At 41.7% G+C, this 283965-nt stretch overlaps 1 protein-coding gene across 1 annotated transcript; it reads right to left on the bottom strand.

The window, feature by feature from the left end:
• Nucleotides 1–40654: 40654 nt before the first annotated feature.
• Nucleotides 40655–227425, bottom strand: RPH3AL (rabphilin 3A like (without C2 domains)). The gene is made up of 7 exons (XM_089664526.1): nucleotides 227158–227425; nucleotides 131729–131811; nucleotides 106931–107074; nucleotides 88054–88183; nucleotides 82968–83054; nucleotides 43399–43567; nucleotides 40655–40680 (listed from the first exon to the last, which is right to left on the bottom strand). Exons 2-7 carry the CDS (start codon nucleotides 131803–131805, stop codon nucleotides 40655–40657), a joined length of 633 nt encoding a protein of 210 aa, XP_089520652.1. The 5' UTR covers nucleotides 131806–131811; nucleotides 227158–227425.
• Nucleotides 227426–283965: the final 56540 nt, after the last annotated feature.

The following is a 283965-nucleotide window of genomic DNA, read 5'->3' as shown; positions in this document are numbered from 1 at the left end:
AAACATGTTATCTCGTTCACAGCATGGTGCACACCATTATGAAATAAAATAATGTTTTCTGTGCCTTGTTTACACCACAACACTAGTGGCACAGGTAGGTGGCACTGGGCACAGGTGGGTGGAATGCTGAGTGGCACTGGGCACAGGTGGGTGGCAATGCTGAGTGGCACAAGTGGGTGGCACTTATGGGCACAGGTGGGTGGCACTTATGGGCACAGGTGGGTGACACTTATGGGCACAGGTTGGCACTTATGGGCACAGGTGGGTGGCACTTACGGGCACAGGTGGGTGGCACTGATTGGAGTGCAGACAAAATACCAACAACTGCATTTACCCGGTTATCACTGTGATCATTTGACACAGCCTTGAACACGTGGTAGAAGGCAGCAGTGATGGGCCGGATTACCGTACCCCGGTGCGGGTGCCGGAGTGCGCACTGCTCGGGGGCCATGGATGTCGTCCTAGATTACACAACCACGCTGCTAGCAGTACCTTCGCTCTTCTGGCATCGCCAATTGTTTATTTTCATACAGTTGGGAGAACCGTAAAAACCTTTTATCCCACTCACTAAAGAGACTGACCCTACTCCCTTCTCCTTTATCTGGCTCCCATGCAGCCAACATTTATTTCCATTGGGCAGGGCTAAAAGTCTATCCAAACATTCAGTAAATCAGGTTCCCCCTCTCCTCTTTCCTGGCCCAGCTGTCCATCTATGGAGCAGAGGAGAAATAAGCTGCCAGTAGTTTGCCAGGGCTGTGCACCTCCTGCCTTTAAAGTGGCAACAGACCTGCTTTATGGATGGACGCTCTGGGCGAAGTTTGAACCCCCATTTCCCCCTTCATCTATGCCCCGCTAGGTTATTCTATGCTAAACATTTCTCTCTAGAGAGGAATAGGATCATTAAATATTAGCTTCATCTGTATCTCTCTGTCTAAATGTTTTGTATGCAATGTGAACTAGTTTTTTCTCATCATTGTTGTATAAAAAAGATAATGAAAAAACATAAAAAAGACTACAATATCTTAGAGCATGGATGCTCTCTATGCAAAACACAAATTGTGAAGACGTGACCAATTTACTAAGCATGTAGGGTAAGGTTTAGGGTTTGTGTATACAAGCATTACTGGTTTACATAAGAGTTGCTTCAGACTCCTCTAGACTGACATCGACCCAATAATGTATTTTGATATTTGCACAACTCTCAAGAGTCCTCAGCCCTAATGCAAGCAGTGGGCTAGCTCTTAAATTGTTACTAAACCCAGGACCCTGCATTCACTATATCTGGTCTCCTACAGTACACAGAACAAGGAAATGCAATTATTTTAGTAAATATAAACTAATAAACAAATACCTTTTCTAATCAGCAGTTAGAGCAGTCTTGCGACCTTTATCAGTGTCCAACTGAGCACATGTTAAAGCTTGTAAACTAAGCATGTGCATTGTCTCCACAGATATGCCTTATCAGGAGATAAGAGGGGGACACTGGAAGGGGAGGATCAGAGAAGTCAGGATCAAACAGCATTTTTACACAATGCAGAGGATTAACCCCTTAGATTCCATGGCGAGTATAACAAGCATGTTTTACTGCATATACAGACTGATTTTACTGTTGTGGGTTTATTAGCACTTCAAGAGCAGTATCAAGGCTATGTATAGCTCCTTGCACCAGCCATGGTCTGACTGCATTGCACAGAGAAACATGAAGTCACTGGATTCAAAATAGGGCCAGTAATGAAAAGAAAAAGATTTTATTTAAAAATTGATGAGGGGGTAAAGGGAGGAACAAAGGAAAGCTAAATATACAGTAAGTAGAATACATTTTGAACTAGGTTTCAAGATGAAAATTGTTATAAGCTGTAGAAGAAGATCTTTCATGCAAAAGATTAATAAACTCTTCAGCATTCAACTGAAGATGAGATGGAATCCATTGCAGCATAGGGAAAACTCTCAAAGCCATATAGGGGGGAATTAAAAATACAATAATTATGAACTAGTGTTCTCAGATGTGTAGAGAAGAAGCAGAGCAGGACTTAATTTATTTTAATGAAAAGCAATGCACAAGAACAGTGCACAAAGAGCTAAATCAATCTATATCACAGGCAACACAGGTAATGCAATTGAAATTTATTTGGCATTCATTTTGCTGCCACAGGTGGATACCTTTTCCTAATTTATTACATATGGCTGTTTAGTGGAGAAATGCCATGTCATTGCTCACTGTGAAATTATTCATTTGACATATTTATGTTATCTGTTGGAAACAGGAACAACTGATGGTGTAAGCGATTGAGTTGTAAGGCTGGACTTAAAGCAGAACTAAACCCATCGATTTAACGGTTTCCCAAATCAGTTTAATGCAAGGCATGTCGTGATTGATATCAGTCACAGGCATTTGTTCTCTCAACCAAACTGTCAAGCCATCAAAAGGCTGGTGTCATAACTGATCACATATGCAGCATGGCCACTTCCTTGGCTGTAAAGGATAGTAGGGTTTAGTTCAGCTTTAAGTCATGAGACACATCATGGCTGGACTATCAAATTGCTAATTATCAGGGGATGTGCAGCCACTAGGTAGGGCAAACCGCTGAAGAAAAAAAATTGGCAACTGCTTTAATCAGTTAATATTCAGATTTTTAAAATAAGGTGCACATGTACAGGGAAAAGCACTGACAAAGCAAGGTGGAGATAGCAGAAAAATAGCTCCTTCACTGAGAATCAGCTTAAAGTGAACACGCAAGAAGCCACACCTGATACAGTATGCAATTTTTCAGAAACTCTTCTAGAGTATTGTTCTGATAACCATCACAATAAGGCTTGGTTCACACTGCTGTGATCTAGGTGATCCAAGTGAAGTGGGAATGGGTACCTGTCAAAACCTGGTACCAGCTTCCCCCCCTAAAAAAAAATATATGCCAAATATAAAAGAGGAGATGGGGAATAGGAGGAAAAGCAGAACTTCCCCTTTTTGGTGAAGTTCCACCTTAAAACAGTTGTTTTCCAATGAATAGATAAGAAAAAAAACAAAAAAACAGCCAACTCACATTGTGAGGGCTTGAGCCACAAATTCTGTCTTAAAGTGACACTAAACCTTATTTTTTAAAAATTAAAATAAAAGATGTTATACTTGCCTACTGTGTGCAAGGATCTTGCACAGAACGATTGCTTACCTCCTCCTTTTTTGGTTCTCCAACGGTGCTGTCTCCTCCTCCTTCCTACGAGTGCCTCCTCAACAAGATTTTTGCTGAAGGAGCACCAGTGTGGGTGTGCTCCAGAGCCATGCTGTGCATGTCAATAGACACACACAGCACCAAGTAAGTCACACCACCACTCCCTCACAGAAGTTTGACTGACAGCAGAACCTATGGCTCTTGCACTCTCAAATTGTCCTGTGAAACCAGAAAGCAAAGCGGCGGTGCTGCAGATGGAAGAGTGCTGATCGTGAAAGTACTCAAGTGTTTGGGGGAGGTGGCACAAGTGCTGGGACGTTTTTTGCCTTAAAGCATTTGTAAAGGTAATTTGATAAACATGTTATGCTTACCTGCTCTGTGCAATGGTTTTGAACAGAGTGGTTCTGAACCTCCTCCTCTGGGGTTCATCACGTGCACTCTTGGTTTCTCCTTTTCTTGGTGTGCCACCATAGGAAGCCGCTTTCTATAGTGGCATACCTGTGGGTTCGATCCTAATCCAGGCTGTGTGCATCTATTAACACACACAGTGCGGTTCAGCCCTCACTTCTCTGCTCACAGGATTTGATTGACAGCAGTAGGAGCCCCAGCCGCTACAGACAGGCACAGTGCTATATCAAGATAAGACCCAGGCATAAAAGTGGGTGAGGGGGACAATACAAACACTGGGACATTTTTTACCTTAATGCACGGAATGCATTAAAGTGGAACTTTAGTCAGAAAAATAAGTTCTGCTAGATAACTTTAGGCTGGCCCCTTTTTGCAGGTATTGCTATGTAAATCATTAATATAAGTGGCTATACTGTTTATTATCCAGTCACCCTGTTTTACACATGCTCAATTATTCTCAAATTTTGGCATCTGTTGACAGCCTAAGTCCCGGTTCACAAATACGTGGGTGGGAAATGCAGCGAATCCTGAGTGTTTCCATGCAATCCACCATTAGTATCAATGTTAAATTAATGACACCCCAAAACAGGTTGCAAAGCGCAGTGCAATTGCAAGAATAATCGGACCGCAAGGGTGTGAACTCCCATGTGATCAGATTCTGGAGCAAAAAAAAAAAGAAGAACCTGCTCCGTTTTTGTGCGGGTGTGGTGTGACTTGAGCCCATATAAAATGAATGGGCTCAAATTGCACTGCAAAGAATTGCATGTGACTCGAACAGGAATGTTGTGCGATTCCTGACCAAATCACATGCAATTTCCTGCACCGCTATAGTGTGAACCCAGGCTAAAGTTTTACTGCTAGTATGAGTCAGCTGAGAGCTGGTTTTATAATTCTGAGCTTTTTTGTTAATATTTTCCAATCTACTAATTTGAGATAGTAAGTCATTAAGGTGTTGATTCATAAGAATCCTTCTAATATACACTTTAAGTGAATTCCATGTTACAAATGGGTCTGTTACGGGTCTGGGTCTGTTACGGAGGGAACATTAATTTAAAAAAATTAATTTATGCCATTTCTCCATCTATTCGCTCTAGTTTCGGTTTGGGAACCTGATATAGTTATTGAAATTGGAGCATGGTCATACCACTTTATGTTGTATATTGCATAGCTACTGACTTTTTGTAGTAGAAATTTTACAATAAGAAACTTGTCTATTCTGGAGTCCGTATGGTGTGCACTTGAAAAGAAAGAGTAATCCCTCTCCGTCAAGTGCTGACACCTCCACACATCATACAAATCATTAGATGCCTGGAAATGAGTTAAAGTTGCTCTACTGTAACGGTTTCTTAGCAGGTCTGACAAGTCCAATTGTTTGTTAGAGATAGCATTAAAATCCCCACAAAAGATTACATGTCCTTATTGTCTAGCTTGAACCAGCTGCATTGTGAATGTAATCGAAAAAACACTCAAAACTGGTACAATAACTATATGTATAAAAAAGACGAGTCTATGCGAATCTGAGCAGAAACATGTCTGCGTATCAAAGGAGACAAAAACAGATTAAGATAGTTTCCATACGTTTACCGAATGGTAGAATTAAAGCCTGGGTCATTAGCCTTCCATTGCATCATGCCAGGAAGAACAGCGCTGTGGATGAGGAGGAAGTGCTATGTTCCTATTTTCATCTAGTTCTAGAATGCGCCAATCTTAAGAGTTGAATACCTTTTTCAGCTGTTTTGATGATGTAGGTCTTGCCCTCTTTGGTCACTTGGAGATTAGCAGGATATGACCTGAGATCTGGTGTTTCTGAAACAGCTTAGTTAATGTTGCCATTTTCTTTCTTTCTTTGCATTGTGTCAGCAGATAGATCTGGGAAGGACAGACCTTGGTGCCGCTTTATCAGTGTTCCTTGTATTCACAAGAAATTTGTCTTTTATGTGAATAAAGTGTATACGAACAATAGTGTCCCTTGGTAGATTGTTTGAGAGATGTAGTGGTTTGGGAAGTCTATAAATTCTGTCAATTACTAGTTCTTCCAGTGGCACATCAGGAAGGACTTCTTTCAAGATATTTTGAAAGTTAGCGTGTAGGTCAGAATTTTTGACCGTTTCTGGTATTCCGCAGATTTCAATGTTATTCCTTCTCGACCTGTCCTCTAAATCTACCAATTGAGCTTTCATCCAATGTATCCCATCTTCTCTGTCATTATTGGCATCTACGAATTCATTAAAGGTATTAGCGAACTCTCCTATTTTGTCAATATGTATGACTTTTCCACTTACATCATTGATCTTAGATTTAAAATGTTGTGCTAATGACATATCTGCATGTATGGTACTGCACAGGGAGACCAGCATATCTTTCAGTGTAGTATTAAGAACATCTTGGTCTCTGGTGGGGAACTCTAATATGGAATCTTGAAGTTCCCTTGTGTCATAAAGAGAGTTTTCGAAGTTACTTCCTTCCAATCCTACAACAACCTATTCTATGTTTTGTATTTTAGCTTTAACAGAGCTAGAAGAAGATGCGGACAGCTGGGAGAGAAAGCGATTTCCTAGGGACAAATCTGTTGCTGTTTAGGGAAGAGTGCTGTGGTTTATCTCTGTATTCCATAGCTTTACTGTGTGCTCAGCATGCTTACCGGTGCCATCTTAGCTGCAGTGTTGGCGGGGCTGCTGAAAAAAGTCAGTCATTCTACCTGGTCTCCCAGTCTCTTTCCTCTTTATGGACATGATGGCTAGTGTTGCTCGATACTCTGTGTGGTAAAAAACACCGCAATCCGAGGCTCTGGAGTGTTGTAGTTTGCTATGGTTCGCCGCTGTGAAGGAGGACTCTGCTTCTATGCAGCTATATACTTCGGCAGCCGGTCCACCCCCTAAAGATTTACTGCTGTTAAGGGTTCTGGGCTGCAGAAAAATGGCAGCCTCTGGCAAGAAGAAGCAGGAGAGATGCTAGAGGCAATTTACAGCACATACTAATTTTGGTAGCATAATTATTAATGTGGAATGTACATTCTTTGCTGAACTATATTATTTTTATCAAGTTGTTATGGGAGAAGTTCCTCTTTAAGGTAAAAAAATGTCCAAGCTGTAGAATCACTAGTGCAGGGAATGCAACTGGGTAAAAGAGGTTTTCACTTTAGAACCACTTTAACCTCCCTAGCAGTCTGATTATCTCAGTATTTCTGTGCTCAATGCGGTACATTGTTTTCAATGGAAATATATTGTTTTTTTATTGTAGGCCTGTAATTCTTAGGAATAACTCACTGAAATCTTTCCGAACAAGAGTCTAGTAAACATCCCGGGTATGATAAAATTTTAAACATGAAATCATAAATTATAATATAATAATCATAAAAAATAATAATATAATAATAATAAATTTAATTCAATAATGTAATCAAACCAAAAACACTGAAATTTGAAATAGAACACCAAGTTCGCTCATCGCTGAGCTCAGTCACAGAATCGTTTTCAGTGTCCGACGACGAATTTCCCCACGAATCATTATCGCTCAATTCTGCAAGTGGTTCCAATTTACTATCGCTGTTCTCTAGCTGGTCTAAAACCGGTTTTGACCTAAAAAGATGCTTTTTGGCCGCCATGGACTTTTCTCAGTTTCAAGGTAGAAAGAACAGTAAAAATGCAGGCAGGGCACAGGACAAAGCATTTGGGACAAAATGTATGTGAAATGGTTTGATACAGTAATGTAATACTATCAGATTTTTGTGTATTGCATGAATGTCACATTTTTACATTTTGTAATTTCCCGCCGCTTCCATCCCTCATACGTCCAGATGCTCGCAGGGAATGGAACCCGGAAGACGGATGCCGGCATCGGCTGGAGGACATGGCCGGGGGACACTGCAGGAGGGACATCGCGGGAGCGCAGGACATGGTAAGTGCTGGAGGGATCCCTGAGCAACACTGCAGGGTAATCCCAAGTGTAGCTCGGGGTTACCGCTTCTGGTACTGAAAGTTAACCCCAAGCTAAACTCGGGAATACCGCCAGGGAGGTTAAACAAATTCCCTAACAGCAGAACTTACATATGTACAGTACATGGTGGAAAATAATGGGGGATTTTTTAAGCTCTACATAGCGAATATAACTGCCTGTGAAGACCTGGCCCTATAAACCTCCTAAAGATCTTCATCAATACTACTAAAGTATATTTTTTATATAACAAGAAATAGACATTACTTTTTTATCCAGCATACACATGCAAATTAATTACAAAGAAAATGTAAATATTAAATAAAAACCCAGTCATCATGCAAAAAGCCTTATGTAAGAAATCCTCCCCCTCCCAAAAGAAAAAATTATGTCCAATGACGTACAGTATATTCAGAGTTGTTTGCATTGTCCAGCAATGTAGATCCAGCATCAGTTGCGTTAAGCGATACCCACTAATACAATGATGATGCTCCACCGATAAAGACAGTTCTCTGCCACTAGTCAATTATGTCACCTGGGAATCCCCGCCAGCATGTTTACAATTCAAGGAAAACTGGTGGGAATCTGCCATTTATAGCTGGTAGTGATACCATTGTTAAGTGACAGACTTTCGGTTGCATCAGTCTTTGGTTCAGGCTGGCAGGTGAACTGTCCACATCTGGCCAGTCTGTTTGCCAAACAACATACAGACTAGGTTTGCGTCGAATGCATGTTCAGCCCTAATGCGAAGCTCTTCCCTAATATAGAGTAGTCACTGTGCAACAAAAATGACATCACCCTGTTTATATGGGGGAGGAGTGTTTCTGCTTTGTCAACACTTTTAAAAAAAAAAAGGAGAGTCACAAGTTTTTCTTTATTATAAACAGCTTCAGCATACTCACCGACCGCGCATAGGAAATGCGCATATGTGTATCAAATCCCACAGATGTCGTTATCCTCCAGAAAGAGGTGTCATCAGTCGATCTGCTGGGCTAACAGGGCCTCCTTAGATTTGGATCAGCCAAGGTATATGTTCCTTCCAGGTGCAGGATTCCCTCCTCTGGATAAGATATGTAGCTGTGTCTGCCAACCCCTCAATGAAGGGTAAAAATAGGGAAAGTACCCATAGTGTAGTATGTAAATGCTTTATTGGTGCATGAAATCTTAAAAATCAGGTCAGTGAACAAAATTCTGGCACATTGCCAGAAGAACACACAGTGAGGAGTTGATAAAAGAAGATAAATACTGACCCTAGTAATGGTTGGCCGCCAGACCTCCACGTGGTCTGGACGGCTAAATCAGGCATCACAGGCTGTCAGTTCCTCCTGAGGCCTTTCGTGCTAAGGCACATCATCAGAGGGGATACTGACAGCTCTGTGACAGACGCCAAATACTTAAATGCAGACCGCGGGGATTCGCGCATGCGCACTGAATCGCCGCCATTTTGCCGAAGACCACGCTACTGCGCATGCGCGCAGATCGAAGCGCCATTTTTCCATAGATATACAAAACTGTCAGCCGAGGCACATTAAGCCAGGCTGACAGCGCACAGACATCAGCGCGATTGAGCCTGGAAAAAAGGCTCTTTGTTCCCAGGGAGGTGAATGCAGTGACATCACTGAACAGGTTGTTATGGCCACCTCCCTCCTCCCAGTCAACACCCATTCGGGTGAGAATAAAGGGAATGGAGCTACTATACCCACGTTATAAAGGGGTGCTCCGAATGTTCGGGTCTCCGGCTGATGGATTATGTAAAGCATATAAAATAAATAAAAATGAAACAAAGATAAGACAGGCATCAGTATGTATAGCTAAACAGCGGTAACTCAAAAGGGGAAATCTGAAGAACTATCAAATTCTCCACCGCCGTTTGCCATCAACTGATAATTTGCATCTAGAGGCACCATTCATTTGCCAGCTTAACATAAGAAATAGCAGTAAGCGCTGCCATCCTAGCGTATAAACAAACGCTGATATGCCACTACAGAGTGGTTAAACAATCTCAGGGAGGTAATAGTATCAATAACACATCCCCTATTTGGTGATTCAACACCGGAAAGGTGAGTTATATGGATGACATGGTATAGGTTCATAGCATATGTAGGTACTCCAGGTGCAAAATGGATAATGTCCAGTCGAAGGACTCCATAAGTCCCTACATGAGATGACCGGATACATCAAATATAAGTCATTCTTAATTAAAACAACATAGCAAATTGACAAAATAATAATATAAATGAATAGGATAGCTAAAAATATCATAAAACACATAAAATCTGTTTAGGGATATTGTATAGTGTATACCATATCTCGCTCTTGTTTAATTTTGCATTGGTAAACACCATCTGCTCTACCGAAGAGATATACCCGATTGTGTATAGTGCATATTATGCACAATCACTCTGCCACATAGGGATATATTGTGTGCCATTTATGGTGAGAAATGATCTCACAGAAATAATGATAATATCCAATCCTTTATATAATAATTAGTCTTGAAACATGATAGGTATGTGGGAGAAGGTACCCTTAATAAATCCTTTGGCAGATATGGGTGTTTAAATGCGGTAGTAAATAACGCTAATGTGATACAGATAAAAGTTAACCACCCACCGATGTGGGGAAGAGGATAGATATATACATAGGACTAAAAAATTCCCTATGGAATAATTAAAAGATGTTATTTCCATAAATGAATAAAAATAACTCTAAAACTGAATAGGATAACTGAATTGAGTAGGGTAGCTAAAATGAATAATAGCTTATAGATGAAAAGGTTGAAATGGAGGTATAAGATCTATATTCGTCAGTCTAATGCTAGTATACTCTGTAAAAATTGCAAAGCAATAGTGCAAGAGGGGTTTGTGCAAACCAGTCTATTGCTGGATGTCCATGATGCTAATTATTTGCTATATAACAATTAATATCGATTTCGATATTATGTCCTTTGGGATGTAAAGTGTCTAGTTCAAACACTCATTTTGTTTCAGCTTGTGATACAGCCCTAGTTTTGTTCAGGCCTCTCCAATATGGTGTTATTACCTCGATTCCCACAAATTTGAGGGAAGAGGGATCGCAATTATGAAAGCGCCTATAATGATTTGAGAGTGAGTGCTCTCTATAGCCCTTCTTAATGTTGGCTACATGTTCTCTCAATTGATCACGGAGACGTCTGGTCGTCCGCCCTACATACTGCATGTGACACGGGCACTGGAGAAGGTACACTACAAACTTGCTGTTGCAAGAAATAAATTGTTTGATAGTGTACGATTTACTGGTTCTGGAAGATGTAAAGTTGTTAATCCTGTGTTTCCTAGTTCCATTACACTTACAGATAACACATTTGTTACATGGGTAAAACCCTTTCAGTTCTTCAAAGAATGTGGTACCAGTTGGAGGGTTAATTGCATTAGGGGCTATTTGATGCCGAATTGCTGTCGCTTTCCGATAGATGACCTCGGGCTTGTCTGGTAAAATTTTAGATAATATGGGATCTAATTTCAGTAAGTCCCAATTCTTTTTTATAATTCCCCCAATCTGTCTGAATTGCGTGGAGAATGTCGTGATAAAGGGACAGACCCTCGTTTTGACTGGTCTAGATGTGTTAGATAACATCATGTTCCAAAAAAAAAAAAGAATTGGGACTTACTGAAATTAGATCCCATATTATCTAAAATTTTACCAGACAAGCCCGAGGTCATCTATCGGAAAGCAACAACAATTCGGCATCAAATAGCCCCTAATGCAATTAACCCTCCAACTGGTACCACATTCTTTGAAGAACTGAAAGGGTTTTACCCATGTAACAAATGTGTTATCTGTAAGTGTAATGGAACTAGGAAACACAGGATTAACAACTTTACATCTTCCAGAACCAGTAAATCGTACACTATCAAACAATTTATTTGCAACAGCAAGTTTGTAGTGTACCTTCTCCAATGCCCGTGTCACATGCAGTATGTAGGGCGGACGACCAGACGTCTCCGTGATCGATTGAGAGAACATGTAGCCAACATTAAGAAGGGCTATAGAGAGCACTCACTCTCAAATCATTATAGGCGCTTTCATAATTGCGATCCCTCTTCCCTCAAATTTGTGGGAATCGAGGTAATAACACCATATTGGAGAGGCCTGAACAAAACTAGGGCTGTATCACAAGCTGAAACAAAATGGGTGTTTGAACTAGACACTTTACATCCCAAAGGACATAATATCGAAATCGATATTAATTGTTATATAGCAAATAATTAGCATCATGGACATCCAGCAATAGACTGGTTTGCACAAACCCCTCTTGCACTATTGCTTTGCAATTTTTACAGAGTATACTAGCATTAGACTGACGAATATAGATCTTATACCTCCATTTCAACCTTTTCATCTATAAGCTATTATTCATTTTAGCTACCCTACTCAATTCAGTTATCCTATTCAGTTTTAGAGTTATTTTTATTCATTTATGGAAATAACATCTTTTAATTATTCCATAGGGAATTTTTTAGTCCTATGTATATATCTATCCTCTTCCCCACATCGGTGGGTGGTTAACTTTTATCTGTATCACATTAGCGTTATTTACTACCGCATTTAAACACCCATATCTGCCAAAGGATTTATTAAGGGTACCTTCTCCCACATACCTATCATGTTTCAAGACTAATTATTATATAAAGGATTGGATATTATCATTATTTCTGTGAGATCATTTCTCACCATAAATGGCACACAATATATCCCTATGTGGCAGAGTGATTGTGCATAATATGCACTATACACAATCGGGTATATCTCTTCGGTAGAGCAGATGGTGTTTACCAATGCAAAATTAAACAAGAGCGAGATATGGTATACACTATACAATATCCCTAAACAGATTTTATGTGTTTTATGATATTTTTAGCTATCCTATTCATTTATATTATTATTTTGTCAATTTGCTATGTTGTTTTAATTAAGAATGACTTATATTTGATGTATCCGGTCATCTCATGTAGGGACTTATGGAGTCCTTCGACTGGACATTATCCATTTTGCACCTGGAGTACCTACATATGCTATGAACCTATACCATGTCATCCATATAACTCACCTTTCCGGTGTTGAATCACCAAATAGGGGATGTGTTATTGATACTATTACCTCCCTGAGATTGTTTAACCACTCTGTAGTGGCATATCAGCGTTTGTTTATACGCTAGGATGGCAGCGCTTACTGCTATTTCTTATGTTAAGCTGGCAAATGAATGGTGCCTCTAGATGCAAATTATCAGTTGATGGCAAACGGCGGTGGAGAATTTGATAGTTCTTCAGATTTCCCCTTTTGAGTTACCGCTGTTTAGCTATACATACTGATGCCTGTCTTATCTTTGTTTCATTTTTATTTATTTTATATGCTTTACATAATCCATCAGCCGGAGACCCGAACATTCGGAGCACCCCTTTATAACGTGGGTATAGTAGCTCCATTCCCTTTATTCTCACCCGAATGGGTGTTTACTGGGAGGAGGGAGGTGGCCATAACAACCTGTTCAGTGATGTCACTGCATTCACCTCCCTGGGAACAAAGAGCCTTTTTTCCAGGCTCAATCGCGCTGATGTCTGTGCGCTGTCAGCCTGGCTTAATGTGCCTCGGCTGACAGTTTTGTATATCTATGGAAAAATGGCGCTTCGATCTGCGCGCATGCGCAGTAGCGTGGTCTTCGGCAAAATGGCGGCGATTCAGTGCGCATGCGCGAATCCCCGCGGTCTGCATTTAAGTATTTGGCGTCTGTCACAGAGCTGTCAGTATCCCCTCTGATGATGTGCCTTAGCACGAAAGGCCTCAGGAGGAACTGACAGCCTGTGATGCCTGATTTAGCCGTCCAGACCACGTGGAGGTCTGGCGGCCAACCATTACTAGGGTCAGTATTTATCTTCTTTTATCAACTCCTCACTGTGTGTTCTTCTGGCAATGTGCCAGAATTTTGTTCACTGACCTGATTTTTAAGATTTCATGCACCAATAAAGCATTTACATACTACACTATGGGTACTTTCCCTATTTTTACCCTTCATTGAGGGGTTGGCAGACACAGCTACATATCTTATCCAGAGGAGGGAATCCTGCACCTGGAAGGAACATATACCTTGGCTGATCCAAATCTAAGGAGGCCCTGTTAGCCCAGCAGATCGACTGATGACACCTCTTTCTGGAGGATAACGACATCTGTGGGATTTGATACACATATGCGCATTTCCTATGCGCGGTCGGTGAGTGCGCATTTCTGCCATTTTCCGGATTTGATACAAGCTGTGTTCACCTTATTTATGAATCAATCGCAGGATTTTTATGAACATTTATCTTTGATCGAACTATTTAGATCGAATTTTATCGTATTTTATATTGTGTTATTTAGCGCTGCACTTTTCTTATTATTTTTCTTGTATAGAGGTGGTTGTGATCATCTTTAGTGCTTTGAGCTGCTTATGTGACAATTTATCAGTAGCGCTCACTTTGTTCTATATCAGCTTCAGCATACTGTTGTACCATTGTTTCATGTGGTGGCTGAAGAGATGAAATTGGCAATAAAAGAATAAGAAACTTGAGAAATAATTCTAGTTATGGGCTATGTACCAAAAAAGACTAACACAGAGAGACCCTTGGCAAAAATAGAGCCTGGCATTAATGTACATGATGATGGCACATTGTGCGCTATTTGTGAATATGTATTCATTCATTATCAAGGCTGCTGGATATTGTAACACTCACAAGTATATGCATATTTAATATATCGAGCTGTCCATTTTACAAAAACGATTCTTAGTTACTGTCACAGGAGTAATGGATAGTTGCTACACAAAGCTATGAGATTTGCTTCATGTGTGCATCAGCTCTTGCTGTTCATATTAGTGGAAGACTATTGGGTTTGACCTCATCAGCTGGAAGAGACTAACCTCTAGTGACAGGCTTTATCATAATATCTCAAAGACCAACATTTCAGGCTGTCAGATAGTTTCTTCCTTCACCCCAGCTCATTTCTAGTGGCATAATCTTTTATTGCATTTTTGATTCGTTTGGGTTGTCAAGCCTGAACATTGCCATTTTAACATCTACCTGAGAGCATCAGAAATCACATTTCTAATCTGGTTTAACAAATCTGGCTGTGATAAGAGTGTTATCTATTTGCTACCAGTGAGTGAAATTACATTACAAATAGGAATAATACATCATTGCCAGAAACTTTAGCATCGGGACCTCAAAGCTACAGCCAGCAATGTAAATGGCTGTTCATTATTTTCTGCATCCGCTGACTCCCAGCATCCCTCTGCACTCGACTTAATTGAGCCTGCCATTTCTTTTATCACATGCTGACTTCAATTTTTTCTCACTGAAACGTCATAATTTGCTAAGTCTCAGTAGTGAAACTAGTATTGTGGACTCTGTGGGTGGTCCTTGATACAAAAGTGCATTTATCTCTCTGTGGTTCCATTAGGCTGCTGTTTCTTATCATTGTTCATGTATATCTGAAGTCAGAGAGAGGAAAATGGTTTATTCAGTATAGCAATAAGGATGTGCAAAGTGCAGTAACATATATTAACCACTTGACCTCAGGAGGGTTTTACCCTTTTACGACCAGGCCATTTTTTTTTGCTATTCAGGACTTTGCTCCTCTAACTAGCAATTGCTCAGTTATGCAACACTGTGCCCAAAACAAATGTATATAATTTTTCACACAAATAGAGCTTTCTTTTGGTGGTATTTAACCACTTCACTAACGGACACTTTTACCCCCTTCCTGCCCAGGCCAATTTTCAGCATTCAGTGCTTCACAGTTTGAATTACAGTTGCGCAAGCATGCAACATTGCACCCAAACTAAATTTTTACCATTTGGATCACACAACTAGAGCTTTCTTTTGGTAGTTTTTAATCACCACTGGGTTTTTATTTTTTTGTTAAACAAAAAAAGACCGAAAATGTTGAAAGAAAAACAAACAAACATGTTTTTTCTTCATTTTTATCCTAAAATTATGCAAAAAAATAATTGTTTGAACATGTTTAAAGTCCAGGTTGTGTGGAAACTATAGCTCCCTCCATAAATACCATGGAGAGGTGAGAGTAGACAGGAAGGGACAAGATGTGTGTTGGTTGCAGCATTAACAGGTAAAATTAAAGGGAAACTATCTGAAAAAAAGAAAACTAATGCAGTCACCACACCTAAGCGTTGGTAACTTGCAATATATAACATTTTTGTTTTGAGTTTAAATACACTTTAATGTGAAACAGATGAGATATGAAGTTATGAATTGGGAAGAACACAGTGCAGGATACATAAAGTTTGAAAGCGGTAAACACAGTTTCCACAAACACTGAGTGAAGAGGCAAATGGAAAAAAAATCACCTCTTCGTTAAATGATCTGTGGAATGGTGACAGTTGTATAACGTATGCAAAATTGCTTTCTAATACAGTCGGCTGTTGTATGATAAGCCAGGCAAAAAACTGAACTGAGAGAACATCCTACTACACTGAAATTATACACTGACCTCTTTATTCTATAAAAATGTAATAAAACAAGGTCAAGCTGTAATTTCCTTTGCAAACTTGCCTGCATAGCCTGTAAAAGAACCAGCCCAGCGGAAGGGCTGAACACAGTTCTATCCACAGCTGCAGGATAAGGACAGTATGATTGCCTCTACACCCCCACAGCCTATGAGGGAGAAGTCTGCTATATGAACATTCTTGGCAAGTCTTCAGAGGGCAGTCTAATGCTTACCCAATCCTTTGTCCTGGGATCAGATACCATAGCCAGGTGGGCTGGTGTTTTGTTCACTAAGGGGATCCAGAGTTCTTATGAGTTGTCACTTCGCCGAAAAAGTGCTCCCCACTCAAGGGAAATACCGTATTCTTAGGAGGAGATTACTTTCCTAAAGAGGTTTATGGTTCCAGATGGAACACAGTTGAATATCTGTCATTTTGAAATGTGCTAGAGAAGGAAACTGTCCTCATTTTGTTATTATTCAATCAGATTGGGCATCCCAAAACCCCCTTTCCCTATTCAAGTTGCAATCCCTAATAAATACAAAAAAACAAGCCCATGGACTGTTTCTTTGTGTCTGGACACAAGTTGGAAAAAGTGTGTTGCCTGGCTGTGCAGGAAATGAGGACCCAAAGCCAGTGGCTCTCAAGGGGTGTGTTGATATGGATATTTGGTGGTTTTTATAGCTTAGATATTTGTTTGTTAGATTTTAGAACCAGCTGCTGTTTTAGAAGCTAAGCCTCCCCTATTGATATACAAAAGAACCACTGTGACTTGTTTATGAGTTCAGCAGAGGACATGCTGTAGAGGACGTTAGAGGGAGGGGATTACTTTTGAACAGGCATGTGGGCAGACAATCATTGTGGTTGTGGGAGACAGCACAGATGTTTTTGTGCTGGACTCTGAAGGAAGATCCTGGAACTGTGAGAAGACTCCATTACCAGAAAGAACTAAGTTAAGTAACTTTTAGTGTATACCTATCACATAGATCGTAAGCTTCCTTATTGCAAGAACCTTTAAGTAGTCACCAACACAAAACAAAGGGATAGCGCTACATGTATTTTTAGATATTTGTCTTGAGTTCAGCTTTAAAAGCTTTTCCCCTCTGAGCAGCTAAAACACTGTTTCCAATTCTGTGACACAAGACACAATAGACTCTAGTGACCAAATGTTCACACAGTAAGCTTATGTAACCATGTATGAATTGTGGTTGCCATAGCATTCTCTTCCACACCTAATATACATGTGCTTCTGTGGGAATCACTTGACCTTGATAAGTATGTTCTCTCAGTGGCCCTTCTATCGCCCTACATAAGTTAAAAGGTACACCCTTTGTAATACGAAAAAGGGCCTTGTGTAGAAAAGAGAAAAAGCATTCATAAGAAAAGAAGGCAAGTGCTCAGAGACATCCTTATTCTCCTTTTCAGCTCTTTGAAAATATGTAGTCTCAAACTTCATCCTGATAGTAATCCTGAATTATGTGCTATAAATCCTAATAAGCAGGACTTTTCAAAAGGCTTATAAGAAGAAACCTTGCAGTAGTTGTGTAGCTGATGCTTTTTGGAAGAAAGGACATTTTTTATACAATAGTATGCTCTGGCTCGCAGAAAAGTCTTGAAACTTTTGTGCAAAAAAGAATACACACGCAAGAAAAAAAGAATCACATAAAAGAAAAAGGAATTCACACACATAAGAAAAAAGAATTCACACAAGAGAAAAAAAAAATCACATACAAGAAGTTACACTAGACCAGAATAGTACTGACTCATTAGATAAAGAAAAAAAAAAGTTTTGACTGAAGAAGAAAAAAAACAAAACATTGTACATCTTCATTAGGCAAATGCGTTCTTTTTATAGTTCATTTTTTTTTTACATGAAATTGGGTTTGTATTGCATCTGGAATGGTTTTCTTTTGGATTTCCTCACACTTTTGTTTGGTCTCAAATTACAATCAATAATGCAATAATTTCCATTACAGCTTAAATCATCTTTTTTTTGTTGTTTTGCAAATCATAAAACATCAAATGTGCCAAAAAATAGCTTACCATGCACTAATGCACCCAATTGAAAATGATAGAAATCCTTTAATGTGATTGCTTCCAATATCTAAAACCTTGAAGCCAAAGTTATACAAACTTTCTCAAAGTTGTGCACTTTATCCATGATAGTGCCTAGGCCTTCCCACTGTTCAGTTAGCAGGTAAGGTATACAGTGCCCTCTTAAAGCAGAACTAAACTCTCTCAGTCACCGACTATTTTTATTCTTTATGCTGGTAGGATAAGCAATTAGATAGTAATATTTTATTTACTTTTTTTCATTTGTTTTACATTTCTTAATTTGGTTTCTGGTCTCTAGCCTATGGCAAAATTATGTCGTACATCCCAAAAGTCTTCATGGGCATTTTTTTTTTCTCTTTCATCTGGAGGAGGGGAGGAGGGACTTTCTCACTTAAGCACACCCTCCTGCATGCATGCCTGAGCTAAGGGCAGATGGATTCCAAGAAGTAAATGCTACATAAATCATCTGCTCTTACTCAAGATGGTCATGGCTAAAAATGTGGGGGGTATGTTTTCAAAGTGATTTCTCAACAAAATAAAGCATGATGGCATGGATAGCTGGGGGAGTTTACTTTGAAAATGCTATTTAAATCATTTTTAATATACAGTTTGTAGTGCTCAGATACAGTTTACTTCTGCTTTAAGAAATATAATAAAACATATGAATACGTTTCTGTAGCAGAGTAAATCTGGCCATACAGGAGTCATGTTTTTTCCTTCAGCCAGTGGGCTAAATGAAAAAAACTGAATGGATTCCCCCATCCACACAAACGAGGTGTATGGAGGAATCCTTCCCATTGCATTAATGCAATCTAAGAGTGGGGAGATTCCCTCACTGTCAGAATATACAGATCAGTACTGCAACATATTGCATGTGGTGCTCATCGAACAGCTTTTATCCTACAGTACGGCTGAACAGAAGTTAAATGATAGATCAACTTTTGTTCAACCACAGTGTCCACATATGGATCAAAATTCAGACAGTGCCCGCTCAATCGGCAGAATTTTGATCCAAGTATGGTGAGCTTAAAGTGATGTTAAAGGCTTATTTTTTTTAATAACTAACATGTCATACTTACCTGCTTTGTACAAGGTTTTGCAGAGAGCAGCCACAATCCTCCTCTTCTCAGGTCCCCCACCTGTGTTCTGGGCTCCTCCCCCTTGCTGACTGTCTCCATAGCAAGCCACTTTCTCTGGAGGCATTCCTGCATGCTTACTCATGAGTCTTGCCCCAGAATGGGCTCGGCCCAGCCCCTGCTCCCTCCTCACTGGCAGTGATCGACAACAGTGGAAGTCAATGGCTTCTGCTGCTGTCTCAGAACCAATGAGGAGGCAGATAGCCAAGAGAGCAGCCAATTTGGTGCACATTTCTGGATCAGGATCGGGCTTGGGTAAATATTGTGGGGGGCTGTGGGAAGAGCTGCATACTGAAGGCTTCTCACCATCATGCATAGAATGCATGAAGGCAGGGGCGGACTGACCATTTGGAAACTCATGCACTGCCCGAGGGCCCGGGGTCAGTAGGGGGCCCCATGAGATGCCCCTGGTACCTTTTTCATAGGCTTTTTTGAGTTTGGGTGAGGACACAGGGGCCCCATGATCCCCTATTGCCCGGGGGCCCCATGAGTTGTCAGTCCACCCCTGCATGAAGGTATAAGAACCCTTCAGGCTTTACATCCACGTTAAGTGATGATCCACAAGCATACACGCAGATGAATAAAGGAAACCCGTACTATGAGAAATATGGAGGCTGTTATTGCTCAGCTTCTCCTGAAAATACTATATACTATACCCTCCTGGTAATCCAGTGGTATTAAATACTTTCTAAGCCAGGTCAGTGACTCAGACTAATGAAACCAAAGACAGCTATGCAACTAGCACTTTTGAAATAAGGTCAGCACTGGCAGTCCTCTCATTTCTTTCTGTACAGCTTCATTTAACAAACTCTGGCTACAAAAAGTCTGCACAGAAATCTCCTAGGTTACTTCTCTGGACTGACAATTGCATGAGAAAATAAACTTAGAAATGTCTTTTAAATGGCATAATGCCTGTTCCATCAGGTTCCTGTCTATCAAGAGGCCTGTTAAATGTGTGTTGTGTTCAGTTAAGGAGGTAGCGGACTAGAAGAATGAAATGTAACGACAACACCTGAAGCCTTTTACACGGACTCCAAATTGACAGCATAGAAAGTCATTTTTGTATCATGCCGAAGAATATACAGCATTTTTTTAAAATCAGTAGTAAATAGTTTTATATAAACCCCAATTCAGGATGAGTAGGCTACAGTGAACTCCATGGATCAATCTGTTAGTAGCAGAGGAAGGGAGTTATTAAGAGAACATGTTACTTTGCCCTGCATAGGCAAAGTGATGGGTTCACTTTTAGGCCCCTTTCACATGAAGGGTCTGATCAGGTCTGTGTCAATTTTTCAGGCGAACCTGATCGGACGTTCCATTCACCCCTATGGACAGGCGGGTGCAAATGGACTTGTGTCCGTTTACACCCCTTACCTCCAATTCAATCTGCTAAAAAAAATAACAAAAAACAGAAGATCTACCTCCCTCCATCTAGGCAGATCGGATGCAAGTCGGAAGTGTACAGTGGAGTCTGTTTACACCCGGCTGTCCATAGAGCAGAACTGGCTCTGTCCATGTCCACTCTGCATAAACAGTGGACAGGGACCTGTGATCCGCCTTCTCTGCTCAGATCAACAGGGGATCAGCAGACAGATCCCTGCTGATCTAATCAAAGTCAACCCCATGTGAAAGGGGCCTTAGGCTATGCTTACTTACAAACCTTTTTAATTAAGCAGCTAATGTCAGTAACTGATTACTGAGCATAGCTCCAAACTGTCACCGATTTTGAGGGACTGTCCCTCATTTGGAACAATGTCCCTCTGTCCTTCTTTGATCCTCCTTTGTCCCTCATTTTGGTCTGAGCTATATAATTGTATATAAAATGCACTTATCTATCAAGTGTTTTACAGTGCTAAATTTTTCATTCAATTTCAAAATTGCTGCATTTGTAATTTTAAAAGCCAATATAAAGGAAAAAGTAGTGATAAAAATGTACATGTGGGTTTAACCAATCATTTTTTGTACAACTCTCCTTTAAGGGGGACGTGGCAGGTGCTGTGTCCTATGCCTACATACTTTTGCCAGTAGTTGTCCCTTATTCCCATCTCAGAAAGTAGGCAGGTATGTTACGGAGTAGTCTTGTTCAATTTAGCATTATTACTTAGCATTTAGAGTAGTCCAGCCGATGAAGAATAATAATGCTTTTAATAATGTCGGTGAGATTTGGCCCCTGCCCATACCTGGCTGATTCACTGCCAGTTGCTACCTCATTGTCTAATCAGCAGACTGCAGGTGAAGAGATGACACTAGAATATTTCATACTGTTAACAGGAAAAGTAGTTTCACCATCCTGGCTGTGTTGTCTGGCAGATACAGTTGTGTCCAAAATTATTCAACCCCCAATGCTGTAAAGGGGTTTAGGGACTATAGTGTACATTTGGAATTGTATTCAGAATCAAATCCTACAAGGACGTTGTAACTACCCAAATGCAACTAAAATGACATCAATTGTTTATGTAATACAGTAGTAAATGGTTCTTATGTGGTTTCTTCATTGCCACAATTATTCAACCCCTTAAAGACTACCACTCTGAAGAACAGAGGTTCATACAGGTGCTTTCCATCAGGTATTGAAAACACCTGTGGATGTCACCGAGCAGCAATCAAGCATAATAAGCACCAATTAGGCAGCTTTAAAATGACTGTGATACTCAGCTCCTTCTAGACATTTACTGGTGTGGTTACAAACATGGTGAAGGCAAGAGAATGGTCCAGGAAGACAAGAGAAGAGGTGATTTCTCTTCACAGGAAGGGCAATGGCTATAAGAAGATTGCAAAGATGTTAAACATACCAAGAGACACCTTAGGAAGCATCATTCGCAAATTCAAGGCAAAGGGCACTGTTGAAACGCTACCTGGTCGTGGCAGAAAGAAGATGCTGACTTCGACTGCTGTGCGCTACCTGAAGCGTAGAGTGGAGAGAAGTCCCCGTGTGACTGCTGAGGAACTGAGAAAAGATTTGTCAGATGTGGGTACAGAAGTTTCAGCCCAGACAATAAGACGCACACTGCGTAATGAAGGCCTCCGTGCCAGAACTCCCAGGCGTACCCCCTTGCTGTCTCCAAAGAATAAGAAGAGTCGACTGCAGTATGCCAAAAGCCATGTGGACAAACCACAAAAGTTGTGGGATAGTGTTCTGTGGACTGATGAAACAAAATTAGAACTGTTTGGGCCCATGGATCAACGCTATGTTTGGAGGAGGAAGAACAAGGCCTATGATGAAAAGAACACCTTGCCTACTGTGAAGCATGGTGGAGGGTCAATCATGCTTTGGGGCTGTTTTGCTTCTGCAGGTACAGGGAAGCTTCAGCGTGTGCAAGGTACCATGAATTCTCTTCAGTACCAGGAGATATTGGATGGAAACGTGATGCAGTCCGTCACACACCTGAGGCTTGGGAGACGTTGGACCTTTCAACAGGACAATGATCCCAAGCATACCTCCAAGTCCACTAGAGCATGGTTGCAGAGGAAAGGCTGGAACATTTTGGAGTGGCCATCGCAGTCACCAGACTTAAATCCGATTGAGAACCTCTGGTGGGACTTAAAGAAAGCAGTTGCAGTGCGCAAGCCTAAGAATGTGACTGAACTGGAGGCCTTTGCCCATGAAGAATGGGCGAAGATACCCGTAGATCGCTGCAAGACACTTGTGTCAAGCTATGCTTCACGTTTAAAAGCTGTTATAACTGTAAAAGGATGCTGTACTAAGTACTAAGATTGAATGTCACTTGGGGGTTGAATAAAACTGATAATGCTGTGAGCACAGAAAAGACATTTGTGGTTATTTCATTATAACTGTTATGTTATATTTGTCTGACCTACAAGTGCCTCTTTAATGTAAATGTAAGCAAGATGACTGAATGATCAAAAGCAATGTCAAACTGGCCAAAACACTCAATTTCAGTGGGGGTTGAATAATTTTGGACACAACTGTATGTATGCATCACAAATGTTTGTATTTAGCTGGAGTTCAACTTTATCTTAGTCAGAATTGCTGAATGTAACCCATATTGCCCATTCACACTATTGCACTGTGGTAACAGATGTTGGTACAGTGCAGTACCATTCATTCTGAATGGCATACCAACACACCTTCTCAATCCACCAACATGAGCTGTACTGCCAAAAATGCTGGATGCACCTTTTTTTGGTGCATGCAGAAATTTTAGCAGGCCATTCAAATCAATGTTTTAAAGCAACACATGGCTTAATGTGGTGTGTGATCTTGGGGGATCAGTGGTAAAGTCATGTGTAGTCCATGCCAGTTTGCACTGTGATTTAGGACTTGGCAGACCACTTTTATTAAAAAAGGAGCTATTCGTTGGTCGTTCCAACAACCTCAACCAACTTTCCTCTCTCTGTGGGCTTGCCTGGTTCTCTCAGTCTTTTAGTTGCAGCAGCCTGTTGAAAGGGGCCATTCCCTGGGCTATCAATAGGGGATCTCCTGGCACCCTGGAACTCTCACTCCTCTGAGACCTCCAGATTCCCTCCGTTTCCTAGACTCACCTAGTTGTCTCAGCTCTCTCAATCTTCCAGACTCACCTTGCCATCTCAACTTCCTCAGTCCTATAGGCAAGCAATCTCTCCTCCTGTATGGAGTGCTGTCTCTTGAGCAGATCACACCTGTCTCTTAATGGGAACCTTGATCTATGGCCAGGTTTCGCTTATGTGTGTGCAAACCTGCACACTCACTCAGCCTGCAGGTCTCCAGGAAGATGTGGATACAGAATTAGAAGCTTCTTCCCATCCAAAACGCTTTGAAGCCTCTAGATTACAGACCCTAATCTGGGATTACAAAACCCAGAGAAAACTTAAAGCCCAGTCTTCTCCACTCAGACACAACACTCTGGAGCCCCTCAAGCTGTATCTATGAGAACCCTGTGTCTTCTGTCTATACTCACACAATAGTAGGGTCTATCATGGTCATAGGTGGTATTATGATCACGATTCACGATAATGTTAAAAAAAATAGATAAAACAACATTTTTCTCTCCTCTATACATCAAGTTATGAACACAGAAAAATCTGCACCCATGTGTCCACACCCAAGCCAAATGATCTGATATGCAAAAAGATTATGCCTTAGGGCACAGTTGATTCTCAGATGATAGTGGCTTGATCTATGATTTTTTCACTTCATTGTATATACTGTACACTGTATTTTTGTTGAACAATTTCTTTCATCTAAAGGATTTCCTGGAAATAATGAATGCTATACTTTTTAAAAAAAATAACTTTGAAAAACATCATACTAAACACTTTTGGAACACTTCAACATTTTGCTTTCCTAATTTTTCAAGATAAACAACCTTTTTACAATATAAATCCACTTATAGTCAGGAAAGCCTCTAATCAATTGTAATTAACATTGGCAATTAAATTTAAAATGTCAGGCATGGGTTTGTCACAAACTGAACATTCAAGAAAATGAGGATTGCCAATTAGCATAGATTGGTTAACATTAACAGTTATATTTGCTTAGGATATTAACAGCTAAAGTAAAAAAAAAGGCCAACTTAAACATGCCAATGTATTTATCTTTTGCCTTGCAATAACCAACCCTTCAAAAGTTAATTTTATCCATCTGATGTAGGTGTGTGTGTACGTGTGTTCGTGTGTGTATGTGTGTGCTTTTGTTACCAATCAAACTGCAGACTGAGATTTTATTTCAATTCATCTGTCAGTTGTAATGAGGAACAATAAAGAAGTGGTCATTTATTTTATTATTTATTTCAGATACTTATATAGCTCCTTCAATTTACGCAGCGCTTTACATATATATATATATATATATATATATATATATATATATATATTGTACATTCACATCAGTCCCTAAAACCCTCAAGGGGTGTACAATCTAAAAACCCTAACTTAAATTCATACATACACATACTAGGGCCAATTTAGACAGGAACCAATTAACCTACCAGCATGTCTTTGGAATGTGGGAGGAAACCGGAGTACCCGGAGGAAACCCACGCAGGCACAAGGAGAACATGCAAACGCTAAGCAGGTGGTGCCGTGGTGGGATTCGAACCAATGACCCTAGTACTGCCAGGCAGAAGTGCTAACCATTTAGCCACTGTGCTGCCCATGTCATCATATGTTTCAACCCACCTGATTGATTGTCTTTCTAGTATATGTCCCAAAATATTCTATTGTAATCTTTTATAACATCTTCTGACCTCCATTAACAACCAAAATATATAGCATTGGCAGTCAACTTAATATACAGTATATAGGGGTCCTACACAATAACTTCGTATGAAACAAAATTGCCTTACATTTTGTGTTTTTATATTGATTAGGTTTTAAACAGCAGTTTACTCACAATCATACAGGTTTCACACCCCAAAGCACATGATTAATCATATAAATAGGCGCAGTGATACATAACTTGATTTTCCCACGACCGGTATTATCCTCCAAAAACATAATCACCACCATATCACTCCTTCTGTCACCTTGCGCTTAATCACCAATGTGATTGTGCTCTCACCTTTTCAAAATTACCTGTGCACTATAGAGGTGCACATTGTAGAGGTCAAAGCAAACCTTTCCCCTTAAGGGGTCTAATAAAGTCATGTGATGCAATGTAATGCGTAGGGTGGAGCTGAGTGACACGATCACGCACATCAAGTAATCTGTTTGAAAAACTGACAGTTGGACCTGATCAGATCACTGTTGCTGGCACAGTGAGAATGTGAGCAGGAGCTGCCAATTGGGAGCCATTGCAGTTGTGTTTACCTGGTGCCCAACAGTCAGCTGGCTGCACATAGGGGTTGGCGGGGCTGCATGTAGCCCACGGGTCGCATGTTGAGCACCAGGGTTATATATGCTCAATTTACAGAGCTAACCAACCAGGTTAGGTAAATTTCAGAGGTAACCTTAAAGAATAAGTTCACCTTTCATAACATGTTACGCCCATATTCAAGGTGTAATATGTAACGATCGGACTAGCCCCCTCACCCCCCATCGCCATTGTAACAGCTAGCGGGGGATCTTCTCCCCAGTGTTAGCTGTCAAAAAAAAAAAAAAAAAAATGCTCAGCACGCCGAGCCACATCGCTTTGGAGTGCTGTGGTAGTTCATTGGGTATTCCTGTCAGTAAGTATCTACTTGCTCGTATGGGATGTACGCGCAAGCAGATACACTGACAGGTCAGAGGGAGACCTGCATGGCACCAACGATCTGCTGATCTTTGGTGCAATGCTTTAGAGGCTCCAGAAACAAAAAATAATCAAAATAGTTTACCTGCAAAAAATGTCGAGATTGCATACTCTATAAAGCTTTATGAACTGAGCCATATGTATGAGCCTACATACAAGAATATTGATCTTTTAGCACCAACTTCCTCAGCTGCAAAACACTTAAAATTAGTATGTTATGCTCTCTATTGTATTAAACTGATCCAGCTGAATGGCATAAAAGCAAACTACATAGTAGTTAAAGCTCCTACAAAGGCACAGTCAAAGTTAACATTACTCAGGAGTTTCAAAAAGTATGTGGTCATTTACAGTTGGTATAGAAAAGAATAGAAAATAAACGAAGACAATTTTTTTTTTTTAAATAAAACCAAAAACAGAATCACTGGAGTTGGAAAAAGGATCTCCCTCTTGCATCAGTATTTTGTTGAACCACTTTTTTTTCTTTAATTACAGCCTTTAGTCTGTTGGGATATGTCTCTACTAACTTTGCACATCTAGACTTTGTAATATTTGCCCACTCTTCTTTTCAGAACTGCTCAAGTTCAATTAAATTTGATGGTGACTGCAGTCTTCAAGTCATTCCACAGATTTTCAATGGGGTTTAAGTCTGGGCTCTGAATGTGCCATGCAAGGACATTCACTTTTTTTTCCCAACCACTGTGTGGTCATTTTTGCTGTGTGCTTTTGGTCATTGTCATGTTGGAAGGTAAACCTTCTTCTCATTGACAACTTTCTGGAAAAGGGCAGCAGATATCCTACAAGAATTTGCAGCATTTTGCCCCATCCAATTTTCCTTCTATCCTGACAAGTGCTCCAGTCCCTGCTTCAGAGAAACCCCCAAAACAGGATATTACCACCTGCATGCTTTACTGTGGGAACGGTGTTGTTTGGATGGTGAGCTGTATTGTATTTCCTCCAGACATATTGTTTGGTGTCGAGGTCAAATAGTTCAATGTTAGTCTCATCTGACCATAACACCTTTTTCCAAGTGGCCTCAGAATCTTCAAGGTGCATTTTGACAAAGTACAGTCGTGACTGCATTTTTGCAACCTTCCCAAGCCACCATTTGTGGAGAATTTGTGAGATTGTGGTCACATGCACACAGTGACCACTCTGTCATAAATTCCTGCAACTGCTTCAGAGTTACTGTAGGCCTCTTGGAAGCCTATCTGACCAGTTTCCTCCTGGAGTGATATTCTAATCCTGGGAAGGTCTGTGTTGTACCAAATACCTTCCACTTCTTAATAATAGACTTTACTGTGCTTCTAGGAATTTATAAAGTCTTTGACACTATTTGTATCCATCTCCTGACGGTTTACAACGTTATCTTGGAGATCTTTTGACAGTTCCTTGCCAGCCATAGTTGACTGTTTACTTCAGGTGTACTAGCAGGGACTGAAATGCTCCAAGAAAGCTCATGCTGAGCTAATCAAAATGACCACAGCTGATCACAGTTCAAAGTCAAGTGGCTTTGTATGCCATTGAGAAGGTGATTAGCATGAATGTGTTTTCAAGTCATTTTTAGGAGGGGGGGTGATCCTTCTTCCAACTCATTGATTCTGTACTTGATTTTTTTTTTCTAACATGTTGGTGTTATATCTTTCACTTGGATGTTATAAGTTGAGTAAATACAGCTGGATAATACAAAAACTGTCTGTCTTCATTTTAGGCTGCAAAGCAAAAAATTGTGATTATTTTAAAGTGATTCTTTTCTATGCCCGCTGTGTAAGAAAAATGTTTATTGACATACTTTTTTCATTTAGACAAAAGAAAGGAGTAAAAATTTCTGGTCAGTAAGGACCTTATTTATAGAACTCTACTCAAAATTTCAAAGCAACCAATCAAGTGTGAACATCCACCACAAAATAACAGTTTAAATGAAAGTTTAAATGTGGTTCATCCAAGCTCTTTAAAGCTAATCTCGAAGCATAAAACAACTTATCTAAAAGGAATCATTCAGTGTTAGTTCACACATGTGTGGTGGGGATTGAAGCTCAGGTTTCACATCTAATTGATACAGTAGTGGTTCAAAGGTTCACATCAGGTTTACATCAGGTTCAGGACAGGTATAGATCAGGTTCAGGACAGGATTTTATCCTGTTCACAACTGATGACATGTGCAGTTTAGAAACGGTTCTTATAGAAGTCAATAGGCTGTAATCTGCACCTGAACCGGACCGCACTGCTCAAAAATTGGAAATGACGCTTTTCAATCCACACTGAATCCGCACTGCCAGTACACTGGAGATATGTGAACAGGCACCATAGGAGCAATGTCATTTCACATATCATGGGAATTGGGTGTGGTTCAAACTGCATCCAATCTGCATATATATGAACCAACACTCACATCTGTATGCTATGAAATCACATGCAAAATTGAACATGAAAAGTAGCATTTTTATTGCAGGTGCACTATGGCACCATTAACTCCAATTTTACTAGCGCAGATCTGTTGCAGCGCACTGCAATGCATGGTAATTTATTAGCATGCCTTCTGATGCACTATGTTTTAAATAAAGCTACATGCAGTTCTTTGGTACTATTCCTGTGCATTGGACAATCTATTTAAATGAATGGGCTGCCTCAACAAAACACACTGCAATGCAGGTAAAAATACACAATAACACATGTGCATTGTCACAAAGACCTCGCTCTATGAAACTTTCTTACAAATTTTCCTTATCCTTTTACCCCCACCCTCTAATCAGGAATAGCCAACTCTCCCCAAATCACTATACCCATCAAGATCTTACTCTGACGCCTACAACATTGTTTATATTCATCAGCCAATTTCTTGATCCAATGTCCATGCAAGCACAGTTTCACTTGCACAGAAAGTCAAACGAATTATGGCTACAGTGCTGTTGTTCAGTTCTTGGAGGGCATCATATGACGTCCCCCCAGAACATGCCCTTCCGTGTGCCCCAGCGGTGCGCACCCAGGACTCTCCATGATTGCTGTGTCCTATAGACACAGCTGATCACATGATGAGGTAAAAGGCCAATCACAGCAGCCTTTTACCATGTGATCAGCTGTGTCCAATGACACAGCAGTTCACAATGTACATACAGTTGCCGGTTATCGGCTGCACTTCCCTCACGCTGTCACAGGCAAATGACACAGAGGACATCTACACTGATCATCAGGGAACTGATCATCAGTGCCTTGATGATCAGTGCCCAGCAGTGCCACCCACCAGTGCCCAGCAGTGCCACCCACCAGTGCCCAGCAATGCCACCCAGCAGTTGCGCCCAGTGCCATCAGTGCCGCCCAATGTCACCTGTCAGTGCCCATCAGTGTTACCTATCAATGCCCAGCAGTGCTGCCTCATCAGTGCAGCCTATCAGTTCCCATCAGTGCTTCCTATCTGTTCCGGCACGCACCTGTGATTGACAGCTACAGCTGTGTATGTTCCCCATGTACTCTGAGGAGGGAGATGTATCCCTTCCCTCCATTAATTCCTCATGCACATTGAACATTTTTACAGCTGCTGTTTTTGGCTTTTGGCTTCTACAGCCAATAAACCCCCCAACATGTTATCCTGTGTGTCCATGCACACATAGGCTATAATCAGCTCTTTTTTGGCAGGGGTGTTTTTTGGCTGTAAAAAAACCTCAGAACTAGTGGGTTTCTAGAGGAGTTTTTTTAGCTGTAAAAACGCTCTACTGCTGAAAAACACGGTTAGACGTGGCAAACCGGCATTTTTGGACTTTTTTTGGTTAAACAAAAAAGTGGCTAAATGCGAATGCAAAAACACTAAAAAACGCAGAAAAACTTTCATTGTTAACGTGACTTTACACAGCTATCGCTACCAGCGTTAAAACGCCCAGTGTGCATGGAGCCTTAGGGCTCAGAGCTGTCCTTATTGAGCTGTGCAGTGTGACACATCAGATCCCTGCTCCCTGCTTTTCAGAGATCAGAGATAAATCCACTTTGTGTACACTAAATGACTCTGCAAGCCCAGATATTACCTTGTAAGTTTAGTAGTAATATTAGAACTGTGCTGTACATAGCCTGCATAGACAGCAGTGGTATGGATGGTGTAGCAAACTTGCTCGTGGATCCGTGACAGATGGGACAAAGCAGACCCTCCCACCACAGGCAAAAGACTACAGGAGGGGCAGATACAATACCAGTCAGCGTACACTGGCCAAAGAAGATGTAATGTTCTTTTCTGAAATAGCTTGCTTGATTCCCCCATCAGCACAGCACAGTGATTATTGCTAGCAGCTATAGCAGCTGGCAATAAATTGCATGCTAGAATTCCGAAATGATGGTTGTACCCAAGTTGATTGATGGATCAACTTGGGTACAAATCAGCCTGCCCATACATAGATTGAATCTTTTGATTCTTGTTTTGAACCATATGTGACCGGCTTTAAAAGCAGTGGTGAGTGCATTATAGGTAACTCCTACACAGAGGCAACGTGCAATAAATGCAGTGTATTTAGGTTTTGTGCTGCCCTAGGCAACACAAAAATTGTCTGCCCCCACAGACACCGACCAACACCCCTGCCCCCCACCTGGGAGAGCCTTCTACTACCCCCCCCCCCGATAGAGAGGAAGATGCTCATTTTCAAAGCTCCAGACATCCCCAGGAATGAGAGTCAGGTTCTACATACACCATCAAGCAGCCCACAGCCTCTCTCAGATCCCACCTGGTTCTCATGGTGTGCTTGTCCCTTCTTTCATCCCTTCTTCTGGGGGGAGGTGCTGCCCCCCTGAAAATTGCTGCCCTAGGCAAGTGCCTTGTTTGCCTTGTGGTAAATACACCCCTGATTAAATGGTTCATGCTGGAGTACTGCAGCATCGCTGGTGGTCCATATCACAGTTTACAAAATATAATAAAGTTTAACACTTTGGGGAAACAACTCTTTTTTGCATGCTCATTCATTTAGACTGCAGGTTGCTACAGGTGGTTGAATTTATATTAGTATGAATCAGTTATATTGTATGAAGGGCTACCCACTCTGATACTGTGGTTAATCCTTGTGACAAATCTCAGTAGAAATGGTAAAACATCAACGCAAAGCTTTGCTCCTGATACAATCTCCTCCATGTGATTAATAATTGGCATTTTTGACTGCTAATCTTCTGGTTCGTGCGGAGATGTTTAATTGCTGAAAATATCAATATTATTGATTTTTTTCTTCTACGTATGGGATAGGTTGATATCTGAAAACAGCTACGTTTTATTCAAGATCCAATAAAAAAACAAATATACCCACATCTCAAACTACAGTGTATGCCCTAATCTTGTATAATTCTGGAACGTAGCCTTAATTATGTTGTAAAAAAATAACTATAATATCATAAAACACCATGCACAAATAACTCAGAGAGGGAAAGTATCAATACTTGTTGCTTGTTTGGCTCACAACTGCTTTAATCATTTATTTATGGTTTTTAATCCAGACGCAAAACACAACACCTGTCTATGAGTTAATTTTATAAACTGAAGGATACAGTTGGAGGTATTGCCCCCCCACCAACCAGCTTTCGTTAAATCTCCAGTCTACGCTAGAAAAAAGTGCAACAAGTTGATCTAGACAAACTTTAGTCTTCATTCATTTTTATGGCTACATTTTTTCAGTTTTTTTTTCACTCATTTATATAGTGATAAAATTCTCCCACTGTGCTTTATGGAGAATTTTGTGCCATTCTCATCAGCCCCTGCTCCTGAAGCAGCTTACAGTCCAATGTCCCTACCACTTATACCTACACAAGGGACAGCAATATACTGTTAAATCTTTAGGTTTTTGCATTGTAGGAGTAAAGGACACCCAAAAATGTAGGTCATACAAGCAGATAATGTTGATGGCAAGGAACTCGGGACTTGGGTGCCAAAAGGCAAATACTAACCATTTAATGTAAATTTAAGCAAAGTAGGCAGAAATTATAATAACAAATAGCAGAATAAAGTTAAAATTAGTTTAGGTTTTAATTGCTTATGAGTTCTTTATTCAGTTGGAGATCCAAGGGCTCCTGAGTTTTAGATTTCCATTATGTTAGAACTTTGTTGCATCAATAATTGTTCACATCTCACAGAAAAGAATGAATAGACAAATCTCAGAAAAGATTTTGAAAAGACCTTTGCATAAAACAGATAATTTATACTGCAATGCTTTCTTGAAGATTGCAATGCAAATGCATGCAAAGTTAATTATAGACTCAAAAGGACATTAAGGCTGGCCATAGCAATGAAAGACAGAACACATGTATTTTTATGTCTTCCACTCCTGTAGCATTTACATGAAAAAAGAAAATGTTTATTTAAATTCAACATTTTCATCTACAAAGAAAAGGTTTTTCAAGTTTTTAGAGAGACACACAAATTATAGAAATAAAGTTATTACTTTACAGAGTGATAAATATAGAAGAGACCTTCATGCATTTCAGAGCAGTACAAGACAGACTGTTCTGTTCAATGGATAAAAGACAATTTCTAGTACAAAAGAGAACAAGACAGTTGCCACAGGCAACCATAATGCCTGTATGGCATACATGATTGACACGCTTTCCTCAATATGACATTTGTCTAAAACCTTCAAAGCATAAACAATACATTTGATCCTTTTTACAATAGATATACACACTATTTCACTGAGATTTATTTTTCTGAAGCTGTGTATAATAAACAAACTTTATTCACATAGTTTTCACATTTTTCATTTTTAGTTGCATCTCAATGATGCCAATCTACTGTAGCTTCTTCCTGTCTACATGCATGCATCCTGTCTACATGCACACACTATACTCAGGAAAACCTTGGAAGCAATTTTATTTTGTTAAAAGAGTAAAGTTTACTGTTGAATAAAGTTCCTTACAAACCATGATCTCTATAACAAGACCTACAAAGCCCTAAACCAGTGTAGAAAGGTGACATCAATAATATCATGAGGTAATAGCAGTATGAAATCTCAAAAAAAAAAAAAAAGCAGTGAGCACCATTTGCTTATATGTACACACTTACAAAGAGAATGACAAACTTAACAGAATAGTGCCTAATAGATCATGACATAACCAGGTATACAGTGAGGGAATCACGGTAGCAGATCACAAAAAGCGTTGATTAAAGTTGAAGAAAACATACTCAGTGCCAGCAAAGGGGACCATTAAGAACACAAATCTACAGACTGTAACCATCTGTCCAAAATCTTAATAGATTTGTTAGAACATCCCCCTATTGGCATATAAAACTTTCTTGTAAGGCATGGAATTGCTCACTTCCACTATCCAGGCAGGTAATCTGGGGGGCAGAGCATGAATCCAGCCACAAGCCACCAACTTCCTGAAGCCAAACTGAGTTTTATGAAGAAACATGAACAGATATTTATCCATATCCGGATTAGGGAATAAACCCAGTAAACACTGTTTGGGGTCAAATGATAGTGGGAATCCCATATGGTCATGAAGAAATTGAATGACCTGCACCCAAAACCCTTCCATACGGGGACACTGCCAAAGTAGATGACTAAACGTACCAAGAGCAATTAAACATATAGGGCACATAGGACTACGAGAGGAACAAAATTTAGCTAGTTACACAGGGGTAACATACACCCTTTGGACAATATACAATTGTACGAGACAATCAGATACTTTGGGGAACACCAATTTACATGCTTCCAACACTTCACCCCAATCCTCATCATTTATGACCCCTGTATCGCCATCCCAGAGGGTCTTAATAGAATATGCAAGCTGAGAGGTGGCTGGAGTAAAATATCATAACATACAGATATCAATTTATGTGGCTCATCACTATAAATTACCTCCAGAGCATCTACACTTGATAGATTAGGGAAATGGCCAGCAAATTGAGTGTGTAGAGTGTGTTGTGATTGAAGGTAACAAAATAACATATAGTTTGGGAGCGCAAATTCTGATTTCAAAAGCTCAAAAGGTTTAAGTGATCCATTAGAAACTATACAAGAAGGCAGATACACCCTTTTGAAATGAAAGAATACATTGTTAAAAGCAAACTGTCTGGGATATGCTACCGTACTACCCCAATTTGCCCTTACTAATTATTGCAATATAATAAATATATCCATTTACTACACCAATGGAGTATTTATTACTTATTCATTTCTTTTCAATGCAAAACCTAAGGATGCTGGCCTCATAGCTTTCACAAGCATATTTTCAGTATTCTATTTCCAAAGCATTTACTCCCTCTAACTATAAAAGCCCAATTCAGAATTAGTTTTTTCAAAAGGGATTTATCAAGCAAAGTATAGAGAGAATCAAGTTAATATATCCTTAAAATCCAGTCACAGCTTATTTATTAAGGGAGGAAGAGGAGGGTAATATATGAAACTACAAACTAGATGTAAATCACTTTCATATAATTTACTATTATGTACTTCTTTTCTATCTGCTTAGGTTGATAAATCTCCCCCTGAGCTTTTTCTTTTGCCGTGAGAATGACATTACTAGAAAAAGAGCTAATTAAACTTTACTTTTGTGCACAAAGAACCATAACTATAGCTTACTATGGAGCATACATACTGTAGAAAGGGCAAGTTATATTAACCTATATACCTTTTCCGTTATAGTTTTACTGCACTTTATTTCTAAAGATTGACAGCTGTTAAAGAGAGAAAGATTTGTAATAAAAGTACAAGATTTGTCCATTGAAGATGGCTGGATAAACAATTCTTAAATCCTCCTGCTAACAAACAGCTTTCTAAAGAAAGGTCAAACTGACCAGGAGCTGCAATTTTAATAAGTTTACAGTTTGAAAGCTCCTGAACTTAACAATCGTGTCACCAGTCCATTATCACTGTACATTGATTAAACTGCTTCTTTTACTATACTTGTAGTTTCAGTGTGTACCTTTACTATTTAAACTTTATAATGGAAACTTGGAACTATAATTAAAGATGCTACTTAAATATAGCAAACGTTACCAAAATGTAAAGCAAACAATACAAAAAACACAAATATAGCTAATGATGTAATTTGATAATCTGTGCAAAAAAACTGTCACGGATACAGAAATATAAATATTGAGATATCAATCAATAAAAACTATACTGCAGAAAGATTGAAAGAACCCCTAAAGCTAGGCCTGCATTTGCAATTCACCCCTCATTTTTCTTTCAGCTAAACATATTTCAACTAGTCTTATATCATCAGAACCCAGATGATAGCAGTGTTCAGTTGAACATTTCCAACCTCAATTCAAACTGTTAATTTTAGTTTTGGGTAGAGTAAAACTTACAACCTCTAAAATACCTTTCTAACCCATTTTCAGTCTATTTGAAGGGTGTTAGAACATAAAATAATCCAACTGGGATGAACAGCAATACAAAATTGTTCTATATAACTGATATAAGAAGCAATCTATTGAGGATGTCACTAACACAGATGGGATACAGAAAGCATTTAAAACAAAAACAAAAGTTTTAGCCCTTGCCATCTTTAAAGTATAAAGTCAGAAAAGTAGGTCCTGCTACAAAAAAAAAATAAAGGCTGGACCCTTTTGCAGGTGTAGCTATTTAAAACCTTAAATACAAGTACCTGTACGGTTTAAAATCCTGTAATACATTGTCTCACCATGCTATGCACATGCTTAGTTGTTCTCTGTTTCTTGGCACTGTCCCAAATTTGTAGAGGCTGATCTGCTGACAGCCTAAACATTTACTTAGGCAAAATTGAAGTCTCTGGCAAGAAGAAACAGGGACAATGAAGGAAATTTCCAGCACACACATTTTGGCTGCATCATTAATGTGGGATGTATGTTCCTTGCTAAAGAACATTATTTTTTTATCAAGTTGTTATGGGTAAAGTCTCGATTTAAGTTCTGACCATTTATTTCCCTCCTGGTGATGAGCAGACCTGGGAGAGGAGTCTGTGTGCAGCAATCGGCTACTGTTGCAGCTGTAGAGAACCCAGCCCAAGCAATCCTGTAGCAAGAAGGAACCTTATTGCCCAGAGGGTCAGGAGACCTGTGGTTATCCACTGGCATTGTAAGCCCCAACCACCCAAGAGCCCAGGGACAAAGCAGGCCTTCTCTGATAGCACCCTGGGATTTTCTTTTTTTGCTTTTTACAGTGGCGCTTCTTTTGTTTAGATTTTGCTGTCAGCTGGCTACTCCCCGCTCCTTAACAGCTATTAACAAAATCAATTCAGATTACTTGCTATTTCAGATGCTTCAAAGATCTGAATTAAACAAATGAATTTTGTTTCATTATAATTTATTTCAGATCTGTTGAAATTTGTTACTGTTATTCGAATATATTCGAATCTCTGAATAACCAACATTTTGTTCAAATTTAGATTTGTAGCGAAACAAATCACACAGGTCTACCCAAAGACTATATGACATTCCAAAGTTTTGGGCTTGGTGTACCCCAAGAACTCAGTCTCTACTGTGAATATTTGCTGCTATGAAACTAACTGGAGAGGTCTATGTTGTAAAATTGGTGACAGCCATAGATCTACTAGTAGAATAGTCAAGGCTTTTCCTTGTACAAAAATAATATTCATAGTAGACATATCCACGGTATATTCTTTAATTACATTCTGTCTCTCTGTCTTCCATGTACTGCCTAAGGCAAAGATGTTCTGTAATCATTTCTTCCACAGGGACCTGTCATGAAATACACCCTATTCTATAAATATTGAACAGTCTAATGTAGCAGATTTACAGCTCAATTCCAAGCATCCCTTCAATTTGTTTTCAAATTGATTAGAATAAAGCAGCTACCCAAAATGTATTATAACACACTGTTATTTGGCAGTTTTACATGTGAGCCAGCATATGCCCACAGCATCTACATTTATCACAAGCATAAGCAAACAGGCCTCTTGGTTATCAGCCAACACATTACAGATGTGAGCTGTATCACAGATGTCACGGTCTAGATATAATAGTAAATATAATGTGTGTAAACACTATGGTGAATTACAGCTTGAAAAAGAATAGAGGAATTTTTGCCGAAAATAATGTTCTGTAAAACTAAACAGAAGAATCGATGAGTGGTGTTTGTCTTCCAGTAATTATTCCAAGTTAGTTCCCCGCTGGCAGATGATCCAGGTTAAAATGAAAGACCTGTCACCATGCACGACCAGAGCTAACTTTCATTTAATTTCTGCCATAAAACAACAGCTGCAATGTAGCCGTCAGTGGGAGAAATAATTAAATCTCAGCTAACCAAACTCAATAAATCAGACTGAAGCAGCACCTCACTATTTTCTTTTAATGCTGAGAATTGCCTATTCCCAAACATACACACACAAATCCACCGCAATATATATATATATCTATATACATATATTTATTATATATACACACACATTCACACACACACTTATTATAGTAAATGAAGCAGGCATTGGAAGATTGTATAATTGATCTTCATTCCTACACTAGTTTTTTTCTGGCTATTTGAGGTCTCTCCATGTGCAGAGGTCACTTTTTATTTTAACTTCCTGTGTACTTGACTGAATGTTTGACGTGACCACAAATTCACTCCAAGTAAGCCTGTCATGAGAGAAAATATGGGGGCTGCAGCTGTTGACCTGTTCTGGAAAACACTAGTTGCCTGGATGGTTTACTCACCTATGATCTGCAGTACTTTCTTAGTCACTGAATTAAAGCAAGTATGTGGATCAGGAAAGTCAGAAAAAATGCAGAAGTCCTTTTTACATAATTGCAAACTGTTGCTGTCACGGTATAGGGGCCCAGCCAATTATTAATTCCTGATTAATGATCTGGAGTGTCACGAGTTCTCTGCCAGCCCAGTTATTAATTCCCAGTTATTAATTCCTTGTTCCTTTAATCCCTCCTGGCCATAGGGAGAGCATCCTCCAATTAGTATTCTACTCATGTGTGCCAAAGGCCCCTAGCTGTAATTAACGTGCCCCCTCCACAAAAGGTCCCAAATTCAATTAGTGTATCCTCCCCATTGTTATCCTGTTTACAACTACAAATCCAATTATTGTGTTTCCTTGTCCATCCTGTCTTGTGCCCAGAAGTCCTACATTCCTAATTAGTGCCTTACTTTTGTATTAATGTATTCTCCCCACTGTTATCCTGTTTACAGCTGCAAATTAAATTTTTGTGTTTCCTTGTCCATCCTGTCCAACCAGTCTTTTGCCTAAATATAATATCCTCCCCACTGTCCTCCTGTTTACAGCTACAAATTCGATTACTGTATTTCTGTTTCTGTCCATTCTCTCCATTGTCATCCAAAATGTCCCTAAACTCAATTAAGGCAGTCCCTCCATTGTCATCCTGCTAATGACACCCCTCCCCCTCTCGTCCTGCTCAGGGGGTTAAAGAGGTCAGTGCTGGTCTCTCCAAAAAAGCCATTCTGCTGTGCAGCCACTGAGGGGTCCAGCTGCGGCTGGACTCTAGTGGCCCAGGCTCTGCCTGAGCCCCATTGGAGTAAGGGGGACCCCAGAAGCTACATCAGCCCTGCCTGAAATGCTGTCAGCTTTGCCTGAGACTACCACACCAGCTCTGCCTAAGACGCTGCCAGCTCTATCTGGGACTATCAGATCAGCTCTGCGTGAGTGTATGCTTCTCCTGTGTTATCTGACCTGTTTATGAACTGCCTCTTACCTCTCTGTTGGATTACAAAGTGCTGTAAAGACTTTAACTTTGTCCACCGGGGTTGGACTACAAAAGTTCTCCTGTGTTATCTGACCTGTTTATGAACTGCCTCTTACCTCCCTGTTGGATTACAAACTGCTGTAGAGACTTTAACTTTGCCCACCGGGGCTGAATTACAAAGTATTTTGGGCTCTCTCTCTGCACTACTCCCCATTGAGTGACTGTTGTCTCTTTAAATAAAGCTTTAAGTGTTTGCCATCTGCCTTGTGTGTTCTGTCTTGTCTACCCTCCGTCACAGTTGCAAATGAGATTTATGACAGTGAGGCTATTAGCACTTTCAGTAGTTAAGTATGTAGGTGTCCTCTAGTGTTGTAAGTGCCAGCAGATCGAACCAAGGCACATAAAGTGATCCACAAAACACACCCAGAAATGTCGGATGCCGAAAGCTGAAGCTCCTTCATCCACCATAGCTGTTCAAGGGTGAGGACTGGCAGCATGGGACAAGTAAGCATTGAAGAGATACTTGCCTAATTAAGCAAAGACATCATCTTTGTAAAGGGTCCACCTAAAATCCTGATTCTCACCTAGCCAGTGCTCCATCATCGCTCTTGCCTCCGTCACAGCAGGGATTACATTTCCTAGTGTTGGCTGGTGCTTTAAAGCTGACTTCCAGGTATTTTTTTCCTTACATAGTTACATTGGTCCAGCTTGAACTAATGCAAGTATACATATTTTAGGTCTGGCTGATCACTGTGGAAGCAGAGAATCACTGTAGTAGACCTCGCTGATACAGCAATCTTCCCTGTCTTCTGAATCTCGTGCTCACTTGGCACAAATGCCATTCAAAAATGCTTTGCACTATCTCAATAAATGCAAGGCATTCTCTGATTGGATGAAGTGAAGTGGAGAAGTGGGTGTGGACTTCACAATCTCCCTTTTTGCTCAATCACAGATTGCCTTGCATTATTTGAGAAAATGGCAAGGCATTCTCTGAATGAAAAAAAAAACATTCCTGGAATTCAGCTTTATGTTAAAGGGAGCACTGAAGTCCCTCTTTGTTCCAATGCTCTGGCCTTGGCACTGGATTCAAGAACTGAGCACTGTCACGGGGGGGGGGGGGGGGGGTCAAATACTCTCCTATAGTAGGAAAAGCAGGTATTTAAGCATACTGTTATGGAGACAGGAGTGTCAAGGGAGGGCTGGCAAGAGAAGTATAAATGGGTTGAGGATGGGACTTTATAATGATGTGTACCTGCCCATTTAGAAGACTTTAAAGGACAAGGTGACAGTCTGTGTGTGGCTCAGAGAGCACATTGACATCCCAGTAAGGTAATCAGTCTCCATGGTATTGCTGACAATCATTATAGCCTAAACATTTAGTGTTATATTCGTAATGGCATCATCTCAACATAGCAGTTTGGAAAGCCTGCTTTTCTGGCATCTAAAATACTGAGAATAGTAGACTAACCATGTATCTGCAGCAGAAAGCTGAACTGAAAAAGCATAGAGGGCACTTCATATGTGCTCACTGAACAGGTTTCAGTGCACCTTACATAACAGGATTTTCAAAAGTTCTTTTACTTAAACCTGTAGTCAGCATATACAATCCTGCATTTCTGTGCAAAATTCTTCAATCACAATATTAAAATATACTTTTTTTCCTTAATACTCCACAACAAGTGCTGCGCCTGCATCAACAAAACAACAAAAAGGATAAACAGACTGCTAAAAAATTTTTTGATTCATGCCACTACTAATCCACTCTTGGACAAATATACTGTATTTCCATCATATATGGAATAAATAAGAAAACTATTCCTACTTTCAAGATGCCAGCATTTGGCCAGAGAGCATCTAGAGCTGATAATGTATAGTGCAAATGTAGCCTAAAATTAGAGAGCCATTTATTTAAAACTGCATACAGCTATAGTTAAACTGTAAAGTCAAAAATCCCTCTTTAAAAAGTTTTTAATATTCTAGAACAACCTGGGGTTTTTTTATAGTAACTTTCGGTCCCCACTCATTAGGGGTTAGTTACTAAAACTTAAGAGTGCAAAATCTGGTGCAACTAATCAGCTTCCAGGTTTTATAGTCAAAGCGTAATTGAACAAGCTAAAGCTAATTGGCTACTACGCACAACTACACCAGATTCTGAGTGCACTAGCTTTAGTAAATCTACCCCATAATGTCTGAAGCCCATATACTGTATCTGCTATGGAAAAGGAAATCACAATGAGAACCTGCATACGTATGGGTGTAGATTTCTACTAAGTAAAGATGCTCCACCTAGTGGCAACATCTACAAAAATTCCTAAAAAAACCAAAAACCAATTCAATGACCAAACATATAAGAGACTTTATTTAAATGAACTTAAATAAAGCAGCAAATTTGAAACTGCAAGAAGTCTTAAAACCTTGGTTGCCTTGTCAGTACTAACATCTACTTTACAGGTATAAGAATTGGTTTGTTTTAAAAATGTAATTCACAGCAGATGTATACTAGATACAAATAAAACAGAGGTCCCTTTGGAAAACAGTTACATACTAAAAAAAGAGACAAGCTTCTATTTATTTGCTGAAAAATGTAAAACAACAGTGAGACTTAGATAATAGATTAAAGTAACAACCAAAAACCCAAAAAATATTAATTTCTGTAACTAATATTCATAGCAGAAAAAATAAAGGGAAATTAAATATTTACTTTAGACTTTTTTTTTTTAAAAGCAAACCGTTACTTGATAGAGTGCTTCCCTCCCCATCCCTACATTCTTTTCTTTCCCAAGTCCCTGCATCTCTATTTACAAGCCGAAGCCCCAGTGCTGTCAAAGTTATTAAGATATCCGTGCATGTTGGTAGTAGGCACAGATGCCGTTGCTCCATGACTGCCCCAATGAATCAATCCAGAACCCCAAATGCCACCAAGTGACATCACTTCGGCATAACAGTTGGTTGCCCAGGCACCAAGCATTGCATTGTTGAAGGTAGAGGAAGTTTCACAAGTGCCCCATACCAACAAATGTTGGGTTTTTCTAGGATTAAAGTAGTGGATCGGACAACAGTGGAGCACTGATGGAAAAAATAGGCACCTATAAGGCCTGCTACAAAGTTGCACTGGTATTTCATACATGGCTGCATAATCCATACAAAAAGTGCCAGCGCTGTGTCTCCTGGTATTTTAATGCTCATCTATGGAGGAGAATAATTTGGTGAATTCAAGCACAGCATCAGCAGACGATGAACAGAGCAGTTCTCGTTCACTTCAACGCTAAAGTTGCAGCACTAAGTCAACAGTTAATTGAGCATATTTTTCTACACTGAACATTCTAGCCAAATACAAACCTTCTGTTGTGCCAGATAGCAGGTGGAGTGGACCAACCAATATGTGTCTTTTTTATATTGAGGAGGAAGCTTTAGAAATGCAGTAGGTAAGGGTTACCTATTTGTAAGCTGTATATTTTAGTGTGCTGAAGATCACAATTGTAAAAAAAAAAAAAAAAAAAAGTCTATTTGTCATGTGTATTCTTCCTTGAATCTTGGTGTGCTTTGATTATTTCATTCAGTTCTGTGCAGTAATCCAGTGTGGAAGTTTTCCTCTGTGCAGGAACTTACTGTAATAAAGACCAGTCACTGCTGCTCTCTCCCCTTGTGCAGGGTGACTGGTCTTGTATCCTCCCCTCCTGTAGTTTTCTGCAGGCAGCCTGTAGTGGGTGTAGTTACTGGGCCCCTCCCACTGCTCTACTCTCTTCATAGGCTATGAACAGCACAGTGATGATGTCCCTGCTACTATTACAGGGTGATATCTGAGTTTTCAAGGGCATTTGGTGCATGCAAAGTGGGTTTATATCCTTTGTGGCTTTTGAGGAACATACAGTATTTAAATGAATGTTTTTGGGTCCAGGGTTTAGAAGAAATTGGGTAAATGGAGCAATGGTATGCAAATTAATTTGAAATATTACCCCAAACTGGGGTTCTTCTTTAATATTGCTGCACAGAGCCAACATATGCAGTAAAATATAGGAAACACAGTGAGTGAAAATTCATTGATGCCATTGATTACTACACATAGCTGCTCTTTGCACTTTGCTAATTTCAGAATACCAAAAATCTAAAAATGCACACATATACATAATATATACAACTATATACTACATAATTATTGTTAGTTAACTTATCCAATGATTAAACTATTTACCATACTTGCTTATTCCATGACACTATAGCTTAGAGTGGCTTTGGCGTATAGCAAACAATTCAAAAGCATAAAACATATTCATAAAAGGAACACCTCCAGAATAATTTGTCCTTATGTAATACTGTTTTGTCCAGCATTGCAAACAATAACTGAATTTTTAGGATGACAGCATCACATGACATCAAGAGCAGTGTACAGACAGTGGCCAACTCACCTCTTCCTTTTGCCCAGGTGTATGCTCGATTAATTGTAGCAGTTCCTAGTTCTTGAGGCTCAGCTTGTATATTTCTTAAGTGAATATCACTTGTTTTGTTTGAGATTTTTAATGGCAAAATGTATTTTGGGATAGCTTTGTAAAACCAAGCTCCAGACCTCTTCCAGACCTATAGAAAGGCACAGGAAAATACTATGTTAAATATTACTATTTAAAAAGGTTTACAGGAAAAGGTTATCTAAGCCAGCAACTCTCAACCATTTATAATGTAATCTGACAAACACATCTGGTTAATAAAAGAGAACTGTACTTGTATATGAATCATCTTTGGGCACAGTCATGGCCAGGGACGGACTGACCATTTGGAAACTCGGGCACTGCCACGAAGGCCCGGGGTCATGAGATGCCCCTGGTACCTTTTTCATAGGCTTTTTTGCGTTTGGGCAAGGACACAGGGGCCCCAAGATCCCCTATTACCCGGGGGCCCCATGAGTTGTCAGTCCACCCCTGGTCATGGCTTAATACTAAAGATGGCAAAGTTCCCGGTGGAAAGAGTGAAAAACCAAAAGAAAGAGTAATGTACCCCTGAAAATGGGGACATATACTGTGTAATGTGCATACCCGTGATCTGGGACATAAAAAACAAAAAACATTTATTAGGTATACAAAAAAAAAAAACAAAAACACTTATTTATAGGTATACAAAACATGTATATGCACATACTGTACATTTTGCACTTTATTAAAAGACCTCATCATTATTTCCAACCCCAGGATCTATTATATGTCAAGCCAAATGACGTAAAGCAGAATTCACTCAAAACATTTTTTGTCTAAATACAGAACACATGTGTATGCTTCCTTGAATCTTGGTGTGCTTTTTAAGTATTTTGTTCCAGATCTGTGCAGCAATCCAGTGTATAACTTTGCCTCTGTGCAGAAGCTTCCTGTGATAAAGGCCATTCACTGCTGCTCTCTCTCCTTGTGCAGGGTGACTGGTTTCATCTCCACCTTTCCTGTAGTTTTCTGTAAGCATGTAGTCAGTGGGGTCTCCCAGGTCCCTCCCACAGCTCTGCTTTCTGAACAGGCTATGTACAGCACAGTGATGAGGTCACTGCTACATTTACAAGTTAATATCTGGGTTTATAAAGACACAAAAAGTGGATTTAAATCCTTTTGAAGCTATTGAATATATATATAAAAGTTTTCTTTGTCTGAAGTTCACCTTTAAGAAAAAAAAAATGTGCAGGTACCAAAATGTCTATTCATTATTCCCATTATTTCATATGTAAAGACTGATGATACTGTTCTTGTCCACTACTCTACTCTCTTATAATTGCATGGAAATGTTATATTACAAGTAATGATATAATTACACATTTCAGACAGTCTGTCAATTGAAAGAAATATAACAAGCACAGTTTGTGCACATTGTGATCAGCAGCTGAGGAGGATAAAATCAAATTTTCTATATTTAAAAGCTCAGGCAAGAGAAAAGCAGACATCATTGCCCAGGCAGCATTACCAGCACTTGAAATCTTGCCTACGGTGTAGATCAGTAATGTTTGAAAACACAAACCATTCTGAACCTGGAATCAAATGAATAATTATTTTTACAGAGGAAAATGATGCTTGCTTGCAAATAATACATTACAGGAATAATGCAAGCTTGCAACTGAGAAACCAACACTATGTTCTCTGAAAACCATGGTCCATTCAAAGAAGGGTTTTTAAGAACGACTAAGTAAGATATTCTACTATTTACCTGAACTTGTCATTTTTTCGTAAAATCACAATTGTGTAGCAAAGCATAGCTACAAGATTCCTAAATAAGGTTCACATCTGTGCATTTTTTTTTACTGTATCTGCTGAAGCACAGAAACAAACTAAATCTATTTAACCATATTTCTTCTGGGTCCCATTCACATCAATGCACTTTCCTGCAGTACATTTTTTTGGAAAGGTACAAGGTCTTTTTTATATGCAGAATGGTGCATTATCGGCTCTATAGACTTCAATGGAATCCCAAAAACAAATGAAAAACCCATGTACATGCATTTTTGGTGCATTTTGGTAAGATTGTGTGTTCAATCAGTCTCCTCCTACAAAAACAAATAAACATATGAAGAAAAGAAAGTGAAACATGCACTTACAAAATACACAAAAAACACATTAAACCTAACCTAAAAAGTACTTTTCAGTACTTTTGTTCATTTTTATAGCTATACAAGTTGTCGATTTTCATTCCTGCAATCAGCACTCTTGCTATAGGTGTAGGCCATTTATGTACCTCATGAAGCCTGAATATAAACTACCAGGACATTGCTAAAACATTGCTAAGTAAGTCCCAGCTATTAAAGTGTTACTAAACCCACAACAGTAAAATCAGTCTGTATATGCAGTAAAGCATGCTTGTTATACTCACTGTGGAACCTAAGGGGTTAATCCTTCAGATTGTGTAAAAAGGCTGTTTGATCCTGACTTCACTGATCCTCCCCTTCTTCAGTGTCCCCCTCTCTTATATCCTGATCAGACATATCGTGTGGAGCAACTCTGCACATGCTCAGGTTGCCTATTGCTAGAGAGTTTTTTTTCCTTTGGGAGGGTGAATGTGATCAGCACAGGGCCAATCAGCACTGTCCAGATAGAGGGTCAGGGGTCATGCACCCTCATAGGACAGTCAGAGCAGAATGAAAACTCCTCCTACAAGCTTTAATCAGTGCTCAGCTAAGAAAAGGTATTTAGCAATTTATATTTATTAAAATAATTGCATTTCCATGTTGTGTGTACTGTGGGAGACCAGATATAGTGAATGCAGGGTCCTGGGTTTAACTTTAATGTTCAGCATCACAGGAGGGGTCCCTCAAACTCTGAGCTACTGCATCAGGGGAGAGAAAGTGCACGTGAGAGGATTTAAATCAGAGAGAGCTCACTCTTATGATTGTGAACCTGAACAGTAATAGCTGAGCCTCTCTTAGCAACGTCCTAGCAACATCCTGGAAGTTTTCAGGTCTGTATGTAAATGGCCTACACCTATAGTGAGGACATTTTTACATTTTAGTCACAGCTACACAGTTTGTTTTCACCTACAAATGTCCTTTACCTGCAGTGGAAATTTTTTGGTAAACCGGAATTATGCCTTTAATAAATACATTTTTATTTGTGTTCCAGGTTGAGGTTTTATAAACAAAATGGTTTGCTGTATCATTCGCTCTATGATTCTATTGGCTAATTGGCTATTTTATGGTTTTATTTAGTCTCATGCTAATTATTCTTGTCATATCCAATATTCTGTTCTTTTACATAGCATAGTTTTACAGCAGGGGCGGACAGACCATTTAGGCACTCAGGCACTGCCCGAGGGCCCAGGGTCAGCAGGGGACCCCATGAGATGCCTCTGGTACCTTTCATAGGCTTTTTTGGGTGTGGTTTGAGTGTGGGCAAGGACACAGGGGCCCCATGATTTCCTATTGCCCAGGGGCCCCTAGAGTTGTCAGTCCGCCCCTGTTTTAGAGCGAACTTACTTTTTTTCTGAAATAATAATTACTTTAGTTAAAAGTGTATACACCTATATACACTGTATATTGTAATTTACTGGTTTAAACCCCTTTTACTCTTTGTTCATAATGTTTTTATTTGTTTCTCAGCCCTGATGGAAGGGGAGAGTTTGGCCTCAAAAAATGTTGACTGTTTTACTTGATCATTTGATGAACAATCAAAGCAATTTGGACGCCTTTAACATTCAGTCAGGTGCTCCTGTTTTATGTTTTATGCTATAAAGATTTGAGGCCACTACTGTAGGGTATATTCTGATTCAAAGGGAAGATCATTGCCTTGTTGCTATTATTTGGATTGGAACACTTTGTGAAGACACCTATGCCTTCTGAGGATTGCAAATACTTTGATGAAAAGATTGAGATTAAAGTGCCCCATCACCAGCAGACTCTGATAGTTTATCCACTGGCCAAGTGGTTAGGCAGGGCTAATATATTTCTATTCCCCCCCCCCTTAGACCATATACCTGTATATTAAATAGTGTATTATTGGTATTGTTTTATTGCTGTGTCCAGAGTTACTCCCTCTTTGCCTACAGTGTTTGAGGCAAGGCTTCTCACCAGCCATTCTCAACCATTTAATACAGAGGAACTCTTGAAATAACTTCCAGTCTCAGGGAACCCCTGCCAATAATTAATATATCTAAAGCACATTATACATTCGTGTGATGGTCAGTAGGGAGAATGCTCCTTAAATTTCTGGTCAGTAAGAAGAATCACCCTCTTTCAGATAACTAAAAAGATCATTGGTGTCCATGGTTTTGTATCATAGAGGCAGAAATTGCCCATAGCTCAAGGAACCCCTAGCAGCCTCTGGAAGAACTTATGCTTCCACAGAACCTTGGTTGAGAATGGCTGATGTACACTTTCTTTAGTGGTTATACTATATTGCTATTATTGTGTTGCTTCTATTAATACTGCTACCATTGCTTTTCCATTATTTTTCTGTAGGGGTTGTCCCTGTGTTAATAAACTTCAGATTCTGTTATTGGTGGATTGATGTACTATTGGGTCTGGTTACAGAGCAAATCACCAATAGAAATGGTAGGAGAACCTAACATTTTCAGCATCACCTTCAGGGGCAAGTGCTATATTTACTAAAGGCTTTGTTTCATGAATCAAACGCATTCACTGCACCATGTTATATTTAGTTTTGCTATAATTTGTACATAAAGGTTAATTCCCAAAACACATAGGTTTTCACTTTTTGACATACAGTATATTCCTCACATGTGACTGGCATACAATTGTAAGTTTCTAAAGCTGGCCATAGATGAGTAAATTTGGCTGGTTTAGCAGACACTGGCCAAATTCGATCCATCTATGGTCGTTTCCTTTAGAGAGAGGTTGATCTAATGATGGACTCCTCTCGAATGGGACTGTTATGTAGGTCATAGACGGGTCGAAAATCGGCCGTTTGATCGGCCGACGTTACCACCAATGGTAAAAAAATCAGCCAATTTTCATCCCATCTATGGCCGACATTTAACCCCATAATTACTTCTGTCCCTTCCAGAGACAGGGGAGCACACAGGGGAGCAATACATAAGAATAAGAAGAATTAAAGAAGAATTTATTTATTTTTAAATCAGCCCATTGACTGATCAAAAATAGAAAAAAGAAACAAACAACAAAAAAAAAAAAACAATTCATGTATGGCCAATTCAGAAAGCGTTTGTTGTGGAGAGCAGTCAATGAAGTAATTTAAGGTGGTGATAAAAATGTTTCATGGGAAGAAATACAGATTCATGAAAAATAAAAGGAGTACAATGGGTAAAGATCTATTCTATGGCAAAAATAATGATTGCAGACCAATGTGATATGTATATGATTAGAACACTCCCAACACTTCTATAGGTGAGAAGGTACTTGAGAGTTTAAGAAGAGTTTTTCTAGAAAATACTATTTAAACAATAGTTAGCATGGATTCATAAAAGACAGAAGGGGGTTTATTTACTAAAGCTGGAGAGTCCAAAATCAGACTCCCTTCTGCATAGAAACCAATCAGCTTCCAGGTTTCATTGCCAAAGCTTCATTGAACAAGCTGAGGTTAGAAGCCGATTGGTTTCTATGCAGAAGGGAGTCTGATTTTGGACTCTCCAGCTTTAGTAAACAAACCCCAAGTTGTCAAACAAATCTGATTTCTTTTTATGAGGAGGTAAGCAAAAGCTTAGACAAAAGGAGTGGGTGTGGATACAGTATACTTGTTTTTGCCCTAGCGTTTGACAGAGTTTCACACATGCAGTTAAAGTGTACATTAAAGTCTATAGGATTCGAAAATTCAGTTTGCAAATGGACAGAAAACTGACTAAAAGACTGTTTTCGGAGAGTAGTGATTAAAGATTCATACTCTGAATGGTCTAGGGTTGTCAGTGGCGTACCCCAAGTTTCAGAGTTGGAACCCTTACTTTTTAACATATTTATAAATTATATAGGGTCTGGAATTAAAGTGGTTCTAAAGCCTAGACATTTACCTTAATGTATTCTCTGCATTTAGGTAAAAAAGGTTTAGGTATTAGAATTGCCCCCTCCCTCTCATACTTACCTGAGCCCTTACTCAATCCAGTGTTGTGCCTGTCTGTAGCAGCTCTCCCCACTCTCACAGGCTTGGCGGAGGCATCCATTGGCTCCCATTGCGGTCAGTCAAATCATGTGATGAGGAAGTCTATAGACTTAGGCAGTGTGATTCGGGAATAAAATCTGCAGATGTGCCATAATAGGAAGCAGCTCGGTGGCACACCAAGAAGAGGAGGAGCCTGGAGAGCCAGAGGGGGACCGCTGAAGATGAGCATATGGGCCACTCTGTGCAATTCTATTACACAGAGCAGGTATTAATAACACGTTTGTCATTTAACCACTTCCCAACCTTTCTATAGCAGAATTACTGTTACAGGGCGGTAGGGCTGCGTGAAATCATGTAAATATACGTGACTTCGTATTTCCGGGTAGGGGACGCGTGCCCTACCCATGCCGCCATTGGCGGCTTCAGCTGTCAATCACAGGGTCCCGACCGGTGATTCCCCGCCTGCATCCGATGATCGCTGACAGGGGAGAGGTCTGTATATAAACAATACAGATCTCTCCCCTGTCAGCACCTGCACTCTGCTTTGTATTGCTCTGCATAGCACACAGTTAACCATTTGATCACCCCAGAAGTTAACCACTTCCTACTCAGTGTCATTAGTACAGTGTACACTTTAGTACACTGATCACTGCATTCGTGTCACTGGGGATGTCAGTGATAGTTAGTTAGTGTCAGAATGCCCATCGCAGTCCCGCTATAAGTCGCTGATTGCCGCCATTAGTAGTATCAAAAACAAGAAAATTCAGTATATATACTACCATTTGTATATCCTATAATTTTCACCTAAACCAATTCATTTACACGTATTGTGATTTTTTTTTTTTTTTTTAGAAAAATGTAGCAGAATACATTTTGGCCTAAATTTATGATGAAATTAGATTTTTAAAAAAAATTTTACTGGATGTTTTATAGCAAAAAGTCAAAAATATTGTTTTTTGTTTCATAATTGTCTGTCTTTTTTATTTCTAGCACAAAAAATAAAGTGCACAGGTGATCAAATACCATCAAAAGAAAGTACATAAATTTAATTTGGTGCAGCGTTGCGTAACCGCGCAATTGTCAGTTAAAGTAACGCAGCACTGTATTGCAAAAAATGGCCCAGTCAGAAAGGGGGGTAAATCCTCTGGAGGGCAAGTGGTTAAAAAAAAATACTTTACAACTTTAAAAGTACCATTTCAGTCTTTGCAGATGACACCAAGCTATGCGGTGGAAAAATGTCCTTACAGGATGTCTGCAACTTACAAGCCGACCTCAATGCACTGTTTAATTGGGCAACTATGTGGCAAATGAGCTTTAATGTTAATAAATGCAAAGTTATGCATTTGGGGGCTAAAAACATGCATGCATCATATATTCTAGGAGGATAACAACTGGGGGAGTCAGTGATGGAGAAGGATCTTGGTGTTCTGGTAGATTATAAACATAAAAGCATCCAATGCCAAGCTGCAATTTCTAAAGCTAGCAAAATACTTTCTTGTATTAAAAAAATATACGGCCCACAGACAGAGAGAGTGAGTTCATTAGTTAGACCTCATCTGGAATATACAGTTCCATTTTGGGCACCAATTCACAAAAACAGATATCGGAGAATAGAGGAAAGTACAGAAAAGGACAACCAAACTGATAAGAGGCATGGAGGAGCTCAGCTATGAGGAAAGATTGGCTGAACTGAATTTATTCTCTCTTGAGAAAAGGCTATTAAAGGGGGATATGATCAACATGTATAAATACATACGTGGCCTATATACAGTAGCAAACTTGGTGTAGAGTTATTCACTTTCAGGTCATTACAATGGACAAGGGGGCACTCTTTCCATCTAAAGTAAAAGAGATTTAACCTTTACATGCGGAAAGGTCTTTTCACAGTAAGAGCTGTGAAAATGTGCAATAGACTCCCTCCTGAACTGGTTGTGGCCAGCTCAATAGATTTATTCTTTTTCTAAACAGAGCTGGATACAGTCCTAAATAAACAAATTATAACTGACTACTAGTATTTATAGGTAGTAACACCATGGGTAGTTGACCCAGGGTATATCCAATTGCCTCATGGGGGATCAGAAAGGACTTTTCCCAACTTGGATCAATTTGGATCATGCTTTATTGGGTTTTTTTGTCTTCTGCTAGGTCAACTGTGGATATAAGATTGTGTATATGGAGTGTTTTGTGTGTGTGTGGTTTTTTTTTTTTTAATTGGTTGAACTAGAATGGATCAGTGTATTTTTTCAACCTATCTAACTATTTTGTGGTAAAGTCATGCAGTTTGGTGAACTGATCCCCAATGACAGGTGTTGTTGCACTTCAAGCTCACCTGTATTTTGCATTATTGTATGTGGACATTCTGTAACGCACTATCCATTTTTGCTCTGGAGCTACACAAATCTCAAAAGCCAGTTCACAGAACAGTAAACTGACATGCCCTTTATATAGCAGAGATGATCTGATTACTGGCAGACAGTCACAAGGGGAATAATTATAACTCAATAAGGTCATGCCAAGCACTCAGCAGCCAGATAACAATTTGCCTTGGGCAGTTCTGGAGACTCCAATCTATGAAGTCACTTAATCACAGTGCCATTCTCTAGCAACCACCATTCCAAAGGCAACTCAAGTGTCAAAATGGATGCCTATTATGTACCTTTCAAAGCATCAAAGCTGACTTCACGTTAACAACAAATTAGTCAGGAAGAGTAAAGACCCTTTGTAAGGGCTATGGCAGGTAGCTAGATGTAGAAATTTGTGTGGTGAGACACAGTATCTCCACCAGGGATATATGAAGCCTTTGGGTGATTCAACCCGCTGCCATCTATCCACTATAATATCAGCTTTGGGTGGGTTAACTCTTTAGTGTTGTACTGCAGCATTTCTTTGTACTAGTTTGTGTCAAACAGTTTAGTTTTGTACTGTTGTGTGCTATAGATAGTTGCAATTATATAATGTCCCATTAACACAGCTTTGGTTAAAATAAAATATCTAGTCTTTGCTGTGTTTACTGTATGAAGTTTTATGGACTGCGGAAGCTATTTCTGATTTCTCTTCAACACATTGGCAGTGTTGGAATACCCTTGTCCCCACCCTAAATCTACTTTCCAAAATTTTTGCAGAGCTAGATATGATGGCATATATACAGTATTTTGCAATACTGTATTTCCAATCATCAGTCACTAGTTATAAAACATTTAACTGTACCATATATAAGAATCTGCATCAGAACGGGGGTAAACTATTCTATATTAAAAAAAGAATCACTAATTTGCACATTTTGATTCCTCAGAATGTCAGCATTTAGATCTGTGTTACCCAATTATGCAATTTGGAAACCCAAGCAATCCTGATTTAGGAAGTATATGTTGCATAGATTAGGTGAAATTCCTGACAGAATCACCTTATTTGCAGAAACTGGGGGTAATTTACTAAAGCTGGTTCACTCAGAATCTGGTGCACCAGTACATGGTAGCCATTCATCCTCTAACCTCAGCTTTTTCAATTAAGCTTTAGCAATAAAACCTGTAAGCTGATGGGTTTCTATGCAATAGTGCATGAGATTCTGAGTGAACCAGCTTTAGTAAATAAACCCCATTGATATAGCAGAAATAGCAGCACAGTGGCTAAATGGTTAGCACTGCCACCTGGCAGTACTAGGGTTGTTGGTTCGAATCCCAGCCATGGCACCTCCTGCCTGGAGTTTGCATGTTCTCCCTGTGCCTGCGTGGGTTTCCTCCGGGTGCTCCGGTTTCCTTCCGCACTCCAAAAACATGCTGCTAGGTTAATTGGATCCTGTCTAAATTGTCCCTAGTATGTATGAATGTAAAGTTAGGGACCTTAGATTGTATGCCCCTTGAGGGTTAGGGACTTATGTGAATGTACAATATATATGTAAAGTGCTGCGTAAATTGACAACGCTATACAAGTACCTGAAATAAATAATAAATAAAAGCCAGTAATTCAGAGTGACAGTCAGGCAGCCAACATTTTCTAATGAGATCAGTGATTACAGCCTCTGTATTTATTTACTGGAGGGTTTAATTTATTAGTGCCACTAAAAGGAATCTTCCTGCTGCAATGTCCATTTTTAAATTAGACACAAAACGTAGTGCTAGCTGTAAGACTACAAAGCATTTCAAAAGTTTCAGGGTATTTTGTTATTAATTTTTCTTTTCAAATTATGTTATGGATACCAGATCTTTCATCTGTAAAATGTTGTTGTATCCCTACCAGGGGCGGACTGACCATTGGGGAACTCAGGCACTGGCTTTTTTGGGTGTGGTTTGAGTGTGGGCGAGGACACGGGCCCCATGATCCCTATTGCCCAGGGGCCCCATGAGTTGTCAGTCCGCCCCTGATCCCTACAAATGTAGTTCTTCACAGATTAGGTTTAGGGTCAGGTGTAAAAAATAAGTCAGCAGCCTAGTCTTTCATCATCACTTCCAGTCTTGCAACAAAACTAATCTCGGGATATCAATTTTACACCCACCATACATATTCTACCTGATTTCAGATATGGAAGGCTTGCCCCTTGAAGCACATGAGCTGTGTGACAAGAACGCTGAGAAACTGACAATATATTCTTTCTTCCCTATGCTGGACTTTATTTTATGGTGGAATGAAAAAGGAGAGGAAAGGCTGGTTCTTGCTTGAATATTTGGGTCTCTTGGCACAACTGAAAGCTCCTAACATGCTTGCTCTGTTTTGAGCAGATGATTTAAGTTTAATAAAGTATATTTCTTTAAGATTGCTACCATGCTTGGTGACTCTTTACTTTTATCCTATGTTACTATTACTTTGGCAATGGGTTTCTAGTTTTCAAAGAAGTACACAAACAAAAGAAAAACTGTGTTATGAAGCTCTTTAATGAAGGTTTTATGTGAACACAGATCAAAATAATGGATATAAAATGTTAATACTTAGTCTCCATTATCATAACAATGTTACAGTTGATTACAGACCATGCAACACGCTGTTGCCTTGTGCTTATAGTGGAACCAAAATTTGCTTTCACTTGTACCCACTCACTTTGTATAACATGTACACATAAAAAACAGACTTGAATTTGGGCTACAGTACTCCCTTGACTTCATGCCAACTAGGGCCTCACAGCATCTCTTTAGACTATGATGGCCTGTGTATCTGGTAATGGATGAGTGTATGTGCTTGTCCAGTATTACGTGGGGCCACAGTGCACATGCACAATCCACATCTCTAAAATAAAGAGGTATTCTGGACAGGCTAAAGACAGGCCATTTTTTTCTGAATGGCGAGAAGGGACAATCACCCCTTATTTGTGCACCGATAGCCCAGTGGTCGAAATGATACACACTGGTTGCCTGAAATGGAGGAAAGAAGGTCTCTTTATTGTGGGCACAGACAGCGACAAACGCACTATTTTTATAGTAAAGCAAGGAAGGGATACAAACTTTGTTTTTACTCAACATTTCTGCTTCCTTTGTGAGGATTTTTTTCTTGAGTGGGGAAAGACAGGAAGCGAGGGGAAATTTCACTGTGGATACAAACAGCAATACAGCCCCAACAAGAGGATTCGACCTTCCCACACTTTATCTAGACAAGTTTTTTTTGCTAGACCTCTATTGACAATGCATACCCTTGTAGCATTCTTGCAAAGGTATATCACCCTGAAAAGAAAACATAGCAGTGTTCACCAGATCAGGTTGCATTAGCCACATGCCTGATTTCCCCATTCTTTAATGGGAAATCCAGATTTTCAGATCACTATATTCTCAATATGCCAACTTTTTCAGCCACTGACCCCGATTTCTGTTCACAATTTGCAAATTAGGATGGTAATTCATGGTACGGTACTTATGTACATTTACTGCCATTCCAGCTTTCCACCCACCATAGTTCTATGCTACAACAACCGCAAATCAACAAACCCACAGTGATTGCACCTAGAATTGTCTTTTTATGTATAATAATATCCCTATGTCTTTAGGTGGACATTTTCTAAAATAAAATTAAATGCCAGAATGACTTCCTCAGAATTAACAATGAACATTAACCAGTAGGCAGATCTAGTAAAATAGGTTCAGAAATCTTGATATGGGTCTAGGATATGGGTCAAAAAATCTTTGTAAAAGGAAACAGGAGTATATATAAACAATGGATGATAATGATTCAAATTAAATTAATATAAAGTTATCAGGTTCTAGTGATTTTTATTTTAATTTCAGTAGTTATTCACCATAGATAGAACACAGAATATCATAAAGCAAAATCTAGATCACTGTGTTACAGTGACAATCTACATGGTAAAGTCTTATCGAAAATTTAGCATTAGTCATGGCTTATTAAATGGGTGACAGAAGACACCCTGTCAGGAAGAGATAAGCTCCAATAGACAAGAAAAGAAATGCAACTGCTGGAAATAAACCCAACATTGTGATTTCAGCCAATGCTGTTTTTTTTCTCTATGTCCCTTCAGCCCTTTGCAATGCCTCTGATCCTTTTGATCTTTCAAAAGTTCATGGCAAGTTTGTTAATTTTCCAGGGAATATGATCTGAATAGAAAATGATGGCTCAAGAAATAACCCACCAGAAATACTCATCCTAGTTCAGTCCTGAGCTTTGAAGTGGAAAAATCAAAGCTCTGTGTGAATAAAGTGATTGAAGGAAAAGTGTGAAACGCAACAGCTAAGGTTAATGGGTATTTGTGTTGGGTGTAAGCTTAGATGCTGCTCAACATTTAAGTAAAACTTTAGTCAAACAGCTAAATACTGTACATATTGAAATGTGTGAATGGTTTTACCTGCAAGAATAGTCTACATAAAAATAGAATGCAATATTTGCAAATCTCATAAACTCATATTTTATTTATAAAAGAAAATAGGAAACCTCTCACATGTTTAAGCTGAGAAAAATGTACCATTTTAAGAAACAAATAAGGTAATTTTGAAATTGATGGCAGAAACACATCTCAAAAAAGTTGGGATAGGGCCATGTTTGCCATAGTGTAGCATACCTTCTTTTAACAACACTCTATACACCTCTGGGAATTGAGGAGACCAGTTGCTGGAGTTTTGGGAGAGGAATGTTGTCCCATTCCTGCCTGATATAGGATTCTATCTGCTCAATAGTCCTGAGTCATCTTTGTTGTAATTTTTCTTTAAAGATGTGCCAAATATTTTCATTTGGTGGAAGGTCTGGACTGCAGGCAGGCCAGTTAAGCACCTGGATTCTTCTACTACAAAGCCATGCTGTTGACATAGATGCAGTGTGCGATTTAGCATTGTCCTGCTGCAGTGATGGCTTTTAATTTTTTTTTTCAGCCGACTATTCCCCTCACTGTAAAAGTAATTGCTATGCAGCTGCCGGATTACTTTACAGGAGATGGGAGGCGGAAGGAGGTAACCCCCCATGCCATATGTAAAGATGTAAGGATGTAACAGGCGACATCGGATTCCTAGGACACACAGTGGGAAGAATTGATGTTGTTCCTCACACTGTGTGATGTTTGAAACCAGAAGCAAAGAGGATTTTAGTCTCTTTTAAATAAGCCGTTACCCACTTGTGAAAGCATCAGATCAAACAGATCTCCGTTTGATCCAATGCTTTGGAGGCCAGAGGAGAGAAATGGTGTCCAATAGAAACCCATGCTATTACAAGGGATGTTGTTTATCCCTTGTGATAACAATAAAGATGACTAAAAAAAAAATAAAAATCAGAGACAATGTTAACAAAAAAAAAAAAAACGCCCCTGTCCACTCACGCAAATACCAATTTGCACATCGATCCCACACACATATGCAAATGGAATCACACATGTGTGTGTAACTCTAAACTACTGTTGTACAGGAGGAGCTGTGACTTGTCCTTTGATGGCCCAAATGTTGATCCAAGCCTGATTGCAAAAGATCATGATTTTTCCCACAGAGTATTTCCTGGGTGAAATCTTCCTCCTCACACCTCGCAATAGAAGCTTTCCATGTGCCATGGTAAAGTTTGGAAGACGTAGACTTCTTAGTTTTTATTAGTGTGAGAATTACCAAACCAGGGAGACCCCTTTTTCTCAAGACTGGGCTTCAACAGCAATGCTATTAAAATCAGTGATTGTGAAGCATGGTGGTAAATCACTCATGGAAAAAGAAAAGCTAGATGATCTGGAAGGACTCAAGGAATATATGCAAGCAATGTATTCAGGTCAGAGTACCACAGTTTGTCTGGGCCAGTGCTACAAGAACCACTGGAATACCATCTACTCCGATCCTCCTGAGTAACCAAGGAAGGAGTTTTAGAAGATGAAAAACAAATCAGGTTGTACCAAACCATGGATCCACCAGATCTATTTGCATACAGCTGGGCTAGTATGCCTGTCAATTGCCTATGCCTGGTGGGTAAAGAATGGACAAGGCAGAATCATGAAGTTCTGCCTAGACTAGAATCCGTTCATGCTGAAAGCCAGCCTTCTGGAACCTCCATGGTGGTTGATGTGCATTACTGCTGTGGCATTGTTCTAGTGAATTCTGATTGGGTCTGGGTGACCCTTTAGATGGAATATCCAGTGTTGTAGGGACAGTCAAATCACTTAGAGCTCTAGAATTTTGACTGAAAACTGAATTACTCCAACGTAAAGGCCTCCTTCACTGACTAGATGTCGAAGACTCTTCCCCCAGACTGGCATGCATTGGAAGGACTGTCCAAGAGATTAGAAGGAAGGATTTGCCAAACTCCAGGAGGTAGATTCCTGAGCCACCAAGCCAGGGAAAATCTAGTTTTTGGTGTTAGTTAAGTCAGGTTGTCCATAGTTGGAACTGCTTAGGAGGAAACCACCAAGTCCAGAACTCTCATTCAGAATCACAGAATTGGACAGCTCCTGGGCTGTAGAGTACTTGTCTGAGAGCAGAGAGTCAGAAGTTTTCTTGAGGGAAAAAAATCTATCTAGGATAAGGCCCGGATAGAGTTTGTTCCAGCATCAACCTTGAAAGATTCAGAATCCACACAATTGTCTTTCAGTATTTAAGCTGACTATTCCGTCAGAAGGAGGTCATCTTGATACCTTACATGAACTTTGGTAAAAGCTAAAATGTGCAAACATGCCACATTGCAGGGCTATGAGCTAATAGTGTTCAGTGTTCATGACAAAACAGATTATGTTGATGTGCTGAAATGGACAGATGGAGACATGCAAGTGCGCATCCTTGTTGTCCACAGAGGCTAGAAATTCTCCGTGGTGAAGGAAGACTATGATTGACTTGGTGGATTTCATGCAAATTTCTTGGATTCAAATGAAGACATTTAACGCCTTCAGATCTAAGATCAGTTGAATGCCATCTTTTGGTTTTGGAACAACCACAAAGTGTGAGTTGTCAATTAGGGGACAACAATCCAGGTCATCGGTGCTTCCTTTTTGTTTTGGTTCCGACATCTAGTACTGCATAAAGTGGTATTAAACCCAAGACCACTCATTACATGTGGTGGCTGCATTAGTTTTTTTTAGCCTTTTCCCCTTCTCTTTTCACCTGGTAATCTAGGCAGTAGCACACCTGTATTAGAGTGGATGAAGGCACAACAGAGAATACTTTGGACAGCAGCATTATCAGTCTGGGAGGAGGCGATTGTTAGATGTACTAGCAGATTTAGGTAAACTGACAAATCAAAGCCAAATTCCAACTCACACTTTATTAGCCATTGCTAACAGTATTTTCCTTTTGGGATAAAGGTTCTACATACAAGCTGATTATAGTAAGTACACCCGTTACATCTGCTGGACAGGTTGTTCTTCTGAAAACCAACAGACTTACCAGCCAGATCGCCAGGTGAAAATAAAAGGCAGAAAGCCTAAAAAGAAAAAGTAATGCAACCATGACATCTAAGAATTAGCAAGCTGCAATATAATAAATGTTTGATTTATTGTAAAATTATATTAATTTTTCAGAAAACATAAAGATTAACAAAAAACAAGTTATGACTACATCCAACAAGCCAGGTAGTCATCCAAGTACACAACAAAAATAAAAAAGACAATACAAAAGAGAGGAGAAACATGCTTGTGTTGTATAGGCATCATCAGTATACATACACATTCAGGAGAAATACACATACATACTACAGGTTACAAAGAACTCTCTCCACACCATTTTGATAGGTAAAGGCATTGTTGTCACATAGTCCAGGAACAGGAATTCACTAGCCAACAAGACCGCTAAACAGTGTACATGAACAATCCAATATAATTATTATGTGAACCAAAGTGCAGTACTCCTCAATCTGCCACTGAAAGCGGGAAAGCAACCCAGCTGCCCTAGACTTTATCAAATTTACAGGGTACCCCTCTATAAGCATAAGTGACCTTATAATAATATAATATTAATTATTTATATATATATATAATATTATAATAATAATTGGAGGGCCTTATTTATAAGAGCTTTCCAAGATGCAACAGAGCCTCGGGTTTCTTCCAAGACAGTACGAGTTTACGTGCATAATAGAAAAGGAAAGTGAGAAAAGTACAAATGGCCTTAGTGGGGGGCCAAGTCATCCACCAAACTCAGGAGACAATGTCGTACAGACAGATTAAGTAGTATGCTAGTGACCGACTGGACACACTGGATTACTCCAGACCAGTATCGCTGTAGAAAACATGCATAAAATCGGCCCCAGAGACTGAGCAACACCAGCAGGAGGATGAGTCGTTTCCAAATATTTTAGCTAGCCTAGCAGGAGTCAGATAAATATGGTGAACAAATTTATAATGGATAAGCTGATCCCGAGCAGAAATGAGCCTGACAAACAGAGCATCCCAAATATCCTCCAATCCTCTGTATCAAGATCGGGAACCACTGCCTCCCAGTTGGTCATACATTTAGTGAGTAAGCTATGAGTGGGAGGAAACAGGGACTTATATGCAATAGACAAGGGTTTCAGTAGATCTTCATCTTGTAAAATAGTTTCTATGTCTGAGGGGGCAAAGGCGACTGGGACCCTCCCAAACTGCGATTGATATGCATGTCTGAGTTGGAGGAACCTAAAGAAATGCGTATTTGGCAGGCGGTGTATAGCTTTCAACTCGTCAAAGGATCGGAAGGACCCCATTGTGTACTATATCCCCAATGGTCTTGACCCCATAGCGTGTCCACACTATCGGATCTACATAAGTAAGAAAATGGGCTAAATGGGCATTTTTGCAGAGGCAAGCATGAGGAGAGTGGGGGAGGGATCCCCCAGGGTGCCTCCCATGCGCTGTCATACAGGTCCGCAACACAGATCTCATAGACACAGTTTGGGGGTGAGGGGATTTGAAACCTTGATGAACCAAGTGTGTTAAGGCTTCCTAAGAACCCACTGTGGCTGCCTCCAAGGCGACCGCTGCATCATCAAAAGGTTTTGTGAGCCATCTATGTGCAAACACCAACTGCCTAGCTAGAAAATATTTGTCGAAACCCAGGACCGCCATTCCCCCCCCTGCTTCCATGGCTGCTGCAACACTGCCAGCCTAAGCCTAGGTGGGCCCCCCTGCCAAATACAGCCAGAGATCGGGCTATGTATAGACTGAGAAATGGATTAGGGTATCCAAACTGGTGAGTTAAGTATGACATAAAAGGAAGACAGGGAGAAATTTAATTTTGAGCAGATTAATTTTCCCTATCATGGAAAAAGGGAGATTCTTCCAGGCATTGATTTTATGTTTAAGTAGGGAAACTATAGGTGTGACATTCAGCCTAATGAAATCAGAAACTGACCTAGTAATATGTAGCCCCAATTATTTAACCTGGGTCACCCATCAGAGGGCCGAAGTAGCCGCCAGAAGCTGACAGAGGTCCCTACCCAATGGCAGCACTTGAGACTTGTGCCAATTCACCTTCAGGCCAGAAAAGGAGGCCGCATAATCTAAAATGTTCAAGGCAGCAGGTAAGGAGACTATATGATTCTCTAAAAAAAAGCACTACATCATCAGCTTATAATGCTGTCTTTTCAAGCAAACTTCCTACCCGTATGCCCTGCACCAAGGGGAAACTTCTCAGGGTCAGTGCAATAGGTTCCATCATCAGGGCAAAAAGACCGGGTGACAATGGGCAACCCTGTCTCATGCCTCTCCCGACCAAAAAAGAAAGATGATATTCTACCTCCAGACCTAATGGCTGCTACTGGATGGTCATAAAGCAAGCACCTCCCCAAAACCCATACGGGCCAGGACTTCCTTCATATAACCCCAGTCCACAAATTTAAGCGCTTTCTCCAAGTCTAAAAAGACCAGAGCACACATATTCAGGCCCACAGGATGTAACTCCATGTGTGTAAAAACCCTTCTCAAGTTGATATCAGTTACTTTGAGTGGCATAAAGCTGGTTTGATAAGAGGACACCAATAAATGCAATACTGTGGATAATCTGGTAGCTAGAATTTTAGTAAGTATTTTGAAATCTTTATTCAAAAGGGATATGGGCCTAAAAGGAACCACATTGCAGGGGATACGTATCAGGTTAGGCCAATAGGACCACATGAGCTTTATAAAAGGATTGTGCAAACAGTTCTCATAGAGGTGGTACAGCCTGGGGGCAAATCATCCATGTAATGCTTGTACCATTCTATTGGAAGCCCATCAGGGCCTGGCAATTTACAATTAGGAAAGGAGGCACTAGCATTGGATATCTCCTCAACTGAGAACGGAGCATCCAGACAGGTCTTAGCTTCTTCCATGAGAGTGGGGAGCGGGAGATCTGCCAGGAAGGTATTCAGGACAGCTGCGTCATACACTGGTATAGGGGAGTACAAGTTACTATATTAGTCTACAAATTCCTGGAAGACTCCCTCATCCAAGGTTTAAAGCATACAATTTGGCAAATAAACACATGGTATAATTGTAGGAGCATAAGCATCAGCTGTCAACAGGGCTAAAAATTTACCGTTGTTATCCCCGTTTTCAATGCGACGCTCAGCACTCCTTTGAGCAATACATTGCATCAGATTCTGGTACTGTATGGAGACATCTCTCCTAGCCTGCTGGAGCTCTGCCAACGTGGCTGGGGATGGGTTAGCAGTATGGAGTTGAGCACAAACAACCTCCCCCGTCCAACAATTCTTTGAGTGTACCATTATGACTTACTCTTGCGGACTTAATAGCCTTAAAGGCATCACATACATTCTGTGGGGGGAGGAGTCCTCACTGACTGGCCAATAAACTGGCCAAGTGGGCTGTAATTAAAGGCTTTACTGTGGGCTCTGACACCCAACCAGGATGTAACCTCTAGGATCGCAAACCTCTGGTGACAGTGTAATACAACCAGGAGAGCGGTATGATCAAATATACCAGCTGCCAGATAGGAGGCCTCAGCAACCCAGAGCAAAAGAGCTGCATTGGCAAAGGCCAGATCAATTCTGGAGGAGGAATGAGATACTGCTGACAAAAAAAAAAATTGTCTGACAGCAGGATGTTTCCACCGCCAGAGATCAGTAAGCCTTGCTGTGTCTGGCCATGCTGCAAGATCTAAATTTAGTGCTCTAGAGGGATTGGACATATCCAGTGTGTAGTCAAGGATATTATTGAAATCACCCATGATGAGGAGCTTGGTAGACAGTAGGGGAGAAAGTTTCTCCAAAAGGGTATACAGAACAGCATCCTGAAAGGGAGGGGGGATGTAAACATTAGCCACCACTACCTTATGATCTCCTAGACCACTGCCATATAACGTCCCTCCAGGTCTGAGATTACATTATGTACCGCACAGCTCAAAGATTTATGCAATAGTATAGAGACCCCCCTGGCATAAGTAGAAAATGTGGCAGGAATGGTTCTCTGTATCCAGTTCCCCTTCAGAGAGAAGATCCTGTTGCCCATCAAGTGAGTTTATTATTGTGCATCTTCAAGTATTGTAAAATGAGGGTTATTTAAAACTTGAGGTCAACCCCCAGACATTCCAGGAGATAACATGAAGATCAGTTGCCATAATTCAGTGGGCAGGAAAAAGATAGAGGGGGTGGTGGGAGGTGTGACTCACACGACACTGGACACCCCATTAACTCCACAGGCATAGTGCTCATAAGAGATTTCCTTTCAAACAAAAAGGAAGAAAAAAATAAAACGAAAAGACCCCAAAAAGTTAAAAAATAACATCCCTGTTTCTCCAGCCAGCAATTCAACTCAGCCAGGAAACTATCTCCCTAAACATGTGAAACATTGGAGCATATGGCAATGGTGGGAGGAAGGGAACCCTCCCCTCTCCAGCAGAATGTAGGACCAACCTCGTTTCTTCCATCTGTTAACCAAGGCCATGTAGCAAAATGAGAGGGGGGATAAAAAGGAGAACATCTCACTGACCACATCCTCAGAGAAAGATTAGGCACACTTGTAGACTGTAAGGGAATCCCAGTAAGACGATTGGCATATAGAAGTGCACAAGTGCACAGAAATGCGCGATCACGGTGAAGATTGGCACCAGACTGACTATTTACAAGGTGCCTCTGCTTGTGCTGAGTGCTGACTGGTCTTCAGCTGTTCACCGTTTCCTGCTCGTTCCTGTGCGATTTCCTTGTTGCTGACCCGTCTTGTTCCTGACCTGACTCTTGATTACTCTCCTGCTTGATACTTGTTCCTGACTTTGGCTCTGCTCCTGACTTTGGCTTGCTTATGATTTGGTACCTCGCTGTCCACCCGTTGATGACCCCGGCTATTCCTATGACATCCCAGCTTCCTGCCTTGCTCTGGTGCACACCTGGCGACCTACCATACCAGCTCTGCATATCACTACTGATCCTAAATCGGAGGTTCAGCAGTCTTCCAAAGTCTCCAGCTGCAAGAGCTGCAAACAACATCTGCTGGCGCTCTTGTGCCCCTGGTCCCTAGACACCCTCTGTTCCACTTCCAGTGGGGTCAGGGCTAGTGACACAAGTGAGGCTGACCTTGTCATTTCAGTCTCTAATCAGGTACGTGACATAGACTTTCAATCGGAAAAGGGAGTCCAACCAGTCCACCGCAGGAGCAGGTGTATCAAAATAATGATTGGTGCCCTTATATTGAACCCGAATCTTGCTGGGGTACAACATACTGTATTGAAGACCCCTTTCCCTGAGACTTTTTCAGACATCAGCAAAAGGATCTGCGACATTTTTAAAGCTCAGGTGAAAAATCAGGAAAAAAATTGCAGATCAGCATTTTCAAACCTCAGGGATTGTTGTTTTCTTGCCTCCGCCAAAATGAGGTCCCTGAAATTCAGTAACTGGACCAGGAAGGAGCGTGGGGGGGGGGGCGGGGGGTCCTGGATCCCATTGGGACTCTATGTTCCCGTTCCACCTGGTAGGCTGGGGAGGCTGATTGCAAATTTAACACTTGCCTAAAAAAAGCCAGCGGCAAAGACAACAGGATTGTCTCATTCAGCACCCTCAGGCAGGTCCACTACATTATTCTGGCGCACTCTGTTTTCAACATCAGAGCGGGAAATAAGGAGAGTAACAGTGCAATGTATGTCGGGCCTGAGAGGATGTGGTATCTTCAACCTTAGAAATGTGGGTTTTCATGGTGCCCAGGCGGCCCCTAATCTTGTCCAGGTCTTTTCTGATAAGCCCATATTGCCCTGATAAGCCCTAATGCCAAAGAATCTATCTTGAACATGAGGGATGATTTACTTGCCTCTATGGCTGCCAGGATAGTAGAAGTAGTGGAATCCCCAGGTAGAGCCTCCACAGGAAAGAGGGACACATCTTTGGGCTCAGCAACCCCATCCATCATATCCCTCCAGGCAGTCTGCAATGAGCCCCAGTACAGGGGTATTTCTTTGCCGGTGTCTTTCAGGAAGGCATGGGCAAACAGGGCTCAGGTGCCCAGGCAGAGCGGAGTGGTTGGCTGAACAGGATGATGGGTAGGCGCTCCCCCTAGACAGGATAAAAGAGCCGGATAGTTGGAGCCTCAGGAAGATGGTGCTGGTTCACATCCCGGCCCGCCCCGTAAATGTTTGGTTTTGGCTTCAATATCACTTTAATGGGATCAAAAGTAGAGGGAACCACCAAGTCAAATTCTTGATTAGAAAATTTGCTTTGCGTTCTACTTTTCACTAACTAAATGACACTTGATTCTAATTAGTCATAGACCAAAGAATAATACTTTGCTAGCGCTAGGATCTCCAACGCAAGGTGGATTCCTACTTATTTACGATAATCCTTTTTAGTGTGCAGTAGTGAGACATGCTACTTTCTGACATCTTATCAAACATTATTTTATTCAACTCCTCTTCTAAAGGATATTTTTAAAATAAGCATCCAGTACATTTATTATAGAAATGAACAGGAGTTAATTTGCATGCATATTGTGCTTATTAGAGAAATCAGTTTTCTTTCTAGTATATCCTGTATTGATGGGGTGCTAAGCACAGACGTGCTTACTGGCCTCTGTGCTCAAATATTGTGAAGCACCTAGGAGAAAGAGGGAAAAAAGATTTTTGGCAGAAGAAATATGCAAAGCCTGTTCTGCCAAAAAGCTATAGTTTGTGGAGCCTGATATTATAATGATTTCTGCAGTCTTATATTGCTGATGTGGATACTGAAATAGTCACTATTTAACTGTACTCCGTAAAACTGCTCTCACACAGAGCCAAATGAACTCCATATCTACAGTGCCAAATGAACTCAAACACGTATTCTGTGCATGTACACTAGACCTAGCAATGTGTGTTCATGCTCTACATTTCAGTGCTCAGATTTAGTTGTCCCTAATCGGATATAATAATGCATTTTTAAAAATTACTGCATTTAAATTGTAGGGTTCTTACACTCAGAAAGATTTGTTTTGGTGATATATGCAGAGCCTAGCTTGGCTCCAGCGGTTTTCCCCCCCGGGGGGGTAATACTTTCCTTAAAAAAAAAATATATGTATATACCAATATATCCTATGCATGTTAAAATGTCAACCATAATCTCCATTACCAGCAGAATATCCAGTAAAATATAATAGAATATAATCATTCTATTAAGTATAATGTGACAGCATTTACATATTTAATATGTACTCCCACTCTTACCTGTTACATTTTCTTGTTTATACCAAATGTATGTTTAGCTATTCCATTTTCACCAAATGTACCTTATGCTACCCTTTTATCTAGGATTTGTAAAATATATGTATTAACATATTGGCTAAGTGGTTAGCACTCCTGTCTGGCAGTACAAAGGTCATCAGTTTGAATCTCAACCATGGCACTACCTGCCTGGAGTTTGCATTTTCTCCCTGTGCCTGCGTGCGTTTCCTCCGGGTACTCCGGTTTCCTCTCACTTTCCAAAGACATGCTGGTAGGTTAATTAGCACCTGTCTATGTTGGCCCTAGTATGTATGAATGTGAGTTAGGGACCTTAGATTGTAAGCTCCTTGAGCACAGGGACTGATGTCAATGTACAATATAGATGTGTAAAGCGCTGTGTAAATTGTGGGTGCTGTATAAGTACCTGTAATAAATAAAATAAACATATCTCACCAAAAAAGTCCCAGTTATTTTCTGCAAAGTCTAATTATATTTCAAATTTACTGTCACATGGCTAAAATAAAGCTCCTTATCCTTGTGTTAACGCTTTGTGAAATGATCCTAATGTGTATAATCTTATATGATGAACTACTTAGGGACATCGTTATAAAGTAGTGAATGTGACATTCCACAAACATTCATTGGAGGTGAACCATTCGCTGTATATTAGAATACATTTACCAGAAAGAATTAACTGCAGTGAATGTTTGATGATTGTCACCATTACTGCTTTAGAGATATGACTTTTATTGTTTTTAATGCTTATATAACCAATTCAGATATCATTTTATGATCTGGTTATACCATATTCTGTATGTGGGAGGATATATCAGAATCCTAATACAAAGGTTTAAAAATTGTTTTGTAGTATTAATAAAGGGGAGCCATTATAAACACCCAAAACGCAATTGCTCTCCTTAAAGTGCAACTTCACTCTCTTAATCAACATTGACTATTTTCAATCCTTATGCTTCTAGTATTAGTAAATAGATGGAAAGTATATTAACTTGTTTTAAATTTTATGTTTCTTCAGTTACTTCCTGGTTTCCATGCCTAGGCAAATTATGTTATACATGCCAGGAGCCTTCAGGAGGGGAGGAGGGTTCTCAGCTCAGCCAATGCCTTATTTCTGGCACTGCCAGAAATACCAGTGTGAGTTTTTGAAAATTAATTCTCAGTAAAATAAAGCATGGAGACATTGATGGATGGGAGAGTTTGCATTGAATATTAACAGTGATTTAAATGGCATTTTTGGTTTGTAGTGCTCAGATGCAGTGCAGTTCCACATTAACTGTCAATACTATCATTGTTGTCAATAGTCTAACTCTTTTACTCTTTTTAACTCCTTTGCTTTCCACCAGTTTTGAGCCATCCACTCAGTTTTGCAAAGGCAAATTAAACTGCCATACCAAACAGGATACACACATACACTCCCCAGCTACTTTATTAGGTACACCTTGCTAGTGCCAAGAAAATGTCCCCCACAACATTGCACTACCAGCCTGAACCTTTGATGCAAGGAAGGATGGATTCACGCTTTCATATTAACGCCAAATTCTGACCATCTGAATGTTGTAGGTGAACCAGTCTGCCCATTTTCCTCCAACCTCTGACATCAACGAGGCATTTTTGTCCACACAACTTCCACTCACTGGATATTTTCTCTTTTTTGGACCATTCTGTGTAAAACCTAGAGATGGCTGTGTGTTGAAATCCCAGTAGCTCAGCAGTTTTTGCCCGTCTGGCACCAACAACCATGCCACGTTCAAAGTCACTTAAGTCCCCTTTCTTCCCCATTCGGATGCTCGGTTTGAACTTCAATTCATCTTCACCACGTCTAGATTCCTAAATACACTGAGTTGTTTCCAAGTGATTGGCTGATTAGCAGCTTTTGTTACCAAGCAATTAAGGAGGTGTACCTAAAAGTGGCCGGTGAGTGTAGATAAGAGTCCAGTACCCAATCACCCCATCCTTATAATAATAATAACAATAATAATACCCTGACAGTATCTTCAACATTAAAAAAATGCTCTGTTGCAGTCTGTATCAGCTTTAAAGATTTCTCATCACCTTTTGTCCCAATAGCATAATCAATAGAATAGGAACCTGTTCTAATTTAGTGATACTTTATGTTGAGATAAGTGACACATATCATTGCAGTTGATTCTGTAAGGTACCACACATAGGGATCTCCAGATGGCATCACAATTATGTATGGGGCCCCATAGTCTGTAGCCATGTCTCTGAACCCGTTAAGGCCTTACTACCCAGGGTTCCTTAAAATTTTACCTCCCCCACAAACCCAACCTGTCAGAGATGAAATGAGATTTTCGACAGGAGTAACAGGTATTTTGTTATACTCATCTAACAGAATAAACACTTTCAATTATATATTTAAAAGACTAAAAAGGCAGCATAAAAGAAACTGATTGTTAGGTTTTACATACGCTATAAAAAAAACTAACTCACAGGAACATTTCTGCAAGAAATTTTCGATTATGAATGCATGTCAATATTACTGAAGTATGAACAGGGGCATATGCTATTATAGTTATGTGTGGATGTTGGGCAGTGGGGTACTGAATCCACCCCTGAAATAACATATAGACCACTGTAAACGCATGGCTATAAACTCGAGAAAATAAAAGTGAAGTTTCTGAATATAGCAGCTAAAAAGCATATTCCATTTTTCCAGGGCCCTGAAGAATTCGCCCCCCCCCTACGCCACGTATCCAAAAACTAGCCCCAGTTGCCGTGGAAACCCATTTAGACAAAAGCACAGTAGGAAAAACTTTATCAATTAGTAGGTGTTTATTTTAAATAATGAATTAAGGTAATGCACATTGCTGTATATTTATGGAATTATATTCGCTCATATTGCTTCAGGAAAATTTACAGGTGCAGAAAAAAAAAAAAAAAAAAAGACTATCTAGCTAACAGCATGATTTCCTGTTACTTCACGGTTGCTTTGTTAGAAAATTACTCTAGGTAAACAAAATTTTTGTAGAACAGGAAAATTCAACTTCTCAGCTCCGGTGAAACGGTACAGCAGCATTTAATAATTGCAAACTCAGTGAGGCTATTTGTCACACAGCAGGGAAAATAAAAATCATTATTTTCTTTAAACCAGAATGGAACTTGTGATTACTATCTCATAAGCAAGTACATGGTGGGATTGCCTCAAATGCTTCAGTTTTACTGCTTACGACAAACAGTACATTTCAGAACATTGTTTCAAACACTGACGTATCTCTTTTTGTAAGGCTATCTATATATTGACTGATCTGTAGATTTATTACTTGTAAAGCACATATATAATTATGTGCTAATGTGATTAATTCAGATAGGCACAGCCATTGTTTCAATTTAGCTTGTTAATTGTAATTTAAAGAGCCTCAGAATCAGGAAATCACTAATAAGCTTCAAGCTTAAGCTGGCCATAGACGGTTTGGATCTCAGCTGGTTCAGCAGGGACAGGTCGAAAATCGATCTATGGGCATGGCTGCTTGTAACCAAGTTGATCCATTGATCCACTTGGGTACAACCAGCATGTCAGATTTTTAGCATGCAATTATTGCCAGCGGCTATAGCCGCTAGCAATACTCACTGTGTTCTTGGGGCAGGGACGGCTCCCGCACCCCCTGTGGGGAGAACACAATAGCTCTATGGAAGGGTTTTCCCCATTAACACTGACCGTGTTGATGGGAGATGCAAGCAATTTTCTTTCCTTCAATCAACAATTGCGGGGAAGCAAGCAATTTTCTTTCCTGCAACCCACGGCTGCAGGAAAGAAAATCACGTCTTCTATGGACTGCCTTAGCCCATAAAGGCTATAGCATTTTCAATGTTTGCTGTTTCATATAGATTTTTCTGGGTTTTGTTTTTTTTTTTTTCTTTAGATCAGGTGACTGTAAACAATTATTTTAATGCATTTTTACATACAGTATATCATTTTTATTATACATGTGGGCAGACATACTCTTTACATATGCAGTCCCTGATTTCTACTTTGCAGAACTACATATTATATATACCTTACTGCTTCCTTTTACAAGTCTACATAATCATTGAAAACAATACTCTTTCTGCCTTATATTTGATTTCAACAGTCATCTACAGAAAATTAAAGTGAAACTTCACTTTCTCAATCAACACTATTTTTATTCCTTATGCTCTTGGCATTAGTAAATAGATAAGTATAATATATTTACTTGTTTAAAACTGTTTTTTACATTCCTTTAGTTACTTCTATGGTTTCTATGCCTAGGCAAATTATGTCATACCTACTAGTGTCTTTGGAAAGGAGGGGTTCTCTTAGCTATGCATACCCTGCCTGCATGCCTGAGCTAAGGGCAGATGAATTCCAGGAAGTAAATGCTACATGAATCATCTGCCCTTACTCAAGATGGCCACAAATGCTAGGGGGTGTTTTTCAAAGTGATTTCTCAGCAAAATAAAGCATGGAGACATTGTTGAATGGGTGAGTTTGCTGTGAATATTAAAAATAAATAAAACAGCACTTTTGGTTTGTGGTGCTCAGATACAGTGTAGTTCTGCTTTAAGAAGTTGTGTTGCACCAATGAAAGTTCCTTCTTGGTATTCATCTACATTTTTTCATATGTTTAATAGTGACAGAAACATGGAAGCATAGGTAAAATGTGAAAGTAATATTAACATTTATTTTAAAGTAAGTGCAATAACAAAAGCTCACCAATCTTCAATATATTTTCAATTTAAATTAAAATTATACTGAGTTTACTCTGTAAACAGATATGTCACTGTCAACAGGGATGGAACTTCTGAAAAAGAAGACCTTGAAGCCTGGGCAAAGGGCAGTTGTCTGTGACCTTAGGGATGTGTATTAAAGACAATCTGGCTTCTGCTCACCCTACCATAACCAATGTCATTTATCCATTCTGTTATTATGGTGCAACCATTAGAGCTGAATTTCTGCATAGCCAACATAGGCTGTGGCCTAGGGTGGAAGGGCTGTGAAGGTCAGGGAACAGTCACCTACAGATAATGACTTTTAGTAACACATTACTGCACATAATAATAGAAATCCTGCCTGCTAGTTCAGTGTAGCCAGGTCCCTATTGTTGTCCCAGTGCATGTTGTGCCTCTTTGTTAGTGGAATAAGGTAATGTGCAAGTACTCTTTATGCAGTCAGTAGCCTTTAAGAAAGGCCTGTCAAGTATTTGGGAAGCTGCATTATAATTTTAAATCTGTGAAATGATGTACAATTTATTAGTACAAAATTTTCACCTTCTATCTTTCTCCACAATCCGCAGATAGCAGTACAGCTGCACAGCTGCAGGCAGGCTGATGATCAGTTGCAAGATATTTGTCAGGATTTATGGTTTATACCCATTTCTTTGGTGTGCTGGCATCTTATTAAAAAGTCACAAAAAAGATAAACTATTTTGTAGAATGATTTCTGATTAGAAATGTAAACTTTTCACAGAGATCTCATTGTGCAGTGAGAAACAAGCATTTTGGCCATGCATTTGACAAGTGACTGTCTCAGGGCTATATAATTATAAAGAAGAGATGACAGTAATTGTTGGCAGCCTTGACAAAAAGGTGGTTATCTGTCAAGTTGTTTCTATTTTTACCATGTAGAAAATCTGACTTATTTCTCGCAGGCTTTCAAAAAATATTTTCCAAAGTACAAATTATATTTTTGTTCATCCCTAAACTTTGCACAGTATAAATCTGAGGCTCTCCCAACTAAATGTAAATACATATTCCTCATTTAAAGCACGGTTAGATAAAAATGAGATTGCATTATAAACACAAAAAATAATAGCCTTTTCACAGGCATCTGTCAGATGTGTGTACGGTTTTCACTGATCCACACAAAATGGATCAAGTAATATCTAAGTAATATTTATCAATTTTAATGTAGTGATATCTTCTATCAATGAGCTCCACAAGCTACATAGAAATAAAACAGGCTGCTCAAGCCATCTCAGGCTCAAACATATGTAGGCTGGTCTTCCCTCTGACTCATGGGTCAAGGAAAAATCTAATACTAAGACAGATGTGGTCTTTTAAGCCACCAGTGTTTCCACGTCACCCTTTATCTCATGGAATAGATCTAAATCAAGAAGGTTGGGAGCTGTTCCTTTGGGCTTGTGTTTATAAGCAAATGCTATTTGCTTTCAGGTACATGTGCAGCACCCTCCTAGTTAGCTAGGGGGAGCTAGAATCCTGATTGTCACAAAGGAGGGCTAAGTAGTCAGGAGGACAAAGTTAAGTCAAGGCTGAGGACATAAATTTCATTTGGGTACAGTATTGCATGACTGCGCAATTATCAGTTAAAGTAACGCAGCGCTGTATCACAAAAAATGGCCTGAACAGGAAGGGGAGTAAATCTTCTGGAGGGCAAGTGGCTAAGGGATCCTTGCCAATCCCCAACAGGAGGCTTGGTAAGGGGCCAGGACAACCTTTAAGGGTAAGGGAGCCTGTTCAGCAAGAGAAGGAGGAAGGAGGTGAAAGAGAGGTTGAGGTGCAGGAGCCTGGGAGGGAACCAAGGCTGAAAGGGGCTCACCTCCAGGAGTGATGCCTGAAAGGACAAAGGCTGTGGACTTCACCAACCCCCTGAGAGAGGACCACCTGGCAGCAGGGAAGGAGCACCCCAGCTTGAAAGTTTGATAGCAGCCACCAACCCACCAACAGCCAAGAAGAAGGACTCGGTGAGTACACCTACACCCCTGGGCTGGAAAGGGAAGAGAGCATTTGGTTGGGAAACTTTACTCACTCTACAGCTGGGACTATTGCCCTCCTGGTAGTTACTATTTGATTCCCTGTCCAGGGCTTCATCCATACAGCCAGAATGAGGAGCATCTGGGGTTGGAGAGGTACATTGGGAGATGCTGGTTACCTCTCTAGAGGAGGATTTTTGTGCAATATAGTTTAAGGAAGTTTGTCCTCAGTTGCCATTCCATTGGGCATCCCATATACCCCTTACCCTATCTCAGTTTAAAACCTCTAATAAAACTTCAAAACAAAGCTCAAGGACTGGTGTCTGTCTCCTGGTACAAGTCTGAATGGAAAAGTGTGTGTTGCCTGGCTGTGCAGAACTATAGGGGGACCCAAATACTCAGCATCTCCTAAAGGGATAGTGCTACATGTGGGGACTTGTTTGGGATTTTCCTATAGCAATCTGCCTGCCATTACCCCTAGGAACCGAAGAGTCAAGAAAGTGATATGGTTACCGACGTTGCCCATAGCAACTACACCAGGCTTATCTGGAGACCTTCAAAAAAGGGGGATTTGTGAAAAGAAATTCACAGAAAAAGCGGCTACATTATGAACAGAACGTGACACTCAGAAAAATTTCCACAAATTATGCTTTATTACACATATATAAATATGACATATGGGCATTTGCCCTGGTTTACCATCACCTCAGTTGAGACAATACACACAGACCTAAAACCATATAAAATGACACCAAGACCGGTCTAAATGCATGTGCAGCAGAAAAAATGACTGCAAGAGTCTAATGTCCCTGTAGCACAAACACTTAGGTGAACACTTCCCAAAAGAGGTGTATCCAAAAATTATACCATAGGCATACCATAATATTGAATTTTATAAATAAAACAATACCATTATGGTGAATCCCAGTCAGGGAATCCAAAAATTGTACTATGGATATAAGTATCACATGTATGCAATGCAGCAAGCACAATATGCGTCAAAAAGAGAACAACAAGCCTCAGGCCTGTATGGAGGGAGACATAAATGTCAAATATATGATACAATACATTCCTGTGCCGGCACAAGTGGTTGGGGCCCATTCATCTGTAATATAAACAGCTGTATCCTAGAGCTCTTGGATGAAAATATGCCCCATTTATTCCCAGGGTGGAAGAAAGGATGCAAAAAGCAGCACTCTGCTTGAAATGGTATCTTCACCACTATATGTGGACTACACACCACCTTTCGTAGGGAAAACAGGACATATCCCAAAAGATCTTCTGCCTGTTGAGATATATGTGGTATATCCTGTATCCTATACAAAGCACCATGATGTCCCCATCCTGTAGTGAGACAAATGATATGTGGGAAGTCACTGACAGAGTTTACACTCAATAAGATATATAGGTCATATAGATCACAGAGGACCATATATCTAATGTCTTGTAACAGTCCACTCACCACCTGTGCTGTGGGTATTAGGAATGAAAGAGATGTCCTTCATGGGTACTGCCATACACGGCCACAGAGGCCTAGGAACCACCGCTGACATCCGCCGATATACCGCGGGTTCCAGCCCCTTCTTGGCGCTTGTGCTGCTCACACTTGCCTCATGGCATGTGAAGATGGCTTCCTCCTTATGGGTCAGCGTGCGTTCCACCTAATGCGCATGACCGGAAGTGACGTATCTGACGTATGACGTCAACGCGTTTCGCCGATGGGCGTATCTCACTCAGCTTCGTCAGGACCAATGAAACAACTGCATTTCAGTTTCCTATTTATAGTGGGTAAAGACCCACCCATTTATGCAAAAAAGCTAACCTGCAATTGTTCCTAATGGAAGAAAAAAAGGGGGGCTAAATACTTAGCACAGCTGCTGGTCTTTGTTAAATATAATTAAAAAGACAGACGGCTGGAGACAACAGAGAGGGGAGAGGCTTAGCAATTTTAACAATGCATATATTGATCAAAAGATCATGAATTAAATATACCAGTCAATTAACGCTTTTATCACATTTTAACCAGAAGATGGCGATATAAACCAGAGAATCTGGTTATCTGGAGACCTCCCTGCTGCTCTACAGGTGGTTGGTGAAAAGCTCTGTGATTTTGATTAATCTTCTCAAGTCAGTGTTTTACTGTCACTATTGCCGTTGCCCGGAGCAACTGGGATGATCAGTAAAGTTGCAAATGTCTTTTTGCTGCTCTACATTACTGTCAGCCTGCTTGCCATTGTCCAGAGCAACCGGAGCAGCCAACCAGTCTACACAAGTCCCTTTGCTGCTCAACAGGTATGGCTCCTATAAGACACTATGTATGCAGTGTACCAGCTAATGACAGTGAACTGTCTGTCGCTTCGCTGCATGCCATTGCCAGGAGCAACCAGGTGGCTAATCAGTGTTCATGAGTCTTTCTGCTTCTTAACAGGTGGCTACTACAAAAAACATTGTTCTGCCAAGCTCATTGTTGTCTTCAAATGTCAGTGCTTGCCACCTGTCCTTGCTGGACCTTGTTCGGGGCAACCAGAGTGGCCTGCTGCCTTGTGGATTGCAAATGCCCCACTGTGTTACACAAATTGGGCCCAGAGATTTTATTTGTACAACTATGTTCAGCAGGGGGTGTGCTTTGTACCTCGCTGCTGTCCATAGCAACCGCTGCGCAACGTCCTTGTCACAGTTCCTGCCAAGTCAGTAAGTTGAATACTGCCTGGAACTTCAGGGGTTAAACGATAGCGCGGGAAAATTCCTGCACGGCAGACTGGCTGGTGCCAAGAAGTCATAAGGAAGGGGGTAGCCACACCCAGAAGAACATCCATATATCCACCAAGTACACCCAGCATGCTGTGAGAGGAGGAAGATGGTGGTTCTACTTCCAATGGGTCTGCTGGACTCTGTACTGGAGGCTACCCTGGTGGACACCGGTACGCCTGGAGCATAGCGGTTGCTTTGCTCTGGTACTCGTGGTGGGGATGGAGAGACTTTTTATTTTATGTCCTGAGTGCAGGAAACTGACTTCCCTGATTGGAGCATGGATAAGGTGTGGGCACTGTGAGGTGCCATTGACCAGGCTGTTGCCCATCGATTTGGCGCCGTGCACATATACGGCCAACCTACACACCAGACTGTGTACTGAAAAGCAAGAACGATGGAAGGTCAGAGGATGCCTTGCTTTGGAGGTTTAGAAAGGGGTAGAGTCTTGGGACCACTACTCCCCTGCACCACCAACAGACCCCATCCGCAGAGGCTGGCCTGCAGTGACCTACAGGCCACCTGGAGATGCCAGTCATGGGCCAATGCCTACCAGCACTGCCCAGCATACATCAGCAGATGTTCCAGAGAAGCCAGCCTCACCCTCCAGCCCTGCACCATCTGTCTGGGAAGAGCCAGTCAGTGAAGACAGCCATTCCTCAGGGGAGCTGGCAGAGAGTGTCAGTGGTAGGGAGATAGATTGGGGGTCACTTAGAATCAGCCAAATTTGGGCCCCTAGAAGTAGAACAACAAGAGGACTGGCCCTTAGAGCAGTCTGAGGAGGAGTGGGACTGGGGGGGAATTACACAGAGGACTATGAGTCCTTAACAGGCCCATCATGGAGCTTATATACCCCAGAACCTGCTGGACCTTCCCAAAAGGACTGAGCCTGTCCAAATTCCCCTCAGTTGGGGCCTGAATTCATTGCCTCTTGGCCTAGAACCAGAGCCCCTAAACTTTGTGTCTATCTAGGACTGGGGAGCAAGGAAAAGTTGCCTCGGTTTTTTAGGTTCCAGAGGTTAATACAGCAACGAGTGACTCTGGAGTGGGGATGGGACTACCCGTTTCCCAAACCATAAAGGACATCATTGATGACTCCAGGCAGGAATGGGATGACAAGCTTGTCTGGGGCTATTTGCGTGTCCCCAAGTCCTACCGCACTTGGGTTTTGTCTGTGGTTTTTCATATGGACTAAGTCGGACTTCATTGTTGCTACCTCCAGACAGGCTGGTCTAGGAGTGCCCTGAGAAACCACTCAGTCTTTGTTGTCTCTTTAGGAGGGGCTCCTCTCCAAATAATATTGCTACATTATATAGTTAGCTAGCTAGTGCTAGGATTGCATTTTTCTTCTTTCTTATCCACTGTTCTGCAAGTTCCAGGATGGCTGTCTCTCTGCTACAGAACCAAGAAGATGATTTCTGCACATCATGAAGTATTTCCCTTAAGGGGAAGGTACTTCATGTACTTGTTTGCTCTTCTACATATATGTTTATGTGCATATTTTACACACACACACACACACACACACATATATATATACACACACACACAGTATATATGTGTGTGTGGATTTGCATTTATTTTTCTACGGCATCATTTATTTGTATATATATTTTATTATATTTCCCCTATCCAGTTTTATACCCTTGTGAGGGATGCCCTGCTCCTGGGCTCAACAGCCATTTTTGTTTTGCCCCCAGCAAATGAGGACATGGCTGTGTTTTTAGTGGGGGGTGAATGTAGCGTCTTAGTTAGCTAGGGGGAGCTAGAATCATGATCGTCACAAAGGAGGGTTGAGTAGCAACCTGGGTGTGATAGTCAGGTCGTCAAATTTTGGTCAGGGCTGAGAGGCTCTGCAGGCCAGCTCCTCTGGAATTTCCCCCTGCTCTAGAGCTTTGGAGGAAGGTCTAGAGGCAGTGGGTGGATCTGAGGAGTTTCTGACTTGTACTCTTGAAGGATCCTGGCCAATCCCCAACAGGAGGCTTGGCAAGGGGCCAGGACAACCCTTAAGAATAAGGATAAGTCTGCTCAGTAGGAGTAGTAGGAGTAGGATGGAGGAGGTGGAAGAGAGAGGTTGAGGTGCAGGAGCTTGGGAGGGAGCCTGAAAGGAGAAAAGCTGTGGACTTCACCATCCCCCTGAGAGAGGACCACCTGGCAGCAGGGAAGGAGTGGCCCAGATTAAAGGCCTGGTAGCAGCCACCGCCCCAACAGCAGCCCAGGAGAAGGACTCCGTGAGAATACCTACACCCCCCTGGACTGGAAAGGGGAGAGAGCATTTGCTTGGGAAACCTGATTTGCTCTACAGCTGTTTAGCTAGCAGAGAGGATCACAAAGCCCAAGGGCCCCGATTGTTATGTGTGCTGCCACGGACAGATGGAATTAATATGTGTGGCATTCATGTATTCATGCAGGCTAATATGTATGCGGTGAAGCACAGTGGCTACATGGTTAGCACTTCTGCCTGGCAGCACTTGGGTTGCTGGTAGGTTAAATGGCTCCTGTCTAATTTGGCCCTTAGATTGTATGCTCAAGGGTTAGGAAGGGATGTGAATGTACATGATTTTTTTATATATATAGATAGATAGATATACACAGAAATATATACATACACACACCTCAAAGATGAAAGGAACACTTTTTAATCAGAGTATAACATCAAGTCAATTAAACTTCTGGGATATTGATCTGGTCAGTTTAGTAGTAGAGGGGGTTGTTAATCAGTTTCAGCTGCTTTGGTGTTAATGAAATTAACAGGTGCACTAGATGGGTAATAACAAGATGACCCCCAAAACAGGAATGGCTTTACAGGTGGAGGACACTGACATTTTTTTCCCCCACTCATCTTTTCTGACTTTTTTTCACTAGTTTTGCATTTGGTTAGGCTCAGTGTCACTACTGGTAGCATGAGGTGATACCTGGACCCTACAGAGGTTGCACAGGCAGACCAACTCCTCCAGGATGGCACATCAATATGTGCCAGAAGGTTTGCTGTGTCTGCCAGCACAGTCTCAAGAGCATGGAGGAGATTCCAGGAGACAGGCAGTTACTCTAGGAGAGCTGTACAGGGCTGTAGAAGGTCCAGCAGGCCACTGGTGTGAACATCTCTGACCAAACAATCAAACAGACTTCATGAGGCTGGCATAATGTCCTCTAGTGAGCCCTGTGCTCACTGACTGGCACCATAGAGCTCAATTGGCATTTGCCATTGAACACCAGAATTGGCAGGTCCACCACTGGTGCCCTGTGCTTTTCACAGAAGAGAGCAGGTTCACCCTGAGCACATGTGACAGACGTGAAAGAGTTTGGAGAAGCTGTGGAGAATGTTATGCTGCCTGTAACATCGTTCAGCATAACCGTTTTGGTGGTGGGTCAGTGATGGTTTGGGGAGGCATATCCATGGAGGGATGCACAGACCTCTACAGGCTAGACAATGGCACCCGACTGCCATTAGGTATTGGGATGAAATCCTTGAACCCATTGTCAAACCCTGGTGCAGTGGGTCCTGGGTTCCTCCTGGTGCATGACAATGACCGGCCTCATGTGGCAAGAGTATGCAGGCAGTTCCTGGAGGATGAAGGAGTTGATATCATTGAATGGCCCCTATGCTTGTCAGATCTAAATCAAATAGAACACCTCCGGGATATCATGTTTTGGTCCATCCGATGCTGCCAGCTTGCACCTCAGACTGTCCAGGAGCTCAGTGATGCCCTGGTCCAGATCTGGGAGGAAATACCCAAGGACACCATCCATAATCTCATTAGGAGCAGGCCACGGAATTGTCAGGCATGTATACAAGCACGTGGGGCCATACAAACTACTAAATACCATTTTGAGTTGTTGTAATGAAATTTAAAGCAAAAATGGACTAGGCTGCTGCATCATGTTTTCACTTTGATTTTCAGGGTGTCTTTGAATTCAGTCCTCTGTAGGTTGATCATTTTCATGTCCATCAAATGATGGGGCATCCTTACGTTCCTAACAAGTTCATATTGGTATAGATATCCAGCATGATATTTTTCCCCATTGAGATCTGATGTGTTTTCAAAGTGTTCCTTTAATTTTTTTGAGCAGTGCATATTAAAATATATGTAAATTTAAAAATATATTAATTTAGATTATGTAAAGCACTGCATACATTGATAGTGCTATATTATACTGTAACTACCTGACCTGTATTAAATAAAAATATAACAACATTTTTAAAAATAGGTGTATGGAGGGGTATTTGAGGACTGGGAAGCAGGACAATAAAGAGGAGTTGGAATTTAAGCTCTTTGATGGGTCCTGCCCTGGAAATGTCTTCATGCTCTCCCCATTTTTCTTTCCCCACTGCGGTCTGACCATCTTCCTCTGCTTCTGTTGGTAGGTCCTCTGCTGAAAAACATCTACAACAATGCAGAGTATATTTTTTGACTAAGCAGTACCTTACAGGGAATGTAGGCAATAAGACTCCAGAGGGCAGCTACTCTTAATGCTGTGCAAGGACCTCCAGCAGTGTAATGCACATAAAATATAACTAAACTACCACTAGAACATCATTCTAATTATTTGCATGGGGTCTTCCTAAAACATTTGACTTACTTTAAGACAGTGGAAAAGATACAGGTTATCCAAAGTAAAGCAACAGCATCAAGGCTAACAACACAAAGGTTCAAGTGGAAAATAACGCATACTCTACACAGCATTGTCAGCAAAATCAAACCTATAAATTCTTCAAAATCTCAGCTGTGCAGTTGACCTCTACATAATTACAGTACAAACCTTGCTCATAAAATAGAGTCTCCTAGCTACAACAGACACGTATTATTCCAGCAATGCATCAAATAGATGTTGCTCTATTGTACACATTCATCTAGAAGATTTCACAACCCTAAAGTTCAGGCTGGCAATTATATACTGCTAAACTGTCAGACTGTGCATTACTTATAAAATTAGATATCAGTAATGTCTCTACCATCAAGCAGTCTTAATTCATTATGAACACACCATTAGTTATACATCTCCATACATATGAAGAGCTCATCACCATTTAAATGCATTTCTCAAGCTACTCATTTCAACATACTAATTCATGTTCAGATGATGCTCTGGGGCATTTTAGATCTAAATGCTTGCCTTTAAATTAATATGCTATTTTTTGTTGTCTATTAAGAAAATGGACTAACCAAGAAGTTTTAAAAGACTATGAATCCTGCTATGAGCGAAAAAAGATGTACAATGCCATTAAAATTAAATGTTATATGTATTGCATGTTAATTTATTGATTAGTATATTTGTGTAACAGATTAAGTGGTGGGTCTTTGATTTTTTGTTTTTGTATTCAGTTTATTTTTGTTATATGCTGCTTCTTCATCTACTGGTAAAGCGGTTTATTTATAATTTTTTAAATTTTTTTTTTTTGGTGAGACTGGTGTAGTGGGCATGCTCTAGTTTACTGGCCACTCACTCCGCCCCTCCCCATGAGATTCAAATTTTATAATCCTGTCTCCATGTTTAGCTTGAAAAAGAGACTGCACCTCAAATTGCATTGCTGGAAATGGAGGGACACTTTTTATGGTTTCCAGGAAGTGATGTAGAATGTGGCAGCTAGCTGATGCGTTTCCGACTGGCGTGCAGGGGACTGGTGCTTGCACAGTTCAGCCCCGTTGGCACTGGTGGCCCGACGTGGCGAACCGCTTCCTCTGGCTGTGGCTCCTCCTACTCCCAGCTGATTCGCCATTAGGTGGGAAGTTGGATTTCTCTTCTACAATACGCCACACAGCTGTTTTTAGACCGGGTCCCTGGTGTAAGTGGATGCTATCATTTTGTTTATAATATTCATTTTGAGTCCCTTTTGTTTCCTTACCAGTCACACAAAATTTGGTTCTTTGGGCACATCGATGTAGTATCTGTGAAGTTTCTCTTGGCCTTCTTGAGAGGTTATGGACTAACTAAAGGGCTGGTTTTGATCTATGCATGTTTTTTGGAACCTTTTATATTTGCAATAAATGTATTATCCTGTGCAAATATATCACATGTGTTTATGTCATTTGATATCTGGGCGGTTTCTCTTATCTTTTCATTCATGTGTCAAAGAGTTTGCAGTAAAAACATCAAATTGTATGTTACTTTGTGAGCAGCATCAAAGATTAATGACTATGTACTCTGTAAAAGGCTGCAGAAATGGTTGCTCTGCTGTCTCTTAGCCGTGAAAACATTACGGTGCTGCCTCTATAGAAATAAAAAAGACATGCCTTTTTCATAATAAATAAGTCACTGATATGACTCAGCTATTTGAAATTACTGCTTCATGTACCACTAGTGGAGAAGCCCTGGTCTAGTGTTGATGTGGTAGGTATATGTCAGTGTGCTCCTTCATACACTTGGAAAACATATCCTATAATCCTTAGGTTTGCAGAACCAAGATGGTGGTTAAGGCTGTACTCTGACTGCCATGAACTACATTTGCCATGTGAATTCTTCTTGAATCATAGTGTATTTCTTCCAGATTTGTGCAGTAATCCAATGTAAAATGTTTCCTCTGTGCAAGCGTTTCCTGTAATAAAGACCAGTCACTGCTACTGGTCTTGTCTCCACCCTCTCCTGTAGTTTTCTGCAGGCAGCCTGTTGTGGGTGGGGCTTGCTGGGTCCCTCCCACAGCTCTGCTCTCTGCACAGGCTCTGTGCAGCGCAGTGATGATGTCACTGCTACTTTCATGCAGTAATGTCTGGGTTTCCCTGGGCATTTAGTGCAATCAAAGTGGATTTATACCCTTTGTAGCTATTGAGGTATATATCTCAATGAAAGCTTTTGTGCCTGGAGTTTAGCTTTAAAGCACAGTTAAGCATACTATATTCTTTGTTACCGCTCTGCTAGTTTGACAAAACTTCCCAATTTAACAGAACAAAAAAAAAAATATGACTTTCAGTTACAATCCTTGGCAATTATAGGTTGTAATAAAGTTAATAGAAAAGCATTTTCTGTTTGTTATGGAATTAAACAAATGGTGCACAAAACATAAGGAGAACACTCAATTTACCTCTCTCTGCTCACTACAGATTTTACAGAGCCATGTGGGTCGCTTCAGGCTGCCAACAGTTTCAATTCCACATTTAGTGCAGACTTTCTGTGGGAGAAAGAAACAGATCAGTGCACTTTTAGCTTATCTATTTTTATACTCCAGATTTAGTTATTTCCTAAAGGTCTTTACTTGATTTAAGGAAACTGGTAGGATGCACAGACGTTGCAATAAAAAGGTCTTGTCTAATTTAAATATCTTCTTCCTGTGTAGCTTTGTAGGGCTACTTTTCCTTGTAGCTACCTTTCATGTAATGGCCAGCTTTCTTTAATTAATCGACAGAGAAATTTTACAGATTTGACTTTTCTATTCTGCCTGCTGGATGTTTTTCAGATGATGAAACAGTAGTAAAAATAGTTTCTCATTGTGCTACATTTAAGTTAAAATATTAAAAATTATCTTGTTGGAGTTGGTACATACTTTGTTTTTGTGTGGTTTCCCTGATGGTGCTCCTATTTCTTTCCACAACACATTCGTATTTTGCAGTTTTAAGTTAACGTACATTAATTTTTTCTTTCATTTTGGAAACTTCTCTGTACATGACAAGCTTAGAAATCACAATGTCCCTGAAGTTAACTGAGAATCAGATTAAATGCTAACACGTTGTTACACCCATATTTAAAATGGCTGTATAGGCAGAAGTTTTTTTTTTTTTTTACCTTACTGCAGATGGTGTAAACCCAGTCGTAATAAGATTACCTTACAATATGCAATAAAAATGGCCAACAGTGGATTCAGTGTATAAAGGGAAACATCTAATCTTATCTCCATCTTTCTTCTTGTTCTGAGAGTTTATCAAAGACTTAATCAGAGCTAAAAATGACCCAAGATTCTCAATGATTGAATTAAGCATTCTTAGCACTACAACTACCAGAAAAGGAAACCTCAACCCTAAATACAAAGGCAAAGGGGGGGATTTACTATAACAGGTGCACTCTGAATCTGGTGCAGCTATGCATGGTAGCCAAGCAGCTTCTAACTTCAGCTTGTTCAATTAAAATTTGACAATAAAACCTGGAAGCTGATTGGTTTCTATGCAGAGCTGCACCAGATTTTCCACTCTCTAGTTTTAGTAAATCCCCTCCATTGTCTTAAATGTTAAGACAGGAGTTACATCCACTTTCACCACTACCAGTGGTGACCATGATCAAAGGTGAAAAGACCAAAGCTCCTACTGTCTCATTTGCAGCAAAGCACACCCCCCTCTGAAAATGTTGTGTATTCAAGGAAAAGCACTTTGAAGAATGCAGGTGGTTTCTAAGGATCCATGCCATTTGCTTTAGCGGTTGTACACCCACAGATGACTTGATCAGAGATTGCTAGGTTTAGGTTAAGTGTTTTCAGAATATAACAGTGATATGCATGTGTCAGCCTTTCACAGAAGCCCCTTCAAAATACATACACTTAAAAGCATGGTGAGGAAAAGCATGAGCAATTGGCTCCAGTGATGGTTTCAAAATATAATGAACTATGTCACATGGGACATTCAGAGAAAACTAGTGCCAAAAAATGTTTGGTCAAGGTGTTTCCTTGAGAGGAACCAAAGAAAGCTGGATGTATGTGGTTTTGGACAATGAAAACAGTCAATCATTTGTCACTTCAGAGTTCTTCAACATGCTTAATGTTTTGTCCTAAATACAAATACATAATGATAGAGAGGAGTCCCTACACCAGAAGATATACATCACGTACACTTCATCAGTTTGAATGGTTACATCTCACCACTTGACAAAAATCATTCTCCTGCTGGGAAGAGACATCCAAATTGTGCACAAAATACACAAACAGTTGGGAACATGGTGCCTTTGCTCTTAGTAGTAACTAAGGTTGGCTTATTTTTGACGCTGCTTGATCCAGTGAGTGTGCACTTGTAAAACTGTTATAGTGATATTAAACACACAGCAGTTCGCTGTCATTTAAGTGCTATAACAATATCTATAAAGATCAATGGCAGTGAACTGCTGCAAAAAATACCATGTAAATACCTTACTTTCCAGTTTGTTTTGTAGAGGTGATCTTTTCCTGCTTGATCCATCTGCAAGGAAAGATCAGTGGGAGGAGCCTCCAGTAAGCTGATGACGTATGGTATATAGGTCATCTAAACAAGTTTGAGATATCAACCCGTTTCTGCAAAAATTGAGGAAGTGAATTGATTGCCCGTGCCCTGAAACAGGTACATGCACACTAATGGTGGCAATGGCCACTCCATAGGATCAGAATCTGAAGCAGGGACACGGATATTAAGGTAGTACTGCTGAATGGTAGGATCAGCAAGGTTTATTTTACGTTACATAAAACAAATGTAAAAATGCTGAGGTTGTGTTGTATACCATGCAATATTTAATGTGATTATTATTTTTTTTTACATTCTGGTTTTAATGACGCTTTAAGACACCCCTTTCACCTCTCAACATGTATGCTATGTGGATTCAAAAAAAGTATTAAATCTGAAAATAGGTCTTCTCGTGAGTAATCAAATAGGAATGATATTCGAGTTAGCCGCTACCATGGGTTTGCAGTGAATCCTGCACATTTGCAGTTTGCAGACCTGACAAATTATGGTACTGTGGAATTTCACTTATGTATTCACAGTGTTCTGCCTGGCTCTTGAATTTCGGTCAACTGGCTTCACAGGGTCAATAAGGAGGCTTTTGATTAAGCTAGCTCCCTTACTATAAAAGGGGGAATGCCCAGCAACCTTACTGACAATGTGCTTTAGCTGTGATAGATAAAGCAAATCAAAGAGAACAGAGTACTGGATGCAGGGGTACAGGGAACTGGAAGCAGGTCACAGGATACAAGGCACAGGATCAGGTAGTGAATGGTTCAACAATGAAGCACCAATCTTCATCAAGGAAGGGATTAAATTCCCAGTGGCCAGTATCAGGTGCAGCCTAATTACTAGGATAAGCTGACTGCTGGGAGACACCTGCTGGTGGCCACTGGAATGGCACCCTTAGGCTCTGAGAATCACGTCTGCTAAATATGAAGTTCTGTGTGAAACTGGGCAAATCTGCCACAGAGATGTTTGACGTGATTTGGCAAGTTTATAGGGATGCTGCAATGAGTCGTTCAAGGTGTTTTGAGTGGCACATTTGCTTCAAGATCTGAAGGACATCACTGAAAGACAAGGAAAGATCAGGAAGACCTTCAACGAGCTCAACCTCCAAAAATGTTGAAATGTTGAAACAATTTGGCAGCTTGTGCATGATGATCATCTGAGAACAATCCACAACACTGCTGCCATTGTCTGCGTGTCATACACAACAGTCCAGGCAATCTTCATGTGTGATTTAAACATGCACCGTGTTGCTGCCAAGTTCATCCCCAGGCTGCAATGATTTCCCTTCCACACCTACCCTTCTCACCAGATTTGGCTCCTGCAGACTTCGCCCTCTTCCTGAAGATGAATATCCAGCTCAAAGGTCGCTGTTTTGACAACATTGTGGAGATTCAGCTTTGAAAGCAGAAGGTCCTTGACAAAGAAGACTTCGTAATAAAGCTAGTTTCAAAACCTTTTGATACCACCGTGTGTGTGTGTTTATTTATTGGGGGGGTTGCGTACACCTGAGTCTACCATGGTCCTTGTATTTAAAAGATTCTATTGTTCCCAGGCTTGGCAAAATTTGGGCATATTGCCATGGAGCCAAGCGGAAAGTTTTTTTTGTGGAGTAGGGTCCAATATACATGCAATTTGACCTCTGAGATCGACAGGTGCCCAGAGAGCCATTCTTTCGCAATCTCCTGCTCGTGGCTGTAAAGATAGGCATCATGAGAGTAAATTGGGATTTGGGATAGGCCATCTGGTTTACGGTTAAGGAGGGCCTCGAGCATATGTAGTTGCACCAATTGACAGAAAGGTGTGTTCAGCATATCATAAACCTGGCACCACAAATGCTGCCCTACCAAACAGGTCTCCTAAATATGGACAAAGGTGTCTCCTTTCAAATTGCCATGATAGCATGTGCAGAAGTGTTAGGATTGATGAAGGCTAGCCTAGTGGGGACCATGTACCACTGGAGTAGTACTTTGTAACTAATGTCCACCCCAGCAGCATTACAGGAGGAAGACTTAGTAGTTGCTCAAATTTGAGTAGTTGCTCAAATTTGAGTCTAGTGGTACAACCTGTAGTTGTAGGTCACTTTCCCATTTTCCAGCATAGCTTAGGAGTGTAGCCTGGTAGATTTGCCACAGTGTCCACACAGACTGGGTCTAGGCTGCATATATCAGCATTTGAAATCTCACTTAAACTTTACACCTCAGTAAAATTGATTATGGAAGTTCCAAGCTGAATTAATTCCCTAAACCTTTAGCATAAGCCTTGTCTGGGGCAAGACCCAGGTTGGAAACACTCTGGAAGGTTTCTCTAACATTTATCACTTTCCCTCAGCTCACACCACTGAACAAATTCCTCAGTGAATGGCTGGGGTAAACAAGTATTCTTAACTCAGTGATTGCCTTACACTTGTTACTGGAGATTCCTTCTCAAAGTTATGAGGCAGAAGCAAACACACTCAGTTTAGGAAAGCCTGCAGAGTCCAGAAAATGTAAACATACGGTATCTCAAGCTGGCTACATACAGCTGTAAGACATATTGCATTTAATTAGGGATACTTAATGCTTAATCTCCCTACATGAGGTTATAGTGACTGAGGCCCCAATCCACGCAACTAAAGTGGATGGAGGAAATCTCCCTGCTATGCTATTATTTTCTGACAGCAGGGCTGTTTTGCTGTCAGAATACACCTATCAGCTCTGCAGCCGATTGGCTGCAGGCGCTGATTGAACAGAAGTTGCCACTAGTCCCATTTAAGAGAAGTTGCTCGTTAGATCGACTTGTGTCAAGTGGGAGCATCCGTAAATGGATTGAAATTCAGCTGGTCCCTGCTGAACAGGCCACATTTTGATTCATCCAATTTCTTACAACTGGCTGCTTACTGAAATTATATACATTTTGGTTTCTTTTATGAGTGTGTGTGATATTTTGAAAAAAGAACATGAAATATATTTTCCTTTAATAAAAGTCTTTAAAAATTTATTATATTACCTTCTTACAGTCTTGACAGAAGACAGACGTTGTGCCCAATAATCCAAGGTGCTCTCCACAAAGCAAACACTGTGACATCCCATTTCCCATCACATTTTTCCGCATGTTTTCTAATCTCTCCACAAGGCGCCTGCAAGCAAAAGGAATAAATTCATCATCATAATGGATTTGATGGATGCTGATATCTTCCTACACGTAATGCTGATAACTACAATCTTAACTTGCTTTCACTGCTGCTGAGAGCTGGAGTGGTTTACTAAAGAATAGTGTACCGGGATTCAAAAGAATGCCATCTGTACAGCAGCACATAAAATATGCACAAAATAACTGAACAGAAATGTACCCAACGTCATCAAATATTTTGCCATGTTGAGAAACCCAGCAAAATATTATCTTATTAAAGGTTTTGCCTGAATAATTAAACAAGTTGGGATAATCTAATAAAAAGAATATATTGATTCTTACAAATTGTTGTACCTTAAACCTGATTTTATAATTGATATGGCAATTACTAGCATGACTATTTTTTTCATAGTTTTAAAAATACAGCCTTTGGTAGATCTAACTATAACCCCTTAAAGTAGTCATAGACAGAGAGATATCTACCTTAGAACAGGTAGGGAGATCCATATTTGAGAACACTGCACCCGCCACAATGTACGGTATTTGTCTGTCTGTCTGACATCATAGTAACTTCTTTGAAACTCAACTATTTTTTGCTAGTTTTGGATAGGGCTGGGGACCTTGGATAGGTTGAAAAGATCTCCCCTCTGGGACACAATGTATCAAACTTTACTGTGCTCCCTTAGGAAGATTTCCTCTAACTTCTTTTGCGGTCAACAGGATGGAAAGTGAGGGGAAATCCCCTAATGGGATCACAAACAGAAATAGAAACACATACAGAGTACAGTGCTGGGAAAATGTATTTGCCCCCTTCCAGATTTTTTTTTTTTGCATATTTGTCACACTTAAATGATTCAGATCATCACAAAATTTTATTATTACACAAAGATAACCATAGTCAATACAAAATGCAGACTTCAAATCATAATTTAATTTATTAAGGGAAAAAAGCTGTCCAAACCTGCCAGGCCCTATGAGAAAAAAGTAATTACTCCCCCCCTTCCCCATTACTAAATCATAAATGAACTGCGATTAACCACATTTCTTTGGAAAACTGAGTTAAATTTAACTTGCTACACCTAGGCCAGATAACTGGGAGACCTGTTGAATCAAGAAATCACTTAAATAGAATATGTCTGACAAAGTGAAGCAGGCTAAAAAAAAAACAACTCACAAACCATCATACTACGATCCATAGCAATTCAAGAACGGGTGAGAAACAAAGTATTTGATATGTATCAGTCAGGAAAGGGTTACCCAGCCTTTCTAAGGCTTTGGGACTCCAGTGAACCACAGTAAGAGCCATTATTCAAAAATGGAAAAAAGAGCAGTGGTAACCCTTTCCAGGAGTGGCCGGCCTACAAATAAACCCAGAACATCTAAAGAACTGCAGGCCTCACTTGCCTTAGTTAAACTCAGTGTTTATGACACAACAATAAGAAAGACTGGCATTATATGAGAAGAAAAGAGATTTTAAGTGCTCAATTTGATAGTTCGTATGTATTAAAATCAATACAAAGCTTAATTCCATATTAACATAGAAAAAAAACTACATCACATTAGTAGCTTTGAAAAATATAAACCAACATGATACTTCATATGGCTTGAAGTTCACAATGTAACAATTCCAACTCCACATGTTTAACCAAAGTTCTGGCTTCTTCAGGAGTTTTACAGGTAGTTACATGTAATTGCTACTAGAAAACTACGATACAACAATAAACAATTTTAACTTTACAGAATTACAAAAAAATAGTAACAGAATCATCAATACAATACATACAAAATCAATATCTACGAATATCTACTAAATGTGGGTTTTTGTGGGGTTAATCCACCAAGGCCGTCCTTACCAGGTGTGTCTTTATATATTAAAAACCTGAACAAAAGATTGATTGCTTTGAGTTGATTAAAGATGTGCACTTGTTTGCCCAGAGATTGAGTTTAAAGGTCCTCTATGACAAAAAGAATTCAGAATCTGAATTCAAATCTTTGGATAATCATCTATTAACTAGTATGACAATAAATGATATGAAGGCATTGAATGGCTTAATGGAGCTGTGGGATAAAATAAACTATTCAGATGAATCTGGTGCCCTTGTGGCAATTGGAGATAAAGTTGGGCTTCTTTCAGGAGCATCTGCTTCTACTCCATTAATTTTCCCTCCCCCCAACTTTACAAAAAAAAATCCAAAGTATTTCCCACTTTACAAGGGAATCCTAATATTTGGGCATTTACCCAGCAGGTTACCAAGGAAATTGAACGAGTAAAATGGAAAGGAAGATCAACATACAACTTAACATCAGGTCAAAAGACAGCCGTTTACATATCTTCTGGAGCTGCCCTGTTATCAGAGGTACTGGACAAATGTTGTTGACATTATATCCTCTATAACCACGGTTCTTGTACCACTATCTATTGAGGTTTGTCTGTTGGGTTTGATTCAGGCCTTAGCTATCTCTCGCACCATGAGAACCTCGATTGGTTTCTTGCTTTTTTATGCTCGCAAAGCGATACTATTAAAGTGGATGTCTCCTCATGCTCCCACATCCAGTTTCTGGAAACAACTGGTTAATATGGTTCTCCCCAGGGGCGGACTGACCATTTGGAAACTCGGGCACTGCCGAGGGCCCGGGGTCAGTAGAGGGCCCTATGAGATGCCCCTGGTACCTTTTTCATAGCCTTTTTTGAGTTTGGGCAAGGACACAGGGGCCCCATGATCCCCTATTGCCCGGGGGCCCTATGAGCTGTCAGTCCACCCCTGGTTCTCCCTATGTATAAATATACTTCTGAATCTCGGGGGTGTCCCGCTAAATTTATGAAGGTGTGGCATATCTGGATTGACTCTTCCGAATCAGTCCCTTCCACCTCTGATTAGGATCAAGTGATGGTTCTCTACCTCTTGTCACAGAATTGCTCGGTGTGGGTTGTCAGTGATCTTCTTCTGTGGGAATTGTCTTCTGCCATATCTAAGCCCTGTGATCTCATTGGGTGAGGTTGTCATTGTGACTGTGCGTGGCGTCAGACCCCAGCCCTTCTCACCAACTCGTGAACGAACGACCAGCTGATCTCACATCACGCGGTCACTTGCGTAACAATGCCACTCTCAGCTGCGCCCTGCACAAAGATTTTGCAGCTCGCAGGACCACAATCTATGTGACAGCAGCCTGAGAGCAAATGTTCCTGGGTCAGGTTAATTACGCAATTAACCCTTCACACTGCCACCACCACCTTTTTACAGAGGAGTTGGAAACTCACAAATCTTAGCAGTAACACTATTAGTATAAGCTTCTGTAATACACACTGTCACCACAGACAGATGTAATCAGAGGATTATTACATACAGTAGCACTCTTCAGAGACAGGGATTCTTTAGAGACAGTTCAACACTTTTCAGAAATTAGGATTTATTACTAAAAAGGTCAAACTGGTGCAATTAAAATATTTACAGAAAAAGATGTAACAAAGATATAAAGAGAGCAATAAAACAACAGGAAAATAAAAGAAAGAAGTTCAGAAGGCAGAATACTTGCAAAAGTCCTTGGTTTGAGCAGAGTCCAATCGTCCAAACAAAAGGCTGCTTTGGCTCTTAGATGGTTCCTAATCAATGTTAAAAGGAGAGCTCATTTTTCTCCAGGCTGACAGTCTTTTTTTCGATCATCTCAAAGGGGTGTCTCCTGAGAACAAATGGCCAATCATCCAATTTGGGGATGGGTGTTAGGCAGTAACCAAGGTTGTGACCAAATCCCTTACAATTTCATACTACGGTCAATAACCTTCAATCTCCTACATTGTAAGCTTGAAAGAGCAGGGCCCTTGAACCCATCGTGTATTGTATTGTACTGTTTTGTCTCAGGTTCTGTCCCCCCCCACTATTGTACAGCGCTGAGCAAACCCTTTGGCGCTATATTAATACTGAATAATAATAATAATAATAATAATAATAATAATAGGTACAGGTAGCAACTGGCAGATTAATATTTAGAATTATATTCCAAACACACAGGTACCAAACATAGCATATCCTGCCACTCTGGATAAAAGATTACTTTCTACTCTCTTGTAGGCGCTAACATAGAGATGTAAGGTGTCATGTGACTCATATTAAAATGACCTATCCGAATATATACTTCATATTAATGTGCCCAGTTCCTGAAGTTTATAAATTTGTATGAAAAATGACATGTGGAATGTACATTTTATGGCACACTCTAACCCTAATGGGCTAACAGGTCATGACTGACTGAGTTATTGTTTTACAATCGGGCAGAGGAAAGTGGTTTTCAAGCAGACCCCCTGGAACCAGACTAATTAGTGGTTTACAGCCATGGAGCTCATCTAGCTATGTTCATTTAGGATAAGAGGCACTTTTGACCTCTGTTCACTTACAGCTTCACATTCCATTCAAAAGGGAAGAGGGAGGACAGGAGAGACAACATGGCTGCGACCTAACAAGATGGCTGTTCATGTACAGCATCCATGGCTCTATGGCGCACAATCGTCACAGTCATCTGTTTCTTGTCATTCACCTTATGCTTTGCCTCGTTTTTTTTTTTTTTACTATTATTTGTGATTTGATCAAGCCTGGGTATGCCCAATAGGCTTTGTTTTGTATTCTCCACTTTAAAAGTCATTAAAGATAATTTTCAAAACATTTTCAGCCGCGGCAAGTTTGAGCCATAACCGTCAGATTGTTATCAAACCATCCGATAAGGGTTGTAATCTGATGGTAATGGACTCCAAACAGTATGAGGAAATGGTTATGGATATTTTAAACAACCGAGAATGGTATAAGCAAATCTCTGCTACTCATTTTGATCAAATAACAACTAAGTATAGAAGCCTAATCAGTTGATCTTACAATGCAGGTGTTACTGATAAGAAAACATGGGAATTTTTGAATGTTAAGACTTCTTGAATGCCTACCCTGTATGCTTTACCTATATTCATAAAAATTTGACTCATCCCCCTGGAAGACCTATTTTGTCAGGCAAAGGTTGCCTTACAGAATCTGCTAGTCAATACAATCAATTCATCCTTGATCTTCTATGGTTTGTTTTGACCGATAATATGTTTATGTTTGGATGCTCCCACTACCTCCAGGTGAAGGGGGTTGTGATGGGGACAAGGTGTGCCCCATCGTATGCCAACTTGTACCTGGGGGTGAGCGGGAGCTTTTTTTTAGCTAGGATATTCAGGAATATCTTAATAAGGTACTAATCTGGCGCAGTTTTGCTGATGATGTCTTTATGATATGGCCTGGGTCACTAGCTGATTTACAGTCATTCATGTCCATTTTGAGGCAAAACAGCAATAACCTAAAATTTACAATGAATTGTCATCAGGAGACAATCTGTTTTTTGGATGTTCAGATCTTTATTGAAGGAGGTGGTTGTAAAGGCTCCACCCTCTTTAGAAAACCATCCTCAGGCAATGCCATCTTACTTGCCACCAGTTCCCATTCGGCGCCTTTGGTGTCACGCATACCCTATAGCCAATATCTTTGGTTGAAGAGAAATTGTACTAATCAAGATGATTTTGAAGTGGAGGCAAAAGTCCTCCAAAATCATTTAAGAGAAAGGGCATACAGCAAGTCATGCCTCAAAAAAGCATATCAAAGGGCTAATAGTCAGGATAGGCAATCATTAATTCATAAGAAGAAAAAGATAAAATTATGGTACTAAAAATGTCAAGTTAATTACAAGATATTCGATGCAGCACAGAGAGGTTTGTCAAATATTGAATAAATACTGGTATTTACTAAAGGCGGATAGCACAGTATCCAAATATGTGAATAACTATCCTGAAATAACCTATAGGAGGTCTTCATCTCTTAACGATCAGTTGGTTCAGAACCATTATTCAAATAAACCAAGGGATAGACCAAAAGAGAACTGGCACAGCCCCATGTGGAAGGTGCAGTTTTTGTAGATTTATTCCTCAAGTAGGTCAAATTACTTTACCCAATGGTCGCACTTACTGTATACTCCAAGATTCTTTGCGAATTGCCAGACATGTGCAATAATATACCTTATGAGATGTGAGTGTGGTGCTTTCTATGTAGAAAAAAACAAAAGACCGTTTGAGAGTTCGCGATCATGTAGCACTAATTTCTAAAAAGAAAATGGAAACACCCATCAGTCAACATGTGGGTTTGTACCATAGGTTTGACTTAGCTAAAATTCAGTTTTTTGCTCTGAACCATATACCTCCACATGAACGTGAAGGTGATGTGGACAAACCTCTTTTACAATGTGAAACAAAGTGGATATATATGCTATCTGCCAAACAAATTTCCCGGACAAAGGGCCCTGGTGCAGCTCTGGTGAAAGTGCTATGGATTGGTCCATGAAATGGTGTCTCAATTGGATCTTGTAAATTGTAAATAATAAATATTAATCTTTTTTGATTGTGAATTATATATTGAATTTTTTAAATACAGCTCATGGCTAGGTTAATAATGGGGCTTTTTTGTGGGTTTACTTGAGAGGTTGTTCCAATTGTTTACCAGGTGTAGGTGTTGTAGATACCACATCGATCTTTGCTGCTGATATGCTTTTTCTATATTTATTGATTTCCTATTTGTGAATAGGGATTTTTTTTAGCGTTCTTGATCGACCATCGGCCACCTGGGAGCGCTATCCAGGAGGAGGGTGCTGTGTGTCCCCTTATGGGGCAGTGCACTCTAGTGGGTCTGTCTGCCACAAGGTTCCAACTTCCAGCCTTTTGGTTGGCTTAGGCGAACCCTACTTGGACTCTGTGTTTGGGCAACAATGGATGTTCCAAGATGGTACCGTGGGGTTTCTGCACACGTGTGTGATGTCACTTCTGGAGGGCTTGTGAGCATGTATGGGCCCAATATGGGCATCTGCACCTGGCTGGTAATTATTGGCAGGGGGGGATTTTTAAGCCAGCTTTTGCTGACAGTATGGCTGTTACACCCAGCCTGTGACCTCGGAAGCACATAGTATGTAAGAAAGTTTTAGGGTGGTTAATTTCGTTTTGTCATGTTTAGTTGAATACCTTTTTTTGTTCCTTTTTTTCTGTCCTAAATTTGAAGGTCTCTTTGACTGTTTGGTGGGGTTTCTCCTGCAACCTTAAAAGTATTTTGTTGCTGATTTTTATTGCTGGATTCCCTGAGGTAAATAAGCTCGCCAATTTAATATTTTATATAAATATCCTATATATATATATATATATATATATATATATATATATGTTTTTTTTTGTTGAGGTGGTGGGGCATAGGTTTTTCCCTCTTTTGGCTCATCTTGCTCTCTTTTGAGGATATAGACGTGGATGCTTGTTTGCTGGGTTTTTCATATATCAAGACACACCTGGTAAGAACGGCTTCGGCGGGTTAACCCCACAAAAAAACATATTTAGTAGATATTGATTTTGTATGTACTGTGTTGATGATTCTGTTACTATTTTTTGTAATTCTGTAAAGTAAACGTACAATATATATATATATATATATATATATATATATATATATATATATATATATATATATATATATATATGTAAAGCGCTGTGTAAATTGACAGCCCTATATAAGTACCTGAAATAAAGTTAAAATTGTTTATTGTTGTATTTTAGTTTTCTAGTAGCAATTACATGCAACTACCTGTAAATCTCTTGAAAAAGCCAGAACTTTGGCTAAACATGTGGAGTTGTAATTGTTGCATTGTGAACTTCAAGCCATATGAAGTATCATGTTGGTTTTATATTTTTCAAAACTACTAATGTGATGTACTTATTTTCTATGTTAAAATGGAATAAAGCTTTGTATTGATTTTAGTGCATACTAAGTGTCAAATTTGTTGAGCACCTAAAAAAATCCCTTTTCTTCTCATATAATGCTGGATATTCATAATATAGGATGTGGTGCTAGCTGCTCTCCAGTCCACCTGAAATAAACATAGAATAAGAAAGAATAGGCAAAAATGGCATGCATGGGAGAGTTCCAAGGAGAAAGCCACTGTTGACCAAAAAGAATTCAAAGGCCAAAAACATCTTGGTTATTCACAAGAATTTTGTGAAAATATTCTGTGAATTGATGAGACAAAATTTAAACATTTTGGCAGGTGTGCGTCTCGTTACATCTGGTGTAAACTAACACAGCATTTTATAAAAAGAACATCATACCAAAAGTCAAACATGGTGGTAGTGTGATGGTCTGGGACTGCCTTGCAGCTTCTGGACCTGGACAACTTGCCACAATTGATGGAGCCATGAATTATGTGCTCTACCAGAAAATCCTAAAGGAAAATTTCCAGCCATCAGTTCAAGAGCTCAAGCTCAAGTGCACTTTGGTTATGCAGCAGGGGGTTGGGGGGCAATTACTTTTTCACATTGGGCCAAGCAGGTTTGGACAGCTTTTCCCCTTAATAAATGAAAGCATCATTTAAATCATGCAATTTGTATTTACTTTGGTTATCTTTGAGTAATATTACAATTTATTAAATGATCTGAATCATTTAAGTGTGACCAATTTGCAAAATATAAAACATCAGGAAGGGAGCAAATATGTTTTCACTGCTCTGTATATATTTATATATTAACATGGTAAAAAAGTACTGCTTGAAAAAGGAGTGCACTTCCGCCTTCCACGGCCAGTGCATGCTCCTTAACGCGTCGCAGTGCACCCTGGGATCTGACGTCATCACGGCCACGCCGCCGCTACGTTCCAGCGTGCGTTCCATCCAGCTTTGAGGGAGGACGTGCATGAAGGCTGGCCTCACCGCTGTTCCCCCTCCAGCCACCACGCTGTTCCAGCTGAGAGCTGACCTCCCCACATCGCAGAGAGATGACGGCTCTTCACCCGGGTTACCACCCCACCGTTAACGATTGTTAACCACGGTTTTTATGCTTATGATTACTTCACACATGTGAGTGTTTCTACATTTAGACTTGAATTAAAAGACTTATTGCACTTAGAGGCGCTTCTCTCCTTTTTCTCATCTACAGAAGTTGCTACAGCTTATTTGGAAGCCTTGCCCTCAGTGCCACACAGAATCCTACGCTCTTCATACAGTAGCCACTAATACCACCATCACCCATACTACCATTTCCCAGGACTTTGCAGTGTTTGCGCTGTTACAACCCTTCCTCATGGTAAAAAAGTACACCCGTGGAAATGTATGACTCAGAATAGGCAAACATAAAATTTTTACTCTAACAGTGTTTTCAGAAAAATTAACCCCTACACAAAAAGAAAAGAAAATACTCTTGATCACTTTTTCAGTGAGACTATCAACAGAGGTAATGGTGCAGTTAAGTACACCCTTGTCCTCAGAGGCTGGTACTGTGTCTTCTAGCAGAATTTACATTTTGTATGTATTTACATAACAACCCACCAGTCACTTACATCGATTTGGTGAAATTTTTGATTGCTCCTTCTCCAGATGTTTGTGGGTTTAAGTGCATGAACTGCCTATTTCAACCTCACCCACAAAATGTCATCAGTATTTAAAATCTGGGCTTTGATTTGGCCACCCAACCATCCATTTCTTCTTTTTGAGCTATTCCTTGATCGATTTGCTAGTGAGTTTCTGATAATTATTGTGCTTAAGGATCCATTTCTGGTTTAACTTCAACTTGGATGGATAGCCTCACATTCTCATCAAACACTCTTGATATGATGGAAAATTCATAACAGACTCTATGGGTATGATTTACTCAAGGCAAAAAGGATATTCATTTTGCAAGGGAACTTGCAATTTTCACTGAATGAGAAGGTCTGCTAATTTCCATCATCCAATCACGTGCAAGCAAAAAATATGGTTTTATTATTTTTCTTGCATCCGATTGAATATTTTGTGCAAAAAGAATTTTCACCACATTCATCAAGCAAAGGGAAAATTCCCTTGCAAAGTACAAATTCCATTGCAATCAACTCATAAGTCCTGCAAGCTGCCCAGGTCCTGAAGCAGTAAAGCAACCCCAAACCACAACATTTGCATCACCATGCACCACAGCTGGTATGAGGTCTACATTTTAAAAAAATGGTGTGCTTGGAGACTGTGTTTATTCCCAAAATAATTGTAGCATAAACCTTGGAAACAACAGGTGGTGGGCATTGTAGGGTACACAAATATAAATTTTTACAAAATTATTAAAAAAAAAAAAATACAAATCTTTATCAAGCTTAAAATCCACAAACTGTAGAAGTATATCCCACATGGTGTACAGTGCCATATATACTATACATCATTTATTTGTAATCTTCCCAAAAAGGGGAAAGAAATTACAATGTGAATGTATTTAAAAAAAACAAAAATTCCTGCCAAAATGCCTGATGCATTTTGAGACTTGCTCTTCTTCAGGACACCAGATGGACCTTAATATTCAAGGTAAAAATAAAAAATAAAATATACCAACCATATACATTCTAACATAGTAATGCAAAGAAATCAAAGTCTGAAAATAAACAAGTTACACTGTTGTTGTAAAATGATGTAAATTACACCAGATTTAGTAGGAAAAACCTGGACTGTACATACATAATAAAAGCCAAGAAAGGTCAATGCACCGCATCCAGACCAACCAGGAGGCAGCATGGGAAACCTAGCACCGAAACATACGCAAAGATCCCCGAGGATGTTGTAACACACAAAAAAGGAATTGTCTAGCCATAAAATAATAATAAATGCTGTAAAGACCCCAATAAAATAAAATGTATAAATATGGTTGGTATATTTTATTTTTCCTCCTTACCTTGAATATTAAGGCCCATCTGGTTGCTCCTTGAAGAAGAGAAAGTCTCGAAATGTGTCAGGAGTTTGGGCAGGGGTTCTTGTTATTTCTCTATAAATTCACAATGTAATTTATTTCCCTTTTTTAATGGAAGATTTCAAATAATATATCAGGTATATTTTATGGTCATTATTGTGGATTTTTAAATAAAGCTTTGTGTGTATTTGTATTTTTTTTACTCGTTTATATTTGTGTGCCCTAAAAATCCCCACCACTTGTTTCCAAAGTTTATGGTATAAGGTTTTTCTCCAGAAATACTGTCTCCTGTTTGCAACAAAGATGTCTACAATGGCCAAACAGCTCTCTCTGATTCAACAGTCCACATCACATTGTCCTGGAAGGCCTGTTCTTTATGTGTCCAATGGTAAACTGTAATCTTGCTATAATGTTCTTTTTGGACAACAAAATTATCACAAAATATTGAGGACGTTAAAAAAAGCATTGCTAGAACAGTATCAGACCATGTATATGGTTCCACTAACACCTGCTAAATGCACTGAAATTGTCACATGAAATCTAGTTTTTGACCAGGAGATGGCACAATTAGACATGTTACTGCCAATAGAAAAATCAAGATGTGCTCTTTTTTTCCCCCACAATGGTTATGGCATAATATAGCTGCAAACAATAAACACACAATTAATTAACCAAAATATGATCCACCCATAAACAAACAAAACAAAAAACTGAATGGATGATATAGGCTAACCGTGTGGCCTGTTTTTATGGACAATACAGCATTTAGAAATATGTTACAAATATATTTTAAAACAAATAATCAGAAATGCACAAGTAACTGCATCGTACTATTAAGAATGCACTTTTGATGTATGTATCCACTACTTTTACTTTTCAGTGTTTATACAACTGAAAGCCTAACTACAGTTTTGAATAGACCTGGGAAAATAAAGGCTTTATTTTCGTCTGGGACCGTACTAGAAAGGTTCCCCTCACTTTCTGTTCCCATGACAGCAGGAAATAAAATGAAGGGATTGGTTGTCACTGGGGCAGAAGGACGCAGACAGTTACGATAAAACTAAACAAGCTTTTAACCCTTTCACATTTTACTGATAAATACGTTTTGTTTCTGTGTGTCCCGCTACTGGAGAGATTTCCTGAGAAGACGTGAAGGGAGTTGAGCTTGAAAAGTACCAGTTACACTTACCGGTAACAGTGTTTCCGGGAAATCTTCCAGGACGGCACACCTGAAAGATGACTAACTCCACCTGACAGGAAACACAATAAAACAACTAGAGAGTTTAAATTCCCCGACCTTCCTGCCACTCCTCAGTTATGCAAGAGTATTCCTGCACCTTGGAACACGAAAGGTATTCTGCCTCAAATTGATCAACACCAGATATGGGTGGGAAGTAGGCCTACCGTCCTCGAAGATTTCCCAGGAACACAGTTACGGGTAGGTGTAACTGGTACTTTTCTCTAGTCATCTTCCAGGACGGCATACCTAAGATGAGAAGCAAGGAACTCAGGCCTACCTTAGGGCGGGACCACTTCCTGTAATACTTTCCCGCCGAGCACCAGATCCTGAGGTGATAATAGCTCTACCCTATAGGGCCTCACGATGGTGTCCTGGCTTGTCCATGTGGCAGCCTGGCAGATTTGTTCAATCGATGCTCCAGCCCTCTCCACCCAAGAGGTAGCCAGCAATCTAGTAGAGTGAGCCCTCAGGTGTATGGAAACCAGAACCCTACTGCTCATAGGCTAAGGAGATGGCTTGTCTGATCCATCTAGCTACTGTTGGCTTATTTGCTTGCTGTCCCTTCCTCTGGGCACTAACCAAAACCAAAAGGTGACTCGACTTCCTGAAGTCACTTACTCTATCCAAATATGTCAGTAAACTTCGTCTGACATCTAAAAAATGAAAACTCTCTTGTTCCTAGGGTTTTGATCGAAGGACAGTAGGACAATCTCTTGTGTCCTTTGAAACCATGAGGCCACCTTGGGCAAATAAAGAGGGTCTTGCCTAAGCCCTACCCTGTCCTCTAACACCACCAGGAAGGGTTCCTTGATAGACAGGTTCTGAAGGTCACCTATCCTCCTTGCCATTGTGATGGCTAAAAAGAATGCTAACGTAAAAGATAAAACCTTAACAAAAAGTTGTGCCACTGGCTCAAACAGTGGCTTGGTTATAGCCTCTAACACGAAGGTCAAATCCCAAGCTAGAAAACTATGTATCTTAATAGGGTTCACCATTTCCCTGGCCCCCAAAAACCTATTAACTAGGGGCTCCGATGCAATCTGGTCCAAAAAGACTGACTTGCACCTTTAGGATGTTTACAGCTAAACCTTTATCCGCCGCTGCTTGGAGAAAGTCTAGGATCAAGGAGACTGTGGAAAAGGAAGCCCCCTTCTCCTGACACCAACTAGAAAACACTCTCCACACTTTGGTGTATATTTTTCTAGTGACTGTCTTTCTACTGAGAAGAAGAATCTCTATCACGCTCTCAGAACACCCCCTTCTTCTAAGGATCTCCCTTTCAAGACGCTTTCATGGATCACTTCCTCAAAGTGGCAAACCAGGCTCTTCTTGGCCACCACGGGGCCAGCAAGACCAGTCTGTGGCTTGACCAGCTCAGCTTCTGTAGTACCCGCATTATCAATGCCAAGAATTGAAGCTCCCTTGAATGTAACTGTGCCAACTCTATGGCCGGTATGCAGGCTGTCATGAGTCCTAGGACTCTCATGATGTGCCTCTGAGAGCAATCTGGAACCACTACCAACCCACTACTTTTTCGGTCTTCTCTTGGGGTAAGAAGAGATTCTGGACTCTGGAGTCCACTACATACCCCAGGAACACATTGGTTTGGGAGGGAGTAAATGAGGACTTCTCCCGATTGGCAATCCACCCCAAAGATTCCAAGGTGAGGGTTGCTTTCTCCAGGTCTCTCAAGACTTGCTGCTGAGAGAGGCTGTAGATCATCAGATTGTCTAGGTAAGGGATGAGGGAAATCCCCTGAAGGGGGAATAGGCTTCCACCTCAACCTAGACTTTGGTGAATATTCTCAGACTGGCCACCAGCCCAAAAGGAAGGGCTCAGAATGTTACATGAAAATAGCGAACCACAAAAAGGCTTGGTATTTTGGGGCAATGGGAATGTGGAAGTAGGTGTCCCTGAGGTTCACAGTGGCCATAAACACTCCCTAGAGAAGATGTTTCCGTACACTGTAAATACTTTCCACACAGAACTGTTTGTATCACAGGAAACTGTTCAATCTTCTTAGTTTTATGATCAAGTGGAATTTCATTAAGGGCTTTGGGACCACAAAGATGTGGGAGTAAAACCCCCGGAAAAGCTGATCAGCAGGAACCGGGACAGACACCTCCTATTCCGATAAATCCCTGATCTCTCCCAAGAGACCCTCTGCCCTTGTCCTGTCTCTGAGGGGATAAATGAACAGAAAAAAGGTATGAGGGGGGAGTGAGGAGAATAGAGTGACAATTCCAAGTGGTACCATTTCCTTATTAATGGCATGAAGTACGATCTCCAAAATCCTCTCCCATTGCTGGAGGAGCCTGGACAGCTTTCCACCCACCCTGAAATCTATGTCATTTAGGATCCTTACTGGTGGTTTTGGGGCCAGAAAAAAGGAAGCTCCCTTTTGGTCTATCCTTGTTGGCCCAATTCTTGGGCGAGTCCTTCCAAAATCTTTGTCAGCCCTGATTAAGGGGGGCTCAAAAAACTTCTTCCCCTTATCCTTTTTGGCCTTGATAGGGAGCTTTTTCCCCTTTTTGGCAGAAACCTCAAAAGGGCAGACCACAGAGTCGGACTTTTCACATCCATTAGCCCTCCCAGGCCTTAACCCACACTGCCCTCTGGGTTGAGAAGTGCTGCCGTTTTAGCTGATGTCCTGACCATCTCTACCGCAACGTCTGCTAAGTAGGAGACTGCCTTATTGACCACCTCCAGGGATTCTAACACCTGTTCTGTCTGGTACCCCTGGAGACATGATCAATTACGCTATGCATCCAAGCATTATTATTCCTAGCAATGCAGGCAGATGTCAGGGCTGGGGCCATAGTAGCGGCATTGTCATTCGAAGCTCTATGCAACAGCATCTCAGACCTACGGTCCATCTGATCCCTGATGTTACTTGCATCCTCAAAAGACAGGTCAGATTTTTTAGATGCTTGCAACAATGCAGCATCTAGTTTAGGAGTCAAAGAATGTATCTTCCTCTTTCCCAAAGGGGTACCGCCTCTTCCAGGTTTTTAATTTAAAACCTCCCGGGATCCTTCCACTCTCTCAAAACAATATCTTTGAGCGTTTGATGCACCCTAGCCTGAGGTCTATCCAACCCCCTGTACATATTATCATGGGCTGAGACCTGCATTGGTGGTTCAGGGATATCTTTTGAGACATAAATAGCACTTAGGAGCCCCTCCATAACTGCCACCGCAAAAAGGTGTCTACCCAGTATGGATTCCTTGCTAGCCTGGCTAGCACCTTCCAGATCTTCCCACTCTTCCAGGCAGCTTTGGTCAGAGACACCAGCCTCCTCTGTGACCTGAGAAGATGAGGGTCCCAGACCCCCCCATTGCTTCCCCATTCAATTCCCCTCCTGGGAAGATGAACCTTCCCTAGAGGATCGTGTATCCACCTCCCTGGATGTCAGAGCTGTCTTAAAGGATTGTAAGGTTATTATTATTATTATTATTATTATTATTATTATTAAACAGGATTTATATAGCGCCAACAGTTTGCTCAGCGCTTTACAATATAACAAGAGACAATACAGCAACAATACGTTCAATACAAGAGGTATTTGAGGGCCCTGCTCCTTGGAGCTTACAATCTAGGAGGGAGGGGCTAGTGGTACAAAAAGGTAGTAACTGTGGGGGGTGGACTGGTTGGAAAAGTAGAAGATTCCAGTATTAGCTAAGGGTAGGATAGGCTTCCCTGAAGAGATAGGTTTTCAGAGATCGCCTAAAAGTGAGCAGAGTAGGCGATAGTCTGATAAATTGGGGTAGAGAGTTCCAGAGGATGGGGGAAGCTCTGGAGAAGTCCTGGAGACGAGCATGGGAGGAGGAGACAAGGGAGCTAGAGAGTAGAAGGTCTTGCGAGGAGAGTATGGTTTGGGTGATATTTAGAGACAAGATCGGTGCTGTAATTTGGGGCAGAGTTATAAATGGCATTATACGTTATAGTTAATGTTTTGAATTTTATCCGTTGGGCAACGGGAAGCCAGTGGAGGGATTGGCAGAGTGGGGTGGCAAATACAGAACAGTTAGTAAGGTGGATGAGTCTGGCAGCAGCATTGATAGACTGAAGAGGGGATAGCCTGCGATGAGGTAGACCAATGAGGAGGGAGTTTCAATAGTCAAGGCGAGATATAACCGGGGAGTGAATAAGTTGCTTAGTGGTTTCTACGGTTAGGAACGGGCATATCTTGGAGATGTTGCGGAGGTGAAGTCTACAAGATTTGGACAGTGATTGGATTTGGGACTGAAAGGACAGATGGGAGTCTAGGATTACACCTAGTACCCTGGCATGAGGGGAGGGACTGATGATTGTGTTATTGATCTTGATGGAGAAGTCAGGGGAGGGGGCACGGGCTGGGGGGAATACTAAGAGCTCAGTTTTGGAAAGATTGAGTTTGAGGAAGTGGAGTGACATCCATGCCGATACGTCACTTAGTAGGTTAGTAATGCGAGAGGAGACTGAAGGGGTGAGGTGTGGGGTAGAAAGATAGATTTGTGTGTCATCAGCATAGAGATGGTACTTAAAGCCGTGGGAGTTTATCAAGTGACCAAGGGAGGAGGTGTAGATGGAGTAGAGAAGGGGTCCAAGGACAGAACCTTGAGGGACCCCTACAGAAAGAGGGAGTGAAGAGGAGCAGGCAGCGTTATAGGTAACGCTGAAGGAGCGCTGCGATAGGTAGGAGGAGAACCAGGAGAGAGCAGAGTCTCTGAGGTAAAGAGAGTGGAGTTTTTTGAGGAGGAGGGGCTGGTCAACCATATCAAAAGCCGCAGAGAGGTCAAGTAGTAAGAGTACGGAGTAGTGGCCATTGGTTTTAGTAGATCATTAGTGAGTTTTAGTAGGGCAGTTTCAGTGGAGTGTAGTGAGCGAAAGCCAGAATGTAAAGGGTCAAGAAGGTTGTTGTCGGTGAAGTGGGAGCTCAGGAGATTGTAGACTAATCGTTCTAGGATTTTCGAGGTAAATGGCAGCAGGGAGATGGGTCTTAAGTTGTTCAGGTTGGTGGGGTCCAGGGAGGGCTTTTTAAGTATCGGAGTGATGTGCGCATGCTTTAGAGGGGAGGGGAAGGCAACAATAGAGAGGGAAAGATTGAAGATGTGAGTGAGGGAGCATAGGATGGAAGAAGAGAGTGACCGTAGTAGTTGTGCGGAGACAGGATCCAGGGGGCAGGTGGTGAGACGGGCTTCTGAGAAAACCTTAGTGACCTCTTCGGTAGTGGCAAGGTCAAAAGAGGAAAGTGTTGAGGGAGGTTTAGTATAAGGTATGCTAAGTGGGATGGATGTCTGTGCAGTGGCGATGCCTCTAAGAATTGCGTCAATCTTGTTTTTGTAATGATTTGCAATCTCGTGAGCAGTGAGTGAGGTACTGGGTGGGGGTGGAGGTGGAGAAAGTAGAGAGTTAAAAGTAGAGAAGAGACGACGAGGACTGGATGGTAAGGTAGCTAACATCTCCATTTGCACCTACAAAAAAATCCTTCATATCGGCAGAGGTTTCTTTCCCTGACAACTTGTGGATACATTTATAACAAAAAGGGTCTGGCATGGTCTTGCGGGACTTTATCATTTTTTGCAATAACCACACTGTTTGGAGTAGGGGGGGGGGGGGAGGGTTTAGACTTAGGTGTCTTGTGGGCGCTCTTTTCCTCCACCAGCCGAGTCAGACTTGGCACCCATGGTCTTCTCATTGACTGCAGCCACTGCCACTCCTCAGCAGGGCCCCTTGGGACTGCTACCCCTTCACTGGGCTCCTGGGTAAGCACTCCCAGTGGCAACTCCTCTAGGCTCCTGACTGGTCTCATGGGGAACAAAACATGGTGCCACCACCTTTAAGGTGGAAGTCCCGCCCTCACGGGAATACAGCTGAGAACAAGACTTGGCTTGCAGCCTCGCTCCCACTTCCGGTCCTGCAGAGAGCTGACGGCGAACTCCATTGCGGCCACCCCGCCCCCCTACGGGCAGTCTCATGGCCCAGTCCTTTCCTGGAACACCAGCCACACTTCCCCTGTGCTTGGGAAGCTCCTACAGACTGGGACCCCTGGAGTGGGTGAGTGAACCCGGCTACACAGCATGGCCTCCCCGGCTCAGCTGCTTAACCCCCCAGGGGGGACCTTTCAGCCCCAGGCCTTAGGTCTCCAGATAAAAAACAAACGTTTCGCTGCCAGGAAAACACAATCAAAAACTGAGGGGTGGAGAGAAGGGCAGGGAATTTAAATTCTGTCATTTGATTGTGTTTCCTGTCAGGTGGAGCCAGTCATCTCTCAGGTGTGCCGTCCTGAAAGAGGATTAGAGAAATATCACTTTTAGGTGACTTGACCTATCTTTAGCCTGTCTGTATATCTTCCATGTCAGTTCAAACAACTCATCAAAAGTGCATATCAAATGACTAATGTAATACTTTGATGATATGCACAGCAAAGTCATTAAATAATATAAAGTTTTGGTTAGATGCTGAAAGTCTGAATGCTTAGACTGGTCTGATTTTTGCTTTTGCCCCCTTTCATACTGCAGTCTTAATCCTCCAGCTATAGAATATGAAATTCATATCTTCCTGCTGTTTTCTCTTCAAAGTATATACAGTACATGAATAGTCTAACAAGTAAGGCCTCCAATGCTATGACTTCAGCCAGCATGTGGATCTGGGAAACCAGGCACAGAAATATCCTATTGCCATTCTGAAGAGGTGTAAGACACCAGTGTGTCAATCAAATTGTGAGCATATTTGGAAATTGGGATATCTCTATTTGTTGCAGTGACCTATTAACTTTGGACACGGAGACATACCCGATTCTCTGCTGCTCCAGAGTGTCTACTTTTTCAGCTCTTCTGATAACGTCTACGATTGATTCTATTTCAGTTGGGTTCAAACATTGATGCTTTCTCTGCTTGTCCGTCCGGTAAGTGTGAACTGACCAACCGGTGTGCAACCTGCAAGTAAAATAAATGTAATAAGGATAGACTTCATGCTTTTACTATTTACTGTCAATGTGCTAGTAGCAGATCATTACACTATTTAAGGTGACCCAGTCACATTTTTAAAAAGTCTCAGTCGAGCATGTGCCTGTAAAAAAGAAATTGAATGAAACCTTTCCTGCACCGCAGAATGCCACTCCATTGATGAGAAATGCTCTCTAGAAGTTCATTTAGAAACTGTCAGTTTTGCCTTATAACACTGAATTGATTAGAGGAGTGGGCAAAAGAAAGGTGAATATATGCAGCTGGGGATATCAGAAGTTAAAGTAGTATTAAACTCTGCCCTTCTTCACAAAATTTTCCCACATACAGTACCTCAGACCTTTGCTGGAGGTGTGGAGATGCCAAGGAGATATCCTGCACATCTTCTGGAGCTGTAATGACCTTGGTGCTTTTTGGTCTAAAGTGCAAATTTTTTAAAAAAAAAGTGGTTCTACTGGCATCATTTTATATATTCTAATATAAAAACATAGAAACTATTTGAGGATTTTTGCTCTTCTAAGCTTTCGGGTCTCAATGTGGGAGCCTCCCCCCCCTCTGTTCTCCCTTTTCATCTGAGCTTCAGACAGGTATAAAAACAAACTCCAAATAATGCATGTATGCATTAAAATATATCTTTAGGAAAGGCTGATGGTTGGGGAGATTCACCACACTTTTTCTACCAGTGACCAAAGTTACCAAAACGAAGTAAGGGAAAATCCAAAATGTTACAGCTGTCCCCAGAACAAGAGGTGGAAGGAAATCTAATGGGGAAACGTGTTCCACAGACAACTGTCAGAGGATATTCTATTAACTTTCTATTGTGACTGTGGGAGAGGAGGTGGAGTTACATGTATGGTACACAGGCAGCACAAAATTAATAAATAGAGGTTTTAACCCTTCCCTACTTAAAAAAAAACAAATGTATAATGACTGGATCCTGCAGCTGACATACAGTTGATGGAGCAGCTTGAGGGAACAAATGGAAAAACGCTTCACATTTTGGATTCCATGGTTCATTTACAGAGACTCCCCGACTGTGGGAAGTGACACTTAAGATGGATTCAAGGGCGACAGGTTATGGGAGCTGACCACTTTTTCCTCCCTTTCTCTTCCTCCTCCTCTCCCCCAGCCACTTTTTTTTCTCTACCCATCTTCTTTTTTGGTTTGCATTTCCCTCTGCCCCCCAGAAAGAGTTTGTTGCTGAGATATATATATCCACATACACACACACACTGCCTTTTATTGTTGTTGATACAAATTTTAAACAATGTGAATTCATAGGTGCCTTTGGTACCCTATGCGTGCTTTGAAAAGTAAACGTGTGCTCTGTACTCTATTGTGACAGTGTTCAAAATAAATAATTTTTTTTTTTTTTTTTTAAATGCATGCATACATTTTAAAATAAATGTATTTTTAAAAGTAACTAATGTAAATACCTACATGTGACTTCTCTTCTTATCACCCCCTTTATGGCATTACTCCGACTGGGAATAGGAGAAGTAACACTAGGGCCAATCAGGTGTGCTGTATGCACTTGTGCCAAGGAACAGGATGATAGCAGGAGGAAGCAGAGGGGTAAGCGTATCCATGTGCTGCATTTCCTTAAGGCCCCATGCACATTAAGTATTTAGCCCCAATGCATGGGGCTTCAGCACATAGCTTTGGGTGGAGGGCACAGGGGTCACATGCAGCCCTGCTGCCTGCTTCATGTCAAACGCTGCTGAGGCTGGTTGGGGCTGGACAGTGCACCTAGTGTGCGAACATTTAGGGAAGTATGCTCCTAGGGATGAATACCCAGAATCAGGGGTGCTGTTAGAAATCACGGGGCCCCATACAGCCAACCTGAAAGGGCCCTCCAATAAAACATAGTTTTCTATGCTTCAGTTATGAATGAACACCATAAGTGATCGGTACCAATCACTCATTGCGCTCACTCAGGAAAGGAAGGGGCTTCCCCCACTCTCCATCCTGAAGGATTCCATTGTGTTCTTGCAGCCGGTGTAAAGGAGAGGAGGGAAGCCAGCAGCACTGTGGGGGTGGGGGCATGGGATATGGGGATTGGTTCCAGTAAATGCCATTCCCCCGCATTGTGCCAATCACCCTCCCTGCTCACATCCGATTTACCCAGCTGCCTGGACCCCATACAGGAGGACTGGTGGTACCCCCTTATCCACAGCCCTGTCCAGAATGCAAGATGACACATGTGTCCTCCACCCAAAGCTAAATGCCGAATCCCCATGCACCAGGGCTAAACACCCGGTGTGCATGGAGCCCTACTACCCAATCACAGGCTGGGGCAGGAAGGTCATCAAGCTGTACTGCTTACCTGTAATAACCTTACCTATGGAAAATTAGGTCACCAGTCTAGTTGCGCTGTCTGTAGGGCTGTGTAAATCTCAGGACCAAATCATCAGAAATACACATCGTTTGACAGGTAAATCGGCTTTCTATTTGTGTTTTATTTATGCATTTAGCCATTTGTCTGGAGTTCAATTTAAATTATATACATCATTCCCTTTTTAAGCCCTGCTACCGTTGCTATTCTTTTAGAATATACAGTATTGCCATCTGTCTCAAGGTAATTCTTCAGGTTTATATACAGTATGCTGCTTTAATTACATACATTGAGTTCAGGTTTAATGGTAAAATACATTTCCTTTAAGCTTAGTTACCATTGTTATTCTTTTACATTTTACATTGCTACCTGCCTCAAGTTACTTGTCCTTCAAGTTTTACCATTTTACATGCTTTGAGTTCCTTAAATTGTATTATGCAAACATTTACAAAAGCTCAGTATTTGATGTGTCATACAAGAGGACTTCTTCAAAACCAAGATATGTAACAAGGTTAAAAGAAAAAAAAAATCTACTGCTTATCACTAACTACTAGAGATGAGCGAATCGAAGTAGCCGAAGTGGAATTCGAGTCGAATATCGGAAAAATTTTGATTCCGAAAAATAGCCTAATTCGGACGCGCGAATCGAAATTTTTCCGAAAATGGCGGCTGACATGTGCGGCGACGGAGCGGGGATGTCTGGGAAGGCGCGCAGACAAGGCGCGCTGACCCATAATGCATTCCTCAACTACATGTGATCGCATCAGCCAATCAGCAGCCAGCCAGCTAGCACTGTGTAATGGTCGAGCTATAAATAGCGGCCATTTTGGAATTCTTCATTTGCCTGCAGTCATTGAACAGAGGCAGACCGCTCTGTATTAGGGACAGGGACAGAGTTAGGGCCCCAGAAACGATACTTGGGGACAGAGAAACGATACTTAGGGACAGAGAACTATTACTCAGGGACACAGAATTGTTACTTAGGGCCACAGAAACGTTATTAGGGCCACAGAATTGTTACTCAGGGACAGACAGAATTGTTACCGAGTTCCAGAGAATTGTTACTTAGGGCCACAGAAACGTTATTAGGGCCACAGAATTGTTACTCAGGGACAGACAGAATTGTTACTGAGTGCCAGAGAATTGTTACTTAGGGCCACAGAAACGTTATTAGGGCCACAGAATTGTTACTCAGGGACAGACAGAATTGTTACTGAGTGCCACAGAACTGTTACTTAGGGCCACAGAAACTTTAGTTAGGGCCACAGAATTGTTACTCAGGGACAGACACAGAATTGTTACTGAGGGCCACAGAACTGTTACTTAGGGCCACAGAATTGTTACTCGCACAGACACAGAATTGTTACTGAGGGCCACAGAACTGTTACTTAGAGCCACAGAATTGTTACTCGCACAGACACAGAATTGTTACACAGGGACACAGAACTGTTACTGAGGGCCACAGAACAGTTACTTAGGGCCACAGAATTGTTACTCGCACAGACACAGAATTGTTACTCGCACAGACACAGAATTGTTACTCGCACAGACACAGAATTGTTACTGAGGGCCACAGAACTGTTAGTTAGGGCCACAGAATTGTTACTCGCACAGACACAGAATTGTTACTCGCACAGACACAGAATTGTTACTGAGGGCCACAGAACTGTTACTTGGGGCCACAGAAACGTTAATCAGGGACACAGAATTGTTACTGAGGGCCACAGAACTGTTACTTAGGGCCACAGAATTGTTACTCGCACAGACACAGAATTGTTACTCGCACAGACACAGAATTGTTACTGAGGGCCACAGAACTGTTACTTAGGGCCACAGAATTGTTACTCGCACAGACACAGAATTGTTACTCGCACAGACACAGAATTGTTACTCGCACAGACACAGAATTGTTACTCGCACAGACACAGAATTGTTACTCAGGGACACAGAACTGTTACTGAGGGCCACAGAACTGTTACTTAGGGCCACAGAATTGTTGCTCGCACAGACACAGAATTCTTACTCGCACAGACACAGAATTGTTACTCAGGGACACAGAACTGTTACTTAGGGCCACAGAATTGTTAGTTAGGGCCACAGAATTGTTACTCGCACAGACACAGAATTGTTACTGAGGGCCACAGAACTGTTACTTGGGGCCACAGAAACGTTAATCAGGGACACAGAATTGTTACTGAGGGCCACAGAACTGTTACTTAGGGCCACAGAATTGTTACTCGCACAGACACAGAATTGTTACTCAGGGACACAGAATTGTTACTCAGGGACACATAATCGTTTAATTAAAGAGTATGTCAGACAACATGCAGAGGAGTGGCAGAGGAGGCAATGTTTTAGGAGCGAGCAGACGTGGCAGCAGAGGAAGGGGTCGAGGCAGCACTATTCGCAGCCAGAGGCCAGTGCTCCCGGTGTCATCCAGCGGTCGTGTCTCCACCGACAACCCTGCCGTCATCGATTGGTTGGCTCGGTCGTCTTCCTCTTCCCAGGTCACCTCTGACACCTACAGCCAACGGTCGGTGGGTACGTCAGACACAACCGTTAGTTGGCATGGCCCGGGAGCAAGCCCACTGAAATCACGTGTCCTCTACCTGCCCCTGTCCTTTGGTGTTCCCTCACCAAGCGAAGTATCGCATGCTGTGGGCTCAGCCCCACTGTACAGTGAGGAAGAGCTAACAGAGGGCGGTCAGGAACGGGGGGAGACATCCGCCTTTTCAGCAGCCAGGCGAAGAAGTAGTGGCGAGGAGAGTGGCCCGGTAGCCGGTCTAGAGACAGGTCTGTCTCCTGACCCAGACGCAGCCGAGGGGGCTAGTAGTGAGGCGGAGACCCTACTTGATGATGAGGAGGTTGATCGCACTTGGCAGCCTCGTCGTCATCAGGCAATTTCTTCCGCATCATCAGGAGAAGAGGGTGGCAGCTTGGCAGTGAGCGAAACAGTCGGTGGGTTGCCCAGGAGACAGCAGCAGGGTCGCAGCAGTGTCAGTGGAAGCAGTGTCAGTGGAGCCAAACGGCCACGGAGTAGAGCACCAGCTCCACTGCAGCCTACCACCACGGCCAGTAGTGGTGCCGGTGTGCACGGAGGAAGCAGCAGTCAGCCAGTGAGGAGTATCGGGGGCAAAGTTTCCTACTCGGCGGTGTGGCAATTTTTCGTCAAGGCGCCCGAGGAAGTAAACGTAGCCGTATGTCGACTATGTGGCCAGAAAGTCAAGCGTGGCCAGGGGGCCCATGTTGGTACTACAGCGTTGCGGCAGCATATGCAGCGTCGCCATTTGGTGGCCTGGGAAAACCGTGATAAAGATACGGCGGTTCTGCCCGCCCCAGCCCCCGCTCCATCACCCGCTCCGTTACTTGCTCCGTCACCCGACGTCAATCGCCCTCCATCAGCCAGTCAAGGCTCCAACACCTCTGCTGAGGGGAGTTGTCGCTCGTTGGCATCTTCCGCTCGTTCAGATGCTCCTTCTCCTGCTACTCCTCTTCACGGATTCCGTCAGCAGTCTTTCTTGGAATCCGTTTCCAAGAGACAACAGTTTGCGAGCACGCACCCGACGGTGCAAAAGCTGAACGTCCTCCTGTCCAAGTTGCTGGTGCTGCAGTCCCTCCCTTTCCAAGTGGTGGACTCAGCACCTTTCAGAGAAAAGATGGCTTGTGCCGCGCCGCGGTGGAGAGTGCCAAGCCGTCATTTCTTCGCCAAAAAGGCAGTGCCAGCCCTGCATTCACATGTAGAAGACATGGTGGGCCAGTCTTTCAGCATGTCGGTCTCTGCCAAAGTGCACGGCAGCGCCGACATGTGGAGCTGTAACAACGGTCAGGGACAGTACATGTCATTTACGGCCCACTGGGTGAACGTGGTGCCGTCACAGCCGCACCAGCAACTTGGACAGGTCACGCCGCTTTTGCCTCCACGTTTGCACGTCCTTGGTCCGGCAAAGATGTCCGCCTCTACCACCTCTTCTTCCGCCGTGTCCTCAGCCGCCACCCCCGTGCCAAGTCCCATTACCCGACCGGCATATCACATGTGCAGGGCGCAACGGTGTCACGCTGTTCTGCACCTGGTATGCCTTGGCGAACGTAGTCACACAGGGGAGGAACTTCTGAGTGTAATGAACAGAGAAATCGACAGATGGCTGTCTCCGCGCAAACTGAAAATCGGAACCATGTTGACCGACAACGGAAAGAACATGGTGTCTGCTCTGCGTCAAGGAAGGTTGTGCCATGCGCCATGCATGGCTCACGTGTTCAATCTGGTTGTCAAGCGGTTCCTAAAATCCACCATCCCACTGCAAGACATCCTTAAAATGTCACGTAAACTTTGCATGCATTTCAGCCATTCCTACACCGCAAAGCACACCCTCCGTGAGCTGCAGCGGCAGAACGGAATTCCACAGCATCGCCTGATCTGCGACGTTGCAACAAGGTGGAATTCAACCCTACACATGTTAGACCGCCTTTACGAGCAGCGAAAGGCCATCACCGGTTTCCTGATGTTACAAGCGGATAAAGGTACTCCCCTGTGTAGCTTCGATGTCAGCCATTGGCAGCTCATGCGTGACACCTGCCGCTTGCTCAGGCCCTTTGAGGAGGCCACGCTATTCGTGAGTCGGCAGGACTATGGGATGAACGACGTCATTCCTCTGTTGCACGTCCTTGAACAAATGCTGTTAACAATGGCTGGTCAGGGTGCGGTAGACGTGGCGCACAGATCTCAACGCCACATGACCCCTGTGGGGGCAGGACAGGAAGAAGAGGAGGAGGTAGAGGAGGACATTTGTGCTCAGGAATTATTGAGTGAAATGGGTGGTTTTTCCACTCAGTGGACAGGAGTGGAGGAGCAGGAGCATCTGGTAGAGGAGGAGGAGACAGAGGACCCAGACGCACCGTGGCAGTATGCTGTGGAGATGGAGGCAGGGAGTCCCTCGCATTCCTTGGCACAAATGGCCCATAGCATGCTCGGTTGCTTGCGTAGCGACAGCCGAATAATAACCATCAGACAGAGGGATGACTTTTGGCTGTCCACCTTGTTGGACCCTCGCTACCGTTCCAAAATGGTGGCCTTTTTCACACCTGCTGAGAGGGAGGCCAAAATAACGTACTATAAAAACCACCTATGTAGTCAGTTGGTCTCTGCCTTTGTGCGCCAACGTCCATCCTCAGACACTGTGGGCCCTGTGCGCTCGCGTTCCGCTGCCATGGCAGCAGGGGAGGGGTGGTAGGAGCAGTGGCAGCTCCACCAGCAGCGGCTGCCTCAGTCTGCAGTCGATGATGAGTAGCTTTCTTCACCAGCGCAGTGAGGAAACTACTAACCAGCCGCAGCAGCAGCAGCAGCAGCATCAGGTGGACCTGGAGCAGGACCTCAAACAACAGGCTTGGGCCTACTTGGACAGCACCCTGCCAACCGAGGTAGACAATCCCCTTGACTACTGGGCAACGAAACTTGACCTTTGGCCCCAACTAGCTGAATTTGCCCTTGAAAGGCTGTCATGCCCGGCCAGTAGCGTGGCATCGGAGCGCGTGTTTAGTGCGGCAGGAGGTATTGTAACTCCGCGGAGGACACGACTGTCCACCCAAAGTGTGGAGAGACTCACGTTTGTGAAAATGAATCAGGCGTGGATTAGTCTGGATTTCAAACCACCAGTTCCTGACACAACTGACTAAATCCGCCATGAATCATGCCTCAAACATGTGCCACTTTGAGGTCTCCTCACACACTGCTGGTGTGTTGAATTTTTTGACATAGGGTGCTGGCAGATTATGGGCCTCCTATAGCTGCTGCCAGACCCCTAATCTGCCATGGGCCCCTATATACCGCCTCCTCATGCTGCTGCCAAGTCCAGAGTCTCTCATGGGTCACTGTACGGCCTCCCATTGCTGCTGTCTCCATCGCCACACTCTGCCATGTGCCACTTTCAGGTCTCCTCACACACTGCTGGTGTGTAGAATTTTTTGACATAGGGTGCTGGCAGATTACGGGCCTCCCATTGCTGCTGCCAGGCCCCTAATCTGCCATGGGCCCCTATACCGCCTCCTCATGCTGCTGCCAAGTCCAGAGTCTCTCATGGGTCCCTGTACGGCCTCCCATTGCTGCTGTCTCCATCGCCACACTCTGCCATGTGCCACTTTCAGGTCTCCTCACACACTGCTGGTGTGTAGAATTTTTTGACATAGGGTGCTGGCAGATTACGGGCCTCCCATAGCTGCTGCCAGGCCCCTAATCTGCCATAGGCCCCTATATACTGCCTCCTCATGCTGCTGCCAGGTCCAGAGTCTCTCATGGGTCCCTGTACGGCCTCCCATTGCTGCTGTCTCCATCGCCACACTCTGCCATGTGCCACTTTCAGGTCTCCTCACACTGCTGGTGTGTTCAATTTTTTGACATAGGGTGCTGGCAGATTACGGGCCTCCCATTGCTGCTGCCAGGCCCCTAATCTGCCATGGGCCCCTATACCGCCTCCTCATGCTGCTGCCAGGTCCAGAGTCTCTCATGGGTCCCTGTACGGCCTCCCATTGCTGCTGTCTCCATCGCCACACTCTGCCATGTGCCACTTTCAGGTCTCCTCACACTGCTGGTGTGTTCAATTTTTTGACATAGGGTGCTGGCAGATTACGGGCCTCCCATTGCTGCTGCCAGGCCCCTAATCTGCCATGGGCCCCTATACCGCCTCCTCATGCTGCTGCCAGGTCCAGAGTCTCTCATGGGTCCCTGTACGGCCTCCCATTGCTGCTGTCTCCATCGCCACACTCTGCCATGTGCCACTTTCAGGTCTCCTCACACACTGCTGGTGTGTAGAATTTTTTGACATAGGGTGCTGGCAGATTACGGGCCTCCCATAGCTGCTGCCAGGCCCCTAATCTGCCATAGGCCCCTATATACCGCCTCCTCATGCTGCTGCCAGGTCCAGAGTCTCTCATGGGTCCCTGTACGGCCTCCCATTGCTGCTGTCTCCATCGCCACACTCTGCCATGTGCCACTTTCAGGTCTCCTCACACACTGCTGGTGTGTAGAATTTTTTGACATAGGGTGCTGGCAGATTACGGGCCTCCCATAGCTGCTGCCAGGCCCCTAATCTGCCATAGGCCCCTATATACCGCCTCCTCATGCTGCTGCCAGGTCCAGAGTCTCTCATGGGTCCCTGTACGGCCTCCCATTGCTGCTGTCTCCATCGCCACACTCTGCCATGTGCCACTTTCAGGTCTCCTCACACACTGCTGGTGTGTAGAATTTTTTGACATAGGGTGCTGGCAGATTACGGGCCTCCCATTGCTGCTGCCAGGCCCCTAATCTGCCATGGGCCCCTATACCGCCTCCTCATGCTGCTGCCAGGTCCAGAGTCTCTCATGGGTCCCTGTACGGCCTCCCATTGCTGCGGTCTCCATCGACACACTCTGCCATGTGCCACTTTCAGGTCTCCTCACACACTGCTGGTGTGTAGAATTTTTTGACATAGGGTGCTGGCAGATTACGGGCCTCCCATAGCTGCTGCCAGGCCCCTAATCTGCCATAGGCCCCTATATACCGCCTCCTCATGCTGCTGCCAGGTCCAGAGTCTCTCATGGGTCCCTGTACGGCCTCCCATTGCTGCTGTCTCCATCGCCACACTCTGCCATGTGCCACTTTCAGGTCTCCTCACACACTGCTGGTGTGTAGAATTTTTTGACATAGGGTGCTGGCAGATTACGGGCCTCCTATAGCTGCTGCCAGGCCCCTAATCTGCCATAGGCCCCTATATACCGCCTCCTCATGCTGCTGCCAGGTCCAGAGTCTCTCATGGGTCCCTGTACGGCCTCCCATTGCTGCTGTCTCCATCGCCACACTCTGCCATGTGCCACTTTCAGGTCTCCTCACACACTGCTGGTGTGTAGAATTTTTTGACATAGGGTGCTGGCAGATTACGGGCCTCCCATAGCTGCTGCCAGGCCCCTAATCTGCCATAGGCCCCTATATACCGCCTCCTCATGCTGCTGCCAGGTCCAGAGTCTCTCATGGGTCCCTGTACGGCCTCCCATTGCTGCTGTCTCCATCGCCACACTCTGCCATGTGCCACTTTCAGGTCTCCTCACACACTGCTGGTGTGTAGAATTTTTTGACATAGGGTGCTGGCAGATTACGGGCCTCCCATTGCTGCTGCCAGGCCCCTAATCTGCCATGGGCCCCTATACCGCCTCCTCATGCTGCTGCCAGGTCCAGAGTCTCTCATGGGTCCCTGTACGGCCTCCCATTGCTGCGGTCTCCATCGCCACACTCTGCCATGTGCCACTTTCAGGTCTCCTCACACACTGCTGGTGTGTAGAATTTTTTGACATAGGGTGCTGGCAGATTACGGGCCTCCCATAGCTGCTGCCAGGCCCCTAATCTGCCATAGGCCCCTATATACCGCCTCCTCATGCTGCTGCCAGGTCCAGAGTCTCTCATGGGTCCCTGTACGGCCTCCCATTGCTGCTGTCTCCATCGCCACACTCTGCCATGTGCCACTTTCAGGTCTCCTCACACTGCTGGTGTGTTCAATTTTTTGACATAGGGTGCTGGCAGATTACGGGCCTCCCATTGCTGCTGCCAGGCCCCTAATCTGCCATGGGCCCCTATACCGCCTCCTCATGCTGCTGCCAGGTCCAGAGTCTCTCATGGGTCCCTGTACGGCCTCCCATTGCTGCTGTCTCCATCGCCACACTCTGCCATGTGCCACTTTCAGGTCTCCTCACACACTGCTGGTGTGTAGAATTTTTTGACATAGGGTGCTGGCAGATTACGGGCCTCCCATTGCTGCTGCCAGGCCCCTAATCTGCCATGGGCCCCTATACCGCCTCCTCATGCTGCTGCCAAGTCCAGAGTCTCTCATGGGTCACTGTACGGCCTCCCATTGCTGCTGTCTCCATCGCCACACTCTGCCATGTGCCACTTTCAGGTCTCCTCACACACTGCTGGTGTGTAGAATTTTTTGACATAGGGTGCTGGCAGATTACGGGCCTCCCATTGCTGCTGCCAGGCCCCTAATCTGCCATGGGCCCCTATACCGCCTCCTCATGCTGCTGCCAAGTCCAGAGTCTCTCATGGGTCCCTGTACGGCCTCCCATTGCTGCTGTCTCCATTGCCACACTCTGCCATGTGCCACTTTCAGGTCTCCTGACACACTGCTGGTGTGTAGAATTTTTTGACATAGGGTGCTGGCAGATTACGGGCCTCCTATAGCTGCTGCCAGGCCCCTAATCTGCCATAGGCCCCTATATACCGCCTCCTCATGCTGCTGCCAGGTCCAGAGTCTCTCATGGGTCCCTGTACGGCCTCCCATTGCTGCTGTCTCCATCGCCACACTCTGCCATGTGCCACTTTCAGGTCTCCTCACACACTGCTGGTGTGTAGAATTTTTTGACATAGGGTGCTGGCAGATTACGGGCCTCCTATAGCTGCTGCCAGGCCCCTAATCTGCCATAGGCCCCTATATACCGCCTCCTCATGCTGCTGCCAGGTCCAGAGTCTCTCATGGGTCCCTGTACGGCCTCCCATTGCTGCTGTCTCCATCGCCACACTCTGCCATGTGCCACTTTCAGGTCTCCTCACACACTGCTGGTGTGTTCAATTTTTTGACATAGGGTGCTGGCAGATTACGGGCCTCCCATAGCTGCTGCCAGGCCCCTAATCTGCCATAGGCCCCTATATACCGCCTCCTCATGCTGCTGCCAGGTCCAGAGTCTCTCATGGGTCCCTGTACGGCCTCCCATTGCTGCTGTCTCCATCGCCACACTCTGCCATGTGCCACTTTCAGGTCTCCTCACACACTGCTGGTGTGTAGAATTTTTTGACATAGGGTGCTGGCAGATTACGGGCCTCCTATAGCTGCTGCCAGGCCCCTAATCTGCCATAGGCCCCTATATACCGCCTCCTCATGCTGCTGCCAGGTCCAGAGTCTCTCATGGGTCCCTGTACGGCCTCCCATTGCTGCTGTCTCCATCGCCACACTCTGCCATGTGCCACTTTCAGGTCTCCTCACACTGCTGGTGTGTTCAATTTTTTGACATAGGGTGCTGGCAGATTACGGGCCTCCCATTGCTGCTGCCAGGCCCCTAATCTGCCATGGGCCCCTATACCGCCTCCTCATGCTGCTGCCAAGTCCAGAGTCTGTCATGGGTCCCTGTACGGCCTCCCATTGCTGCTGTCTCCATCGCCACACTCTGCCATGTGCCACTTTCAGGTCTCCTCACACTGCTGGTGTGTTCAATTTTTTGACATAGGGTGCTGGCAGATTACGGGCCTCCCATTGCTGCTGCCAGGCCCCTAATCTGCCATGGGCCCCTATACCGCCTCCTCATGCTGCTGCCAGGTCCAGAGTCTCTCATGGGTCCCTGTACGGCCTCCCATTGCTGCTGTCTCCATCGCCACACTCTGCCATGTGCCACTTTCAGGTCTCCTCACACACTGCTGGTGTGTAGAATTTTTTGACATAGGGTGCTGGCAGATTACGGGCCTCTTATAGCTGCTGCCAGGCCCCTAATCTGCCATAGGCCCCTATATACCGCCTCCTCATGCTGCTGCCAGGTCCAGAGTCTCTCATGGGTCCCTGTACGGCCTCCCATTGCTGCTGTCTCCATCGCCACACTCTGCCATGTGCCACTTTCAGGTCTCCTCACACTGCTCGTGTGTAGAATTTTTTGACATAGGGTGCTGGCAGATTACGGGCCTCCCATTGCTGCTGCCAGGCACGTAATCTGCCATGGGCCCCCGTACCGACTCCTCATGCTGTGACGTTGCAACAAGGTGGAATTCAACCCTACATATGTTAGACCGCCTTTACGAACAGCGAAAGGCCATCACAGATTTCCTGATGTTAAAAGCGGATAAAGGTACTCCCTGTGTAACTTAGATGTCAGCCATTGGCAGCTCATGCGTGACACCTGCGCTTGCTCAGGCCCTTTGAGGAGGCCACGCTATTCGTGAGTCGGCAGGACTATGGGATGAACGACGTCATTCCTCTGTTGCACGTCCTGGAACAAATGCTGTTAACAATGGCTGGTCAGGGTGCGGTAGACGTGGCGCACAGATCTCAACGCCACATGACCCCTGTGGGGGCAGGACAGGAAGAAGAGGAGGAGGTAGAGGAGGACATTGGTGCTCAGGAATTATTGAGTGAAATGGGTGGTTTTTCCACTCAGCGGACAGGAGTGGAGGAGCAGGAGCATCTGGTAGAGGAGGAGGAGGAGGAGACAGAGGACCCAGACGCACCGTGGCAGTATGCTGTGGAGATGGAGGCAGGGAGTCCCTCGCATTCCTTGGCACAAATGGCCCATAGCATGCTCGGTTGCTTGCGTAGCGACAGCCGAATAATAACCATCAGACAGAGGGATGACTTTTGGCTGTCCACCTTGTTGGACCCTCGCTAACGTTCAAAAATGGTGGCCTTTTTCACACCTGCTGAGAGGGAGGCCAAAATAACGTACTATAAAAACCACCTATGTAGTCAGCTGGTCTCTGAATGTCTGCGCCAACGTCCATCCTCAGACACTGTGGGCCCTGTGCGCTCGCGTTCCGCTGCCATGGCAGCAGGGGAGGGGTGGGGTGGTAGGAGCAGTGGCAGCTCCACCAGCAGCGGCTGCCTCAGTCTGCAGTCGATGATGAGTAGCTTTCTTCACCAGCGCAGTGAGGAAACTACTAACCAGCCGCAGCAGCAGCAGCAGCATCAGGTGGACCTGGAGCAGGACCTCAAACAACAGGCTTAGGCCTACTTGGACAGCACCCTGCCAACCGAGGTAGACAATCCCCTTGACTACTGGGCAACGAAACTTGACCTTTGGCCCCAACTAGCTGAATTTGCCCTTGAAAGGCTGTCATGCCCGGCCAGTAGCGTGGCATCGGAGCGCGTGTTTAGTGCGGTAGGAGGTATTGCAACTCCGCGGAGGACACGACTGTCCACCCAAAGTGTGGAGAGACTGACGTTTGTGAAAATGAATCAGGCGTGGATTAGTCTGGATTTAAAACCACCAGTTCCTGACACAACTGACTAAATCCGCCATGAATCATGCCCCAAACATGTGCCACTTTCAGGTCTCCTCACACTGCTGGTGTGTTACATTTTTTGTCATAGGGTGCTGGCAGATTACGGGCCTCCCATAGCTGCTGCCAGGCCCCTAATCTGCCATGGGCCCCTATACCGCCTCCTCATGCTGCTGCCAAGTCCAGAGTCTCTCATGGGTCCCTGTACGGCCTCCCATTGCTGCTGTCTCCATCGCCACACTCTGCCATGTGCCACTTTCAGGTCTCCTCACACTGCTGGTGTATTCCATTTTTTGTCATAGGGTGCTGGCAGATTATGGGCCTCCCATAGCTGCTGCCAGGCCCCTAATCTGCCATTGGCCCCTATACCGCCTCCTCATGCTGCTGCCAGGTCCAGAGTCTCTCATGGGTCCCTGTACGGCCTCCCATTGCTGCTGTCTCCATCGCCACACTCTGCCATGTGCCACTTTCAGGTCTCCTCACACTGCTGGTGGGTTCCATTTTTTGTCATAGGGTGCTGGCAGATTACGGGCCTCCCATAGCTGCTGCCAGGCCCCTAATCTGCCATGGGCCCCCGTACCGACTCCTCATGCTGCTGCCAGGCCCGTAATCTGTCATGGGCCCCTGTTGTCGCTTGTTGGCATATTCCGCTCGTTCAGATGCTCCTTCTCCTGCTACTCCTCTTCACGGATTCCGTCAGCAGTCTTTCTTGGAATCCGTTTCCAAGAGACAACAGTTTGCGAGCACGCACCAGACGGTGCAGAAGCTGAACGTCCTCCTGTCCAAGTTGCTGCTGCCAGGCTCGTAATCTGTCATGCGCCCCTGTACCGCCTCCTCATGCTGCTGCCAGGTCCAGAGTGTGTCATGGGCCCCCGTACCGACTCCTCATGCTGCTGCCAGGCCCGTAATCTGTCATGGGCCCCTGTACCGCCTCCCCATGCTGCTGCCAGGTCCAGAGTGTGTCATGGGTCCCTGTACGGCCTCCCATTGCTGCTGTCTCTATCGCCACACTCTGCCATGTGCCACTTTCAGGTCTCCTCACACTGCTGGTGGTTTCCATTTTTGTCATAGGGTGCTGTATGGCCTCCCATTGTTGCTGCCTCCACCGCCACACTGTGGCTCCACACTCTGGTTTTGGCCCCGTGACTGCCCAAATGAGTGAAGTGTGCGGTGATTCTAAGATCGACGGCACTCATCTGCATGTCATACTGACTGACAGTATTATTTCTCTTCCCCAGCAGACTCCAAGGGCATTTAAATTAAAGGTACAGTGTTCAGCACTAATATTAAGTCTCTCTGAAGCCTAGAAACACCCTTTTTTAAGTTAAATTCACAGCGAATATATTCGTCTCGAATCGAAATTTTTCCACGAATTCGCCGAATCAGTCGAATCGAATTTTTGAATACTTCGCTCATCTCTACTAACTACCAACAAAAAAAAGGCTTTTTATGATTTGAAGATAACTGTAGAAAAAGTGGTGCTGTTTAATGAAATCTGAATGCTCAATGACCTGCAGCCTCAACTGTTGCTACAGTGTGTCATGAACAAAAGATAAACAAATCAGATCACTGACACCACTGATAGAAGGAGGTTTACACTCTCTCTATTGGATGTTTTACTGTATTGAGACTCACCTTTCCTATTTTTCCCAGTAACCTCTGTAACCAGAACTGAATGTAAAGAAAAATCCAAAATTTTAGGTTACCACTGTAATAAAATTAAAAGGAGAAAACTTCAAATGCAAACACTTACCCTGGTGACAACTGTCTCAGCGAGGATTTTCCTCACATTGGAAACATTTCCTCTTACTTCTTTTATACATTAAATAAAGGTTAATCTCCTCAATGGGCCACAGGTAGCTAAAAGAACTCAGATGGATTTAATTCTACCCTCCTCTATCCAAAACTTATAAAAAAAAAAAAATACTTTGAACACGGTTTAAAAAAAAATTATTATAGATATCGCAGCAATTACAACAATTGCAGATAAAATATTTTTATTTTTTAAACAAAAAATAGTTTTTTTCCCCCCAATATTGTGAATTTTAAATGCAACACTAAATAAAAAATTAACAAAACTAAATAACAATTTAAAAAACTGAAAACCTGTACCTAGATATGGACAGATATGGACAGAGAACCAAATCTAGATACGTAGATAGATAGTGAATAGTGCATAGATATGGACAGACAAAGAATCTGAAAAACAGCCCTAAGAAGCCAATACACACCCTTTTCTTATCCTGGAAAAATGTGTGTTTTTCTTTTTATTATCCCTTTATTATGGGACTTTAACATGTAAGTCAAGAACATACAAAGTAACAATAATAATATATCTGAATCATGCTACAAAAAAATGCTTAAAACACTGATCAGAAGGTCAGTTCTTGACAGCAGTGGCTGGTTGTTGAATTTACACACCTAGTAAAACCAATTGGGGAAGGAATTGCAGCAAGAGATGGTGTGTGGAGAGGCCATCCTACATATGCCTTGTGTACTTTGATTTTTTTTGGAGAACATAGCATGCCTAAGGTACAAGATTGGTTAACTTGGAGAATATTCGATCCACAGCCTCATTTGGCTTGGTATATAACTTGTTTACTGACTATATTATGAACTTCAGATGCAGAAGCAAGCTAAATACCCTAAACTTTTTAAACACAGTGTCCCCAGTACTACTTAAAAGGTCCATTGCTGCGTTCACCCCAGCTGCAGGTGCTCACATTTCTGGCATCCCCTCCTCCCAAATCAGTCCACAAAGCATTGTAGGAAACTGAACACCGCTGTTCCATTAGGCATAAAAATAAACGCCATTGTTCCACCACCATAGAGGACACGGGTGGAATGTCTTCAACAGTGTTGGAACAAAGAAGTAGTGTGCAGCTTCCAACTATGCTACATGGAATTCTTTTTTGTTGTTCTGACTCACATTTGAGTTGGTTTGACCTGCTTTTGACTTTGCAGGTGCTTATGATTAGTACCGTATATAAAGTTGTCTTATGTTGTTTTTGAGATTCAGGCTGCTTTTGTATTCAGGGTAATTTGTGTGGGGGGGAATAGACAATAAGACACAAAGATAGGCCTGTGTACAGGAGTATGTTTTTTCTAGAAGCTGCATAGAAATAGAGACAGTTTAGCAGCAAGTAAATCGAACCGATCTCAAATGCAAGCGCAATGCAAATAAAATCATGATGTATAAAAAAAACACAAGAACTTGGGTATAAATTTCTTTCAAGATGGTACAGGACCCCACTTAAACTAGCATGTTATGACCCAGGAGCATTCACCAAATTTCTGGAGAGGGTGTACCCAACCCGGAACCTTTATACACTTATGGTGGCATTGCCCAAAATAACAAATACTGGGAAGATATTCTAACTTGGATAAATAGAATCTCACCCTTCCCAGTTAATAAAGAGCCTCTTCAAATGTTATTTCTTAACACGGCAATGTCAGTTACAAGATACAAGAACAGTGTACTACCCTTCCTATTAAATGCATCCAAAATCTCATACCTCGTCACTGGAGGAGTGTTAGAAGCCCTACACTGCTGTAGTGGAGGTTGGAGGTAGACAGGATTAGGGAGGCAGAATGTTGGGTTCATAAATGTAAGGGAAGTTATGAAAAATTCTGCACAATGTGGGCTACATGGATTCATTACTCCCCACAGATGTAAATTTAGGAATAGGATGTGTAGGATTATTGAATGTTATTTATGTACGCATATGCTTTACTATTGGCTTGCTTTTGGGGGCTGAAATATGTATTCCTGTATATTTCCATATTTGCCATTTAAAGTACACAGTGTTGTAATATTTGTAATTTATAGTATTTACTGTATTCCCCTCCCTCCCCCCCCAAACTCAAATTTGTATTGGAAAATGAATAAGAGAAGTTATTATACAAAAAAAAAAAAGCATGTTGCATTTGCTTACCTACACAAGCCCTAACACATGACCTCAGCTTACCTAGCTTACTGAGAACTCTTATATAAACAGAGAAATAGTTGGCTTCAGTAATGTCTTGGTAAATAGAACATTTTGCAATGTGAAAACATATTAATGTAAATTGCTTAACTGGAAAAATTGTTTGATTTGGTTCTTTGACTTAAGTTTTTTTTCCCATAAATTGTTTATTAAGAACACATGCTAACAATTACAGGCCAGGATTATAGATAAGTAAAATCACAACAGCAAGAAAAGGAATACAGAAAGGAAAAACAAAACATGAATAATTAGGTTACAGCATAAAACCAGCAAGTAAGACCCATAATTTTTCAGTGGAGAAGCATTCAAGTCTTACTGTGCAACAAAAATGCGCAAATCTCAAAAGTAGGTCTATCATACCACTGGTGTCGGTAGAAAACACAGCCAATTATGTTGCTCACTTACAGTGGGGATCGAAAGTTTGGGCACCCCAGCTAAAAAGTTGTATTAATGTGCATAAAGAAGCCAAGGAAAGATGGAAAAATCTCCAAAAGGCATCAAATTACAGATTAGACATTCTTATGTCAACAAAAGTTAGATTTTATTTCCATCATTTACACTTTCAAAATAACAGAAAACAAAAAAATGGCGTCTGCAAAAGTTTGGGCACCCTGCAGAGTTAATATCTTGTACCGCCCCCTTTGGCAACTATCACAGCTTGTAAACGCCAGCCAAGAGTCTTTCAATTCTTGTTTGAGGTATCTTTGCCCATTCTTCCTTACAAAAGTCTTCCAGTTCTTTGAGATTTCTGGGCTGTCTGTCACGCACTGCTCTTTTAAGGTCTATCCATAGATTTTCAATTATGTTGAGGTCAGGAGAGGTGAAGGCCATGGCAAAACCTTCAGTTTACGCCTCGTGATGTAATCCCCCGTGGATTTCGAGGTGTGTTTAGGATCATTATCCATTTGTAGAAGCCATCCTCTCTTTAACTTCAGCTTTTTCACAGATGGCATCAAGTTACCATCCAAAATTTGCTGAAATTTTATTGAATCCATTTTTCCTTCTACTCGTGAGATGTTCCCTGTGCCACTGGCTGCAACACAACTCCAAAGCATGATTGATCCAACCCCATGCTTAACAGTTGGACAGAGGTTCTTTTCATTAAATTCTGTGCCCCTTCTTCTCCAAACGTACCTTTGCTCATTCCGGCCAAAAAGTTCAATTTTAACCTCATCGGTCCACAGAACTTGTTTCCAAAATGCATCAGGCTTGTCTATATGTTCATTTGCAAAGTTCAAACGATGATTTTTGTGGTGAGGATGTAGAAGAGGTTTTCTTCTGATGACTCTTCCATGAAGACCATATTTGTACAAGTATCTCTTTATAGTGGAATAGTGTACCACAACTCCAGTGTCTGCCAGATCTTTCTGGAGGGATCGTGCAGTCAAACGTGGGTTTTGAATTGTTTTTCTCACAATCCTGCGAGCTGTTCTGTCTGATATTTTTCTTGGTCTTCCAGATCTTGCTTTAACTTCCACTGTTCCTGATGACTGCCATTTCTTAATTACATTCTGAACAGAGGATATTGACATCTGAAAACGCTTTGCTGGCTACAAAAAGTGTTTACAAGCTGTGATACTTGCCAAAGGGGGCAGTACAAGATATGAACTCTGCAGGGTGCCCAAACTTTTGCAGACGCCTTTTTTTGTTTTCTGTTATTTTGAAAGTGTAAATGATGGAAATAAAATCTAACTTTTGTTGACATATTATAAGAATGTCTAATCTGTAATTTGATGCCTTTGGAGATTTTTCCATCTTTCCTTGGCTTCTTTATGCACATTAATACAAATTTTTAGCTGGGGTGCCCAAACTTTCGATCCCCACTGTATTAGCTCAATTCGCTGGACCTACAAATTCAAAGGAGCTTCAGAGAACGAAAAACGAGAAGAAAAAAAAATGCACACATGTAATTGGGGGTGGGGGTGGGGCAGGAGAAAAGGAAAAGGAAAGAAGAGAGTGTGCACCAGCCAATTTCCTAAATTTTGTTAACTTGCAAGAACCATTCTCTAATTGTTGGGATAATCTGTGAGTGCCAGTGGGTTGGTATACACATTCTAGCCTCATTTACCATGTGCATAGCAAGGGATTGGAAGTATAACCTCCTTGGGAGAGTAGAATGGTGCAATAGATATTGAGACGCGGTTTTGACTTAAGTTTTACCAGAACAGAGCACAGTGACAGATCTTGCACTTAAATTGAAAATTGATGTCCTTGTGCATGTATAGTATATTTTCAAATCTTCACTGAACCCTTACTCAGAAGGTCAGTATAACCAAAACTGCACTACTGAAGTCACAGGAAAAATTTAAAGCCCAGCTGAACCTTCAATTTAAGGCAGCTAAATACATTCTAGGTACACCAAACCAAAAGGGTCTTCGATGTCTTACAGTTCCTTTTCCTTCAAAAGCAGCCACAGTTGAAGTAAAAAAGCCTGTCCCCCGAGGTCCATCATCCACCTTAGCCTTTAGGAAGTCAGACCTCGAGCTCTACAATCAGCTAAACTCATGCTCACTATGAATGGTAAGCTCTAGCTCTGACTCAGCAAGTGTTTTGTGAGTTATGGACCGTAGATTGTACACACCTTGAGGGTTAGGGACTGATGTGAATTTACAATATATATATGTAAAGCGCTGTGTAAATTGACAGCACTATATAAGTACCTGAAATAAATAAAATAAATGTTTTGTCCTTGCTACACATTTTCCTGTATGAAACTCGACATGCAGCTAAACCCTCCTATTCTGCAGTAAGCCAGACAGAATGTAATCTTGAAGCAAAACAGATAAGAAGTACATACAATCAATTTAAGAAACATTCAAACACAATGAAACGACTTGCAGTAGATGGCAACAAGTCCATGCTCACCAGCAGTGCTGCCTGTAGGGGATGTAGGTTTAGTCCACAACATGTGCTCCAATGGCTGGTACCTTCTCTCTCAGTTTCTAACATGTATCCTGAGCTCCAAGGATGCATCTATTTCTCTCAGAATGATTTTATTAACTCTTCGCTCTTAACTAAACAGTCTCTAGTTTAAGTAAAATAGTAAATTTTTTGCGGGTACTGGACTTTCCTGCTGGAGGCAGGTCAGCAAGAGATTCCTGCTTCCCACAGAGAGCATGGCCCCTACTCTGTAGCATGCTGCAGGACACATGCTTTCTACTTAAGATGTTATTTTCTAAAGAAAACAGACTGTAAGGGTGCTCCTCGAGTGTATTTAACCACTTTCCAGCCGCCCGATAGCAGAAGTACTGCTACAGGGCAGTAGGGCTGTGCAGGGCAGTAGGGCTGTGCAAGTCATGTAAATATATATGCCTTTGCATTTCCGGGTAGGAGGCGCACACGCCGCTATTGGCTGCTGGACATATCAATCACCGGGTCCCAGCTGGCAATACTTGGCCAGGGCTCAGTGATTGTCCGCAGAGCAGACAAGGGAAAAGACCTGTGTGTAAACAACACAGGTCTCACTCCTGTCAGCAAGTACATGCTGCTTTGTATTTCTCTGCACAGCAAAGCAGCATGTCTCCATAGTAAAAAACTCCAAGCACACAGTTAACCCTTTGATCATCCCAGATGTTAACCCCTTCCTGCCCAGTGTCATTTGTACAGTTCCAGTGCTGTTTATTAGCACTGATCACTGTATTAGTGTTACTGGGGATGTCAGTGGCAGTTAGTCAGTTCCCACCCAGTGTCAGAATGCCCGCCGCAGTCCCGCTATAAGTCGCTGATTGCTGCCATTACTAATATAAAAAAAATAAAAACAAAAATTCCAGTATATATACCATTTGTAGGTGCTATAACTTTCACATAAACCAATTATTATACACTTATTGGGATTTTTTTTTAGCAGACATGTAGCAGAATACATTTTGGCCTAAATTTATGAAGAAATTTGATTTTTAAATTTTTTACTGGATATGTTTTATAGCAAAAAGTCAGAAATATTGTTTCTCAAAATTGTCGGTCTTTTCATGTTTATATCGCAAAAAAATAAAAAATGCAGAAATGATCAAATACCACCAAAAAGAAATCTCTATTTGTGGGGAAAAAGAACATAAATTTAATTTATGTACAGCGTTGAATGCGGAAATGTCAGTTAAAGTAACGCAGTGCCGTATTGCAAAAAATGGCCTGGTCAGTAAGGGGTGTAAATCCTCTGGAGGGTAAGTGGTAAAAGCTTAATCAGGCTTTAAATGGGGTTTCCTTTATATCTTACACTAACACCTTTGCGTATTCCTACAGCCACTTGAGGCACACATTTTTATTCTTCCTGGTCCCAAGATATGTTACAATGCTTGTAGTTGCGACCTTGAATGAAATGGATCATGTGATCTCTCATGCGGATTTCTACCTGTTGCATGACACTGCCAATAGCAGAAATCAAGAATACGACTGCACATAACTCATTGCAAACAACAGAAAGTATATCTGCTGTTCTCAACATAGATGCAATGTGAAACCTAAATGTGTGAGTGCTTTATGAAGGAAACAAGTCATATAATTTACAGTAATTTCTCAGTAAATAGATTAACAATAATATTGTTCATTCACACAATCTGGATGTTGTCCAGGCAATAATCACTGAACATTGTACTATGTAACAGAAAATCTTTTGATCCCTGGCCAAACAGCAAAACAATCAATTGAAATACATACTGTATACATGCCAAGTAATGCATATACTCTTGCAAGACACTTACCCCTGCTGTACCATATCCCCCCTCTCTATACTATGGCTGTAAACACAAGAAGGGAAAGGAGACTTCAATTCTGCCGCTCTCTATATTCTCTTTGAATAACGAATGACCATCACCTTACTTCTCATGCCTACCCTCAACTCTCCCTGTCAACGTTCATCTCTTCTCCTGCAGCCAACAGCTTATAGAACGGGGAATTCTGCTGTAAGTCTAAATTCAACTTTCAGCTCAAGAGTGTGGCAGCTTTCAGGTAACTTAAAAAAAAATAAAAATTGAATAAGGGTGTATAATATTTTTAGTGGTGCACTGAAATAAAACTTCTGGTGCCGAAACCAAAAAATTCAAAATGCACTTGGCCAAAAAGCGCAGTTTTTAAAAATAATATATTTTTTGGAAAAAGATACACTTAGATTAAACAAAAAAAAAAAAAAAAAAATAATATACACCCCAATTTTTTTGTAAAATATGAAAGAGGATGTTACGGCGAGTAAGTAGATACCTAACATGTCACACTTTATAATTGTGCGCGCTCCTGGAATGATGTGAAACTGTGGTACTTAAAAATTTCCATGAGTGAGGTTTTAAACATTTCTACAGGTTAGCATGGTAAAGTTACAGAGGAGGTCTGGTGCGAGAATTATTGCTCTTGCTCTGATGTTAATGGTGATACCTCAAGTGTGTGGTTTGAACACCATTTACATATGTGGGCATAGCCTACGTATGCATTCCTCACTACGTGCGAGCACAGGGGGACTTTTTTTTATTATTGTTTTTTTTTTTGCACTGTCCCTTTAAAAAAAAATTTAAATCACTTTTATTCTTATCACAATAAATGCATGCATCCCATGTGATAGAAATAATTATTGACAGGTCCTCTTTATGGAGAGATATGAGGTCAATAGGACCCCACATCTCTCCTCTGCAATGTATAGCATTGAATAAAGAAAAAGCAGTGATCTAGTGCTTAAAAAAAAAATAAAAAATGGCCGGAGCTCGAAGTGACATCGCTCCGGTCCTCCAAGGGCATAGAGATGAGTGGAGGCCATCTTTCCTTCACTCATCTCTATGCCTAGCACCGGGATCATTCAATGGTTTCTCAGGCTGAGAACTACCGAGCGGCGGCCAGTGGCAGCAGTGGCAGGCAACGGTTAGGGGAGGGTTTATTTGGCACCTGTATCGGTTCTTTTTTTCATTTCGGCCAACGGCCGAAAATGGGTATTTTTGGCAGAAACGTTTTGGTCACCGAAATTTCGGTGCATCCCTAATATTTTTTTTGCATGAAGCTGTTATTTTGTTCTACCAACTCAAGGTAATTTATCTGCATTCTGGAGCTTTGATAATTTGGAGTAGCACATCATTACCTATTATATGTGAGCATATACGGTTATACTGTTAACATGACAAATGAGGCTAAAGTGCTGTGTTTTTTATGCCCAGTAAATGTATGTGAATTAATGTATCAAAAATAAAGACATCCCTTACAGACCACTAAACTAGAACCAACAACACAGCCTAGACACCAATTTCCTTGTGCCCAGGATACATATAGGAAGGACACTGAAAGAACTAGTGTGTGACGTCCATAGGAGGGAACATTTATGCTTTCTGTAGACTTACTTTGCTCGAAGAGCTAGCTGTCTGTCATTAGGGCACACCCATTGATCAGTTCCATTGCCAAAAATGGTATCTGTCATGATGATCTGCAAGTGCAAACAAAAAAGATATGCATTAACAAAAAATAAATGAAACCTCTTTAAAACACATCTAGGAAAAAAAAAGGTCAGGGCGGGCTTCATATCTCTCTAGCTTGTTAGAATACTTTACGTCATTTGATGGCAACTTGTTCAATTTACTTCTATTTAGCATCTACTGCAAACATTATTTTACCATTGCTTAGAAAGACCAATATTTAACATCTTGTTGAAAATATATTGCTGCACTTGTACATAGTGCAAATAACTACAGAATATACAACGAATGATCAGCAATCAGAATGTATAACTACATTGAAATTTGCATGTTCTTCATGTGTCTGAAAATATTTTGACTGGGAGTTCTAGTTTCCTATGATAAACGTATTGGTTAACTAGCATCTGACTAAATTTCCTACTCTACCAATACAATAAAAACAGTTTCCTGATGCCCCATTGACACAGGAAGGGCTCAAAAGCAGAACTCCATCAAAGTTTTTTTTTAATTTTATAAAGAATGAAAAAGGGAATAGAAACACAGTGCCTAGGTTTCTTTTGCTAATATCAGATATGCCTTTTGCCTCATAAAAGTTTATGGTGACTTGTGAGAGATGCTGTTTGTGATTTGGCGGGGAAGGAGGAGCCAGCTGATTGATTCCGTGCTGAGTGCTGCTGTATGCTGACACAGACTGCTGGACTGAGCTAGATGAGGCCTGCACTGTTGGCTGCTCTGGGGCTAGTTTGAATCGCCATCCAGCAATCCAAGTTGCTGATAACCGGGCCTGCTACAGTAGCAAGGGAGGCGCCCTGCTGCTATTGTGCCCACCACCTTTCCTGCCAGAGAGAAAAAGTACGTCAAAGGGGGGCCCCATCGAACTTCTTGGCTAGTCGCTGAAAGAAATCTCAACAGAGAGCAGGGAGAAAGTCACAGAACCACAGTTAAGCTGGAATTTTTACATTGTTTAAATTGTTCACTTACAAGAAGCTTGTGTTTCTCAAACTGCTATATACAGCTGTTCTAGCGTTCTAATGAACTAGGTCCATTTGGTCAATCCCCCCTGTTCTTTTCAGTCAACTGCTGAAATTGTATCTTAAAGATTCCGTATACCTTTCAGCCTGACCTATTGGGTGAGGGATTACAACCACTCACACCATAGCCATACCTCATTCACACGCTCACGCACACACACACACCCCAACATCTTCAAGGGCCCCAATGTAGCTAGCAGAAGATTAATGCTAAGGACTGTATTCAGATCACTTTAGCCTGAGGGCAGATCTGTATTTGTAAGAGCTCCCAAGTGACCTAGTCCATATCCAGGTTTGTTAGTACTTTGTGACGTGCTGCAGCTTCTTTTATTAGGAGAACTATAGTTTACACTGCTGGGGGTCACAACACATGCTAGGAATTAAAATATCTGCAAGGAACTCTGCGATTCTGGTTGTGTCCTAATTACTATGCTTTATGTTGTATGGCTTTAACTTGCCAATGTATTTTGCGATTTTCTGGTGTGTGTGTGTGTGGGGTGTACCGCCCCTTAAGTGAGAGGGAAAGGGTGTTGAAGAGACACCTAGGAGCAGGCGAAGAAGAGCCAGGGAGGAGAACTGTTAGGAGGGTAGGGAAAAGAACTTTGCCATGGGGGACATCAGCCTGGTCCTGAAAGCTAGGAGGAGGTGAAGGGGATATACCATAAGCTCTCAGACTATAACTGGAGCAACTGTGTAGTGAATCAAGAGACCGGTTGGTGATCAAGCTACTTTTGCCATATAGGTAGGAATTTATCAAATCTATCCTTCAGGATCGTGGCAAGTTTTTCATTATTAAAAAAGTCTCGTATTCTAGATTTAACCTCTTCAAAACAAAGGGTAGGGGATTTCCATGCATGAGCTATGGTTTGCTTCATTGCCATAAAAATGAAAGTGTTCAAGGTGCAAGACCACTGCGGCACATTTCCTATTGGTCTGTGGAGAAGTTCTTCCCAAGGGTTTCTCCAGACGTTGACTCTGATCCACAGGTGACCCGTCACTGGACAGGACCACTATATGTGAAACATTTCTCCATCAACCTCACAGCCCTGAAAGCAAGAAGACTTAATTAGGAACATATTTAGCAATGTGTGTTGGTGTGAAGTACCATCAAATACTTTTTTTTTTGTTGTTTTCAGCCTACAAACTGAAAAATCTAACAGATTCCTCCATTCTACAGAGCATAGATGGACAAATCTCCTACTGTGGCTATTGTATTTCGACAGCCGGCCCACGCCAGCTGTCAAAATACCCAAATGGTGCCTGCACTTGATAGGATGCAGGTGCTGTTCAGCCAACAATTTTCTGCCCACATCTTCAATTTTTCAATCAAGTAATGTCAGGTGGGTGGAGGCCAACAGGGCCACCCAATGAGTGAATTTTGGATTGCTCATCAGGAATTATTAGTTTTGCTCTGGCATCTATGTAGATGCCTAATATGTATAGTACAATAGTTGTTTTCATACATTTGTGTTTGTGGTGGATGGGAAGTTTTTTTTTATTTAAGGGATTTATACTCATTTTGTTAAACTTTATTTTTTAAAAAGTATTACCTTAATTTTTGCCATCGTATAGGAGCAGAGAGCAGCTAGGTGCCATCATCTAGAGGTCTCAAAGAAGCTATATCAGCCAGCAGTCAGTTTAAAGAGCTGTGCTCCCACGGACAAAGGATTTATGAGAAGTAGAGATATGAGCTGGGAACAACAGAAGACATCCGGATGGCTGCACTCCAATATGATCCACTTTATTGTATAAACCTTGACATATACATCAAGCTGTCACGGACACAGTGGGGTATAAAAAGGTTAACACGCTTTGCGCTATTTGCACTTCATAATAATCTACTGGGACTAGATTGCAAGTTGAAACTTTTATACAACTGTTATTAATTAACATGCATTGTATATGTCAATGTGTATACACTAAAGTGAATCATATTAGAGTGTGGCTGTCTGGATGTCTTCTGTTGTTCCCAGTGCAGTCTGCAAGCTGGGTCGGTACCCAATTGGAAGATGTGTGGGGTGTGTTCTATGAGTGGACCTACTTGGAGCAGCATTCTCTTGTTAGACATATGAGCTATCATTGGTATCACTGTGGTCATGAGCAGGGACGGACTGACCATCCGGGCACTCGGGTGCTGCTCGAGGGCCCGGGGTCAGTAGGGGGCCCTATAAGATGCCCCTGGTACCTTTCATAGGCTTTTTTGGATGTGGTTTGAGTGTGGGCGAGGACACAGGGGCCCTATGATCCCCTATTGCCAGGGGGCCCCATGAGTTGTCAGTCCGCCCCTGGTCATGAGTGAAAGCTAAATTCCAGCAAAATCTTTTTTAATTGTGCATACAGCATGAAAACATTACTTTTGTTGTGCCTATAGTGTTGTTTGACCCTACTGTGGTGAACCCCACCCACACGCTTTCTGTCCATAGGTCACCAAGGCAAAAAATAAGACTGGGTGAATCGGGACAAAAAGACAGTGAAGTAAATACACAAGAATTAACAACAACGGTCAAAAAGTCATTATTACGCCCCATACAAATTACTACTCTCTCGTAAGAATTTTAGTAGACATTCTAGTCTTCTGCACAGTCTTTATTACCACTTATTTTCACAATTTCCATCTTTATGTATATACAGTATCCAATAACAATAGAAACCATTCAGCATCCTTTTATATCCTGAATAGAACACACACCTTAAAGCTGAAGGTTCCCCTTTATGTCCTCCTCCCCTCTACCACATTTGGCACATCATTTTTGGGGGAAACCGGGTACCTATCAAAACTAGCTTTAAGAGTTTTCTATTCAGGATATAAAAGGATGCTCACCTAGGTGATCCAAGGGGATGTTCACCCTCCCTCTTTGCCCACAGCCTTCTGGGACACATCACAGGTTCCAAAAGCATGCAGGCCCATTCACAAAGCACAGCATGGCCCACACCTGTGCAGTGGGAAGCCAGCTATGAAGCCGAAAGGAGTCACACATTAAACATGCCGACACCAGGGACCCAAAGACCAGCAATGGTAAGCATCCTTTTATTAAAAGTCTACAGCTTCAGTATTTGTAGCTACTAATTCTTACTAGGGTGAAGATCCTTTTTATGTTTGCATACAGTTTGTGTCCACCATAGACAAGAGAAACCTGCTGCCCTTATGCATGTTCTGTATATCACAGAACCTTCTTGTGAATAGACCACTATATATTTTTATTGTTCTGGTATCAAAACTCAATACAAATCTATGCCTGACTAGAGAGTCAGACAAAACTGATAAACCCATAAATCCTTGAAATGTCATGAGTCTGAACTTAAAAGGTTACAAGTAAATCAAAATACCAGATTACTAAAGGGTATCATTTATTACAAAAGAATAATTGCATTAGGAGGACTGCCACTATTTAGAAGCATTCCCTTAAACAAGATTAATTGCTTTTACGGAATAATCCTGGAGACAAAAGGTTTCCAAGTGACAAAGCCAGAGTAACAATCTTATTGTGGTCAGAAAAGTTTGTGTCACATTCTTTTGTGAAGCAGTATACAATAAATGTCTGTCATGTATAAAATACACCACAAGAGCAGAAGTCTATAAATTGATACAATGGTAACACTGAAACACCACAATAATCAATAGCGTATCCTTAGATTCTACTTTTAGATTTTGTTTGTGCATTTAGGCTTGCCATACACTATACAATTTTCTTGAGAATTTTGCTTTAGATTTACTAAAAATCATATAATATGAGGTCAAACCTAAACAGCACTTTCAATTGTATCCAATTAGGCAAGCCCTTGCACTACATAGTTGAAGGTAAATCTAAAGGAAATTGGACAGAGATTGAACAGAAAATTGTAAGAAATGTGTATAGTGTATGGCCAGCCTTAGCTACACTTAATGCATCCTACATGTACAAACAAAATTGTAACATTGCAGTTTACACATTGTTAGAGGTTTTCACAAAATTATGACAGTCTTTACAGAGAAAAATTGCAACACAAAAGAAAGTTGCTGGTGAACTTGTCTGAGTCCATTCTTTAATAAGAACTCCAGCAGCCAGCCAATCCTTTTTCATTTTGGATTAGAACGGGTAAGTTTAGAATTTTTAATCAGGTTTTTATTTGTGTTTCCCCAGTAGAGGGCTGATCTTCACCATGTGTCTTCGTTACTACTGACCGCAAGGTAGAAAGTGAAAAGAAATCCAATTTTTTTTTTTTTTTTACATCTGTGTGGGGGCCACTGTGTATCTCCAAACTCACATGGTCTGCATTTGGAGAAACACACCCATACCCACACAGTTGTCAGACTAGGGTAGCATCTGTGCAGCCACTGCATCCCAATTGATATGAAGAGGGCAACACCTGTGTATCCCATGCAGACAAGGCTTTTTGGCCCTCAAAGTATGCCTGTGTGAATGAGACCTTATTGGCAATAGCATCAACTCCAAATCTGGCATTGCACCCTGCAAGGGTACTGCTGGATCACTGGAAGCCTGCTGGGAAATTGGCATTTACAGAATTAAAATGATCAATGACAGCCTATACATTTCTCTTAGCACAGCTAAATTTAGGTATTATTTTCTATGTAACTATGCATATCTCATACCTGACTGTTCCCTGGAGAAGCTGTAGTAGTTGCCACTTATAGTAGTTGCAGAGGTCTTCCAGGTCCAGTGCCAGGTGGTTACCCTTCTGCATAGTAACCACAAGGGGTTGCTCGCTTGGCACTGTCCCCATTTATGCTCCATTCACACCAGGACATTTCAAATCATGGTTGGAATTGCCCCAATTCTGCCTGTGATTTGAAAATGTGCTATGAATCTGCACATTCACATGTTCAGGTACCATTCATTTCAATGCCCAAAAATGATTCCCAAACTGTTTTTGGGCATCGCACATCCTGCAATTTTGTTTGTGCGATCATGTTTGTCATGCAGTAAAACGCGATCATGGCAAGAACACCACACATTTTCAGGTTCCATTGAAATGAATGACATTTGAACATGCAAATGCGCAATTCCACCAGTGATTTGAAATGCTCTAGTTTAAATGGAACCTTCGAGAACAACTTGGGGTTGATTTACCAGAACTGGAGAGTGCAAAATCTGATACAGCTGTGCACAGTAGCCAATCAGCTTCTAACTTCAGCTTTGGCAATAAAATCTGGAAGCAGAATGGTTTCTATGCAGAGCTGCACCAGATTTTACACTCTCCAGTTTTAATAAATTAACCCCCTTGTATTTTTTTTTTGGGAATGAATACAAGCCCTTTTCTGATTGGACAAGGTGGATATCATGATGCAGCCCCAACACTCAACCTTATCCAATCAGAAAATGCATAGTTTTCATTGACAAAAATACAAGGCTTTCTCTGAATGGTGGCAGTCTCAAGAAGGCAACTCTCTGTGGTTACTATGCAAAGGGACACTGGACCTGCTGCTATCATTGTAGTAGCGAAGACTAGTACAGTGATTTGCAGCTTCTCCAGAGATTGGTCAGGTATGATATATATAGTTTGGCCTTCCCCTGTGTGGCTGTGATTTGATAAAGGAGGCCACGCCTCCAAAACATGCTGTCATAGCAACCCCCTCTAGGTCCCCCACCCTCTCCTGTCACAGCATTGATGGAGGAATTCTCTGGTGCGCGTCGCCAGCTGCACCGGCCGCATGTGCAGTAGACCAGGCCCGCCAGCAGTTCTACCGTGGTGGGCTGTATGCATTAGGAGCCCATGCTGACTCCCTAGGAGACTACTGGGAATCCCACCTTTTGAGATCTTGCAGCGGCCACCCAGGAGTGAATGTGGACTCCTGTCATGTACCTCAATTTCATCCTCCTTTGTGAGTGTATCTATTGAGTACTCATTTTATTGCTTTTATTAAACTGGATTACACTAGGGCGGAGGTGTGCGCTCTTCCTTTCTCTGTTTTTGGATGAGATATGAATACTAACCTTGGCCCAAGCTGGAACAATGTAACTATACAAAAAAAAATATATACCTAAACTTCATCTTTAAATATGAAATGAAATTATCTTCCAAAATATCACTTAACCCTAAACTAGAGTCCTCTCACCAGGCATCATGGAGATTTGTGAAGCATATAAGCTAAAATATGCAGCATACGGTAGTTATATCCTAAGCTGCCACACAAGAATCTCTTCTTGCCTAGAAAAATAATTAGTGAGCATCAGATAAGTAATGCAACAAAATAATAAAGTAAATAATAATAAAGTACTATTAAGCCGTCGCCATATTTTAGCTTAGCCGAGCACAATAAAATAAACATTCCCCAGTAGGCTATTTGTTCAAATTCCTACTTGTAGTATACAAATGTCAATACTTCTGGCTCCTGCTCTTTCAGTGCTGTTTTCCTGAGCTTCCAGTTTTCAAATAAAAAGAGTTAACAGTGGACAATGCGGTCTCGGAGGAGTGTGGCTCAACATCCTAGGCTACTGGGCTGTAGGTTTCCATTTATGTACACAGTGTAGGGAGACAAATCTAGGTTCTGCATGCGAGGGTGACACCATAGAGCACTGCAAGGGAATGAAGCCACCCTGAAAAAGGAAACCTTGGGCAGTCATCACGGCACCAGCCTAAACTGGAACATAGCCATGGATTCAAACATAAAGAAGCTGCATACTCAGTAGGTGATTAAATCAGCTACTGAAAGTGCTTATAAAAACAGAATTTAATATCACTTTAAGCCCAACTCCAGACAAAACATTTTTCTTTTGTTTTGACAGCTGTACACTCTGTTAAAATGGAACTTCAGCCAAACTGATGTTTATTACTTTTTTTTCTACTTGGGGGTGGGGGCTAAAGGGAATTGGTAAAAAAAAAAAATGCTGGATTTGTGCTTTAAGAAATTAAGGAAATGCCGGAGAGTATGGGAATTGGCAAATTGCACATTTTTAATTTCTGGATTAGGAGAACATAGCTAATTGCTATATTAATTAGCAAATATACAAGTATGAACAAACAAACCAGATTGTTTTCTGTTGCTATAGGTCAGGGTTATCCAACCTTTTGACTTTCCTGAGCCACTTTAGAAGAAGAGGAATTGTCCTGGGGCTCGAATAAAATACACTAACAATAAGGATAGCAGAAAACGTTGGGCACATCACTAATTAATCACTGATATAGCCAATGTACCAGAGTAATAAAACTTCATTTTTTTGTAATATTTTTATAATTAAAGTAAAAGGGAAACATAAAACTAGTGCAACATTTGACACTGTTATTGGTAAACTAACACATCAATATCTGGTTGGATGGATGTAGTAGCAATTCTCAAGGTGCTCATGAGATACTTTGTTTCTAATGTTGCCTTTCGTGTGCTTCATCCTTGAAACATGTTGCTCACAAATATAGGTGCTGCTGAAAACGGATGACATGAATAAGGTGTGAATTTGAAGAGTGGGATAATTTTCTTTAGGAAGATAAAAGATAAAAGTCCATAAAAGAGACACTGTCCATTTCTACTTCATCCCTTAATGTCTAAGTGCAAACCCACTCCAAAAATATCTTTTTTTACCTAAAACACACTGACACCAATTTTTTTTTTTTTAAATCCTGACCTTTGACCCTGACCTTTTGACCTTGAACCAAACACTAACCCTGGCACTGAACTAGATCAAACCTTGATCTAGGTATTTTTTCTTTAATTTTTATTTTGTAATATTTATTTTTTTACAGTAGGTAGAGTGATACAATGTATCTCTCTCCTCCATTCATAGAGCGAGGAAAAAAAAGCAAGAGGGCCGGCTGTACAGTGACTGATCAGTGTGATAGCCAATCAGAGGCTATCATAGCGATCATGTGACCCGGAATCGGGAGTCCCAGGTCCCGATCGTTAGAACCGGACCTCGTGCTCTCAGTGACACCCCAGTCTATGTGCTGGGAGCGTGCTGCGCAATGCGCTCCCAGCATAAAGACAGGTACGCAAATATGCGGCCCCACGGAAAAAAGTCCAGTTCTGTGAGGCCGCATATTTGTGTTACGTTGGCGTCAAGGGGTTGAGCTACACTAAATTACTTTTTACACATTTAATGAATGGATGAATGTCATTCCAAAATTGTCTTTTGCTTTGAACATTCGATTTTAAAATGAATTTAATTTCTGAATGAGAACCACATACACTTGCCGAAAATTCCTTTGATAGAGAAAAGTTTTCCTTCCTGCCCCTTCAAATTTTTCAGTCACTGCTGTTGAAAACAAACATCAATTTGACCCCACTAATGGTTAGAAAATCAAATGAATATTCTTGAAACAAATATTCTCGGAAGAAAACCTACATGTGTATGGCCAGGTTAACTTTTCGGCTGAAATCTTTTCGATTTCGAACGACTTTTTGAATTGTGTGGAATCCATTTCGAATTTGGTTGAACCAATTTTGAATGTGAATGGCTTTTCGAATTTGGTTGAAATGTTTTCAAATTGAATACAAAATTACCAAAACCGAAAACAAATGGAACAAATTTACCAAATCCAACTACACGAAATTTGTATGATTTTGAATTGAAACGAATTTGTTCATTTTACACGAAATTTGTATGATTTTGAATTGAAACAAAATGTTTTCATTTTGCACATGTCTAATGGTGACCGAGATAGTAAAGCTTCTCAGGGAGCAGGAACGAAAATAAATTTGTACATCTAAAGGCTGCATGATTCTTCAGCATTAACACAGAGTGATAAATTGATAAAATGGTTTTCATCAAGGTGATCTCTTTTATGCAATTATATAAAAACACACACACTAAAATGTTATTGCATTCTATTTAAACTGAATTACTGGTTTTCACTATGTAGCTGTAGCTCACGTATTACATTATTCTCCCTGTATTTTCTGCAGACATATCAGCTCTTTTCTAGATTACAATGTCGGCAATCCCTAAAACACAAAAGCAAGCTTTATAAAGGCTACAATGCCAGCAATGTAATGGAATGAACGGTACACCCCTTTATAAGAAGAGCTATAACTATAATCATTAGATATCACGACATAGACTTTGATTCAGTAAGGATGGTAATATAGGATTTTGCTTATTTTGAGGTTTTATTTGGTTACCTTGGTGCATAGCGGCTGATATTCTTTTATGTGCGCTCACATACACCTATTGTACATTAAGTAAGGATGGGTTCTGTAGGACCTAAAACAATTTTCTAAACAGTTTTTGCATTTTTGGGAGGCTTTGAGTATTCAAAAAAAAAAAAAAAAAAAAAAAAGCATTGGGAATGGAGGCAGAGTCCAGCATTAGGCTCCTTGCACATGAGGCCATCTAGTAACAGTGCACCTCGGCATTTTAGTGCGCCCAGGCTGTGGCTGGATATACATGATCACTGTACTGAGTGGCACCAGCATTTAGGGCCCAATGTGTTGAGGAACAAATGCCTGGAATGCAGGTCTTCTGCTTTCTGGGCATTCATCTGGGCACACCAAAATGGGGAGGGATGCACTGAAGCTAGGCGGGCCCTGGGTTCAATGTGCCAAACTGAACACTCTTTAGAACAATGGTTGCTATTAAAATGTAGATGATTTTTCTTTGATGTCATAAACATTTCCTCCAACCTTAGATTGTACGCCCCTTGAGGGTTAGGGATTAATGTGAATGTACAATATATATGTAAAGCGCTGCCTAAATTGATGGCGCTATACAAGTACCTGAAATAAATAAATGTGGAATCCATGCTTCAAGAATATTAATTTGGGAAAGTAACACCATCTTTAGTCATATGGATAAAGTACATTATAGGCATTTGTATTACCTGTTAGCGTTTCAATCTTTCATATAAATCCCCATCTTTTCTTCTGGTATTACATAAATAAATACATACAGTACACAAAAAAAACTGTGTGGACAGGAGCTCTCTCATGCATCCCACAGCTCTTAGGCCCCATTCACATTTTGCGTAGCAGGAACACACGTTCCTGCTTACGATTTTTTTTCTCTGGAATGACTGCACCACAAAAAGCAGACCCCCCCCCCCAGGCAGAGTGAGCCTGACACCGACCAACAACAAACCCCCCCCCCCATGTAGAGAGCCTGACAGTGACCAACAACACCCCTGCCCCCGCCCGAGAGAGCCTTCCACTAACACCCACCACCTTCCCCAGCAACAGAGAGGAAGACACTCACCTTCATGGACATCCCTGGGAACAAGAGTTGGACTCTGCATACACCAATAAGCAGCCTCTTTTGGGTCCCACTTGGTCCTTATGCCACATATATCCCTTCTTCCTGGGGGGGTCCTGCCCCCCTGAAAAATGCTGCCCTAGGCAAATGCCTTGTTTGCCTTATGGTAAATACACCCCTGGTCCTACGTACATCTGTTGTGGCAAAGAAGCTCAGAGCCCATATTTTGGCCCTCAACCAGGTGTGTTTTTACATGCTCTTTTTGCAACAATTCTTGTGCAACAAACATGGCAAATGTACAATACAAACTCACACGCTCCTGCATTAAAAATGGCTGCGTGTATAAGTGGGTTCTGCAGCGACCGTCGGCTAGAACCGAACAGAATCAGCAAGGGATATTATCACCACCACACCGAGGATCACCAATATGGGTCCAAAAGTTTTAATGAACGATCACATCGTTACAAGCAAGGCAACATTTCGGAGTCTCGCAGGACCCCTTCATCAAGCATGTGACCCTGATGAAGGGGTCCTGCGAGACTCCGAAATGTTGCCTTGCTGTAACGATGTGATCGTTCATTAAAACTTTTGGACCCATATTAGTGATCCTCGCTGTGCTGGTGACATTTTCCCTTACAAACATGGCAAAATCACACTATGTTTGGGGGGGCCATTAAGGATAAATGGCAGCCAAATGCATGCAGCCTGTTTGGCCGGGATTTCAGCATGATTTGAAATCGGGGCACAATCGTGCCAATTCTGCTCCCCATTCCAAATAGCTCAGTGTGAATGGGGCCCTAGTATGCTGCCACAGAAACATACCTTCCAACTGTCCCTCATTTGGAACAAAACCCCTCTGTCCCTCTTTCTTCCACATTTGTCCCTCTTTTTGGCTTGAACGGAGAATCTCTATAAAATATTATTGTATTATTTAATAATCAGAAGTGCTTTACTTTGTTATTTTCAAAAAATAAAAGTAGTGACTGGAAAGTAAAAGGGGTAAAGCAATAATTTTTTGCACATTAATACTCATGGTTAGTGTTACTGGAGGTATACTTTGTGAAATGGGAAAGATGGACACATTATAGCACAATGTTCAGAGGTATACAACAGGATATGTACAACAGGCAAGGCAGGGCTACTAGATCATTTGCTTTTCACTGCAGTTTGATGGCATGGTCTTCTCACAGGACAAAAGCTGAGTAGGGAATGAAGTAATGAGTGTGGAATCATCAAAAGGGAAAGTTCTATTAATAAACCATTGTTAAAAAAAAATGGAATACACCATTAGTGGACAAAATAACGAGGATAAAAAAAAACACCTGCTCTCACACGGTTTAAAATCATTACAGCTCCTTTTTCAATATCCTCTGATAAAACAAACCCTTCAACAACAAAGCTAACTGCACTGTTTGACACAGAGATAGTCAGTGTCTGTATGTGAAATACCATCATGAAAATAAGGCTCAAAAGTACTCTAAATCTGAAAGTGCTATCAGAAATATCCGGTACAGTAAAACAACAACAACAAAGGAAAAATTCCAAGCTCATTTACCAGCCAGCCTGCAACAAACCAAACTGTCTTGTCTAACAGCTCACATTAAAACCAAGGGGTTTAGTATGCACACATTTGCAAATATATGTGTAAACTGCAGGGTCACTTCACGGCACCCTAGTGTACTGTAATCCTAACTCTAAATTTTTAGAGCCTCCAAAAGTGGAGCACATATATAATAATGGATAGATTAAGGGCAGGTATGCCTGGAGGGAGCCCACACCTCCTTAAAAAGGTACACCGAGAATTGTCCTGTCTAATAGGTCATATTAAAACCAGTTTGCACACATTTGCTAATATATGCGTAAGCTGCAGGGCCACTTCACAACATGCTAGTGTCCTCTGCAGCTTACGCATATATTTGCAAATGTGTGCAAACTAAACCCCTGGTTTTAATGTGACCTGCTAGACAGGACAATTCAGTTTGTGCAGGCTGGCTGGTAAGTGAACTGGGAATTTGTCTTGGTTGATGCGTGACATGCGTCGCCCTTCCATGTGCTCCTTGATGCAAAGGCCAGTTATAAATTGGGGTGGCTGCCATTTGTTTGCACTGTTGGTTAATTGGGGAGGAGACGCATTGGACACCTTCGCTGCCATTGTGCTATTGCTGGGTGCAGGGGTGCACTGCCCCTGTACTTTAAAGGAAGGGTGGGCTCCCTCCAGGTATAACTGCCCTTTATCTATCCATTATTATATATGTGCTCCAATTTTGGAGATTTTCAAAATTTATATAGTTAGGACTGCAGTACACTAGGGAGCCGTGAAGTTGCCCTGCAGCTTACACATAAATTTGCAAATGTGTGCAAACTAAAACCCTGTTTTTAACATGAATTGTTAGACAGGACCGTTTGGTTTATTGCAGGCTGGCTGTTAAGCAAGTTGGGAATTTTTCCTTTGTTGTTGTTTGACATGCGTCACCCTTCGCTTCTTGCTGCAGAGGCCAGTTATTGATTGGGGTGGTTGCCATTTGCTTGTACAGTAAATTACCCCAAAACTGCCCTTTTTGAAAATATTATAGTTTGCTCTCAACGTGGCACTCAATCAAAAAGTGATACTCTACTATGTTATAGGGAAAATCTAAAAGATAACGGTGATTAAGCAGCAATCTGAACATGTACTTTCAGTCTGGAATTCCTCCTATAAAAAAAATCTGTACGCTCTTGTGTATGGAAGTGTACCTTGACCAGCAATGGGCAAACTACGGCCCGCGGGCCGTTTACGGCCCGGCGGACCTTTTAATCCGGCCCGAGGAGCTAGGCTCCCGCTAGGCTCCTCTCACAGTCCGCCCTGAAGACCGGTGTAGCATGAAAATCTGTCTCCTATGAGGATCTGTCCCCCTCGACGTATCTGCACATGTGCCGGAGATCGCCGATCGGCTGCTAATGCCTGAAACTGGCACATGCGCAGATACGTCGAGGGGGACAGATCCTCAGAGGAGACAGATTAGCTACACCAGATGCTACATGCTACACCAAAACGGCGCGGGAACACGCGAGAGGAACGCGCGGAGCAAAGGTAAGTGAATTGACACAGGGGGGACTTGGGGACTTAATATGGGGGATGAATTAATATGGGGAATGAATTACTATATGGGGGATGAATTACTATATGGGGGATGAATTACTATATGGGGGATGAATTACTATATGGGGGATGAATTACTATGCTTACTATGGGGGAATATTACTATACTAACTATGGATGACACATACACATCATTCATCTACTCTTGGTCCGGCCCCCGGGTCCAATATATGAACCCATTGCGGCCCTCAAGTCAAAAAGTTTGCCCACCCCTGACCTAGACACTTCTAAGGGTACAGTATCATAGCAGTATATCTGTGTAGCACCCTCTAGGTAACTAGGCTTTGTTGTTTTTATTAGATAGAGACTGGGTAGCAGCCTGGGGTGAGGCAGAAATTCATCCCAGGACAGGCTGGGAGGCTCTACAGGTCAGGGCTGGTGGAGCGATCCCACCTTTCCAGAAACTTGGAAAACTTTCTGAAAGAGGAGCAGATGAGGCCCAGATATGCATGTTTGAAGGACCTTAGCCAATCCCGACGCAAGAGGCTGGGCATGGGGACCAAGGACAACCCTTAAATTTGGCAGAGCCTGAGCAGCAGGAGAGTCAGGTGGAAGATGGATTGAGAGGAAGGCTGGAGTGTGGAGCCTGGGAGGGGGCCCAAGGGAAGAGAGCATATCTACAGGCTGGTTGCTGGACAGGTGGATCTCCACTGCCCAAAGTCTCCTAGGGAGGACATCCTGAGCAGCAGGGAAGGAGTCAGCCCAGTAAAGGCCTGAAAGAAGCTACTAACCCATCACCCTGACAGGACAGTGTGAGCACTCCTACACACCCTTGGCCAGATAAAGGGAGAAGGAGGTTAGGCGCAAGACCCAAACTAGTTCTCATCCAGGACTACATAACTGGCAGATCTTGGAATCCCTTGCCCAAAGATACCCTCAGTGCAGCTGGGTGAAAAGGAGGAATTCATCTGGGGTCTGAGGAGGTACACCAAGGGGGCTTCAGTGCTCCTTAACAGAGACAGTTACTATTTTCAGATCCATATTTTTGTACAGATTATATCCCCCTGATGAAGTCACATGACCCGGTGATGCAACGTGTAGGGGAGGGGCTCTGACGTCACGACGTTGTCTCGGATAAGCAAGGCGAGTATAGCAGACACTGCAGGCTATGCTCTCACTATCCCAGCTCATTGCAAATTACACAAATGTGAGTGGTATATTTATCAGCAATAAATTACAATTTTTAAAAAGGATAAGGCACCATGGTTTCTGTTTTCTCTTATGATACCCATCTGTGATACATCGGAGAGAGGCTAGTACAGGAGGAAGGAGACCCCTGGAGGGGAAAAGGGAGATATCCATCCATCCATTTCCTTTACACAGCAGATCTATTGATTGCAGAGACCCCAGGTGGAATAATACTAAACTACAACTATCCATTTGTCATTGGGAGAAATCTCACACAGGAGGAATATGGTCTCATCAGTCCTATAGGGACAAAAAGCGAGTTTTGCCTATAAACTTAGGCAAAACAGAAGGTGAGCCCATACTAAGATCACACTGCACTTGGATTTTGGGAGTGGTATTCCACATTTGAAATTTGAATTGGAAGAGGACTTTATATGTATTTGTATATTGATTTTGGTTCACTGTTATTGATTTCAGATCTCACAAAGGATAATCAGCACAATAATTTGATTTATTTAGGGTGTTATATGTATTATACATTAGACTTCTGATTTATATAGAATTTATAATTTTTAAACTATTTTATAAGATATTTAAGATAATCTGTATGGGAGCGCGGCACTATTAATATGTTTTAATTTTCACAAACACTATTTAATGAGTTGGTGTGAGTGCCAGCGAACTACAGGTGTGTTTATTTATGCAATTAATTTGACTATCACAGGCACCATTCACCATAGTAGCTCACAAGTATATATTATATTATATTGTTCCTAAGCAGTTTGTCCTCAAGTTTACAGTTCCATGTGGATCCCATATACCACTATACCCCATCAAAGTTTTAAACCCCTTAATGAAAACAACCAAAAACCAGCTTAAGGACTGTTTACTGACTCTGAATGTGCAAGTATAGAAAAATACATGTTGTCTGGCCATGCATAGTTTAGGAGGACCAAAAACAAATCCAGCAGCCATAAACAGGGTAGTGCTACGTCTGTACTGTGAGATCTAAGGTACTGTACCTCTGACTGCAACTCTCGGGATATTTGAAGTTAGATTTGGTGATCTCTCTGTGTGCTGCTCACAGTTCTCCTTGCTTGGAGGCTCTGATATGAGGAAGCAAAGCCCTGCCTCTACCAAGATGGTCACTTCCACACAGTGACAATGCAGAGTAAGGTGTCCCAAGTCACTAATGGGAAAAAGATAAGCTGCAGGGAGACACAATAACTACTGGTGACTACTTCTTTGCTTTCTGTCTCCTTTTTTCAGGCACATCTCCTATAGTTCAGCTTCTCTTTAATGTGAACCTGTGCTTTGTCAACACAAGGCAACAAGGTCCTCCTCACATACTCACAATTCCTTTGCTTCTCTGCCACACGGTTTAATTACCAGGAGACATGCTCAAGTTGTAGATTATACTGAAATAGAAACCTTTCTGGGGTGACAGCACAGATACTTGGCAATCAGCAGAGTGCTGCCACATGGGGTCACATAATGTTCCTTCATACCCCAAAATACTGGGTATTTTCTTTGTACTGTAGCAGATCACATTGGGGAAAAAGAAAGGTGAGAGGAGGATTAATGCAAACATGTTGCTTTTCCTACATGAGTAAACCTAATTAAAACAATCCTAAAGCATAACCCTACATGGGCCTACAAGTCTATTCATCCAAACTGTTGTTAATTTTAACTGCAGCTGAAAAACATGCACCTAAAAATGTGACGCATTGGGGTTTATTTACTAAAAGCAAACAGGCTATTCAATTTGCAATTGAATTTTCCCCAGAATAGTGAATGTGGTGCAATTTCACTTTGCAAAGAATATCCAATCACAAAAAACTGCATTTTGGCTTGTGAATGATTGGATAATGGAAAACAGCAGAGCTACACTAAGCTTTGGGGATAATTCCTTTGCAAAGGAATGTACACTTCACATAGCAATTTTACGCTTCCTAAACCATTTTAAAATGCCATTAATCAGGTCTATTAACATTGCTGTAAACATATAAAGGATTTTCAGGGCCCTGCAAATACTAACATTAGTGATTTTAGGATTTAGGATTAGCTAAAAAAAAAAATAAAAATAAATGAAAAGTTCAAAGTCTATATGGGGTTTCAAGTATCTGCTAGTATATCTTAATTTCCAAAAGACATGTTAATAGAAGAGCACCTTGTACCATTTGGACATCCTGTCTATTGTGAAAAGGAGGTTATGACTAATTATCAGGTGCTTCTGTTGTCAAGGTGCCTGTGCTTACGTATTACACTCTATTTTCATGTATCTCTTTTCCTGATCACAGTGTCTGCAATCACTGCAACACAAGAGCTAGCTTTATAATGTTGACAATGCCTAATCACATGATTTTATTTGAAGAAACGCTGTGTCCACTTTTAAGAATAATATATAGCTATAATTATATTACATAGCAAAGTCTTTGATCAAGGAATAAAGAAAAATATTAAAGCTCAATTTTGGGGAACATTAAAATCCTCCCATGTGGTGGAGATTATGTCTACGGGACAAGAACTTTGACTTTCCTGATGTGCCGCTCCCACAAGCTCCCTCCACACTGCTAGACCAGTTCCTGCAGACTCTTTTCCCCTGCTCTCTGGTATCAAGTGCAATGCAGAGCCCATAACTCTGCATTGGACATGAGAACATTGAGGGACACAGTTCACCCCCGGAGTAGATGAGAGTGCCGACTCGGGTAATTTCTAGTCCTCTAGACCTAAACAAACATTTAACCCTTGCACTGTGGGTGCCGCACCATTGCAAGGGATCATTTATACTTTCCCCAGAGACAAACTTTAGTCAAATACAAAAATAAGTAACCTTACATAATATAAAATGTTTTATGAATTCCTGGCTAAGGCCTCATTCACGTTGGCATTCTATAGTGTATGCCCATGCGAGGACCAGGTTTGCTCGCATGGGGATGCACAGATGTTTTGTGTATCTGCGTACAGGCATATATCTGTGTCAGTCGATTTGGGATGCAGTGGCTGCACAGTGACAGCTGCTGCTACCAATTTGACAGGCATATGGGTCAGATTGGGCACACTGTCTGCATTTTGGGGCCATGCACCTGCACTCACATGGCTGTCAAACTGTGAGCAGCAGCAATGTATGTGCAGCTACTGTGCCCCATTTGACATGAATTGGAATACCTGCACAGAACACCTGAAAATCCCCATGCTAGCAATCAATCTCTTTCTCTCCTTCTTTCTTTCTTGTCATCAGGGGGTTTGTGGGCAAATAAAGGCCTCTGATTATTCACTTTTTAGTTAGAAAGAGAGATCAAGGATAGACAGATAGATTTTTTTTTTGTGAAAGGCTGCAATCCCTGTCTTGTTAGCTGCTGAGCACATCTATTAAACAACAGAGTCTAGGTGACCCTTTATCTACATGTTCATGGCCTCTAAAGCAACCATAAGCTCATAGCCTCAGAGAACGCAACCGCTGTAAAGCTTACCGAGCTAGCGAGCTGCAAGCAGTTCTGTTCAGCCATAACCCTTAAGTCAGGTAAGTGAAAGGGTTGAAGTTAATTGAGAAGAAAGGGGTGGGTGGAGGGAAACAAGAGGACTTCAAATTTGCAATTGTCTTATTGTTTGTGTACTGTGACTTTATATAATTTTTAAAGTTAAGGAGCTCCAAACAGTTTTGAAGCCATCACTTGCCTTGCAAACCTAAGACCGGGTTCACATTAATGCGGTGCGGGACACCGCAGCTAATTCACACATGAATCACACCACATTCCTGTGCAAATTACAAGAGATGTCTGTGTGGTGTGATCTGAGCCATACATTTTGCATGGCTTAATTCGTATTGCATCCACACCAAAGAGGTCCCTTTTTTTTACCCGCACGTGAATCGAATCGCATGGATGTTCTCAACCAAGTGATGTGGTTTCTGACAATCACATAGCATTTTTCAATCTTTTTTGGGGTGTCGTTAATTTAACATTGATACCTGCACCAGATCGCATGAATGCCATGTGATTGCAATGCGGTGCAGAAAACACGCAGGATTTGAAGCATTTCCAGTACCGCATTAGTGTGAAACCAGTCTAAGCCTCCACCAAAAGCAAGCTCCATGAAATATATAACAAATCAGGTTAAACAGAGCAAAGGAACCCCCATACAGTAGAACCCACACCTGTATAAAATTGTTTTCCGTGACACAATACAGTACACTGCAGAGGAATGGAATGCATGGGTATCATCCACGAAGGAAGCCTCTCCTAAAGCCCATTCATTAGAATGCCCATCTAGAATTTGCCAGGGCCCTTGATGAAAAAGAAGAGGACTACTGGGATGCTGTACTCCTCACCTTTGGAACACCATACAGTTTTGAAGCCATCAGTTCCAAAAACATTTATCTTGGTCTCATCACTCCAGGGTACAAAGAAAAATGCATGGTGCCTACGGTGAAACATGGTAGTGGCAAAGTCCTTCTGTGGGACTGCATGAGTGCTGCTTGTGTCGGGCAGCTGAATTTCATTGATGTTATCATGAATTAATAGATGTACTGCTCTATATTGAAAGAGAAGATGCAACTATCACTCTTGGTCATCGTGCACTTTTCCAACATGACAGTGATCAAAAACACACATCTAAGGCCACTGTTGTATTTCTGAAGAAGAGCAGGGTGAAAGTAATTCAATGGCCAAGTATGTCTCTTGATCTGAACCCAATCGAACACCTATGGGGAATTCTGAAGAGACAAGTTGAGCATTACTCTCCATCTAGCATCCAGGCTCTAAAAGAGGTCGTTCTTGAAGAATGGAAAAAAAAAGATAGATGTTGCAATATGTCACCAACATGTTCATTCCATGCCTAGGAGACTTGGTGCTGTCCTTACAAAACATGGAGGTCATACAAAATATTAGATGTAGTAGTTTTTGACTTGGGGTGTGTTCCTTTTTGCATCAACTAATTTGAGTAAAACTGAACATGTTGTAATCTAAGTTACATTTAGAAACTTTACTTTCATGTGTTGAGCTAAACGAATGTTTTAGAGAAATACTCAGATTTGTAAACATTTTGGAAATTGTTCTTGTGTTCATTAGATATTGATTGAAATCTTACTTTTCAAAAAGGAAGTACTCATTTATGCTGAGCACTGTACATATAATCCTGCCAAGCTTCATAAATCTGAAATGGACACAGCTAAACTTGACCCTAGCAGAAAATATGAAGATTGTGTCATAAGTTTTATCATACAAGCAATAAGGGAGGACACAATACTTCTCTTTAGATCCAACATTTAAACCCATCAAGCTATGCATAGGCCGACATACATACACAACTAATCATAAGAAGTTCCTTTATGAAATCAGAAAACACAGGGCCAAACCGTACAGTAACAGCTCAGATGCAGACAACCTGTTCTTCCACAGAGAATCAAATAGAAATGTGGTGAGCATTTCTTCTCAGGCTCTTGGTTATGTCATCAGTGGTTTCAAGGAGAGAGAGAGAGAGACAGAGCTTCCGAGTTTGCTGTATTATAGGCTAAAGACCAGCAAGTTTTCTGGTGAGTGTATAATGGTGGAGGATTTTGCAAGGAGGAGTAACACTCTTTGGATCTAGCAAGTTTTGGAATTTCTCCACACATTTTCTTTTGGACTGTCACTTGAAGGACATGCTTTTATATTATTGCACATGGCACTTTATGCAGCACTAAGTGCATGCATTTAAAAGGACATTTTCTTATAATATTGCACGTGGCACTTTATTTAACAGTGGGTACATGCATTTGAAAAACATTCCTTTCATATTATTGCACGCAGCATTTTATTTATCACAGTGTACATATTCTTTGTATTGATTATATTTGATTCATTTATTTGGGTAATCACATATACAACAGCGCTGCGCTATTTTGATACACAACCTGTTCTTCCAATTTAACCTGCTTACCATGCCCCTGACCCCAAGAGCATCACTGGAACAGGAAGTCATTGAAATGTTACTACTAAAACAGCCTAAACCAAACAAAAAATGTGGGCCTATTGATTTTAGTGCCATATAAGATGATTCCGCACTTATGAAAGCCTAAAATGCCCTACTGAAAAAGACCACTAACTGCAAGAGCTTGTCTGGTACTGTCAGCCGGACCCTTAAACCTAACACAGATTGCAAACATTGGGTCCATTTCTGTACCTGAAATGACTGACTGGCTATTAGATTAATTCTGGCATAAGTCATTTTATACATACAGTATATATTAGGTTTATGCCCACACAACAGGCAACGTATACATCCGCAAAACCAGCCCTCCTTACCCATGCTGCTAGAAACATTCCAGCTAGGTTACTTTTTGATGACATATGAAAAGTATTTGGCACGGTTTCATGACCTTAGCTTTTCTATATGCTACATAATTGGAACTTCAGCCGTTTTTGTACATGGATCTTTATTGTGGTAGTCTGCCTCAGCCTGTCTACGATTTTCCAGATTCATATCCACTTCATTCCTAATATCTTGTGGTACAAGGGAAGGATGTTCCAGTTGTCCTACCTCCTCTTCATATTGCCCATAGGACCTCAAGCCCATATGATTAACCATTTCAATACCGGGCACTTTTACCCCCTTCCTGCCCAGGCCATTTTTCAGGTTTCAGCGCTCTCACACTTTGAATGACAATTGCGCAGTCATACAACATTGTACCCAAACTAAAATTTTATCATTTTCTTCACACAACTAGAGCTTTCTTTTGGTGGTATTTAATCACCACTGGGGTTTTTATTTTTTGCTAAATTAACAAAAAAAGACCAAAAATTTAGAAAAAAACAAAACACGTTTTTCTTTGTTTCTGTTATAAAAGTTTGCAACTAAATAAGTGTTCTTCATAAATTTAGGCCGAGATGTATTCTACTACATTTCTTTGGTGAAAATAATCCAAATTAGGATGTATTTTTTAGTTTGTAGGAAAGTTATAGAGTTCACAAACTATGGGATATATCTGAATAATTATCAATTCTGAAGTACTGACGGCCAATCTAATTTCTTGAGGTCCAAGAATGTCAGAACAGTACAGATATCCCCCAAATTACCCCTTTTTGCAAAGTAGACAGTCCGACGTATTTTATAAGAGGCATGGCGAGTTTTTTGAAGTTGTATTTTTTTGTCATAATTTTTCGGAAAATGAAAAAAATGAAAAAAAATTATTTTCACTATTGTTTTTTTATATCCTGTCACCAGTGCAGTACAGCATCATCATATAACTGGCATGGCGGTGATCAGGGACACTGACTGGTGAAAGTATGAAAAAAAAAAATATATATATTTTTTTTTTTTAATTTTTTATTAAATTTTTTTCTTTTAAGATTTTTTTTTTTTCATATTTCACTATGACCAAAGTAGTACAATGTTACCATAGTAACATTGTACTACTTTGGGGAAGTGATCAGTATTTTTTTTTTTTTTTTTTTTTTTTTTTTTACACAATTTGCTTATAGCAAAGAATTACTTTGCTATAAGCAAGCATTTACCTGAATGACATCGATTCATTCAGGGTTTTTTTTTTGGGCTTAGCTGTGATTTGGCCACGGATAATCACATGACACAGCTGGGCTGTGATTGGCCCAGCTTGCGCATATGATCGCTGTGACCATTCACAGCTAGACACTAGTATACTATGGATAGCATGAATGAAGCCATCCATTGTATACAACTTTCATGTGGCCTGCTGTGATTGGTCACAGCAGGTCACATGGTACAGGCAACATGGCCGGTACTTAGATCTGTCATCCCGGACATGTGCAGTTTGCGTGCCTGCAGAGCGCAAACCTCGGATATGGCCGGTGACAGATCGCGCGGCTCTGCAGGCACGCAAACTGCGCATGCCCGGGAGGACACCATATGGCGTCCACCCGGAACGCTGAAGGATTTTGCCGGCTGCCAAACGGCCATTAGCCGGGCGGCTAATGGTTAAAAACAACTTTAATATCAATGGCATTGTATTAATGGGCACTCATTATAAATTGAGCCTTTTACACACAATGCACTACTCCTCCTCACAAACCCCATCACTACAATACCTTAGCTCCTAGAAACACTTCAGAATTTTGGTAATATTTCAGGTCTTGAAATCAACTATTGCAAATTCAAAGATTTAAATGTCTCTTACCAGCTTCCACTATAAACCTTTTGAAACAATTGTTTGACTTTCATTGTGAAGCCTAGACTCGCCAAAATCGCAACATACCTGCCAAAACTGATTGAAGGGCTAGGAGTACCTCAAATCTCCAAATTTTACCAAGTGTACAACTGATTTAACTCATAAAATACCATTGCACCTACAAAATCCCACTTTGGGTTTACAATTGCTAGACCTCCACCCCTCCACACTGACAATTTACTATAGCTTCTTCCTAAAGACAGGCAGAAAATTCTCAACCCAGTAAAGGCCCACTCTTCTAAAATCTGGGATAATGTTAAACACTTGAGAGCCCTTATATCCCTCTTCATAAACCTTTACATTCCAACTTTTACTCCGTGCCTGCAAAGTAGAGGCCTCATTTTCTCTGGGCATAACTTACTTACATCAACTACTGTATGCACTGGATCTGTAACTAAATGCCTTGCCACCCCACCCATTTTGAGCTCTTTTGCTATCTATTGCAAACAATTATTGTTACCTCATTCTTCTCCACCTTAGTTCCTACATTTGAACACTTGAACAAGTGACATCTGAAAGCTATGGTATCACTCTCGCACTCTTCTCTTCTAAAACCGTTACTTTCCACACCACAACATACACCCTCAAGTGGGATGAGCAAATTAGAACATCTCTGGAAGTGGAAGAGTAGTCCCAAACTTGGCAAATAAATCCATCTCTCCAGCAAATATAAAAAGACAAATGAATGCGGCTAGGTAGCTCTTAATACATCATTATTAATTTTTTTTTTAAGGCAGGTAGTATAAGTTACTGAAGTTGACTTACTATCCACCTCTTGCAGCAAAGTAATGTTAACACACCGCAAACTGCTAAAGTGTGAATCAGCCCTTAGAGCCCATTCACACTATTCTGTTGCAATACATGTATTTTTGTGATACAGTGCCATTCATTCTGAAAGGCATTCCAACACACCTTTTCAATAGACATGCAATACTGAGAAATGCACAGCAATGCCCTAATGTGCATTGTAGTGCACTGCAAAAAATACATGCACAATTTTTGGTGTGTTTTGGTGTGTCAGGTATCCCATTCAAATTAAAGGATTGCCTTAATACGATGCACAGTAAAGTACATAATAACATGTATGTACGAACATAATGGTGTGAGTGGGCTCTTAGGGTTTCTTTACAGCATATTAAGTCAGCTGGCTAAAAGTGTAATGTGTATCATTGAAATTAAAAGCAAGGAGTTTAATTTACCAGTCAAATTGCAAAGTTATTATGTCCTGTATGGTTTACATCTTGGGCTGATGGGAATTATGAAATGTAACATTTTTCTTTTCTTTTTGCAAAGAGGATAGAGGATACTGTTATAATGAAGGATGGCAGAATGCAGATTCCTAAAGTTTCTATTTGCATCACTCAAATCAAAAAGGGAGCTTTGAAACATTTAAAATATATTTTATATATCAGTGATTTTTTCCTGTGATTTTTTCCTGTGATCTTTGTGATCCAAAAGATCGACATACCTTTTCCTAAATATAATATTGTTCTTTTTTTTTGCTTTTTGTATACTCTCAAAAGTTATTTCGAACAGTAAAAAAATAAGTTTTGTACTGTTTAAATATTTTTTGGAATGTGATTTGTAAATATTACTTTTGAATGCAATCTTATGGGAAACCATTGCTCAGACAATATTCTTTCAAAATTGTAAGTTAACGCATTATTTACAAAAAAGGGTTAAACATAATTACTACAGCAAATAAGGTCTAATTGTCGGCAATTAGTTAATCCAATTATGGAATACTAGAAGTATTTTCATTATATGCTTAAATAGTACATTAATCTGTCTTTGCTAGAAACATCTTATTTCTGTACAATAACATGCAGACTAGGAAAGAAAAGCCAGCAATGTAAAACAGACTCTACTGAATTGCACAGTGCTGAGAATGTAAGAACTGGAGCTGACTGATTGGAGAACAGGAAACACATGACCTCATTAACGAGCTGCTCTGTTTTGTTATCAAATCTCAGTCTTGACCAAGCTATAATATTTTGACTGCAGTGCAGAAAAGTAACTTGTCTTATACAATTATTCGATAAAAAAAAACAAAAAAAACACAGATCATTTAAAGCAGGTAAGACCAGATCCAGGTCTTCCACAAGGCAATGCTGGCAAGAGACAAGGCCCAGTGGATGTTCAGAGGCCAAGCCACATTCTTCATGCTCCTGACGGCACAATTGGTCAAAGCTATTGAGCGACCCATTACAAGTGAGGATAAAGTGAAAAGTACAAAAGTAGGCCACAGGTTGCAGGAGACAAAATTGCTTGATTCCCTCATCACCACAATTCATGTTGATGGGAGAATCCCTTCCATGAAGCTTTTGTATTCTGACAGGCAACTGACTTCAGTACAACCAGCCTGCCCATACATGAATCAAAATTTGTCCAGTTCCTGCTGAACCAGCCAAATTTCAATCCATCTATGGCTGGATTTAGGCTTACACTTGGGCAGCTAGGTAGCCATTGTCAGGTGTTCAGGAGGTGATCCTGATTCCTCCTGAATGTCCGTTTTATTTTTTTCTGAATGGCCCTTTTTAACAGTGAGCAAAGTATTTAACACTTAGTGGTAACACAGCCCTATTGACTTGAGTGGGTAAGTTTGACAGGCAATGTCACCTGTGAACTCAACCTGCCATGTTAAATTTTCCACGACACAAAGCATTGTGACCATGGCATGTGTGCATCTCCCTCTGGTTGTATGGTATCATTTAGATGGGTAGTTGGGGAATGGTAAAAGCCTGGGTAATCTGTGTGTTTCTACCTTCCCTTGGCTGTCTGTATGAAAGAGGCCTAACGGGAATTAACCAGATATAGAAATGTCAAAAAAGTAAGTACTCTTTAAACTATAACACCACTATAGAATGTTTATGTAGTTAAAAGAGAAGTTTTTCCCCCCAGTTATACTTCCCTAGGTGAATGCAGCATCGGTGCAATGCTGTATATGTCCACTGCTGGCTCTAAGTGTGGCTAAGAGGCTGAGCCAGGTGCCACTCCAGACTCTGGTGTGGATCCCGACTTTGAAGTCGGGATGTTTCTTTCCCTAGACTGGACCGGCTGAGTGACTTCAGTCCGCTGTCAGCTGAAAACAGGTCACAGGAGTGCAGGACGGACTGTACTCCCGTGATCCACAGAAGTACAGCCAAAAGAGCTTTGGCTGCACTCCTCCTTTAAACACTTGTCAACCGCGCTATAGCCGAAAGGTTTGTCTAGTTCTGGGAGGGCGTCCATGGATGTCCTCCCAGAGCACGCCCCCTGCGCGCCCCAACAGCGCGCACACAGCGCTGTCACCTACGAACACAGCTGACCACATGACAAGGTAAAAGGCCAATCACAGAGGCCTTTTACCATGTGATCAGCTGTGTCCAATGACACAGCAGATTAAAAAGTAAATACAGTTGCCGGATATCGGCAGCAATTTCCTCACGCTGTCACAACGTGAGAAACTTACTGCCAATAACCGGAAAATGTGACAATGTGAAAAGATCTGAACTGATAATCAGGGCACAGATCATCAGTGCCACCCAGCAGTGCCCAGCAATGCCGTATGTCAGTGCCCAGCATTGCCGCCCGTCAGTGCTCAGCAGTGTCTCTCGTCAGTGCCACCTATCAGTGACCATCATTGCTGCATCATCAGCACCTCCTCATCAATGCCCACCAGTGCCGCCTCATCAACGCACATCAGTGAAGGAGAAAAATTACCTGTTTGCAAAATTTTATACATCAAAACAAAGAAACATTCTTGCTTTTTGGTAATTAAATACCACCAAAGAAAGCTCTATTTTTGTGAAAAAAAATTATGAACATTTCATATGGGTACAGTGTTGCATGACCGCGCAATTGTCATTCAAAGTGCAACAGCACTGAAAGCTGAAAATTGGCCTGGGCAGGAAGGGGGTAAAAGTGCCTTGTAGACAAGTGGTTAATACACTAGAAAATAAATCCTTCCTGAAAAGCGACACTAGATGTAGACTATCAGCTCTCATTTCTATAGCCATAGTTGCTGGCATGCTTCATTCAGTCATTATAAAGTTTTAAATCAGAATTCATGGTTTAGTAACAAGATTTCAGTTTACTACAATTAATTTTCCAGCATTTACTCACCCAGCCTTTAATCCTAGGTCCTGTAAGTTAGACAGCCTTGGCTTAATTTAAGGAAGTAGTACAACTTGTTCAAACAGACTTGACAAATAAAGTCTATGTACATGATCTACTGTGCAGAGTCACAACGCCATGTAGTGAAAAGGAAAGTAGAGAGAAAAAAAAAAAACACTTCTACTGCACCAAGAAATATACAATAGGAATCTTGTGGGAAAACAAGTTCTTCTAGTAAGAACATGAAAACCTGACAAGTGAGATGGATCAGCCCTTAGACTGATATAAAATGTCATTAGCCAAGTGCCTATGAGAATAGCTTTACCAATCACTGACAACAAATACAAATTAAAAATACAGAATAAGTCCTCATGCACACTGGGCATTGTAAAAATGCAGGTAGCGTTATCTATATAAAGTCATGTAAAAAACGTAAGTTGTTCTGCATGTTTTAGCATTTTTGCATTAGCGTTTAGCAGCATTTTTCCTCGTTTTTAGGCTTTTTTTGCTGAAAAAAACAAACCAAAAATGCTGGTTTGCCGCATTTTACAGCGTTTACCATTTTTCCAGCTAAAAACTCATCTAGAAACCCACTAGTTCTGGGGGGTTTTCCAGCCAAAAGACTTCCCTGCCAAAATTGCTGATTAAAGGCTATGTGTGCATGGAAACCTAGGATAACATGCTGGGGAGTTTACTGGCTGTAGAAGAAAAAAAAAAAAAAAAACGCAAGAAGAAAAAAACAGCAGCTGTAATAATGTCCAGTGTGCATGAGGACTAACACTCAAATACTGGCTTGATAAATACAAAATTATTTTTTTAGGAAAATGTATATGGGGAGACTTGATGCCAAACATACTGAAAAATAAAAATTTACCAGTTTACATACAGTACATTTTAATAACAGGAGTCACTGGAGATTATTAGTATAACAGTGTACACCCTGGCTGATGTGGTCTAAAACCCCACAGAAACTCCCATTTGCTGTCTCATGTAAAAGACATGTAAAAGGCTGTGCATACATTACTATATTTTAACTATATAATAATACAACTTCAATATACTTAATTTAATAGATCAGGGGTCATTGCAATGCAGTTGATATAGGAATTTGAAAATTATTAGTAAGCTGCATGCACTGATCGAATGCTGGTTTTCCAGCATGACCGTTCAACAAAAGCTGGTCTAACAAACAAGGTTACACACATACCAAAATGTCGCTGCATTTCAAATTCCTTTTTTTTTTGCTGCTGTGATGCAACTTCCTGTTAGAGGGTGGCTACATTAATCCTCTATGGTCCAACTGTATGTGGGAACCTAGCCTCTGTGGCTTGCTCCCAACATGCACTAGGGACTATGAGCTATGGTATTTGTGACCACTATTAATATACATTGCTCTTTCCAAACAAACAGAAGTCGAGGGAAAAGAAGTGGTTCAGGAGTTCACAGAGGATGTTACAAGGAGGCAGAAAAACACAGTAAGAAATTATTTAATGAAAAATAGATTATAGGGTCATTATGTACTGGCTGTGCATGCGTTATCTTTGGAGAAAAAGGATATGGTTTAGTGTCTTCTGCACAAGGAACAACAGGGGGAATTTTGGAAATTTCCAACCTAATCTACCTTTTATTCTAATTTTGAACCTAAAAGGTTATCCTTTGATGGCATATAGCCCTTACAATGCTCGATTACCATACGGGCTCATGAAAAACATTTGAAGCAGTACCAACTCTTCCTCCAGTCATAGGGGAACTGCAATGCATCTCAGCAGCACAAACCAAAAATTCATTTTTAAATATTTAAAGCAAACACTCCCATCCATCCATGTCTCCATACTTTATTTTGAGGAGAAATCACTTTGAAAAACATCCCTCTAGCATTTCTGGCCACAGCCATCTTAAGGGCAGATGAGTTTACTTGCTGGAATCTGCAATCCATCTGCCTTACTTAAAACAAGTAAATATATTATACTTTCCTATCTATTTACTAATGATAGCAGCATAAGGATTAAAATAGTCATTGCTGATTAAGTGAGTGATGTTCCGCTTTAATTGCTAACTTTAGTCAATAACTAATCATCACTTCAAACTAGTGGTGGTTTATAATCAAAAAGATAACTTATTTTTAGAAGAAATCATGCCACCAAAGTTCCTTGACTAGTTTCTATTGAAAATAATGAATACCTTATTAATTAGGCATAATAATCAGCAAAGCTTTTTACAGGAAAAAGCCTAAGTAAATTGATGAAGCTCATCTGCAAATAAAATTTTATGTAATAGAGGTTTATGTTCACTTTACCAGCTGGAAAGTGAATTCCTTTTGTATGTTAATTTACTGCTAATACTGTAGGAAGAAGAATTCTCATTAAAAAGACAACATTTTAATCTCAAATTCATAAACTGTCCCTATTAGTATAGAATATTCATATCTACCACCTACTGAATTCTCCCAGCTTTATACACACTTTTTAAAATGACCCAAATTTGCTATATTTGAAGTGCAGGCCACCAAAACAAAGGAGCACCAGGCATCAATTGAAAGACAGAATAACTAGGATGGAAGTATCCCATCATTTACCATTGCCCTGACACAACTGCACTCACGGAGTATATGTATGAACTATAAAGATGGCTATACCCTAGTAAAATTCCATTAAAAAAAATCTTCATTTTAAGAATGTTCATTCAATTTTCCAGTTGTTAGTGGGGTCAAATCGATGTGCACTTTTATCTGTAATTTTTTATTGAGTGAACAAATATCTAACAGTGTATGTGGTTTTAGTTCTGGAAATTTCATGTATTCCAGAATGGAACGTTAAATGCATAGGGTCCCCATCTCATCCCAGTTGTGTATTTGGTTTACTTCTGGAAGGCACTGTTCATTACTAAGATAATCTTGCATAAGGCTTTCATTTCATTTAATAAAATATTAATGCCAGCAATTAAAAACCTGGGAAAACCTTTTAGAAGTCAAAGCAAATTTCATGAGTTTGGTGATATTGGGAGATAAAATGTGGAGCGTGAGATGTTATCAGGAACCACCTGTCTGCTGTTTCCTCTTAATTGTGTATTGCTGGTGTTTCCAGAGTCTAGAACACTTTTTTCTGCACTTGCTCCAGAGCTATAGTCTGTATTATTTATAGACATTTATGAATTTTGAATCATTGAATATGTACAGTAAAATTGCACTTCAGTTTATACTGATGTTACAAATTAGTTTTACAATACTTGGAACTGGAGTAGTAGGAACAATTGGAACCACAAAGATGGTGCCAGCAAATTCAAAGACGGTGGCCGTAACCTGGCAACAATGAGTAAACTACTGTCACAGCAACTATTATCTTGAGGAATTCAGGGGCAAATTTGATAAAATGCATTGGTGCAGAGCATTGTGATTTGATCACATCAACCCAGAGGTGACCAGGCGGAGTTTGCCCAGTAAGCGGATGCCAATCCCCAGGCTTTAAGGGGACATCCTATGCTATTTTAAAGTGATACCACTGCTGTGCACTCAGATTTAACGTGCACCAATTTTGTGAGTGGCCTTTTATTTTTCTTTAGTTTTAATAAAATCATTTTTAAAAATGAATGTTGTTTTTCTTATGTTCTTGACTGAAGGAGCTATTCTTAGGTGCTGATTCTTTGTGGTGTATTAAAATAGATTGAAGATCATAGTGGAGGAAATGGAAATGGTTGGAGATAACATTGCCAAGGTCCTTCTTAAGTGACCTATTTCAGGTCAGTGGATTGAGGCAAGCGCATCAAGCTCGGGTGATATCACATAAATGGAAGTAGAAATTCTCACTATACACATGGAGGTGTTTTTGGACTTTATTCAATACATTTGATAATTTGGACAGTTAAAAAGAAAAGGATGATTATATATTACTTTTTGTTTTATTAGGTTTAGCTTGTGTAAGCACTAATAGCTATACATCATACTTTGTTTAGTTTGTGTAAGAAATAATTATTAGTCCTGTGACAGACCCAACCGTGACAGGGGCTTTTGGAGGGGACTAGCCTTCTACCCACTGATTATGGCCCGTGGAGACAGCAGATCATTCTCTAAATGATGGACAATAACATTTGGATAAGACTTGGATTACTTCTCTGCATAAATACAGTAAATCTTCCATTCTGCAGTGGATGGAAAGATGTATTATTAATCTTGTATAGGTTAATGATCAGAGGAAATATGGTGGTCCTCATGAGGATTGGGTTGCAGAAGCTCCTCAATTTGGGACAAAATTATTTATCAACAATCTCCCTCAAGAAATTTAAGAAGATAAAATAATTACACTTTTTCAAACTTGGAATATGTTGAGTTTTGTCTTATGATGGACAGATTATACAAGTGAAAGCAAGCACCTGAAAGACAGCACATGCAATGGACCTTGTATATTCAGGGTGTGGACTTATTGCCAGTCAGTCTGAAGTGGGTTCCCTGATTATCAAAGCATTGATCAACTGGCTGTTGATTAGCTTAAAGGACAACTTCACCTTTGGGAACATGTTACATGTTCCACCTGTATATAGGGTGGAACATGTTCGCAATGCTGCTGCAGCAGCTGCCGCCAGCCGCCCCCCCCCCCCCCCCCGCCCGACAGATAGTACGGGGAAACCTCTCCCTGTGTTATCTGTCAGATTTCAAAACAGAGGCCACACAGCTTTGCTATTCATTCACGGATGTCTGTGAATGAATGAACTGTAAGTCCCTTATAGACTGTGGGCTTGTAGTTTTCAATGATCTACCACTGCGCTGTGGAATGCTGTGGTAGTTAATTGCAACTGTCAGAATATCTGCTTGGCCATACATACTGTATAGCAAGCAGATATTCTGACAGGTCTGCAGGAGACCTGCATGGCAGCAGCGATCTACTGATCGCTGTTGCAATGCTTTCTAGGCTCCTGCAGACAAAAATAATAATGTGCATTTATTATTTTTGTCCAAAAGGTGAACTTATCCTTTAATGTTAATTAGATCACTGTTAGCTGTAGTGCTTACCATTTGCATTGTTAAGGATAATGTGAACAAGCTCTTACCGAATAAATGTGGAATATTTATTCTAATGTACAATATTTGTGTTTATTGTTCCTGTGGGCACTACCCCTATTTCGGGAGTGTATAAAAACCTGTGTTTTCTATTCAATAAAGAGTTCCAGTTTGTCATCTAAGCTAGTCTCGTCTAGTCTTGAGTGCAATGCCTGGCTATAATACCTTGAGTCACTCAGTCGGGGTGACAGACATTCCATCACATTTGGTGGCAGCAGTGGGATGCTTCTTGCAGTCTAGGCCATCCAAACCACCACTGGGATTCGAGGTCTGGGTGGCAGAAGAGGAGAGGAACAGATACCTTTGCTCTGCACAATGGTTTTGCACAGAGCAACCCAGATCCCCCCCTTTCACGGGTCTCCTGATGGCGCTTCCTATGGTGGGCACTTGTGCAGGCTCACTCCCATGCCTGGGTGCGTGTGCCTATTCAACCTGCCTCAGCCCCACCGCCCACTCTCTGCTCACAGGTTTTGATTGAGAGCAGCAGGAGCCAATGGCTTCTCTTAAGCCTGTGAGAGCAGGGAGAGAAGAAAAGAGTTGCTGTAGATGGCACAGTGCTGGACCATGATTGGGCTCAAGTGAGTATTTAGGGGGGGCTGCAAGTAAAAGGTTCTTTACCTTAATGCAAAGAATTCATTAAAAGAGAAGTATGGACTTGCTTATAGTCACCTAGGTGGACAATGCTGCGTCTGTCCCCCGCTGGTTCTGCAGTGAGAACTGCAAACACCACTGATCACTCTGTTCTCCACCCCACCCACTCGCTCTCAGCAGAGAGCTGTGACTGTCAGTAAATGGCTCTCTGCTCTGCCCCTCCAGAGCTCACTGAAGTGCTGGGCTGTGGAGGAGATGGGAGGAGCCGGCTTAGGCTCTCGGCGGATCACTGGCATCTCAGGCATCTGGGTGGATCCTGACCATATGGTTGAGATCTTTTCCAAGTCTGGACTGACTGAATGATGTCAGCTGACAACAGACTTTAGCCCACTGTCGGTTGAAAACTGGTCACAAGAGCGCAGAATGAGCTGCACTCCAGTGAGCTATAGAAGTATAGCCAAAAAAGCTTTGACTATACTTCAAAGTAAAAATCCTTTTACCTTTGCAACCACTTTAAGCTCCACGGTGCAATGGGCACACACAAAACTGACACCATGTGCAAAAGAAAAAGCAAGCACTCAAATGTATGCACACAAAAAAAGTGCACAAGGTGTAAAACATGGTAATCCTTCAAAAGAAAAAGGACCCTAGCCCTGAATCCCCATGCCACAAGACTTCTGATGGCGACTGAGTATTCATGGTCCACCCATAGAGGGGAGTATAGATGTTAATTATTTTTCTGAAAACCCCAAACATCTCTTTTTAATCCTTCAAGAGAACTGTCCAGAACTGAATTATGGAAGCTGTCACTGCTGGAACAAGCATGTTCATATTAGGTGTTGCAGCACCTGAAATCACATACTTGTTCCAGGTCAGTGACTTGCCAAGTAGTTAGGAAGGATTTAGATGACAGCCCTGAGCATATTTAAAAAGTAAACGGTGGGAACTCAAACATATTTTTGTCTTGATTGGTTCCTGAAGGTTCTTTTTTTTCCATGCAATACAGGAAGGTGGTAGATGATATGGTGAAAAAGGACATCAAGTATCTAGACATTCTGTTTACTCTGAGTAGAATAAAAAAAAAAAAAAAAAAGAATCTTACAATCAAAATTTCAAATTATTATTATAATGTAACATTTCAAGCATGTCTGACCACAGGTTCATACGGCTACATTGAGTAATAGGCTACACACACACTTCTGTGCAATTTAAATTTAACAGGATTTACTCCAAGCTGAAGTGCTCAGACCAATGTAAAGATTTCCATATATGTATACTCTATTTTTCCTAATCTATATATCTATTGCCTTATATATAAATAATACAAAAATAAATACACTATCAAAAGGTCTAGCTAAGCCTTTTCAAAAGGGCCACTTATGTGATTTGGTAACTGGCGTTGGTCCACAATTAAAGTAAATGGTTCAGAATTAAACATTTTTTATTTTGAATATTTTCCATCTGCAGCAACTGAACTCCAACAGGACAGGGAGGAGAAGATGACTTTCAGCGGTTGCAGGATGAAAATGGAGGGGATTAGGTTCTGTATATGCCTCCCCCACTGCCCCTCCTGTCCAAGTGTAAAACAGAATGTGAAAGGGAGGCCACACGGGCCCCCTGGAGTATGGGGTGGGGTTGTCATTGTGACCCATGAAGCTACACCACTGGTTGGGGATGGGGTAAAAGCACATCTAAACTATGGAGTTATACTACCCCTCCAAAACTGTAAACGAGCCCTCTATAAACTTGCTTCCACACTGTTGTGCTGTGGTTTACCCGCAACACGGGTTCAGCAGTGCACATGTGGCTTTCCTGCAGGTTAGCTGATCTTTGCCATAGAATTCTATTATATCTTGCAGGTGTTGCGCGCTTTCTGAAAGCACACTAAGATGCCTGCATTCAAGAGTTTTGGTGTGCTTTCAGAAAGCGCACCAAAGCCACAGGTTATAATAGAAGTCTTTGGGTGCACCCGAGGATCAGTGTAAAAGCAGCCTAAGTTGTAAACCCTATTATAGGCTGTAATATGTCCATTACAAAAGAACAGTGTATGTGTTGTTTAATACACTTACGTTTTCCTCTTCCAGATTCTGCTGGCAATGCTCTCAGTCTCCAGGCTGCTAGAAAGGTCCCAGGTGAGAGGCACTTGATAACACTCCGCCTTGGACAGAAGCCAGCGCTACAGAGGAAGCATTGGATTATGTGGCTTCTACTGCCTCTGCAGCCACCTACTTCCTCCACTGCCAGCACTGGCTCGATGCATTCTGATGCTCTGGGATGACAGGTCAGCAAGCCCAGACTGCAATCAATGGGTTGACAGCGTTGACATGCACTTACCTGGTTTGAGGTCGAGGGCCACAGGTTCAGCACCACTGGTCTAGTACAAGGGCCTACAGGCCTATTTACAGTTTTGAATTATTTATTGTAAAAAGTGTATTTTTCTGTGCATTACCACAAACACACAAATTGCACACAGCACACATTAATACAGAAAAAAATACAAACCCACAGACATGCACTTTTTTGAAAATTCTAAGGCCCCTTTCACATGAGGTAGACTCCGTTTTGATAAGCAAGGGATTGGTCTACAGCCATATGGACATAGACTCTGCTATCCGTTTATACCCAACTGCCCTGCAATCCACCTAGATGGAGGGTACGGATCCCCTTCCATTTATTTATTTTTTTTTAGTAGACTGGATTAGACCAGAGGTAGGCAGGTATAAACAGATATATGTCTGTTTATACCTACCTACCTCTGGTCTAATCCAGTCTACTAAAAAAAAAAAATAAATGGAAGTGGATCCGTACCCTCCGGCCCAATCTGGTCTGCCTGAAAAAGGACAGGTTGACCTGATGAGGTCCTTCGAATGAAAGGAGCCTATGGCAACACACCATAACACACAGATGGTTCACATCTGTGCTTTGCAGTGAGCTACAAAGCAAATACATTATGTCGCACAGTCTAGGAGCTTTGGTGGGCCATTCAAAAGGAATAGCCTTCTAATGGACCGCAATGTTGGCACATGTTTTACCAAGCATTACTGCAATGCAAAGGTGTAATCGGCTTCTTAAACTTGGCTAACGTGCCAGGTCATGAGCAAATAAATGACCTAATGCCATGGCAAACACTAACTTTCACAGAAGCAAAACAAATAAATGAAAACTAACAAAGCTGAACGTATGCGCAAGCAAGCAACATGCAAATCGGGACAGACTGTCACCTTGGAAACAAAATTACACACAGAGAAACAAAAGGTCATCCCAAACACATCAGCAGCCATACTTTTCATTTCAATGGACATAAGCTCCAAAAACAGCACAAATTTGTATTTCCAAAATTATTGTACTCATCACTATATACTGATATTTATAAATACATGTGATTGGAGGTAAGCGTGCAAGCTAGACAATGACAGATGGTCTGATGCACTTGAGCACGTATTAATTTTCACGGTCAAATATTGATTCATCACAGTTATACGTTTGGGACTTTGTGCTATATGGTTTATGAATATTGTTTATTTATGATCACATGTATTTATATCACCTATCACTTATATTTAGTCACATTCTTGATGGCATATTTTTGGGCTACACATTAGGTGCACCATTATATGAATTGTATTCATATAATTTATGTATTCACCCATTTAGTATCGAGTCCTTTATTTTTTATGTCTATTATCACATGGTATTAGCGCTACACCACCTTATCTACTTACATGACTATTGCACCAGAGATAGGCTTGTCCACTCCCCATTACCACCATGACCGTTCCGTACAAACCCCCCTTTCCCCTTAACCAATTATACTTACAAAAAAACATGACACCAATTTTGGAGTAAATGGCCAACATGGCCTTTTATTAACAACACAAATTTAAATACACCAACCATTCCTTATAACAGAAACCCAAAGAATTGTTGTTGGTCTTCGAAGGCACCCCCAAACAATCTGAAATGCACCTGCGGACAACCATATACACTAGGCCTCCAGCCGCAACCAACCAGCTCAGAGACAACCATACCGTCCGCAGTGCAGCACCACCACCTTCCAGTTAAACCTTGGTTAACTGGGAATGTCCCCGGGCATCCCATACCACCGATGGGTCCCACACCATTGTTTTTACCTTCCAAGATAAGAACCGCCTCCAAAGACCAACAACCGCCCAGGAACCAACATAACCCCCCTTTACCTGGAGGGACCCAATACTCGCCAAAAACAGGGAGGGCGGGAGGGAAGCTCTCACTCCTGACGTCCAGCTCAAACTGACGCCCCCTCACTGAAACCCCCCACCCCAAGGTGCAGGAAACCCCACCTACTCTCAACCTTCCACCAACCCCCACTATCAAAAACAAACCCCTTGGATCTGCCTTAACCCTTTCTGTTCCTCCTTCCCCACTCTGGGCCTAGTCATGTATGCCCTGCGCCATTTCTTCTTTCTTTTTTGCTACGGGCATTCCTATTCATTTACACGTATTGGGATTTTTTTCTTAGCAAAGACATGTAGCAAAATACATTGGCCTAAATTTATAACGAAATTTGTTTTTTTACTGGACATGTTTAACAGCAAACAGCCAAAAAATTGTTTTTTTCTCAGAATTGTCTGGCTAGCACAAAAAATAAAAAATGCACAGACAAACAAATACCACCGAAAGAATGCTCAATTCGTGGGAAAAAAAGAACGTAAATTTCATTCAGTGCAGCGTTACATGACCACACTAATGCAAAAAATGGCCTGGTCAGGAAAGGAGGTAAATCCTCTGGAGGGCACTTGGTTAACACAGTCCAAAAGGGGAAGGATGTGCAGTAAACCAAAAACTTAGTATTTATCTTTCAGCTTACTGTGGGTAGAAAAATTAAAGTGTATCCAAACCCAAGAGCAATGTATTATAGTAAACCAGTTCTTAGTTGGGGTAGCTGAATTTGTTTTCTTTTTTTTCACCTTATAATCCGATCAGTAATGGGCTGTTCACATGTGGCATATGAATCTATGCCCCATGGAACCTGGGAAGGGAACCAGGGTGTGTTCAGGGCATTACACCTGCTTGGATGTCACATTGGGTTGCAGAGGCTGTGTCCGTACTGCTGTTGTGCACCAACTAACTGCAATGGGACTGCCTTTAGGGATGCATGGAACTCCTGTGCACCCCTGTGCAGATTAACATGACCCTTGCACAGGGCATGGATTTATACATCACGTCTGATCGAGGCCCTAAAAACACAGGATTGCAGGATTGTCAACCTAGAAAAGTCTTTTTCAACCAGGGTGCCTTGAGGTCTTCAGGGGTGTCTTGGCAAAATGTCTAAAAATTGTCCAAAACTTTTATACAAGACAGTGGGTGGAACAAGCCTGCCTTTTAGTTACACAAAGCCACAGGTTTTTATTGTGCATCATTACAACCTTCTAGCCACCGGCATCCTGACAACCAATTACATAAATTGATAAGGAGGATGTCGGTTGCCTGCACACCATCCTTGTTTGGCCCTCCCCTGCCCCTCTCCGTCAGCACCAGGGTCACATTAGCTCAGTGATGGAGAAAAAAAATGAGAGGAAGAGAAACATTGGAATACTCGCCAGTACCAATGTGCAAAAGTGTATTTGCTTTGGAAGAACAAATCCCATCTAACGTTGGGTGTCCTACATGTGTGGGTGTTGCTGAGTTATGTAAAACTATTAGAACAGTTTTTTACATTTTAGAATGGGGTGCCTCAAGACCATCATTTTAAAGGGTGCTTCGGAACTGCCCATAGCATAGAGGGTTCCTTGACTGAAAAAGGTGGAGAAACACTGCCCTAGAACAATAAACATGCTGGGACTACAGAACACCTCCCGCTCGCCTACCTAACATAGGGGGATTCTGTAACTTAGAGTTACCTAGGCAGGAAGAGAAGACTGCTGAGATAACACTGTAGAGTGCAGAGTATACATGACATCACTGGGTTTCCCACATGATTTTGTTTTTTTTTCTCACATCAATCATATGCAGCAACACTTTCAATTGTATGATCCAAGCTGAACCATGGGCTGAAGAGAAAAAAGTTACCTACAGGCATCCTCCTTACAGTGTTACTAAACCCAGGACCCTGCATTCACCATATCTGGTCTCCCACAGTACACAGAACATGGAAATGGAATTATTTTAGTAAATATAAACTACTAAATACCTTTTCTCATCAGAAGTTAGAGCAGTCTTGTGACAGTGTCCAGCAGAACACTGGTTAATCTTGTAGGAGGAGTTTTCATTCTCTTCTGACTGTCCTATGAGGCTGCAGGGCACCTGACTCTCTGTCTGGACAGTGCTGATTGGGCCAGTGCTGATCACATGCATTCTCCCAAGAAAAAAAAAACTCTATCAATACACACCAAACTGAGCATGTGCAGCTTGCCCCCAAGGATCTGTTCTATCAGCAGATGAATTGGGGATTGTGGAGGATGGGGAGGATCAGAGAAGACAGGATCAGACACCTTTTTTTCACAATGCAGAGTATTAACCTCTTAGGTTCCACAGTGCTTTACTGCATATACAGACTGATTTTACTGCTGTGGGATTAGTAACACTTTAATGTCAGTCCCCCAAAACTGCTCCCCTTTGTATGCAATTAGTCGTGCATCAATGCAAGATCATCAGCCTTAGGCCTCTTTCACACGGATGTTCCATATGTCCATCTTCATCTGTCTGTTTACAGATGAAAAAAGGACACCCGTGTATTACTATGGACTGGCGGATGTAAATGGATGATCATCTGTTTACATCCATTAATGTCTGCATCCGTTAACATCCATTTTTTTGAACAGAAGAAAACCCTATTTTTCTTGTGTTAACAAAAAAACCACAGAACAGATGAAAAACAGATGTAAAACGGGCAAAAAAAGGATATATAAATGGATGAGAAAAAAAACGGATGTGAACTGATGAAAAAACGGACGTGAACTGATGAAAAAACGGATGTGAACTGATGAAAAAAACGGATGTGAACTGATGAAAAAAACGGATGTGAACTGATGAAAAAAACGGATGTGAACTGATGAAAAAAACGGATGTGAACTGATGAAAAAAACGGACGTGAACTGATGAAAAAAACGGACGTGAACTGATGAAAAAAACGGACGTGAACTGATGAAAAAAACGGACGTGAACTGAGGAAAAAACGGACGTGAACTGAGGAAAAAACGGACGTGAACTGAGGAAAAAACGGACGTGAACTGAGGAAAAAACGGACGTGAACTGATGAAAAAACGGACGTGAACTGATGAAAAAACAGACGTGAACTGATGAAAAAACAGACGTGAACTGATGAAAAAACAGACGTGAACTGATGAAAAAACAGACGTGAACTGATGAAAAAACAGACGTGAACTGATGAAAAAACAGATGTGAACTGATGAAAAAACAGATGTGAACTGATGCATTTTTTTCTTGGAAAAAACGTGACTGAACTGATGAAAAAAATGGGACGCCCGTGTAAAAGGGGCCTTACATTGTAGGCTGGGATGCCAAGGGCCTGCCCACATCTCTGGATCGTTGGAGAACAGAATTGAACACCAACTGCCAGGGAAGCAAGGAATACGCCAAGTAGTATACCTATTCCTGTCCTAGAGAAAATTGACCCTTGCAGTGAGAAGGGGGCCCCACATTTTCTGCAACTCGGAGTTCAACTTTAACATGCCAAAAGGAAGCAAATAGAAGTTAAAGCAGAACTAAAGGAAACATATAAAACTGTGAGTAGGCAGCTCTTTATTGCAGAAGAGCATGCAAAGTCTCTTCTACACCAACAAACACTTACCTGCCTGCAAGCAGTCTTCTATTGAATGACACCCTGCTGCTCATGAGCAGCTCACCATGCATTCCCGGCACACCCACACTGGAATGACAGACTCCTGTGCGTATGCTTGGAATGATATCACTTCACCACCAACCGATCAAGAGACTGGAAACCTGGCACCCAGAAATGGCGGGGGAGAAAACAACAGAGGCTGATGAGGGATTTAACCGCCGCATTACTGGAATGAGGTGGTGAGTATTATTATGAGTTTCGTTCACCTTAACTGGTAAAGTTTACATAGATGAGAACAAAGGACGTCTGTTCGGCTGCACACCAAACAATCCACTTTATTGAACCAAGATAAAACCAATACAGACAGTAGAAATACAGTGGGGGACTGGCAGGTTTCAAACAAAAAAAAGGTGACTTTTTAGATGCGAGTTACTGTAAGTGGACAAAAAGTTACCTTCCTTTATATGTCACTCTTCTCACCACCTTACTGATCTAGCTGGAGCAACTAAAGGTGTGAACTTTACACAGGATAAAATAAAGGCTTCAAAACAGACTCAATCCATTATTCACGACCACTCAAGATACAGTATAGCAAACACTACCTTAAAAGCACTGATGACAGCATAAAGAGAAATCAAATAACATCCAAAGCATTATACTTTTCCCAGAAGTATACTTGCCCCCTGCACAAGCTTTAGTAAACACATATCCATTAAAACAATGATTGAAGAATGAACTACTTACCTATCCAACTTTTACAGAGTGTCTTGGATTGGTACCACTTTCTTTACAAGGAAGTGCTAGGTTCAAATGAAAGACGACTGCCGAGACATTTTACCTTCCTGTGCATGTACATTCTGGATTTCATGTTACAAGGTGGAGTTATTACAGTGGAAATCCACGCCTAAAAGAGAAATACAACCTCCCAACTCTTTACAACCAGGGAGCAGAAAATCACGTGTCTCCATTGTTCCATTGACAACATCCTGTTACGACTTCACAAGTACTACTGCAGTAGTTAAAGGTGCTGTCATTCCAGACACACAGGATCTCCTGCTAATATTTAAATAAGCTTTGTACAGGAGCAAAGAGACCGTGACGGAAATATTCCACTCAAATCTTTAGCTTCACTGAAATAGATTATGCATTAATATATAAATAACACACACACTGCGAGGCATTTACTAAAACTGGAGAGTGCAAAATCTGAACAGAAGCCAATCAGCTTCCAGGTTTTATTGTCAAAGCGAAATTGAACAAACTGAAGTCAGAAACTGATTAGCTACCATGCACAGCTGCACCACATCAGTCACGACTTGGCATGCGATTTGCCTGCCATGCGACTTGCAAATCGTATGCCAAGTTGCATCCTATTGTCTGCAATTACAGCAGTCAAATCAGTGCGTTTCCAACTTACCCCTGGTTCACATATATGCGGCCGTACGGGCCGCATTTTGCACGGGCACAAGAGCCCATTCATTTGAATAGACTCCCCGAGCCCCGTGACACGCAGGGAAGAAGTCCCTGCACTTCTTTGGAAAACGCAGCCCATGCGGGAACCTTGGTTCCCAGTACGATTGCGTTTTCCAGTGCAGGCGGCATGCCAATAGAACTAAATGGCACCCACCCACAGGTCTGAAGTTCTCTGTGCAGGTGGTGTGGCTGCACTGATTTTCATGCGGATCCGCAGCGGCACCACCCACACATATGTGAACCTAGCCTCAGTTGGAGCTGCACCGATTTCTAAAGTAGTACATGCACTACTTTGGGTGCGATTTGCATAGACATCTGTGTCAGATGTCTTGCAAATCGCACCTGAAATCGCCATCTCACCCGAACGAAGTCGCACGATTTCAAAGTCGGGCTTGATGTGACCAGGGGGTAAGCTGGCCATGAACTATAACATTTTCTGTCCAATTCCTGCCCAATTTCCATTAGGGAAGGTCTAATTGGATACGATTGTTATTTAGGTTTGGCCTCATATTATATGGTTTTTGGTAAATCTAAAGCAAAATGCTCAAGAAAATTGTATAATGTATAGCCAGCCTTAAGCCAGCCATACACGGGTCCAGGGGCGGACTGACCATTTGGAAACTCGGGCACTGCCCGAGGGCCCGGGTTCAGTAGGGGGCCCCATGAGATTCCCCTGGGACCTTATTCATAGGCTTTTTGGAGTTTGGGCAAGGACACAGGGGCCCCATGATCCCCTATTGCCCAGGGGCCCTATGAGTTGTCAATCCGCCCCTGCTTGGTTGAATTTCAAAATCAATGTTGCAACATCGGATTACAAAAAGGGCACAAAATTTCTGATTTTCTAAAGAAAATCTGTTGTAATTTGACCCATGTATAGCCTGCATTAGACTAGGTTGACTCCTATGCAGGTTGTGTTTGAGCTGTTTCTGCATTGCATTTTGCATTGCGTTTTTGCCGCTTTTTTTTTTTTTCATTTTTCTTGTTGCTAGGCAGATTTAAAACGCAAAATGCAAAACACATCAAAAATGCGGCAAAAAAGCATTACATGCTTTTCTGGCAACTTTTTGCATTAAAAAAAAATGCACCAGGTGAAAAACGCAGAGATGTGAACCTGTCCCATAGGAAATCATGTTAAATGGACTGTACTGTGCTTCAGCCAAATGCTGCAGAAAAAGCTTAGGTGTGAACCTAGGGTAAGGCTAGGTTCATACCTATGCAGGTTGTGTTTGACCCCTTTTTTGAATTGCATTTTTTGTTGCATTTTGCACCTGCGTTTTTTTATGCATTTTTCTTTTTTTTTGCTTTTATCTTGTTGTTTTTTATAATTGAAGTTTATAGATCCAAAACCACAATGTTTTGCATTTAAAAAAGTCCTTGACCCTTTCCAAAAATCGCACCAGGTGAAAACACGGAGATGTGAACCTGTCCCATAGGAAATCATGTTAAATGGACTGCTGTGCATGTCTGCAAAACACAAAACGCATAGGTGTGAAACTAGACTAAGGGCCGGACACTATAGAAACAGTCCAAGTGCGTTTTTTATGCATTCCAGTTCATTTTTTTCCCCTCTCTTTTTTTTTCAATTTAAAATAGGGAAACGTGCATTCCAATACAGTTCTGCGCAGAAAAAAAACGCAGCCTGTTTTTTTTTTCTGCAACTGGAACGCACTTGAACTGCAAGCACTGATGTGAACTATGACATTGACAACCATATAACCTACTTTCTGTGCATTTTGGATACAGAAAAAAAACAATTAAAACAAATGTAGTGTGAACTGGCCCAATATGTATTGGAAATTTTTTAAGAAGCTGCAGTTGTAGGATTTTGCAATAGTAAAGAAGCATTCACTTTCAAGTCATTGTACAGGATTATGCTTATATCTTTTCTGTGTATAGCACATACCTATATACAGTATCTCACAGAAGTGAGTACACCCCTCACATTTTTGTAAATATTTTATTATATCTTTTCATGTGACAACACTGAAGAAATGACACTTTGCTACAATGTAAAGTAGTGAGTGTACAGCTTGTATAACTGTAAATTTGCTGTCCCCTCAAAGTAACTCAACACACAGCCATTAATGTCTAAACCGCTGGCAACAAAAGTGAGTACACCCCTAAGTGAAAATGTCCAAATTTATTTATTATTTATTTATTTATCGAGTTTATATAGCGCCAAAGGGTTTGCTCAGCGCTGTACAATAGAGGGGGGACAATACATGAAACAGTACAGTAACATCAAACAGCACACAAGGGGTAAGAGGGCCCTACTCTTTCGAGCTTACAATCTAGGAGGGAGGGGGTAGAGGTACAGGAGGAAATGGCTGTGGGGGATGGAGTGGTAGGAGGAGGGAAGGGCAGCGGCTGTTAGGTGAGGGTGGGGTAGGCTTCCCTGAAGAGGTGGGTTTTCAGGGAGCGCCTGAAGGTGAGGAGGGAAGGTGACAGTCTGATGGATTGGGGTAGTGAGTTCCAGAGGATGGGGGAGGACCTGGAGAAGTCTTGCAGTCGTGCGTGGGAGGAGGAGACCAGGGAGCAAGATAGAAGGAGGTCCTGTGAAGAGCGAAGGGTACGGGTAGGGTGGTACTTGGGAATCAGGTCGGTGAGGTAGTTAGGGGCAGTGTTGTGAATGGCTTTATAGGTCAGAGTGAGCAGTTTGAATTTAATGCGTTGGGCAATGGGGAGCCAGTGGAGGGAGAGACAGAGGGGGGTGGCAGAGGTGGAGCGGCTGGTGAGGTGGATGAGTCTGGCAGCTGAGTTCAGGATGGTCTGAAGCGGGGAGAGCCTGCACTGGGGTAGGCCGATGAGGAGGGAGTTGCAGTAGTCAAGGCGTGAGATAATCAGGGAGTGAACGAGTAGTTTAGTGGTGTCTGGGGTAAGGAAGGAGCGTATTTTGGCGATGTTGCGAAGGTGGAGCCTGCATGTGTTTGTGAGAGATTTGACATGAGGTTGGAAGGAAAGGTTTGAGTCCAGAATGACGCCAAGGACTTTGGCTTGCTGGGCGGGATTGATGGTGGTGTTGTTGGTAGTGATGGAAAGGATGGGGGGGGGGCACGGGAAGGGGGAAAGACGAGAAGCTCGGTTTTGGAGAGGTTGAGTTTGAGGAAATGGAGCGACATCCAGTCAGAGATGTCGTTTAGGAGGTGAGTGATGCGGGCGGAGAATGTGGGGGTGAGGTGAGGGGTGGATAGGTAGATTTGAGTATCATCAGCATAGAGGTGGTAGTTGAAGCCGTGGGAGTGTATGAGTTTGCCAAGGGAGGAGGTGTAGATTGAGAAGAGAAGGGGTCCAAGGACAGAGCCCTGGGGGACCCCAACAGAGAGGGGGAGGGAAGAGGAGGTGGCGCCGTTGTAGGAAACGCTGAAGGAGCGTTGGGATAGATAGGACGAGAACCAAGAGAGAGCGGTGTCTCTGATGCCAAGGGAGAGTAGTTTATTAAGGAGGAGGGGGTGGTCGACTGTGTCAAAAGCCGCAGAGAGGTCTAGGAGGAGGAGGACAGAGTAGTCGCCTTTGGCTTTGGCGGTTAGTAGATCGTTGGTGATTTTGAGGAGGGCAGTTTCGGTGGAGTGTAGGGGACGGAAGCCGGACTGTAGTGGGTCAAGGAGGTTGTTGTCAGTTAGGTGGGCGCTTAGGCGATCGTAGACCAAGCGCTCAAGGAGCTTGGACATGAGTGGCAGCAGGGAAATTGGTCTGAGGTTGTTGAGGTCAGTGGGGTCCAGGGAGGGCTTTTTGAGTATGGGGGTGATGTGCGCATGTTTTAGGGGGGAGGGGAAGACGCCAGTAGCGAGGGAGAGATTGAAGATGTGGGTAAGGGAGCGGATGAGGGAAGAGGGGGGTGACCGGAGGAGTTGAGAGGGGATAGGGTCCAGGGGGCAGGTAGTGAGGCGGGCTTCTGAGAAGACTCTGGTGACTTCCTCAGTGGTAGTAGGGCTGAAGGAGTGCAGTGATGGGGGGGTTACGGTAGGCAGGGCCTTGGGTGTGGTGGGGGGCAGTGCCGTTGCAAGGTCAGAGGAGGGGAGAGATGAGAGGGTGATGGAAGGGGGGAGGCTAGATGGGGAGGTAGACTGCAAGTTGACTATGTCCTTGCGGATTGCGTCAATCTTGCTATGGAGATGAGTGGCAATCTCGTGGGCGGTAAGTGAGGTACTGAGTGGAGGAGGGGGGGGAGAGAGCAGGGAGTTGAAGGTGGAGAAGAGTCGGCGAGGGCAAATTGGACCCAATTAGCCATTTTCCCTCCCCAGTGTCATATGACTCGTTAGTGTTACAAGGTCTCAGGTGTGAATGGGGAGCAGGTGTGGTAAATTTGGTGTTATCGCTCTCACTCTTTCACACTGCTCACTGGAAGTTCAACATGGCACCTCATGGCAAAGAACTCTGAAGATCTGAAAAAAAGAATTCTTGCTCTACATAAAGATGGCCTAGGCTATACAAAGATTGCCAAGACCCTGAAACTGAGCTGCAGCACAGTGGCCAAGACCATACAGCAGTTTAACAGGACAGGTTCCACTCAGAACAGGCCTCACCATGGTCAACCAAAGAAGTGGAGTGCACGTGCTCAGCATCATATACAGAGGTTGTCTTTGGGACATAGACGTATGAGTGCTGCCAGCATTGCTGCAGAGGTTGAAGGGATGGGGGGGGTCAGCCTGTCAGTGCTCAGACCATACGCCGCACACTGCATCAAATTGGTCTGCATGGCTGTCATCCCAGAAGGAAGCCTCTTCTAAAGATGATGCACAAGAAAGCCCGCAAACAGTTTGCTGAAGACAAGCAGACTAAGGACATGGATTACTGGAACCATGTCCTGTGTTCTGATGAGACCAAGATAAACTGATTTGGTTCAGATGGTGTCAAGCATGTGTGGTGGCAACCAGGTGAGGAGTACAAAGACAAGTGTGTCTTGCCTACAGTCAAGCATGGTGGTGGGAGTGTCGTGGTCTGGGGCTGCATGAGTGCTGCCAACACTGGGGAGCTACAGTTCATTGAGGGAACCATGTACTGTGACATACTGAAGCAGAGAATGATCCACTCCCTTCTGAGACTGGGACGAGGGCAGTATTCCAACATGATAATGACCCCAAACACCCCTCCAAGATGACCACTGCCTTGCTAAAGAAGCTGAGGGTAAAGGCGATGGACTGGCCAAGCATGTCTCCAGACCTAAACCCTATGAAGCATCTGTGGGGCATCCTCAAATGGAAGGTGGAGGAGCGCAAGGTCTCTGACATCCACCAGCTCCGTGATGTCATCATGGAGGAGTGGAAGAGGGCTCCAGTGACAACCTGTGAAGCTCTGGTGAACTCCATGCCCAAGAGGGTTAAAGCAGTGCTGGAAAATAATGGTGGCCACACAAAATATTGACACTTTGGGCCCAATTTGGACATTTTCACTTAGGGGTGTACTCACTTTTGTTGCCAGCGGTTTAGACATTAATGGCTGTGTGTTGAGTTATTTTTAGGGGACAGCAAATTTACATTGTTATACAAGCTGTACACTCACTACTTTATATTGTAGCAAAGTGTCATTTCTTCAGTGTTGTCACATGAAAAGATATAATAAAATATTCACAAAAATGTGAGAGGTGTACTCACTTCTGTGAGATACTGTATATCTCCTTATAATAATGTCCCTCCTAACCCTCTTGTATTGAATTGTATTGTTGCTATATTGTCTCCCTTTATATTGTAAAGTGCTGAGCAAACCGTTAGCACTATATATATATATATCCTGTATAGTAATAATGATCATGGCTATACTATTCACAATATACCTGATTTTAAAACCTTATCAGCTTTAAAAGACACCTGAAAGGAAAAGCACTATTTTTTCTGATACAGCTAATTACAGTTCACTGAAAATCACACAATCATTTCAAGTCATATTTAATTTTGCGATTGGATTTCTTATTATTCTGTAAAAGGCTGTGAAGTCAGATTTTTGAGGTTTTTGCTATTGTTGCTCCCCATGTCTGCCATCGGGTCATTAAAACATCCTGATGGTACAGTCAATTTTACCAGCAGGTGGTACTGTAGGTGCAAAATGATCAAAAGAGGTTCACTCTTTCAGAGAAATAGAAATCAAACAGTAGAGGTAATCAAATATCCAGTATATGAAGCAAAGCTCAAGTACAAGTGAGAATAACCTCAAAACAGCAGATGGAAGTTCAAAAGTAACAACAGAAGGTGTTATCTCCTAGATTGTAAGCTCGAAAGAGCAGGGCCCTTGATCCCCTCATGTTTTGCATTGTATTGGTATTGTTCTGTCACATGTTCTGTCTCCCTTTGTAATGTACAGCGCTGAGCGAACTATTGGCGCTTTATAAATACTGTATAATAATAATAATATTTCACTGAAAAAGTAGCAGATGCTTGGAACTAGGGTTGCCACCTCATCCCTTTAAAACCAAACACATTAATTGCACAGGTCTGAGGCTAATTTAATGCAGATAAGGCACTAAGGCTAGGTTCACACCTATGCAGGTTGGGTTTGAGGCATTTCTGCATTGCGTTTTTGTACTGGTGTTTTTGACATGTTTTGCATTTTTTTTCCTTGTTGCTAGGCAGATTTTAAAAACGCATCAAAAACACGGCACAAACACATCAAAAACGCAATACATGCTTTTCTGCAGCATTCCCATTGAAGTCTATAGAACCAAAAAAGCAACATTTTGCGGTCCAAAAAATGCACCAGGTGAAAAACGTGATGTGAACCTGTCCCATAGCAAATCATGCTAAATGCACTGTACTGCGTTTCTGCAAAACGCTGCAGAAAATGCTAAGGTGTGAACCTAGGGTAAGCGAGTTTAATCACCACCTTAAATCAGCCACACAACCTGTGTAATTAATGTGTTCAATTTTAAAGGGATGAGGTGTCAACCCTGCTTGGAACAGACCTCCAACAGAGGTAGGGCATCAATGAACAGTACGCCTGGGTTCAGACATACGCAGTGCGGGAAGCCACATGATTCGTATAGGAGTTGCACCACATTCCTGTTCAAATCACAAGCAATTCTATGCAGTGCAATTTGAGCCTATTTATTTTATATGGCTCATATCACACTGCAAGTGCACAAAAAAGGTGCAGGCGGATTTTTTTTTCTTTTGCTGCATTTGTATCGAATCCAATTCTGGCAATCGCACTGAGTTTTGTGATCGGTTTTTGGAATGTCTTTCACATTGACAACCGCAGCAGATCACATGATCACGGGATTTGGATGTGGTGCTTCTCCCACATTGCACATATGGGAACCTAGGCTAAGGCTTAGTTGACACTTGCAAGTTGGGGGGGGGGTAAAAACAGGGTTATACACATGCTGCGGCTACAGTGCTTGGCATCACAAAATGTCCAAAATTATCCCTGCTGTTGTGGTTGGCAGGCAGTATCAGCCATTGAATGCAACCCACTCAAGTGAATGGGGGCTGTGCTGCAACCGCCCCATAACCACGTGCAATGGTGGTGCAGGCTTTTAGGGGTTACAACAGGTGGTAAAAAGGCACCATAATGCTTTCTCATCACAATTCAAATGTATAACCAAGCCATGTTCTAACAGCTTTGATGGAAGATTTTCATTTTTACATATGTCCAATTTACACGTACTTAAGAAAGTCTGAACTAAACATTTTATTACCAACAAAAAAAATTAAAACAAAAAGGAATGCTGGTGACTTTAACACAGAACTAAAGCACTGAAATTGAGAGAAAATATTGGGCCCCCAGTAGCTTTTTTTTTTATGATAATGAGCAAGTGTGCACAGCATATTTTCACAGAATGATATTCTTGCAGTCCTACCTTGCAAAGTGCCAGTACCAAATGCACCCCCCCAGTTCTGCATTGCCAGTGCTTCAATTTTCCCCTGGTCGTCTTCCAAGCTCGAAGTCTTCTTGATTATCTAAACCTGGGTTCACACTGATGCGGTCCTGAATTCACAGCGTTTTCTGTGCGAATTCTGCACCGCATCAGAATCTCACCCCATTGATGTGAACCACTGCGGGTGTGTATGTTAAGTTAACAACACCCTGAAATTGGTCCACAAAATGCAGTGCGATGTGCAGAGTTGGATCGCATAGGTGTGAATACCCATGCGATTCGATTCTAGTGCGGACCCAAAAAAAGGTTCTGCGCCTTTTTGATGCGGGGTGATTTGAGCCATACATAATGCATGGCTCAAATCGCACCGCACACAATTTGCATGTGATTTGCACAGGAATGCGATGCGGTTCCCATGCAAATCACATGCGATGTACCGCACCACATGAGTATGAACCTAGCCTTAGCCACAATTAGAAAGCTCTGGTGCACACAAATGTGAGTTTCTTTGTCCTGGCACAAAATCATGCTGGAATTGCTTGATGAGCTGAGCATGCACACCTCAGTGTATAAAATGCTGGCTGGCAGGTAAAAGCATTTATGGCAGAACAGAACAGTCTCTTCTGATATGGAAAAACAAAGCTTACCTATCAGCATTATTTGCAGAACTGTCTTTAATTCCACTTTAAAACCTGCCTTATGAACCCTAGATTAATCCCTAAAAGTATTTCAGAAAATCCATCAAGTTCTGCAGAAGGGACCAGCATCTTTAACCTCAACAATGGCAATCAGGATAGAAAATCTACCGTAAAATGCAAAGCGTTTGGTGCAGATTTCACATTTTTAGCCAAATGTTTAACTTCATGCACCTCAGCATAAATTATGAAATTATTTCACAATTGGCTCAAACTTGGTGGGCAAGCAGTTCAGTGCACATCCAAACATAAAAGAAAACGAGCGCTAGATCTATGCAAATGGAGCAGCTAGCATGAAAGTTAATGACCTCAGAACCTTCTGTAACACAATATATAAAACAACATGCAGCGCTGAAATGGATAATAATTACCATAAATAGTTATTATGATGCGTTTCAAAATACCGTGTATTATACGGATATATATAGCGTCTCTAAATAGCAGAGAAAAATATGTGATTAAACGGCACTCCACAACGGTACAAATATGTGATACGATCGTGACAGTCTTACAAAAAGTCAGGATATTAATGGTGACATTGGTGGTAGATATAGATGTAGATTGCACTAACCAGATAGCGCTTATTGTTGCGCATATAATTGATGATAATGGATCATCTAAAGTTGGACATCTGGTATTCGGATCAACTGATGAACAGCACCAGGGATTGCAGCATATCAGCCAGTGTTTCCAGATAATAAAAGATGCGGTCTGAGTCCACCAGAGGGAACCAGCGATCAAGATGTCATCCAGGATTTTTAGCCCAGTGTCAAGATGTGTGTCCAGTGCACATAGAATGACATTATTAAGCCGATTTACTAAAGCTGGAGAAAATAAACTGAAGTTGTGCTCATAGCAAATATTCTTGTTTAAGTTTCCCCATCCATTCCATGAAAATATTAATTTGTTGCAGTCAAAAGCAACTCTAATACCAAATTAAAAAAGAAAAAAGCGCCACTTACAAAAAACACCAAAGTGTCAGCAGCATATCCCACCCAAAATAAATTTTGGCAACAATAATCCAAATTAAAAGGTATGCGCTAATAAAAAACTTATACAAAAGTGTATGTCATCATCCAGAAAACATTAGTGTTTTAAATAAATTATAGTGTCCAAACATAAATTAGTGTCCAAAAAAAATATATATCTTCAGTGACTTGAACCAATTGTGAGAAATCCACCACCAAAGGAGATTAAATAAACTCACCAGAGCTAATGGCTGGTCAGATTATAAACCAGCAACAGCGCTTGTTCTCTGGGAGCAATGAACCCGATGTCCAAATAGATATGGTGATGTTTCAGATACTTCCAGATAATAATCACAGCCAAACAACTTTGCAGCCCAAGCTCTTATGATGAACTTCTCCACTCTCTCATACCTCCATGAGAGCATGCAGTACACTCAGGGAAAAAAAGAGAACATAATGGTGCAATACGTTTTTTTCATTTATCTCTTTAATAAAAAAGGTATAAGGAAACTCACAAACAAGGTGTCCAACAGACACCAGCTTCAATCGCAAAAAAGGGTTGAGATACAGTTAACGCTCACCGCAGATCTCTCCCATACAGCACAGACCAGCAAGGCTCTCTAACGGCCACGTCAAATAGGCTACGCCCTATTTGATGTGGCCGTTAGAGAGCCTTGCTGGTCTGTGCTGTATGGGAGAGATCTGCGGTGAGCGTTAACTGTATCTCAACCCTTTTTTGCGATTGAAGCTGGTGTCTGTTGGACACCTTGTTTGTGAGTTTCCTTATACCTTTTTTATTAAAGAGATAAATGAAAAAAACGTATTGCACCATTATGTTCTCTTTTTTTCCCTGAGTGTACTGCATGCTCTCATGGAGGTATGAGAGAGTGGAGAAGTTCATCATAAGAGCTTGGGCTGCAAAGTTGTTTGGCTGTGATTATTATCTGGAAGTATCTGAAACATCACCATATCTATTTGCACATCGGGTTCATTGCTCCCAGAGAACAAGCGCTGTTGCTGGTTTATAATCTGACCAGCCATTAGCTCTGGTGAGTTTATTTAATCTCCTTTGGTGGTGGATTTCTCACAATTGGTTCAAGTTACTGAAGATATATATATTTTTTTGGACACTAATTTATGTTTGGACACTATAATTTATTTAAAACACTAATGTTTTTTGGATGATGACATACACTTTTGTATAAGTTTGTTATTAGCGCATACCTTTTAATTTGGAAAAGCAACTCTAATGCTGAACATAATTTTCTATAAATAATGAAAAAAAATTCTCACCCCAAAATCAGACTGTCAAAGCATCTTATCAATGAACAAAGGACCAAAAAATTATCCAATATCCACATATCCCCTTTAATCTTCTTGAAGATGTCACATATGCCAAAGGGACCTTCTAGAAGAAAAATGTTCCTGTAGCAAATTCTCTGGAAGAGAACATCAACAAAACCAAAAAAAGACTAAATGCTGTATGTATGTAGCACCCCCCTAGTCGGGTGTTAAGATCGGTAAATTTAGTTTGGGCCCATTGTAGTCAATGGGGTTAATCTGTTCTGTTAGGCAAATTTAGTTTGGCTCACTGTACCCAGTGAGGCTGAAACGCTATTTGGGGTTTTTAGCCAAGTGTTAGAGTAGGTAAGATTACTTATAACCCACTGTAAACTGTGGAGTTGGGTTTAATTATTTTGGTCTGGTCTGTGTCCTGAGGGCTGCATGACTGTTTGCTCCTCCCTGTTCACCTGAAATAGCTCTGGGTAATAGAGACATGAGCATATCAATTAGCAGCCTAATATTCATGTAGCCCCAGCCAATCCCTTGGAGGTCTGGCCCAGAGGATTCTGGAAGAAAGCAAATACCCTGGAGCAGAGAGCAGTCTTCATCTTTGTCAAAAGGGGGAGATCATCGCTTAGGGGGATTGTTTGCCTCTCCTCGACACTTTGCCATGTGCTCGTCGAGTGGAGGTCGGAGGGGCCTGAAGCCACTGTTTGCTGCTGAAGGATGACTGAGAGGATTATCATCTGAGGATTTAGTCTGGTACCACTGGAAGAAGCTGCCTGCAGGATACTGGTAGGAGGCCACCTTTTATCCAGAGGCGTTCTGCGAGTACAGGCAGTGAGAGATCCTGGAGACCACCCTTCTTGTGTGCTAGGAAGTCAGCTGTATGTTTGCTAAGAATTTTTTTCTGTCCTGAAGAGCATAGCTTATCCATTCCTTAGGAAGGAGGCTGCTGCTTGGACTGTCCACTGAGGAATGCTCAGCCACCTCAATACTGTCTTGCAGAACCTGTTCACTCTCTGCTACACAGGGACAATGTTCAGCGTTACAAAAGTTCCAAGTTTCAAGAAGCAAGTTTCAGTGTCCTCAAAGTTCATTATAGCAAGTTATTTTGTATTGTTTCGGGTTTGTATTGTGGAATATTCTGCTTTCCCAATCCCCATCCAAGTTCAACCCTTTATTAAAACATCAAAACCAACAACCCTAGACTGTTTGAGTCAAGAGAGAGAAAGTGCATGTGTGCCTGGCTGTGGGTCGTCTACAGGGAAAAGGATCCTGGGGCATATTACAAGTGGCTCCTATGGGGGTACTGCTGCATGTGTAAGGGCAATCCTTCCTCCTTGAAGAAGAAATACAATCAAGTTTGTTATCCCAGTAAACCCCAGAGTCCACTCTTGCACCAAGGCCTTGTCTATTTTACCAGAAAGCATCAGGTAAGTGTAAAGAGAGACTGTAATTCACCATAAATAAAGAAGTTGCAAATAAATAACTGATATTCAATACATTTGGACAAAAGCTCTAAATTAAACCAAATAAAACAGGGCCAACATAAATCTCCTAAACAATAAAATCTCCTAAACAATAAAATCCCTCAAAATCCAATGGAGTAAAATAGAAAAATATCAAAAACACAGAAAAACCCATAGGGAGACATTTTGTCAAAATGGAAGCAAATCAAAACATCTGTAACAAAAAAATGTTAATTCAAAGATATAAAAAGGTATATAAATAGAGTCAGTCTTTTAATTCAGTGGACACAAAGAATAGGACACATGATGAATTAATGGGAAAGTGCTCAGTTTTTTCATAGCAGCAACCCCTAAAGCAGACAAATTTAAATACGTAGGAACAAAGCTCTTTTGGCTATGAGTCTCCAGGTGATCACAGGTGTGCACTTTGTGCTGCACTTCTGTGACCTGTATTCAGCCAACAGTGGGTTTAAGTCTTCTGTCGGCTGAAGTCACTGAGCCAGTCCAAACTCTGGAGAGATCCTGACTTTAAAGCTGGAATTCACCTAGATGCCTGGACCAGCAGCTGGCTCAGTCCCTCAGTGCACCGCTTTGAGTTTAAGTCACTTCTCCCCTCCACAGACTGGTGTTCCAGTGAGTGCTGGGGGGCAGAGCTCAGAGCTGGAGACTGATACTGCTCTGTGAAGACTGAGAACTGAGCGATCAGAGGTCTTTGTTCACTAAGTTCTCAGTGTAGAGGCAGCAGGGTACAGATGCTGCATTCACCTAGGCGAGTATGTGTGTTTGTTTTTATACATTCTCAAACTTCTCTTCTAAGCTTTAATAAGAAAGGAGAATGAAAGGAGACCCAACACAAATCTCTACTGATTTTGAAAAATGATAAGGATAGAGAAGTTTGAACTGTTGCATAATTGTATCATATTAAAATCACGTACATGTAATGGGTATATTAATAAGAACTGCCGAGAGCCTTAGGCACCTAGTTAGGGCACATTTTCCAGATTTCATTTAGTAAAGAACATGCAATTATTTTTCAATTTGTTTTAGCAACCCCTGTGTCTACAAACGTAGACAGCTTTCACACTTTAGCAAACATAAATGCCAGGTTTATTATTGCGTTTGCTAAGTATATTACTTAAAATATGTATACACAAATAATGAGGGGGGTCTTTTATATTGATGTACTTTTGAATAGAAGATGGCTATTGTTGGCTTTTTGGCCCTAATAACACTACTGGAGCAGGGCACGACATTTCACAGGCTGAAAGTTAGGCAAATGTGTGTTATAATTATGCTAATAAATTTTGTTTTACAGAATAGTAAAAAGTACACAGTTGTAAAATGATAAAAAAATACACATAAAAACATGCATGCTGCAGAAATCATCTCATTTTCAGTGTATATACATTTATGTATTCCAGTGAATGTTGCCCAGGACTGAATTGCAGTCCATAATTCCCATGGAATCATGAGCATTCATAAATAGTGTATTTAAACAAAAGAATCCTGCAGCAGTAGCTCCTGACATTTAGCAAATGCCAGAGCCATATATTAATTTGAATATCCTCTCACAATAAACATTGTGAATCAGTAAAATAGAAGCCTTGTTTTATCTTGATTTAGAGTGAGGTGTGCAATTGGAAATTATTTGGAAGGCTGTGACAGATTTTATATTCAACAAAGCTTGGGCACTTACAAAAATATTTTGAAAGTGCAAAATTACGTTTTAAACTATATAATGCTTAAATTAACAAAGCATTTGACATGATGGAATTTTTCCCAGGCACAACACAATTGTTCTGTTAAAACATACAGATTAGTTGTACAAAAACACTTGTATTTTTGAAAGTATTTTTAACATCATGTTTAGTGTCTAAAACCACATTCATGTATTTAAACTTGCATTACATCTCAAATACAATGCAAATTACATATTCAGATTCTCGAAAGCTCAACGTGTTTCTTGGATTTTTTCCACTTCATCAGGAGATGAATATCACTGAATATAAAACATGCATTAACACATATTATATTTTACCCATACACAGTTTTTACAATTCCCATTTACCTGAATATGTCCAAAAGAAAGAAAAGGAAGGAAAACTTTTGGAGGCTCAGGCAGGGAGGCAGATCTGGATGTTGCAATCCCACCTTAATAATTATAGGGCATGCTGCACAAGCAAGTTGATGGGTTATCCCGCACATTAAACTTATAGACTGAATGAAGAGGCGGTATGTTGTCAGGATTATCTATGATATATAGAAAAGATCTTTTATAATTATCTCTTAAAATATATCCCCAAATATATACGCGTATACACATACACACACACACACACACACACACACATATCCCTTTAATACCAGTTGATTAAGTTTACCTAATATACTTGCTGGCTCCTCTTGAGGGTGTTTCAAAACCTCCCCCAAGGTTCGCAATAATAAGGATCCTAGTAGACAGCCAAACATTAGAATGCTTTGTGATATATGAGGATCAACCTGCAAAAAGGGTTAAAAGAGCCTGCTTCGCGACAACAAACAAAAAACAAAACACAAGCAAGATCCACCTACCATAAATGCCTAATAGTTGTCAAGTCGAAGACCCAGTTAGTGGGGGTCACCTCCCCAGCTCATTTCCCTGTTCACCCACCGAACCATAAGGGCTATCCAACCCCAAATGCATCCCCCATATATATGGCTGCTGAGATAATAAACCTGTGGATGCCAGCCAGCATCCTGGATGCTTCCAGATAGCAGACGGAGCATCATCGCTTGGTGCGCATGCTCGGACCCTAAGTGGGCGGACCAGGGACGGTGGTCATATCCTGTCCCAATGGCCAGGATTCCATTACACATTCACAGTCCCTTTTTAGGTCCTATAGGGGGAGCTCTGTTGAAGGCATTAGGTTATTGCTTTGGAGCCAAACTCCTGTTTTCAGGACAGTAGGATGCTGTCCGCCTTAGGATGGTCTCATCCTTGTTTATGGGCAGCAGGCTGCTCATGTGCACCCTGTCGGGACTGTGCTTGAGCGCCTCTGGGACAGGACATGGCCACCGTCCCTGGTCCCCCCACTTAGGGTGAGCGCATATGCACCAAGCGGTGATGGTCTGTCGGCCATCTTGGAGCATCCAGGATGCCAGCTGGCGTCCACAGGTTCATTATCTCAGTGGCCATATATATGGGGTATGCATTTGGGGTTGGATAGCCCTAATGGTTTGGTGAGTGAACAGGGATAGATGCTGTGGAGGTGACCCCTGCTGACTGGGTCTTTGACTGAAACCATTAGGCATTAATGGTGAGTCTTGCTTGCATTTTGTTTTTTGTCTGTTGTCGCGAAGCAGGCTCTTTTAACCCTTTTTGCGGGTTTATCCTCATATCACAAAGCATTCTAATGTTTGAATGTACATTTGGGCGGAATATAATGTGTGTTAATGTATGTTTTTATATTCAGTGATATTCATCTCTATCTCCTGATGAAGTTGATAAAATCCAAGAAATACTTTGAGCTTTTGGGAATCTAAATATGCAATTTGCATTGTATTTGAGGTGTAATGGAAGTTTAAATACATGAATGTGGTTTGACACTAAACTTGATGTTAAAAATACTGAAGTGTTTGTGTACAAATAAACTGTATGGTTTTAATAGAACAATTGTGTTGTGTCTGAAAAATCCCACCATGTCAAATGCTTTATTAATTTAAATGAAATAGGGATGTGGTACGTTCTGGGCCATCTGTACTGTGTATATAATGCTTAATTTTCACTCTCCCTTGAATGTATGCAGCAAATAGTTGTTTTATGTCAACTGTAAGTTTTCCTTAAATTGGCCATAGATGGGAAGATACCTCCCTGAGAGAAACAGGCAGAGATATAATGATCTGTCTTTGAAAAGCGCATGTGTAACTGGAACCAACTGTGATCCTCACCTCATGATGACACTGACAAATCTATACTACTTTCGAGCAGAAGATCATTCAACACAAGGACATTTTTCCAAGGTACAAAAATCTCCTAAGCGATTTATTATGCCTTATGGGGATCACCTATGTTTAGTTAAGGGGTTGCAAATTATTTCAATGCAAATACAAGTGTATTTGGAAGGTCCAGTATTGTATTACAGCCTATACCATTAAGACAAAAGAACAGTTTGATCAACTCGACAAAGGTTATAAAAAAAAAGTGCAAACCAGGGAACAGATACAAGAACATATTTAAAGTTACTGAATATCCCTTATAGCACAGCTATTAACAAATGGAAAGGGCATGGCACAGCTGTAAATCTGCCAAAAACAGGCTGTCCACAAATGGTAAGTGCCCAAGCTAGAAGATTAAGTTGGCCACCAAAAGACCTATGACCCTTCTGAAGGAGGTATGGGCCTGATGGGCTGAGATCAGAGTGTCTTTGTATACAACTGTTACTAGGGTGCTTAGCCATTTAAAGATTTGTGGCAAAAACTAAAACTGGTATAAAACCTTACCTAAAGTTTTCCAGAAGGCACCTGGGAGACCCTGAAGTCAAAAAGTAGGCTTTATGGTCTCATTAGGCCAACATTTAAACAATTTACTGGATATAAAAGGAAAAAAAAAAAAAAAAACTTTCCAGCACATTCATCAATATACTGTAGCTAATACATATTCTTACTTTGTTTTAGATATATTTCTTTATGCTTTAATCAATGCACCAGAACATACTTAAGCAAGCAGAGCTCTGCTCAAAAGCATTATATCCATAAAAGAAGATAATCCAATTTAACCATATAATTATTGACACGCAGTGAACCTCAAACAATCTAATTAACCAAAGTCTACTGCTATAAATTCAATAAAGTAGATCAAATGTTTTGTATTTTACAGTTTCTCCAAATCCATGTAATCTTACTAAAATGAACTTCTTGCTCAAAGTGCTTTCATAAAATACAACGTGTGGGTTTCCTGATAATTATTTTCTTATCCATTCAAACCATATACTTTGACTGATCGAAATATTCACTTATACTAATATTTAATAGTAAAACTTAATCCCTTCAATTCCTAAAGGGTAAGATACATAACCAGCTGTGAGAAACGACTTGAAAACAACTCCAGATCCAATGATAGGGTTACTAAGCTTTACTCAAAGTCTGTATATTTTTGGCTGAGGGTGAGATCTCTCCAGGGAGTCATGGGGTTCATCGATTATAGCCCTATTTGGCATAGTTCCATCTATGAAGAACTGGAGAGGTTGCCTTGTGCAGGGATGTGGATACACTGGGGAATTACCTATTTGTGCCAAATCTTCTGGAGTGGCTCTCTTCTCTCATTCAAAAAGGACCTGCGGACTGCATTCCACCTCCCTCCCATGTCACAGTTTTACTACCTCCAAATATGCCATGTTGTCCGCTCTCAAGGCCCCATGACTGACTGGTATTTATCTCCCACACCTATTTTACACTACACCTTTGTAACGATAAAGAACAGTGGGAGCAAGATGTAGGTCCCTTAGAGGAAGATATGTGGGATAATGCTTTAGATTCAGTTTTACTCTGTTCCCTTAACACTAATCAAAGGCTCTCTCAGTTATACATTGCTCTATGCGCTCAGTACACGCCTCTTAAATTGCATCATATGGGTATTCTGCAGACTCCTCTATGTGCCAAGTGTGCTGCTGCGCAAGGTGACCTTCTTCACCTTTTATGGCACTGCTATTGGTCAGATGTGATAACTACTATTAACGCCATTTTTTCAAATTACCATACCTGTTTAACCCACTCATTATACTTTATGACCTCCCACTAACCGAGTTTCAGAATGCAGATGTTAATAGGGCATTTTTTCAAGAAAGCTGACTATTCCTGCAACAGTGGAAATCCAATAGGGTTTCCACTCATAAAGAAACAACAAAACTCTGGGATGATTGGCTGGCAGTCCCAGGCCTTGCACCTGTTGACTCAGTGTTAGATAATATTTTGGGCTGATGCTATTGCTTACTTACTGATGGAAATGTCAGGATCTTCACCAAGGGTGGGCATGTCTTTGCAGTTATTGTAGTCTCCCCCTTCTGCCCATACTCTTTACCAGTCTTGATTAACCTATATGGGTGTACTTTTAGCGGTGACCACTGTTCCCTGGACCTGTAATATCTCCTGTATTTTATGAGTACTTTGGAACACCACTACTGCTATGTGTAAAGGTTGTATGTGCTTTGTTTATTGGTTGTAACTCAAACTTTATTTCTGATTTAAAAAAAAAAGGATGCATTATCACATATTACATATATAATTCAGTCACAATTCTGCTCCAGACCAAGTCCAATTGTGCGGCCTCTCAAATCACAAGAGGCATCCTCCATTCTGTAGTTGAAAGTCATATTAAGGAGTGTGTGATGTAGTATACAGAAGCAGTATAATTGATTGAGATTTATGTGATATACACCTTATGACCAAGTGTTTGAGAACACCTAACCATCACACCTTTGTGAGCTTGCAGGACATCTCATTCTCAACCCAAATCACAGGAACGGGCGGTCTGACCATTCAGGCATTGCCGAGGGCCCAGGGTCAGTAGGGGGCCCCGTGATAAACTCACTCTCCGGTGACAGTGTGGGGAGCGGAGAAGAAGGCAGTCTCAGATCCCAGAAGTAGCTCACCTTTCATGTCACGTAGTGGCAGAGTGAGTCGGGATCCTGGGCAGTGGTATTGCCTTGTACACACTGCTGGTGATAGAGCTGGTGGGCAGTAGGAAGGTGAGAGGCATATCATCCATGGTTGCAGGCTCTGTGCCATAGGTGCAGGGTGTTTACTGCACACACCCTGCCCCCATGGATGACGTGCATCAGGAGCAAAGTTAGAGATGATAGGTTAGTTTGCAGCAGAGGGGACAGTGACAAGCACTGACCTCCCTGTATGGCTTTCAATGAAGCAGCTGGAAGCCACGGGAGGGAGGGGAGGAGGATCAGCTTCCAGCTGCTTCATTGAAAGCCATTCAGGGAGAGTGGTGCTTGTGACTGTCCCCACCTTTGTACCAATTATCCCTGTCTGTGCATCGGATTTCCCTTCTGGGCCCCACCTGTGTGCTCCTCAGTCCCGCCCCCCCCCCCAGGTCTCTGATGCCTCATGTTCTCTGACAGTGCCCAGACCCTCCCCCCATCCTCTGTTATAGAGTTATTATGCAAATACTGTGACCCTACTTGCATATGGTAATATTACATTGCCTTATACTTCCTGTTTCCTGTTCTATGCTGACCTGGATGTAGTTCTGTTGTTCAACATGATTCCTCACACCAGCAGCTTGTGTTGTCTTCATTCCTGTGCATGAAACATGGTGTCAGAAGTGACCTGAATCAGGACTGAGCCTCTTGTTTGGAGCACAGCAGCTTTGGGAAACACAGGTTTGTGAACTACAGCCTGAGACTGAGGATTTTCTGATATTTGATAGCTCAGAGGCTTACTGACAATATGGCTGCCATGAATTGCATACCTCTCCCAGAGGGGATTAGAATGAGCGGGGATTGGAGCAGCAATTGGGAATCTTTCAGAGCTGAATTTGCAGATTATTCTCTGGATACAGGCTTGAATGAGAAATGTGCAGTAGTGCAGGCAGCAACTCTGAGAAGAGTCATGGGCAGTGAATGCAGGCATGTGTATAAACACAATGTGACCCTCACAGCAGATCAGCAACACAATGTTACAGCCATTCTAAATGCACTGGAAGCTTATTTCAAACCTGCTAAAAATGTCATTTATGAAAGGTATGCGTTTGGATGCTGCAAACAAGCAGAGGGAGAATCTTTTGATAACTTTGTTACACGCTTGAGAGAAAAGGCAGCAACTTGTGAATATGGTACACTCAGAGACGAATTGATAAGGGACAAAATTGTTGTTGGTATAGCTAGTGGGAGCACACACAGGCGCCTCCTAAGAGAACATGAGTTCACTCTAGACACAGCCATTGAGATGTACTGTACAGCAGAGCTCACTGACAGACGTCTGAAAGTTATGGAACAGGACAGACAGCAGACCGACAGCATAAACAATGCAATCCAGCATCGCAACATAAACAAACTTCAGCAACGCCTCCTGATTAGCACAAATACTGCCAACCCTACAGCTTGCAAATACTGTGGGACTGTGCATCAAAGAATTAAAGAGCAGTGTCCAGCTTATGGGAAGTCTTGTGGAAGAACAAACCATTTTGCTAACGTTTGTTTGTCCAGTAAACGAGGGCCATCAATAGGCAAATTACACAACGTGGAGAACACATCCGCATATGAGGAAGAGACACACACCACTGAAGTTATATACAGCAGTGAATTAATCGGCGCTGTGCAATCCAGAGGAAAGAAATGGTTTGTCAATTTACATTTAAATAATAAGCCCCAATCCTGTCAGCTTGATTCAGGAGCAACTTGTGATGTGATGTGCTTAAGAGACAAAATGGTGTTAGCACCAGAAGCACGTCTACTGCCAAGTGACACCAGATTAAAGTTATACTCGGGTGCGATTATGAAATCTCTAGGGCTCTTCAAGACAGAATGTGCCATACGTGGACTAACACACAAGCTGGAGTTTGAAATTGTGGAAGCCTGTCAAAAGCCACTGTCTGGCTCAACCTGTGAGCGTCTAGGGCTGACACGTTTCTCCATCTCTGCAGAGCTTAATGTGATGGACAATCTATCCAAGGGGCCCTTGACAAAACAACTTCTGCTAAAGGAATTTAGTGATGTGTTTACTGGGCCAGTAGAATCTGTACCAGGGGAAGTTAATTTTGACCTTGATGTGAGTGTCCATCCAATGTGCACCACACAATGTGCCGGTGGCATTAAAACAGGCAGTTAAGGCACAGCTTGACCAGTATGAGGCCAATGAACACTTGGCACCAGTGACTGACCCAACTGACTGGATAAGTAACACAGTGATTGTAAGGAAGCCAAATAAGCTATGAATATGCATAGATCCCAAATTCTTAAATATGGCACTGAGACGATCTCACTACATCATGCCAACTCTCGAGGATGTTTTGTACAAGCTGCCTAAGGCACGTCTGTTCACGCCTGTTGATGCCCGGAATGCATTTTTACAGTGTAAGTTGGATGATGCAAGTAGTTACATGACAACCTTCTGGACTCCATGGGGCAGGAAAAGATGTCTCAAACTGCCTTTTGGAGTATCAGTTGCACCAGAGGTGTATCAACATAAACAACATGAACTATTGGCTGGACTCAGTGGTATTGAACCAATAGCTGATGACATCCTTGTGGTTGGCTGTGGGGACACAGATGAGGAAGCAGAGCAAGATCATGATGGCAAACTGCTGGAACTGATGACTCGTTGTAGGCAGGTAAAATTGAGACTTGGCATGAAAAAGCTGCAATTCAAGGTCAAAGAGGTCCGCTTTCATGGACACATTCTAACCTGGGAGGGTTTGAAGGCTGACCCAGAAAAAAAATCAGAGCCATACTGGAAATGCCTCAGCCAGCAAATATGAAATCCCTGCAGTGCTTCATTGGATTTGTTACCTACCTAGCAAAATTCCTACCACACCTCTCAGAGGTCTGCGAGGCCTTGAGAAGGCTTCTGGACAAGGACGCTGTTTGGCATTGGCTTCCTAAGCATGATAATGCAGTGCAGGACATCAAACACTTGGTCATGGATACACCTGTCCTGAAGTACTATGATGTTACAAAACCTGTAACTATTCAAAGTGATGCAAGCAAAACTGGACTTTGGGTGTTGCCTATTGCAAGCTGGCCAGCCTATCGCTTTTGCTTCAAGGGCACTGACTCTTACTGAGCAAAGCTACGCACAAATAGAAAAGGAATGTCTGAGTATAGTGTTTGCCTGTCAGCGCGGCGAGATCACGGCAGAAACTAAACATAAACCTCCGATTTCTATTTTCACTTTTGTACACCCAAACGTCTACAGAGCATGTTGCTCATGTTACAAACCTATTGCCTAAATGTGGTCTATAAACCTGGTCCTGAAATGTACATTAGTGACACTCTTAGCAGAGCTACAGCAGCAGGTGGTACATCTGAGTATGCACAACACACAGTTTGCAATGTTCAACGGGACCTGGATGTCCTGTCACAGATTAATCATTCAGACTATTTAAACGTCACGGACCAACGATTGCTCCAGATAAAACAGCACACTGAAACTGATGAAAGTTTGCAGGCTCTTAAATATGTTGTTCTGAATGGTTGGCCTGATTCCAAGTTGGAAGTGCCATTACTTGTGAGAGAATATTGGACTTTCAGAGATGAAATCGCCATTCAAGATGGTATACTGTACAAGGGGCCAAGGGTCATCATTCCTAAATCTTTAAGATCGGAGATGCTGACTCTTATTCATGCCAACAGATAGAATCTGTGATGTCGCATGTGCTGCTCACTCGGCCTTGGCAAATTGTAAGCATGGACTTACTGAATTATGCTGGGCAGGATTTTCTACCAATTGTTGATCACTATTCCGACTTTTGGGAGATTGAGCTACTTCCTGACCTGTCTGCTAATACTACCATCAAGCGTTGTAAAGCAGTTTGAATTCATGTAAGAAGGCCAAGTTTGATGGTAATGATCCATGGAAGGCCATTCTACACTTTGGTAACACCCCATCTGAAGGCATGGACAGTAGTCCTGCACAGCGCTTGATGTCTAGAAGGCTGAAGACTTCATTGCCTGTGGCCAACAAATTACTTGATCCTTGTGTGGTTACAGGTGTCCCGACGAAACTGCAGCGAAGGAAACAGATTACCAAACTATCATACGATGTGTCTGCTAAAGACTTACCTGAACTAAGCATTGGAGAGCCAATCCGTATGAAGCCACTTCCAGGTGACAGGGCTGGTCGCTGGAGACTGGGTTCCTGTGTTCAGAGGGTTGCTCCTCGATCATATCTTGTGGATGTAGAAGGCAGTCTTTACCGCCGCAATCGAGTGGACCTGCGAAGGGCAGAACGATTCACCGCACAAGCCTATGAGCATCCTGCACGCGATCCTCCTGAGGTGCTCAATGCCCCGAGTCCTACTGGACCATATACTCAAAGCAGAGAGAACTCTGCTGTCATATCGGGATACATTGAGGATGACATAATGCAGCCACATATCCCATCATGTTCTTCTGTGCCAAACACACCAGCCAGGAAAGAAGTAGCTCCTTATCAACACCTTCTGGAGCTGAACGGATTTCCCCAGGCAAAATCCCTGTGGCCTTGCGTAGTGGTTGAGTTTCAAGACCACCAGATAGACTCAATCTGTAGTGTATCTACCAGTAACACAGTATGCCATGTTCAAGACTGTTCAGGATCTGTTTTAGTTTAATTGTTTACAAGGTTTGAATTGAATGTAAAAAAAGGAGATGTTATAGAGTTATTATTTAAATACTGTGACCCTACTTGCATATGGTAATATTGCATTGCCTTATACTTCCTGTTCTATGCCTGACCTGGATACAGTTCCGTTGTTCAACATGATTCCTCACACCAGCAGCTTGTGCGGTCTTCATTCCTGTACCTGAAACATCCTGTACAACAATGGCAGAGCAGAGGAGAGAGCCTGGATCTGCTCTTCCTCCCCTGTGCCCGCTCACACTCCAGATCAGCTGGCAGTAATGTGTCAGTTAGTTCAGGAACCATCCACGCAAGTCCTTCCCTACTTTCCTTCCATCTTTCCTTCCCCCCTCCATCCATTCCCTCCCTTTCTCCCTCCCTTCCTTCATCCATTCCCTCCCTTCCCTCCTCCATCCCCTCCCACCCCTCCTTTCATTTCCTTCCTTCCTCTCTCTCCCCCCTTCCTTCCTCCATCCATTCCCTCCCTCCCTTTTCTTCCTCCCCTTTCCTCCCTCAATCAAATTCCTTCCTTCATCCTTTCCCTCCCTCTCTATCCCCTCCCTTCATTCTTTCCTCCCTCCCCCACCTTTCATTTCCTTCCTTCCTTCCTCCCTCCCTCCCTCCCCTCCTTCCTTCCTTCCCCCCTTCCCTCACCGCTATCATCCATTCCCTCCCTTTTCTTCCTTCCTTCCCCCCTCCCTTTCCTCCATCCATTCATTAGATTCATCCAAATCTAATGACAGCTGAACATATACTAGTGCTCCCTATTCACTCTCTATTAACACTGTCCCGACAAAATCATTGTGAAAAAAATACAAAAATAATTAAACAATTAAATAAAAATGTTAAAAAATTGACGCCAATGTTACTGACACCATCCACTGGCCACCTAAAAGCATTGTGAAAAAATTATAAAAATAAAACATTAAATTGTAAAAAATAAAAAAAAATTGTAAAAAATAATAAAAATGAACTACAGACACCATCCTGCACATACTACCCACCGCCATACACTCTGCACTTCTCTCCCTGTACATACTACCCACTGTCATACACTCCACACTCCTCTCCTGTACATACTACCGCCCGCCATATACTCTGTACTCCTCCGTAAGTAATCTAAGACACTAACCACACCCCTTTTAAGCCACACCCAATTTTTTGCAATTTAAAAACACACCCCTCTCTCTCACCCCCTCCTCCTTACCCCCTCTCACTTCCCCCACATGGCAGCCATCTTTAAACCTGGAAGTTCCCTGTGGCTTCTACAGAAAGAAGCTGGGAACATTAATGCAGTCTTTGCTGAAGTAAATATTTAAATGCCCCTTCTATGCAGCTGTGCTGCAATATGTAGCTGGGGCGTTGTGTAGGTGTGGCTTGACTGTAGGCGGGGACGCAGGGGGCCCCATTATCTGTTATTGCCCAGGGGCCCCATGAGTTTTCAGTCCGCCCCTGCACAGGAATTACTATGGAGTTGCTCTCCAGCACAATTTGCAACTATAACTACTTCCACTCCCCTGAGATTTTGGAGTGCGTCTGTAGGAATTTGTGGCCAATCAGCGAATAGAGTATTTGTGAGGTCAGGCACTAATGTTCAATAGAAGAGCTAGCTCACAATCTAAGTTCCTGTTCATTTCAGAAGTGTTGAGATCAGGGCTCTGTGCAGGCCAGTCAAGTTCCTCTACACCCTTCAGCAGTCATTTTGGAACAGAAAAGGACTGTAAGAGGTATGTAACATATAGCACAGTATAGATAGTATAGTGGTTCTGAGCACTATATGTAAATTACAAAGAATGTACAAAATCCTGACCACTGCACCACTTCCCAGCCACAACTCATCTCTTCTCCCCCATCTACATCTCACCTTTGTGCCCCCGCCCACAGCTCACGTCTCCACCCCCCACTCAAACCACAGCTTATTTCTACCCTTACAGACACAGCTTTCGGCTGTATAAGGTAAGAGTTGTTTTGTTTTTTTGTTTTTTTTTAAGCACAGTGCTGGTCAGCTCTGCCTATCCGAACTATAGCACTGAGCCAAGAACAGGTTTCATAGCATTTCACTTGGCTCCATGCTACATGTCTCACAGGCACCAGGTAAGGACAGAAGCCGCCTCCTGAAGCACCATAGAAGTTGGACAAAAATGTAGGCGGTTGCGGTTTTGGAATCAGGGGCGTCCACCAACAGATATGCAGCAGGTGTCCTGGGATCCTGACGCTAGAAACGCCCCTGGTAAACACAAAAGCTGGTAGAGGAAATGAGTAGTCCAGAAAACTTATACTGTCTTCTGTGTTTTAACCCAATTTTTTAATAGTTTGTACTCTCATTTATTGATTGCCTCATATTATAAGGTCTGCGCCCTTAAGCTAGTGTGTAAAGTATTGCCAACATCTACTAGCCCAGATCAAACATTTTCAAGTCTACTACATCTATATGAGGAAATAAACTTCTCTCAGCATAATTAAATAATAATAATAGTAAACATTAATTTTCTTTACTGTCACACTCTGCTAGCTTATGGACATTACTTTACATGAATTTCTAGCTATTCAGTACAGTTGGTAATTTTCAAACCCATAATGCTACACAGAGCATATGCAGCGATTGCATATTTCTTCATGGCTTACAACCGTGTTTTTTTTGTATAATCTGGTGATTTTATTAATAATAGAAACCACACTTCAAAATCCTTCTAGACCTCCAACTAGCAGATATTTCTATAATAACAAAAATGTTTTATGTACAATTATAGGGATACACAGTGTTCAAAATTTCCAAAATTCCGTATCAAAAGTAAAAGTTCAATTGTTCTGTATCCTTAAACAAACACAAATGCAACTTCTAAAATACAAAAATGAGAGACAACTGTAATAAAATGTGTGCCTTTGTAATAGCATTAAATTAGTACCATAAAGCTCTTCTACCAATGTAATTCACCCTGAAATATAAATCAGGAAAAGATCACAAATGCTGTATCAGCACAAACAATGCTATATAACTATAGAAATGAGCTACATCCAATGACTACTGCAGTACATGTTCTGGAGTCTTGGCTTTGAGCTCCCACTGCTCTCTTCGTGTACTGGAACATGGAGAAGATGCATTGCTCTAATTTGATCTGATTATAACTTACACAGACCTAATAAATCTCCCTGCTCTCATTTGACAGCCCTATTGCCTAGTGAGAGTTACATGTTCCCCATACCCTAAAGTACCAGGTATTTATTTTGGTCAGTTCAAGTCCTATTAATAAATGTTTCAGTCATTTAGACCAGGGATAATTCACAAACCAGCATCTGGGGTCTGCTGCAGGCCCCCCCCCCCCCAACAAATGCTCATACATCTTGGAGGGGGGGGCACCAAAATGTATGAGCGTTGTGAGTCAACAAAAATCCCTCACAATCCTCCAAAAATGTGAGCACTAATCTTCACACTTACTCCTTAAGCATAAATTACCTTTGAAAGCCAAATTCCCAAACAAAAATTCCCCCTCTTTCCAGTACAAATTCCACCCCCTCATTGTAATCCCAAACCCTGCATAAATCTATGCCCCACCCACCCCCAGCTAAAATCCCTACTAGTGTAAATTACCCTTCCTGGCACACCCCCCCAAATCCCCTCCAGCACAAATCCTCTCCCCCACAAATTTCCCCTCCTAGAGCAAGTCTTACTCCCCACCACCCCCAACACAAATGTCCCCTCATAATCCCGTCCAGCTCAAGTCCCCCTTCCTCTCTTCCAGCACAAATCCCCCCAGCGCATATCCCTTCCCCTCCCCCCATGATACCTACTAGCACAAATTCTCCCCCTCAATTTACCCTTCCTAACACATATCCCCCCCCCCCCAAGTTTCTCCTCCTAGCACAAATGCTCCCTTCCCAAATCACCCCTTCTAGCACAACCCCCCCCCCCCCCCAGAAAGACCACCTCCCAGCACAAATCCTCCCTCCTAGTTCTGCCCCCCAAACTCCCCACAGCACAAATTCCCCAACTGCCCAAAATTTTTCTTCAAGAACAAATCTTACAGCCCCCCCCCCCCCCAATTCCTCCTCCCTGCATAAATCATCTTCACCAATTCCCCTCTGCTAGCACAAATGCCCCCCTCTTCTAGCACAAATCCCCCCAGACCCTTTTCTACCACGTCTCACCCCCTCCCCAAACCCCTCCTCCTACCACTAATCCACTTCTCCTTCACCCTCTTAGCTCAAATACGATTCTCTCCAGCACACATATATGCTACTCCGCTCCCCCCTCCCTCAATATGCGTACCCAGTTCAATTCCCCCTCCCTCACACACCTCACTTCCTCCTTACCTGCCGCCATCTCCACCCGACAAAGAATGTGGGTAGGGAGCGGGTAAGCAAACCCTGCTCAGTCTGATGTGACAGTCCTGATCGAGGCGTGTGGCAGTGACCTGTCAGATTGTAGAAACTCTTCACAGGGAGCCGCCCCTTCCACCCACCTCTAGTTCTAGTCCTGCATGCACATGTGCTGACAAGGAATATGCTAACAGGAGGAAAAAAAAGAGTAACAAATGTCTTTTTTTGCCCTTTCATTGCACAATCATAAAATAGGGAGGTGATCAGACTGTATTTCTTAACTACCAAAGAACTTATGAGTAAAGGACCCACATTAGGAGGTTCCAAAGAGAACCAAACTGAGGCTTGGAAAAATTGTATTTATTGAAAATCTCAAAATGTAAATGATACAATAACATCTCCACCCTACACAATAATAAAAGAAAATGACGTTATCATATCATAAAAACACCCGACCAGGCACACAGGCATATTCTCCACTCACACCATAATGAACACTATTTATGGGGATGAGGCTATGATTATTGTTATTATGATGCTAAACCAATGGATAATAATCATCTACAACAATGGTGCAATGAAAGGATGTAAAGATGCTGACCCCTCAGATGGAAACAGTGCATTGATCATGGGTTGGCAGTTATGCAGTTAATTGTTGAGGAAGAGAAATTTCAATTAACTGAGCTAAAATCTCAAATTGAAGAGAGCACCAGACTACTTGAACCCTATAGGGAAAATCCTAAGTTTATGAGATTTAATGACCTCCTTGAAAAAAAGAAAAAAAAAAAGTTAGAAAATGACTAACAAAACCCTGCAAACTATCAAACAAGCCAAATTCAAAAGGGACTTAGATGATTGGGCCAGTGGGGAAATATTCAACCTCACTAATCAGTGTGGACGGAGCGAATCTCAGCGATGCCGTTACCGCTCTCATACACCATCAAGGAATAGGCCCATATCATCTGAGAGTGAAGAGGAAGAATCTAGAATGATTAGTTTTTTAGATGACAATCTACCAGTATTTGAAGATGGTGTCCCCGGCCGGGGTATTCTCAGGGTAGTAGAGAGGGGGAGAGGTGTAGGCGGAGGAGGCAGTGGAAGAGGAGAAAGAGACAGAGAGAAAGAGGCAGAGAGAAAGAGGCAGAGAGAAAGAGGCAGAGAGAAAGAGGCAGAGAGAAAGAATCCCATTCAGAAACATCAAAAACAATCACCAGGAGTCAGAAACGGAAATTAGCAAATGTTACCATACAGATCCATCATACAGGGAGCTGCTAGATATGAGAGTTATTAACCTTTCACAGCTTGACCTACAGGAATGACATTTACAGTTACTCTGTAGAGGTCTGTCTTTTTCACCTACGGATACCATCAATCTCCTAGATTGTAAGCTCGAAAGAGCAGGGCCCTCGAACCCCTCGTGTATTGTATTGTTACTGTCTTGTCTCATGTTCTGTCCCCCTTGCTACTGTACAGCGCTGAGCAAACCCTTTGGTGCTATATACTGTATAATAATTTTGAGATCTATAAGAATGTCCATCTCTTCCTTAGGAAAGTATATCTAAGGTTAATACATTCAGGAAAAACAAGTGGGAGGTATCCATCTAGTGAGTAATGAATTTATACCAAAAAATGATGAACAGGATGAAACCTTCTCTCATTGATGGAAGATTATTTCTTTGAGTTGGATGAGGATGTTGATCCTAGTGATTCACGGAAAAGACAGTAAAGTCTAGTAATAAAATCTACTAAGATGCCCCAGATTCATAAAAATCACTGGTTGGGTGTTTTCATGGATCTGGTCCAACATGATCTATCTAAACTTGATTGGAGATTCACTGGTATGGATAACCTCTCAAGAGATGAGAGGCAGGCGTTAAGAGAACTCAGGGAAGCACCTAACCTAGCGATCAAGCCTAGTGACAAGGGTGGGAATGTGGTCCTAATGTCAGAAGACGCATATGAGTTGGAAGTTAAAAGGCAACTCCAAGATTCAGCCACATATACAAGACTAGGAGGGAATCCTTTCCCCCTGCTGGTTTTGTCCCGCAATTAGAAATTATCTTTGGCATGTGAGGAGGGTCTCATCACCAAAAAAGAATGGAGTTATTTACGTGTGGAGGACTATAATATCCCCATCATGTATACTATTCCCAAGGTACACAAAAACTTGGAGAATCCACCAGGAAGGCCCATTAGATTGGCTATAAGAGGACACATGGAAACTCACAGGGAAATATCTGGATGCTTTAATTAAATAGATGGTGATGGGACTCCTGTCATATGTCCAGGACACTAGAGATGTCCTGTTAAAGATTGCCCAGGTGGAGGTTCAGACAGGGACAATACTGGTGGGTATAGCTGTGGAGTCCCTCTATACCTCCATCCCCCATTCTTGGGGGATTGGTTTGGTGGCTCATTTTTTTTTTTTTTTTTTTTTTTTTTTTTAGAAGTGAGCTACCCCAATATGGGAGCCCAGAAATAATTCCTTCTGGAGTTATTGGACTTTGCTCTTAATTAAATAACAATTTCTTTCAATTTCTTTTGGATTTATTACAGCCAGCTTCGAGGTTCTTCGATGGGGGCCCCTTGGGCTCCAGCATATGCTTGCCTCCAGTTTGGATGGTGGGAGGAAGAAATTGTATACCATTCCTCGACCATACATCCTTGTGGCTGAGGTACATCGACGATGTCCTCATGCTTTGGGAAGGAACAGAGCAGGACTTCATGATTTCATGACTGAACTCAATGCTAATAAAATCGGAACATCAGACTCATATACACCTTTGACCTCAGGGAAATTTAGTTTCTTGATCTCCTGAGATCTATTGAGGGCAAGAACTTGAGAACCAAAACGTATCATAAATCTACGGCTGCCAATACTTTGCTTTTGGTCTCTAGTCAACAATTGCTGTTTTGCCTATCGTGATGTGTCAGACTGCTATCTCCATTAATACCTTTGTGATACCTAGCATGGTTTGACTGCATGTGGGGACTATCTACCACAGGATTGAATTGTCAGCATTGACTAAATACACCTTTTCAGGTTTCAAGGATTGCCATTACGATCTATGATCATACATGCCGATATGTGGCATACCCTCAGTACCATCTGAGGGGCCAGCATCTTTACATCCTTTCATTGCACCAATATTGCAGATGATTATTATCATTCATTGATTTAGCATCAGAATAACAATCATCATGGCATTATCCCCATAATAGTGTTCATTCTGCTGTGAGTGGAGAGTATGTCTGTGTGCCCGGGCGGGTGTTTTTAGGATATGGCAACGTTGTAGATTTCTTTTATTATTGTGTAGGGTGGAGGGGTTATTGTATCATTTACATTTTGATACTGGTCAATAAATACATTTTTTCCAAGCCACAGTTTGGTTCTCTTTGGGACCTCTTCTCACAGGTTTTTTGGTACGTGTCTCATTGGTCTCGAGGACCCCACCCTTAATCTAGTTGGTAGTTGTTTTTATTATTCAAGTGCCTGTATTTGTTAACCGCAGTAGAAAAAAAAAAATCTAGTCACTAATCTAGCTCTGAGGTCTGGCAGGAGTGTACAAAATCTATAGCTGGTCATACATGTATAGATTTCTTTAGTTTAGACTGAATGAAAGGCATCTATCAGATATCTCTATCCATGCTAAAAACATAAAATGGATGAATTCACCTCCTGCTGATTATTGTATAGTGTACTTGAATAATGCCGGCATCTGATTGGACTCCGTCCAACAATTTCCCAAAAGGCAAAAATGTGTATTTATGATTTGTTTTTCAAAAAAGGTGACTGTATCCTTTAAGGAATGTATAAAAAGAAATACATATCCTTTGTCAGCTAAAACAGTTGCCATATATATGCATTTCAGCTGTTTATAGATTCTTGTCTGGAGTTCAGCTTTAACTTTGCCCCCACATCAGTGGGCCCTTAAAGTTAAAAATCTAAGCTGGCTACCTGGTACAGCAGTGCAATTCTGAAAATTAGTCAATAGTTCATTTTCGAAATTGCGTCCTATTCACACTTCATACAATAATTCTTAATCAGTTAAAGTATATGTTTAGACAATTTATAGTTTTATAGAGAGTAAGGGTTAAAGCCCCCTGCAAAATATATTTTTTTGTCTGGCTGTGTACCATTTGGGAAAAAATTCCCTTTAAATTCCTGTCCCGGAAATATAAAGGGAAGTTATTGAGGTTTTGTTTTCATGGGATCACCACCGGGGGCTTTAGCCACTAGCAGTGATCATTGTGTTCTGCGGGCTGGGAAGGCTCCATGCCGACAGAACACAATAGGAAAGGATTTCCCCAGCAACACAGTCAAGCAATTTTTTTTCCTTCCACCCATGGTGGAAAAAAAGAAAATTGTATAATATATGGCTTCCTTAAAATGAAGAGAATTCCTATCTTAGCCAGTTGTCCACAAAACAAGTGTCCCCACTGGAAGAGGTCATCTTACCCTCTTGTTCTGGAGATATCTGTAACACTTTGGATTTCCGATCTCTTTTGTTCTCAGTGCAACGCTCCCCAGTAGTAATGGTGAGGGGAATCTCCCCAGTGGGGATGCAGACAGCACAGAAAACTTGTATAAAATAAACCCAGGCCTAAAAATAATTTATACGTTCAAAAAATTTAATAATATATATTTATATATTTTTTTTATCACTGATGGTAATATATTATTTAATGTTTGTGCCATAGCACTGAAAACTTATCAGGAGGTCTATTCCTTCCGCACTCTATCAAAAAGAAAAAAAAAAAAACACACAACACACACAAGATTTTGCCTAGAGATGTAGCATAATAAATCTTGTGTAGTTTTTATAGGGCATCAACGTTAAGATGAATATTACAGCATAGAGGACATCATAAATAGAATGACAGAATAGCATCCTTTTATTTACCCTATTCTGTCCAGCCTTCATTCATCATGAGAATTATCTTGCTGAAACACTGTGCAGTCTTCCTATTCCAGCTGGAGAAATATAGCATGCCTCATAGTTCCAGGAATCTTTTTGTTGCTGTTCCTGCTAAGCTCAATTAAAGTTCTTCCATTCATAAACGGAATAAACACTGTACCTAGCAGTGAATTCACTCCATAAACATAAAAGCAGCAGTATATCACCAACATGCATGTAAGAAACATTAAACATGAAGGTAAAGGCTGTATGTACACATTTTATTAACGAAGACTGATGATACAGGTCAATATGAAAAGGAATCCTAATATGACAAGCAGAGACGATGATAGATAATTAAAAGAAACCATCCTGTGCCTAGTCTGAGATATACCCACAAACAAGAGGATGTCCAGCATAAAGCCAGGCAAGCTAATTCAGTAATATGGTACAGGGAACGATATTTTACAAAATAAATGTGACCCACATAATCAGATTTCACTCTCCTGTTCTCACATCGGTAAAGATTAATCCTAATTAGCTGGCTTGTTAGTGCACACTGTTGTACTTTTTCTGGCTAGTACATTCCTGGTGGTGGAAATACTAAAGCCAGGGTTGCCGCCTCATCCCTTTCAAACTGAACACATATTAATCACACAGGTTATGAGGCTTATGTATTGCAGATAAGGCACGAAGTGAGCTTAATTACCAGCTTAGTCAACCACAGAACCTGTGTAATTAATATGTGATTGGTTTTAAAAGGATGAGGTGGCAACCCTAACTAAAACCTAGTACACATTGACGACAGTCCAATTTCACCCAAATGTTCGTACCGTACTGAAAACAAGAAAGTCAATAACAGTATGAAAATTCCTGAATGACGGAAGAAAACTTTCCACGTACATAGCTACGTTCCAGGTACCTTATTGCTTCTGATCATGAGCAGTCTTGCACATCGGATTTTTTAAAGACGGATACTGTACTAATTAAATGAAAATAATTTATTCTGCTAACTAATGAGAACATTTTTGCAACATGCCCATTCAGAAATTTTCATTTGAAGAGTCGACATCAGATCTCATATGTAGTATACTAACAAATATTCCGAATAGAAAAATAGATACTTTGGGCCAATTTTCAAATAATGTATATTAGGCTCAAGTTTAGCTAAAATCAAAAACATAAATAGCAGCATAAGGGTAGTTTGATGTGTCCCTTGTGCCGATTCTTCTTTTTTAAAGGAGAAATCTTCCTTCGTCCTAAGCACCAACCCCCTCCACCATAATCTTCTGGTGTGGCAGAGGTTACTACAGCTAAGGGGCTGTGAGGAGAGGTCATCAAGAGAGTGACTATGCCAGTCCTTTCCTTCTACATCTACAATTTCTAGAAGCCATACTACAGGGAAACAGTGGGGGTAGGACAGAGGGGGAAAAAAAAAAAAAAAAAAAAAAAGAAAAGAAGAATCTACACAAGGGACACATAATACTAGCTGTAAGTTATGTCCATTGTGCTGATTTTTATGTTTTGTATTTTAGATAAAAACTTAGGCTTCATTCTTGAATTCCAGGTAGAGCAACTTTATATTTGGACTCATTTTTGGTCCGGTTTGGCCTAATGTAAATATGCATGTGCCAACCTGTGGAAATTATTGTAGTAGACACAACTACTACAGTAGTAGTAACTAACTTCTAGTGCCATGCTGAGCTGTTGTCCTGCTGCATTGCAAACACAGGAGGTCATTTGCTTGTCACAGCTGCCATTTAGGGAACACTGCAATTTCTCAATGCAATGGGGAGGTGGCATGGTAACATCACAATTTCAACCTCATCCAATCACAGAACACTTTACATTAACTGAGAAAATCCAAAATGTTCTCTGAATGGTGCCTGTGCCTAGCATGCAACCTCCTGTGTTCACAGCAGGGCAGCTGCTCTGCACAGGACCCAGAACTTAGTTGAGATCACTGTAGCACTGTTACCTACAACATCATCGATTTCCACCTTCCATGAGGGATCCCACAAGTATTGCACAAACATATTACGTTAGACAAAGCTTAACCAATATACCTATGCAAAAAATGCAATGAATTCACCATGAAACTCTTTTCCTAATTCCTGAGTACTGCTGTATCATATGAAGAGGCGATGACCAATAAGGGTGATTCCATCTTTTGCTGAGTGCCCTCCTGCAGAGTATTGCTCCCACACCAATTGAATATTGCTGACTAATTTCCTGCAGAACATTACTCCCAGAGCAAAAAGCACTTATGCCAGTTTATAATTTAATCAGCATATAGCTCTGGTGAGTTTATTCATTTTATCTAGTGGTGGATTCTGTCACGGTGGAATTATTTGAACACTGCAAATTAGAATTTGAATAGAATTTTATTTATCACTGTTTTTTGGACTTTGACAGTTTTTTTGCACATTTATATATATTTTTTATGAGCTGGACATTTTTGATTCATTTGACACTGTAGATGATATGAGATCTATATAAGCGCATACCTATTTTATTTTATTTGATTTATGCACCTTTTTTGGTTAGGTTTGCAGGTGCACATATAGTTTGTATATTTGTTTCTTATTCTTATTGGCGCTATTCTTATTATAATTACTGTGTTGGAGATTGCCAGAGAAAAGCAGAGGATTGCAGCCAGAGCTGTTCTTTATTATCTTACATGCCAGACCATTGTTTTTTTTATTCTACAAGGTTGAGTTGCAGTTGAGCTTGAACCTATTCTCAAGTGTACTCAACCACAAAACTTACTAATATTCTCCTATAATTCTGAATTAACTGAATAAAGTGGAGATCAAACAATCTTTAAGAGAGTCCTATTTTCCTAGAGATTTAATTTAGCAGAGCAAGAAAAATGTGTGAAGCATCCAAATGGATAAAATATAACATTTCTTAGCGGTGGTAAACAATTTATGTATGGTTAGCAAAATCAAGAGCAGCAACGCTTCATAGATGGCCCATACAGAATATGAAATAAGGACATTTATACTTAATTGCCTATTGGTGTGTGCATTATTCATTTCAGTATGGCACAAAGTTAGACACGCCAAAAATGGAACCTTATCATTTACTACCATACAATTCCTTTCATTAGTTGCACCTGCAAACACGACTCAACTGCATGCTTGAGAGAATGTGTCAACTAAAATGAAGTGAAAATACTTTCTATAGATTCATTTCATCTTGTAGTTTGTACTTCCGTAAATAAAAGGCTTTACAATATAAGTTTAAAAGTGACGTTATTTGTGTTTTCGAACTGAGTAGACAAACATTGCTTGAACAACATACGATATACACAGAGTGATTTGTAAGTTTCTTAAACAGGGATATAGTTTAAAAAGTGGATCTACTACCTACTGTAAAGTAAAAAAAATACAAAAAAAAAAACAAAAAAAAAAAACACAGACTTGAGCTCTTCATTCTCCCAATTCTACTCTCACCCAAAGTTTAAAAGTTGCAACCCTAAAATACCTACCCAAAGTTTTACGTAACAACCCTAGAATACCTGCCCAAATTTAAAAGCAACAATCCTAAAATAGCGAACCAAAGTTTTACAGCAACAACCCTAAAATACAGGTATGTCCATATATATTTGGACACAGGCAAAATTTTAGGTTTTTTTTTTTGTTTTCTTTAAAAGGAGCTGTCCATGCAAGTGAAACAGACCATTGTAAGGCTTCAAAAATGAAACAAATTCATCAGAGAGATAGCAACAACATTAGGAGTGGCCAAATCAATAGTTTGGTATATTCTGAGGAAAGAAGAACGCACTGTTAAAGCTCAGCAACATAAAAAGGCATGGACATCCACTGAAGACAACAGTGGTAGATGATCCCAGGATCCTCTTTATGATAAAGAAAAACCCAGTCACAACATCCAGAAAAGTGAAGGACACTCTCCAGGAGGTGGGCGTATCATTGTCAAAGTTTACAATCAAGAAAAGACTTCACAAGAGCAAATACAGAGGGTTCACCACAAGCCTGAAGAATAGAAATTAGACTTTGCCAAGAAACATCTAAATAATCCAGATCAGTTCTGGAAAAGTATCTTTGGATGGATGAAACTAAGATTAATCTGTACCAGAATGAGGGGAAGAAAGCAGTGTGGAGAAGACTTGGAACAGCTGATGATCCAAAGCACGCAATGTCATCTGTAAAACATGGTGGAGACAGCGTGATGGCATGGGCATGCATGGCTTCCAGTGGCATTGGGTCATTGGTGTTTATTGGTGATGTGACAAAAGACAGAAGCAGCCAGATGAATTCTGCAGTGTTTAAAGATATACTGTCAGCCCAGATTCAGCCAAATGCAGCAAAGTTGATCGGATGGCGCTTCACAGTACAAATGAACAATGATCCAAAAACACACTGCAAAAGCAACCCAGGAGCTTTTGAAGGAAAAGAAGTGGAATATTCTGCAATGGCCGAGTCAATCACCTGATCTCAACCCAATTGAGCATGCATTTCACTTGCTGAAGGCAAAACTAAAAGGCAGAAAGACCCACAAACAAAGAACAACTGAAGACAGCTGCAGTTAGAGCCTGGCTAAGCATCAGAAAGAAGGAAACCCAGTCTTTGGTAATGTCCATGGGTTCCAGACTTCAGGCAGTCATTGCCAGTAAAGGATTCTCAAAATATTAAAAATGAACATTTTATTTATGATTATATTCAGTTGTGCAATTACATACAGTATGATCCCCTGAAAATGGAGGGAATGTGTATAAAAATGGTTGCAGTTCCTAAAATTTGTACTTGATATTTATGTTCAACCCTTGAATTAAAGCTGAAAAAGTCTGCATTTCAAATTAATTTGGATTGTTTTGTTTTCATTTATTCTGGTGGCATACAGAGCCAAAAGAATGAAAATTGTGCCCGTGTCCAAATATATATGGACCTAACTGTACATACCCAAAAGTTTAAAAGTAATAACTGTAAATTACATAGCAAACATTGAAAAATAACCCTAAAATACCCACACAAAGTTTAAAGGCAGCAATATTAAATACCTGCACAAAGTCTAAAAGTAGCAGCCATAAAATACCTGCCAGACTTTAAAAGCAGCAATCCTAAAATAGCTACCCAAAGTTTAACAGTAACAACCCTAAAATATCTACCCAAAGTTTCAAAGTAAAAACCCTATAATAAACTACCCAATGTTTAAAAGGAACAACCCCAAAATACTTACCCAGTAGGTTCCCAGTGTATCTGATTGACTGCCAGTTCCAACATTTTTGCTTAACCAGACTCTGGGTGGACACAGTTACAGTTCAGTTGATCATTTTCCATCTGGTTTAGTCAAGGTAGCGCTTGCAGGGTCACCCACAGCTCAAAATTCAGCAGAAATCAACAGAAAGTAAAGCCATCTAGAGGAGTCTTTAGTTTGGGGAATTCATCCAGAAATGAAATGGACCTTTTAATGGTTCACTGGTTGAGAACAATTGCAAGACAATTGCTTCCTTTGTTAGGCATTAATTTTTTTATCTGTGTATTCCAAGAGTTTCCATAACACTGAATGCTTGAGCTAAAAATATTGCATTTTTTCTTAAAGCAGACTGAGAGGTATAAAGAGTGTAGGCACCTACAGGTGTCATCCCATACAGTACCTGTAAGTCTTCCAACCCCCCTGGCATAGCTATGTGCAGAGCTTCTCCAACAGGCTTGCATGCCCCCCTCCTACACATTCTTATTGGTCACTGAGGCTGTCTCTCATAGGGATGGCCAATTAAAAAGTGTGGAGGTGTGGCTTATCAGCAAGCGCTGACATAAACTGGAATTGGACCTTGCCAGGGTAGTTTGGGAGGCTGTTGCAGATATCTTGTACTTTATGCATGCAGCAGGTTTGGAATTTTTTTCCTTATGAGTCTTTTCAAAGCAAGCCTTCACTCCTTTTTCACTTTTTCTCCTCTTGTTCCTCATCCCTCCCTCTTAAACATTTGGAGACTTTTTTTTTCCATAGTAAATACCTTTTTATTCTTCTTTGCAGCCCACAATTCAAGATTCCTCACCTAGGTGAGGTTGGCTTCCATCAACCACCCACTGCCTCCTGGGAAGTCCACATCACACATCCCAGGCAGGAGCAGTGAAGCAAAGCATCATACAATGTTATGCCCCACACGCGCAGACACATCACAAGCCTCTGCCAGGTCCTAGCAGAGGCCTGCAGCATGGCTGTGCATGTGGCGGATGGAAAACCAGTAAGAGGACTTTCAGATTGTGGTGTAGAAACTGACTGCTGCCAGGGGAACCCTAGCTGCAAAGTAGAAAATGCTGGTCATTATTATACAGGGACAAACATTAGAAAGAGTTAATTTCATTTTACTTTTTTATAGTGACCTTCCACCTTAACATTGCTTTCAGTCAAATACAATAAAAAGGGTATCGCTGAAACTCTTTATTAATAAACCCTCATTTTTAGCACTTTCAGCAGGTGATTGAATCACTTAGTATCCAGCCTGAAGTATGCAGTTTCTTCATCTTTTTATCCTTGCCTATGTACCTGTTTATGCAGCATACATTTATGATGCTTGATTAAAAGAACTTAAAAGCACATGAGAGAATAATCTCCCTTGAAAATTGATTAGCTTTACTTTCTTGTAGACACTTTTCACTTTGGATTTTTGTGCACAAAATGGAAAGTTACATCCTTGACAGAAACACCTTAATCTAAAAATTGACGAAAGTAAACAAGTATCAGCTCTATCAGCAAATGATGCAAGAAGCATTCTTTACTAGGCTCCACTTCATACCAAATCATTGGTGTCCTCATATCTGTACAAAACAAGTCATGTATTATGTATTTAAGAACATTGTGTAGGAAGATATACTGCAAAGACGCAATGGGACTGGAGCTTTAAAAACCTGATGGGAAAGCTTTAATAAATATGGCATTATGGATTTCATTTTGCAGTTATTTGAATATAATGTTTGTGTCAGATTTTTCCTATAACCAACCATGTCTCAGAGAGATTTACCTACAGTTCCTTTCCTGTAGATTCAACAGGAAGTGAGAGGATATCTATCCAATGGGAGAGAAATCGGTCATGAGAACAATGGATGGATGATTCCCCCAATATTCCTGTTTTGGTGGCAACTGCAAATCTTGGATCTATATTCACTGTCTCGGTGAAACTGGTGACAATAAAAGATAGCAGATGGGAGGAGTCCGTTTTTTTCAGTGTGTTGAATTAAAAAACTGACCAGATTTCCTCATCCACACATTCAAGGTGGATGGGGAAATCCTCCCTTCTGAGCTATTGCATTCTGACAGCAGGGAGACTTTCCATCAGTGTTGCAGGTTATAGCTTGCTGTGATGGACTGCCTAGCACTTCGCTTGTGCGCTTCCGTCCAAGAACTGCTTCCTTGCTGCTGGGACACAGAACCAAGATATTATAGCCGGGCATCGCACCAAAGACTAGGAGACACTAGCTTAGATGCCAAAACGGTTACTCTTTATTGAATAGGTTTTATTCACTTCACAAATAGGGGCAGTCCCCCCATGAATAATAAAACCAAATATTACACATTGGGTAAACACCCCACACTGAGTAAAGAAGTATAGTTGACACCAGACCAAGGGCTGACTGACCATTTGATAACCCGGGCACTGCCCGAGGGCCCGGGGTCAGTAGGGGGCCCCATGAGATGCCCCTGGTACCTTTTTCATAGGCTTTTTTGAGTTTGGGCAAGGACACAGTGGCCCCATGATCCCCTATTGCCCAAGGGGCCCCATGAGTTGTCAGTCCACCCCTGTACCAGATTAATCCCATCATATAGGAACCTCCAGAAGGACCAAGCAATAGGCGACGCAATTAAATCAATTAACATTGGGACAAACACATCACACCTTGTTAAACAGATTACAGCAAGAGTCCTCAGCATCAGGTTGTTTTGAGTGGGGGGTGGGGGGGAGAGAGGGTAGTTGAAGCTGTCAATGCCGGTTTGGGCACAGAGACCCCTAATCTGAATGCTCGTCCTCCAGTTCTCAGAGTCAGTCTGTTTTGGGGATACATGGAATTGAATCCAAAGTAAAAAGGTCCTCCCATTGAACAGAGACCCGTCAGATGCCAGGGCCCATTGTCAGTAGGCAAGAAGCTTGCCTGCAGTCACCTCCAAAAACTCGAGTGGGGAAAATAGATTGACTTCTATTTAACCACAGGGACCAAACATGAATCAAAATTCAACTGATACCTACTGAACTGGCCGAATTTTGATTCATGTATGGCCAGCTTTAAAAAGGATGAATCTCCCTAAAAGACACAAATAAAACCCAAGAGAGGTTCTCCCCCTCACCACTTTATCCAAATTAAAGAAAATATATATTTTGCTTTTAGTTATATTTAAAGTGCACTAGAGTCATTTTTTTTTATTTTAAGCAATGATTAATTGTAACACTTGATGTAATTGTAACACTTACAAGTTGCAGAGATCACAATGCCTTCTCCCCCAGTAGGCTGACACCTATTTTGTTCAGGCACTAACCAGGGTCAGTATCTACTTTTTGTATTAAGATATTGGCTCAGACCTCACAGTCATGTAAATAACTATCTACACACACAGATCTCCCTCTCATTTTATGGCTTGCAAGCTGGGCGTACTTGACCGAGTCATTTAGGCAAGTGATCGTCTGGTTTTCCTCGATATTTGAACCTGTACAAAAATTCTCAAACAATAAAGGATTTTTTTTTGTTTGACATAGAAAGGTTGTAGCGTATATTGTTTGTTTGTTCCTGATCATACCCATTCTTTCATATCTGATTTTTACTGTATGAAAACAGTACACATTAATGTTGAAAGCCGTGTACACAAACGATACGAAAATCGAGTGATCATTCCTCATACGGAATTTTTCTTACGATTTTCTCATAGTGTGTACCCCATTTTACATTATTGCTATCACTGGGGAAAATGTGGAAATGCTCCTTCTTGTCTGCAGGAGAAAGGTTCAGTTCAGCCTAGGCAAAAATCAGGGCTTGTTGGCACCACAAGGCACGTAAAACCCCACAGAATGTACACGTCTTAAAGCATGTCTGTTGAAACGCATTTTTAAAAGCTTTATGTACAGGACAAATCAAGGGTCAAAATACTAACAACATTTTTTGGAGTTTTAGGTGCTTGGCGTTGACACTTGATTTTGTGCGTTACATTGCAGAAAAATGCAGCATATCTACATATTCCAGAATACATATCAACACACTTGTATGGTGTGAATAGGGCACATAGAGAACAGTTGATTTTTCTGTGCCCTTGCATTGAGTCTGCAGCTCAGTGCACCTGGTGTGAATGACCCCTCATTCTCAAGGACTCATTCCTCAAGGACTGCTTTTTAATAAAATGAAAGGGCCCCTGTACACTTATGATCAAGGGGAAGTAAAAAGGAGAAGAGTGAGCTGTATTTTTACTTCCCCCCTTAAACAGCTCTCAAAGTTCCATAAACACAGCAACAAAAATTTTACCCGACAGTACCTCTGCTTACAACCCACTTAAGAGAATGGGGCCACACCAAAACCTTGTAACCACGTGCAATTCACATAATTGCATTGTGGTGCAGCACTTACAGGGTTAAAGTGATACTAAAAGCCTAACACACACACTATCCTATATGTATATTCTTATTGAAGTGCATTCAATGGACTTCTGTTACCGATTGCTATGGGCTAGCTCACACCTTTGTGGTTTAGGTGAGGTGTGTTGTTAGTGTGCTTCATTAAATATGCACTTTAGGTGCATTTGACAATCATTACCAATGAGCCATATACAAGAGCCTAGAATACATAAATACAATGAACTATGTAAAATGCATTTTGATTAAACAGGCCCTTGGGGCCCATTCACACCAGTGCATTTTAGATAGTTTAAGAAAAAAAAAAATCTTGAAGCATTTTTAATGTGTTCTCATCAAAACATGGGCAGCACAGTGGCTAAATGGTTAGCCCTTCTGCCTGGCAGTACTAGGGTCATTGGTTCGAATCCCAAACACAGCACCACCTGCCTGGAATTTGCATGTTCTCCCTGTGCCTGCGTGGGTTTCCTCCAGGTACTCTGGTTTCCTCCCACACTCTAAATACATGCTGGTAGTGTCTATGTGTATGTATGAATGTTAGTTAGGGACCTTAGATTGTACGCCCCTTGAGGGTTAGGGACTGATATGAATGTGCAATATATATGTGAAGTGCTGCGTAAATGGACAGTGCTCTATAAAGTACCTGAAATAAATAAATAAAAACATTCATTATATAAAGTTCAATAGTAAAGCTTGCAAAACACACCTACAATGCATGTAAACACAACTTGTATAAAATGCACTGTACCTAATGTGCAAATGTTTGCACCAGTCCTTAGGGTGTAGCTAACAGAGAGGAAACTAACAGATGCAGAGGAAGCAATTGCTCCTGGACCCATGGGGACCAAACAATGACTGCTACTCCTTTTTACGAGCAGCAGTGGGCTCAAAATTATACTCTACAATGAATGAAGGAACACATTAAGGACTCGTTCACACTTGACTGTTTTACCAACGCTTGCCAAACGCCCCTATAGCGCTTGGCAAGCGTTGGTCCGGCGTTTGCGGAGCGTTTTTTAACGCTCGGCAAACGCCACATGCGCGGTTTAGCGGCGGTTGCTAGGCATTTGCCGAGTGTTAAAAACGCCCCACAAACGCCTGTAATGAAGTTTAAATGCTGTTACAACTCCGCAAACGCCCCGCAACCGCGTCGCAAATGCCGGCCGGGCGTTTGCGGAGCGGCACCATAGACTAGAATAGGAAGCTTCAACGCCTCCTGACTCGACCAGAGGCGTCTGTTTTGCCGCAATGCGATGCTAACGCTCCCGTTAGAACAGCACCATGTGCTGCAATGTGCAGAACTGTCTGAGGCGTTTGGGAAGCGGTAAAAACGCTTCCCAAATGCCTCTCTGCCGCCTGCACACAACGCTAGTGTGAACGTAGCCTAAGTTCTTTTTTTTTTTTTCTCAGTTTTGTAAATGAATCCTTCAGCCTTTAGTAGGCTGATGGAGACTGAAAAATTCAGAGTTAAGTAGGGTATACACAGTCTGAAAATTAGCCGGTTCAGCAGGAACAACCGGCTTCTGTTAAATAGTCATGCTGGAAAACCAGCATTCGATTAGTGCTTTCAACCAATGGCTGCAGCACTGTTCAGTGTATTCTGATAGAAGGGAGGGGGAGGGAGTCACAAGATTAAAAAACAAAACATGAAAAAACGTGTACAAACACCTAAAAAAAAGCAAAACAGAGAAAAGGCAGATGCACAAGTGTGAGCTTAGTCTTACCCTAGGTTCACACCTATGCAGTTTGCGTCTGATCCGTTTCTGCAGTGCATTTTGGTACTTGCATTTTTGCTGCGTTTTGCTTTTTCTCCTTGGAACAAGAAAAAAAAAGCAAAAAACGCATCAAAAACGCACTACATGCTTTTCTGCAGCGTTTCATTTGAAGTCTATAGAACCAAAAACACAGCTTTTTGCATTAAAAAAGTCCCTGACCCTTTCAAAAACGCACCGGGTGAAAACACGGAGATGTGAACATGTCCCATAGGAAATCATGTTAAATGGACTGTAGTGTGTTTCTGCAGAAAACACATAAGTGTGACCCTAGGGTTAGGACTGGTTCACATCTGTGCAGTGTATTTTAGGGGAGTTGGGTTTTAGGCACGTTACCATTGAACTCTATAGATTGTGTGTATTCATGAAAGCACATCAAATCATAATCACCACTCACATACAAGATCCCAAAACAAACAAACATTCTGTTTGACCAGAGCCAGACTTTTTGCATGGATTGCTCAGACAAAAAGCAAGCATGCTGGAGATGATTACAGGTGACAGATCAGCTTGGCTGTGGAAAAGACAACCAGAAACAGACATTTAGCTTCTGGCGTTTAAGATCTCAGAGATTCCCAGCTGCACTCTGAACATTTCTATAATGTTCAGGAAATATATTGCAATGACGAAGAAAAAAAAGTTTAAAGCATGTCAGATTCCAACAGAAAGGGCCCATTTTGTGTTAGCACATGCAGGGGCGGACTGAATATTCGGGCTCTCGGGCAGTGCCCGAGGGCCTGGGGTCAGTAGGGGACCCCATGAGATGCCCCTGGCACTTTCATATGCTTTCTTGGGTGTGGTTTGAGCGTGGGCGAGGACACAGGGGCCCTGTGATCCCCTATTGCCCGGGGGCCCCATGAGTTGTCAGTCCGCCCCTGAGCACATGCACTTTCATACATTGAGGTGTTCTACATTAGGTTCATCCTGAATAGGCTGTCAGCCCACCTCAGCTTATGGAAAAAATGGATTTGCACCATTTTGAATAACGCACCGCATCATAACACATAGTTGGCTCACATCTCTGTGTTTTCCTGCACTAAAATGCAAATACATTGTGGGACGGTAGGTATGTACTTTAGTATAATATTCTTATTTATGCACTTTAGGATGACACTCAAAATTAATGGCACCTCTATGCATTGCACTAATGTCCATATGTTAAATGTGCATCACGGTAAAGGTACAATGAAATGTGGTCCTAAAGGAAATGGATACTATAATGAAAAAAGGTTATCATTCAGACAATTGTATATCATTTGGTAAAGATAACTTGCCTGACTAAATCAAATTACATAAAGTGACCTGCACGCAATCCTGTGTAGGTGACACCATATGGCACAATGGCAAAGAAGAAAAGAAACAGTGCATACGTAAATATATATTAAAATAATTTCATGAAATCAAAAGTCCTAGACAACAGAAAAATGAAAATCCAAGTGATGTTGTACAACATAAGAAAGTCCTTGAGCATCCACACGTCTTCCAAACACCAGAGTGCACCGTCACCATACATTTCAAGGACTCCTACCAGAGCATGTGGACTGTTTTTTGGACAGAAAAAAAGTCGGAAAGGCATATGTTTAATTCATCTGTAATGGATCTCATACCTCCTCAGCTTCTCCATATATAGCCATCAGGAGTTAATATCCCGTTTGAAATCTCTACACCTTTCCTCAAAATCAGAAGAATACTACATCCAATAGATGTAAGTCATGGCATGAAAAAGAAGTGAGAAAACGCATGCAAAACCATAGATGCATGTTTATTAAAAAAAAATAATACACTGCCCAAAAAAATTAAAAGGAACACTTTTAAAACACATCAGATCACAATGAGGAAAAATCTCATGCTGGATATCTATACTGATATGGACTGGGTAATTTGTTATGAACATTATAAGGATGCCCCATCTTTTGATGGAAATGAAAATGATCAACCTCCAGAGGACTGAATTGAAAGACACCCCAAAAATCAAAGTGAAAAAAATGATGCAGCAGGCTAGTCAATTTTCCTGAAATTTCATTGCAGCAACTCAAAATGGTACTCAGTAGTTTGTATGGCCCCCACATGCTTGTATGCATGCCTGACAACGTCGGAGCATGCTCCTAATGAGACAACGAATGGTGTCCTGGGGTATTTCCTCCTAGATCTGGACCAGGGCATCACTGAGCTCCTGGACAGTCTGAGGTGCAACCTGGCATCGTCAGATGGACCGTAACAGGATACCCTAGAGATTGTCTATTGGATTTAGGTCAGGCGAGCATGGGGGTCATTCAATGGTATCAATTCCTTCATCCTCCAGGAATAGTCTGCACACCTTTGCCACACGAGGCGGGCATTGTCGTGCCCCAGACGGAACCCAGGACCCACTGCATTAGTGTAGGGTCTGACAATGGGTCCAAGGATTTCATCCCAATACCTAATGGTAGTCAGGGTACTATTGTCTAGCCTGTAGAGGTGTGTGCGTCCCTCCATGGATATGCCTCCCCAGACCATCTCTGACCCACAACCAAAACGGTCATGCTGAACGATGTTACAGGCAGCATAATGTTCTCCACAGCTTCTCCAGACCCTTTCACATCTGTCACATGTGCTCAGGGTGAACCTGCTCCCATCTGTGAAAAGCACAGGGTGCCAATGGCAGATCTGCCAATTCTGGTGTTCATTGGCAAATGCCAATCAAGCTCTATGGTGCCGGGCAGTGAGCACAGGGCCCACTGGAGGATGTCAGGCTCTCAGGCCACCCTCATGAAGTCTGTTTCTTATTGTTTGGTCAGAGACATTCACACCAGTGGCCTGCTGGAGGTCATTTCGTAGGGCTCTGGCAGTGCTCATTCTGTTCCTCCTTACACCAAGGAGCACATACTGGTCCTGCTGATGGGTTAAGGACCTTCTACGCCCTGTCCAGCTCTCCTAGAATAACTGCCTGTCTCCTAGAATCTCCTCCATGCTCGAGACTGTGCTGGGAGACACAGCAAACCTTCTGGCAATGGCACGTATTGATATGCCATCCTGGAGGAGTTAGACTGCCTGTGCAACCTCTGTAGGGTCCAGGTATCGCCTCATGCTACCAGTAGTGACACTGACCCAAGCCAAATGCAAAACTAGTGAAAAACAATCAGAAAAGAGGAGTAGGGAAAAAAAATGTCAGTGGACTTCACCTGTAAAACCATTCCTGTTTTGGGGTTGTCTCATTATTGCTCACCTAGTGCACCTGTTAATTTCATTAACACCAAAGCAGCTGAAACTGATTAATAACCCCCTCGGCTACTTAACTGACCAGATCAATATCCCAGGAGTTTAATTGACTTGATGCTATACTCTGATTAAAAAGTGTTCCTTTAATTTTTTGAGCAGTGTATATCCACTCACATGTCATTAATCATAAAAATGCTTAGAAATGAAGAATACTGCTCATGACGTCATCACGCTGGTTACTACAAAGAAACAGTCTAGATCAGCTCCCGTTGCTGGTATTATAAATTTTTAAGCGTTTTTATGATTGACATGTGAGTGGCGATATTATCTTTTTTAATAAACATGCATCTATGGTTTCACACTATGCAAGTTTCCTCACTTCTTTTTCATGCCACGAATGACATCTAGCACTATTGGATGTAGTATTCGATTGATTTTGAGGAGTGGTGTGAAGCAGACTTCAAAACGGGATATTCACTCCTGATGGCTATATATGGAGATGCTGAGGAGTTATGAGATCAATTATAGATGATTTAAACATATGCCTGACTCTTTTTCTGTCCAAAAAACAGTCCACATGCTCTGGTAGGATGTCCTTGAAATATATGATGACGGTGCACTCTGGTGTTTGGAAGATGTGTGGAAGCCCAAGGACTTTCTTACTATGTTGCACAACGTTACTGGGATTTTCATTTTTCTGATGTCTAGGACATTTCCTGAAATATTTTTTGTATAGATTTATGTATGTACTGTTTCTTTTCTTTTTTGACATATATTGTGTCATCTGCACAGGATTGAATTTAGGTTGATTTATGTAGTTTGATTTAGCGTGGCAATTTATTTATACAAAGTTGTACACAATTTGTCTAATTGTTTCTGCCAGCTGCTTTCTTTGATCTACCAGCGCGCTTTCGGTAAATATAGGAGTTAAGTGTATCATTATCTAACCAATGACTTGGTCGCATCCATCTACATTCACATGCATGGAGCTTCTGACAGGTCCACCTGAAAAACCTGACAGGTGGACCTGCAGAAGGAGAGAGTGCCATTCATGGTCTCAAAAAACAGATCAATGCCAGACAAAATATGCAAGCTCATTACCTGCACCTGTCTCTTGTATTAGACCCTGACAGAGGAGATTAGACATGTACACTGCCTTGTAACACTGCAGGAACAAAGTATTGAAAATATAGTTAACGTATAAGCCATTCTGGATAGCATGGGGAGGTTAAAACCATTTTTTTTTTTAGCAGTCTGTGTCTATATAGGGAGATTTCCCTTTCTATTCCTGCTCTGGTGAGGATTTGAAATTTTGGATTTACCTTTACTCTTGTTCCAGGCAATATGGAGGATTGAGCTTGAGCATCTTCTGAACGCTAAACCTGCAATCTTTTTTTACTCCAAGCCTTCCTGCCTATTTGTTTACATGAGCTGCTGGGTGGTAATGACAAAAAATGAATGAAATTGGAAAAAAAAAAATGCAAATTTAGAGCTCTGCTAGAGATAAGTAAGGCCTCATGTACACTGCTGCTCCTAAACATGAGTTTAGGCGCTTTTGGTGTTTTATGGCAAAGGCTCTAAAGTCAACTCAATAAAAGTCTGTGTCCATGCACGCATAGGCTTCTGCTAGAGTTTAACAGCAGCAACATTTAGGGGCAGTTAAAAATCACTCTCCTGAATGTAGAAGAATGCATTCAGGGGAGGAACGCTTTGACCAAAAAAATGCAAAACACATCAAAAAAGCATATAAACGCACCTAAGCGCTAGCCGTGTTTAGCACTTGTGCATTTATTCATTTCAATGGCAAGTAATGTGGACACAGACAGCAAAAAAAACCTATTGGAAGTTGAAGGGTAGTGCTGAAACTCTAGGATCATCCAGTTGCTATAGGAGTAGTAGTACTGATTGGATAAGGTATTTGGATTCTGAGATGGCAGTTTCTCTATGCCAAAAGATTTCCAGTTTCCCTGGTTTGTAAAGAAGTTAATCTGAACCACTACACTAGAAGTTAGTCTTCCAGATATGAATTTTTGTTCCAAAATAGAGCCAATGCATTTCAGGGGTCAAAGAGCACCCCCTTCATAAGGGCTTGAAGTGGGAATTAATATACGCTGCAATCAATACAAAGTATACGGTTTTCAAATCAGGCAATTAATGAAGCACACTACCTGTTTGCAGATGCTTCATGCAGCCCATTTCAAGCCCTGATGAAGGGGGAATTCTGTGATCCCTGAATCATGTTGGCTCTGTGATCAATTTAACTAGGAATTTAGTAATAAAAGCCTCAGCAATAAAACCTGACAGTGTTTATAACCCTTCACCACCCAAAAAACAAAACAAAAAAAAAACATGTTTGGCTTTAGTTATAGTTTAAAGCAGCACTCCAGTTAAAAACTCTACTTGATCCACACAAAAAAAAAAAATCATTTTTAGTTAAGATCAACCTGTGCGCAGTCCTGATACAATAGCAATAAATGAATGAAACAATCTGCTGCCGCTATGTCCTCATATGATCACACATATCTAACGGACAGTATAGTTAATGGGACAGCGCTACAGAGAATATACTGATAGTCCAGAAGAATTAATATAACAAATTCTATGTACATATCAGGATACTTACTGAATGCATATTATAAAAGTATCATAATAATAGTGTAACAAACATTCATCACAATAGCATATATAATGTTCAAATAAAGTCTCAATCAGCTGTTTTAAAAAAGTTCCCTTCCGTCCAAGTGCTCAGAAAAACAGACAGGAATCACCACTGGTGAGGAACCTTCACCTTCAGCCTCTCATCTGATGGTTAGACCTACTGAACTTCAGTCTTATCACGCCTTTAACCCCATTATCCCTGGGTTAAGGGAATATCCGTCAGGTATGAGTCCTCCAAAGTTCCAATGTAAAGGATTCCAATATAAACAATATATAAAAGAGAGAATCTAACATAGTGTGTCCCCATATATAAACGTTATTGGAATAAATTAAAAACAACATTCACAAATAAAGTGCACGTTCCTGGTGCACTACAGATGACAGCTGTATTGGAATGGTTTTCCTCTGACTGCTGCAGCTGGTGGAAGCTCCGTGATTGGAATCAATATGCTCTCTTCCCTCTCATCCCCTGATGGTGTCCTGTGACTATAGTCCGTATGGTCCTGTCAGCAGAATTTGTGGGACATGGTATATGATAGAGATCCTACAGGTTTCTGGTACAAGATACTCCCATTCCTTTTTATTTAGAACGTTTTTATCCAATCCTTTTATTAGTTTTTGTAACTCCTTTTTATATTTAGATGTTGGATCTGTGCAAGAATGTGGTAGTTATTTGCATCCCCCAATAATCCCTCCATTTCTTGGATGTAATAATCTTTGGACAACAACACTATCCCCCCTATTTGTCTGCTGGATGTATGATCACATCACACTTCTCCTCTATGCTTTTAATACCCTTCCTAATATATGTAGGTTCCCTATGTTTATTAATGTTAATTTTATTCAAATCCTCTGAGACCATTCTATTAAAAACCTCTATGAATTAATTATCCTTAATTTGAGGATTAAATGTAGATTTATTTTTCAATTCACTATGAACTATTCTAGAATTGAACATTGTTTGGGTATTTGACCTACCTTTTGGGTTAGAAATGAAATATTTCTGTATATTGATTTGTCTAATGAGCTTTTGTAAGTTTACATACGTTTATTAATTAATGTTTTTCTTGGGGGCAAATTTTAGGCCTTTATCTAGAAGTCTAATTACCTCTGTAGTGAGATCTACACCACTGAGATTGTAGATACCCTCCCCTAATGTTCTCTTTTCCTTTTTAGCTCTCTCTCTCTTTCCTCCTCTACATCCTCTGTCACCACCCCACACACCCTCTGACAAAACCATGAAGGCATAACGTGTAAGGGTGCATAGTGGAGTGAGTGACGTTCATATACCTGCATACTGGTTCACCGCTGATGGGACCATATGGACTATAGTGACAGGACACCATCAGGGGATGAGAGGGGAAAGAGCATATTGATTCTAATCACGTAGCTTCCACCAGCTGCGGCAGTCATAGGAAAACCATTCCGATAGTGCTGTCACCTGTACTGGACTTTCAGTATATTATCTATTATCTGTAGAGCTGTCCCATTAACTATACAGAAAAAAAAAAAAAAAAAAACACATTTTGCCTTTAGTTACAGTTTAAAGCAGCCATCCAGTTAAAAATGTTATTTTCCTGTGCAGTGAGGCTGTTCCTGTGCATGGGTTAATTGCTCGTTTTGTCTAGGGGCTCAGGGTAAAGCTATACTTACCCATTCCTCTGATGCTCCAAAAATTTGAGCTCCCCCACATCCAGCTGTGGACTGTTCCTACCGTCCTCACATCTGGAGCTGGTCTATGGGCATGATTGCATCAGGAACAGCCCATTCAGAAGACTGCTAGCGTGCGGGGGGGCAGCAGCGGAGGGGACTGGTCTTGCGTTCGGAGGATCAGGTAAGTATATCTTTACTTTCTGAGCCCCTGGACAAAAATGAGCATTTAACCTATGCAGTGTGGGCACAGCCCCACTGCATGGGAAAATAAAAATTTTGCCCAAATTTTTTCTTTAAGTCAAATATCTGACATTCAGAGAGGACAAGTGGGGCACCCATTGAATTTTACACCCAGACTTGATCAATAGCCCAAGTACTACTATACTGATATAATAAAAGCAATTTCTTTATTTGATACTGTAGATTACTGCACATCACTACTGTTTGAATAGTTCCAAAATTATACATACAATATAAATACACACACACAAAAGATACTTCTTTTGAATAAGTCAGCAAAAAAAGTATACATGGTAAGTAAAGTGCAGCAGCCCACAGTAATCAGATTTCACTTAACAACTGCCTTAGTAATATCATTATTGCTGATAAATTGTTATGGGTTGTTGCATACACATATTGAATAAATTAAAAACTCAGATAGTGCACAACCACAAAAGGGTAGCAGTTTCTTATGCTATGCATTGATTTCTAACATAGGCAAAATGCACAGATATGAGCAAATACATCATTTTCATTGTGTCCTATGCAACACATCATACACGTTCATTTGGTTGGGTAGACCGTCATAAACACAGAGCAATGTGTCTAAAAAAAAAAAATATATGGCAATATGCATTAACTCATTCCACATTTTTTGTTTTATAACAGGCATCTTTTATAATCCATATATCCATAACAGCAAAAGTTATTTTTTGACCTATTCTTACACTAGTGACAAAAAAAAAAGAAAAAAAAAAAAAAAAAACTTTGCACATCAAAACCCTAAATAACAGGAATAAACGTAGAAGGAAGCTTTTTCCGTGTCTCCTAATGACAGTGGCAAGAAGTACAGAAAAATAAAGAGAAATAATCCAGGACCTATGTAATGCTGCCAGAAAGCAGAGCTGTAATAAGGCAATAAGTGACAGGCACTGAAAGGAAACTTACCAAAGCAGATGTATGTGTCAGGTAGGATGTCGCTTGGTTTCTTCAGTTCAGTAGCAGGTTTGAAAAGATCAGTTGCTTTTTAGAAACAGGAGGCAAACATAAGACAACTAGTATCACTCAAATGCTCAAATAAAGGTTTCAATTAGCAGTCAAGTGAACAGCTGCAAACAAGCACAGACCTGGACTGGCAGACACACAGGAGCTTAGTGCACGTCACAAGGACAGCTTGATGACTGAGTCAGAGGTGGGGAACTACATGCGTCTCATTATTTGCCATCCCTGGGGACAGAAAGGACATATGTCAATTACATTGAAATCTTAAAGCTTACAGTACTTTAACCGGAGACATTGGTTCCTGTCCTATTTTACATCTCATGCTTGAAGTGATTGTAGCCGTATTAGTACAATTGCAACAATACAGCTGGATAATCATGTGTTATCTTTTTTTTTTTAATTTGCACTAACCGTTACTTTTTCAGGACTAGCTTTCAGGGGCTACCCTACGGTTGCCACCTCATCCCTTTCAACCTGAACACATTAAAGTGTTACTAAACCCACAACAGTAAAATCAGTCTGTATGTGCAGTAAAGCATGCTTGTTATACTCACTGTGGAACCTAAGGGGTTAATCCACTGCACTGTGTAAAAAGGATGTTTGATCCTTTCTTGTCTGCCTCTCCTCTTGTTGAAATGACCACCTGATACAGACTGAATCCGTAGTCACATGCACATGCTCAGTTTGGTGTGTATTGCTAGAGGTTTTTTTTTTTTCTTGGGAGAGTGTATGTGATCAGCACAGAGCCAATCAGCACTGTCCAGACAGAGGTTCATAACTTTCACATCCTCCTAAAGAAAACTCTTCCAACAAGCTTTAACATGTGCTCTGCTGGAGTCACAAGACTGCTCTAACTGCTGATGAAAAAAAGGTATTTAGTAGTTTATATTTACTAAAATTACTGCATTTACATGTAGTGTGTACTGTGGGAGACCAGATATAGTGAATGCAGGGTCCTGGGTTTAGTATCACTTTACACAGGTTCTGAGGCTATCTTAATGCAGATAAAGCACAAAGTGAGTTTAAATTACCATCTTAATTAGCCAAAGAACCTGTGTTATTAATATATGTTTGGGTTTAAAGGGATGAGGTGGCAACCCTAGGCTACCCCTTCTTCTAAGGTCCAAGCAGTACAAATCTTGCTGCTGTCATTACAAAGCATTTTAAAAAGCTATTTTACATATCACAAATAAAGACATCATTTAAAATATCAAATATTTGCAGTTGTAATAAATTACATGATCAAATCACAAAGAGGGCTTTTTTTTAAATAAAAGCATGATGTTTATTATTTCTACCTTCAGAGGTCAATTTCTTAAATTTCAAATGCAAAAGTGATCCAACAGTTTTTTGTAGGGTTCCAAAGCTCCACACCCAATCTCTAATTACTATACAATCCTTTTCATCTCGAAGTTTGACAAGACAGGACAAATTTCTGTAGATAAATAGGTACACCACACTGGGTATAGGTAAGGGTTTACAATCACTTTGTATTTCAATAGTGTTTATTAGTTTTAAGCAGTATAAAACAGAGGCGACAAACCATGCCCCCACAGGGGCTATCAATTGCACCGATAAGATAAAAAACATAATAATAAAAGAAAAACAGTGCTCTAACTTCAACAAGGCAGAAGGTACGCCCACGCAGGGGCTATCAATGGCACATAGGTTACAATGACGGTAATGAAATTCCAACTGCAATTAAAGGCAACTGTCAACTATCACCCAAAAAAACTAACAGAAATGGAAAGAAAGAAAGAGAAGAGAAATAAGAGGAGAGAAAAAGAAAAAAAAGAGAAGAGGGGGCAGAGATCCAGGAGCGCCACCATCAAACGCCAGTGCCTAACGCCAGTACATCCCCATACTAGCCAAAGGAAGCGTGGGAAAGGCATATTGCAACCATGGTTCCCATATTTTCGAGAATTTACATTGGGAGTCGTTGCATATGCTCGACATCTGCTCATTAAGCATCATATTGGTCATACGATCCCGCACCCCCTGAAAAGGGACAAACGGACTCTTCCAGGCCTGAGCAATTGTTCTGGTGGCCGACAGAAACAAATAGGACGCCAGCTTCTGCTGATGAGCAAAGAGACCCGGTATGGGGCAATGAAGCAAGGCATACCGAGCATCCCGGCGTATGGATAGATGAAACAACGTGAAAAGGAGGCCAAATACACGAGACCAAAAACGGACCAGTCTCGGGCATGACCACCAGATATGCAAGACATCGCCACGATGGCCACAACCCCGGAAACATCGATCACTACAAGCGGGATTAGCCTGGGCCAAACGAGCCGGAACCCAATACCAACGAAACAATACCTTATAGGCTGCCTCCAGCGTGGTGGTATTGAATGAGCATTTAGCTATGAGTGACCAGGCCCTATTCCAGTCCTCCGGATCCACATCCACCCCCAGGTCACGCTCCCACTGAACAACATATGAAAGAGAAGTATGCGACGGGCGTCTGTTCAAGGCTGCATAAAGAAGGGAGATAAGGCCCGGGGCGCCCGGGCGCTGCTGACAAAGCTGTTCAAAGGCCGATTTCTGGTATGGAAAAGAAGAAGTGCCCCGCAGCGAGAGTAGCCAGTGCCGCAATTGAAGGTATCGAAAAAATTCCGCCGGGGGAACATCCCGGGACTCCCGAAGGGTTTACAATCACTTTGAAGTAATAAAAAAAAAACCTTCTGTATTTTTCTCACCCTCCAGCTCCCCTAGATACTTACCTGAACCCGATCTTGGGGCCAGTTCACACTACATGAATTTCAGTTGCTTTTTTTCTGCATCCAAAACACACAGAAAGTAGGTCATATAGTTGTCAATGTCATAATTCACATCAGTGCTTGTAGTTCCAGTGCGTTCCGGGTGCAGAAAAAAAAAAGAAGAAGAACATGCTGCATTTTTCCTGCATAGAACTGTACCGGAACGCTGTAAAATGCATCACAAACGCACATGTCCCTATTTAAATTGAAGAAAAAGAGATGGGAAAAAAATGAACTAGAACGCATCAAAAACGCACTGGAACATGTCAAAAATATGCATGCAGAAACGCATCCAGAACACATTTGGACTGCGTTTCTATAACCCTCAATCCAGTGCTGTGTCCAAGAGCACTGGATCTCTGCTCTCCCTCTCTCCTCACTAGACATGGAGCCATTGGCTTCTGCTGCAGTAATCACAGCCAGTAAGGAGAGAGCTGGCGGTGGGGCTGGGCATGGGGAGGAGCTAGGAGCACCAGTGGGGAAGCCCCAGAAGAGGAGGATTGGGGCCTCTCTGTGCAAAATATGACATATTTGTTAATAAATGTTACCTGTACAATCACATTAAAGCGGAACCTCACCCAAAAGAGGAAGTTTCTATTTTCGCCCCCCCTCCTTCCCATATTTGCAATGTTTTTTTTTGGGGGGGGGGGGAAATTGGGTACCTGATTTTGACAGGTACCAGCTCCCACTTCTGCTCTGATCACCTAAGCTGCCTCCCCCCCTCCTTCCCCACAGCCTCTTGGGCCAAGTCCCAGCAGACTGCTGGACCATTCAGGAGGTGCAGCAAGGTTCACACATGCACAGTGGGCAGCTGGCTGTGCAGCCACAAGTTGTCAGAGTTGGCGGCCCACAATCAACATGTCGGTGCCTGGACCTGAAGACTGGCAAAGAGCTGGGTAGGGTGAGGACATTCCTGGATCCTGGGACAGATAAGTGTTTGTTTTTTAAAAGTCAGCAGCTACAGTATTTGTAGCTGCAGACTTTTACATTATTGTTTACAGAGTGGATATCCTCTCTTAAGTCCATCAAAACCTCCCCCAAAAAATGTAATATATTGCAGCTTACCAGTTCTTAGGTGTGGTAGTTTTCTTTTTTAGCCTATTTCTTTTAACTTTATCACCTGGTGATCCAACCAGTAACACAACTGTAATAACGTGGCCACACTAACTCTTTCACTGTACTCATGGAGGCACAAAGTCGGCAACCAGCAGCATTGTTGATCTATAGAGAGGGTAGTGTACAAGGTACTGGCAGAGTTAGATAGGATAAAGGTTTCACATAAATGAATACAAGCTGATCATTGTAAGCACTCTTGTTAGTGTTAAATGGTTTGTCTCAACCCTTTAATTGACTTTTTCCTTTAATTTAACTTTTTCTGCACAGCTTGGTCTGTTAGAGGAAGTTGAAAAATAACATGTGGGGAGGTGCAGAGTAGTGTGGCGGCAGTAAAGACACAGAGTTGGGTTGCAATAAAACTTGGAACTTGTATTGAAGAGACTGCCAAATACAAAGAGCCCAGCGGGAGAATGTCGCTTGGGGATAACACTCACAGTTCAGTTCACACAGGCAGAGATGCACGGACAGTGTCTGTTTCAGAGGGTGAAGTGTGGCCTATCCAGTCCCAAAAGGGGAGACTTCTTAAAGATAGCCGATCGCTAACCTGTTCCTCCTCGTCAGGAACCTTTTCCTGCCACTAGTCACTTTTCCTGTCAGACGGGGTCTCTCTACCTACTTTACCCACTTTGCAAAAGCACCACAAACCATGGGGCAAGGACTTATATAGACCCTGATGACCCAAGATGTCCGCCAGGGGTCACATGGATGCAGCGTAGCCAACTGGTACTCTGCTCCGTGACCCAGGAAACCAGGTTTCCCCTGACTTCCTCTCCAGGCTGTGGTAGCACTCCTTTGAGTGTCATCTACAATGAAGTGAACAGACTGCACCTGCCTACAAACACACTTACTGGCAAGGTCAACCAAATATTAAAGAAAAAAAAACAAAACAGCTGTGTTAAAGCAAACCTAAACCCTCCTGTCCTTTACAGCCATGGAAGCTGCCATCCTAGCCTCTGTATGATCTACAACTGCCATTGTGCTGCACATGTGATCAGTTATGACACCAGCCATTTGGTGACTTGACAGTTCAGTTATCATTAAGCCTGGGTTCACACTGATGCGGTGTGGAATTCTCAGTGTTTTCTAAACTAAATCCACACCACATCAGAATTGCACCCCATTCATGTGAACTGCTACGGGTGTGTATGTTAAGTTAACAACACCCTGAAATCGGTCCACAAAATGCGGTGAGATATGCAGAATCGGATCACATAGGTGTGAATACACATGCAATCAGATTCTAGTGCGGACCCAAAAAAGGGTCCTGCACCTTTCTGGTGCGGGTGCATTGCAATTAGAGCCATACAAAATGTATGGCTCCAATCACACCACACACAATTCGCATGTGATTTGCACAGGAATATGGTGCAGTTCCTGTGCAAATCACATGCGAAGTACCGCAACGCATATATGTGAACCCGGGCTCAAGATGCGCTTGTACCTGTTTTAGGAAAACAGTTAAAGGATAAACTCCACTTTCGAGGAGAAAAAAAGCAAATAATAGAAAAATAAATAAATATATATATATATATATATATATATATATACACACACACACATAATACAATTGCAACACAAGATTCAGTTACAAAATGACTTCTCAATCTATCTTCAGTTTGTAGCCCTGTAATTTTCTGTAAAATGCAATACAATATGGAAAACTGTATGGGTTCTATACACAGATGGTGTACAGAACACCCCATGAAAATGTCATTTCCTGCTTGTGTGATTGGCTTAATGACATTCCCAGAAGTCTGCACTTTGGTACAAGCCAGATTTCTGGCATATCCTGCAACAAAAATGTCATTTTTAATGAGATACTCCCAAAGGGAAATCATCCCTATAATGAATGTAAATTAAGGACCTTAGATTGTGTGCTCCTTGAGCCCTGGTTCACACTGATGCAGTGCGGAATTTGCAGTGTTTTCAGTGCGAATTCCACACTGCATCAGAATCGCACCCCATTCATGCGAACCGCTGCGGGTGTGTATGTTAACAACACCCCAAAAGTGGTCTGCAAAACGCAGTGCGATGTGCAGAACCGGATCCCATAGGCGTGAATACCTATGTGATCCGATTCTAGTGTGGACCCAAAAAAGGATCCTGCATGTTTTTGCTGTGGGTGCTGTGCGAACAGAGCCATATAAAATGTATGGCTCCAATCGCACCGCACACAAATGTGATTTGCACAGGAATGCAGTGCGGTTCCTTTGCGAATCTCATGTGATGTACCGCACCGCACATATGTGAACCCAGTGTTAGGGTTAGGGACTGATGTGAATGTACAATATATATGTGTAAAGCTCTGCAGAAATTGATGGCGCTATATAAGAACCTGTAATAAATTAAAATGTGTGCATATAATTGCACTAACATCCTTCCCCTTTGTTTACTCATGCTGTGGGTGGGGAAAAGCCTGGCCTGCAACTGTTGGAGGAAAAAAAAAAAAAGCATGATTTTGATGTTTGAATAAAGAGGAGTTCCAGGGGTGCCCAAGCTCACCTCTAGAACCCATCTATGGCTAGCCATACCCCTATGTTGAGTAGTTACAGCAATCATCAGCTTATTTTCATATTGTTTTGCACATGAAATAAAAGAAGGCAGCATGGAATGGCCTTGTCTGCCTACCTAGAGTTGAGTTAACCGCAACCCTGAAGAGTAGCAAAAAATCTGTGTCAGGTGTAGCTAGGCTCAGTTCACACTAGCTTTGTCAGCAAGCACCAGACAGGCCTTTGGGAAGTGTTTCTAACACTTCTCAAACGCCTATGAAAATTCTGCACATTGCAGCACACAGTGCTGTTCACACTGTTGCGTCGCAGCAAAACTGATGCCTAGTGTTGAGTCAGGAGGATTTGAAGCCTCCAATTCAAGTCTATGGTGCCACTCCACAAACGCCTGTGGTTGCGGAGCGTTAATACCATTTAACTTCATTATAGGTGTTTGTGGTGCGGTTTTAACGCTTGGCAAACGCCTATCAACTGCCTCAAAACCGCGCACAGGGCGTTTGGGGAGCGTTAAAAACACTTCCCTAACGCCTGTCAAACGCTATAGGGGTGTTTGGCAAGAGTTAGAAATAAAGTCACGTGTGAATGAACCCTTATACTGCTTGATATTTCCACAACAGGAAAAGTAAGTTAGAGAGAGTAGGAAAACAATATGGGCTAATCTAATTAAAATCTAGTTCCATGCAATAAATAAAACCAATTTACCTGGAAGATTAAGCTGGGCTAATGCACTGGGCTGCTGTGAATAGTGTCCTAGCCTTGAGCGTTCATGTCAGCTGCTGTGCCGCTCTCACATCCTGTCAGCTTGTTACTTCCACCTGTATTGAAGTGCCTCAGCCAGAAAATGGAGCATGAGTCAGCCTGATTGAAGGGGAAGTGATAGGCCGCTGCTGAATTGGATTTGTTCTAGGAATTACAAAGGCTGCTATGTTTGCTGTGACCAGTCTTTTTGGCAATTATGGATTCTATATTCTTTTATAACTATAAGTACACCTTTGGACTATGCCATGTTAACATAGTGTGTTCTGCATGGTTTATGTTTCTTTACCTCTTCCCATAGATTCATACTGGTATGGCCCCGTCTCCTTTTTTCTTTTTTTTTAAATTGCCATGTGTGCTCTATCATCATATGAAACCGCTTTCTGGATGCGAAAATATTCAATGGAACTATCCTAACCTAATTGTCTGGCAACAAAATCAGTGCACAATAGAATCACAATGTCTGTCAGAGGTTTCTTGATGGTCCTGTTGCAAAGAGTTCTTCTATCCTAGTGACACCCTATCTCACAGCTTTATACACAGGTTGTCACTGGGGCAGGAAACACGGGAATACAAATAGCAGCAAAGCTGGAAACAATGTATTCTTTTGGAACCATAACATTTTACAGTTGTCTGTGACAAATTAGCTTAATTACATAGTTAATCTGGTTGAAAAATTCCATCTAGTTCAACCAATAAAAGAGGAAAAAAAAAATGTATACAGTCCTATATACACGATCCTATACCCACTGTTGATCCAGAGGAAGGTAACTGGCAAACAAAGGGACACAATAAAAAAACGATTACATTAAAAGTCATTCAGACTAAAGGTTTGTGTATGCTTTTGATTGCCATAAGTAGTTCCTAATATTTTTAGTATAGTAAAAAAGTCTAAGAGCCAGATTGTCGGTATAAGGTATACACGGACGTTGTCGGCATAAGGTGTATACGTACGTTGTCGGTATAGGGTATACACGTACGTTGTCGGTATAGGGTATACACGTACGTTGTCGGTATAAGGTATACACGTACATTGTCGGTATAGGGTATACACGTACGTTGTCGGTATAAGGTATACACGTACATTGTCGGTATAAGGTATACACGTACGTTGTCTGTATAAGGTATACACGTACGTTGTCGGTATAGGGTATACACATACGTTGTCGGTATAAGGAACACACGTACGTTGTCGGTATAAGGTATACACGGACGTTGTCGGTATAAGGTGTACACGTACGTTGTCGGTATAGGGTATACACGTACATTGTCGGTATAAGGCGTACACGGACGTTGTCAGTATAAGGTATACACGTACGTTGTCGGTATAAGGTGTACACGTACGTTGTCGGTATAAGGTGTACACGTACGTTGTCTGTATAAGGAACACACGTACGTTGTAGGTATAAGGTGTACACGTACGTTGTCGGTATAAGGTATACACGGACGTTGTCGGTATAAGGTGTACACGTACATTGTCAGTATAAGGTATACACGGACGTTGTCGGTATAAGGCAGGGGTCTGCAACCTTTAAGACATAAAGAGCCACTTGGACCCGTTTCCGAGAGGGAAAAAAAGACTGGGAGCCGCAAAACCATTGCAACATTTAAAACAAATCCGACACTGCATATATTGCAAAAAGCGCTCTGGTCATGAAGGGGGTTTAAGGGCCCAGTAAGCAAAGGGTTAATCAGGGCCACAGTGTATCGTCATAATCACAATCATAGCCTTAGGTCAGTGGTGGGCAACCTTTTTTTTCAACTGAGCCAAATCTCGCCAAAACCACGATTGAAATTTATTTTGAGAGCCACATTTTTAAAACTGAAAATACATCCCCCATATAGTAATTCATCCCCCATATAGTAATTCATCCCCCATATAGTAATTCATCTCCCATAGTAATTCATCCCCCATATAGTAATTCATCCCCCATATAGTAATTCATCCCCCATAGTAATTCATCCCCCCTATAGTAATTCATCCCCCCTATAGTAATTCATCCCCCATATAGTAATTCATCCCCCCTATAGTAATTCATCCCCCATATTAATTCATCCCCCCTATAGTAAGTCCCCCCTGTGTCAATTCACTTACCTTTGCTCCGCGCGTTCCTCTCGCCGTGTTCCCGCGCCGTTCCGGTGTAGCATGAAAATCTGTCTCCTATGAGGATCTGTCCCCCTCGACGTATCTGCGCATGTGCCAGTTTCAAGCATTAGCAGCCGATCGGCGATCTCCGGCACATGCGCAAATACGTAGAGGGGGACAGATCCTCATAGGAGACAGATTTTCATGCTACACCGGTCTTCAGGGCGGACTGGGAGAGGAGCCTAGCGGGAGCCTAGCTCCGTGGGCCGGATTAAAAGGTCCGCCGGGCCGTAGTTTGCCCATTGCTGCCCTATTGCCTGTCACCTGGTGGGCAGTGTGCTCCGGAGCCGCAGCCAAGGTGAAAAAGAGCCGCATGCGGCTCTGGAGCCGCGGGTTGCAGACACCCGGTATAAGGTATACACGGACGTTGTCGGTATAAGGTATACACGTACGTTGTCGGTATAAGGTGTACACGTACGTTGTCGGTATAAGGTATACACGGACGTTGTCGGTATAAGGTATACACGTACGTTGTCGGTATAAGGTATACACGTACGTTGTCGGTATAAGGTGTACACGTACGTTGTCGGTATAAGGTATACACGTACGTTGTCGGTATAAGGTATACACGTACGTTGTCGGTATAAGGTATACACGTACGTTGTCGGTATAAGGTATACACGTACGTTGTCGGTATAAGGTATACACAGACGTTGTCGGTATAAGGTATACACAGACGTTGTCGGTATAAGGTATACACGTACATTGTCGGTATAAGGTGTACACGTACATTGTCGGTATAAGGTATACACGTACGTTGTCGGTATAAGGTATACACGTACGTTGTCGGTATAAGGTATACACGTACGTTGTCGGTATAAGGTATACACGTACGTTGTCGGTATAAGGTATACACAGACGTTGTCGGTATAAGGTATACACGTACGTTGTCGGTATAAGGTATACACAGACGTTGTCGGTATAGGGTATACACGTACGTTGTCGGTATAAGGTATACACGTACATTGTCGGTATAAGGTATACACGTACGTTGTCGGTATAAGGTATACACAGACGTTGTCGGTATAAGGTATACACAGACGTTGTCGGTATAGGGTATACACGTACGTTGTCGGTATAAGGTATACACGTACATTGTCGGTATAAGGTATACACGTACGTTGTCGGTATAAGGTATACACGTACGTTGTCGGTATAAGGTATACACGTACATTGTCGGTATAAGGTATACACGTACGTTGTCTGTATAAGGTATACACGTACATTGTCGGTATAAGGTGTACACGTACATTGTCGGTATAAGGTATACACAGACGTTGTCGGTATAAGGTATACACGTACGTTGTCGGTATAAGGTATACACGTACATTGTCGGTATAAGGTGTACACGTACATTGTCGGTATAAGGTATACACAGACGTTGTCGGTATAAGGTATACACGTACATTGTCGGTATAAGGTATACATGTAGTTTCTGACTGTTTCATCATTACCTCTGAAGGGAAGCAGTGATGATAAGGAGCAGACAACTGTCTCTGCACATATAGATTCCATATAAATATAAATTGCTCCTTTCTGCAAAGGCCAGTTATAGGTTGGGGCAGTTGTCATTTGTTTGTAATATAAATCCCCTTTACTGAGGAAATTACAGAGAAGAGAAAGCTTTCTTGTATAAAAGGAAATTGGATTCCAAGCTACATTAAAGAAGCTGCCTTGTCACCTTAGATGCTGCTAAGGCCTTTGACTCAGTGGAATGGTGCTACCTTTGGCAATGCTTACATCAGTTTGGCCATGATTTTATAAAATGGTTGAGTATTCTCTACCAATCACCTAGGACTAGGGTCTTGGCCCATGGTCGGATCTCTGAGGTGTTCCCCCTTTTTAAGGGGTTTGCGTCGGGGCTACCCACTTTTGCTTTCTCTTTTATGTCTTGCTGGCTGAACCTCTAGTTATATCCATTACGTTCCCACTCTGGTATGCATGGATTGAGGGATAGTGACTTTGTTGATTCCATGGGGCAATATGATGGTGATATGTTACTATATTTGGAAGATTCGGGTCCCTCCTGGGTGGAAATCTTGCAAATCATTAAGTGGTTTGGTAGCTTCTATGAACTCAGAGAAGCTGTCCTGTTTGTTACAGACCTTCTGTGGGTGTTCAGGACTGGACTTTGCTATAGCTTAAAAAATAAAAACAGAACTTTTTTACACAGAATATAACTGGTTCCTAACATTTATAGGTAAAGTTGATCCTGGGAATATCCAATTGCCTCTTGGGGGACCCGGAAGGAATTTTAGATTATGCTTTGCTGGGTTTTTTTCCCTTTTCTCTGCATCAACTTTGGTTATAGGATTATAGCTTTTTTTTTCCTGTTGAACTGGATGAACTTTTGTCTTTTTTCATCCAGACTAATTATGTAACTATGTAACTATGAAGGTAAAAAAAAAACAAAAAAGCATGAGTCAATTTGCTCCAGCAAAAGAAAAAATTCCTTCCTGATCCCCCAAGAGGCAATCAGTCTTTCCCTGGATCAACTTTACTTAGAAATCTTAGTATTCAGCTATATTATGTGCATTTTGGGCAGCACAGTGACTAAGTGACTAGCACTTCCACATAGCAGCACTAGGGTCGTTAGTTTGAATCCCAACCATGACACTACCTGCATAGAGTTTGTCTGTTATCCCTGTGCCTGTGTGGGTTTCCTTCGAGAACTCCGGTTTCTTCCCAAACTCCAGACATGCCAGTAGGTTAATTGTCTCCTATCTAAATTGGCCCTAGTATGTGAGTTAGGGACTTTAAACTGTACACTCCTTGAGACCAAGGAATGATGTGACTGTGTGATAAATATGTAAAGTGCTGTGTAAATTGACAGCACTATATAAGTACATAAAATAAATAAATTTAGGAAATAATCCAGGTCTTTTTAAAAACAATGTTATGAGCAGGCCAGGAACAGCTTTTGAGAAGTCTATTCCACATTTTCGCAGCTCTTGCTGTGAAGAAGCCTGTATTTGGAGATTACCGTATTTGCCGGCGTATAAGACGACTGGGCATATAAGACGACCCCCTACTTTTCCTGTTAAAATATAGGGTTTGAGCTATACTCGCCGTATAAGACTACCCCTCTTCCAACGCACACCAAATAAAAATGAAAAAACATCAGATTTGATTTCAATATGGTATGCTATTTCAGTATGGTATTCCAATGATGGGGTGCTATTCCTCCCACTGACACCAATGATGGGGCACTATTCCTCCCACTGATACCAATGATGAGGCACTATTCCTCCCACTGACACTAATGATGGGGCACTATTTCATCCACTGACACCAATGATGGGGCACTATTCCTCCCACTGATACCAATGATGGGACACTATTCCTCCCACTGACACCAATGATGGTGCCCCATCATTAGTGTCAGTGTGTGAGGAATAGTGTCCCATCATTAGTGTCAGTGGGAGGAATAGTGCCCCATCATTGGTCAGTGGGAGGAATAGTGCCCCATCATTGGTGTCAGTGGGAAGAATCGTGCCCCATCATTGGTGTCAGTGGGAGGAATAGTGTCCCATCATTACTGTCTGGGAGGAATAGTGCCCCATCATTACTGTCTGGGAGGAATAGTGCTCCATCATTAGTGTCAGTGGGAGGAATAGCACCCCATCATTGGTGACAGTGGGAGGAATAGCGCCCCATCATTGGTATCAGTGGCAGGAATTGCGCCCATCATTGGTGTCAGTGGGAGGAATAGCGCCCCATCATTGGTATCAGTGGAAGGAATAGCTCCCCATCATTGGTGTCAGTGGGGAGGAGGAATAGTGCCCCATGGTTGGTGTCAGTGGGGGAGGAATAGTGCCCCATCATTGGTGTCAGTGGGGATAATAGTGCCCCATCATTGGTATCAGTGGGGAGAAAAGTGCCCCATCATTGGTGTCAGTGGGGGAGGAATAGTGCCCCATCATTGGTGTCAGTGGAGGAGGAATAGTGCCCCATCATTGGTGTCAGTGGGAGGAATAGTGCCCCATCATTGGTGTCAGTGGGAGGAATAGTGCCCCATCATTGGTGTCAGTGGGGGAGGAATAGTGCCCCATCATTGGTGTCAGTGGGGAGGAGGAATAGTGCCCCATGGTTGGTGGCAGTGGGGGAGGAAAAGTGCACCATCATTGGTGTCAGTGGGGGAGGAATAGTGCCCCATCGTTGGTGTCAGTGGGGAGGAGGAATAGTGCCCCATCATTGGTGTCAGTAAGAGGAATAATGCTCCATCATTGGTGTCAGTGGGGGAGGAATAGTGCCCCATCGTTGGTGTCAGTGGGGAGGAGGAATAGTGCCCCATCGTTGGTGTCAGTGTGGAGGAGGAATAGTGCCCCATCGTTGGTGTCAGTGTGGAGGAGGAATAGTGCCCCATCGTTAGTGTCAGTGGGGGAGAGGAGCGGCTGCTCCTTCTTTCAGTTCGGCCGCTTGATTTTCGCGGGGCCGCTCGGCTCCGCCTCCTCGCCGGTGATTGGTCGCCTGTGTGCCTTTCCAGTGCTGGCGCCCAATCACCGGTGAGCAGGCGGAGCCGAGCGGGCGGCGGGACCATCGAGCTGCCGAACTAAAAGAAGGAGCAGCCGCGCTTCCTGGACCGGATCGTCGTGGGACCGGGACCGGAGCCAGGTAAGGTACAGCAGCCCCTCTGCCCACCCCTGTACTTGGTGTCCGTTGGAGGAGGAGGGGGGGCGGCGCCGCCCCTCGAAAAAGTGCCGCCCTGACACCGGCTCGCCGTATACCGGCGTATAAGACGACCCCCGACTTTTCAAAAGATTTTCAGGGGTTGAAAAGTCGTCTTATACGCCAGCAAATACGGTAAATCTCTTTTTCTCCAAACATACAGAGTGCCCCCTTGTCCTCTGTAATGATCTCAGGGTGAATAGCTCTACACCGAGTTCACTATATGAACCACTGATGTATTTATACATGTTGATCATATCCCCCTTAATCTCCTCTTCTCAAGAGAGAATAAATTCAGTTCCTCTAATCTTTCCTCATAGCTGATCTCCTCCATGCCTCCTATCAGTTTGGTTGCCCTTCTCTGTACTTTCTCCAGTTCTCCAATGTTCTTTTTGTGAATTGGTGCCCAAAACTGAACTGCATATTACAGATGAGGTCTTACTAATGATTTGTACAGGGGTAATATGATATCTCTCTCTCTGGAGTCTATACCTTTTTTAATACAAGAGAGGATTTTGCTCGCTTTACAAACTGCAGTTTGGCATTGCATGCTATTATTCCGTTTATGAAAAAGGGGAAGTACTGCTTGTTTGCCTCCTTCCTCCCTCCACTGCCACATTTGGCACTTTTTTGGGGGGAGGGGGGAGTGGGTACCTGGTTTTGACAGGGACCAGCTCCCACTTCAAGGTCAGATGCACTGTGGCAATCTGAGCCGAAAGTCCCCCCCCCCCTTTCCCCCACAGCCTTCTGAGAACTTTCACAGGTCCCAGAAGACTGCGAGACCATTGACACATGTGCAGTAGGAAACCGCCTGTAAAGCCACAAGGCTTTACTTCCAGTTTCCCTTACTGAAAATGCCGGGTCCTGCACCCAAAGCTGACTGAAGAAGACATCGCTGGATCCCTGGTTAGGTAAATGTCCTTACTGTATATTAAAAGTCAGCAGCTACAGTATTTGTAGCTACTGACTTTAATTTTTTGGGGGGGAGCCTGGAGCTCTAAGTTTCACAAAAACAGGCTGACAAGAGTGCATATATATATATATATATATATATATATATATATATATATCACTTTATAAAGGGGTAACTACACATGAGCACTGATTGATACTATGCATCTGCCACTCTTGTAATTCCATGCTTTAGGGGACCTACTAAGGGGTATGGAAATGATAGACCAATGCTGCAGCTCACATTTATCTGGACACAGAGCAATGAAGGTAGTGTGTCCAGAGACAAAAAATGCAAATAATGGCAAATTCTTAAGAAGTAACAAAGAAGTAACAGAATAAACTATGTTCAGCTTTCCTCAGTGTTTATTGATGTCTGCAGTTAATTTCAGAAATAGAGACTTCATATACAGTATATAGTTCTCTCACTTTGAGACCTCTGAGCATAGTCACATATAAGGTACCATATATACCTAGAACCCTGGTGCCCAACCTGTGGCTCGAGGACCACATATGGCCCTTTGGTATATGATGTGTGGGCCTTGGACCTCAGCAGTTTGTAGTGGGAACACTGATTAGGGTAATAGCATTGATCTCTACTAGCCACATGTAACAGTATTGTATGGTCTTCTGTGGCATATCCCCAGCCAAAAATGTTGCATGTCCACACTACCTGACCCTCATTTCCTCTATGAAGTCTGCATTTTCTGACGATCCTCTTAAGCATTACATATATTGAGCATCATGTCCAGCCCTTTGGGAATGTCAGGGGCCGCATTTAGCCCAGACGTTGACAACCACTGAAATGAACAGGGGAAGAAGCTTATAATCAAATAATATATGTGTAGTACCAAATAATTGTATGTATCCATCTCAGTTTTACAACTTCACATGTATCATTTAAGATGAGTATAGCCTTCATTTTACCTACTGTATATTTTCTTTGTAAATTGTAAATGCAGCAAGAATTTGATACTAGTATTTGAACAGCTGTACCAGGAATACAAAGGTTATACTAACACATGTCCAGTGCGGGAAAGCTTTCTCTTACTTCACCTGCAGATAACAAAAAGCACTTTCTATACTGTGCTAGCCAATGACTGTCCATCTGCTCCTTAGCAGCAAACAATGGCAGTCAGTACACTAACATGTAAAAGTAAATATTGAATTCGGGTTTGTGCGTTATAGTAAATATCATTTATTGACATTATGCACAAATAGCATGCATAAAAAGATACTGTATGTATGTTAATCTAAAACTATCTTATTATATATAATTATAAATGAAAACTAAAAATAAATAAATATCCAATTGTGCCCACATGCGTGGCTATTATGGTTCTTACATTTGCTCACCACTGTTTTGTTATACTTGCTAGTTCTGCTATGATTGTCGATATTATGTTTTTCACGTTATAAGGCCCATTACTGGGACATACAGTGTATTCAATGTTCTTTATGTTTTATATTCAAGCCTCCTCTCACACTCTGTAAAGGTCCTCTGTGCCTTCTTTGTATGTACACCTGAGATAGTTTCATTATTTTTAGAGTGCTTATGGTTTATTTGAAAAAAGTAATAAAAAGATTGGAATATAAAATAAATAAATAAAATGACTAGCATACTGGAAGGAATTTTTCTTTTAGAATCCAGGGAGACTTGTGTCTGTTTGCTGTGAGAGCTGTGTTTCTTCTTTGTTAAGCACATTACCATATGTGACTTTTAATAAGGCAAAAAGCAATGGTAAAATGTCAATAACCCATAGGAATGCATATGAAGATGTATTAATAGCAGTGCTTACATTGTATGTTTTTTTGTTTTAGATATAAACCTGAGACTCCCGACTGTGAGAAGCAATTGTGACAGGGGATCTTATACAAAAATTCCAAGCAGGTGGCAAAACTATTACAGCGTAATGTATAGAAATACAGAATCACTAATAATCTCACCAATTTGAGCATTTCCCTTAACCACTTCAAGCCCAAACACTTTTACCCCCTTCCTGTCCAGGCCAATTTTCAGCTTTCAGTGCTATCACACTTTGAATGATAATTGTGTGGTCATGCAACACTGTTCCCATATGAATATTTTAGCATTTTTGTGAGACAGATAAAACTTTATTTTGGTGGTATTTATTCACCACTGGGCTTTTTATTTTTTTTGCTATATAAATGAAAAAGTCCAAAAAATTAAAAAAAAAGTGTTTTTCTTATAACATTTTGCAAATAAATAATCTTTCTTCACAAATATTGGCCAAATGTTATTCAGTTATCTTTTTGAGTAAAAAAAATAATAACCCAAATTAGTTTATAACCAAAATGTATAATTTTTCAAAAATTTGTTTTACATTTTTTTTTTTTTTTTTATATTATTATTTTTTTATTTTATTTTTTTTTACATACTGTTACCCTAGCAGTACACTGTACAACTTGTGGGGGGCTGTAAAAGCAATAATTTCTCCTTCTCTCTGACTGCATTCTTGCAGCCATTGAGAAATATTGTGTGAGCTGTGATTGGTCACAGCTTGTCACATGGTACAAGGCTGTTGTGAATAGCCTTGTACCATGTGACCTCTGTGATCATTCACAGATTTCACAAGTAGTAAGCAATGATGGCAGGAAGTGACATCTTGCTTACTACTATTCATATGATCACTGATTGGCCAATCAGTGATCACATGAATGGGGACCTCAAACAGAGATTCCGTACAGCGATCGTTGTTTTGCTGTGTCCGAAGGACACAGCCGTCACCGGATCACGGTGCCGCGTGCTCCCAGGGAGCGCACACAGGCTGTGAATGCGGGCGCCGTTTATAAACGGCAACCTGCTCCTTCACTGCTCCTGTCTAGCCCTTTATGTACATGGGCCGGACGGGAAGTGGTTAACTAATACTACATAATCCTGACTGCTGCGATATATATACTGTGGCATATGATGCACATTCCTGACCACTACCTCTGTATACTGTGTTATACATTATACATTTGTGACCCCTGCTCTCTTGTTATACTATGCTATACTGTATATTACTTATTCCTGACCACTGCACTCTGTCAGTTGTACCGTACATTACATATTCCTGACTGCTGAAGTCTGTATGCTGAAATGTATTTTGCAAGCTCTTTACTGCTGCACTTCCAGCATACTGAGCAGTCAGTGTTATGCAACATATAGTTCCGCGTTTACATAGGTGATATTTAGCATTCAGAATGCTGTGGTAAAGAGTATGTGATGTGCATAGACTTCAGGGATCAGGAATGTGTTATGTTAAACCCAATGTACTGAGTGCAACTGAGTATGTCGGTTCTGTCCTCTCCAAGAAAAAATCTCACCCCCCCCCAAATGCTCACCTCTGTACACCTCTTTGCTTACCTCTGCACCCCCCCTCCCCAGCCATAGCTCAAATCTGTGCCCCACACCTCATTTCTGTACCCCCTGTCCCCACCTCACCTCTGCAACCCTTGTCCACAGCTCACTTAGCACCCCCCGCCCCTCATCCATAACCCACAGCAGCTCACCTCTTCTCCCCCTGTCCTTGGCTCACCTTTTCTCCTCCCATCTACAGCTCACCTCTTCTTCTTTCCCGCAGCCACAAGTCACCTCTTCTTCTCCCAACCACAGCTCAACTCTTCTTCACCTCTGTACCCTTGTCCACAGCTCAACTCTGCACACCTGTCCAGAGTTCACCTTAGCACTCCCCTTCCCATCCACAACTCATCTTTGTATCTCCTGTCAATATCTCACTTCTGCGCCCTCCCCATCCACAGTTTGCACCCCCATTTCACAGTTCTCGCCCCTGCAACCCCCCATCTTTCACCTCTGCAGTTGCAGCTCCCCCACAGCTTTCAACATCTGCACAACCCCCCCTCTTTCTTCCTACAACATTTCTCACCTCTGCTCAACATGCCCCCTCCCCAACTCTCACTTTGCACAACCTGCCCTCTGCCCTCCACAGCTCCCACCTCTGCACAAATTCCCTCCACCACTTCCCAGCTCTCACCACTGTACAACCAACCCCCCTTCTGCCCTCCACAGTTCTCACCTCTGCACAACACCACACAGCTCCCTCTCTGCAACCCCCAACACACACACAGGTGGCCGGTGGCTTTAGAAGATGCCTCCTGAATATAAAAAATTGCATACGGTTGTGGTGTCAGGACCTGGGGCACCTACCAACAGATATGAGGCAAGTGTCCTGGGTGCCAAGTGCTAACACACAGAAGCCAGCAGAGAAAGTAAGTAGTGCAGAAAACTTCCTCTGCTGGCTTCTGTGTTTAATGACAGGTTGGAGAGGACAGGACTCCTGGAGGTGGTGGAACAGAGTTCCACTTGTTCCAGCTGAAAAAAAGCCCTGGGTTGTTCATTTTGCAAGGGGATTATCCCCAGAGCTTTGTGAATATGAATTTGAGAATGTGAGTTAGTGAAGGTTTACTTTTCAAAGCATACCCAATCACATGCAAGAAAAAAAAAAAAAAAAAAAAGGATTTTTGCTTGCACATGATTAAATAATGGAAGCTAACAGAGCATCACCTCATTCTCTAAGTTCTGGGGATAATTCCTTTTCCTTGCAAAGTGAACAGCTAATTTGTCTTCAGTAAATCAGCACAAATGTACTGTATTTATTGTGCAGGTAAAGTGTGCAACTGCATACATTTGCTACAAATTCACCATCCTGAAAGTGCACACCACAAATTTTGTAGAAACACACATTTCCACTTACCTTAGCAGGTTGTTGAAAGACAAAGTTGTGGAGCAGAAAAGTGAAAAGCTAATGTATTCTGAATAAATAAATATGACTAAAAACAAGGAACGGATTCCTGAGAGTTATTTGAATAAAATTTTGACTTTCCTGGCTCTTCTCCTACCTCAAATAAAATAGGTATGCGCTTATAAAACTCATATAATCTACAGTGCTAAATGAATCAAAATGTCCATCTCAGAAAAGAATATAAATGTGCAAAAAATAAAAACTGTGTCCATAAAAGTGCAAAAAACAGTGATAAATAACATGATATTCAAATTCCAATTTTCAGTGTTCAAACAATTCCACCGTGACAAAATCCACCACCAGATAAAATTAATAAACTCCCCATATCTATATGCTGATTAAATTATAAACCAGCATAAGCGCTTTTTGCTCTGGGAGCAATGTTCTGCAAGAAATTCGACAGCAATATTCAAATGGTCTGGGAGCAATACTCTGCAGGAGGGCACTCAGCAAAAGATGGAATCTCCCTTTTTGGTCATCGCCTCTTCATATAATTATAGCAGTACTTGAAAATAAAGTATGTTGAAGTTGGATCAAGGTCTTCTCTGGCTGTGTGGCTCATGTTTAAGAATTTGTCCTGTTTACATAGTCTGATATTGCCGCGGATATGCACAGAACAGGTTTAATATAACCAAATGTAAGTATGCTGTAGTCGACATTTGCTCTGAGGATCTGGAAGTGGTGTTAGCAAAGGGAGGAGAAAGAGAACGATGCAAATGTACTGTATTTATTGTGCAGTTAAAGTGTGCAACTGCATATATTTGCTACGAATTCACCATCCTGAAAGTGCACACCACAAATTTTGTAGAAACACACATTTTCACTGACCTTAGCAGGTCATTGAAAAACAAAGTTGTGGAGCAGAAAAGTGAAAAGCTAATGTATTCCTGAGAGTTATTTGAATTACATTTTGACTTTCCTGGCTCTTCTCCTACCTAAGTGCTCCTTCAGCAACTCTACCTTCTTCTTTCCTCTTCCGCTTTCGATAGGGGTCCCTCAAGGCTCTGTCCTCGGACCCTTTCTGTTCTCTATCTACATGTCATGGTCAGTTGATAACCTCACATGGCTTCCAGTACCATCTCTAAGCTGATGAAACCCAAATCTATCTCTCTACTCATCAGCTTACCTCATAAGTCTTTTTTGGCATCACTATAACCTGATAATTAACATATCAGTATGGATGTCCAACCACTTCCTAAAATTCAGTCTTTCATAAATCGAGTTCATAATATCTCCTCTCCTACAGTATATGCCTCCACTTTTCCATCAAGGTTATAAGCACAGCTACAAATCCCTCCCCTCATCACAGTGTGCTAGGTGTAATCATAGACTCTGACCTGTCCTTTCAGGGCCAAATCCAATCCCTGTCCAAATCTTGCCGCCTTCACCTCCATAACATTTCCAAAATATACCCTTTCCAAACCAACAACATCACCTAGCTGCTAATTCACTCTCTTGTTATCTCTTACCTTGACTACTGAAACTCCATCCTCATTGGCCAACCTGTACACAGGCTGCCCTCCTTTTGGTCTCTCAATAATGGTGCAGCCAGGCACAATCACCTTACCAACCATTCATTGGCTGCAATCCCTTTTTGCCAATCTCTCCACTGGCTTCTGATGGACAAAAATCTACAAGTCTGCCCCCAGTTACATCACCACCTCATCTAAAAATATCAAGCAAACTGTCCATCCCCCTCCTTCCAAGACTTCCTGCTCTTTAAGTCCCTTGTCACCTCATCCCATGCTTGCCTCCAGGACTTCTCCAGAGCCTCTCCTGTCCTATGGAACTCCCTACTCCAAATTGTCAGATTATTTCTCTGCTTCCCTTTAGGTTATCTCCGAAAACTCATCCCTTCAGACAAGCTCACCATAGCTAACAACTGAATCCCAAAGCAGCCTGAATGTATGAAAGACTACCAGCTCATCTGTTTCTGAGACTTTGTAGCCACTTACTGATACTCTTGGCAGAAAAACATGAATTTGGAATAGCCAGTAGCAAGTAGTTAGTTGGTATGTCACAGCAGTAGAAGAATCGACAACTTTGTCCAGGCAAAGCATTTCAATGTATTTACAGATGTGAAAGGAGTCCTTGGCCTAGGTGCAGTGGCTTGAACAGCTAGAAGGACAATGAGGGACAGTATAACTGGTCATTTTGTATCTGTGACCCTGTTTGTTCAAAATCTTTTTCATTTGAAGGGATCACTCTGTTGTAGCCCTTTGTCTCAGAACAAAGACACAGTAGTCGTAAATACACAAACAAAAACGTTGCATATGAGAGGCAGCCTTATTTGCAATAGCATTAACTTTCACTGCCATGATCACCAATGTTGAGGGGTAACTTTTTCTGCCATAACCACCAAATTGGAGGTGGGGGGGGACATTCAAAACCTTAACAACCAATGCTGGAAGGGGGGATGGGGGGGTTAACTTTCACATCTATAACCACCAGTGTCGGGGGGGGGGGTTCATTTAATAGCCATGACCATCAATGTGGGGGAGGGTGCTTAACAGCACTAACACCAATGCTGGGGGCTAATATTGAGGTAACTAACAAAAGTGGTGGTGTATTGTGTCCATTGACACAAATGCCGGGGGTAATTATTGCACTCACTGGCACCAATGTTGGGGTTATTGTTGCACTCATAGACAGCAATACTGGACGATATTGTTCTCCAAATTCTTGTGACACCAGCACTGGGCAAACATTTTGTCTCTTTCCAACCAAGCTCTGCAAGGCAGTTTATAAATGTATACTGTCTGGTATGGGAGTTATTTCATTATTTAGAATTTTAAAATGCTGAAATACACGCATTTGTCTCAGAAACTATATAAGAATAAGATTTTGGATGCAGACACATCGGCTGCCCAGTGTCCAGTTAGAATTAAACAGGATCTAAATGACCGCCCCTAATTGTAAAGCACACACATTAATCAGTTTACGACCGCTGGCTTGCAATGTACTGCGGACGTACGGGTATATTGCTGCGTATTTCCAGGTTTCGGGTGCCACCCCCCCGCCAGCACCCACTATGATTGTACAGAGCAGGAGCCTATCAGCAAGTCCTGGCCAATGATTCACAACCAGGACCTGCTGATCGGCTGTGTACAATCACAGCCCAGGGCTCTGTGTTAGTAAACAACACAGAGCCCTGTACAGAGGGAGCGATCTGTAAGTTTCTTATCCCTGCTAAGCAGGGATGAGAAACTTAGAGATTATTTAGTAAAAGCAGTATACTTTACACACATTACACATAGTTAGGCACATATTTAACCCCTTGATCACCCTAGATGTTAACCCCTTCCCAGCAAGTGTCATTTTTACAGTGACAGTGTATAGTATTATAACCGAGCACTGTATTATTGTCACTGGTGATGTCAGTGGCAGTTAGTCAGTGTCAGCTAGTGTCAGATTGCCCACTGCACTCCCACGGTCCCATTATAATTCGCTGATCACCGCCATTAGTAATATACAAAAAAAAATTGAGTATTTATATCATAGTTTGTAGGTACTATACCTTTCAGGCAAACTAATGAATAATTGGGATTTTTTTTTTGTATCAAATACATTTTGGTCAAAATTTATGAAGAAATTAGATTTTTTACATTTTTTATTGGTTATGTTTTATAGCAGAAAGTAAAAAATAATGTTAATTTATAGCGCAAAAAATTAAAAACCCAGTGATGACCAAATATCACCTAAAGGAAACTTTATGAGTGTGAAAATAAATTATATAAATTTCATTTGGGTACAGCGTTGCATGACCACACAATTACCTGTTAAATTAGCACAGTGCAGTAGAGCAAAAAATGGCCTGGCCATGAAGGGGGTAAAACCTTTCGGAGCTGAGGTGGTTAAAGCATTCTGCTTTGGTTCAACACTGTCTTTTTACAATATCTCGTATATTCTAAATGAACAATTCCCTGGCTGAATTATGACTGTAAGGTTAAAAATGTTTATAAAAATAAATGAAAAAAAAAATGATACAAGCCTTTTCACTCCTGGCTGGATCATGGCACGTAGGCAAAACAGCACATTTGTTAATATTCTAAAAAAGAAGCACATACATTATTAACATGCAGTGTCTGTTTATGGCATAAAATGGCAATTTTGCATAATATTACTGATGGTTCTGTGCCAGTCCCTCATAAGTTTATTTTCTAGTGGACCCTGCATAACTCAGTACATCGTTTCTCATTATGAATGTGTTCCAGTACTATTGGCAGTAACCAGATTAACATCGGACTTCATGGTATGTTAATGATAATTTCAGAATTTACTGTGGTAATACACGTTTTCAGAAACATTACCGAGGAAATTTTTGCAAAACTAGCTACAATGTCAACATCCTGCTAATTATGGAGTATTAATGAAATAAGGAATTGACATGAAAATAAAACATGACAAGCAAGGCTAACACATTTCTCGGTTTTATAGTGTTAAATTAAACTGTGAGAATTAGGGAAAATTAATTTAGCATGTTATTAAATGTGTATACTGTATATTTTAGAGTAAAAATCTGTTGATGTCTAGCTGTGTTACTGCCATTGCAGAACACTTAAATTATTCTTTGTTAGAAGATCAGTGAAAGCTTTCTTTAACACATAAAGTCATGGCCAAAAATATTGGCACCGCTGAAATGTTGTCAGATAATGCACCACTTCACCCAAAAATGTTTTACAATTACAAATGTTTAGGCATTCTCATGTTTATTTCTTTTCTTTGTATTGGTATGACACAAAAAAGTGGAGAAACAAAATGTCAAATCTGACATATTCCACTCAAAACCCCAACAACGGACTGGACAAATGTATTGTTACCTTTTCCAAATGGTCAGAAACAAATGGCATTCCAAGTTTGTAATGCTCCTATAATTTGTAATTAAACTTGCATATATCAATTAACAGGTGCTGACAATATGGAAATCACTCCAAAAACCAGTTAAAATGGTGAAAAAATGACTCAACCTTTCTGGTATGTATCTCTGTGTGCCACATGGAGAATGGAGAAGAGAAAGAGCAGCAAAGAATTGTCTGAGGATTTGAGAACAAAAATTGTGGAAAAGCATGGACAATCTCAACAAGTCCATCTCAAGAGATCTTAATGTTCCTGTGTCCACTGTGCGCAACATTGTCAAGAAGTTTACAGCCCATGGCACTGTATCTAATCTCCCTGGACATGGATGAAAGAGAAAAATCGATCAAAGATTGCAATGAAGGATTGTTTGAATGGTAGATAAAGAACCTCAATCAACTTCCAGACAAATTCAAGCTGACCTTCAGGCACAGGGTACAACTGTGTCAGCTCGCACTATAGGTAGCCATCTGAATGAAAAGGGACGCCGACAGAGAAACATAAAAATCCAGATTGGAGTTTGCCAAAACTTACCTGAGGAAGCCAAAATCCTTTTGGGAGAATGTGTTGTGGACAGATGAAACAAAATTACAGATTTTTGGTAAAGCCCATCATTCTATTGTTTTCAGAAAAAGCAATGAGGCCTTTAAAGAAAAGAATACAGTCCCTATAGTCATACATGGTGGAGGTTCACTGATGATTTGGGGTTGCTTTGCTGCTTCAGGCACTGGATGTCTAGACCATGTGCAAGGCATTACGAAATCTGAAGACTACCAAAGAATTCTGGGGTGCAATGTAGGGCTCAGTGTCAGAAAGTTGGGTTTCCGTTAGAGATCATGGGTCTTACAGCAGGACAATGACACAAAGCACACAACAAAAAGCACCCAGAAATGGTTTCAGACAAAGTGCTGGAAAGTACTGAACTGGCCAGCAATGAGTCCAGAATTTAATCCCATAGAGCACCTGTGGAGGGATCTCAAAACAACAGTTGGGAAAATGAATCTTTCCAATCTGATAGACCTAGAGCAGCTGACGAAATAAGAGTGGCTCAAGATTCCATTGGAGACATGCAAGAAACTTAGTGATGTTTACAGGAAGCCATTGATTTCAGTTATTTTTTCCAAGGGATGTGCTACCAAATATTAAATTGAGGTTGCCAATCACTGTCCAGTCCATTTTGGGGTTTTGCATGGAAATTGTCAGATTTGGCTTTAGGTTTCTCTATTTTATGTGTCATACCAATACAAACAAAAGAAATAAACATGAGAATGCCTAAACGTTTGTAATTGCAACAATTTTCTGGGCGAAGTGGTGCATTATTCAACAGAAATATAGGAGTGCCAATATTTTGGGCCATGACTGTAGGGGTATATTTATGCACCAAACATTCACAGGTGAATCAATTACTGTCATTTAACACACATGCACCAGGAAGATTCACCTGAAGTGGATGTTTGGTGAATGTCACATTCACTGCTTTATATTTAAATATGCCTTATAGCATTCAGATGAAGAATTGAAAAGAATTGTTGGAAAATATATCTAGGACCTGTGTGTCCTTTCTGGTTATGTCTATGCTAGCTGAAGGTTAACAACACAAGTACAGATCTATAACTATAGCAATATGTCCAATGTAAAGACAGATGGTTTGCAGGTTTACATGCACATTAGTCTGGATGACAACATTGACATTTCTGTCAATAGCAGTATCAGGTATAACAAACAATAGCAATTTTAGTGCTATGCATTTTAGATTTGTGGGCTATAATCAATATATTACTAAACAGGAAAGAGAGAAATGCTTGGTCCACTAAACCAAAATGTAATATATTACTAATCCTTGGTGTTTTGGCTGTATTATTTTTTTCACCTGGTAATCCTGCAAATAACACACGTCCTATCCCTGAGTGGCTACATCACTTCTCCACGGTATCTTTGCAGGGACTAATAATTGTCACCCTAGGCTGCTTTCCTGATATGGACTATAAACATGTCCTTATATATTCATCTCCATTAACCACTTCCAGACTGCACACTTTTACCTTCTTCCTGACCAGGGCAATTTTCAGCTTTCAGCGCTATCACACTTTGAATGACAATTGCGCGGTCATGCAACACTGTACCCAAATGAATTTTTTACCATTTTTTTGAGACAGATAGAGCTTTATTTTGGTGGTATTTATTCACTGCTGGAATTTTTATTTGTTTTGCTATGTAAATGAAAAAGTCCAAAAATTTTGAAAAAAAGTGTTTTTTTAATAAACTTTTGTAAATAAATAATATGTAATCATAAATCTTGGCCAGAATGTATTCCGTTATCTTTTTAGTAAAAAAAAAAATCCAAATTAGTTTATAACCAAAAATTATAATTTTTAAACATATTTTTTACATTTTTATTTTATTTTTTTATATTATTATTTTTTACTTTTTTTTACATACTATCACCCTAGCAGTACAGTGTCACCATGGTGACACTGTACTACTTGAGGGGGGTGATGAAGATTTTTTTTTTTTTTTTTTACACTGATTGCTTTTACACCCATATAGGATATAAAATCAATCATTTCTCTTTCTGCCTGCATTCTTGCAGTCATTGAGAAGTACTGAGTGAGCTGTGATTAGTCACAGCTTGTCACATGGTACAAGGCTGTTGTGAATAGCCTTGTACCATGTGACCTCTGTGATCATTCACAGATTTCACACGTAGTAAGCAATGATGTCACAAGTGACATCTTGCTTACTACTTTGCATGTGATCACTGATTGGCCAATCAGTGATCACATGATCGGGACCTCGTACAGAGGTCCCGTCCGACGATCGGTGTTTCACTGTGTCACGGAGGACACAGCGGGCACTGGATCACGGTGCTGCGCGCTCCCAAGCAGGGTGTGGGGAGGACGTTTATAAACAGCCACCCGACCCTGCACTGCCACCGTCCGGCCGTTTATATACAACGGATGGACGGGAGGTGGTTAAATGGGGGGGGGGGGGGGCAGGAACAACAGGTGTTTTCTGTATTTGCTTAAAATTTTCTTAACTGTAAAAAAAGAAAACTAATCCAACCACCACATCTAAGCATTGTAACTGCAATTATTGCATTTTTGTTCTTGGGTTCAGTTTTCCTTTAAACCTAAAAACGTATCAAATTGCAGATGACCAGTTCCTAGATGTAGTGTTTGTATTAGTTTTCTTCTTTAAGCTTTTTTTCTTTATTTTCATATTCCTTTTTTTTGTCTGTCTTTTCTTTATTTTCACCTGATGATTCAGCCAGCAAGTCTGTTGTTTTTCAATGTACATCAACAGGCCAAACTGTTCAATGTAGCAGTTAGAGGACGGAGACAAACCATTTACCACTGACAATGGTCAGGTTTTATTAATTAAAGTAAAACCTTTATCTTTAAAAAATAAATGATGCTATAACTGCTTACAATTTGTTAATCAAGTATATCTAAATCTGCATCTAACACTCCCCTCCCCTGAGACTGACAATGCTGTTGTCTAAAGGAGTTTGCTTCATGCCTATGGCCTTGTTCACATCTGGGCATTGCAGAAATGCGGGTTTATTTCTTAATGGCACTTCAAACACAGACGGCAGTCACACATTTTTCAGTGCTTTTTCCATGCGATAAAACTTGCAGAAATCGCATAAAAATACCTGTCACAAAACACACTTGGCTCAGTGCCAATGAGCTTCTTTAGCATGTTTTTCTAATGATTGGTACGCTGAAATATTACATTTTTGTCTTTGGGTTTTATACTGCTTTCACATATTCAGATGTGTTCGTGTATGGCCAGAGATAAAGTTGCACTTATTCTTTTATATTTAATATTACTAAATCAAGATCCATAGACAAGCAACTTTTTGGTAATGGTTTTGAATCTATAAAGCCGTTTAACCACTTCCCGTCCGGTCGTTGTATATAAACGGCCGGACAGTGGCAGTGCAGGGTCAGGTGGCCATTTATAAACGGACTCCCCACCCCCTGCTTGTGTGCGCTCCCTGGGAGCGTGCAGCACCGCGATCCTCCGTGACACAGTGGAACACCGAACGTCGTACGGGACCTCTGTGCGAGGTCCCGATCATGTGATCACTGATTGGCCAATCAGTGATCACATGCAGAGTAGTAAGCACGATGTCACTTCTGACATCATTGCTTACTACGTGTGAAATCTGTGAATGATCACAGAGGTCACCTGGTACAAGGCTATTCACAACAGCCTTGTACCATGTGACAAGCTGTGACCAATCACAGCTCAGACAGTAATTTGCAATGGCTGCAAGAATGCAGCCAGAGAGAATGAGAAATGATTGCTTTTACAGCCTTTATGGGTGTAAAAGCAATAAGTGTAAAAAAAAAAAAAATCTTCATCACCCCCCACAAGTAAAAAAAAAACAAAAAAAAACAAATAATAATATAAAAAAAAAATAAAAATGCAAAAAAAAGTTTACAAATTATCATTTTTGATTATAAACTAATTTGGGTTATTTTTTTTTTTACTTAGAAGATAACAGAATAAATTTTGGCCAAGATTTATGATGAAATATTATTTACAGTTGTGTCCAAAATTATTCAACCCCCAATGCTGTAAAGGGGTTTAGGGACTATAGTGTACATTTGGAATTGTATTCAGAATCAAATCCTACAAGGACGTTGTAACTACCCAAATGCAACTAAAATGACATCAATTGTTTATGTAATACAGTAGTAAATGGTTCTTATGTGGTTTCTTCATTGCCACAATTATTCAACCCCTTAAAGACTACCACTCTGAAGAACAGAGGTTCATACAGGTGCTTTCCATCAGGTATTGAAAACACCTGTGGATGTCACCGAGCAGCAATCAAGCATAATAAGCACCAATTAGGCAGCTTTAAAATGACTGTGATACTCAGCTCCTTCTAGACATTTACTGGTGTGGTTACAAACATGGTGAAGGCAAGAGAATGGTCCAGGAAGACAAGAGAAGAGGTGATTTCTCTTCACAGGAAGGGCAATGGCTATAAGAAGATTGCAAAGATGTTAAACATACCAAGAGACACCTTAGGAAGCATCATTCGCAAATTCAAGGCAAAGGGCACTGTTGAAACGCTACCTGGTCGTGGCAGAAAGAAGATGCTGACTTCGACTGCTGTGCGCTACCTGAAGCGTAGAGTGGAGAGAAGTCCCCGTGTGACTGCTGAGGAACTGAGAAAAGATTTGTCAGATGTGGGTACAGAAGTTTCAGCCCAGACAATAAGACGCACACTGCGTAATGAAGGCCTCCGTGCCAGAACTCCCAGGCGTACCCCCTTGCTGTCTCCAAAGAATAAGAAGAGTCGACTGCAGTATGCCAAAAGCCATGTGGACAAACCACAAAAGTTGTGGGATAGTGTTCTGTGGACTGATGAAACAAAATTAGAACTGTTTGGGCCCATGGATCAACGCTATGTTTGGAGGAGGAAGAACAAGGCCTATGATGAAAAGAACACCTTGCCTACTGTGAAGCATGGTGGAGGGTCAATCATGCTTTGGGGCTGTTTTGCTTCTGCAGGTACAGGGAAGCTTCAGCGTGTGCAAGGTACCATGAATTCTCTTCAGTACCAGGAGATATTGGATGGAAACGTGATGCAGTCCGTCACACACCTGAGGCTTGGGAGACGTTGGACCTTTCAACAGGACAATGATCCCAAGCATACCTCCAAGTCCACTAGAGCATGGTTGCAGAGGAAAGGCTGGAACATTTTGGAGTGGCCATCGCAGTCACCAGACTTAAATCCGATTGAGAACCTCTGGTGGGACTTAAAGAAAGCAGTTGCAGTGCGCAAGCCTAAGAATGTGACTGAACTGGAGGCCTTTGCCCATGAAGAATGGGCGAAGATACCCGTAGATCGCTGCAAGACACTTGTGTCAAGCTATGCTTCACGTTTAAAAGCTGTTATAACTGTAAAAGGATGCTGTACTAAGTACTAAGATTGAATGTCACTTGGGGGTTGAATAAAACTGATAATGCTGTGAGCACAGAAAAGACATTTGTGGTTATTTCATTATAACTGTTATGTTATATTTGTCTGACCTACAAGTGCCTCTTTAATGTAAATGTAAGCAAGATGACTGAATGATCAAAAGCAATGTCAAACTGGCCAAAACACTCAATTTCAGTGGGGGTTGAATAATTTTGGACACAACTGTATTTGCAAAATTTTATAAGAAAAACACTTTTTTCAAAATTTTTGGACTTTTTCATTTACATAGCAAAAAAAAAATCTGAGTGGTGAATAAATACCACAAAAAGTTTGCGCAGCCCTGCCACCCTGTAGCAATAGTTCTGCTATAGGGTGGTCGTGAAGCAGTTTTAAAAACTGAATAGCTGAATCTCAAAATATACATACAGTTGACTCATCCTACCTCCATTTCTGCCACGTAAGGCTTTCCATGAAGTTTCCAATAGAGATCTACAGACACAAAGGGGGAAGTTACTGTTGTGTTATGTATCTTGAAAACCAAGAATGCTCTGCAAAATGAATGCCATGTCTTAATGGTTATCACTTCTGCCTTACAGCACTGCGCTCCTCAGTTGAAATCCTGGCCAGGAAACTATCTGCATGGAGTTTGCATGTTGTTGCCTGTGCTTATGTGGGGGTACTCCACTTTCCTCTTGCACTCAAAAGATATGCTGGTATATTATTTGGCTCATGTTTAACCCCTTTGCGCCAGCGCCTCCCAGCCCTTTAAGAGTTTTTAGGGTCATGTGACTGCCATGATTCGCCATCATGGTGGTCACATGATCTGAAAGTCCCGATCGCAAGGAGAGATCGGGACCTTTCCGCAGGGCGCGCTCTCTTAGCACATATGTATTTTCTAATGGCATGCAAATATGTGGCAGCTCGGCGTCAAGGCCCAGACATCGAGAGGCCGCATATTTGCGTTTGCTCAGCGTCTAGGGGTTAAATTGGCTTTAGTATGTGTTTGTGTAAATGACACAGAGACCTTAGTTTGTAACCTGGAGGCAGGGACTGATGTGAATGTACTATACGTAAAACGTTTGTCAGAATTATATAAATGCCTGTAACAAATAAATAGTATAACATTATATCAAGCATCAGTTTACGAACTTAAAAACAAAAAAAAATAACCTACAGCTATTATAATCTACCGTTTAAGACCCACCCTTACTTGTGACTGGACAATAGAGGAGTAGCAGTACATGGATGAGGTCAACCCTGTGCTCTCTGTTCATGTAGAGCAATAGGTTGCTGAGCCTCCCCCTTGCATTCTGATGTACAAGGAGAACAGAAGCCGGATGTCAAATTCAGGTACCTATGCTAACTCTACGTACAAATACAACATATCTATTGAATACATAACTGGAGTTAATGTTTTTTTTTATTAGTGCCAAGTCCAGCATCTAGTTACACAAGTATTTTTATTCATTGTAAATTGTATTAGTGTTATTGTAATTATTATACCAGTTTTTCATGAAAATGTGTTAATATGTGCATCACCATAAAACAATGCTGTCTCAGTGTACAGATAATCACCTAGCTAAAAGAAACATTTCAAATTAATTTTAGGTTTACGCGTTAATTAAACATTAGCATAACATATAAACAGCTCACTGTTTGTGCATTTAATTTGCTTTTTTACATAATTAAGAATAATAAACTTTGACTCATTCTGTGCACAAACATGCTCACAATTCTAATTCGAGTGTGTGGGAGGAATGTCAAACAGATGTAAATGGTAAGACAGATGTTATTCTGTATTATTACATAAAGGTTATACCCAATGCACAGTCCATTCACAGCACCACAATGGCAATTCACAGAACCATAGCACATGTGCTTTTTCATTTGCTCAATTTAGTCATCATTTTGTTTTACAGTGACTGAAAGGGGTTTTTTTCCCATAAACCTGCTTAATTTACTGCAAAAAAAAAGATTAGCGCATTAGCGCACTTAAAAATACTGCTACTGTCTGGCATGAGTATGTATGATCTGTCTGCTGAGCAGAGCACAAAAACTGGATGGAGCTAAATGTTGGCTCATGTGTTGGAAGACATTTAATGAACACAAATAAAATATTTATTTTTCTGGACATTATGATGCAAAAATGATCATAAATAATAGCCACCATGTAACATAACTTGTGAATTGACCCTTGCGTGTTTGAAGCTACATTTATGTCTGACAAGCATACAGGTTTATATCAACATAACAGGGGACCTTCAATGCTGCAAGCCTTCTAGTATTGGGGACATCACATGAAATGATAGATAATCATAGTATATTAAACAGCTGATGTTGTTAAGGTATTAAAGTGACACACTGGGGTTTATTTACTAAAGCTGGAGAGTCCAAAATCAGCCTCCCTTCTGCATAGAAACCAATCAGCTTCTAACCTCAGCTTGTTCAATGAAGCTTTGGCAATGAAACCTGGAAGCTGATTGGTTTCTATGCAGAAGGGAGTCTGATTTTGGACTCTCCAGATTTAGTAAATAAACCCCACTGTGTCCATGGAAGATTTATTTTTTTCCACAAGTTTCTGGAAAATGACAAAAACGTTTTTTGGGGTTTTTTTTTTTACACAAAATTGTCATTTAAATTATTTATTTCTTGCACAAGCCATGGGTACATGTGGAATTACTATGAATGGGGTATGAAGCGCTAGAGAACAGATAATAAACACGGGACTGTTTATGATATGAAGTACCAATACAGCAGTTCATATAATAGTTCATATATTCCAGCCTGAAAAAATGGAAACGATCCAATGATGTTCCAGATCACAAACGATGAAATAAGAGAAATTAGTGAGGTTGTGCGCTTACCACAAATACACACAATATGAGCATTGTATGTAATTAACAGCAACCGGCATCATGGTCTGGTCAACAGCCTGGGCACCATCTGGTCATATATCTCCTAGATTGTAAGCTCGAAAGAGCAGGGCCCTTGATCCCCTCATGTTTTGCATTGTATTGGTATTGTTCTGTCACATGTTCTGTCTCCCTTTGTAATGTACAGCGCTGAGCGAACTATTGGCGCTTTATAAATACTGTATAATAATAATAATAATAATATATGGACATCCAGGTCACAGGTACAACGCTATCCAGGCCCCTTCTGGCTTTCAAATCCAAAACGCCACCTTGCATAAGCTCATTACAAACGAGCCGGGAGGCAAGAAAGCGCTAATAGTAAAGTACGTTTATTTAAGAACACAAGACAAAAACCAAGCAACCAGGACTCACATTGATATAATATAAATCCAGGCCCACATAAATCAGCTCCCTGATGGTCAGTGGTTCACTCAACATGCAACGCATACAGATCAAAGTCCAATCGATAGGACCCTGGTGGCCAGTGTTATCACAAATACAAAGCCATAGAGTATAGTGAGTATTATTAGAAATATACTCATCCAGGTCAGGTGAGGTAGTTCCCTGGTGGCTAGTGGATCCCTAGTAGCAAAGGCGTCAATAGGGTGGATCCCCTAACATGTTTCGAGCTAAAGCTCGTTTTCAAAGGGGTGAATCCTGCCCCTAGACGCCGATTTAAAAATGCCGCGGTCGCGCATGCGCATTACGCACCACGCGCCGCTCCGGAATACTGCGCATGCGCGAATGACGTCACTCGCTAACTCGTAACGACTGCGCATGCACGAGCGCATCATCAATATGGTTTCTGCACCTTTGAGCGTTAGCTTTTTTATATGGAAAAATAATAATGTCAGTATCAATAATACCGTACATTTATAACCTCTTTACATGATATTACATGATCATTAGTATCGTTTTGACCGTTTGTCATGAGTATGTGACACTTATTTTTGATAATAGCACATATAAGTCATCGAAATGTGTCATGATTATATTGTTTCATTTAAGATTCTCTTCATGTTATTCCTGGGGAGCAGGAACTAATGGATCATTGTAAGGACTCTAATTATATGTGATCCGTCAGTGTGTATTTGTACAACATTGAACATATGCTGTTCTTTTAAATTTTATGTTTTTTAAATTCATGCCATTATTATTGATATAAATGTTTTTATGGCTTTGATATATTTCCCTGGTGATCTAGTGTATCTAGATCGAGTTTACATTAATAAAAGCTGCTGCTCTGGTCTCCGCTTCTATGGAGGACAAGAGCAGCCGTCCAGACCCGCCCTAACCCTGCCTATGTGTGGGCAGACTTCAACATTGGGCCTCAGTGTCCATATTGATGATGCGCTCGCGCATGCGTAATGCGCATGCGCGACCGCGGCATTTTAAAATCGGCGTCTAGGGGCAGGATTCACCCCTTTGAAAACGAGCTTTAGCTCGAAACATGTTAGGGGATCCACCCTATTGACGCCTTTGCTACTAGGGATCCACTAGCCACCAGGGAACTACCTCACCTGACCTGGATGAGTATATTTCTAATAAAACTCACTATACTCTATGGCTTTGTATTTGTGATACCACTGGCCACCAGGGTCCTATCGATTGGACTTTGATCTGTATGCGTTGCATGTTGAGTGAACCACTGACCATCAGGGAGCTGATTTATGTGGGCCTGGATTTATATTATATCAATGTGAGTCCTGGTTGCTTGGTTTTTGTCTTGTGTTCTTAAATAAACGTACTTTACTATTAGCGCTTTCTTGCCTCCTGGCTCGTTTGTAATGAGCTTATGCAAGGTGGCGTTTTGGATTTGAAAGCCAGAAGGGGCCTGGATAGCGTTGTACCTGTGACCCGGATGTCCATATACTGTATGACCAGATGGTGCCCAGGCTGTTGACCAGACCATGATGCCGGTTGCTGTTAATTACATACAATGCTCATATTGTGTGTATTTGTGGTAAGCGCACAACCTCACTAATTTCTCTTATTTCATCGTTTGTGATCTGGAACATCATTGGATCATTTCCATTTTTTCAGGCTGGAATATATGAACTATTATATGAACTGCTGTATTGGTACTTCATATCATAAACAGTCCCGTGTTTATTATCTGTTCTCTAGCGCTACATACCCCATTCATAGTTTATGTTCCAAGGTATTGAGGATTACCCTGTATGTTAGCTGCTTACCTGATCTGTTTGCGCTCACTTACCCACCTTTGATATCTGTGACATGTGGAATTACACCCCAAATAAATTCTGCTACTTCTACCGAGTATGAGGATACCACACGTGTGACACTTTTTGGGAGCCTAGCCACATACAGGTGCCTGAAATCCAATGACCACTTTGAAAGCCTGAAGGTTCGTAACTTCTTCATTTCACTTCCCCACTACCTATCAAAGTTTCGGAGGCACTGAAATGCCAGGATAGTACCAAACCCCCCAAATGACCCCTTTTTGGAAAGTAGACACTCCAAGGAATTTAAAAAAAGGCATGGTAAGTATTTTGCAGATCTAATTTTTCTCACAAGGTTTTGAAATATAAAAAAGAAAAGAAAAATATGGTTTTATTTTCTTTCTTCATTTTCCAAAAACTTGTGGCAACAAATGAGATCTTCAAAATACTTACCATGCTTCTTTGGGTGTCTACTTTCCAAAAAGGGGTGATTTGGGGGGGTTTGGTGCTATTCTGGCATTCCAGGGCCTCCGAAACTGTGATAGGTAGTCAGGAAGTGTAATGAGGAAATAAAGCCCTTTAAAAGCCTGAAGGTGCTTATTGGATTTTGGGGTCCTGTGATTGGCTAGACCAGTGGTGGGCAACCTTTTTTTTCAACTGAGCCAAATCTCGCCAAAACCACGATTGAAATTTATTTTGAGAGCCACATTTTTAAAACTGAAAATACATAGGATGGTACACTGTTTTTAGTTTCAATAAGTTTTTATAGGAATTCATCCCCCATAGTAATTCATCCCCCATATAGTAATTCATCCCCCATGTAGTAATTCATCCCCCCTATAGTAATTTATCCCCCATAGTAATTCATCCCCCATATAGTAATTCATCCCCCCTATAGTAATTCATCCCCCCTATAGTAATTCATCCCCCATATAGTAATTCATCCCCCATAGTAATTCCTCCCCCATATAGTAATTCATCCACCATAGTAATTCATCCCCCATATAGTAATTCATCCCCCATAGTAATTCATCCCCCATATAGTAATTCATCCCCCATATAGTAATTCATCCCCCATAGTAATTCATCCCTCATATAGTAATTCATCCCATATAGTAATTCATCCCCCATATAGTAATTCATCCCCCATATAGTAATTCATCCCCCATAGTAATTCATTCCCCATATAGTAATTCATCCCCCATAGTAATTCATCCCCCATAGTAATTCATCCTCCATATAGTAATTCATCCCCCATATAGTAATTCATCCCCCATAGTAATTCATCCCCCATATAGTAATTCATCCCCCATATAGTAATTCATCCCCCATATATTAATTCATCCCCCATATTAATTCATCCCTCATATAGTAATTCATCCCTCTTGGTAATTCATCCCCCATAGTAATTCATCCCCCATATAGTAATTCATCCCCCATAGTAATTCATCCCCCATATAGTAATTCATCCCCCCCTATAGTAATTCATCCCCCCTATAGTAATTCATCCCCCATAGTAATTCATCCCCCATATAGTAATACATCCCCCATATAGTAATTCATCCCCCATATTAATTCATCCCTCATATAGTAGTAGTAAGTAAGTAGCAAGTAGTAAGCCAAGTCCCTCCCGTGTCAATTCACTTACCTTTGCTCCGCGCGTTCCTCTCGCCGTGTTCCCCGCACCGTTCCGGTCTTCAGGGCGGACTGTGAGAGGAGCCTAGCTCCCCTCACGTTCGTCACGCTGCCCCGCCTACACACATCTTGACAGCCAATCACTAGCTATCAGGATGTGAGTGGCAGCGAGGCCAATCATTGCTGGGCTAGCTGCAGAGTCCTCGGCCGCCCGAGAGGAGGGAGGGGAGCGGGCGCCCGGCACACAGAAGAGCCGCATTAAAATGTGTAAAGAGCCACATGTGGCTCGCGAGCCGCGGCTTGCCGACCACTGGGCTAGACTGCCAAAAAGTCTCTCATATGTGGTACCCCATACTCGGGAGAAGTAGCAGAATGTATTTTGGGGAGTAATTCCACATATACATATGGCTTGTGTGAGCAATAAATTATTTCAATGACAATTTTGTGTAAATTTTTTTTTGTCATTTTCCAAAAACTTGTGGTAAAAAAATAAATTCTTCTATTGATTCAACATTCCTCTCAGCAAATAGTTTGGGGTGACTACTTTCCAAAAAGAGGTCATTTTGGGGGGTGGGGGCGTTTTATGCCCAGCATTAGAAGTTTATGCCATACATCATTCACTCTTCTAACCACCTGAAGACCAATCCTTTTTGTTCACATGAAAAAAATCATTATTTTTTGCTAGGAAATTAATTTAAACCCCCAAACATTATATATTTTTTTAAAGCAGACACCCTAGTGAATAAAATGGTAGGTACTACAATTTTTTATGGCACATAGTACTCGCGCAGCGATTTTTCAAAAGCAATTTAAAAAAAAAAATACACTTGTTTTACTTTTAATGCACAAAAAACACAATATATTGGCCAATTGTTTGGTAAAATATAAAAGATAATGGTATGCCGAGTAAATATATACCAAACATGACATGCTTTAAAACTGCACATGCCCCGTTCAATGGCGACAAACTGCAAACATTTTTAATATGCATAGGCAGCGCTTTAAAAGCCTTTAAAAGCCACCATTTTAGATTTACAGAGGAGGTCTAGTGTTAGAATTACTGCCCTTGATCTGATGTTCATGGCAATACCTCACATGCATGGTGCAACCACTGTTCACATAACGGCACAGGGTCAAGGCTTGTGCACACAGGTGTGCTCGCATGGGAGGGGCAAATTTTGTTTTTTGTTTTGTTTTTTTTGTTTTTTTAGTTATTTTGATTTTTTTTTATTATTTTTACATTGTACCTTTCATTTTTTTTTTTTATCACTTTTAATGCTATAACGGGGAATGCAAATAACCCCTATAACTTCAATGGGCATTGTCATATATTCTTTTTTGAGAAATCTGGGGTCTATCAGACTCTAGATATTGTCAAGGTCCTACCTTTTCCCAGAGATTATGTTTCTCCATGTAGTGGCATCCATTTTGGAATTCGGCAGAGCATGGTGGGAATCTTTTATGCCTTCTGGTCTCTGAGGTCCATCCCCCAGAGGGGTGTGGCTGATTACATATAAGCCTGTGGTCCGCACATGCCCTTTGCACTTGTGTCTTGGTGTTGCTATAACTCTGTTCTGACTCTTGTGACTCTCCTGGAAGCTGACTTGGCTTGTGGCCTGACCATTCTTTGTGTTCTCCTTTGATCTGACCCTCCATTGCTGAACTCGGCCCGTGACCCGTGATTCTCGTCTGCTGTCCTGTACCGTTTTGTCCCGTTGTTGTCGACCCGGCCTGCCCGACTACTCTATTGTCTTTTCCACTAGCTACACGCCATTGGCGGTGGCCATTACCACAACTGAGGTGTCTCGGGGGCCGCGACCTGGTTTCTGGCTGCGTCAAGTCCATCCCCACCATCAGGGGCCCTGGTGAAGGGCAGCCCGGGACTTAGACTTTGCATCCTGGGGGACTTCAGTCTGTGCGTGGGGGTTGTCGCCAGCCAGTGCGTTACATTGTTATTAGGCCTGCCTGTCCGTTCCTCAGCTCCGGCCCTGACAGATATCTCCTCTGCCCTTACATTATCTAATCAATCCAAAATCGGTGTGATCAGATGCTTTCCCAATTTACAAATGGCGCTGTTTATATCCTGCGAAACTGAAGTGATGAAATGCTTGTAGCTTCCGAATTCTTAGACTATAGAGATGATTGGCACCATTCTGGTCTCCAATCAGCTCTATGGTCAGCTGGCAGAAACACCGGCTGCATTCTCAGGTTCCCCTGATGGCACGGGACTGCCCGAGAAGGCCATGGAAGGCAGTGGAGGAGGGGGGACATCATCTCCCACTGCTTGTAAAAGCAATCTTGCAGCTAATTAGCCACTAGGATTGCTTTTACATGAAAGCCGATCACCGGCTGAAAAAAAACAACACCAGGATGATGCCTGCAGCTGTAGGCATCATCCTGGTATAACCCTTCAAATCCAGTGATGTACCAGTACATCGCTGGTCATATATGCTATGTTCTTTTTTTTTTTGTATGCAACCAGTGGACTGAATGAAAAAATGAGAAGAAATCTCTGCCAGAAAAAGTGTGTGGTATGCCCACCATTAGAATATACCACCCTGCATCCACCCACTTCTAATAGTGGGCACACATTAGGTCACACTTTGCCACAAGTGCCAGTTCCAAGATTGAATAAATGTCTAAATAGTGGCACGCTTGAATAAAAATTGTCCACGTATAAGTGGTACCCCATATGGAGAAATGATGACACCAAGTCCCAAACTATCTTGCCACTGCTCCCCATGTAGTCTGGGCATCCGGGGGGGGGGGGGGGCTCCACGTGACTATCTTTTCCCTCATAAATCCGAAACTTATAAGTATAGCCCAGGGGCGGACTGACCATTTGGAAACTCAGGCACTGCCCGAGGGCCTGGGGTAAGTTGGGGGCCCCATGAGATGCCCCTGGTACCTTTTTCATAGGCTTTTTTGAGTTTGGGCAAGGACACGGGGGCTCCATGATCCCCTATTGCCCGGGGGCCCCATGAGTTGTCAGTCCGCCCCTGGTATAGCCTGTTGTCCTCTCACAGGTCTTCTACATCTTGACCCCATATCTGGCACGCTTGCAGGGGAGAAATTGTTTGAATGCAAGGCGGCCAGAAATTAATAAGGGATTCATCAACGCAGATGTTTTGCTGGGGAGTATAGACATCTGCAAATTTTAGGTTAAGGTGATTTGCGAGGGGCTGAATTTTGTGAAATTCAGGGTCACCCCGAGGATGACAGAGTGTATTGTCGCTGAAATGCATAAACACATTATACTCTCATATCTATGCCTGGCCATGGCAGCAGAGAACACGGGCATATAATGAATCGGGTCTGCGGACCAATACAACCGCAATTAATTTCTTTTAGTAATGCCCATGTTGAGGGTTAGGCCCAAAACAAATGTAAATTTGAAAACCGTAATGAGTTTCCATGCGAATGGTCTGGCAAGGATTGAATTTGGGTTGGCGGCAATAAATTGTTGTGCATATAAACTGCTTTGATCCACAATCAACGCATACAGATATTCCATGAAAAACAGCTCCAAAAATCAAGGAGGTATGTGAAAGACCAAGATGTACTAGACCGCTGGTACTCGACAGTTCACCAAAAGGTAGCGCGGCACTAGTACTGGCACTCTGCTGCATGTGAGAGTCATCAGAATTTACCGACAAGTGCTAACAGAGATCAGGCCTGATTCTGCGAACACTGCGGTTTTGTGTGCAATGTATCAAGTAACAGTGACCTACTGACACTGCACTTGCTGGGGGAGAAGGGGGAGTAAGCGTAGGGGCTAAACGCAGGTGTTGGCAGGTTCTGGGGCTGATCCCGCTAACGCTGCGTTTTTGGGGACGCTTTACTAATGTGAACGCTGGTATAGTGCTGACCTGGTCAAAGATATTGACCCGTTCAGACACTATACTAGCAATGGAGGTTTATTGTACATGAGCGTGCTCCTGGCGATCAAGGGTTTAAATGTGATGACTGGTGTACTGACGGGCAATCTGACGCTATCTGGGAGGGGTGTGAAAACCACGGGAGCGCAAATCACGTGTATATATATATATATATATATATATATATATGTGTGAGATTTTGCGTACCCATGCCGCCCTGTGGCAGTATTTCTGCTGTAGGGTGGTCAGGAAGCGGTTACAGAAGAGGTTTGTGTTACGTCGCTGCGTTACTTTAACTGACAATTGCGCGGTCATGCAACACTGCACCCAAATTAAATTTACATCCTTTTTTTCCCACAAATTGAGCTTTCTTTTGGTGGTATTTGATCGCCTGTGCATTTTTAATTTTTTGCGCTATAAAAAAAAAGGCTGACAATTTTGAGAAAAACAATATTTTGGACTTTTTGCTATAAAACATGTCCAGTAAAAAAAATTTAAAAATCAAATTTAGTCACAAATTTCAAACAAAATGCATTCTGCGACATGTCTCTGCTAAAAAAAATCCCAATACGTGTAAATTAATTGGTTTACATGAAAGTTATAGCGTTTACAAATGATGGGAAAGATACTGGGATTTTTAATTTTTTTTATACTAATAATGGTGGCGATCAGCGACATCCCCAGTGACACCAATACAGTGATCAGTGAAAAAAAAACCCACTGACACTGTACTCATGGCACTGAGGAGGAAGGGGTTAACATTTTTAGGGTTTACTGTGTTAAGGGAGTTTTTTACTAGGGGGCAGGGGTGTGTGCTGGACAGGGACAGGCTGATCGAGAGAGAGAAACTCTTCTCTCCCTCTTCAGCTTGTCACGAGCTGTCAGGGAACTGACAGATAGCAGGGCTGTGTATAAACAATGCAGCCCTGCTCTCTGTCAGCGATCACCGCGAATCGCGGGGAAACGGCCGGTAATGACCGTCCGTGACCCGGCGGCGGAGACCCGCTGCTGACACCCGTGGGACAGGTAGGGCAGGCGCGCGCCCCCTACCTGTTTTGCAAAACTACGATTTAAAACGTGGTTTTGCGCAGCCGTGCCGCCCTGCAAACGTACATATGCAGTGGCTGGGGCTGAAGAGGTTAACCACTTCCCTCCTGGCAAACAGCCGAATGGCGGCCAGAAAAACGCTCAAGATAGCAGCGGCGCGATCTGTCACCGGCAGTGTACCTCGGACACGGCCTATTACAGATCTGAGTACCGGCCCCCGTTGCTGGTACCATGTCACTTGCTGTGACCAATCACAGCAGGTCACATAACAGTTGTATACAATGGATGGCTTCATTCATGCCATCCATTGTATACTAGTGTCTAGCTGTGAATGGTCCCAGAGATCACATGCACATGTCATGTGATTAGCTGTGGCCAAATCACAGCTAAGCACAAAAAAAAAAAAAAAAAAAAAAAAACCTGAATGAATCGATGTCATTCAGGTAAATGCTTGCTTATAGCAAAGTAATTCTTTGCTATAAGCAAATTGAGTTAAAAAAAAAAAAAAAAATACTGATCACTTCCCCAAAGTAGTACAATGTTACTATGGTAACATTGTACTATTTTGGACATAGTGAAATATGAAAAAAAAATCATAAAAAAGAAAACAAATTTAATAAAAAATTAAAAATAATAAAAAAATTAAAAAAAATTTAAGAGAAATATATATATATTTTGTTTCATACTGTCACCAGTCAGTGTCCCTGATCACCGCCATGCCAGTAATATGATGACGCTGTACTGCACTGGTGACAGTATGTAAAAAAAAAATTGTGAAAATTATTTTTTGCATTTGTTCATTTTCCGAAAAATTATGACAAAAAAATACAACTTCAAAAAACTCGCCATGCCTCTTATGAAATACGTCAGACTGTCTACTCTGCAAAAAGGGGTCATTTGGGGGATATCTGTACTGTTCTGACATTCTGGGTCCTCAAGATATTAGATTGGCTGTCGGTACTTCAGGATTGATCAATTTTCAGATATATCTCATAGTTTGCGAACTCTATAACTTTCCTACAAACTAAAAAATACATTCTAATTTGGGTTATTTTCACCAAAGACTTGTAGCAGAATACATCTCGGCCTAAATTTATGAAGAACAATAATTTGTTTGCAAACTTTTATAACAGAAACAAAGAAAAACGTGGGTTTTTTTTCAAAATTTTCGGTCTTTTTTTTGTTAATTTAGCAAAAAATAAAAACCCCAGTGGTGATTAACCGCTTGCCGTCCTGCCACTGTATATATACGTGTGCAGGGCGGCACTCAGGCGCAAAACCACGTTTTAAAACGGGTTCCGCGCTCCCGACGTTTTCGCCAGCAGGGGGCGCGCGCTTGCGCTCCCGCCGACCTGAGAGTGACACCATTCCCGGAGGGATCAATCATTAGATTTCAGCCAGTGATGTCTGGCTGAAATCAGATGATCGGTCCCTGTCCTATCCTGTCCTGTGTTGAAGTTTACACAGGACAGGATATGATGTCATTCTTCTCTGCCTGGACACATTTCGTTCCAGACAGAGAAGAAGAAACAGTAAAAGTGAGTAAAACACTACACATTTACAGTTAGAACACACCTAGGTCACATTTAACCCCCTGATCGCCCCCCCCCCCGTTAACCCCTTCACTGCCCGGTCACCAGTGTCACTGATCAGAGAATCGATTTTTACTGATCACTGTATCAGTGTCGCTGGCGACTTCCGATAGGGTTAGCGCCCCTCCCAGATAGCGCCAGTTTGCCCGCCAGTACACCAGTAATCCCGTTTAACCCCTTAATCCCCCCCCAGTTAACCCCTTCACTGCCCTGTCACCAGTGTCACTGATCAGTGAACCGACTTTTACTGATCACTGTATCAGTGTCGCTGGCGACTTCCGATAGTGTTAGCGCCCCTCCCAGATAGCGCCAGATTGCCCGCCAGTACACCAGTAACCCCGTTTATCCCCTTGATCACCCCCCCCCCCCAGTTAACCCCTTCACTGCCCTGTCACCAGTGTCACTGATCAGTGAACCGATTTTTACTGATCACTGTATCAGTGTCGCTGGCGACTTCCGATAATTTTAGCGCCCCTCCCAGATAGCACCAGTTTGCCCGCCAGTACACCAGTAATCCCGTTTAACCCCTTAATCCCCCCCCCCAGTTAACCCCTTCACTGCCCTGTCACCAGTGTCACTGATCAGTGAACCGATTTTTACTGATCACTGTATCAGTGTCGCTGGCGACTTCCGATAGTGTTAGCGCCCCTCCCAGATAGCGCCAGATTTCCCGCTAATACACCAGTAATCCCGTCTAACCCCTTGATCGCCCCCCCCCACCGAGTTAACCCCTTCACTGCCCTGTCACCAGTGTCATTGATCAGTGAACCGATTTTTACTGATCACTGTATCAGTGTTGCTGGTGACTTCCAATAGTGTTAGCGCCCCTCCCAGATAGCGCCAGTTTGCCCGCTAGTACACCAGTAATCCCATTTAACCCCTTAATTCCCCCCCCAGTTAACCCCTTCACTGCCCTGTCACCAGTGTCATTGATCAGTGAACAGATTTTTACTGATCACTGTATCAGTGTTGCTGGTAACTTCCAATAGTGTTAGCGCCCCTCCCAGATAGCGCCAGTTTGCCCGCCAGTACACCAGTAATCCCATTTAACCCCTTGATCGCCCCCCACCCCCCCAGTTAACCTCTTCACTGCCCTGTCACCAGTGTCATTGATTACAGTGAACAGATTTTTACTGATCACTGTATTAGTGTTACTGGCAACTTCCAATAGTGTTAGCGCCCCTCCCATATAGCGCCAGTTTGCCCGCTAATGCACGAGATTTTTTTTTACCAAAAACATGTAGCAGAATACATTTTGGCTTAAATTTATGACTAACTTTGAGTTTGCAATATATTTTTTATAGCTGAAAGTAGAAAATATTGTTTTTTTTCAAAGATTTTGTGTTTTTTTTGTTTATAGCGCAAAAAAAAAAAAGCGCACAGATGATAAAATACCACCAAAAGAAAGCTCTATTTGTGTGAAAAAAAGGACGTAAATTTCGTTTGGGTACAGCATTGCATGACCGCGCAATTATCATTTGAATTAGTGCAGTGCTGTATAGCAAAAAAAAGCATAAATTACAGTATCTATACCATAGTTTGTAGACGCTATAACTTTCACACAAAGCAATCAATATACACTTATTGGGATTTTTTTTTACCAAAAACATGTAGCAGAATCCATTTTGGCCTAAATTTATGACTAACTTTGAGTTTACGATATATTTTTTATAGCTGAAAGTGGAAAATATAGTTTTTTTTCAAAATTTTTGTGTTTTTTTTGTTTAAAGCGCAAAAAATGAAAAGCGCACAGGTGTTAAAATACCACCAAAAGAAAGCTCTATTTGTGTGAAAAAAAGGATGTAAATTTCGTTTGGGTACAGCATTGCATGACCGTGCAATTATCATTTGAATTAGTGCAGCGCCAAACAGCAAAAAAAGGCCTGGTCATTAAGGGGGGTAAATCCTCAGGAGCTCAAGTGGTTAAATACCACCATAAGAAAGCTCAAGTTGTGTGAAAAAAATGGTAAAATTTTAGTTTGGGTACAATGTTGTATGAGCGCGCAATTGTCATTCAAAGTGTGAGAGCACTGAAAGCTGAAAATTGCCCTGAGCAGGAAGGGGGTAAAAGTGCCCAGTATGGAAGCGGTTAAGCACTGCACTATAGCTACTTGACATTGGGCAGGTGACAGTTGGCAGTTTTTGAAAACAAGGGTCAGTTTGACAGAGTCTATACCTGGTAACAGACATAGCACAGTAGTGAGAGTGCCCGTCTAAAGAGTGCATGGTCGTAGGTTCGAGGCTTACCTCTGCCAAGTGCGTCTTTCAGCATGACTATGTAGTACTAGACATGAGATAAATGGATGTTACCAAATTTTTTTTTTTTGGGGCTTTGTTTATTTTTTTTAACATTCATTTTCTCTAATTTTATCTATTTGGAAAGCCTTTCATGGTCCCAGTGCGAGTAAAAGAGTCCGGACTGGAAGTGGTTAACCACTTGAGCTCCTGAGGATTTACCCCCCTTAATGATCAGGCCTTTTTTTGCTGTTTGGCGTTGCACTAATTCAAATGATAATTGCACGGTCATGCAATGCTGTACCCAAACGAAATTTACATCCTTTTTTTCACACAAATAGAGCTTTCTTTTGGTGGTATTTTAACACCTGTGCGATTTTTATTTTTTGCGCTTTAAACAAAAAAACACAAAAATTTTGAAAAAAAACTATATTTTCTACTTTCAGCTATAAAAAATATATCGTAAACTCAAAGTTAGTCATAAATTTAGGCCAAAATGGATTCTGCTACATGTTTTTGGTAAAAAAAAATCCCAATAAGTGTATATTGATTGCTTTGTGTGAAAGTTATAGCGTCTACAAACTATGGTATAGATACTGTAATTTATGCCTTTTTTTTGCTATACAGCACTGCACTAATTCAAATGATAATTGCGCGGTCATGCAATGCTGTACCCAAACAAAATTTACGTCCTTTTTTTCACACAAATAGAGCTTTCTTTTGGTGGTATTTTATCATCTGTGTGCTTTTTATTTTTTTGCGCTATAAACAAAGAAACACGAACATTTTGAAAAAAAAACAATATTTTCTACTTTCAGCTAAAAAAAATTTATCGTAAACTCAAAGTTAGTCATAAATTTAAGCCAAAATGTATTCTGCTACATGTTTTTGGTAAATAAAATCCCAATAAATGTATATTGATTGCTTTGTGTGAAAGTTATAGCATCTACAAACTATGGTATAGATAATTTGAAATTTACACAGCTTTTACTTTCTGACCGCCCATCACATCTCTTGAGGTGCTAAAATACCAGGATAGAACAAACACCCCCAAATGACCCCTTTTCGAAAAGCAGACACCCTAAGCTATCTGCTGAGAGACATATTAAATGATATACATAAAAAAAACACATCCATTACCTAACGGTCATATAATCTATTTTTCATTAAATCAATTCTTACTGTGTTTTTCTGCCTCATTGTAACATCCTTCTCATGCTCCCCTAACATCTCCTTTTCCCCTTCACTTCCATTTGTTTGGAACAAGCAGTACATGTTAGTTGCAGTTATGTACACTGGTCTATACCCACTAAAAGTCCCATAGTCCATCTGTGGAGCAAACAAGTGAGGGTGGCTACATTCCTACATACAGTGGGACTATGGAGAATGAACGTAGTCAACCTCAAACGGGAAACAGGATCACAGCAGCAAAAAAAAAAAAAGAATTTAGGATTTGGAGGAGGCTGAGAATGATAGAAAGTAGATGTAAGCAAATATAGATGGCGCTACAGAAAAAACTATAAATTCACAAATATAAATAAATTCTACCAGCTGCAAAATCCACCCTATACCATAAGGCAGGGGTGTCCAAACTTTTTTCAAAGAGGGCCAGATTTGATGAAGTGAACATGGTGGAGGGCCGAACATTTTTCCAAACATTCTTTGAACCATTACAATTAAATGCAAATAAATTATTTTATGCCAAGTTACCGTATTTTTCGCCGTATAACACGCACCTGACCATAAGACGCACCTAGGTTTTAGAGGCAGAAAACAGGAAAAAAAAAATTCTGAACTAATGGACTGCAGACACAGTACAGGAGATGACCAGAGACTGCGGACAGCACAGGGATGACCAGAGACTGCGGACAGCACAGGGATGACCAGAGACTGCGGACAGCACAGGGATGACCAGAGACTGCAGACAGCACAGGGATGACCAGAGACTGCGGACAGCACAGGGATGACCAGAGACTGCGGACAGCACAGGGATGACCAGAGACTGCGGACAGCACAGGGATGACCAGAGACTGCGGACAGTACAGATGACTGCTGACCTTTGGGGAGGTGGGAAGCGGGTACCTGAATTTGACAGGTACCCGCTCTTACTTCCGCAGTTGTTCCTTGATCTTACCTGTTCCTCGATCCAGCCGCGCGCTGTCTTCCCGGCTTCTGTAATGGCACTCGGCATGACAGCCGGGTGCCCAGTGCGCATGAGCGAGAAGCACTTGCGCTTTGTGATTGGTCCGGCGGCTTCTGGGATCTGTCATGTGTCCCAGGTACCGCCTTACCATTCACAAAAAGCACTGCTTCTTGCGCATGCGCACTTGGCACCCGGCTGTCATGCCCAGCGCCCACACTACAGAAGCCGGGAAGACAGCGCGCCGCTGGATAGAGGAACAGGTAAGGTCCCGCTGCAGAGCTGAGCGGCCGGCCCGGTATTCTGACACGGCCGCAGTGGAAATACCGGACCGGCCGCTCCATATTCGCTCCATAAGACACACTGACACACTGACATGGAGGGCCGTATTAAACCGACCCTCGGGCCGTAAATGGCCCGCGGGCCGGACTTTGGACATGCCTGCCACAGGGTGTACAAATAATAAACAAACAAATTGCGCTAGTGAAAAAAGAAAAATTAAATTAAAAAATATCACTTATCATAAGGAAGAAAGAAATTGTCCCATAAATAATAAACATAAAAAAGTCCCAAAAAATATAACTTTTCAATAATATAATTGGTGAAAAAATGTTCAAACGAAATGCACCAAAAGTGTCAATCCACCACCAAATGAAATGAATAAACTCACCAGAGCTATATGCTGATAATGTTATAAATCAGCATAAAACGCTTTTTGCTCTGGGAGCAATGATCTGCAGACTGATGAGGCAATGCTTGACTAGGAAATCGATATCCAGGGAGCAATACTCTGCAATAGGATGTACCACTAAATTATAGAAAGTACTTTTTGGGTTAAGAATATGTACTAATTTTCTTTTTAAATCAGAGTTTTGTGTCACTTTAAAACTGTGGCCACTCCAGCATCCCAATGAAAGTATATGTGAACCCTTACCTTGTGAAGCAGCCCATTCCATTTAAGTCTCATCAGTGCCACCTATCAGTGCAGCCTATCAGTGCCCATCACTGCAGCCTCATTAGCACACATCAGTGAAGAAGAAAAATCACTTATTTACAAAATTTTATAACAAAAACTGAGAAAATACTTTTTTTCAAAATTTTAAGTTGTTTTTAGTTTGTTTAGCAAAAAATAAAAAAAACCCAGAGGTGATTAAATACCACCAAAAGAAAGCTCTATCTGTCTCAAAATAATGATACAAATTTCATATGGGTATAGTGTTGCATAACCGCCTCAATTGTCCTTCAAAGCGTGAGAGCGCTGAAAGCTGAAAACTGGCCTGGGCAGGAAGGGGGTATAAGTGGCCTGTAGGCAAATGGTTAAATAATTAAATAGGCCAAGCATAGCCTGAAAAGAAAGCAGAGAGGATAAGTGCACTTATACAAACAGTCAATAAGACTACACCATTACTTTGAGAGATATGGTTAAACACCTGCAGTGTTCTGACTAACAGAACTGAAATGTATTTACCTAGCAAAAGTACTGTATATAAAGACAGTCCTAACTTACTATAATAGTCCCCGTTTTATCCCACTGGCCAGTGACGGATGGTAAAAAAATGTTGGCTGGCAAAGTTGGGGCCCTTAAAGAAAGCGCAACAGTTCTCAGCAGACAACATATTAACTTGTGCAATGTTAGTCTGTTATCAGACTCATGGAACCCTCTTCTGGGTCTCACATGCTCTAGTTCAGTCAAGTTCAAGTCAGAAAGGGGTAGAAGCTGCTGTGATTTCTCTGTTTCAGTCCTGCTGAGACAGTCCCTCCTTTCCTTGCTCACAAGTGGTAGGAGTGCTCTCCAGTACACAAGTGGTAGGTGTGCTCTCCAGTACACAAGTGGTAGGAGTGCTCTCCAGTGCACAAGTGGTAGTTGTGCTCTCCAGTACACAAGTGGTAGGTGTGCTCTCCAGTACACAAGTGGTAGGAGTGCTCTCCAGTACACAAGTGGTAGGAGTGCTCTCCAGTACACAAGTGGTAGGAGTGCGCTCCAGTACACAAGTGGTAGCAGTGCGCTCCAGTACACAAGTGGTAGGAGTGCGCTCCAGTACACAAGTGGTAGGTGTGCCCTCCAGTACACAAGTGGTAGGTGTGCCCTCCAGTACACAAGTGGTAGGAGTGCCCTCCAGTGCACAAGTGGTAGGTGTGCCGTCCAGTACACAAGTGGTAGGAGTGCCCTCCAGTGCACAAGTGGTAGGAGTGCTCTCCAGTACACAAGTGGTAGGAGTGCCCTCCAGTACACAAGTGGTAGGTGTGCCCTCCAGTACACAAGTGGTAGGTGTGCCCTCCAGTACACAAGTGGTAGGAGTGCCCTCCAGTACACAAGTGGTAGGAGTGCCCTCCAGTACACAAGTGGTAGGAGTGCTCTCCAGTACACAAGTGGTAGGAGTGCCCTGGAGTACACAAGTGGTAGGAGTGTGCTCTCCAGTACACAAGTGGTAGGAGTGCCCTCCAGTACACAAGTGGTAGGAGTGCCCTCCAGTACACAAGTGGTAGGAGTGCTCTCCAGTACAGTCTGATCTCACCAGGTGTCCCAATAACACCTCACAGCCTCACAGGGAGAAGTTTATCAGTCAACTTGCTTCTCTGAGTTCTGACCTGATTGTAGTCAGCAATGCAGCATTAGCTCAGTCTTTTCCCCACACACCTGCTTGCTTCAAGGCAGTCCTCTTTTTCCTCAGCAGCCTGCAGACCCCCTTCTCTTTGTTTTGTTGCATCATCCAATCACCATCCTCTAGAATGGAATAAGACCAGGGGCGGACTGACAACTCATGGGGCCCCCGGGCAATAGGGGATCATGGGGCCCGTGTCCTTGCCAAAACTCAAAAAAGCCTATGAAAAAGGTACCAGGGGCATCTCATGGGGGCCTCTACTGACCCCGGGCCCTCGGGCAGTGCCCAAGTTTCCAAATGGTCAGTCGACCCCTGAATAAGACCCAGCCAAGATGGCTGCCCCATGCACTGGGGACACTCCATAGATAAGTATTGCAGAGTGGTCTCCTTAAAGATGGTTGCTTTACTTCTGCATTGATGAATGTTCAATTGAACCCTGTCCATACTGCAGAAGAATAATACAGCAGTAACAAAGGAAGAAGTTCCACAGCAATTATCAGCTACAGTCCAGGTTACATTATACATATACTATACTATATATAATAAAATATATTAAATATACACTCACTGGCCACTTAATTAGGTACACCTGTTCAATTGCATGGTAAAATAAAATGCTAATCAGCCAAATACCGTATTTTTCGCTCCATAAGATGCACTTTTTTCCCCCCAAAAAAGGGGGGAAAATGTCAGTGCATCTTATGGAGCGAATATAAAGCGGTTGATCCGGTATTTCCGCCGCCACCATGTCAGAATACCGGGCCGGCCGAACAGCTGTTCTCTGCTGCAGGACTTTACCTGTTCCTCGGTCCAGCGCTGCACAATCTTCACGCGCCAGCTTCTTCCCGCGCCGGCATCTGTGACAGCCGGGTGCCCACTGCGCATGCACGAGAAGCGCTGCGCTTTTTGAATGGTCCGGCGTCCTCTGGGACACATGACAGGTCCCAAAGACGCCGGGCCATTCACAAAGTCAAGCGCTTCTCGCGCATGCGCAGTGGGCACCCGGCTGTTACAGCCGGGTGCCCACAGTAAATGGAGGACAACTCCGCGGAAGTGGGAGCGGGTACCTGTCAAATTCAGGTAACCACTTCCCCTCCCTCAAGGCCCGCAGTCTCTGGTCATCCCCTGTACTATCTGCAGTCTCTGGTCATCCCCTGTAAGTCTGCAGTCTCTTGATCATCCCCTGTACTGTCTGTAGTCTCTTGATCATCCCCTGTACTGTCTGCAGTCTCTTGATCATCCCCTGTACTGTCTGCAGTCTCTTGATCATCCCCTGTACTGTCTGCAGTCTCTTGATCATCCCCTGTACCGTCCACAGTCTCTGGCCATTCCCTGTGCTGTGTCCGCAGTCTCTGGTAATCTCCTGTACTATGTCCGCAGTCTCTGGTCATCTCCTGTACTGTGTCCGCAGTCTCTGGTCATCCCCTGTACTGTGTCCGCAGTCTCTGGTAATCTCCTGTACTGTGTCCGCAGTCTCTGGTCATCCCCTGTACTATGTCCGCAGTCTCTGGTCATCCCCTGTACTGTGTCCGCAGTCTCTGGTCATCTCCTGTACTGTCTGCAGTCTCTTGGTCATCCCCTGTACTGTGTCCGCCGACTCTGGTCATCTCCTGTACTATGTCCGCAGTCTCTGGTCATGTCTTGTACTATGTCCGCAGTCTCTGGTCATGTCCTGTACTGTGTCCACAGTCTCTGGTCATCTCCTGTACTATGTCCGCAGTCTCTGGTCATCTCCTGTACTATGTCTGCAGTCTCTGGTCATCTCCTGTACTATGTCTGCAGTCTCTGGTCATCTCCTGTACTGTGTCCGCAGTCTCTGGTCATCTCCTGTACTGTGTCTGCAGTCTCTGGTCATCTCCTGTACTGTGTCCGCAGTCTCTGGTCATTTCCTGTACTGTGTCCGCAGTCTCTGGTCATGTCCTGTACTGTGTCCACAGTCTCTGGTCATTTCCTGTACTGTGTCTGCAGTCCATTGGTTCACAATATTTTTTTTTTTTGTTTTTCTCCTCTAAAACCTAGGCGCGTATTATGGTCAGCTATGTCTTCTGGAACGAAAAATACGGTACATGGCAGCAACTTAGGCATCTAGACGTGGTGAAGATGACTTGCTGACATTCAAACTGAGCATCAGAATGGGGAAGAAAGAGGAATTAAATGGCTTTGAACAAGGCTTTGAACAAGGCATGGTTGTTGGTGCCTGAGGGCTGGTCTGAGTATTTTAAAAACTGCTGATCTACTTGGATTTTTATGCACAACCATCTCTAGGGAAATCGAGACTCATCAGATCAAACAATGTTTTTCCAATCTTTTATTGTCCATTCTTTGTGAGCCTGTGTGAATTGTAGCCTCCTTTTCCTGTTCTTAGCTGACAGGAGTTGCAGCGGGTGTGGTCTTCTGCTGCTGCTTCAAGGTTCGACATGTTGTGTGTCCAGAGATGGTATACTGCTCATCTCGAACCAGTCTGCCCATTCTCCTCTGACCTCTGACATCAACAAGGCATTTTCGCCAATTGATATTTTCTTTTTTTGGACCATTCTCTGCAAACCCTAGAGATAGTTGTATGTGAAAATCCCAGTAGATCAGCAATTTTTAAAATACTCAGACCAACCTGTCTGGCACCAGCAACCATGCCACATTCAAAATCCCCTTTCTTCCCCATTGTGATACTCGGTTTGAAATTCAGCAGGTCTTCTTCACCACGTCCAGATGCCTAAATGCATTGTGTTGCTGCCATGTGATTGGCTGATTAGCAAATTATGTTACCAAGCAATTGAACAGGTGTACCTAATAAAGTGTCCAGCGAGTGTATATATACAGGGGATATACAAAAAAAGGAAACACTACATGATTTGCAGGAGTGAAAGTGACAACATGTTTTGCGTTAAAAGCGAAGGTAATGTAACATTATTTTGCTTCCGCAAGGGGTGACTGGGAAGGGGAGAGTATCTGCACCTATTCTCTAAAAAATATACAGTATATTTAAAAATTATACACTGCTTTTTCATAAGTAATCAGATGACTTTTGTTCTCAGCTGCTTAGGCCATAGAGAGCTGTGGGTAGAGACTGTAAATAGGCATGTCAGCAGGAGGCAGATAAACAGCAGTACACTGTACGTCTCAGTGATTAGCTGTGCAGGGGTGTGTGTATCAGCACAAGTCTGACCACTGGAGTACAAGCAGGCCATACTCCCAAGTAGAATGAAAATAAGAAAACTGACCATGCTGGGAAGGATGTGTTTCCATGCCCATGGTGTAATTAGTTGGAAATAGGAATGCAGGGGGACTGGCAGGATCACCAGGGATTTCACACAAAGGAAGGAAAGCAAAGAGAACAGGATAATTTGTCATACAAGTACATGGCAACACAGACACATTTCAGAAACCTGAAATGTTGGGGTAATTTACACCTTAACCACCTCCTGCCCGCCATATAGTAATATAACGGACACAAGGTGATTCTCTCGTTCTGGGAGGACGTCATATGACGTGCTCCCATTCTAACCGCGCATGTGCGGCTCCCGGAGCGCGCAGCGCAGCAATCGTCGGTGCGCTGTGTCCCTCGGACACAGCGGATCACCAATCCACGGAAAGAGACGAATATGTAAACAGGGAAATGCCAGTTATCGGCATTTCTCTCCCCACAAGCTGTCACGCTGACAGCTCGAGAGAAGAGGAGAGCAGGTAATCGGCATTGCTCGGAGGGGACATGTACACAGATCATCAGAGCACTGATGATCAGTGTGCCCTGATGATCTGTGTAGCCTCAACAGCACCACCTCTCAGTGTCCATCAATGCCAGCTCTCAGTGCTCATCTATGCCACCTGCCAGTGCCCATCAGTGCCACATTTCAGTGCCCATTAGTGCCACATATCAGTGCCCATCTAAGCTGCCTTTCAGTGTCACCCATCAATGCCAGTCAGTGCCACCTATCAGTTCCAGTCAGTGCTGCCTATCAGTGTGCATCAGTGCCACCTATCAGTGCCCATCAGTGCTGCCTATCCGTGCCGCCTAAAAGTGACAGTCAGTGCCACCTAACAGTGCCTGTCAGTGCCGCCTATCAGTGCCAGTCAGTGAAACCTATCAGTGCCGCCTATCAGTGCCATATATGAGTGCTGCCTTTCAGTGCCCATCAGTGATGCCTGTCAATGCCCATCAGTGCCACCTACCAGTGCCTCCTCATCAGTACCCATAGTGCCACCTATCAGTGTCCATCAGTGCAGCCTATCAGTGCCCATCACTGCAGCTTCATTAGCGCACATCAGTGAAGTAGAAAAATCACTTATTTACAAAATTTTATAACAAAAACTAAGAAAAAACTTTTTTTTCAAAATTTTCAGTGGTTTTTGGTTTGTTTTAAGAAAAAATAAAAAACCCAGAGGTGATTAAATACCACCAAAACAAAGCTCTATCTGTCACAAAAAAATGATAAAAATGTCATATGGGTACAATGTTGCATGACCGCGCAATTGTCATTCAAAGTGCAACAGCGCTGAAAGCTGGAAATTGGCCTGGGCAGGAAGCGGGTATAAGTGCCCTGTAGGCAAGGGGTTAAGGAACGGCATTCACTGCTATTCTGTACAGGTCATGCAAATTTGCCTATAATCTTAGTGAATACGGCTAGTATGTTTACATGCAGTGCTTCTGCTTCCTACACAGCACACATTCCATACTGAATAAATAAAAAGTGACTGGACTGGATGTTCTCGTGTTTTGAGTATCAATCATCATCACATAGTAGGGGGCGATAGTTGTGACACAACACAAGCACAAGTAATTACGCATGTTACCTAGCCAGGTCCAGGTCTGAAATTGTTGTTTTACCTGTGAAGAGGAACGCAGCTGTAGTGGTCTTTCAAGCCTAGCTGGGAATCACTGTTTTAATTTAATACTTAAAAGGAGGATAGTTTCAGAAAAAAATGATTACACCATGCAATAGAAAAAATAAAAGCTTAATATCAGCTACAAAGCTAAGGCACTGCGGTGCAAGGTAATAACTTTTCAAAGCATGAATGTTAGTCAGCATGTCTCTATATAAATACGGTATATATGGGGGGAATCTGGGGAAGAAAATCTCCACAGGTGTGGAGCTCATGGACATCTTTTGTTACAGAAACCATAGCAATGCTTGTCTAATTTGTTGTGCTTGCGTCATCACATCAATCATAAGCGGCAAAAGCAAAGAAGATCCTTACCTATGATTTTGTGAAGATATTCCATTTTTTCACAGTGGGACTAATCTGGGGTAGGAGTAGTCTGCTAGCTACATCATCTATGTGGCATTTAGTTTCCTTTAATTAATAAAAGTGTATAGTTCATTTATAGCATTTATTAGAGTGGTTATGATTTTTTAAATGTATTTTTTAATGTCAATACCGCTAAAAGTAAGATACCAGTTACAGAATCCCAGCAATGACTTGGACCACTTAGCTGCCTTTCTGAAAGATTTTGTTTATGGTGTATGGACTTAAAATGGGTTATACAGTGGGGCAAAAAAGTATTTAGTCAGCCACCAATTGTGCAAGTTCTCCCACTTAAAAAGATGAGAGAGGCCTGTAATTGGCATCATAGGTAGACCTCAACTATGAGAGACAAAATGAGAAAAAAAATCCAGACAATCACATTGGCTGATTTGGAAAGAATTTATTTGCAAATTATGGTGGAAAATAAGTATTTGGTCAATATCAAAAGTTCATCTCAATACTTTGTTATATATCCTTTGTTGGCAATGACAGAGGTCAAACGTTTCCTGTAAGTCTTCACAAGGTTGGCACACACTGTTGCTGGTATGTTGGCCCATTCCTCCATGCAGATCTCCTCTAGAACAGTGATGTTTTGGGGCTGTTGCTGGGCAACACGGACTTTCAACTCCCTCCAAAGGTTTTCTATGGGGTTGAGATCTGGAGACTGGCTATGCCACTCCAGGACCTTGAAATGCTTCTTACGAAGCCACTCCTTCGTTGCCCAGGCGGTATGTTTGGGATCATTGTCATGTTGGAAGACCCAGCCACGTTTCATCTTCAATGCCCTTGCTGATGGAAGGAGGTTTGCACTC

This window comes from Staurois parvus, unplaced genomic scaffold (assembly GCF_062004578.1).
Source record: "Staurois parvus isolate SC_StPar_1 unplaced genomic scaffold, SC_StPar_1.0 ptg001932l, whole genome shotgun sequence".
NCBI classification, from domain to species: Eukaryota; Metazoa; Chordata; class Amphibia; order Anura; family Ranidae; genus Staurois; species Staurois parvus.
Note: the sequence above shows the minus strand (reverse complement) of the source record. Positions and strands in the feature narration are given on the sequence as shown.

What these genes read in the sequence shown, in the direction of transcription:
- RPH3AL (XM_089664526.1), bottom strand. Translation starts at nt 131,805, where the DNA reads ATGACAGATACCATTTTTGGCAATGGAACTGATCAATGGGTGTGCCCT. An exon ending in CAGCTAGCTCTTCGAGCAAA is followed by an intron (nt 107,075 to 131,728) that starts GTAAGTCTACAG and finishes TTTTACTTGCAG; the next exon opens with GTTGCACACCGGTTGGTCAG. An exon ending in TCTGTAGTGAGCAGAGAGAG is followed by an intron (nt 43,568 to 82,967) that starts GTAAATTGAGTG and finishes GCCTTTCTATAG; the next exon opens with GTCTGGAAGAGGTCTGGAGC.